Raw genomic sequence first — 232,688 nt, 5'->3', positions numbered from 1 at the left:
CAAAAAGTGCTTGTTTGGTGATAATAAGGGCCTGGGATAGAAATCTCAGCTAAAGGGAGGGAGGGGACTACCTGAAGTAGCAACGGAGGAATCCTTCCTCTGCTTACCCAAGCATTTTCTGCCTCTCTGTAAAGCGGAGGGCCAGCTCTAAGACCCGGCTTAGCCCAGAAATAGAGGAAGATAGGACAAACTGTTATTAGCCATGGTTAGAGGAACAAAATAAGATAAAGAATAACAGACAACAACTTGAAATGTGCTTACTGTGCAAGAGACAGTCGTCTGGGAATACGGGAGGAGGGTATAATAAAGCATTAGCTCGTAGGGTCTTCTTTTTATCTAATATTCTTGTGGCTGCAATGGTAAACATGAAAGTAATATCGCTTCAGACAGGAAAGCTGTCAGTTTGTGAGGCCCACCTTAAAGGACTAAGTCTAAAAGACTTTTAAGTCAACAAGCTTTATTGTGTATTTTACTACTGTGTATTCTATGCCCACAGTATTCAACCTGAAGCATGGTCACATTACTAATAGCAACATTCAGCCCAAAGGGAAAGTCGCAGCTCATAAATTTCCATCTACCTTTTTTTTTTTTTTTCTTCACTGGGTCAGGAGGACTGTGCACCCTGGGGGAAAGTAGGACAGCTCACAATTCAACATGAAACATAAGTCATGTCATGCTACGTAGGGAGAAAGTTCATGCAATACATAAATTTAGGGTCATGTGTTACAGTTCCAGCAGGGGTCACGCGCGATAATAGTCCAATTGTGATGCAGGACTAGCGGGCCTTATCTGTAAAAGTTCTCAACAGTGCAGTGCGCATCTCCTCGCCTCCTTCTGCAAGCAGTCCACGTTCCTTGTTTGTTTTATCTATCGCCATTCAGCTATTTGAGTTTGACACTAGGTTCATGACCACTTCAACTCACCTCCTGGTATCTGATGATTCCGTCGCTCACACTCCCCTAATGTATTCTGAGGAGAGAGGGGATACGTGTTGGGGAAAAGGCACACGTCCCATCTGATTGCAAGGTCTTCCCTGATGAATCATACCGAAATGAACATCTTGGCTTTATCAAAGGGTGCTTTCCATCTCGCTAGGGTGATTAATCAGAGAGGGACTTTATTGTTACCACAAAAAGTCACTGCAGATCACTGGAAGACTCATAAATTCATATTTATTCTGTTGATAAGATGAGACCTCAGCATAATGGGGTGATGTGTCAAAGCTAATTTTTACCCAGTTCATATTCAGTGTCTGTTTTTTTAAGCTGTGTTTATAACATTTTTGTGAATTAAAGTTGGAAGAGTGTGATTGGTTTGTAACGAAGGAAGGAAAAATAGAAACAAGACAGATATTTCCCTTTAAAAAAACTGAATGGAAGAGGAAAGTGGAGACCGAAACAAACTCATAGATTTGTACTGACAGAAAAACCTGCCTTGCCACAAGCATTTCGCCGTTTTGTGCAGATTTCTCCACTGGCCACAAGCGGTGAAGCTATACCTGTAGGACAGCGGGGAGAGAGAGAGGAAGAAAAATTGAGAGAATGAAATAAATATCTATTTAAAAATAGCCTCTCAGCATGGCAAGGAGAGATTTGAAGATATTATCCTCAAAGGCTGCTGTGAGTGAGGCCGGGAGAAGGGAAGGCTGTCTACAGTGAAATATGAAAGGCACATACTCCCTGACAGCCTATGGCTTTTCCTGATACTGCCAACACCAGCCCACTGGAGTGATCCATAGACTCTTTGTGGAGACTTGTGATATAAATGCTGAGGGCTAGATGTTGAAGATCCTCAGCTCGCTGACGCCCCACCCTCCCTCGTCATCCTTCGCCATCGCCTTGCCCGCCGCATGGGGGGAATTTGTTATGTTCCCTCTCGTACGCCTGCCTCGGAAATATCAGGACGACGGACAGGGGGCAAGTCGACTGACTTGTCCTTGTCCCTTTTCAATTTGACAAGGCAAGCAGCCTTGGGGACTTTCCAGTCTATTTTCAAATTGACCATTTATAATCAGTTTTCTAAAGGAGAAAGAGAAGGGGTGGAGGAGTTGAGACGGCCCTGTGTTGTTGTGGAAGGTATAGAGCTGGGGGTTGGGAGGAGATGATAATACAGCAGTGTGTTGTCAGATGTGTCAGCAGGTAAGATGAATGAAGAATAGGGAGTGGGTGCATTAAAGGGAATGCACGGTGGGGAATTGACCTCTATTCAAAAAAGAAAAGGAGGAAAAAAAGGGAGGAAATCTATATCCTCAAGCAAATAAACATATACAGGCTGTCTTTGAAATATGCAACACCTCTCAATGAACCCAAATCGGAGGAAAAAGTTGTGCTGGCGGTGGCTAAAACCCTCCACAAAGAAGAGGCACCCGTTGTCCATTTTTTGACACCAATGTGGCTGCATATATCAGCACCTGCAAGGTCAGGCCGACTCGGGCGTGGCAAGCGTGGCGAGGGCCCCAGCCCGGGAGGCGTTACAGCATTCTGTCACACTGCTTGCTCCACCGCCACCGCACGATGACATTTCCACAAGATGGCTCTTCTGAATTATGCGGCCCAGCGGAAGGGTAAGAAGGGAAAGGGGGGAAAAAAGCTCATTTTCTGGGTGTCTGCTTCCGACCTGAAACCGCCACTTGTTTTCATCAGCGCCTTTTGCCGCTTATGCAAAACGGTGTGCAGGGTAATAGGGGAACAATCAAGCCGGCCTGCTGCTCCTGTTATCCATTCCACAGCCGCCTCTCTCTCTTTGGGGTGGAACGACACGGTGTCACCTCTACACTGGCCTCCATCCTCCCCAAATTAATCCCAATTTGGCCATCAAGCACGGGGCCGTCCAAAGGGGCAGGCGGCAAGTAATTGACATTCTCAGGTGCATGAGTTTTGTTTATGTAGTAATGCTGAGCCAAGGCCTTTCACCGTGGATGACAGCAGACCCGGTTTGCATACACCACTTGATTCGGGAGCCCTGCATGAGTGACTGCTCAGCAGCCCGTGGCCCTGTGGCATTTCAGCAGAGGACATTTCAGTAAAGATCGCCTCAGGTGTCAAGCGGCTTGGAAGGTGTGCACGGCAGCAGGTCGTTTGTCCAGCGCATTGATTCCACCGTGACCCCATCACTCTCTAACTATTGATCCATCCCCCAAGACCCCTATACAATGCCCATGCCACACTGGGGAATTAGAGCTTAGGCGTCAATGTGGCCTACCCTTAAACGAAAGAATGGCAAATTTTCAATAGGACGTCACACATCACTATATGAAATAGGCATTGCACTGGCCACTCATCTCCGAGGTCATTCCAACGATACGTCAAGTCCATTTTGGTTATTGGGATTCCATAAATGTGGGGAGTGGGGAGTTTATAAACATGAGAGCATGTTGGGAGCAGGGAATGTCCGTAAGTCATTACAGGTGGGGGTCGTGTGTGTGTGTGTGTGTGTGTGAGCGTGTTGAAGTGGGGGTGTTGGCGCCTGTACATGGAATACCCTTTCCTAAATGCTTTCCTAGGCAGATCTCCCCTGCCTTTTAGCATGTCACCCAGGGCCATGAATCACCATTACAGCGCCTACATTTTTACCTGGGCACCTCCTAAGGCTTTTTCATTAGGGTAAAAGGGACCCCAGGCAGCCACGGACAGGGTTGCTGAGGGGGTTGGCTGTGTTTGTGAAAGGGAGGGTCAGGGATTTGGGTTGGGTGGGTTAATTACAATAACAATGGGGGCGGCCAAAAAAAAAAAGGAAAAAAGAACACACGCCATGGCAGGGCTGAGCTGCTCTCATTTGTTTCAATAAGGTAAATTGATTCCTATGTCCTCTGGTGCCATTTGCATCGTACCCATTTAGTGCGCGCCTCTCATCCCACTCTCCTCCCAACCTTCGCCACCTTCTCCTCCTCCCCCTCCATTCACTTCACGTGCGGAGGGCAAGACAACATCGATGCAGACGCATTGATCTTCCCAGACAGCAGACGCATGAGAACACTCACAGATACGTCCACACGCATACATACTGTATATTCCACCTGTGCATGGACATGCATATATGCACACACACACACACGGGCCCTTAATAAAGATATTTGACATTCAGGATTCAAGACTTAGTCAGTCTTCTTTTCTACTTTTTTCAGATAGTTTGGTGAGATAGTTCTGTGTGTGTATGTGTGCATAGTATATCAGCTATAGCCTTCAGTCATTTCCTTCTAAAGGAAACTGTGTCCATTTGGTCTAGACCAGCAGTAGCACAGTCGGGTCACTCCAAACCAGCTTTGTGCTTTTTGAAGTATTACAAAATGGCCCTAAGAGGAGAATCTCTGTCATTTTAAAGCAATGATTCTCAAACTTTTTCCCCCATCGGAAGCAGGAACAGCTATGGAAAACCTCATTCATTTTCATCAACAATATTTTGGGAATTAGAAACGCAACAGGCCAAATTGAACCTTATTTCATTGAAATAACATTGTCATGAGGCAAGTTGAACTTTACCCAAGCTGCCTTCGTTTTTGGACATAAAAGACTGAAGGTTTCACTACGACGGTGAACCCCAGAGCAAGATAGACATTTTCTTAACTTCAGTTTTGACTGACATGTTTGCTTGCTTGAGTATCACCTGTTTTTTCTCGTCTTACCTGTAAAAAATCTGGATCATCGGAGAACTCTTGTTTGTTTGTTTAACATGAAACAGATTAATAGTTCCACTTTACATTCCCCTCCTGCAATGCCACAGTTCCCCCCAGTGGACCTCCACACAACCACTGCTTTAGAGTAATAGTAAAGCTATGTGTCACAATTCTTGCTGTCAACTGGTGAATTTGACCCACACCAAAACCTCTAGGCCATCCAACTACACTAGTGCCAACCTGCCGACTGGAACTTTCTTTTCAGTGCCATGCTGTCCATGTGACGACTGATCCATCTCACCAACACTGTTGTCCTTGCTTGGCTGCTGTGCCCAATAGCCCCTGTATTGCTCACAGGCACAGTCAGTGAATGCAGCACTGCCCACTGGCCTCTACCCCAGCCCTCAGTCAGGGTGGTATCCATCTCGCCTCCCTCACTGCCTGCCAACCTGCCACAGACCCCCCCTTTGGTACAACACACTGGTGTCTGGTGTTAACACATACACACTCCCATCCCACACACCCATCATCAGTCACCGCCAGGGCAGATAGCAGTGGCCGTCAGGCAGATGAGTGACGACTGGGCCCGTTACCTGAGCGCCTGCATGACAATGGGCCTGTGGGCTGAGATAGAGAGACAAAAGCTGCAACTCTGCCACACACACGCACGACACAACACACCAGCTGATCTTTATTGTCTGCTGTACAATTAGCTGTCAGCCAGCGACATGTAAAGATGTGCTATACAATGCACCCAATGTAGTAACACGTAATTGAATACTGTGTGTCTGTGCAAGTTATCACAACAAAACTTTTCACCTGCCATAATTAGAGCAATATTATGACACTATGCTTGATTACACACGCAGAGCAGTCAAAATACTGTCAGCCTTGATCCAAACTCGTTGAAATCAGGGTACTGTATATCCATGTAACAGGGGGGAAAAGGAAGCAGCACAATAATGCATCTAATCCAGTCATTATTGCAGTTTCAGCATAATATCTTTCCCCACTTCCTTCAAGATGACAACACTCCTGAGGGCTTATTCCTCAGTTAATACTATAACTTAAAAATATAAATTGCAGGGTGAAATTGCTATCAAAGGTATTGCAACCACCTCATCGAATCAGCAATAAGCAAATCCTATTAAATCCCTTTTAATTGGGCCTCGTTCAGGCAAATCCTGACTGCTTGTGAACAATATAAAAATATAGATTCTAATGACTTCAGGGAGGTGGAAAGACCTTGCACATTAGACTCATCAATAGTTTTTCCCTCCCTATCCTGACACACTTTCTGCATGCTGCAAGTGTGGGATGGTTGCAGGCCAGGAGGGTGCACTTGCCTTCTAAACCTCCATTTGCAGGTTTATACAAGCAGATGTTGTACCCAAGCTCGCGTTCGACTCCCTGGCACACACAAACACAGCCACCAGAAACATACACACTCGGAGTACGCCACAAGATTTATAACAATAAAAGTCTCCCCAAAAGGCATTGAAACGCACCAACTATTTTGCAAGCAGCCCTGAACTCTGGCTGATCTGCTATTTGTTACCTCGAGCACTTGGCAAAACAAAAAAACGGCTACGGCCCAAACACTTGAAAGGGCTTATTGCCTGTGTTGCCCACAAGTTCAGGCTGAAACAAACCATCACAGTTAAGCTCGCTAGACAACAAACCGAAAATACCTTGATCCAATTTGAAACACAGGCTTATTTGCTGAAGTATAAATGCTTAAATTGGTAATACCAGCAGGTAATTATTAAATTCCCCCAACCCGCCCCCTGCAGAACATTTGTATTGCATCTGGAAACACTGTGAGCACAACAATTGAGTCACAGGTTTGGGCACCAAAGGATGATGATTATGGTAATCCAACAATGCCAAAGCTCTATTGTATGTCACAGATTTTTGTTGCAAACTCATGACCTTATTAACCTTCTTAATCCTCAACTGGGTTCTCATGATAAGGGGCTTACACGTACACACAAGCATGCACACTTTCACTTTGATGCCCGGCAAACACTTTAGAAGCCATATCCACCTGTTTTATCCTGCACACCTGAGGTTCTCTGCGTAATATCAGCGGAGGCCCTTGAGTCATCCAAGACAATTAACGTTCTCCCTTAGATCAACAGTGGGAAAAAAAAAGTGGATGGCAGCATTTGGAGCAGAGGACCCTCCCAGTGTAGGCACATGAGAAAGCAGGTCTGATTGGTATTAAGTGGTGAGATTAAAAAGCCATCTCATAAGTCAGGTCAGCTGGTGTTCATTTGAATGCATTACCAGGGTCCGAGGCTAGATAATTCTCTCATTAGCGCCACTCAAACCCTGAGTGACAACATGGGTGAGAAGGGAGCATGTCGTACAACACTTAGAGTTAATTAGTCCGTGCGCACTGTTGCTCTGCGCCCTATGCGTCCGCTCTCTCTTGAAATGGCCTGAACCTAAAACGTCTGCAGTTAATCAAAGATGAGCTGAGGAGTTTTCCAAAGGAACTACTGTTGTTTCAGGAAATACCTGAGAACAGGCTGCAAGACAAAGGTACATTTTCACAACTGTAAATGTACTATATGTAATGTGCCATGTACAGTACTGTCGCAAACAGTTATATTAACTATTTATTTTCCTAGTTATGGCCACCACTTCTATTCTATTCTATTGGTTATGATAACAGTGTACTCACCAAAGGGATTGCAAGATCTGCGAGCACATTCAACCAGGCAAGAAACTCGAGCTGCCAGGTTGCAAACAATTTTGACCCACATATTAGACCTCTCTCCACCTCTCTCCAATTCTTACAAATTCTTACAAACTCTAAATGTTTAGGTTTTACTCGTGTTAGCTATCTTCTTGCATGAGGAAAACACGGCACAGATTTATTATCTCGGATTAGGATGACCTACTTCAGTTCAAAATCAGTATCCTGTTGTTGGGCATGACAGGGAGTGATGAAGAAAAATGTAACACAGACAGACCGTGCCAATGTCAAGGTAATACTGCACAAGTAGCCTACAAAATTATATAACTGAATTCTGCATTTTTAGTGGGTCATATTGTGTCCTTGTAGCCCAGTGGCAAATGTTCGTGGTTGGAGTAGTGGTCCATGTCCCGGGAGTTGGGGACCAATGATCTAAACCATTGAGCAGACACGAAATGTAGGTAATAATCCCTCATTGTATGAATACTGTATGCACAACTAAGGTCAAAGTTGAAACAGGAAGTCGTACTTTACAACTGACAGATGGGTGATAATTTACTGCTTGCCTCCGTTTGGCTAACTTTTGCCCTTTCGGATTTATTTTTAAAGATGTTCCATTTCTCAGCAATTGACTTGCTGAGTATTATTATTATTAGCAATGGATAAGATGGCCAAAACTACAAAAATATGAACCAGGTTGTATGCAACCAGAATTGCCCCTTCAATGTTTGACTGAAGTAGGACATGTAAGGCCAAGGTAAATGTGGGATGAAGCTTATACTGTCGGTTGCTTCCAGACAGATAAGGCCCACAGGTAACCATTTTCTGTCTCTTAAGTTTCAGAGGAGATTTGGAGCAGATGAATTTTTCCCTCTTTCTTTGTTGATGACATTGTGTTTGCATATTGGGAGCATGAGGTTATGTCCACGTCATTAGTCTCTCTGCTTGGATCCAGGCCTGATAACTACACCGCCATCACAGTTCTATTCTCCTCGGTTCTAAAGGTTCCATAAATTGTCTCTTTCCCTTTCTCACTTATGTTCACTCGCACTCCTACCACACTGTTCCCATGAGACACGGCGCTCGGCTCATTGGCCACCACACACACGCACACGGAGGGGGGTTCTCTCTTGCCACCACCGCTGGGCTTACCCACCACACACACACAGACCCTGAATACCAATCTCTGCATGTGCCCCCCATCACCACCCCCAACCGAGCGCACAGGGTTAGCTGAATATTCTAGGAGCTTTCAATTTTTCAGGCAGGTCTGCGAACCCCCTCCCATCACGCGGCGCCATCACACTCAAGGGAGTTAGAATTTCAACAGTCGTTAGCAGGGTCATCTGCAGTCCCTCAGGGAGGGACTTAAAAGAAAAAGATTTGAATTGCCTTTCTCTCTTTTATTCTCTTTTCGTCTCCCTGCGTTAGTTCTCTGTATGGGTCTGTCATAATTCCACTTCCTGTCTTCAAGGCCTAGCAATATTCATCCCCCTCAATCTTGTCTCCGCCGCCAAATTCATCAATCAAAGACGAGGTCTTCCAAAGCGCTCATTAAAGCACAGATGTCACGCTTCTTACGCCACTGTCAAAAGTGGTGACAGAGCTCCAAACCCGCTGGTTATGCCACGGTAAGGCGTTTATCCACTTGTATAATGTACTGTAGTGCTCATACAGGATCAAATACGGGATGTGAGGAAAATGGCTTCCAGCTGAAAGAGAAAGAGAAGGAGGAGGGGGGTTGTGAGGAAGACGGAGTGGTGGGGGGGAAATGAGAAAACATTTCTTCTTCTAACTCTTTTGCACTAATGTGAATTCCCAGTGAAATGTCTGGCGAAGTAGGTCAATGGGATTTAGAAAGTTTGTGCTGTTTTTTTTTTTCTCCTCCCTCTCTCCTCATACTCTCTTGTCAATGGAAAATGAGCAATGCGATTAGGAGAGGGGAAGATGATGAGCTGCAGAGAGTGAGCGAAAAAGAGCAAGAGAAAGAAAGGGAAAAGACAGGCTGAGTGGTGGTTTGGGCCTCTCGCAAGTCCCTTACCAGCTGACTGAGAGACCCAGACAAAGAGAGCGAGAGGAAAGGGAAGAGAGAGATTTGTATCTGTGCTCTAGAGGAAGGGAGTGGCTGATGTCTCTTCATCTTGATATTGAAGCAACAATCTAATTATACAATTTCTCCAGGGAATATGCATATGAGGGTAATCAGTAAATAGAAAAAGGTAATTATTTGCCAGAAGTCATACCCTTTGCACCTGTAAGCACTGCACTAAAACACGAGATTGTGCGTTTCCTATAACTCACAATGGAGATAGTTTATCAGCAGCTAAATTATTTAGTTAATTTATAATAAGTAAATGAATTTCCCAGTTATTGGATATTTCATAGTGCCTGTCAAAATCTAATGAGTTAAGTTTGGTCAAATACAAATGGGCCTCTCTTGGTAATTTGCCAAAATGTTCCTCAGGGTAAATCTCCGCCAGTGAATGTGATTGAATGTTACAATTAAACGTACTAATTCATTGTCAAAAGCAACTTATCTATACACATGATATATTTGCCGCTTAATTGGAAAGCACATTTAGAAATGGTTTCTTCGGTGACTTTCTACATCACAGCCTAATCAGAATAAATTCTGCCCGCTGTAATGAATTGAAGTTGAATATTCGTAGTTGGGCTATTAAAGAGACTTGAGGAGTGAATTATTTAAATGCTAATTAATGTTTTAAGCTTTCCAACCTGCAATAGGCACACATTATTCCTCAGTTCCCCACAAATGGCTAATTTCAACATTCGCTAAGTGAAGGGTAACTTCTTGCTCATATTTCATTCAATCAATTCAGCAGCAGGGGTGGTTCTTTAGTCAGCGATGGAGGAAGATGGGATCCATCAATACTGGTAGACAGTTAGTGGAATTACTAATCAACTCTTAGCTGGGAATTCAGTTGCCCATTGGCTGCACTGGTGAATCATGGGAAACTAAATTCAAACCTCCTTTAGTCGTGATTTTGTCTCTGACACAGGTGAGAGAAGTTCCAATTGTTGCTTTTCTTTCTTACCATAAAATATTAAATTTTTATTAACACGTTGCTTGATTTTTAATACGTTTCCACCAGCGTCTCCACCCGACAAATCTGTTTCGTAAATGTTTAGTGTTTTGTGCTCTGGCACCGTCATTCTGCAGAGATTTAAAGATCACCTGCAGCTCCTGACAGAGCCACAGATATTAGATGAACTTCATTAGCGTCGAAATAGTGTGAGACGTGGCTCAACTGTGTGCTCAAAGCAGCCTGCAAAGAAGTTCTAATGCGAGTGGCAGTAGCATTATTCATGTTTCCACAATAGCTTGTTATTCATCATAAGACAAAGGAGAATCTCACTCGGCTTGACATAGATGGAGGAGGGCCACAAGGGTATTACTCACATCTGTTGAAAACAGTATGCACGGCCAACTGGATGTCACGATACACCATGCTTATTAATGCAAACAAAGTCTCCCAACACAGAATATAAATGACATTTTCCTTCACTTCAGAGCATAAATATTAATTGAGTTAAATCTATGATATATTGTGGTTAGGGAGCTGCTTTAGTTGTTTATTGTTAAACCAATAGGATGCATTTTATTAATCAAAGCAGCACATCATGTGACACCATATTGTGAAGTGCAGTACAGTACACGGCTGTGTTCAAAGCTGTGGTTCCCTTTACTACCACAAGGTGGCACTGTAGGCTTACAAACAGGTGCCATCAAACTGCTCATCCATGTCTCCGGTTCTCTGATTACTGATAAGAGAAAAGCTCAAGTTGATTTTAATGAGCATTTCCTTAAACTTCAACCTAAAACACTACAAATGATATACAATATCCCAGACCTGTACACACTAATGTCAAAGCCTAATGTTCAATATGGCTCTCTCAGCCTTGTACATCTACAGTGCATTGTTCCACACTCCATATAAATAATCCTACCTAAGCCACAGCATGCACAAAGAATCAACAGAAGGCTCTTCACCTTGTTCGCTCTTTTCTTTCTTTAAGTAGAGAGTTTGCACAGCTGTCAGTGGAACACAAATGGCATTACACTCTCTTCCTGTGGCAGGACATCTGTTGCTTTCAGCTGGCATCCCTTCTGAGTCTACTGGAGTGTGCATTATGCAGCCCGACGGCATTATAATAACTGAGTTGACTTTTTTCTTGATGAGTTCGTTCCAATGTGACGGGTGAGGTGATACAGGAGTTTTGTGTCAGATATAAAAAGGATGACCAAATGGACTGTATAATGTGTGATTTCCCCTTGTATTTCAAAAAGTTACTATTTATTTAAAGTGTACTATTTATTTAACCTTATCAAAGAACATTTATTCCAAATAAATTTGAGGTGCTTTGAGCTATTTGGCATATTTTGACAAGTCTTTATAATCTCGCGCTTATTTGTCTTGGCACTTCCAAAGTAAACAGGGAGTGTTTGGGCATGGACTCCTCCTCACCGGGTCAGTCCCTGCATCACTACATCGACAAACTTCCACCTTCTAGTCCACCTGAAACTTCCAGAGTACAATGCAAGGTATTAAACTGTGTTTTCAGTTCCACCGTGGTCGCTGCATATCACAGACACACTCATCTGAACAGTTAGATTTATGGAGAAGATCACGAGAGATGTAGATAGATTGCCAAAACGTGTCACCTTACACCTATTCAAGATGATACCACCATTAATATTGCTATTAATCACTGAAAAATACATTGTCTTCATACACTTCTGCAGCCCTGTGAAGTGGCTGCAGCAGCTTGGTCTCAGCTGCCTGAGTGAGGGACTCTCCCCTCTCCATAAACCTCCTTGTACAGACTGGGAACCGGGCAGGACAGAATACTAATTTGCATTCCATTGAATCAACCTAACACTCTTTGCCCATGTCCTCACGTCCCCTGCTGAAGTCAGATTTTCTATAAAGGCAGCCAAGTAAAGCCTACTTGTTGGACTTTCTCTGACTATTTTCTAAACAGAAAAGAAATTCAGAAGCAATAGTGGGGCTTTAAATTTTGGATCTACAATGGAAGGAAGCAAGTTAGTTTGTGACATTGACTCATTTAATTTGTATGAATGTGTGAGTGAGATCAAAATCCTTCCGTCTTCTCATCTGGATTGACCACATTTGTATTTCAAGACAATCTTGGCATACTCCCGTCCAGACTGGTACATGGTCCGGCTTAGATTTGCATCCGCGAAGTCCACATGGAACAATCCGAAACGGGCACTGAATCCATCAGCCCATTCAAAGTTGTCCAGCAGTGACCACGCAAAATATCCACGAACGTTGACCCCATCTTCTTGTATAGCTACACAAGAGAGTTGAGACATAGAAAAGACTTGTCATTTTGTAGCATTCAATAACGCAAGAAATGTTGCAGAGATCAGGGTGTCATTTCTGATCAAACCCTCAGTCTAAACAAACTCCTGCTTTCATCACCTCCGAAACATTTCTGGGATTAGACCATTCCTCTCTGCCAAAAATCTGGAAACTGTCATCCATGCCTTTATAACTAGTCGATTAGACTACTGTAATTCCTTGCTCTCTGGCATAAGTAAAAAATCCCTCTCCTGCCTTCAGCTCATCCAAAACTTTGCTGCCAGGATTTTGACTCGAACTAGGAAACATGAGCATTTCACAGATCCTGACTGTCTTACACTGGCTACCAGTTGCTTTTAGAATTGATTTTAAGATATTACTGATCATTTAAAAAGCCCTGAGAGGCCTAGCCCCAAGTTATTCATCAGATCTTTTATTGCCTAATGTCCCTTCCCGCCCCCTGAGATCTGCAAATGCTTCACTTCTTGTTGTTCCAAAGTCCAGATTGATTCATAAATGTGATAGAGCGTTTGCAGTTTGCAGCCAGGAATGGAGTGACCCGCCGGTGGAAATCAGGGTGGCGACCTGTGTATCTTCTTTTAAAACTTTTGCCTTCCGTTGATTTTATTCATGGTGTACGACACCACAACATTTTAGTGCATTATACTGTCTTCGTGTTATAATGTGTTCATTTTATGGCTTTTACTTTGTGTTTTTCTTTTTGTGATTAACATGTTTTGTTTTTATTGTAAAGCACTTTGTAATTGTGTTTTGAAAGGTGCTATATAAATAACTTTTTTGGTTTTTATTTTGAAAAGAGTAAATGCAAGTGCATTTTGTGCGTTGGAGGCTACAGCCTTCAATGACGCATGATAAGATGAGCATCATTGTCATTCCTAAAGCATCAAGTAACATCAAGTTTCTCAAGTAGAAAGTACAGTAGCCTAGTTTAATGGTCATCAACCGCAAGCCTTTTGGCAAGTCATGAATGAATTGTTTTCTATCATGGAAGGCAACATCTCTGATCTCATGCCAACTTTCAGTCTTACGGTCTTCGTTATTGTACAGCATATGTAACCTAGTTGAAGGGGCTAAAACAATTATCTCTTTTATCTCGCCTGAAATGAATGTTATGCCATCCTGCAGAAACCATGAATCCTACAGCTCCCGAATTTTCAATAACCCTGGCAATAAAAAATACACAGATTGACCAGATGTTGGTGCCAAAACAAACAACTTTACATTTGGGCAAAAATAAATTCATATTCACAACATAAAGTTTTTTGTTTCCACCATATTTTTTTTACAGCATTTTGCATTTAACCTATTTAGTGACATATGTAAATATCCCCCCAATTCATATATCATTCAAATGAACAAAAGTTCAGCTAAGGATTCTGAAAATTATAAGACTTTGCCCGTAGTGCACAGATGGTAGTGTCATCAGTGATGTGCAAAACAAAACTGAGGTGTGATTCAAAAACTCTTCACGATACAGCAACCAATCTTTGCAGATTGGTGACAAGGTTAGACGTCATTTGATCCTCCTGAATAGCATTAATTTTACTGAGGACATTTTGTCAGGCAGTCATTCATTGGCAGCTGCAGGACTGACACAAAATGTTATGGAAAATGTTTTGAAAATGCTGAATTAGAATAATATTTTCATGTCATTTGCCTGTTGGCTAGGACCCTACTACTGTCTGCTAATGGCTATTTACTGATTTCCAGTGCAGATTTATCAGCCAATACCTTCAGCCACTTCCAAGATGGTGTCCTTGTAAAACTCTGAGCGCTGGACATCCTCAATTTGCAGCGGCCCCACCTGAGAGAAGCCATTCTCTGTAATGTAGACTGCTGGGTTGTTGAAAGTGTCCTGGAAAGACATGGGGCAAATATTATTGTCACACAAGGCATCTCAGCTGTCAGACATTCCAGGGAGAGACAGATTGGTCCGCACTGTGCTGTTTAGCTGCATTTCAACGGTGCCAAGCTCAAAACTAATGGCCTGTGACAAGTCACAACAGCAGGAAATTGCAATTGCAAACACTTTCAGCAAAGTAACTGTTTCATTCAATGTGACAGCACTAATGAAGCATCAATGTGTTTCTGGAGGTGTTAAAAGGAGATTACTGCATACAAAATCAATAGCAAGACACTAAACAAATGTCAGAGTGTTCTCCTCGTTAGGTTGAAGGTGATTTGTCTTCTTGTTGGTCAATTCAGTTTGATGCCAAGAGAAAAAAGAAAAATGACTTCACATTTCAACTGATTGAATTCACAGTCAAAGTAAAGGATGTGTTTGAGCCTTGTATGGGGTACTTTGTAGTGATGTGGACTGGCAGGAGCTGACTTTCAGCAAAACATCACACAGAAAATGACCCCAAAAGATGAACCTGTAGTTGTAGTTTTACCTTGATGTACCAGAGAAGTTTCCTTAAGCCATGGGGCACTACAGCAAGCCAGGACAGACCACAAATAGGCCAGGACAGATCCAAAACCTCTTCTGCATCTCGGTCGCTCTTCATACACAACATCTTTCCACAACCTCCTCCTGGCTTGACTTTACGGGATGTATAGTAGTTCAACGCGAAGAAGTCAGCTGTGCCCAAAATGGCAGGCTCATCCTTTGAGAAACTGGGCAGTCTTGAGCTGCCATTGTATCCCAACTTCTTACTTTGAGCGTCAATGGCAGATCTCATTATTTCTGGATAATCTCCGGTTACAAACACAGGCCAGGCAAACCACCCTAGTGTAAATGCAAGGTAGCGTTCAGTAGCAGCAATATCCTCAGTGCAATCTGCGCTTAGTGGCTCGAGCCAGTCACTGTTGATGGCCAGAGACACTGCACCCTTCTGCTTTGTCCTGTAGAAGGAGTCATAGCTGTGCCAGGCCATGGCGTGAGCACGCAGCATGTTATGGCCCACCAGGTAGGCCGCAATTCCAGGTTCTTCTTTTGACCCTGGGGCATGGACGCCGTCTTCATGGCCCAGTTTGGCGCACACATAGGGCTCGTTGATAGTGATCCAAAGTTTGATGCGGTCACCAAATGCTTGGAAACAAAACCTGGCATAGCTGTCAAACAGGGTCACTATATCCGATGATTTCCAGCCACCCTGATCTTGGAGAGCTTGAGGCAGGTCAAAGTGGTAAAGAGTGACCATAGGTGATACACTGCAGGCCAGCAAATCATCAATCACCTTGTTGTAGTACTGTACACCTGTTGGACAGATATACAGTGATGTTGGTAATGGGTAATAAGGTAAAACAGCACTACAACCATCAAGCCTTTTCCTTTCTGCGGTTTTGGCATGGGTCTAATGGGGATATGGAAATACCTTTTTGATTGACATGTTGTGTGGTCCCATCAGGCAGGAGGCGGGCCCAGGAGAGAGACAGGCGATAGTGTGTCAGTCCAAGCTGCTGGATACACTCCAGGTCCTTCTCCCACAGCTCGTAGCTGTTACAGGCCACATCTCCATTCTGTTCCCCAAACACTCTACCTTTCTCGTGACAAAATGTGTCCCAGATACTCTGTCCCTTGCCGTCTGCCTGCCAGCCACCTTAATGTGCACAAATAGGTTGCTTCATTTAATAAAAATATGAAGGATGTTGACATAAAGAGTCAGAGTAATGTTTCTTTTGAGACTTTAAGTGCGTCGGTGGATTTCACTTAATTCATTCTGCCTGTATATTTGGCTCATCTCCAGCAGGATTTAGGTTTCAATTTTGCTGTATTTGTCTCCTGTAGTGTGTCAGTTTTACATGATGGTAACCTGTGAGCAAGGTCAACATCTGTATGGGTTATAATTGAATGACATTTATGCGTACAACCTCTGGTATGAGAAAATTGCCCATGTGCCTTGTGTCATCTACAGGGAGTGAACACAATATCATGAACACCTGTGCAGTCTAATGCAATCAAATACAAAGTTGCTGCAATAAATGTATGGAGCCTATCATGTTCAGTTTGTCAGAGTGTGGATTCAAAATTAAAATCGTTGTTTGACATATTGGACTGTATTAGAAATATGCAAGGCTCGTGCTATCTCCCAAATTGCAATGATGCAATGGTTATAACACCACAAACTAGGGCGGAGTTATTTAGAACATACTGAATATAATAGCGATGATAATAATAATCATTCATTGTAAAACAATTAATTGATGAAGTTTATTAAAAAAAAAACACAAAGTTAGACTCTCAACGACAGCAACATTTTAACTGAAGTTACACGGCTATTTATGACATGAGACTGCACAGATGACATTGTGTCCAGTTCAGCCACTGCACTTAACAATTCATAAATCTCGTGGTTGTATTTACACAACTTACCTTCTATTTGATACGCAGCAGTTCCCGCTCCCCACGCAAAGTCACGTGGGAACATGTTTTTTCAGTGTTAGGACACTGACCCAAAGCAGCTCTAATGTCGTTCTGCGTTATGTTGTGTATGTGTCTAGTGTGTATCTCTCACGTTTTCGCGCTTAATGTAACATCGCAGCCGAAAATGTCTACCAGGAAAGACTCCGAGATGTGACGTTTAAATGACGTACAGAATGTTTTAAAAGCCATGGTAAATTCAAAACACAATTGCCTGATTTGCTTTTCTCTTTGCTTCATTCTGATCCTGTTACACTATTTGAATGATGTGGCTCCAAAACTACCAAGGTACAAAGTTACAAGGTTCCGTTTTTCGGTTTTCCCTGTTGAAGACTTGGTAGTTACAAATCTACCCAGGAGCACTTGAATGCAGCACAGGAGGCTGCTGCCCTGAGTAAAAAAGTTTGTGGACGTTTAATTTGCCCGGACAACTTTTACTTTGTGAGTGTTTTCTGTGGACATGTTAATATGACAAGGAAACAATAGAAAGGCTTTATCATAAATCAGTACAAGATGTTGAAGTTCAAAATAATACTTGAATTATGTTTGAGTTTGGCGTTATAAGCATAACAACTATCCTATGCGACTGTGTCTTGCTAGCATAACAAATGATATCAAATTAGCTAACTGTTATAGCAACAAAACAAAACAAATATATAACAAAGTGTAATTATGCCCACATTTTAATAAGTTAATTAAATTAAGTGAAAAGTGTAAAAACCTGTGCCCCTGGATATTTATAATCTTTTTCTGGCTGTGAAATTCAATTTCATCCAGAAGTCTTTTTATACGTTAATGATGTATCAGACTGAAAGTGACATTAGTAAAATGGGAATAATTTATGAGCTTTAAACTTTTGATTATCATCCGCTGTAGAATTACAATGTGATGTCCTGTATGCAGACAAAAAAGGTTAAAGGCTGCTTGTCAAAGTACGTCAAGCCTCACAGGTCCTGAAAACAAATAGACTAGTGGAGGTGAAAGCATTATATCCTGAAGGCATATGTTCCCTGGCCTGTGATCACTTCAATGCTATCTTCTGGTCCAGTTAGAAGTGACCCACTCGACCTGATCATAACAAAGAAAATGGATTGTTTGCCAAAGGGCAAAGAAAACATTATCAGCTAAACGTCCTCTATATAGCTACAAGATACAATTGGATTGGAGAGTTTGTCTGGAAAGGGGCATTTTACTGTAGTAGTTGGTCAAGGAAGAGATACAATTTAACTTCTTTTTATATTGTTGAGTCGTGGTTTGTGTCATATTCTGCAATGGTATTATTAACTACTGTGAAATACATGTAGTGGAATAAAACGTAGAATATTTGCCTCCCAAAGTGAATTACACGTCAAAAGTTGCATAGAATGAAAATACTCAAGTAAAGTACCTTAAAAATCGATTAGTATAGTACTTGAGTACAGTTACTTTCCACCACTGAAGCCTGAATAGAGGAACGGCCACTGCAACCGTGTCCTACAAACACATCTACTCAATTGATGACAAAAAAGCCTCAGCTGAGGGGGTTTTATTCTGAAATGCGGACCGGATGTGGTTTGAATTCCAATGGACTTGACAATAGTGGATCCCGGGGCAGGACCATGGGAAGAGGACTTCTCAATGGACAGAAAACTAGCTTTGAATACTTTCCAAAGACGCAGTGGAGCTAAAAGAGACACTCCAACCACTTAGGACACTCTTCTCTAAACGATGTAGAGCTTTTTACTGTGTTTTTCGAGCATTTGCAGCACACTTTGAGCTGGAGAGGTGTTGTTGTAGCGCCTGTGTGTTTTTTCCAGAGTAATTTCCTGTTGGTGCCTGGAAAAGGAGTCACGGGGGAAAGTTTACTAGCTCTTGTTTGGTTGGGTTTATAGTCCAAACTACTGGGAAATTAAAGTGGGTGTTGAAAAAAAAAGCCTGGCCGCGTTTCCTGAAGTTCGTGCGGATAACCTGGGATCACTGCAGCCGCCTCCCGTGGAAAAGACAACACTGGGAATTGGACCCACGCTATGGGCAACAAAGGAAGCCTCTCAACAACTGGACAAGTTATTTAGTAACCAGCGGGCTTACTCAGCATTTAATATTTGTGGATTGGTAGAGTTGGAGGAAATGAAGGCCACGCCAGGATGGAAAGGGAATTATAAATGAGTCGTTGGGCAAACAAAGAAGGACACCTCTGTCGGACTGAACCGCCGAGCGAAGGGAAAGCCCTGCGAGAAATGGAGGAGGAAGGCTCACTTGAGCCAAACAAGATACTGGGAAAGGTCTCATTTTTGTCTTTAACGGGGTTTGGATTGCAGGTCACCCTTTCATAACAAAGCCAATCCGTGTCTCCTGCCCTGTTTAGTATCAAAACATTCTTTCCTTTGCCAATGCTGCGGCGCTTTCCGAGTCGCGCGTGAAAATGAGGGTGGATCTGTTGCAGTTGTTTGTGATTTTGCTGCTCGGCGGCGGCGGCGGCTCGGTGGTATCATCTGATTGCAAATCACATGAGGAACGCCCGAGGAGCGGTGGGAAAAGCCTGCCGTCCGACAGGAAAGTGGTGTGCAGCAACATGGAGCTCCATCAGGTGTTATCCCCGGACTCCTTCCCCAACCGGACAGTCACACTGTGAGTACTCAGGAGGTGCATCCATTTCACCTCAGTAAAACACATCACTCCTCTCCTGTTTTACACTAAACTTTGAATCCCTAACGTGTATAACCAAGCAATTATCCACTGCTGAAGGCTCTATGTTTACTGAACATTATTCATTCCCTGTGTCTACTAATACATACTTTATTTGGTGTCACTACAGGGTCTTAAACATGTCTTTGTGATACTCACACAAAAACTACAGCTGTAATACTTTAATCTATGTACCTTTGTGGCTAATTTCCATATCATCTCTATTATGCATAATATAGTGCAACATGGGGAAAACAAGATAAATATGGCTTGACAAGTACTTTTAAGCTATACTTGTGTTCATTCCATGTCAGCCACACATCACTCTGAAACAGCTGCTTGCTGGGATGGTGTAAATGTAAACCCAATGTAACAGTAACCGTCTGTCTTCCTGTTGTGTAGTGACTCACACACGGTAAAATATGTTGGCTACTAAATCAGTGCTCGCACAAGACACCGATCTTACCACATCTCCAAGCTGTAAGAGCTCATTGGCTGTTGAGTTCACCCTGTTTTCTGATGGGGTTAGAGTTAGTTTGTGTGGTACTTTTGTTATTGACAACATGCCTTAGTAATCCTGACGGTTTACCCTATTTTTGTCTTAGTTTAGTGTTTTAAGAAGTCACAAATTGCACTTGTACATTCACTTCAGACGTAACAGTTGTTAGTCTTTGTGCGGCCACTTTCACAAGGATGAAACGTGCACACATGCAACTCACTGAGCACAAGTGGATCTCCCTTACAAACCTGTTCATGACACCATGGATTGAGGTCATAAAATGTTTCTGCATGTTTTTGAGGCTCATTGAGGCTGTATGTTACCGCCCTGATTGTTTTTTTTTAATCATACCAGGTTTAATTTAAAAAGAAGTTTTGATTTTGTGTTTGACAGAACAGAACAAGTGACGCCAACAAAACTATAGCAAAAAGACAGAAATTCAAAGCTCTGCGTCCGGTGCACTCATGCTTTGTGGTGGTGGTGAGCGATGGGGGAAACATGAGAAGACCAGGGCAGGGTGCACGAGTAGAAAGCAAATAATAGACTCCGGGGAGGGAATGAAAGAGAGAGCATTGGCTGGTAAGTTAAGTGAGCGTGCATGTTTTAACCCGTTTACCACAAATCACATGCACATTACTTTGAAGCACTTTCCAAAGTCGTAGGTTTTTAAATCTGCTTTTCATACATATTGGTTTGTAGTCATTTCAGGACCGTATTAAAGTACAATTGCAGAGATTTGGAACTCTAAGCCATTTGCGAGTAACATGTCTAAAATGAGCCCATTTCTTGTCAAAATTACACCATTGTGGCATGGAAATGCTGGCACAAGAAGGTGTTGATTTGGAAAATTGTAGAAATACTTGAAAATGTTGTCTGTGATATCATGTTTTTGCAGGGACCTTCTTAAGGTTGGAGTTTGGGGTTTATGTTTGCAGTCATCTTATCAGTTTCTGGGGGAAAATTCCAAATTAGACCAGTGTGATGTAGCCTGGGTAGTGAACACCTGGCAACCACTCAAATGAGTGAGTAATAGGCATGTCTGTAAAACAGATATGTGCCTCTCTTTTAAGATGAAATATCCATTTAAACAGCAGTTTCCTCCTCACTGGCGTCCATATTGTCGGTCAGTCTTGTTTTTTTACCGAACAGTATCAAGCAGCCATTAGGAGTGTATCATAACTTCCAAATCTGCTTCGACTTACCTTTAGTGATGCTTTGCAGATCTCTTTCTGCTATGGTCTGCTCTAAAGTCGTTTAGTAAGCCTTCCATCTTGTCCTGGCATTTGCTATGTCTGCATGTCTTCACTGAGCTTGGAGTCTGTCATCTTGTTCTGACAGTGATGGATTGGAGGTTGAGCCAGGTTCCTCATGATTTAGCATTCAGGCTCAAGCACTGTAATGTGGAGGATGGCCTCCAAAGAACAAGAAAGATGTAATTAGAGAGCAGAGACAGAAAGCAGCGCAACTCTCAGGAATTCCTTCCAGTCTCCACTTTTGTATTTCTGGATATTTGTAGGAAAACACCCAAACTCATCGTCTTCGAGTAGAACTCTCTTCACAATTCTTTGCAGAGACGAGTGGCAACGAAACAGCAATTTATGTTTACTGCACAGTTTTTGGGTGTTAATTTATGACCTGTAAAATCGGCAAGCCCTCTCAAGTAGGTGTGGTGGTCCTTTTTTTTTCTTTCTTTTTTACGGCTCTCTCAGTGTCTTGTGGTGGGAATGACCATGGCAGAGACGCAGCTGGTCCGGACTGCGGGGAACTGAAGCTGGGGTCACAGCTGCTCCGAGAAACCTTTCTCAAACTTAAAAATCACCAGCCATTATTTCTCTCCTTGTTAAACCAAAGCAGACCCCGCCCTGTTTAGCTTTCACTTAATGTGAGCACATGGAAATTCTTGCTGTCAGTTTACTAGATCCTGTTGTGACTCAAGCAATGGTGACTATTATAATGGATAATGTTATTTTGCTAATGTCACGACTGGTGGCAATATAGTTCCCTTGTTATATGGATGTTTTTCAATTTGTGTGTTGACATGCTTTGTTGTGTGTGTTAATTAAAGGCCTTTCCAGAAACGGCAGTATAAGCTAGGTGTGATTAGAGACCCAATCCATTCATCATACTCGCCCCCCTCTTCTGTACTTAAGATTTCCTGTTTCCTCTACAGGGGTCTGGATTCTAATGAATAAGAATTTTAACCAGGCTTTTCAGAGAACAAAAACTGAGAGATTTGAACCTCTTCTTTGAGACATTTCTCAACTACTCTTTAGTCTATGGTGAACTTATTGAACCACTGGGATAATTGGTTTGACTCCAATGCCAGAAAGCGTACCCCAGATACTCTCACATGATGGGTCTTACTTTTACCCTTACCCTGTCCTTTATCTTAACTACGCCTGTCTGTACTTGAGCAGCTACACAGTTAAGTTGCTATTATTTTGCCTGACTGAAATGATTGCTGGTTTTAGTTTACCCTGAGAGAGAATGCGTGTTCATATTCAGTGCAGCTCTGCTCTGAATGCCTCTCTGTAGAGAGAAAATGAGTGATGCATTCCCCACATTTGAGCTCTCCAAATGATACCGCATGCCGAAGTAATCCGAGAGGAAATGACACAAATGTGTTTACAGCTGGCCTGTTCTCCCATGTCAGTGTAGGCCTCAGCTAAAATACGAGGGCTTGAATTAAACCTCACATGGAAGGATAAATCAGGTTGTGTGAGTAGTCTCTATGGGTGTGTACATGAGTGTTTATTTCTGTGTACCTGTTTTAAGTTTCAGCCTACATACCTATGTAGGCAGGAAATGACTATATTTAAGGCTTTCTGTGCTCACCCAGCTCATATTTCTTTACAGATCTTGTAATCAGGATCCATTCACAGGAGCACCTGGGTTTGGACGGGGCAAATAAGCACACCTGGTTTTGGCCTCTACAGAGCAGCACAGGATTAATGTCAGGAAGAAAGCAGGGATTTCCTCCCTCGCTGCAGGAAAAGTGCACACAGTTTGATGACACATGGGAGTGCAGTAAACTTGTCTTGTTTCAAAGCAGTGCAAACTGGCAGCTAGGGTTACATTCTCATCTGGTTTCCTTGAGACTTCACTTCCTTCAGGTCAGACTTGTGGAGAAGTTTCCCTTTGGCTTTCAGACCATAAAAATCTATACTATAGTATATAGACAGACAAATCAGTTTGGAATCAGTCTTAATGTCAATCATCTCATATGTTTATTCCCCCCCAACATTACAAAGCTACTATGTTAAGTTGGGCGCCTTTTGAAGTGCTTGTGTAACTAGACCACAGGTGCCTGCTGTCATGCATGTCCTGAGAGGATTTGTTTTTGTTGCTTTCCAGGCAAGCCATTGGTCCAAAGGAATGCTCCCTGTGTTTTTCATAGTAGTCCTGCAGTGTTTGTAGAAGAAAGCAAAATCCCAAAGGCGAGGCACTGACAGCTGCGCTTTTAGTGAGTTTGCAGCCTTTCATTTCTCAGACCTGTTGAGCTTTGACTTTGCCAGGTTGCCCCAAGTCTCATTTAATCCCAGACAAGCGGTTCAGTTTAGTGCATAGGGATGAGCTAAGGCTGTGCAATGCCTTCTCGTCTGTGTTAATTTGACTGCTCATTTGCTTTTATCCTGGTGTTTGCATGGTGGATCATTTTTCCATTCAGGCGGAGATGAGGTGAATACCTTGCTCTAATGGCTTGGCCTGTTGGATGTTGAAAGAGGATATTGCGAGGCCCCCCGCACAACTTACAAGAATGAAGGGGCAAAAAGAGCTTGTATGACAAGTTCCCTTTTTAGCTATCCCCAATGCAAGTGAATCCCTGTAAAGGACTTGATGTAGCCTCAGTAACATGTAAAACAAAAATTCTCATTGCACCATTTTCTACCCTTTGGTGCCCATTTTTAAAATATATCCAAATACTGTAGAAAAGTCTTCACCCTAGGATCATTTATGGAACAAGAAAGTGTTGGATAACTGCAAGTATTACCTTGGCATGTTGCATTGGACCAGTTCCCTTTTCCACCTGAGCTGAGGCCCACTTTTCCATTCACTACATGCAGAGGAAGTCACTCTAGAAGAGTTTTTATGAGCTCAACTGCAGCCTGAAACTTATTTTAAAAACTGTTGAAGAGTTACAGCTCTCCACTCTTGGGAGTTCTTTGTCTAAAAGCCTCCTGAGCATAAAGAAAGTGTTGAGTGAGCGTCAGTTGGCATTGTCCTTTAAAACGCTATGTGCCTGTGAGGGGAGTGTGTAGTGGCTGGCCATTTTTAGTCCTCCTCTGGATAATGTACTTACAGCCAGAGGCGTATGTTTTCGAAGGTGTATTTTCTTAAGTGTAAAAGACTACCTTTGATAGTGTCATATTTCCTTACTTTGAAGGCAAGATGAAATCTAGGCCAGTGCATTTTCTATTACTCTGTGGTTCGGAGTTGAAATTCCGGTTTCAGAGACAACTTTTCCGTAAATGTCGTTGAGATTTATAGCATCGGTATCAGGAGACAGGATGTGAGATTTGGTAGGATCCCCCTGCAGCTTGTTCCTGGCTTGAGCTCAAGCAGTTCTTATCTATGCATCAAGATAAGGGAGACTCCCCTCCTCCTCCATCGTTTGAGGCCTAGCCTGAAGAAATTCCATAGTTCTTTAGCCTGGAGACCTCCGGCCGACGTCCAGAGACAGACAGTAAGGAAGCAGACAGTCTAGTTACAGACGACCTGAGGGCGGTGGAGCTGCTGGTGGTTAAATGGCCACAATCTCCATGCAGAGGCTTTGAGGCTTTGTTATATGTATATTGCTTGTGGTATTTATGTCTCTCCAATGCAAGTGTAAGGAAGACTCAACTTTGCAGCCGAAGCAGTTTCCAACATACCAAGGTTACACTCCTGTCATGAGGAAGAGGGAGGGACAAGGCTAGGGAAGGAGGCTAAAGCATGCAAAGAAGGGAGGGATGGGGAAAGAGACCAAGGAAAGGGCTCATGACTCTCAGGAGAACTCTCTTTCACAGATTTATTTTGACGACCCGTAGAGTCACAAGGCTACAAATGTGTATTTATGCAGCCAGACTCGAATGATTCCGTAGATGTGTTGTTTTGAATTCATAATCTATTCTGTAAATCTAATTATACAACTTTCCGTGAAGATGAAATGCCTTTTCCCACTGTATGCAACCTCAAATAACCTAATATCAGTGTTGGTGAGGGTCTACACGCTACCACGCTATGTCTTTGCTATTAAGGATTCCGTATCCGAATTGAGGGCCTAAGGATAGAGGGTGCTTTATGCTGTACAAATTGTAAAACCCTGAGAGACAAATTTGTAATTTTTGATATTGGACTATATAAATACAACAGACTTTGCTTGACTGCTATTTAGCGAAAGAGTCGCTACCTTAATGTCCGGTGCATCAACAACACTGACATTGTCAGCCGAACATTATGAGCAGTTTTTGTGCACTGTACATTATGTGGGTTGAGTGCCACATTCCCAAATACAGGCAGGCCTCATGGTAAATGCATCCCATTGGTATGTTAACTATTCTTCAATATAAATGAGGCTTTTGTGACCACAATCTTGGGAGGCCCAGGATCTCTGGCTGTATCTTCAGATCATGTGTACACAGGCAGTGATAGAATTTGCAGCCTTGTACTTCGTTGTGTTTTAACATCTGCCATTTCAGCAGTCAGAAGCCTGCAGAACACAGGCAGCAAAACACAGGGACTGTTTGTGTATGCGCTCTCTTTGAGCAGCCAGGAACCAAGCAGCAAATCTCCAAGGAGTCTCCACCGTCCAACCCTGCAATAAAACAACCCCTCAACACCCCATAATGACTCCAATCTGGCCAAATCTGTGGGTGCCACTAGCATGTATGTCACCCACCACATCCCCTCCTTGCTGGCCAGAAACATATGCTAACCACAAATCCCTGCTTGGGTTTTCTGCTGGGAGTTCACAGTGCTATTGATTCCCTAGACCCTTTGGGAGTAGTTTTGGGGGAAAGAACTCTCAGGGACTTGGGCACAGAAAGTGCAGCTTTACTTTGCAGCTTTTTATGCAGTGGATCAGCTTGTGCTATGCAAGGGGAATAAACTGGATAATAAAATCCAGTTTATTACCCAGGGAGGAAGCAATCAAGAATTCACACTTGGACTTGAAGGTTTTCTCAAGCTCGCTTTCATTTTTTTGGTGATAAAGTTGAAAACGCAGTAACAGTAAGATTTTCTGATAAAACAGGATGTGTGTGCTTATATTGGAAGGGTATGTAACAAATAACTTTAGGCTACTTGTTATTATTTGGGAATTTTTCTACATTGTGTACACTTGTTGCCTCACATCACATTGCATTTAATCCAGTGTTAACTGTAAAATATGATTGATAATTTCGAACACGTGTCAGTTCAAGACTAGATTTAAGATGAAAAACATGGATTTCTTATTGTTGGAATACATTTACTGTAAAATATAAATCTGCAAGTGTATCACCAGTGAGCTATTGCTGCTACAGATCAGATACATATGGTACGTTTACCTGTTGAAGTCATCGGGACTTGACAGAAAGATCTCATTTTGACTGCCTGTCTCATGAGGGCTCAGATGCTGCCAATTTAACATGAAGGGAAAATACTCGGCTGAAGTTCAAGTTGTTTTTCTTCTGATCTCTTCCTGGCGATGGGGAACGTTCTGTGACTGGAAGCTAAGAGTGGCAAGAGGACAAAGAGTGAGACTTAATATTGTTATGTGTCAACAAGTAGCAGTATGGCACCATTCCCCTTGTTTTTGAAAAAGACACTAGATCCTTTTGAATCCACTCACACAATTCAATGAACACACATTCCTTGCGGATGTTTTCAGTGCTGTGGCTGGTTTTCCATATGACAACTGTTGTTATTTGGCAGACATAAAATGTAGGCCTATATTTAAATTGGACTTTTCTGTTGCTTTGCATTTATATATATTTTTCTCTCCACAGAATTTTAAACAACAACAAGATTCACGAGCTCAGAAATGGATCCTTCTTTGGATTGTTTACTTTGGAAAAATTGTAAGTATTATTATGATTTTCCCTTTTCTGCTAGTGATCTGCATGAGCATTGATGTGTCAGTGTTTACAGGCTTTCTCTGTGCCATTGTTTCCAGAGCGGCAGTTGAAATGTGTGATGTTTTCCATCTTGCAAAGCAGATATATTAACGCATCCATGTATCCGTGTAATGTATCCATGAAATGTCACCAATGGACTTCACAACGATGGTGCCTTTGTTGTCAAATACATCACAATACCTCACGTTATATCTACCAGGGCATTACCAGCAGCCATCCATCACTCAGCAAGTGAAGCTTGGGCTTGTGGAGTCTGAGGTTTGTAAAACACACATTGGCCTCATGCCAGTGGAACATCCAGGTCATAGAAAATGAGTAGGCATCCATCCAGCACTTAGCCTCAGTCAAGACTATCAGTCTATGTTGGAAGACCAGAGATAATACTAGAAAAGGCTAATTATAGGTATAACCCCAAGGGTTGGTTGTTGTCTGTCTGGTGACATACTCTCAACATACAGCTGCTTGGGTACTCTGGGGATGGGGCCCACTTCAGAGGAGTAACATATAGGCAACATTGCTTCCCCAAGATACAATAATACTAGTATATAACACAGGCTGGAAAGAGAACCTTGTTGAGGGAAGAAACTGTGGCAAAGAAGTGAGAGCAAAAGGAAATTAGTTGTAGGTGGTGAAGACATTTATTGGTTTAGTCCCACATGTTCTCTGAGATTCCTTCAACGACAGAAAGATGTCGTTCATGCCATGTGATTCTGACTTTGGAGATTGGAATGTCATCACCCGTGTTTCCTTCCTACAGAGATTTCAAGAAAATGGCTCTGGGCCCGCACATGTGGGCCGTGGGTGATTTATCACTCCGGAATGGCTTCATGCAGATAAAATAACCAGACCGTTAATGGCCGTGCTTTTACCCGAGGCTACAATAACACATGACTGCAGTGATATGGAATTCTAAGGGCATGTTTTCCCTGTCATTCTTCCTGGTCTGGTTAGAAAGACCAGATATATAGAAAGTATATGAGACCACATTTAGCCTTGTGGTTTGAGTTCAGAAAGAAGATTTAGGTTGAAAAAGGCTGCTAATTGTCTAATATCATTGTTCACTGCTATCCATTATAATACATTATGTACTTTCTGGGCTATACTTGCTAAAAAATATCTATATTTTTGCAAACTTCTCCAGACTGCACTTTTTTGTCAATTTTAGTTTTACTCTGCTGATATCCCTCGCAGCCACAGCCACGTTTTTTTGTACATTATCAGAATAAAGTACCTGCAGTGACTCCCATTTTAATAAGACATCTGCTTAGATTGTTTATAGATTTGCTGGAGAATTCCCACTTGAATTTGGTCAGATGTGAGTTTTTAGAGCTCCAACCTAGAGGATAAACAGGAGGCTGTGTGCTGAATGTGTTAAAAAAAAAAAAGCTTTGATCTTTCTCCACCAAGAAAGCCTTTAAGGCACTTATGTGCTTTGTCTGTGTCTGGCCAGTCGATTTGGTTGTAAACTCTGTTCTGCCTGCATCAGTCCACAGGCAAGTTTACCTCCAAAAGCAGCTCCCATTGTGCCTCACAGACCCCACCCCACTCCTGCCCACCCTCAACCAGTGAAGCGAGATTGCGAGATGGCTTGCTCGCTTTTGTCATTGTAATGAGGCCAAGCCAAGGCCAGAGGTGTCAGCAGTACGATTCCCAAACACACTCTACATGCTGAAGCCTCGCACTCTCTGAAATGTTCCTACCCCCCCTCGCACCAATCACACTCCCTTTTTCTCCTCAAACTCTTGAGTCTGTTTGAATGCACAGAGGCTCTCCATCTTGCCTTCCACCCCTCCTTCCTCCTGCCTTCACAGCTTTTTTTTCTCCTTCCTCAGTCCACAAAGGAACTCTCCCTCATTTGGACTGCCTTTATGCAGTCGTGAAGACTGAGACAGCAGCTGGCTGTGAGTGCCAGAGAGGGGTAGAGAATCGATTACGCCTATCCGGCGCTCTGCGTGAAATTGCAAAGTAACTGTGGAGACCGCTGTGTTTTGTCAGGGCCAAAGGTGCCCCTGCTTGGAAATAAGCCACACAGAATCCCCATTATCACTCTCCTCATAGAAATAGGAGCCAAGCTTGGCGACCGTCACATGCTAATTCCTCACTAAATCCGCTGCTGTGGAGGAATGCTTATTGTGGAAAACAGAGTGAGGATAACAGCTGTAGTGTGTCAGTGTTTTCTGAAGAATTGATTGTTGTCTATTCAAGTCTGTAAGGAAGTTAAGCATAAGTATAAAGTTAGTTTGAAATGGATATTACAGTACAGCTTTTAGTTTGAAAGGAGGACACTGTTAACAAGGCTCTAATTTCTTTAACCAGTTGGATTAAAGTGGGACTATATTATATTTATTAACACACACAACTTTTAAAAAATTAAAAGTCATAAGCAATAAAACACACCCTTGCTCAATTCAATACAGTCATTAATTTTGTTGCTACAGCCTTACTTGGTCTGGTATGACCAGAAGCTTGTGGTGGCTAATGTTAGCTAATGTTTGGAAAACTTCATATACAGTAGTTGTTGCTGTGTAACTGATATTACTGAGTTATCTCTCTTTTCTACTTGTGCTACAGTTACACTATATTAAAGCATTCCAGTGGTTTTATTGCAAATGTAAAACAAGTGACGCACCAGGAGACATATTCGTAGTTTGTTCTGCTTGTGGTCCTATTCCCACTCTGTCAGGCCGCAAGTGGCATTATTGTTACTCAAGAAGTGTGGGAAAGGAAATGTAAAGTGCTATTATTTATATATATATATATGTATATATATATATGTATATATATATGTATATATATATACTACCCTCTACCAGAAACAAACTTGGAAAAAGAACTTCAAATGTCACATGTATTTTAATGTTATGATGATTAACACCGTTGGAAGACCGTATGCATGCCCCTGAAAGTGGCAGCAGCTGCAAAACCAGCCTTAGTGTGTTCCAGATCTGTTCTTGAACTGGCCCCAAAAATATTAAGGCAGCTATTTTAGTTCGAGCGTGTTGAGAAAACCTGGCATTTTTTCTCTGCAAATAGATTTAAAAGGTGCCAGGTCATGTGTGGTCAGCGGTCTTTGGAATCTGAAGTGCAGTTATGAATGGTTAAGCATGGACTGGTTCTCTCTGACTCCCAATATTTTATCCACAAGTATCTGAATTACAGAGAGCTACAGGGCTCTATTTTTGTCATGAGTAGTAGTGGTTACAATCTTGCAGGTTCCCCTGTGTGACTGATACCTGAACTGGGAAGACCACCTGCAGATATCATTCATTCATATCATATTAAAACAACAAAACTTAATTTTATTAAAATGACATTAAAACTTTGAATACAGTAAATGTAATTCTCATGTTTGATGAACATGCATGAGTATATATCAGAATATCAACAGTATTGATAATGATGTTGTTCTCTGTTATTTGTGGCTGAGCAGTGAGTCAAACTGGAGCAGAAGAGATTTTCTCTTAACTCATGAGTCAGTTGCATTCTGAGCTTGGACACGGGAGAGGACGGCTGGTGGTGTTTGTGTCCTGCTTTCTTTCTACTGTAACAAGGGAAAATAAATTAGCGTCAGCACCAAGCAAATTAGTAGACTCAACATGGCAGTTTGCGCACAATACACACTCTTAAAACTGCATGGAAGGATATTTTTGAGTTCTTTGTCATGCCTTCTCATTTTTCTCTCGACACTCCAGCACAGCAAAGCCAAGTCTGCCAGCTCACATCAAAAGCTTAAGGAAGGAATAGATTTTTTGTCTATGACTTATCTATGACCACCTACCCACCTCCAGATGACAGCTCCTCGACATCAAACGGGCAGAGTTACCTAGAGGCCCTTTGTGTGGGTTCAGGTGGCGATTAGAAAGCCTCCTCAACCTCCACTGTAATGAGTGACTATGCAGTGCCAGGGCAGGTGAGCGCTACAGGAATTCTGTGACCACAAGCCTTTGAACCTCAGGAGAGGTGTGTGTGTGTGTGTGTGTGTGTGTGTGTGTGTGTGTGTGTGTGTGTGTGTGTGTGTGTGTGTGTGTGTGTGTGTGTGTGTGTGTGTGTGTGTGTGTGTGTGTGTGTGTGTGTGTGTGAGCTTGAGAGCACCTCTGAGGGTCAGGTTGTCAATGACCGTGGCTGTGTAGTAATAATCAGTGGGTGAGGTGGGTGGAGATCTGGGTGTTCCAGTTGGAAAGCAAAAGAAATGCTTGCAAGTGCAAGATACACTCCACTGTGTATATTGTAACCACAGAATTCATTTGTATTATTATGTTCTAAGGATGGTAATCCAAGTTTTTCCTTGTGACTTTTACTTCCTTGCCATGTTGATGCTTGTCTGGTTTTGATGTTTATTAAACATAGACAAAGACATAGAAGAGTTAGAAAGCCAGAACATATTCACATTTGTGAAGCTGGAACATGTGAATCTTTAGATGACATTAATTGATTGACAAAGTTGTTGCATATTCATTTTCTGTTGTTTGACTAATGGCTGCAGCTCTACTATTTTGTTGCTGTTTGAATTGCACATGACCTAGAATTCTCTCCTTTTTTTCCCCCCACAGGGACCTGCGGAGTAACATGATCAGTCGTATTGAACCAGGCGCTTTCCTTGGATTGCCAGCACTCAAAAGACTGTGAGTAGTGGTGGAGCTTCTGCAGCCTCACTGTCTCTCTAATGTGGTTTCTGCGTGTGTGTGTGTGTGTGTGTTTACACTACATTCACACGTTTAGCCCCTCTGGGATTTCACCAAGGTGTTCTTTGATTATTGCAACCAAAGGATCTAAATTCCAGCTTTTTTAAAGGCAGTCTGTAGTGCTTGCTTTAATTATTTGCCATGTGAGAATAGTTGTTTATGATTATTGTGAGTGAAGAGACGCCTCTTGTTCAATGTGTCTTCTGTTAAACTTATTTGATTATTTGTCATTTTGAAGTGTGGTTAAAGCCATTTTCTTGTGGCATTTTAAATTGGTTGAACTGTTGTTTTGCGAAATATGTTGCCGTTCCAAAGCTTTTACAAATTCCTTAGCAGTCTGGGCTGTGCAGGCTGTGTGTGCAAGCATTATTTTTAATAGCATTTAGTCAGAGAGTGCTTCACTGCTCTGGTTGCATAAAATCTGTTTAAAACAGCTGTTGTTTTGTATCTATCTATCTGTGCAATGGGCTGTGCGTTTTCTAGCGGGTCTAGAGTGTATCCAGTGACCATAAGGGAGCATGGTCAAGCAGCCCTCTATTTCTTCAGCCTTGTTTTGTCTGGCCCACTGCCAGAGACCACTGCAGACAGCATGAGGCCTTATATGCTTTCACACACTTGGGGGGGAAAAAAAGCAATGTAAACGTGTGTGTGGTGTCCATGAATATCATGTGACGATCATTTTGATATGCAGAGAACACATAAAACTACAGTCCGTCTGGGATATGTGGTGTGTGTGAGTGTGGGAGGTCAGAAGCTTTAGACGCAAGTGTATAGTTGTGTGTTTCTCTTTGTGCGTGCGCTTGTGAGCATGAGAGAGAGAGCACAGCGTGAATTGGAATCATCCGACAGTACCCAGCCGCTGCCAACACAAACTTGAACTTGGCTGCTGCCGTGGAGCAATAAGAGCGAGACAGGAAGGCAGTCAGCTCCTTGGCTCAGACTCAGCCCCCCCCCCCCCGTCCTCGGTGCATATTCATGCCACTCTCAGATGGATTCATGACTGCCTATATGTCTTCTGCATATTGAAATCTTTACCCCACACACGAGCTATTCAGAAAGACGTTCATTATCACCACAGAGGGATCTGCAACCTCACGTGGATGTGTTTGTTTCAGAGTACAGTTTGGTTCTGTCTGAGGGTAACAAAGTTTAATTTGCCCCACCACCCGTCTCAGTTAATTTCAAAGGGTAGTTGTCACTCACTCGACTGTGAAAGGGAGGGACCAAAGAAAAGACGAGTGAAGGAGACGATGAGGTAGTGCTGGGCCCTGGGAATGTAAACACAGAAGTCCTACATCAAGGGTTGGCATCCGCCGCTACACATCCACCCTCCTTTTTTTTCTAGTTTTAGGAAAATGGCAGTGGAGTTAATTGGCAACAAGAAGTACATAAAAATTTTACCGGTTCTTATATCACGTTTATTTGACATATCTTTGGCTCATGCTTCTCTACCTTTCTCTTTGCCCTTATCTTTGACTCTAGTCTACCTCTCCCTCTCAGTATTGCCTAATTAGATTACTTCTCATTTCAAGACGCGCCATTTGGAGGTCCTGTTCATCTTGTGTGTCTTGCAGTGAGGGGGACATTTAAGGAGAAGGCTGCAGAAGTTTGGATAATATGGGTTCTACACATCAGAGATCAGTCTACACTCAAAGGGTAGTTGTATTTGAGAAGGAGTTGTAGTTAGTTTAGTTGAAGTAAGCAAAGTTTTATGATTCAGATTTTCATACCACCTTGAAAAATATGAGTTTGGTAGAGTGGCTGAGAAGCACTTTAGCTTCATAAATACTTCTATAGGCCCAGTAGCAATGCCGTCGGCTACACTGTAGATGACGTGGACCTCCTCAAGAATGTAACTATGGAGATACCACGTGGGGTCTACTGTACATGTCAAGTTAAAACCAACTATAAATGAGAAGACCGACATATAAAGAACTTGTATCCCTTTTTTCACTTAACACACAGCTCACACACAGTTTTACACATACGTAAGCACCAATGCAAACTCACGACATACAACACTCAATCCCTATGGATTCCTCTGGCCCCAGCCCTTTATACTTTGCAGTCCACCAACAGCTGAACAGTCCCGACTCGAGCCTAATCACATCGGGCTATTTTTGCATCTGCTCCTCGTATCATTCCCAACAACTGAAGCGCCGCGCTGAAACAGCCCTCCGTGCTGTTTATGTGCTACATTTCTGTGGTTGAAAGACACGTTTGAGATTAGTCTTTGCTAATGAATTCTAGTCGACGAGTAAAAGCAGATGGCGAGTAGAGACTTTAGTCAGTGAAAACAAAAAAAATCTGTGGATTTATTTGCGAATAAATGATGTTATGTGGAGTCCTAACACAGTAAAAGTGAGTGAAAGTAATAACAGTATTCACCATCTTGTCTAAGGTCCCTTGATGTAGCTGTAACTCTAGTATTTGAACCCAGGCGATAAAGTGAGATGAAAGTATGCCTTTAGCTCGGGGAGTCCCCTCCCTCCACCCCTTCACTTACACTGTGTTATCCTTACCCTGACACACAATGCTTGCACAAATTGGCAAGCCTGCAAAGGCGGCTTTTTCTTCTCTTCCAAGTGGAACTAATAACCTCACACAGTAAATTCCCCAGCTGGTACCTTAAGGACCAACACCAATAATTACATAAATGCTCGGATGTTAGCATATGCCTAACAGTCATTTTCCAGGTCTCACTTTGTGTCAGTATCGCATTCCTCTAGCACCCCAGGATTCAGTTTAACTGGTGGGTTGAGGTAATGATCTGTCTTTTCTCCCAGGCTCCTGTTTCTTTACTTGGCACTTTCCAATGATTGGATCATTCACAGAGACTGAGTATGTGTTACCGCTATTGTGAAGGTGGTGCGACTTTGAACCTTGGTTGCTTTAAATGTTGTCTCTCTGGGAATTTAAGGAGCCTAAAATGTGATTGTTGGATAATAACCATGCTTGACAGTAAGGTTGACATTCAAATACAAAACACAAGTAAAGAATACATATTGTTTAGGTAATGACTGCCTTAATGTTTTGGACAAGTTTATTTGCTTCTGGAGGTCTGAAGAAGGAAAATTATCCAGTATTTCACAAAGAACAGATAACATTTTTACATGTTTTCCCTTATTTCTTATCATTTTAATCATGTTAATCAAAAGAGATCAAAACTCCAACAACACTCTTAGTATAAAGAACATCTTAATTGAGAGACCACTAGTTTCGGGTATGTTCAGAACCACTGTATCAGAGGGTGGTGTACTGAAGTTTACCAGTGGATATTTCCTCTTTGCAGCTATTTCTAAATGTTTGCAAACTGGACGTAATTCACAGACATATGATCAGTCTTTTTCCATGTTTGGTGCTGGACTCGTCTGCGATTCCTTCTGAAAGGCGTCAGGAGTCTCAGACTTCCTTCTGATGTTTGCCAGAGACATCATGTCAGGTCACATCCAGAGGAGAAACACACACACATCAATGTTTGACATCAATCATAGGTGATTAATCATCTCCCGGAGTGTTACTCTGCCTTTGATGTGTAGGTTTCCCCCGAAAGGCCCACACAGACATTATCTAAAATCACCTTGAAAGTTGTAAACTTGTCAGCAGAATTTTTGGGCTCTTTGCCTCAACCTGCCTCTGTTGAACCCTGCTACACTTTGTCTCGCAGACTTACCCATTTTTCCGTTCATCATTTTTTTTCATTATACAATCTTTTTTCAGCACTTGTCTTGTTGGAAAACATTTCCGTCCTTAATGCAGCTTACTAATTGATGGTCTTTTAGACCATTGTAGCTGTCATGTTGTGTTACTTCTGAAATGTGGGAGAGATAAACCAGAAACTTCCTTTTTCTGTGTGTGCTACAGAGACTTGTCCAACAACAGCATCGGCTGTCTTAACGTAGACATCTTCAAGGGCCTCACCAGTCTGACCAGACTGTAAGTAATATTATTACATATATTATTTTTATGAATAGTGTGCTAAAACAGTCATTTATATGATCGTGTCTTGGAATAAATAACCAGTGTTTTTCATCATTTATTTTTTTTTTTTTCTAGAAACCTTACAGGGAACATGTTCTCTTCATTGGCTCAGGGGACATTTGACAGCTTGGTGTCTCTGAAGTCATTGTAAGTATGATGAAGCGCCTGTTGCCGTGCACTGACATCACATGCAAGCATTTATGTGTGATTGTGATCTCTGAATATTTACAATGAAAATCACTGCGAACTTGGTAGTCACCCACCACTTAACCTGTCTCTTTATGTGTGTGTGTTTCTATACATCCACAGGGAGTTTCAGACACCTTACCTGCTGTGTGACTGCAACCTTCTGTGGCTGCTGCGTTGGATGAAAGAGAGGAACGTCTCAGTCAAGAACACCAAGTGCTCCTACCCACAGTCCCTCCAGGGCCAGCCCATTACCTCCATCCGACCGGAGCTCCTCACCTGTGGTAGGGACACACACACTTGGACAAAGAATTAGCATACATAGATTTGACACAGCGCAAAGGCATCACCCTAAAATAGTTGTTCAACTCTCTGAAACTGAATCATTCATCATTTTCGTGACATTATCTGACGTGTCATTTGTCCAGTCCCAGACATTTTTGAAAGGTTGAAATAAGTCATGTTGAGTTGTGACACAGATTGCAGTGTCAAAATGGTGCACTGTCTTTTTAATTTCTCTGTTTTGGTATCAGTGAGGCTGCTGGTGTTTGGGGAACAGGGGCTTGTGCAATGACACGGGAGATAAGAGAAAGGGCTGCCCAGGCCAGTGCTGCCTTTGTTTGTACTTGCTCATGTCTTATCAGTTTGGCACTCATCACAGTGAGGGATTATGAAATACATGGCACATATCTAGCAGGAGCCGCGGCCTGACATGAATAACAAATAGCACTAATGTACTCAGAGTTCAAGGCACTGTTTTAGTTTCCCTGTGTGTCCGAAAAGTGCCAAGAGTGAAACAAAAGGGCTTTGTGTCCAGAATAAATTGAATTAAAGATTATTTGTGACAAAGTTGAACCATGTAACACTTATTTTTCTGTCTGATTTCCTCAGACGCTCCCCTTGAGCTGCCCTCCTTCCAGCTGACTCCGTCCCAGCGTCAGGTCGTCTTTCAGGGGGACAGCCTGCCGTTTCAGTGTCAGGCCTCCTTCGTGGCCGAGGACATGCAGGTGCTGTGGTACCAAAATGGCCGCATGGTCCAGCCTGATGCCGCCCAAGGAATCGTCATCGAAAAGCGCATGGTGCAGAACTGCTCTCTGATTGCTAGGTATGGCAGTGCCACATTCACATTCACGCTAATCTAAGGTGGTGAGTGTACTGTCTGTGAAATGTCTGACATTTCTCTGATTTCTCCTTCATGTTTCACATCAGCGCGTTGACCATCTCAAACATTCAGCCTGGTTTTACTGGCAACTGGGAGTGCCGGGTCAAGACAAGCAGGGGCAACACCACCAGGACTGTCCACATTGTGGTGTTGGAGAGTTCTGCTAAGTACTGTGCACCTGAACGCGTCGCCAACAACAAGGGAGAGTTCAGGTGAGTGACACAGAGCTGCTCACTTACACTAGTCACCAGTGCAACTCCATCCTACATAAAAGCCAGAGTTTTATGTTAGGTTTTAATTACACTGTGTAACAAAAGAGCTGTGTTTCACCGGGGCCCACACCAGTTTCAATCATTTCACACTTTCAACTGTTTACATTTATAAAAATAGAAGGTTACTTTGGTTTAAAATGGCTTATTGTGCATTTTAGAAACTGAATTACATGAGCAAATAAATATTCATTCATAAATATGAATGTGGGTTTTTAATTTGTTCATCTGAATACTTAACTGTACACATAGATCCATGCACACAAAGTGAATATATTAAGTATGAGCCAATAAAGTACAGCATGTTCAGCATTCTGTCATGTCAAGCATTGTGGCTCCCCCTTGTGGTCAAACATTTGAATTTCTTCATGGCTATGGCCTTAATCATTTCTCTGTTGCTATTGATGTTACACACATTACGGTTCACAAGACACAAAGTTAGGGGGGAGTAAGGACATTGCATGTATCCGTTAATGAGGACTTGAGACAGCAGGACTGTGATTCATTTGACTCCTTCCAGGTGGCCACGCACCCTGGCCGGGATCAGAGCCCACCTCCCCTGCAACAGACTGCCGTCGAGCGCAGGCACCTACTCTGGCAGCTCAGGTGAAGAGCAGCGGGCGTGGCGCTACTGCGATCGCCAGGGGCTGTGGGCGGAGGACGACTACTCCCGCTGTCAGTTCCAGAAAGATGTCACAAGATTCCTCTATGTCATCAACCAGGTCTGTATGTGTTTGGTGAGATTGTTATTTTCTGCCCTCTACCATAATTCACTGTCTTTTCTTTCTCAAAGTTCTATGTTAATTCCTCTTATTCCTTTGACCTGTCCCTCTTTGCTTGGACCATTTCAAGTTGGATACAGACTAACTCTCTCCCTCTGTATCTTTCCACTAGATGCCTCTGAATGAGAGCAGTGTGGTGGCCAGGGCTCAACGCCTGTTGGTCTGCACCAACGATGCTGCCAACTTCTCAGACAAGATGGACATTATCTTTGTGGCTGAGATGATTGAGAAGATTGGCAAGTTTGTTGAGAAGTTTAAAGACGTAAGTGCTGTAGTGGCTGCCCTTATTTGTTGACATTTCCAACCCAGCACCGCACCAAGAATCAAAATGATTACAAGCTTACCTTCACAGTCGAATGTGACTCATGCATATGGTGTATTCTCAAGGACAAATAGATTAATGCTCAACAGCTGTTTGTTGTCATGTTGTTTAATGAGAAAGGATGTCTTGTCACGACGTTGCGCACAGCCGTCGGCCAACAAAAAGAAAAGTTAGGAGAGTAAAGGAGCTTTTAGCCTGTTGTAACTGCTGTAGGCAGGGAGCACTATGTTCTTTAAGCATATCAGAGTTAAGTTGGGCGACACCATGCCTGAAACGTGTTTCCAATTGTCACTCAGCTAAACGAGTATCTCCCTCAAGCATGTCTTTAGTGCTGTTTGATACAAACAAGATGCTGGCTAAACATATTGGCTTCATGTGTTTCCACTCAAGTAATTTAGATTATGAGCTGCTGCTACTACATGCAGTAAGTCGATGTGTTTTGGTCACAGATGTTATAATGACAACTTTTCCATGCATTTGAATGCATCTATGTGTGTATTCACTTTCTTTCTCGTCCCCCAGCTGGGTGAGGTGATGGTCAGCATGGCCAGCAACTTGATGCTGGCTGATGAGAGGGTGCTCTGGATGGCTCAGCGTGAAGCCATGGCCTGCTCCCGCATCATCGTCTGCCTCCAGAAGATTGCAGTCTACCGTCTGGCCACAGCACAGGCCTTCTCCCTGGTTAGTCGCCCACACAGCCTGTGCGCCCAAATACCTACTGTGTTGCTCTTGTGTTTGAACCTGCTTGATTAAAATAGGGCCCCAATTTCATGTTGCATTATAACATTTAGTCAAATTTCACTCTTCCTGTTGTCCTTCCAGACATCCCCCAACATAGCACTGGAGACTCACGCTGTCAGGGCCAGCGACTGGAACGGCATGACCTGCATGTTGTTCCAAAGGCCCAGCCCTGAGCGCACACCGGGGCAGGACCGCCAACTCACCTTCAAATGCAACACAACCAGCTCCTTCTCCAGCGTCCATCACAAGGTCAGCTCCTACCAGAGATAATTACAATTTGCTTGCAATTTGTTTGCAGATTGTTTTGCTCGCTGCAGCTTGTAAGCACATAAAAGGAAATCCTCAAATGCTTAACATAATCAAAACAAAATGATAAATCTATTGTAAAAATGTGCATCTTTTGTCCCTGTAGAGCACCATCGTGGAGGCTTCCCTGCAGCTTCCTCAGTCTCTCTTTTCCCAGGCTGCACTCCCCGGGCAGGCAGAGGACACGGTCTACAAGCTCCATCTACTGGGCTTCCGCAATGGCAAGTTTTTTCCCTCCACCGGAAACTCCTCCCAACTGGCTGACGGTGGGAAGAGGAGGAGTGTGGCCACTCCTGTCATCATGGCCAAGATAGGTGAGTCATAATATTTTTATTTATATAGTCCTGTTTTTCATATGTTTTGAAAATATTCTGACTCATAAAGCAACCAAAACTTGACAGAACTAAATAGCTGTTAAGCTGATTTAGGAGACACACACAGCAGTTTCTCTGTGTCTGTTCTGATCTCCTGTCTGTTGTTTCCATCAGACGGCATGTCCCTGCGTGTCCTGAGGACGCCCGTCAACATCACCCTGCGACGGGCCGCCCGCGGCTCAGACGCTGTGTCCGCCTGCTGGAACTTCAGCCTGGTGGGAGGCCACGGAGGATGGCAGAGCGACGGCTGCCGCATCCTGGGCCACCATGACAACTTCACCACCATATCCTGCAACTCTCTTGGAAACTATGGCCTGCTGATGGTGGGTCGTTTTACTCATTATGTTTGTTTGTTTTCAAATAATAAAGCACTTAGAGGATTTTGAAAGTAATGCACAGCCACTGTCTTTCATTCATTTAGCAGATTGGCCCTCTAGTGGCCATTAAGAATTATTGCCATAATCTACAAAAGGTTCACTAGACACCGTTAAACCAGGAAAACATACTGCAGTAGAGTGCTTTGCCGTTGTCTATAAGCACTATAATTCTTAGGTTATGACATGTAGTGATGTGACATAACAACATTCCCTAAAACTGAGGATTTGTCACCTCATCTGTCACGCAGGACCTCAGCAGTGTGGATTATTTCTCTCCAAGCATCCAGCCCCTGCACCCAGTCATCTACGCCACAACTATCATACTACTTATCTGCCTGCTCACCATTATCATCAGCTACATCTACCATCACAGGTAAGAGATTACCTGTACTGTTTTATTTTTCTTGTTATGAGTCAATCATGTTTTGCTGTTGGTTCTTCAAAACAGCATCCAGATCAGTGTCAACATAAACAACTATCCCATGCAAGTAAGAAAGCTTGCACAACAGACTTTTTCCATTTGAGTTGTGTGATTTGTGGTTTTTGTGTCTCCAGGTCTGTCCGTGTGAGCCGTAAGTTTTGGCACATGTTGGTCAACCTGTGCTTCCACATCTCCCTCACCTGCGGGGTCTTCGTAGGTGGCATCAATCAGACGCGATATGCAAGCGTCTGCCAAGCAGTGAGTATAAACCCTCCCGCACACTCCCAACACTCCTGCTGTGTGCGCTTTTCTCCAAACTTAATAGTCAGCAGTCAAAAATGAACAAGTGCTCCGGATGTTTTCGAGGAAAAAAAGAAACGCTGAAAAAGTTGCCTTTGGCTGAGTTCACTCTGCTCATAAAACTTGTAGAAACAGTAAAAGATGCATAGAAAGATACTGTAGATCGTTTCCCTGGCTGGAGGCAATCCCGCACCTTCCCTCGTGGTGTGTTGAACCGAGACACATAACTTATTCATTTTTCATTGCACAAAGTACCTGGATGAAAGATTTTGGCAGAGAACTTTTTGTTTATTTATTTAATCCCCTCTGGCATAGAGATACATTTCAGAAGGTGATTTTTCAGGCTGATGATGACGTGCTCAATACAAAATTGCTCAAGGATCATCATGCCATTTAAAATACTCCTATGTGCTGCATTCCATCATTTTTATTTTTATTGGTGGAACTTAACATCAGGTGCATTCTATCACGCTGATGTGGGAGATTGATTGCATTTGTTTTGCATAATGGTGCAATCTCTTCTAGGTGGGCATCTTGCTGCACTATTCCACTCTGGCTACCGCTCTGTGGGTGGGTGTGACTGCACGCAACATTTACAAACAGGTGACACGCAAGGCCAAGCGCTATGAAGAGCTGGACGAACCTCCGCCACCACCACGGCCGATGCTGAGGTATGATTCCGCCACTCTTAATTGGGTTGCATTTTCTCAGCTGGATGAGACAACTTTACATGTTAGCGCTTCCAAATGGCAGCATTAGGTAACTGCATGAATGTCGTAGACTTTGTTGCTCAGATGTAACATGTCAGTAAATGGCAGACACTTCGTTTTTCCTACCGTGCCGTACTGTGACGCGTAATACCAACCGCTACCAAGGGGATGAGATCTAGTGTAACTTATGTCGTACTCTCTGTTTCTTATATGATATACCTGAATCTGCATCAGCATGCTAGTACAGATAAAATCATAGCATATAGAATTATACACTACACTATAAGTGTTTCTAACTGTTTAGAACAGGAATATGTTTTTGTGTCTCTTTGGGAGGATGTTTTAGACATCAGGTACTGTGTGAACCATTTTCTTTATTTTATTTATATATATATATATATATATATATATATATATATATATTCATAACACCTGTTTTTATATTTAAGGCTTAAGATGGGTGTATTTTTACACAAATAGAATGAACTGACGTTTGGTTTCCATATTTGTACTTGAATTTCTAAAGAGATAAGGGGTGATTATGTCATCGAGCTTTTTCTCGTTATAAGAAAATGTTGGTGAAACTGCCACATGGTGTCAGTGTAGAGGCCTGAAATCCCCCTGGACCTCTGTGTCCCCATCATGCCCCACTTGTCATCCTACAAACAGAAAGACTAAAGCAGAACCACCTCTCTGTGTTTCTCCGAAAGGTTCTACTTAATCGGCGGAGGGATACCCATCATTGTCTGTGGGATCACTGCAGCAGCTAACATCAAGAACTACGGCAGCCGGACCAATGCACCATAGTAAGTAGTCCCTGTATAGAAAGTAATTAAAGTTCCTATCTGTCAGCATGTGCTCATGGTATTGCTGTGTCATTTTATTGGGACAACAGCGTTTTAATAAAGGAGCATCAAGGCCCACGAGGTCTTTTACATTCTGTCCTCAGGAGCAGTTTGCTTCAGTTATCGACCGGCCAGACTGAGTTGCTTTAGTAAATAATGGATATTTTTATGAGGGTAGGAAAAGTTTATTCCCTGAAGTTCTGATTATGGAGGCCTATTAATGGTGTGTGCATCCAAGCAACAAGCAACTGCTGCCAGTTTACAGCCAGCTACCCCCCCCTCCCCTCTCTACAGTGGCAGCTGTTTAGATTGTGCAACGTGGCTGACTAATTGAGAAATCTGGGCCCGTATCTGTCTGAAGTCTTTGGAGTTTAATTAATTTCTTGCAAGTGAGATGAATCCAGCCTGTGTTATTAAATGTAATGGGACAGTTACTGTAAAAATGAGACACAAAAGTTTTTCAAAGAGTCATTTTAACTTTGTGAAGTAAATAATGATGGTGACAGATTAAGATGGGGAGATGTGGTATTGTTTTAATGAGCACTGTTGGCAATTTTCCATTTAGGAAGTGCAAAGTAATTTTAAGTTATTGCTAAAAGATCTTGATTTGGTAGGTTGTTATCTTATCATAAATGAAATATTTGATCGGTCTTGTATCTCTCTTCTTCTAGTTGCTGGATGGCATGGGAGCCCAGTATCGGGGCTTTTTACGGCCCAGTGGGATTCATCATCTTTGTGGACTGCATGTACTTCCTCAGCATCCTGCTCCAGTTGCGCCGCCACCCTGAACGCCGTTATGAGCTCAAGGAGCCGACCGAAGAGCAGCAGCATCTGGCTTCAGCCAATGCAGAGGCCGGGCCAGATGGTCCCAGCAGCCACTGCCACCCCCTCACTCTCCAGCTCCAGCCTCACGAGGCGTCATCCTCTGTAGTGTCTGCCCCCCACGCTGTGCCCCTGTCGGCCCTGGAGAATGAGCACACCTTCGTCGCTCAGCTGATGGGAGCAGCAGGGGCGTTGGGGCTGTATGCAGCCCTCTGGGTGTTTGGGGCCATGGCTGTATCACAGGACCACCCCTTTGACTTAGCTTTCACCTGCCTGTTTGGGGTGGCCGCACTGGCCCTGGGGGCGTTCATGGTGGCGCATCACTGTGTCAACAGACAGGATATGAGGCGCTATTGGTCCCAGGCTTGTTGCTCTGGGAGACGAGCCTACTCTGCACAGGAGGATGTCCTTCTGCCTCAGCCAGGCGTGGCAATGACATCCACAGCCGGATCTGCTGACAAGGCAGATGGGGAGTCGTCAAAGTTTGGCCACAGCAGTGCAGACTCTTCGTACACAAACAAGAGCGCCCCAAGCATGCACAACTCCGCCCATGGCAGCAAGCTGACCAATCTGCACGCAGAGGCAGCTCAGTGCAAGTCTGCCTCAGCACCAGTGACAGCCAACGGTGCAGTCGTCTTGGACAACAGCCTGACTGAACATTCACTTGACAATGACATCAAAATGCACGTAGCACCGGTTGAGGTGCAGTTCCGCCCCATGAACAACATCAACAATCCAATTGCTGCCACTAACGGACACCCGAGCAGGCATCACAAAAACAGAGCACGGACGCACAGGGCGAGTCGGCTAACTGTGTTGCGAGAGTACGCCTACGACGTCCCCACTAGCGTGGAGGGCAGCGTGCAGAGCGCCCCCCACAGGCGGCACCACCATTACGACGTGGCTGCACGCAACAGTCGACGGGCAGCCTACATGGCCTACAGAGAGCGGCACCAGAGCCAGCTGCAGCAGGACAGCAGCGACAGCGCGAGCCTGCCGCGCCGCTCCCGCTACGCAGATAAAGGAGGTGGCAGCACCCTGGGGATCGGGACAGCGGTAACCACAGAGACTGAGCGGGTGGCTACTGCTGCAGCGTCGAGCTCAAGTAAAGACTCCGGCCCTGTAATGCAGCCCGCCAGCACAGAACTAGAAAGCCAACCCAAGTCATATGGGCTCAACCTCATCACTCAAAATGGCGGCACTCTTAAAGAAAATGGACAGCTAGTGCCTTTAATTAACACAGAGAGTGCAGCCAGTATAAAGACTGGCTTGTGGAAACATGAAACTACTGTGTAGCGACAGTTTCCGCCCCATAGACTGCATTGTGACATGTTCTCACTTTTAAACTGTGAAATGTTGTATTTTGATTGTACATTTTTTTAAATGTACAATCAAATCATTACTGCCACTGAACTGTCCCTGTAGATATGTTTTTGTAAATGGTCTATTTTTATAACTTTTAATCCAAATCTGTTTTTTCCATTTAATAAGAGTTCTGCAAATGAAACCACATGGTCTGAGCTGTGGCCCTGTTCATACCCCAGAGGATTTTTTTCTTCCATTTTCTAGTTTGTCCCAACAATAATAAAACAAAAGTTGTGTAAACCTAATTGAATGTTTTCATTCTTGTGATAACACCCACCCACGATGTCCTCTTGGGCCTCTGCAGCCAGTGCAAAGGTGAGTCAGAGCTGTTTTGTTTCCAAGAATTACTCTCACTGACAATATATGACAAGCTGGTAATTGGGTTTTTCGCTGACCTTCAGGTGGCCTCAGGTTCCTCTTTCCGCGGCGGAGCAGCACTTTAATTGCAACTGGCTGCAGCTTTGGGCTCAATAGGTGTTTTCTCCCTGCCTGCTGGCAGATTTGATGAGTGCACCGTACTTTCTGGGCTCCAGCTGATTTGACGCCCCGGCTGTGATTGACAGCTGACTCACAGGGCAAGTGAAGCTGCCACGAGAAGAAAGGATAATGAGAGGGAAGAGTATCTTCTTCGTCGTCTACCTCCCTCCGTTCTCCGTCTCCTCCACAGCTGAACTGGAGTCCCGCTCGCAGCTTGACATCACTGTCGCGGAGAGAGCGTATAAGCGCCCTGGAAATGGATTAGTATGACTTGTTGCTGGATGAATGCCATGTATCTGTCTTGGTGGCTGTGTCAACAGTCTCTGCATTTGTAGGGTTTAAGGGTAGTTAAACAGTGGTGGAAGATGTATTCAGATCCTTTACTTACTACTTATCTATACTTAAGTAGACATACAACAATGTAAAAATCCTCCTGCCTTTAAAATCCTACTGAGGTATTATCAGCAAAATGCACTTAAAGTATCTAAAGTAAAAGTACTAATTCTGCAGTAAAATGGCCCCTGTGACTGTGTAATGGAGTATTTTTACATTGCTATATTGGTACTTTTACTTTACTTCCACCACTGAAGATAACTAGTAACCACAGCTGTCAGATAAATGTGTTGTGTAGAGTAAAAAATGTAATATTTCCCCCTCAAATGTAGTCAAGTAGAAGTATAATAAAAGGCTGAAAATGGAATTACCCAAGTAATTCAAACTTGTACTTAAGTACATCAAATGTACAGTGAGTAAATGTACTCAGTTACTTTCCACCACTGGTAGGGAATTGCACTTGAGGCATGTAGCATTATTGCCTCATTTTCACTTAATAAGAATGCAAAATAGAATTCCTATTAAAAGTGATGCCATAATCATGTTTTCTTACAGCATGCCACAAACGAACCATCTTGAGATTTAGTAGGTCGGCCTGCAAAATATTCCCACAATTTACCACATTTAAGAAATGATCAGTAATCATCGCCTGCTGATCGTCTCGGCAGAGAGACAGCACAGCTCCAATAGCTCCCAATTTTTCATTAATAGCATATTAATAAAAGGCATATTTCACTCAGGCAAAGATGTATTGCCCAGCCATCTTGGATGTGACAAATTATAATAAGACTTTTGAATTATGTAGAGAGCAGTTACGCCTTGATTAGTGACAGCCTCACTGATTCCCTCCAGGCATGAAAAGAGTGATCTTCAAATAATTGCCAAGGTTCTTCAGCACTGCCATCTGTTAGAAAGTTCATCCGAGGTTGTCAGCGAGGCGGGAATGGCAGTCGGGTGATGTTTGTGCTGTGTGGGAGAACAAGCTCATCAAGGCAAATAAACTGATAGCATCTCCGCTTTAAGATCACAGGGACACCTTGGGCACAAATCGATAATAAATTAAGATAAAAACAAAAAGTCATTTGGATCTTTTCTCAGTCTCATTCGGAAGTCTTAGGGTCAGATCAAGCGTCTCAGAAATAATAAGTCAGAGATGGGAGGATCATATTCAAACACCCAAAAGCATCAGTTGCTGATAAACAGTCTATTTTCAGACGCACTGATGAGCCCTCCATGATGTCTCTCATACTTTTCCCACCCATTTTCACTTAGCGCGCTCTGCTGAGCATATCTGAGTACAATTCCTTACCAGGAGGCCCAGGGACGACCAACGTCAGACAAGTGATGTGTTGTTTACATTTTCCAATCGCTGCTCGTGGCGCCCAGAGGAAGCATCTGGCTCTGTTGTGGAAACTTGCCACTGGAACGAAGATTGATACTTTCTAGAAAGTGGAGCTATCTGACTGTGCTGATTGTAATTAGGTGGCTCTGGCCGTCCAGGGGAACCCAAATATTTTTTACCTGCAGTGTGCTTATCTCCCCCAAAAAACACCTCTGAGGCCTGACATATAGATTAAAGCAGTCATTAGCATCCAGGGCTTGTGATGATCGCCGTCACTGTCGAGCAGCTGTCTGCAGAGATAATTGGTGAATTTATGTAGCTTGGTAAGTTTACGTGGACTTGCAAATGAGGCAAAGTCACATCAGTATGCAAGTTTTGCTTAAGCTAAGGTCAGGGCTTTTGCAAATGTTTGCATTCAACACATACAGTTGCATAACACTGCACAATTTTCTTTTTAAGACAAATGCATGCATTTGCTAAGCAGACACTGCCATTTGTCCTTCACATTACAGGGATACTCTGACATGATTAATATTAATTGCTCATTTCCCCCCCCCATCATACTCGAAGAACTTTATATTTGCACATCAATTCCTTAAAAAATGGCTTACTCGCATCCCGAATGCAGCCAAAAGCATGTGACTGCAAATTTGCACTCTGCGATGCCAACTTGGTTTTTATGCTGATAACGCTAAAGAGGCATTTTAGGGAAACTAATCAGAAATGGAGAAAACTTTCCTGCCCACGTTATGCATCTGTGTCAAATAAGGGAAAATGGAAAGCTTGAAAATGAGTTAAATTGATGGTAAATGCAGGTTATTCAAAAGAGAAGGGAGGGTGTTTCAAACCTGGCGAGTCAACCTGCCACTCCCACCTCTTTAGTCTTTAGGTGGTCTTTTCAGGGGGCACACGCTTTGCCTAATGGTCAAAGCTGATGGCCGTCTTAATACCAATGGCTTGTGTCACACTGCGTCTTTCAAGTTCAAGCTCACATTTGACAGTCCCGTGACTTCTCAAAGACAAAGCCACAAAGATACAGAGCCCATTACCTCTTTGTATTACACTCTTTAGTAACCGTGCATTAATGGCCTCTGAGATTGCCTTTGTGACATTCTGCCTGAATAAGATGAATGCTTTACCGTGCTGTCTTATTTCATTCAAACTGATTAAGGTGTCCAAAGGACTTCTTGGCAGAGGAGCTGGCTGTAAATGCCGCCTTAAATAATGGTGTCGCAAATCGAGAATCTGCCTGTCATCAGTTGGAGATTGCAACTACACATTTCATCCTGTTAAATTACACGAGTCTGGAAAAGTCAGCCACAATTTCCACCTGACTCTCCTCTTGTGTCGTGCAGTGTGATAATTCAGCCTTAACCCCGCAGTAGTTTCCATAGTCCTGGTTTGTGTTTGATGCAGATGTTATGTTCAGATGAATCAAAGTGATGGAATTCTAATATTTGCACGGTCTGCTCATTAAACAGAGCGCAGACCAGAGACCTCGTGCAAACCAAAATATATCATGATTAAACTTTGGGCACCATCAGAGAGGAGGATAGAAATAGATGCTCATTTGGTGAACTGGGGGGTGGGGGGTGGGGGGGCTCTGCTATTGGTTTGATATCATTAGATCAGAATCACGCTTCAGTGTGTGTGTGCTGAAATCATTTTCAAAGTGAGACTTGAAGAAATGTATTCGGACAATCTTAAAATAATATATTTATTGTCTACAAGAGTAAAACCAAAGTTCTCAGCAGAACCACATAGATATGTTGCTGTTTTTAATACTTTAACATCATTTTTCTCCAAATGATTCCTATAAATATTAGGATAAATGAGGTTCAGTCACTCCATGCCATCTTCCATCTTTTTTCACAGTTACACAAACACACACACTGCCATATAATGATGACATCAAGCCATCTGCAGAGCTCTCGTCCCCATGTGCTGGCGGACCTGCGCTCTCATTAATGCCCCCACATTGCCATCCATCTACCTGTGCCAGTCTGTCTGAGCACATTTTGGCTTCATCTTTCTGTCCAGGTGCTCTGTTATTTATAGCCACCTCAAAAACAGCATCAGTCATTGTTCACGGTGACAGTTGCAGACAGTAACCCTCTCGCACACACACACACACACACACACACACACATCTGAGAAACTGAAGGTTGTCTAGTGGAATGCATTGGTCTTGTCTGCACGCTAGAGGGCTTGGGGAGAGGCTTTATGCTCGTGTGGATGGAGAGATTTCTTTTCCTTTTTGTCTTAAAGAGGTTATTTTGTTATGCTGAAGTAAGGAGCTGCTGGTAAACAGATTTTTTTCCTGTTGTCCTCAGCCAGGCTAGCTGTTTTCCCCAGTTCAGCTCAGCTAAGCTAACCGACTGCTGGCTGTAGCTTTCAATTTCACAGATATGAGAGCGGTATCGATCCCCTCATCTAACTTTCCATCAGAAAGCGAATTTGCTTTAAATGAAAAATGAATGAGTAAACAGATTTAATTGGTGCAAAAATGAAATATGAAACATTCCATTCATAAGTAATAAAAAACACCCTTGATGAATTCAAAACTCTTTGCTGCTACAGCCCTACTTGGGCTGGTATGACCAGTAGCTTTCTGGGGCTAATGTTAGCAAACTTGACATTAGATATTGCAGTGTAACTGACATTACTGAGGTAGTCCTCTCTACTTGTGCTTTTGTTACACTATGTTTTAGAATTTATTATCAGCATTTGTTAAAGAGAAATATGCTCGCTTTAAGGGCTAAATAAGTTTTCTTGCAGGGCCTGGTAATAATCTCAAAGCAGTTTTCAATAGAAAGATGCTTGCAGGGGATAAAGATAATACATCAAACATCAGACAAACTGCAGTTTATATGCACCTTTCACCTTGCAATCCACGTCAGTGTGAGGAATATGTAATCACCGGGTTCATACATTCCTTTTCATCAGCTGCATGTGATTCATGTGCAGTATATTCCAGAAATAAATATGTCTAAAAATATTCATTACACCGTGGTTCAAAGTAGCCACTTGCTCTAACACACACATCAAATTCGTTTAAGGGAGACGCTCCTGTTTTTGAGAAGTGTCAGCAATTCCCGATAATACCAGCTGAATAAATGGCCTCCTGTTTCATGATTTGTCTGAATCTGTCTATAGTGTAATCAACTGAACTGAGTGTGTGTTTCGCAGTGAGACAGAAAACGTTATCCTTTGTGGTATTCTGGGGAGACAGTTAAACAATCCTTTGCAAACTCTCCTTCTTTGCTGCCATGAAACAGATGTGCCATGTTGTTAAAAAATGTCTAATCTTCAAAATAGCTGACAGTTGTCTTGGCTTGCTAAGACAAAGTCTGATTTATTTTGGGTTTATCTTTTCATCATGGGCTTTATTGTTGGCTGTGGGCTTGTTTCATTGTGTGGTTACAGTATGTGTGAAGAACCTCCACTTGATTTCTTACCGGCCTGTTTACAGACATACTGTTCTGTCCACAGCTGATATATTGTTTATGGTGCAGTTTGTTTGCCTGCAAGATAGAGAAAGATAGAAAGGCTGAGAAAATACTGTGCATTGCATGTGTGTATGCATGTACTTTATCAGGCAGCATCCCAAAGTGTTTTGACTCGCTACAGTATTATGTAACTGTCTAAAGTGTTGGCGAGTTGGGAAAGTGGAGAGATTTATGATGAACACACTGTTAAAGACCCCTGGTGGTCCCTGAACCACACTTTGGGAACCACTATTTAAAAGTTTAATGTAGCCTATGGCATGCCAAACAAACCATGCTGTAACAGAGACGCCATAAATTCAGTTTAGACCAGTGGATGGAAATGCGACACTGAGAGCTTGGAATTGCTGTATGTGCCGAGTGCAGTTCTGAGACACTTAGTGACAATGATTTCATCTGGTATGAAAAAGTATGTGGACAAATGTATGCAGACACTAGAACATTATATCCATAAGTGATTGTTAAATTACGGGCATCAATATGTCTCTTCCACTCTTCTGGGATGGATTTCGGTTTTGGAACGTTTTTGGAAACGGGCTGCAGGGATTTTCCTATTAAGCCACAGAAGGTCAGGCACTGTTGGGTGATAAAGCCTTGCAGTCAGCGTTCCAGGTCATAGTTAGTCCCTCCCTTCAGCCACGCTCTCTCATCCACAGCCCTCATTGCTATCTATCTGTCCCCGTCCCCAGCCCCTGCTCACTTCTCCCAGACCATGTTCCCTCCTCCAACCCCCTGACCTGTCATCCTCAAGCCGTCCACCAGGCGCCCTCAGACTTCTCCCATGTCATTCCAGATCCTGCCACTCCCATCTACCTGGCAATCACCTCATTCCCTGCTGACGATTTATTTTTTAGATTAATCATTTCAAATCCCCATCATAAGTTCTGGGAGTCCTTGAATCGCTTGTTTTGTTCTACCGACTGTCCAGAACCCAAGTATATAAAATTTGCAGTCATGTAAAACAGAGGAGCAAATCCTGCATTTTGCTAATAGCAAATATTTGGCATTTTTCTTAAATTAGAAACTATTGATGAATTGTCTAAATTATTGTCAATTAATATTAATATTCGGGCAATCAACCGATGAATTGACTAATCATTTCAATGCAATTTCATGAAACAACCTACATTTTTCTAATCCACAGACACTGAGACCACACACACACACACACACACATCACCCCCACCACCACATTCACCCTCTGGCGCGCGCTCCCGCCGAGACCCGCGTGCACGTGCAGCGTTCCAGCGCTCGCTCTCTTACACACACACACACACACACACACACTGCGAAACTTGGCAGTTGAATGAGCAGCAACTAGTTCCAGCCGTTTACAAGTCAGCGCTGGCGAGCTCCTGTGACTGAGAAGAGGCTCTTTCGACCAAAGAAGTCAAACTACAGGAAAAACTATGGACGCAAAGAGAGTGGAGACCATTTCTGCCCGCGTGGATGCTTCTGTGTCTTCACCTGGTAGGACAGTGGTCGCATGTTTTGCCACGTTTGGTGATTCTTTTGGGAGTCTGTTCTGTTCGCTCTTGCATGGAGAAAACGTTCGGCAAAACTCCTCGGATAAGAATTACAATTTAATATTGCCTTGCTTATCGGTCAAAAATATACACCTGCAACAGCGTAACCTACATTTTGAGTGATTATGGTACCACTCTTTGATTCGGCTTGTAATTAATGCCACAACAGACACATTATTTTGATAGAATAACAACTTTTTAAACTGTTAACGTCAAAATTAGCTTATTTCACACTGTCTTAACGTCCACATGAACTGTAGTTAACGTTAATTATGTTAAACCAAAATAGACTGTCGAGAGCAAGTCGTTAGCTTGTAATTTAGCTCTGTAAAAAGTTTCTGTTAAAGATTTTATGTAAGTGATTGATGGGTAATGACCATTACAGCTCATATTCCTGTTGACAATATCGATTTATAGTAGGTTAGCTGTAACGTTAGTCTCTTCATAGTTGTATTTGTTGAAAGGCAACATTAAATTGACATAATTTAAATGGAGTTTGGCGTAATTTTTTCTCATTCCAAAGGTTGCGTTAGCTTGCATGCTTCTGCACATAAATTTCTAACGTTTTTTTGGTCACTGCTGTAGAGTCATGTCTGGACTTTTGCCTTCTCTTGAAAAGAAAATATGGTTTGTTGGTGGTCGTGGGCGTTTTTGGTCAATTTGTCAGAAAGTCAACTGGACAGCAACGATTTTTGTTCGTCGTTATTGCTGTTTCTGCTGAATGATTTTACCTACAGGGTATTAAACTGTTGGTTTGTAAGGTTTAGAAATCCCTGTTGCATTAAAGAAGGTTCTTTTTATGTTTGTCTGCCACTGTAGCCTACACTTGGTTGCCACAAAACTTTTGAACCCCCTTGTGGTAATTGGATTTGAGTACATGGGTTCAGGGGCATCAGTGAGAAAACGACCATAATGGATTCAGTAGCACAAATCCTCTCCTGGGTTCCCCCCTCCACAGTACCTGGCCGGCATCCAGAATAATGATCACTCAGTTATAGTCCATAGGTTTCTCCTCAGGCTCCTCACTGCCTCTCTCAGAGCCAGACGAGCAGTTAACTGCTCATCATTCCTGGCTCAGGTTAATGTTTGTTTGCACACCTAATTGACTTCTAATTATCCTTTAAGGATATGAGTCATACCTTCAAGGTTTGAAAGGGATTTGGACTGTTGAGAGGTATTCCTCTTGAACTTAATCAAATGTTTTATTCAATTATGTCTCCAGAATTTTGATTTCCCATTGCTAGTACTTACCTACAGCTTGAAGAATGGGAAACAATATTGTATGCAATTACTAAAATAACTGGTATTAAATGGTAAAATTAATGGCAACTAATGAGGACATGCAGACATTGACAGATGCTTCTAAACGAGGCTGAATAATCCAGATCATGGCTATGGGCACAGAGAACATAATGTTCAGTTTTTGACCAGAATAAGTCATGAGTTGTGGTGAAGACATCTGACTGTTACAGTCTCTGTTATCATACATTTTCTCAGTTGTAGGATACTGCAGTGTTAGAGGTGTTATGTTATTGAAGGATATTGACTGCTGGCAGTCAGGTGGCTTAAATTTCAGTTGGTCTATAGAGGGTCAGTCTAGGGGACTAGACATATGCACAGCATTTGTTTCTAGCTTCTAAGTAATCACTGATTCTTGTAGAGAGAAACCAAATGATGTCACTAACGCAATCATGGTCCCCAGGGAAATCTTGAAATGTAACGATTGCCCCAAAAAAATGCTACAGCCACCCAGCCATGAGTTGATCCTCCCAGGAGCTGCTTCCTTGGTGCAGTGATTCTTTGCATCATTGCCTTGGAGCTCTCTCAGATCACCATTACAACTTCTGTCGGTGCGTGCCCATGGCTCCCCTAGACATTTCTCTCCTTTTAGTACTGTATCCCTGAGTTTCAGAAATGCGATATGAAATGCAGCCCCGCAAGGTTTGTTGTTCCGAATGAGCTACTTTCAGCACCACGGCTAGCTCCGCCTTTTGCACTTCAATAGTTATAAGCTGTGTCCATTGTGGGCTTTTGGTAATTAATGTCCTTTTTTCCTTTGTGTCAGTAGTATGAATTATCATAGCTAATTATGCTTCATATTGTATATCCAGGTCCCTGAATAGTGATAAACAACTTGAAGTAATAAAACATAAACAGTAAAAATGTTACCATGAGGCATTACCTCATAGCTGTTGAATCAATGCTTCATTTACTCTTGCATTTAATTACTTAGGCTTAAGTTTATCTTGCTACATGCATAATATTTTCCAACAGAACTAGTAATTAACTAAAAACTTTGCAGATGACTGTCACTCAAGAGATGACCCAAGATATGTGCAATATTAGTACACGAGTGGTGCAAGCACGAGGTGGAGGGTTAAAGGTGTAGAAGGTCAGTCACAATACAAATCTGCATATGCATGGCTTAACAAATTACACTGGGAACAAACAGACCTTTCTGAAATAATCAATATTTAGGACATCAGCACTGAGTCAGGATTTTAATGTTTGAGCTGATGAGTTATGTACTTTGGCTTTGATGCAATCCAGTGCAACAACCCATTTGCAGCATTTGTTAATGTTTTCACTGGGTCATTGAGATTTCAGGATGCAGTATACAGAGTTTGATAGCGACTGCAGCATGTATTACCACTTTCTTTGTTGAGTGTTGGTTTGGTGATGTGATTGTGCCCAGAGGAGGCTAGAAAAATATAGTTTATCATAATTTATATGGTTATTTGTGTGTGGGATGTTTCAGTTAAGAGTGCCCCTGAAGAATGTGCTGTCCTGCTAAAAGCCATGTACTTGTTTTCTAGAGGCAAGGAAGGAACTATAGTGTACTTTGCTCTCAGATGTCAGCTTTGAGCTTTTATGGCGTTGAGAACTGACCACATGCGGGGTGTGTGTGTGTGTGTGTGTGTGTGTTTTCTTGGCATCTGTCAGCCAGGGGTCCTGAGATGACAGTGAAGCTGCGATCTGAAACTGCTCCAAATCTGTCAGACAGCAGAACATTGTGTTTTAGCGTTTCAGAGGAAAGTTTTGACAGTATGCAGCACAGGATCACCGATCTGAAAGTTTGTCTGTCTTTGTCACTGCAAAAGAGGTGCTGTTTGTTTTGTTATTAGAATAAGTTACAGTGTGCCTGATGTGCAGGAAAGATTATTCTAATGAAGTCTTTGAAAGGCAATTTAAGGAGACTAAGATACCACATATTGTTCTTAAGGACCGACATTTCAGCATTTTGACTGCATGTTCAGGTGTTGTTGTTAGTAATTGTGTGACTTCACCCAGTCTTGCTTTGAGAGATAATAATGATAAAGAAATTTGCAAGGATCACAGATTTTTGGGATCTGTTTTATAGCTTTATATTTACTTCACTATAATTCACTGTAATACTATAAATATTTTCAAAATTGGACAGTTTGACTTATTAAACAGTCAGATCGGGCACATCACATGGTCATAATGGCCTACCAACTGTTGTACTCCTTAGCGCCAAGATGGGACCCAGGAAAGAAGTCTTTGTTGTTTGGTAGATTTTTTTGTGACCACCTGTGTGCTTCTTATCTACCTGTCGATAAAAAGCTGGTCCATGGTCAAATCTGGGATTAATTATGCCGTGAACTTCCCTCCTTGTCTCCCAGGCACCCCCCAGCAGATTTTGTTTGTTTTGGATCCAGCCTTTGTTTTTCTTTTTTTGAGAGACTGGGTGGGGAGCATCTGCTCACATAGACCATCTGCTTTGGGACTCAGGCCAGAGAAGAATGAGGGAAGGAGAAGTGGAAAGAAAATAGGGTGAGGTGAGGATACAGGGGACAGAGAGAGAAGAGGTGGAGTACGACAGTGATGGATAAACAGAGGGTGACTGATTGGTGTGGAGAAGGGAAGCTGGTGGATGGAGGGTCAAAGCACCGTTGCTGTGGCTATAACTGTAGGGACAGTGTAGCATAAGGTGCTTGTTTATGATTGCTGGAGGCTGAAAGAAGTGGACCGTCTTTCATGTTTATATTTCCGCCCGCAGGCTTGTTTATGCCGCAGATTCACTCCATTAGACTTCCTTGGATAGCGTGCCAAACAGCCGATGCCAACTGGGTGGCAACGCTTGGCCTCAGCTTGCAAACGTGTCTTTCTTTCTTTGTGCCAAGGTCATATTGAGGATAAACCGCATTCCCTGGTGCCCAGAAAAATAACAGAAAATGAGAAAGTTAGGTCATCTGACGTTTCTGTTCAGAAATTCAAGTGCTTCTTCAAAAAGTCCTATTTCTATAAAGCGCGACGTAGCACACAAAGCACCTCTGAAGAAGAGTTTTTTGTGCAAGTCAAGAAAATGATCTGTGACTTTTCTCAGCACACATGAAGTCGTCTCTGAGTTAAGGAATTATATGTTTCAAGGCTGAAGTTCCTCATAACTTTGCAATGTGCCTCATTAATATTTAGTTTGTTGTTTTATTTTAACGTCTTTTATAGATATTTAATGGTGTTCTTTGTTATCATTCTGACAGTACAGGAGTTTCAGTGAATTAAAGGTCTGGTAGGCAGGATTTGCTTCCTGTTTTCAAGTATGCTAATATGTTTTAATATAGATACGCAGTGAACTGACCTGTCAGGAAGTTTCTTGCATTTTTTAAAAGCCAAAAATTGAACAGAGGAAATGCCTTTTGGGTCTTTAACTATGAAAAACATCCATCTATTTTTAGGTTAAGTCAACCATTAACATTTTGTCATACACTTCAACATCAAACAGTTGATTTGCTCTGTGTTTATTATTATTTTAAAGTCTGATAAAGGTCCAAGTTCTAGTATATAACCTCCTTTATTGTTGTTGATTAACTTTTATAGCATTTTGCATTGTGGCAGGGTGGCCTGCAAGTGACAGTCACTGTCCCACAATCCCCACGCTTATTTGCCTTTTATGTGACCTCTCTTCACAGAGAGCCTGTCTATGTTTTTCCACGATGCTCTGTTCTGTTGGCAACTTGGCATTCAGATCCTGTTATTGAATTTGTTTTTGTTATTTTTCTTGTCATCTTTTTTCCGGTTTTGTTTCCTTGAGATAAGATGTCCTGGGACTTTAAATCTTTCCTACGCAAATTAGTAATGATTGGTATTTATCACTGCGCCTGCCTGAGTTACTATCAATTTACAATAACAACAATGCATTACTATGTTCTTTTGAGATCAGTTCCAACTTGTGAACTTTGTCACATCTCACTCGCCCAACATTACTCTCCACTGTGCCTCAGAGTTATGGATTTAACATTAAAGAATCAGTTGTATGTCTAGCAGGATGAGTCTGTCCAAGGAGTCCTTGATGAAATGGTGTCAGAGCTGAACATCATACAGGCCATATGTGGAGGCAGGCTTGGCACGAGTGGCCAACTGGAGGGTCCGTCTGTCTTCCTTCTCATCCCAATGGAGGGGCTCAAAAGCCTATTCTAGGCTTTAGTCCCTCCGAATGTCCATGTCCTACAGGGCACTGCCAGCACTTAATATAGACTACACAATACTAAACATAGCTCTCATTCCAGGGAGAGATTATGGCATGTTAAGCATACAGACATGTTGTTGATTACGGAAGACCTGAAAATAGATTGGAAATATAACAGCAGTTTGCATAGAATAACAAAGACTGTCAATAGGCTTATCTACAGTGGCTTAAGTAATTATCAGTAGATGTTTTTTAATATTATGTCAACTAACATTCAACCTTGAAAATCATGTAAAGAATGAGTCTACTGTGTGGTAGTTGTGGCATCCATGCAGTGTGCAAGGCTGACACCAAGTGGTTACACAGAGAAAATGGTGTCCCAGTAGTAAAGACAAGCTTTTCACTCACTTTTTATCCAATTGTTAAGCTGTAAGTGGCTATACGTAGACAGATGCCTTTGCGCTGTTTGTTTTTTTATTTTTTGTATTGACATTACAATAAAGTGCCTCAGTGGGCCTTTTTACCTGTTACATCCGAATATTTCCCATGTTGATCAGGTCAGAAGTTGGTCTGTACATATTGCACTATAGTCTAATGTGGCCAGACATGTAAGAAAGTGATGTTATTGACTTACATAATGTGCCTGGGAAAACACACAGATCAGGTTATGATGATAAAGTTGGTGATAGAGCTGCTTTTTCAATATCAATTAGTCTGTCGATCATTTTCTCTATTAATCGTTTGATCTATAAACTGTTTAGATTGCTTGTTTAGTCCAGCCAACGGTCCAAAAGTGCAATTTATTATCATAGTAGACACAATTTAGAAACTGGAAACAGTGAATCTTTAGCATTTTTCTTAAAAATGACTTGAAATAATTAACAGATTATTAAAATTGTGGTTTATTGACTAGTAGAGTTATTGTTGAATCCCTGGCTGCTTTATTTTGTTAAATTAAACACTTGTTTTGTACACAGTTTAGTGCAGACCATTTTCTTTTCTCTGACAAACGGCCTCTTTCCTGATCTTTTGTCCCCATTAGTTATGCATTGGCAAAAACATTGCCCTTCTTTTTCGATGAGCTGAAAAATGAGAGTATCCCCAGAGAAAATGAAAGTGACCTTACAACATAAACCTCCAGATAGGCTATATTCTTTTGTATGCTTTACTGCCACAATGACACACATCCTTACACAGAAGGTGCCCCAAATCCCCCCAGGTGCTTGTATAGTCACCAGCGCAGTGTCTCTGGTACACGCTGACCGATAAAGAGCCACTGTTATCTTCAGATAGCAGGCGCTGCGGCTGAATAATTTATGGAGGCATTCCAACACACTGACTCAGAAAACGACACGCACCCACAGAGGGCAGGGAAGTAGTAAAAGGTTCGACACATGTCTCTGGAGGTGTGTGTGTGTGTGTGTCAGGTTTTGCTTGTTTGAAAGTGTTCATAGTCAAAGATGTCTGCTAGTGTCTACACATACAACTTTCTCTTGGCAGTATGTGTTGAATTTCTCAGACTTCTTTCATGATAGATTTTGTCTTCTGCTGTAAAACTGGCTGCTACATGGACCAAAATGCCATTTTACAAGTGGAAGAGGGAGCAGGTGCGAAAAAAAACAGGCAAATGTGAACTGACGGATTCATTTTCATTATGCTGAGTTGCCTTCTCCCAAGAGCTTTGTCATTTACCCATTTAAAAAGTGCTGAACCTTTTATTCCTGCAATAATTAATACCAGTGCATAATAAGCACGATAATGAACAAATGCTGTGATTGACACATAATTGTATCAGCAAGTTTGTTAGGTGGATATTGCAGCCCATTTTCCGTAATCTTGTGTGACCTTTCAGTTAGCCTTTGCAACTGAAGCTGTTGATACTTGTAATTTGAATAAACCAGTTGCATTCTGGGGCTGCAGGACTCCTTACTGTATATACAATCAGACTAGGAAAGAAGTGTCTCTTAGTGCAAGGTTATATAAAGACGTTACAGACACCTTTTCTTCTGTAAATCTGACACTGATCTTTGCTTTCTCATGGCTAGTACGTTCTCCCTCCTATCAGATTACTCAGCAATGGTTCAAGAGGTGATTGTATCGATTCCAGGTCAGCTTAAGTAAATAAGTGAGCAACCACTGTTTCCGCAAGGACGCCATTATGGAGGTCTCGTGTTTCAAAATGAGAAGGAAAACAGATCTGGGATCTACTGATACATAGTGTGACTTCACCGAGATGAGTCTACATCCCCCATCTTTAAATACTGCATTGCAGTTTATTTAATCCACAGGGCCGTTTCCCCTCATGCATTCTGCTAATTTTAGCCACCACTTTGGAGGACAAGGTCACGGTGGGTGTGTGAGAAAATGGAAAGGGAAAGTATGTGAATGTGTGTGTGTGTGTGTGTGTGTGTTGGAGCGAGGCAGAGAGACATCCAGCCTAGATGCATAAAGCTCAACGCGTCTTCTGTCTGGCCCTGCTGTGACTACCAGCTGACCTGCTAACACTGAACCACAGGGTTTCTGACCACCATGACATTGGAACTGGGAAGGAGCGATGGCATCGAAAGCAGCAGTTCATTTCAAGCTATTGCAACAGAAAATAATGAGCACACTGATTTATGGCTCCAACTTGTGACAGCATCTTTTACAGGGTTCAGCAGTGGCTGTAGCGATTGTGTGTGTGTGTTTAAAGTTTCTCTAGGAACGCTGGGATGAGGCAATAGTTTTAAAAAGTTCAGAAATCCTAAAATGTGATGTTTCCCTTCTTTGTTTTATTTATACATTTATGCCATTTCAACAAGACAGCACTAACAAAACAAAACAGACAAAAAAAGAAGCCTAGGTTTTCCTTCTATCTAGACATTGAAAATCGAGTAAGAAGAATAGTAAGATTTTGCTTCTTTCTGGCTTCAATCCACTTATTTCATCTTATCTCAGCCTTCATGCCACACTCATATATTAAAACAGGCAGATTCCCATGTACAGTAGATACCATTACAACCTCTTACCATGATTACATGTAGGGCCTAAATTAATGTTTCCAAAAGATTTAACACATAGGAGGCTCCACTGAACTGCTCATTCCCTAAGCGTTAACATTGCACACGAGTAGTGAAGGCAATTAGTGGGTTCTACTTACTAATGTGGTGCAGAACATTCAAGAAATAAAGCCGAATTCGTGTTATACTGCTGATGCTGCTGGGCAGCAACATCCTTTGCTACGGGTAATGGCTTCGGTAATGGGCTACTGCGTTATCCTTTGCAAGGTTTTATGGAAATGCAGGGGCTTGGTTTCAAATGAGCCTGTTGTCTTGAATGTGTGTCTTCCATCATTTTATAGTGAGACAGCAGGGTTGTTAATATTCCTTAAGCTTTTCCAAAATCACCCACAACACAGAGACGAAAAAGGCCAGAGTCCCCGTTGGTCTTAAAGGGACAGGGGATGTAAATGTGTGGGATGTTCTTGCAGGCAGAATGGTATTTGACTGGTTCAGAATCCTACTGCATTGAACCTCCCCAAATATGTATTTTATTACAAGTTTTGCATTTTGGTGCCCTGGAACAGCACTTGTAAGTGTTGATATTTGCTGATGTTTTTTTTAAAGGAGACTTCCATTCTTTAAGGAACATGATGATCTTAAAACATCACTCAAGTTTAGTAAAACTTGGATCTTAATGTCCGAGGTTTGTCATCTCATTTATTTTGGTTATGATGACATTGTACTCTCCAAAGTAATTGCTAAGATATGGAAACACAGCTAAAGCTATCTCTGTTGGGGCAAGAATCTCGTTCGGACAAACACAGGTTGTAAACAAGCCAGCAATTCAGCAAAATTAAGAAAATAAGATCCAAGTTGTAGCCACAGGAACATTGCTAGCAATCCAGTAAAAAAAATCTTTTGGGATGTCAATTATTTAATGTGTTTGCTGCTTTGAAAGGGCAGTACATTTTAATGCAAAAGCACAGCAGAGGATGTAAATCCAAGTGCATTTAAAACACCTATGCCAGAGACCTATGCCAGGGACACTCTATTCAGAAATGACCTGGGGGTAAAATGGAAATGACATGATAATGCTCTCAATTATTCGGTAAAAGGTGAAGTTTTTGTGTGTGTTGGGCTTCAGGCTGTAGCAGTGTCTTTGTTTGTGTATGATGAAATAATGCAGGCAATGTGAAGTTGTTTTCAGCAGCATTTGTTTTAATACATTTTTTTCCCTTATGCACAGCAGCTGTCCAAACCAAAGCAATTATAATCTCATCCATTTCTTATCCAAGAATAGAACTGAGGGCTCTTAACTGACTTCACAATGCATATCAGCAAATGGCTTCTGACTTAATCAATACATGTCTTTAATAGAGAAACAATCAAGATTTAGGTGTGCAAGTGATCCACAAGTGCACTAAAATCACTATTACATCACCCAAGTCCATATTCAGTAGTCGCATTTTTTGCATTTTTTAACTCTGTTGTGCTGCTGCTGTTAATGTAACATTTTCTAAGCAAGCTTGCCTGTCAACAATTGTATCGTCACTTCAGGACAGTTTTGAGAAGGAATATAATCGGTGGTGTTGTGCTTCTCGCTGCTGCCTCAAGTGCCTCTTCAAGTGAGCTTTCCTGTCTGCTGGCAGCCTGGGACCACAACAACTCTACCAAACTTCTCCAAAGCTTGCTGAGGTGCTTGGGGATCACTTCTTTGCCACGCCAGCAGCAAGCATTTGCTGCTTTTGCGTAGACGCATTGGCTTTCTTCAGTTGGTGTTTGTTTGCTTGGTGGTGTCGGTTACCTGTGAGGCTGCCTATGTGCATATGCTGGCTGCTGATTTCTTCACATATGCTGCTGCCATTTACCTGTGTATAGACGGTCCACTGGTATTGATTGCGAATTACTTTCTTAGTTGCTGAGCATGTTTTTGCTTCTGGTTGTTGTTTGCCACTGTGACACGAGATGTTTTCATGCTGTTACCCGAGGTGGTGAAATATAATCATGTTTGACTGTTTGGCTGAATTGGTTTTGCACATATTTCTCCTGATGATGTTGCCTGTTTTGGAACGCTTTCCTCTTGGCTCAGTGCAAATTCAGGTCTAGGGTAACCTTGTGTGTTTACATTATGGATGGAAAAATGACAAGTTTGGCATTCACAAGCTGTAGTAGTTTTATGTAATTTGGTTTTATGACAAACATTATGGCACATTTCAGCTATGCATGCTCCTGTTGTATGGTTTACACTGCAGCTGCACTCCTTGAGAGCGTTGTTGATGGTCTGGGCATCTGCCTATCACTGCTACATTTCATTGTAAGACATTGTTTTGTTCTTGGATGATCTTGGATGCATAATAGAGTCTATATTTAATGCAGTTTTTTGGATGGGAAATTAAGTGTTGCCCGATCTCGTCCATGCGGATCTTAATGTATGTTTTCAGGCAGTGACAAGGTCAGAGCCTCGATGCCAAATACTAACTCTGTACTTACAATATAATGTAACTCTAATTCCATTCCACATGAGCTGGCCCTCTGAATTGATTTCAGAATACATTACTGCAAATTGCCTCTGACATAGTAATCGATAGGTGTCTGTATTAGAGGAACAATGAAGATTTAAGTGTGTAAGGGATCCACAAGCTCAATCGTATGCACAAACCACACAGCACCTAAAAGTCTACGTTCAGCAGCAAATGTATGTAGATTGTATTTCAGTCATTTTTCATGGACTGGAAGATGAATACACCCACCACCCAGCATCATTTAGATTTGTATTCTGTTTACATGGTTATGAGTTGTGTCCTGCAACATGCTTAAATAACTGTAACTATAGGGTATACATACTATACTTCAACTTAGCATGTACATCTAAAGAGGCTGTGTTGTTATTAGGATATAACAGGTTCAGTTGCTGCCAAAAATGTTTAGTCATGCCATTCAAATCAGCTCCACGCTCTTACATGTACACAGATATACAGTAAGTAACCTCACACTTCAGTTAAAACACCCTCTCATGGAAAATGCTTGAATACATGCTGAAAACAGATTATGTGTTTGGAAAGGACACTGCTAGCAGTGAGAGTGAACCAAAATAGTAAAAATTGCGGGTCATAAAACCAAAAGAGTGTGCTAAAATGAGGGGAACTGCAGAGTTGGGTGATAATTCCTTGTGGGTTTGTTACTATGAGTTACCCCTTTCCCATACATGGAGTCATTTATTATATTGTTAATATCACAATATTGATTATAGCAGCTTTAAGAAACCTGTTCTTGACTCAAAAGTCCACTGTACCTGGTCTTGGAGTTGACAAGTACTCGACTAAGGTGGTCTTGAATATCAATGAGCAACGACGGCTTCTTTAATATAAATTATTCAACATGTTGGGGACAAAGCTTTCAAGCCCTCTCCCTCAGGATGTGGACGTACCATGGGCTGCGCTCACCTAACAAGTGTTACCATATCATAACGTGACACTGCAACCAATCTGTTCTCTCGTTTCAATCAGGCGTGTGTCTCGGCCTGCTGGGAAAGCATGGCTCTATTCCCAGCTCTCGGTCCATGGCCCCCCCTTTGTCTTCTCAGGTACAGAACATGCCTTGCTCATCTCAGGGGAAGCAATTAGATTTAGCTTTGCTGTCTCCCCTTAAGCATAACCATCCATCACTGCACGGTAGTTAATGTTATGTGCATTTAAATGTAAGCTTAAGCCCATTTGGTTGATGACCAGGGACAAATCATTTGCATATGATGTACGTACATTTACGACACTTACTGTATGTCGTACCATGAATAAAAGGATTGACACAAATTTTACTGCCATCATATTGTGGAAGACATTAACACTGCGGTAATAAATTCAGGGGAGTAAAGTCTATGAGGTAATGGCTGTTCTGTGGTATGCATCATCTTCACCAAAATACAGTTTTGAAAGCGTTGAAAATCCGCCTACATATGCCCTCCAGTTAGACTCGTCTGCCACATCATTTGTATCTGTAATGACATTATAAGTATCTGACATTAATGGCTTGTCTTGTTAATTAAAATGATGAAGACAATTTAGTGCACAGAGGTCAGAGGGCAGGGTCAGGTTTTAGGGATATTTCTTATTCACATCCCAGCAGTGTATATGCATGCTGATATGGTGCTTGAACTTTTAACACATCTGTTGGTATTTCTAACCTGTTGAGGCTGTGAATAGTATGAGAGTGAAATAAATGATTCCCCTTGCTTTACTCAGACGCTGTGTTCTTGCTTTTTGGAAGAATTGTCTTAGTATCCAGACTTAAATATTCAAACATATTCAAACAACTATTGGATGGATTTACAGGAAGTTTTATACAGACATTCAGGAAGCCCGGAGGGTTAGGCTTATTGACTTTTCCTCCAGCGCCACCAGCAGGTAATATTCTACAATTATCCAGTGAAATACCCACCTACAGGATATATTGGCACAACGTGATTTCGCTAGAGCAATGATGAGGTTGAGATTGATGGTTTTGCGGGAAATATCTCAACAAATACTGGATGGATTGCCATGTCCAATTTGGTACAGATAGTCCCCTCCCACCTTTGTTGATTGCCAGTATTAAGTAAAATTTAGTTTGATACCTGCGAAACTAATGGCATTCCCATAACTTTAGCTTTGTGTTTCGTGCTAATTTGCAAATGTTAGCGTACTACCACGCTAAGCTAAGATGGTGAACATGGTGAACATCAGCGCAACCATAGTCTTTAATGATATCGTGCAGACGTACCTGAGTTTCAGTGTGGATAAGATGTGGATACCTTGCTTTGATAAAATGTGTTTTTCTACAAAACCCTTTTTCATTTAAACAAAGCCTAAGGTCGCTCATGTCAAATGGTGTTTAAACACATGCAGTCATACAAACATTTTTTCTAAAGACAATACAGTCTAAAACACTAATTATGTGATCAAAGAATAAGTAAGCAAACACCATAGTGTCTTCCAGCAATTCTCTCTCTCTCACTCATTCACTCTCTCTGCTTCACAGAGCGGTCCTCGCTCTCCTCCTCCTCCTCCCACCCCCTTTCACACTCTGTTGATCAGCTCAGGAAAGGGAAAGTGCTCGTGTGAAACCTGAGGATCACTTGCAGAAAGCAGGAAGCAGAGAGAGCGTGCACATCGTGTTTTAGCCTTCAAGGTAAGATGATGCTCAGAGACACAATTGACAGCAGTTAGCCCTCACACTGGACCTCAATTTCTGTGCAATGGAAGGATATAAATTTGCGATTTTGAGAGCAAACCTAAATCCCTCCAGCCAGAGCTTCATGATCTGTTGATGTCTGAAACTTCTGCTCTTGAAACGGGACCTTTAGGGGGATTGTAATCATAGTACTGGCTGAGGTAGGGTGTCGCTAGGTCATGTTTTATTTCGTAGACTCATAAAATCTTTGTTTGACTCTGGGATGATTATCTGGAGACAATCTGGATGTTTACCTGGTTTAATTTGAAAATCTATTAGTGTGAGGCAGACTGTAGGCAAAGGGTCATTGCACGCCAGTTTGCATGAAGACAGTCTGCTTGGTGTATTCACTCCATCACCATCACCATTCCAAGAATAGCTGGAAGAATAACTTACCTTCTCGAAACAACAGCTCAGGACACATAAGATGAGCATTTTCTGGTTCGAAAAGGGCACTCTGAAATGTCTTGCATTTCATTATGGCCACGCATAACTGGGGGCAAAAAAACATCCCAAATTAGCATATGATCTCAGGTGTATTGCCTGAACCTGTGACAGTTTGTTTTGCATGCTGCAGTGGCTGTAGCTATTTGTGTTTTAATGTTTATCAGAGTCTGTTGAGGGGGTCATCATTTGAGTTATGATAATCATAATAATAATCATCTCTGTGTTACAATATATTTACTGCAAGCTCACAGCCCTTTGAGAAGTACCCAAATGATTAGGCTCGTATCTGTACAGAATTTACTTGGGTAAAGTCCATGCAAATAATGCCAAGCTATATTTCAAAATAGAGAAGTTACAGCCATGTGTACACCAAGCAAGAGGACCCAGTGGAGGGAGGACCTGCAGCATTTCCGCAAAGACCACGGCTTCTCCAAGAAAGTCCTGCTCAACTGCTGCCTGGTGCGGCGCATCATCACCTGGGCCTCCCCAAACCCAAAAGGTACAAAACCCATGGATAAAGAGGAACTAGGCAGAACCGAGGTGGTGTACTCCATGAGTGTGAATGGGATTTAATGATAACTGGTTGTCAACTTCTTCTGAGTTAGTCTACATTTCTCAAGAGACTACCTGATTAAATAAAGGACTAATGAGCACTTTTTCCATGAAACAAAAGTGGCATTCTAGTCAACATAGAAGCACGATCAACCATGGTTATAGATTATAAAATATTATATATTCTTTGTATCAAAAAAAAAAATGTTGTGTTTTTAAGGCGGTGTGTAGTCAATTTTCCTTTTGCTCAGATAGCAGATACCAACACTAGAAAAAAAATCAGTATTTTACATTTTGTAAAGCTATGTACTGAATTTTTGTGTATATATTTTTTATAAACTGGTCTGTGAATTTGGCAATTTCATGCCTAGGGTGGATTGCTGAGGGCAAAAAATGAATGTAAGTTTGATAATGTGTTTATCACGTAATTTATTTAAAAAACAAGGGGAAAATAGCATTTACTGCATTCAGAATCAATTGGGATACGAAAAGTTACCCAAAAAACAAAAGAAAGCTGTCATCAAACCTGGAGAACTAAAGAAATGTCACTTCTAAATGTCTGGGGAATATTAGAAGTACAGTGTGCACTTAAACCAATGTGTGTAAACTAATCCCACATATTTGAGATTGGATTTAACAGTAACACTATATGCTTGTTAAATGTACTGTTAACCTGGGATTTGACTAGACGAAATGGAGCCAAAGCATCTGGAGTGCAGAATGTTAAAACATATGAACGAGGTATTGATCAGTCGTCCTTTCACCTTATAGGAACGCCAGAATTTATGATGATCAGAACACATTGCGCCACGAGTCACAGTGACAGCTCCAGTAAATACAGTCACTTTGACCCTAGATCAGTATTGATTACCTCTCGGGTTATTTATTTACAATCGCCATATAGCATTATAAAATAGGATTTATAGCTGCTTGCCAGTGGAATAGGCAACATATCAGGCAGTAAAATATAGAGGGAAAACACTAGGCTCTCATTGGCCATGAGGTCACATTTAGACACCTCACAGCTTGAATTAAGTCCACTTTCTTAAATAAGGAAATCATTTAAATGCATGTTTGTCAAGTTTTTTTTTTTTATTATGAAGAGAAGATTTTTGAGAACTTGATTAGATGTTGAAATAAAAAAATAAACTTTCCTGATACCCTTTTTTGTAAAATAATTGCTCATGAACTGTAGGTCTGGACATATTTTGAAACACGAACGAGCACCATTTCTCCTGGAGGCAAGGATCTTTAATTTGTGTTTTTTCTTTTTTTGCTTAGTGATATATGCAGTTCATTTTTCTGAAAGCAGTGGTGATGAGAGCAAAGCGTTTTGCCATTTTATTTATATCTTGAGTGTTTATTTGGGCGCTATAAAAAGTTTCTCTCCTCATCTGTTTTCATTGTTGCTGCTGATTAGTTACACTTCCTTCGTTCCCGTGATTGTATTACAGCTCAGCGACATGTCTATAAAACCTGGGGCTTTTTTGTGATTGGCAGGTGCTGTTCCACGTTGATATGGCTTGTCTGATAAATGGGTTGTGTTTGGGTATGATTTGGGATAACTATTAAACAGTCATGAATGTCACTGTAGGGACTAAAAGACATCTGCAGTGAAGATTTTTCTGCAGGGGGAAAAACAACAACACAAGGATTCCAAAACAGCTGTTCTTGTCATGAATAAGAGAAGAGAGATGATGTTATATTCACCTTTTGGAGAAAAAGAGGCGGCTTTTCTCATTTTGTTCTCATTTGATTAGATAGGTGTCAATGGGGCAGGTGCAGTTTCTAGATCACGTAATAAGTGTGGTTTCTTCATGTACTTATCCTTGGGTTGGCCACTCCCTGTTTGTGTGTATGTGTGCGTGCAAGTGTGTGTGCACCTGCACAGTTGTCATTTGAATCTCTCCCTCTAATAACATGCGAGCTGGCGGGCACAGCTGGAGCCACACTAGGACCCAGGTGTTTCTGTCAGCCACATTTTGAATTAGACAGAGCATTTGTTCAGACTTTCATTTCTTTCACTGCTCCTTTCTCATTGGAAATATGCCGCCTCCATCCCAGGGCAGGCTGCATTTTCATACCGCCTTAAGTTGTAGCTCGAGGTAGCTGAAACAGGAACATACAGTGGAATACTGCACTAAGAAATACAATAAGCTTCCTACCTTTATTTAGGTATGAAATTGAACTTTCACTTACCAAACTGCTGAGCACTGCTTTCACTTGTGGATTTCACCTACGCTTAAAGTTTTTTCTTTAATGTCTGTAATTAATACAGACATCAAGATAACCATGAATTTGAGAGCACAAATTAACACAGTAATAATAATTTAACAGCTATTTGGGATTTGAAGCCTCCTCTCTTAGCATATGTTGTTTCGAAGGTGTTCAGTAGGTGGCATCTCAAACTAATAACATTATCCCCTGGTGTTGCCCAGAATAACCTCCCAGCATGCAAACGTTCACACTATAAACCTGCCAGGTGGCAGTCGTACCCTCCGGATGTTGGAGCAGTCTGCAGAAAATGAGCTTGCTCACTAAAGCAGGAGTTTCTAGAAATATACAAGCCCCATGTTGTGTCCACGGGACAGACGTCTGCTCTGAGAGAGCATTTTACAAAATCCCTGCTGTCTCCATGACGCACTCAAATGGGTCAGCTGTTTTACCCACTGAGGGAAATGATGACATGTATGTCCCAAATTGTCCCTTGCCTGTTTTTAGATTACATTTTATGCATCCAGTTGGTAATGTACTGTTAGGTGTTGTTTAACAAAGATTACATTGAAGAAATATGACTTTTTACTCAATGTGGGGTACCAGAGCACCTTTATTGTATACTGCAACTTTTACATTTATCTGATGCACTAAGTTGAGTTTTGTTTTTAATTTATTTAAAATGTATTAGAATCAGATGAACCCCCTTTTTACAATTTATCTGTTCTTTTATTATAGTCACTTTATGGTAGAAATCCATCACTGTACTTCATCTTTACTGCCAGAAGAGGGCAGCAAGCTACTGAATAAATGAATGGTTAACATGATGCACTGTTTGCTGCATCCAGAGCAGTTTATTAGCAGTGCCTTGAATAATATACAATTTTGCCAATTTGAATGTGAAGTAATAATTTTATTTGGTTATGGCAATATTACATAGTTGGTATCACTGAACATGTACATCATTTGCTACAGCAGTGCCTGGAAAACACCAAAAGAGCAACATTAAGCCTGCTAAAGATGACAAATGTTGATTCTTAATAATGCAGCATGCTGCAGTTGTTTACCTGGCTTATACACAAGTGTGGGCACAATATCAACCCCGGTACAGTCCAGTATACTCCAATGCAACAACCCTGCAAGACAGCACTCCCCCCACGAATACATCACGTGTCTTTTAACACTCAGGTGGCGATACTGTCATAAATTCTGTGAATGCCTGCACTGCAGTAGTAATTCAGTGACCCCAAATGCACTCACTATATCTAAGACGTGTCTCTTTTTGCTGATAGTGGCATGGTGGCACAATATTAAAATATGGCTTACATGAATATGGATGCTCGATTTGCATTCTGCTTTTTGATTGGACATCCAAGACATAGTGTAGAGCATATCAGTGTTCATCAGCAGTAAATACCTCTCATGTGAGATTGGCCAACTTGTTCTATTTTTATCTTCAGATGCAGTGAGTTTTGATTACATTGAGAACACTTGTATTTTCTGCAGTTTGCTACTTGGTCTCTTTTGTGTGTTTTATTGTTAAAGAAGTAGGTATTTCATTCAACATGATTTCATTCTAACAGAACACATTGCTCAATAGAAACTCTACAGTGCAGTGCCATTTAATTCCCTCCTTGGCCAGTCCACCTTTATGCTCCCTGGCTGGTACCTCCCTCAGATATGTGCCAGATCAACATAGCTTTAGACATGCTGTTTCCCAGTTTCTTCTTATATATATCTGCTTGCATGCCCCACTACTCTCCCTGGCCTTACCTATTGAAGCTACAAGCGGCAGAATCCCACCTCCTCGAGACTGCATTTCAGGGTCATGTCCAGTACAGAAATAGCCTGAAAATTGAATTACTTGGTGTGTTGGCCAAGTTCACAGTAATGAATCCTCATGAGGAAGTTGTAAACTTAGCATGTATTCCTCAATCCATTTTTTTTTGCTGTCAGAAAGGCTTTTTTAATTCTACACACGTTAAGATGTCTTTGTGATAACTTCACGTCTAAATCCCACTGCTTCTCCTCACTAATTTGAATTTAATTGCTGCAGCTTTGCTCACAGTGTGACACCACATCCAGCAGTCCGACGTCACGGTGAGAGGCATCGCTAAAAGGACCCTTAAACCTTGAGAAATAATACCAGTCAGCATGATGCTCTATTTCGGAGAAGATGTTAAATATCATTAAGAGAGTCCCGGGGTGTATGTCCTTGATAAGTGTAATTCTCTCCAGTGATATAGTGAGATGGATTTTTTTGAATCAGAAATCAGAAATTGTTTTGTGTAGTTTTAGGTAATATGTCCACTTCCTGTAAAGCATCTCATTCCATTTTAATCTGTTCCCACTTGGCCAAGAGTGCAGGTCTCTGTAGATCTAAAGTGGAAATGGGAAAAAGCAATGATGGATTAGAGGGGAAGTCGAGGCAGCGTGCAGCCTCTCAGTTCGGAGGAGAGGGGAAGAAGAGCGATTGCCCAGGGACTGCAGGCTGGCTGAGATGCATACGTGTCCTACTGTTGTCATTCATTTGATTCATATGTTGTAAAAAGGGTTGCTGGAGAATGAAGGGGGGAAAGGATCCAACAGTGATACCTTTCCCTGACATTAATCTTATTCACAGCGCTGGCTAATACTGGTGACAGCCAGAGAGAAAATACTACACGTGTTTACAAGTAATGGACTCAGGGATGACGATAGCGAATTTGCTGAAATGCAGTGGCCAGCAACGTTTCACATTTCTGCATACTTGTAGTCTTGCATATATTTCACTTACAGAGCCTCGGATGTAATAGCAGGTTAATTCAACTCTATTGGATACAGTGTTTATTTTCAATGTTTTATCCTCCAGGGATATGGCATTATACAACAGCCTTGGGGTATTGTTATCTGTATTGAAATGAATGTTTTTCAGTGCAGAAAACAAGTTTATAATAGTCATTCCTTTCATATAAACAGCAGCAGAGCTTTCTGCTGGTCATTGTGCAATGCAGTTAATAATCTCCCTAACAATTCTATAAATGGCTCAAATATCACCCAGCCACAGCACACGTGATCCAGGAAGCACTTTCCATTATGTCATACAACAGTGAGCCTGGCGTTCTCTTTCTCAGACTTGGCCACGACCCGCACGCCTCTGTTGATAAACAGGGATTAGCAGCTAACAGCCAGGGATTAGTGGGAGAATAGACGACCCCAGCGAACCCTGTTGTTTGTAAAACACCCTGAAGTAGCCTGTTGACAGACAATAACACTCACACTCCATCCTGTCAATTGAATACAGCTAACTGAGATACCAGGTGGGTCAGCACGTGGCTGCGCGCTGGACATCACTGTAACCAAGCCGGGTCCTTTTGTCCAAGCTATACCAGGAACTCATTCTACACGTCATTAAATATGCATCTGTGGCCACATGCAGGTGTCTTTCCACAGACTTGGTAACTCTGTTGCTGAGAGCAAGCCACATGTGAGCCTATGCACCAGTTTAGTCCTGAAACAATTAGCTGATTAAACGATCAGTTGATCAACAGAAAATCCAACAACCATTCAATTGGAATTGGAGTGGAACCCAGGCAATTGTTGGCATTTTTGATGAAGAAATGAATGAAGTGAAATAATTAATTCACTTTTACAGCTCCATGCCAACTGGGCAAATTTCATGTGCTGACGAAGATCATGTTATATGATCGAAGGCTGCAGAACAGTGACTAAATGGACCTTGTGTTGAGATTATTGTCTCAACTAAATACCATTGGATTTTGGACAGTTGGTCAGGCAAACCAAGCTAATTTGAATATATCCCCTTGGCGTTTGGTGGGGGACAAAGCCATTAATTCAATAAATCATTAAATTAAATGAGTCAACAGATCAATCAGTGATTGAAAATAGCAGTTAGTTGCAGCCAAGAAAATCTGATGACCAACAGCAAGTATCTTCAAACAGGTACTTTGTTCCCTGTTTAAAGGAGCAGGAAACACACCATAGAGATATAAAGGCTCCAACATTAGTTTTGAAAAAGTTGGTGTGAAGTTGTGAATGTCATTAATCATCAGCTGCTTCTGCATAACTTATTCTCAACCTGGCCGCCTTCTCTTCCTCACACGTCCTCCTTTGTCCTCTTGTCTGCCGGTGATACAGCCGTTTGCTGGTAACCTACTTCAGTCAAGTGTTTGTATTCTAGCAGCGGCCTAGGCCCTCTATAAATAGGCCCTCCTGATTGATACCCAGTACAGTGAAACCTCGTAAGCCTTTGGCTGCCGCGGGGCAGAAATGACTTTCTTGTGTCTGTGTCACTCGGCTTTAACACACCTGTCCCTGTCACGGTCTAATTTATCTCCCCTGCCTGTTTGTCAGGCAGCATCCAAACAGCAGGCAGAGGTTCACTGCCAGGCCTGAAAGACCATGCAAGTTCATTCATATTCCCCCCTGAGATAGCGTCTAATAAGCTGTGATATATTTAATGTTCAACGTGAAGGATAAGCATCTCTGGCCTACTGTAATTAGGTATTTCTGGATATTTTAAGGCTTTGAGTGAAGTCATTTTAAAGAAACCTAATCTAATCTAAATTGGATTTGTATAGGTCTTTACTATCACACAGAAAATTATATTTTATGTTTCCTGCAGCAGGAACAGCAGTAAATCGAAGAACTGTAATTCATAAACAGCAGTAGCGAGCTATAGAAATGTGAACTTTATCATCTGGAAATCTAAGTAAAGCAATGTCATAATGCCGTGTTTTTGACAGCTGGTGTTGTGGGTTCCCAATAAAAAAAGATTGGAAATGCCCATGTCCAAGTTCGATCACTAAAAACCTACTTTATTGGCAATACAACAGATCTCTATCACAGTCAAATATAAAACGTTACTTTGACTCGAATGCAGCATTTTGCCATGACAAACATGTCATATGACATGTTAGTGACAAGTCCAGCGTGAGGTGTGGACACTGTCCCAGATGGCTGCATCAACCTGTCACTGTGGAAAGAAACAGAAATATTGAAGTCCTACTGGGAGCATCCCAGGGAAACTGTCATCCAACAGTGCACCTGTCTGCAGATGGCTCCCAAATGACAGGGTGCTTAAACTGTGTCTCAACTGGAATGTAACGTTGCAAGCAGATTGTAATTTTGGAGTTGTTTGGATAGTTTTACTGCAAATGTGATGGCATGCTGTTTATTTGGCATTTCATTGAATAATACATCTGAGTGTTTATATGTGTTTACCCAAGCACATTTACTTCAGCAAGTGTCTTTAACTTTTCTATTATTTTAAAGTTGTTCAGTTTTTTTGAAGGTGCTTCGATAAAGACTACTAAAGTGAAAACACCTCAGAATGAACTGTCTGGCTATCAGAGTTTTAATGTGCTTCATATTTGTTTATGTTAAGACATCGACTAAAAGCAGTTCTATGGCAGGAAGATCTTTGACAGTTACAGCTTTACTAACTGAGATCATGATTTAAAATGAGCACGAGTCATACTGTAGTAAAAAATAATCCATTAGGAAGTAAATGTTCTGCCGGCTATAATATTGATTCAGTATTCAAAACAGGATATAGTCACTATACATGAGCATGACTTGGAGTGGTACAAGTTTGTTTTACTGTGACTGCCTCTCGGTTGATAGAGCTTAAGCAAAGGTTAAAAGAAGGCACACTCTAATTGCAGCTCTTTCTTTTTAAGAATACACATTTGCTTTACACTCCTGAGTTGGACCACAATGAATTAAATGTTGGTAACTTTGCAGCCTCATTAGGAAGGCAAATATCCTGCCCAGTTACGGAAGAGATAAACTGGCCTGCGTGTGTCACCTCGCTGTCTGTCCTGTACTCTGATGGACACACTGATACAAATAGAAAGCACAAATCGTTATACTGTGAAATGGACTTTTTAAGTTAAAATAAAAATCATATTCTTTGATGCTTTGAGAGAGTAAGTCCTGCCTGTGAGTTTTTTTTTATTGCTATTGGCATTTGAATACTCCCACAGTTTTGCCTGTTTGGAGCTCCGTTCTGTGCCAATACCCTGCAGAGAATAGTGAGGAGAGTTAGGTACTGTGGAAGTGGAAGCTACCTCTCAAGCCCAGCAATGCAGACCACTGCAGCCAAGAGGGACATCTGTGAGCAGATACACGGTGGAAGGTGAAGAACAGAAGACAGGGAGAGAGACATTTGAGACAATAAGTCGAGAGAGAAAGGGGAGAGTAATTAGCAGGAGTAACGGTGGAAGGAATAGATAAGGACAGTGCACGTACAGGTATAGAGACGGCGACAGATGGCTGAAGGTGGGAGCTCTGTCCGAAATGCCAGAGAAAAGTTGCTTTTTACAGCTTGAAGCTGGCAGGCTGCAACAGAATGAAAACCTGCTCCTCTGAGACACAAGCACAAATGTGTTATGCAGAGTGCAGTCTGCAGCAGCTGGACTGATAAATCGAGACATGTTTGACAGTAACTAAACCTCTACAATACCCCTTAAATTAGACTTTACCGAAACATTAATAACAAGAACAAATCTGAGGATGGAAGCCCATATTTCAGTTGTGCACAGTGTATATGTGTATATGTGTATATATATTACACAAATTGGCTGGGTATCACACCACAATACTTTTTTTGGTGTGGATAATTGTAGTCCACAATTTCGAAAACTGTCAAGTACCAAAAGCTGGCATCAAATGCTTACTAATATTCATATTCTTCTTTGATCAGACTTTCTGATTTAGATAATCATTTTGCACATTTATTTTTATAAAAATATATATTTTTTAATCTATGTATGAAAAAAATACTTGTAATGCTACTTGTGTTTAGACAACTTAACATTTAATCTTTTGTTAAAGAAGCTAAACGTTAAAGAAGAATATTGGAAATACAGTATAGCTTTTAGTCAGGCTGAAACGCACTTGATCAGTTTCCCTTGAAACACCTAGCCAGCGCCTTGCGCCTTGATTGACCTTGGAGAATAGAACTAACTGTGAAAGAAAGCTCACTTTGTTACCTTTACGTAATAGTGAAGGTCCCTTTCTTGCTGCACAACTGAAAATTGGTGTCTTATTAGTGCCTTGGTAGCATTGACCCAATCTTTTTAAATGGCACTTCTGGGTTCTTCTCACTTTCACAGAGAACAAGGTTGGGAATTTCTCACCCATGCAGCTACACATTAAGGGCAACCTTGATATTTGCTGCTCCGCTAATGGCACCAGTCCCATTTGTTCTCACTTGAGGGAAAAACCTGGAGTATCAGTGCTCCCAGTGGACAAGGCCTATCCTCCTTAAGTAACTGTTGTAGTTTGTGCATGTCGGTCTATCAGCAGACACGCACCCTGCAGAAATTAGGTCAACAAACCACACCAGGCCTCCTGCAAAAAACCAAACAAAATGAGGTCATGGAAAAGAGTAGGCTCTCAGCTGGCCTGCAGAGCTTTTTAGTATGGCACAATATACGCTTTGTTATGACAGTTAACTCCGTCTTAACACTAACAGAGTCCCTCGCCAGTATAAATTGTGCGCATGAGTTCTTGCTGTGTGTTTGTTTGACATTATGGAACCTGCTTAAGTAACAGCACCTATTATGGAGTAATAGTACTTTTTCATTACACTCAGGCTATAGTGTGCATCTTTAAATTATTAAAAGGACTGTGAGATCATTAAAAAGATGGTTTATATTAGTGACATTCAGTACATCATTCATACATCCAAATTTATGCAAACTGCTGAATGATCCACGATTGTTTACAAAGAAACGGGGACTCTCTTCCATGCTACTTGAGGGAATGGCACCTTTTTGTAAAACAGAGGACATTAGCCCACCACATAATCCCCTTGTGATGCATTTCCTCGTACTTCTAGGAGTGCTTACTGGCAATCCACTTCTACTGATGAATTTCAAACGTGATGGCCTCCCAGTAATTACAGTGCTAATGATCATTTGTACTGCATGGCGATGGGTGTAATCTGCCTATTCCCATGGCAGAGACTAAGTTGTTTTTATTTTTCTCATCTTCAAGGCAGTTGTTCAGTAAATAGCTTTTTGCAAGAGAGAATAGTGTTGTGTCCCCTCCAGTGTTAAAAGGTTCAAATGAAGCCTCCATGTGTAGCTGCAGAATAAGTGAATTAAAAGTTTGATAGTCATGTAATATTTTAAATGCAGTATATTTCTTTCCTGGCACATCCCAAGTCTTTTTACTCTACCGTCTTTATTGGCGCACAATCATTTAAATGTCATTTTAGCTCTGAAATAATCTTATTTCCAGGAGCACCTGGTAGTTGGTACATTTGTATAATTATATTTCTATAAGCTGACACCACCATGGAATGTATTTCACATCTTCAAAACAAAAAAGATACCAGAGCTGCTGCCTGTGAGGGATTTTTCCATTTAAAAAAACCCCCCCAAAAAACAAAAGATAAATAAATAAATAAAAAAAAAGCTTGTGTTGCAGAGTAAGGTAATTCTCCGACAGTAGTGGGGGGTTGGCACTTTGATTTGCGCAGTGTGTCTTAGTTCTCGGCTGGTTAATAATACAGGCGACCATACTCCAAATCCTAATTGTTCCCAGGGGACTCTGAATTACTTTGCTGGTGATTTAATGGCTAACTGTGATTTGAATATTGAGCAAGGTTATTCCATGCCGCACTTACTGCGCATTGGCCTCCCATTTTGATTACTGTAACAATGTGGAACATACTTCTCTTGAAAATGCCATTTCGAATTGTGTGAAATATTTTCTGACTGTTGGGAGCTGAGTTCAACATGAGTTACTGTAAATGAAGTTTGAATATTTACATCAACTGAGCACAAATATTGATAATGTAATCCCTAAGATTGATTAACTTCAGTACTAACAATGGTTTGAAAAGTTTTGAGATTATCAAAAAAAACTTGATCATACCCTGAAGGTACAGTCTGCCCTATTAGAAGGATCTCCAATTAAATAGATCTCATGGAGAATATATAAAACAATTAGCCCCTCTCTTCCATCACATGGAGGTTTTTTTGTGAATACATTTATATTTTTTGTAGACTTCTCGTGTCACCATGTGGTTGACATTTTTGAACTGAGTGAAATATCACAACAACTATTGGATGGATTGCCATGAAATTTGATACAGACATTGATGTCCCCCTGAGGACGGATTGTAAAAACCTTAGTGATCCCCTGGCGTTTCCTCTAGCGCCATCATTAGGTCAGAATCTTTCCAATATTAACTTAATGTAACTTTTGTCATTTCCATCAGCCTCAGCTAAACTTTGTATTAAGTGCTAATTAGCAAATGATAGCATGCTAACACACTAAAGTAAGATGGTGATCAAGCTAAACCCCTGCATATTTGCTTTGTTGATGTTAGTATTTAGCTCAAAGCACCGCTGTGTCTACAGCCTTGCAGAGCCGCTGTACAGCCGGCTGTAGGCTCTTAGTGAATTAGAATAACATCATGTACTGCAGCTGTTGTCGACCCTGACTGAGTCTTGGATCTATGTTCTGCTGTGTAATTCTGCTTTCACTCCCTCTTTAAGTGCTCCCTCAGTTGCTACAGTCTCTGCATGGTCCATAACAATGGCAGTTAGTGGACCTTTGTGGGTTAGCTCTGAATATGAAATAAAAAAGCAGCCACACAGCAGTAAACCCAATCTCCTGCCTCATATTTTTTCTACCAAAGCTCAAGGCTACCACTGCCATGTTATTAGTGAGCCAACTGAAGGTGGCCCTTGGTGAATTTGCTCCAGCTCACTATAGCTCTTATCAGTGATTTAGTTGTGTCAGGATTAATGTTCACACTCCATCCAAATGCTCAGTCCATTCTTTGGTTCAGTGATTTCAGGTTTGTGGAAAAATCTGTTTTCAAAGTCTTTACAAGGGGAAGAAAAGTCAAATAAAACAGAGACAACATTTTCCTGGCTGTGCTCAAGGTGATATAAATCCTGTAAATGTACATTGGTTTTTACTGGTTTTCATCAGCATGTTAACAAGGACTCTACCCCATTATTGGCTCTGCTTAGCCTCACATTCAGTGCTCCTGAGAGATTGAGGAAAGACAGATTGGCTCCTTCTCAGAGAGATTTACATAAGCAACCCCCATATGATTACCATGTACAACTAGAGTTGTGCAGTTATTTGAAAATGTATCAAAGTAACAATATTTAAAACAAGCATATTCAAATCTTGAGAGAACGACATATTTCTGTTTCTGTGAGGAAAAAGGTGTTTGATGCAGCTTCCTAAACAGACTGATCTACATGTCGAGTGCCTGGCCAGCATATCAAGATCGATGGCCTAGAAAATCTGTGTTTTCTATTCAAACCCCAAGATTTGCACAAGATTTGCATCTAATTCCACACGATCAACAACATTTTGAGCATTTCCAGGGCTGGAGATGAAAATATGGAGATAAAGCTGTGTCCTCAATCAGTTCAATTCAACATATTGTCGGTATTGGGCAAAACAAATGCATTGCTTTTTCTGTCAGTATCTTGTAACTCTGAAAGTGTTCTGCAATACGGTATGTTATCCTTTTGTATTATGTCTGATTCTTTTGCATTTTAGCTTATGATTATTTCCAAAACAATATTTCTAGTTGCTTCATATCCATCCAAATAACGCATAAGGTTTGTTCACTAAAACAGTATTTTAGAATATGAGTATTAGCATAAATTGCAGCAACATATATTCTTAATAATATGTACTTCTAGTGACCAATACATAGATATACGAAACATTAGTATCAGCCATTATGTCCTTGTCACGGAAATGATCTTAGTGAGCAAATAAAATAACTGACTTTTTGAGAATATTCAATACTGGACCAATTCCATTTCAAATAGAAGCAGCCCTCTACAGTATGAACCCATTATTTAAATGCCATCTACGTTTCCCTGGTGCCATACTCCTGCCCCCTTTTCCCCATTCAGTCACCTCCAGAAAATAGTTTGAGATTCATGATGTCTGTGTCTTTAGTGTGCCATCGTGTTTAAAGACCCGGCTGGCCTGAGGACCAGTAAATATGGGGGACTGACGCTTTCCAGATCATTATTGTTTTTGCTCTCGGTGAAAACGAACGCTGACCCCTCACTCAATCAAACTGAGTGATGAGGTTGAGGAGGAGAGGATGAAGTTCATTACTGCCCCTGGGCTTGATGTGTTCATTACTCAGACATAGTGTGAGTTCCTTCTTCTTTCCCCCTTTTTCATTCTCTCTTTCCCGAGAAATATACTCAGGCAGATCTTAAAACATCGCAAGAAATCCCCCAAAATGTAAGACAGGGGGGGCAAAATCTGCAAACAAGATTTGCTGAGTTGGTAAAGATGAGCAAGATCTGTAATATTAGATATATATATCTTAGCACTATGAACTTGCCAACTGGTGTTCCTGGCTGTGGAAAGTAGTATCTGGATTATTATTATGAAGTCCCTTTTCTTCCAGTGTAATGGACAGTTTATTTAAACACTTCTGAAGCTGCACCACAATGAAACATGGTGCTTTATCCTTGTATTTCTTGATCTTTTACTAGATTCCCTGCAGTAGTTTGAGCTTTTTGGTTGGTAAACTAAATTAAATTTAAAACAGGAAAGGGAACTGAATCAATATTACACATTCAATAAATATATCCTTTAAACAAGACAAATAGGAAAAAGCAAAACACAGTCAAACTTTCTTGCTTGGTTAGCTTAAACACCAATTACTTTCCCATTTGAATTCACACACACACACACAAAAATGGATTCAGCGTAATCAAAATACAGGTGTGAATGTCAATACACACTAGGTGATTGTTGAAACATTTGACTCAGATGTGACTGTGATTGGATTCTGACTCATTGTGTATTGATTGATTCATTAATTAATTCATTGTTTTGTCATCAGAAATACAGAGACATGCTGTAATGTCCCAGAGTCAGTGGTGACATATTCATATTGATTGTTACATCGGTTTCAGCTCTGGACTCGCTCCCAAATTTTGTTTCAGTCCTGTTCATTTGCATTCCATAAGTAACCTTAGGCTTAAATGTTTAAAATGTGGTAGGTTAGCAACCAGAGTCCCTGGTGGGTGAAATGGGCTCTGGTGAGTTGGAACATACTCGGCTACACCATTATATGTAGATCACTTAAGTAGAATGATTTCACTTAGTTCCTTCAAGAGTACAGCTGCATTCATTGTTCCCTGCACCTTTTTAGTGCTCTAGCATGTATGTTAACAAGACACCTCATCTGGTAAAAGAGTGCTCACAAATACTCATCGCTGCTCTCAGTTGGGTTTGCCAATCAGTAATGTTCACAGTCAGGTTACCCGCATGCATTATCAAGCTGCAGGGACCCAATGCATTAATTTCTTTGCCCTCACATTATAAGATATACAGCATGCTTTGCTGTTTGATAAGCCCGCCAGTTACACAGAAGGCCCTCTGCTCTGCTAACAGATGTGGGCAGAGCTGTCTTTGGTTCAGAGCCAGAGGTGAAGAGCTGCCTAAATGCCTTAATTAGTGCTTGAGATGCACCTGGCTTTGTGTCTGTTCTGTACAGTTGAAGTGGTCTAAATCAGATTTTTTTCCCCCCTTCTGTATCACACAAATTGCATAATGCCAATATGAAGAAAGAACATTTCAACACATTTTCAACTCTGATTTGTTCCACTTGCACATGTGATCTAACATACACACTGTTGGCAGTACTTGTGAGCATAAAAGACATTGTTCAGTGGAGGGATAATGAGGTGTTGGACCTCCATAAGGATTTAGAGAAATGCTTCAAGCAAAATTCAGTGCCTATTATAACCGGTTCGTGTTTGAAAGCATATCAAAAGAAAGTGCTGAGCAGGATCACAGGTGACTGGGGCTGCAATGTCACCACAAACTTTAGAGCCTTAGGGATTGGTTCAAACAGCTAAAGAATTCAGCAAAAGAAGCATTCATGGTTGATTTGGGGCTTTTCAGATTGGTATATTGGGTACGTGGAAATCATAAATCTGATCTCAACATTACATTGGAGCTGAGCATTAAGGCTTGCAGTGTGGAGGCAGCTTTTGTCAGCAGGCATTAATATAAGACCTAATGCCCCTTGAAAAAGAGCTGGAAGTCCGTTTTGCCATTTCAGAGCCTGCAATTAAAATTCAAGCGGGAAGAAATAAAGCGGAGTGGAGCTCATCCAGGCTGGGGCTGAAGTTTCTCAGTTTTCCATTACAAACCCCTTCTCAGCTGCATGTGAATGGACATAGAAAGCGAGTCACCCTTATCTGTGTGAGTCTTCATCTCTCCAAATAACCGCGGCAAGATACCGGAGTGTAGATAAAACATCGCCTGTGTATCCAAGGAGTAATGACAGAGATATAGAGTGCTGTGTTCTTACTTGGAGGAAAGTAGAGACTGCATTTCAGGCCTCACTGTGCTGTTATAAGCATCCCATCAGCAGATTTCTAATGAAGGGGATTATATCAGTTTTCCGTAATGACCTTTACAAAACAAGCTCCGCCTAGTTCTAAAGAATGGTAATGAATTCCAATGAAGACTGACTGCAGCGGGCATCCTGATAAGCATTTAGACAGAGCACCATTTCAAACCTGCCATATGTTTAGTATGATCTATTATTCTGTTGCAATGCAGAGTACAAACACACGCTGTATCCGAGTGGTCTGTAAAGTGCATATAAAGCAGGAAAATGGATTTTAATGTGAGGAGGCATCCCATATGCTTTTCAGCTGCACCCTAAGGGAGCAGTTGCACTAACATTAGTACACTGATGTCATAAGCAATTCATTACTGTCTTCAGATATCGACCAGGCTCTTATCTGCAGTGACACCCTGCATTGTCACAGCTACCGCTCACCTTTTATGTTTTCGGAAAAAGCACTGAATTGTTTTACTAGGCTCCCAATGGTTCTTTCCAGCAGCTTTTTCCCCTCAAAGAAAGCTGATGGCCTCTTTTATCACTTTGTTTCGGACACATTTCAGTGGGTTATCAGGGTTTGAAGGTGACGTGTGGAGTAGTAGTAAACCTTCATAAATGCCTCATACGCTGTACTTTACATGTACAAAGCCAAGTCAGAATTTCAAAGTATGGTAACATCAATAAAATATTTGAAGATGTTGAGTAGTTTGGTATTAATTTCTAGTATTTGTAAACAAATAAATGGAATGGCTTATGCTTTATTTTCAACCAAAATTGACAAACCTGTGCTGGTCCCAGCTTTTTCATTGTGAGCATTTGATGCTTTTCTTTGTCATATATAATAATAACCTGAATGTCGTTTGGTTTTAGACTTTTGGTCAGACAAAACAAGCAATTTGGAAACGTCACCTTGGGCTCTAGGAAATCATAATTGGCTCACAATTTCCCAACATTTTATCGGAAAAAACGATGAATCGAGAAAATAATCAACAGATGAATCAGTCATGAAAATAATAATTAGTTATAGCTGCTTTGTATTTATGCATTACGCATTTAAGCGAGTCTTGATAAAATGTAAATTAATTAAAAATGCATGAACACGGTAATGCCTCTGTGGGGAGAGCACAAGCTGTCCTTCTGCTGAGTTAGTCTTGGTCAGCAAGGAGAAACGATTATCTATCGCTGCTCATTGATTGGTTGTTGGTACTTTTATTGTTTGAAGCCCAGACAGGCTCAAACGAGAATATTACATTGCTTTGAGCGAGTTCAGCCTTCACCTTAACTCCCAGAACGCTAACTTGATGTGCTGAGGAAGATGCAGCATTAATCTTGTGTTTCACTGGGCACTTTATCATCACAAGGGTCAAAGATCCCCTCAGACATTGTTGTTGTTTTTGTCCTCCTCATATGCTCTTAAGAAATCAGCTAACCTTTTTCCTAATGGCAGCTTAACAAAATCGATCAACCTTTTTCCTAATGACAGCATCTGTGTGCTTTATGTCTCCATAAAGGTAACTATAGCAGCCTGCATCTCCTGAGGCAGGGCTCTTCTCTTTGTTCCCTTTTGGTCGCACAATGCAGACCCAATGCATGAAGCCAATCAGTCTAGAAAATCATCCTTTTACATTTACAAAAAAACCCCAAACAATTCTGTAGATGACTGGTGAGGTTTGACAAGGAGGAATTTTATAAGAATTCAGTGTTTTTTCAGGCTTTGGCAGCCGGATCACGCCTTTGAGCAACACTGTAAACTTCACGTGGAGAAGAGAGAGCTGCGCTGCGCCCATGCCCTGACTTTATTGGGTTCACCCCGACAGAAATTATAAGCCAGACATAAATGAGAAACCCCACAGCTCACTCATCTTTTCCTCTGCAAGAGGGTTTTTTAAAAAGCAGCACTTAATGTTGGTGAAGTATTACGGTCATTTAAGGCCAGGTGCTGAAAATATTTTGCTGTAATTGTACTTTATATGAATACATGTGACAAATAAACCTGATCGATGTTTTTAATGCCACCTAGCAGCATTCGATCCTGCCTCTGTTGAAGTGATACGGATTCAGAGATCGCTGCTAAAGCACAGTCTGTACATTTCCAAGATTATTTATTTAGTTATTTATTTTCCTCTATTACTGCCTTCCTCTCTGCGCTGTCCCATTTTTACTGTCATTGTGCATGTTTGGCAAGGATGCATCATATTATCACCTCATCTTTGAGGCTCATGAGATTGTGTATTCAGAAAGCAATTCTGGGCAGGCAGCCCAGATGTAACTGTTCTATCTGAAATTGAATGCATCACCCTTAGTCTACAGTATATCTACTGTTTCCAGTTACTTCTCCCCTTACTCTTGAAATCAACTGCAGTAGAAATGTTTATGCAGGCAATCCCAGAGGATTTATTCCTATATAAAAACACGGTAAACTGAACTGATACTGCAGTTATAGTCTCCTCCAAATTTCTATGTACTCAGCAGAATGTCCTGTAGTGGTGACTCATGTTGATGAGCGTTTGATTTATTGCATATTTATTTCTTTTTTAGGAAGCGGTGGTGGCTTGGTTGTTGGATCAATGCTCATTTGCACATTGGCTTTTGTGATCATGACAATATTGCTTTTACTATGCAACTGTTTTTCCCTTAGATTGCAGTCATGTTAAATTGTGATTAACATATTACACTATTTTTTTTTATTACATTTTATAGACTAAACGATTAATCAATTAAAATGCCGAGCATTTTCTGATTTCAGCTTCTCTTCTGTGAGAATGTGCTGCTATGTGATTGAAAAACTGAATATTTTTGGGTTTGGTCTGTTGGTTGGACAAAACATGACATCTGAAAATCTAGGAAATTGGGATGAGCATTTTATTAAATTGATTAATCAAGGCAATAATCTTCAGATTAATTGATAATGAAAATAATTGTTAGTTGCAGGCCTTGTTATATTTTGAACTTTGACGGGATATTATGCTGTTGCATGTTGAAGTTCTGTTTTTTAGTTGTTTAATAAAGTTAGTGTTGACAGGGTCTCCACTCACACGTTAGAATAACAGTAAAACCTCACATTCACTAGATCTCAACTCACAAGATCACTTGTAGGAGATTGTAAAGACAGTTGAGAGTTGGGTGACATCAGCTCTATGATGTGCATCCACTGATTGTTTACTTCTGTTCCCTGAGAGGTTCCATGTTGTGCTGATGGCGTATTGGCGTTTGCCTTATTTACCAAAACTCAGCTAAACTGGCTATTAGTGCTGAATCCTGCAGATATTGCTAATCTCTGTGCATGCTGGTGCTCAGCGATATGTTCAGGTACTGGGAGACATTATACTCAGCTTGTCTAATGGCAGCCCGCAGACACTGTGCCTGCAGGGTTTGACGAGGCAGATTTTTGTAGCTTTGCTGTTAATGAGTTTTCTTGAGTTGTGTGTTGGTGGAAATAACAGTTTAATCGTCACCATTCATTTTTCATGTCTGCTACTCCCGTGATGCAAATAGCAGAGGTGTTATTTGTTATAAAAATAATGTCTCTCTAGAATAAAACACTTAATAATTCATGAGTCACCAACTACCTATACAACTAAATCGTAGGCTGTGGATGGCCAGTTGACAACAGACAGTGCCCTGCTCCACTCCAACAACTTTCAGAACCTTTTTGTGGATATTGTCAAGCAGGGAAAGGTGAGGCGGTGGAGCACTTATCCAGCGCAGTGAAGCACACTATACTGCAGATGGGTGCTTTTATAGATTGTGGCTCAGCTCTTGATGTTCGATTTAGTGGCCACATTCTCCAAAGCTCCCAGTGTCTGACCTGCCCTGATGGAGATGTATCATGCACTTTCATTTTAAAGATTCAAAGGTGGTTTTCCGTTCGTCTCTCCAGATGTGCTTTGCGTCACAGCAGAGCTTGTGCTAGAAATTTCTCATTTCTATTGTGTGGTTTGTGGATTTAATGGCCGACATTTTACTGCTGTTTAGCATGCATACATCTCTCGGAGAAAGCCGATGGCAGTAAATTGTGCCCCCCTGTTTGATGATGAGCTGCTCTCTGCAGTTTTACAGCCGATCAAGCTGCTTTCACACCGTAGGGGTGGAAAAAAGCTCTCGGTGGTAATGGTGGCTCTCACCCTCGGGCACCAGCAGTTAGTGTTTTGTAGATGGATCAATATATCTGTCAACTTCTTCCCGAGTGGAGCCTATTTCATGTTACTCCTGTCATTGCTGCAGGGTGCAGCATGAAAAAGCTCATGTTCAATCAAAGTCAGCAAAGAAAGAAAAGTTTCTTTGGGACTTTATATTGTAGATGACAGGGTAAATGCTGAAGGGTAAGATTTTGGGAAATACACCCGCACCTTTTGACTCTGATTTGAAACTTCTGTCAAGCTGAAGCACCTTCTCACTGTGTATCTATTCCATTCAACTGAGCCGAGCTTCAAAGAGGTTGTAAGGCCAAATCGACATTGTTGATATTATATGATGCACTACTTTGATTTTAGCTTCCTCTTTGCGGGAACAGAGATGAAATCAGTCCACACTTCATCAAGTAAACTCTTCTGGGAAGCTCAAGAGTACTTAAGAGCAGAGTGTCTAGCCAAATCATTGTGCGTCAAGGCTACAATTACTTACCCAATACTTTAACGCTCAGTAGCTATATTTGTCTGAGCTGCAGGAATGAACATGCCTATATTCTATATAAGAGTGTGTTTGAATAAGACCTTGAATGCTGCAGATATAGAAGTATGATTTAAGATATAAGAACTTGGTTTTGTTCAAATTCCAGACAGTATGGTTTAGTAAGTAAATTACTCTTCATTACATGAATTGGTTCTTTATCAACACAAAATATTACAATTGTTTCACAAATTCTGGAGTTGGAGTTTGTGCCTTCACACAAACCGTCTGAAAGTATAAACCCTCTTTGTTCGCCAGATACCACTTGCACATGTTTTTTGTCTTTAAACTTTAAACCCGCACATCCCTCAAGATTTCCAATGTGTGTTTGTGTTGACCCCAGCTTCCATGTCACTTTTTGCCTTGACCATACTCATTATGGTAAACATGAGTCATGTTGAGAGATTTTCCTGACTGTATATGGACTTGGAATGTGGTGACTTGTTCCACACATCACACTTGTGTCACTTGTAGGCTTGCAGGAAAAAATACGGCTTTTAGTTAAACGCAGTTTGCCAGCAACGCAGTGTACCTGAATGATGTTGTTTTGGTCAGTGCTTGTTTGCCAATCACTCACGTAAGCAGCAGGCCATCTGTTCACCTCAGAAAAAGTGTGGTGGTAAACCTCATTGAACTCATTTAGTCACGGACACTAAGATGTGTGCGCATCGTGTGATCTGTGGCTGCTCCCAGGCGCCTGTATGGAAATTACAGAGACTTCAGGGGTGGGTTTGTTTATCGGAAACATAGATAGAAATGGAAACCAGGGGCTAGATGACAGGTGATGGAGCTGCACATGTGTTGATATTCAGTATTCTCAGGGCGTGGGTGGAGCTTGCAAAATATGGACTAAATGAAAGCCTGAAAGCATGTATGGACAGAAACAGACACAAACACACAGTTGGGGGTTGTTAATTGTTTGTAAAGCTCCCTGTAGCAACAGCTATAGCAGCCATACGATATGATGAAAGAAACGTGCGATTATGGCTTAAAAAGCTCCACAAAAATATTTCAGAGAGAGCAACAATTAGCTATTTGTTAAGCCTTTCCCAATCATAGCTTAGCTATCTGTCAAGCTTTGGATTCCTCCACATGCTGAAACAGCGTGCATGGGGCTCTAGTAAGAGCGATATCTCGGTTTAGTTTAAGAGTTTGGAGGGTCATTTCCTTTTTCCCAAAACCAGAAATATAAGTGGTAAAGTGTAAGGAATGGATTAAACTGTGTGTTTATCTGCTCTGATGTAAGCTGCAGTTGTTAGCATGCCCAGCTAACTAGCTTACCACCTACAGCAGTAACAATAATGTAACAAAAACATTAACCATTAACCACATCATTTAGTGGGGTTACAGGTTATGTTAGGGAAAAACCCTTCAGGTCTGGTAAATCCACTGTGTAGTATTCTGGAGTTCAGTGCATCGTAATATTAGCTGCTCTGTCCTGATTTGGGCAAGTTGACTCTCCAGCAACCCAAACCCGTTTCTGTAATAGTGTTATGTTTGTCAAACACATCGTTAGTTCTCATCCTCAAAGTCTTTTTTCTTGTGACATTAAAAGTGAAATAGAAATTTCACAGAAATGCAAACAATAAAGTGTAAGTCATCAGCCATTAAATCATATATGATCCTTTCTTTCCAAATCTGCTGTAGCATCATCAATTGGTGAGGATGCTAACTTTTTGCAGCTTTAGCGTTGGTCTTTTGGCATGATCATTATCATGTACATATCCATCTAGTTCTTATCTAAGACCCTACATAAGAGGTTTCAACCAGCTCATGAAGCTAAAGATGATTAGTTAGCTAGGCAGTTATGATAAAACATGCTAGCGAATGTTGTCGTCGGCCTGTCTGAAATAAAGGACCCATTTTTTCATAAATTACAAAGCATTTTTATGGTAAATCTGCTACTGTTATCATTGTAAACTGCAAATGTGCTGGCAGGCCTAGCAACAGTAACTAAGGGCAACACATCTTTACTGCAACTGCAAAACAATTTAAAAAGTCATTTTCTATTTAAATGAGTCTGTCATGTCCTCTGCCAAAGTCTATGAAAGCAAGTCATGTCACAAAGGTACTGCTACGCCCCACAGGTACCTTGTAAATTATTCACCTAATTGAGACACTGTACTAGTTATCTGTGCAGCTATGACCCAGTAAGAAGTTTCACACAATACTTCAAGTCCTTGAAATCTTTGTTTTTCTCCAAGCACACTTTTTATTCCTACCTGTGGAACAATCCCCTCGCTGCTCATTCCTGGCCAGAAATTGTGTGTGTGTGTGTGTGTGTGATGGCACAACACCTCGACAAGAACTTCAAGGTCAGAGTCTGCAAAGACTCTACACGGAGCAGGACTCACAAAAATAGACCTGCCTTTCTGTCTAGTGACCTGTGGAATATCATTTTCATACCTTTGCCTGTCAGCCTGATGGATGTGTGATAATGAGTGTCTATCAGTGTTTTCTTAACTAAATTCACTTCAGTAATACGACTGGAAACTGTTAAAGGTTTCAGTTAATGACAGGCTTTTCGGATGGGAGAGCTTGGCATTGATAGATGAGTGCAGTGAGGTACAGTATGGGTAATTAGTGGAGAAGACGATGCACTCGGCTCGTCTTAATGTCATCACAGACGCTGGGCGTAGCCTGTCAGTCATTATTAATACCGACCTTGACACTTTGTTGTATGTCTCACCAGCCTGGGCTCCACAGCTTTTCTCTCTGCCCTCTGTCTGTCTCTATTTTTACATTGTATTTGACCCACTCTGTCACACCACTGTACAATCATGAGTGGACTGTGTGTCTTTATAGTTCCAACAACTCCAACAGAGTGATACGTTTTGTCTCTAGCGGATTGCGTCAGGTCAATTTCAGGAGTTGCATTCTATCAGTTAAACTTTCATTCATATCATATCAATAATTTAAGCTAGTCAACTGAATAGTTTGGAATCAGGACCTTCAGTGTTTGGATCAAGTAGCTCATGAAAAAGAAGATGTACCATATTTAGGAGGCTACAGCTGTTTTAATCAACATTTAAGTAAGTGTCAGATGGGTATAAACTTGGATTGGGCCAAAAAAAACTTGATCAGGACATCCCTTCTGTCAATCACATCCCCTATCTGTGTCTTCAGAGCCAGTGGTGTACCATTAACGTCGTCCATTACTGTCACTCATTGTGTTAACGTTCAGTTACACATGATACGGCAGGCCCATAATGTTCTGTCATTGGTGGACACTTTCCCCTTAATTCTCCTTTATTTCTCTCCTCCTCCTCCTCCTTGTGTGCTTTCTATGTCTCCTCTTCTCCTCCTCCTCCTCCTCCTCTCGGGCCAATCAGGCCACACCTCCATGGCAACCGTCAGTGAGTGTAAAACATCCACAGATGGTGCTGAGTAGAGCGAGCAGCAGGCGCACTACGAGATCAAGTGTGGGAGTGTGTGTTTGTTTGTGTGTCTGAGAGAGACAGAGATGCAGAGACTCATTGGATAACCACTATATTGTGAAGCCAACAGAGCAGCCTCTCTTAGCAGAGAAGAAGAGTACGAGCGTGTTTGCTCACAGGAGTTGCAGAAAAAGTGAGAAGAGGGGTGAGTGTTGGAGGAAGAAAAAAAGAGACTGAGACAAGCCCCCCCACCTTCCCCAGAGAGCAAGAGGTAAACCGCTGGTAAGCAAATATTAATGACCTAACAAAAAAAAGCACATAACATCCCGGTGTTGATCAGACAGCCTTAACCTGGAGCCGCACAACAGAGGAGCCCAGAACCATACACACACACACACACACACACACACACACACACACACACTCACACTCACACACACAAGACGAGCCCCCCTCACTGATCTCCACTCACTCATGATCATCACTGCCGCCACACGCAGACACAAGGGCCACGCTGACACAGCCAGAGGAGTGGAGGAGAGAAGAGGACGCTCGCCCTGTCGTGGGACTTTGTCAAAGTAAAAGTCTTCCTTGGATTTTTTTGTTTGTTTTACCCTGAAGCCAGAGTCCTCCATTTGTGCTGACCTTTCCAAGCCCCCCCCTTTCCCAGGAGCAAAGATGAGCTGCAGGAAAAGGTGCAAACGGGAGATCTTCAAATTCGCACAGTACCTGTTCAGACTCGTCACGGGCACGCTAAACACCGGTAAGGCTTCCTGGTGGGCTTTAAGAGGTGGATTTGTCCCTCATGCGCTTGCAGAGATTCTCTTAAATTTGCAGAGATTTTTGTGTTATCCTCTTGGCAGTTTGGTCAAACTCTTCCACTTGATACATGTTTTTATAAAATTAGCTCACTACAAAGTGAACCTTGGACACATGGGGCTCTGTTAGGACACTTGCATACTATCAACGCCTCACAGTATTTAGGTTGTGTATACATTTATGCCTGCAAACCCTGCTACAGCATTGTGAGGATTTCCAGAGTGGGCTTGAATTTATTACCTACTCTGCATCATAATTTGTGTGAGTGTGTGTGTCTGTGTTAAAGAACTCAAGGACAGACTATGACTAGAGGCAAAGGTGAAATCATTAAAATGAACAAAGAATGTGATCAAACAGCTTCTTATGTAGTCTTTGGCTGTTAAAAGCAAAGCAGCACCATAATAATTTGGGCCACCGTAGCTTGCAGGTTTTGTGAAAAGTATATAGTCTCATTTTCTTGTTTATGTTTTTTTATGGGTTATGGGTCGTCTCCTGAGTTTTACCTTTGTTAATTAAATATGTGACAGTCAAAAACACGGCAGTATAAGATGATGCGGAACATCATGCTGCTGCTGAATCCTTCTGAAATCATCCCCAGAAGCAGAAGTTGTTGCACGCTGTGTACGCACACAGCATTATTCAAAACTATGTCTGTACCTGTATCATACTGCAAAGCGTAATAGATTTTGGTTTCCCTTTTGTTCCGCACACACACCAAGAGCTTTTCTAATAAGACAGCAAGTGAATCAATGGTATTAACAAGATTAAATCTCGGATTATAGTGGATTACTCGTAGATTACTCCATGAAGGGTTCAATACAGGATAAAGGTTACCAGCAGTAGCATGCACTGATCACTGACACATATTGCTGGAATGCATCTAACTGGTGCTAAGGATTATTTACATATGTCATTAAGACTGTTGTGATTCCTTATCCTCAGACCTCGCTGTGCATTGTGTGCTTGTGTTTTATATGTGAGCTGTGCAGGAGATGCGACTACACTAGAAGCATACATTGACACCTTTGCCTTGCACGGCTGTCTCCTTCCTGCATTAGCTGGGCGAGTAAGTTGTTGATTATCACGCTACGTGAGTGAGATGGTGCTAAGCCCAAGAGAGGTGCTACATGAACATGATAATGAATTTCAACATGCTTCTGAACACACGAGACTTACAATATTTATTTCAAGCAGTGGCTCCTTCCAAATTGTCTTGTGTATTGTAAAAAAAGGGGGACTTTAAAATCAAGCTGTTCACGTACAGTAGAGAACATTTCCATACAGCTATGGCCTACTTTCCACAGTCTCCTTGACCTTAGAGACGGAGAACAAGTGGGGAGAAGGGGAGGCAGCTATACAAGAGTCTCTCCATCACTGGGCTGCCCTATAAAAGGTGTAGATGGCTTCAGCTTTCCATCATACCGATACATATATGCTCATGGGAGATGCCTAGCTTGGAGAAATCCATCTACTGTGTCTGCCCAAAGGAGTACGCTGTTGGTTTCCATAGCTACCAGCAGGTCGTTTAGGTCACATTGCAATTCCCACTTGGTCATAACATGATTAGTGTATATTTGGTAGTAATTTCCTTTAGTGTCCTCCACTGTAGTGGCTACAGTGTTTGTTTGGGTGCAGAATCATGGTCTTTAAATGTCAGTACTTTAGTTATTGATCATGTTAAATACAAGACTGGACATATTTCCCTTTGGACAAAGCCCATTTACTGTTCGTGTGCTGAATAAGACATTCTTTTTTTATTGACCACAATTTCTGAAGAATATTAGTTCGATTGCTATTTCATGAACCTCAGGACAAAAAAAAAACTTGAATCTCCATAATAATGACATAGATAGTCATTAGTCTCTTTACTAGTGTGACAGACATATACATACAGTCCACCCAATTGCTGAATTAGTGGAATTTTATGTATTGATTGGATTGCATTTTCCAGAATCCTTGTTTGAAGCCGGCAGTACTGGCGCCTATTTTCCAACTTTGGACACCACAAGATGATGTTCTCAAATTCCGAAACCCATTATCAGTCATTCATTAGACAATTTCCACTTGAGTGGATCCATTTCTCTATAAACACACCATATTAACTTATCTTACACAGCCTGCGCTGCAGATTAATATAAATGGAGTTTGACCGGCGCAAAGCTGGCTCAGCCATATTTGGGTGACCAGGGGAAGAGAATGATAGATGGAGTCAGTTAGCAGACCCTGGGATTTTAATTGAGATGTTCATTGTCCTAGAACAGCCTCACAGTCATTGCTTCATTGATCACGTAGTTGCCAGGGCCAACACAAACACATAGTGTAAGGTCGAGGGTAATGTGCATGATGTGACAGAACGAGCCTGGGCAGGTTGTACTGTACATCACATCTATAATGTCTCGAGTGGATTTTGTCCCCACAGGCCTTTTCTCAAAATAGATCTATGAACAAGATGTATGTTAAAGGTCCACCTTTGACATCTTTGTCAATATTATTTTTATAATATATTATACGCAGCAATATTTCTGATATGCACTGATGAAATTATAATAAGTTTGTCTTCCGTAAGCACAGGAAATCATTTATTGATCAAAACAGACTTACTGCACTTGCAAAGCAACCATTTTAGAGATACAACATACACAGAAGAACACCATTCATATTCCTATTCAAATCACACATGCACAGTCTTCCAGGTTATAAATCCAAACAGCAGCGTCAGCGCATATTCAATAGATTGGAAAAGCAGACACTTATTTGTTGCTCCCACCAGGGGAAATCTTCATCTGTTCCAACATGGTATCCATCAGGATCATTTAGACGTCCTAAAGCTGGGTGATTTATGCCGCTTACTTCTAAGTGACACATTTTCAATGTTTATTTGTTAGGTAGTCGTTACCCTTAGTTGTGCGTTGATACGGCTTTAAAAGCTTGTCTTTTTCACCTCTATTCAGCTGGATTGCATTGTAGCACACACTCAATCTGCCATTTCCTCCAGGAATCTTTCTCAGCATCTCCACAGTTCGCTTCTTCGCTGGGTATTTGGCTGTCAAGCGTCTCAGCTTCTGAAATGCATCATCCTTTTTTTTCTCATCAGCACAGGCTTACATGCTCGTAACTGAGTCCAAGCATATCGTCAGATGTCACAGCACATCCCCTCTCAACCCCTGCACTCACTTTTTATAACAACACTGGTAAAAGTTTGCTTGGTAGGACTTTTTCTTTGTGCTACCAAAGCTTTGATGAGCCTCTGAACATTTTAACCTGCTTGTATTCATTTCAAGTCGTTTGATTCAGCTTGTCAATGCAGTAGTTTTTTATTTGGTGGAGATGAATATTTTCTTGCCGTGTTCTTCATAATGGAACAATGCTGAACGATTGTAAAGTCCTGAGCTTTCAAATGATTATAGATTGAGTGTGCAGAGCTGTAGTAAATGCCAAACAAGCATTTCTTTCTTCCCTCTCAGGATGTTTTATTGCTAAGTCAACTAAAAGGGATTTTTTTGTTTTGTCTCTCAACAATGCAAATGATGCCACTAGTTTACCACTAGTGTTTGTTCCGAGGGTTTTTGATTTGACATTATCTAAAAATCCATCCCTTAGTTAGACTGACAGCTCAGTTAGACAGCTTGTCTGGGTCAGAACTGCATAGAGACGCCTACATCCTTTCTCCTGGAAGTTTTCCCAGCTTTAACACTCAAAGGGTAGTTTAGAGATGTTGCTGTCCCAGCTTGTCCTAGGTCAGCCAGGGGTCTACTTCCAAAACAGTCGGGTTCACCCCCAATGCGACATTGACTCAGATGGTTCTTCTCTGTCCGTAGGAGCTATTGCTTGAGTTCAAGGTCCTTTGAGACAATGTAGTCAGAAAAGTAGGAATGATATCTGTTTGCCAAATTACTTTCGAAATAAACCTTTTCATCTGCTGCTTAGAATAATTTGTGGAATATTTATGTTGAACTGTTGAAAACGTTTTTAGGCCTCTGTAGTTCTACAGTAATTATAAGTTGAAAAGAGGGTCTTATCAATGCCAGAGAAACCAAAATCAAAGAGCATAAAATGTTATCCTGCAAGGCAAAAGTCTGTTGATGTGGCCTTTGTGATGTGGAGGTACCACTCGTCCAATCCATGGCCTTGAGACAATGCTGTGAAAAATGCCCTGTGACTTTTCAGCATGTACTCGGGAGTCCATGTGTGGGTGCCTGCCCAATGACGCGAGGGCCCGTCTTTGTTTCCCTCTCTTTGGTTTCCTGATGGCTATTAGCAGGTCATGTTCCACCTGTCCCATGAGGACAGCACGTTCAAAGCCCATAATCCCTGACCAAACACTGAATATTTGATACCCACAGGCAGGCTGGCTTGGCATCATGTTTGAATGGCAAGAGAAGAGTCGCTATTTAACACTGCTTGTTGTTACTCTATTGGCTATGGTTTATAGTAGACAGTGTAGTCGTAATGTATAGTGTAAACATTGCACATGCAGATATTTATTCTGAGCTGGTGTCAGAAGTCCATAGCTTCTTATACAGAAGCCTAATAACTTTTGTTATTGCCGTTGTGCCACTTCTGTAATAATTTGCTAAAGTTTCTGGACCTTTGCCACGTCTACAGAGCTCATAGACATATTAAGGGGGAACAAAAAAACATTTAATATTTCATTTTAATTTTTGTTCTGCAGCTAGTCCAGAAGCACATATTTTTTTTATGTTTTTCAATAAAGTAGTATGTTTTCTCTTGCAGCAGAACATTTCTTCCATGATGTTTGGACAGGCGAATAACAGATGGCTAACTGTGTTGCATAATGTTTCCTTTCACACCCAGTGGACTAACAATGCATCTGCTTGATTCACCTGACAAGTATCCGTGTGCATCGCTGTCTTAAATTTGATGTATGTGTTCATACTGTGCAAGACTTGATTGATTACTTACAATTTTCCCACAATCCTATGATATGTTTAACTCCTCATGTAGAAAATATAATCCCAAAAACGTTCTGCACTGCAAGTTTGCTCGATTATGTTCTAACTGTCCACCTGGTAAGTGAGATTCGCACAGGAATCTTTGATTCTGGGATCTGAGAAACCAAACATACTGCAAGCAAAAGCAGGCATTAAATGACAGTAGATATCAATAGACTTTCAAATGCTGAGTCAGAACTTGGATAACAGTACATTAAACCTCCAACATCCAAAGGGAGCTATTTGTTTAACTGTGTGGACTCTTTGTAATCAAAATCTCCCTTTGAGAAAAAAAGCCATTTTAGGTACATCCTTTGTACCTTTTTATTCCAGGACTTTCACATTGGTTTCACAAATATGTGAGAGGAAACTAATAAGAATCCCCTGTGTTGTTTCTGTCTCTCCAGAGAGAAAATGCACTAATATACGCTTAACAAGATGTCTTACACAGCCTGACTTGAAGCAACAGATTAGGATGTTGTAGTGATCCTGAACATCAAAGCATCTCTGCCAAGCCTCTTACATAATGGAAAAAGAAGAGCAAGTATCAGTGTCATCTGGTAACGGCTTTCTTTTAACCTTGCACCTTGACCTTTCACCATGACCCCTTTCCCAAGCCTCACTGCCTTTGGCAAGGGCAGAGAGAAGACATTTGACTGTGATATCTGTATCAGCTTCCTGGCAGGCCCAGTTCACTGTCTTTGTTTCAGTGTCCCTGCCTTCTTCTGGTGTCTGGTTCCTGCTGCTGTGTTGCCGTCCAACACCAGAGCAGCACAGATTCTTTGGCTCGTTGCACCAGCACACACACTGCTTGGCTACATTGCGGGCATTATCGGAACTTGATGCTGTTGATGGCGTACAGTAGCTAAAACCCCAGGCTGGTCCACTCAGACCCTCCTTTGCTCGACTGAGTGATGGGCTGTCGAGGCCTGTTCAAGTACTGCAAAACAATCTGGCCCAGTGTTGTGTAAAAGAGGAGAGGGAGAGTGTGCCCACTGTAGTGGAAAATGAATGTCACCATCTAGTTCAGACTACAACTCTTTTTGAAACCAGAGTACAAATACTGTTTTACCTTTCTGTTGTTGAGTTCAGGGAGGTTAAATAAGCCCTGGATTCCTCCATCATCACTTCTGCTCTATAGAAGTCCCCAAAAGACACCAATGTCAATGCCGATGCAACTTTCTTGCTGTGGTTGCAGAGAAACCCCCCTGTCACTCACCATCCCTGCCGTTCCGTACCTTGTTATTAATTACTAGATGTAAAATGAATAATTAGCTAATGATTATCCTGTCATATAAATGTCACCCTCATAGTTGAAAAGAGTGATGAAAGGTTTGAATGCCAGGGGACTCTAAGCAGGTTTTTGTGTACTGTACGCCCTCAAATCTTCACTCCAACAGACTCTTATTACTGAGATGAATGTGTTTGAACCCATTTAAAGGGACCTTGTAGCAATTTAGTATTATACTAAAGTTTGGGGAGATAAAAAAATGAATGATCAAAATCAAAGCAGCTAAGGCCGGGACATCCAGACGTTAAAACAATACAGGGGGCTACGTTGACGGGGGAGTATTGTGTTACCAGTTTGAGTAACGGACCCATTAGTTTGAGTAAGACACATTAGCAAAAGTTGTGGTTTTTGTGCTTTTATCAATCGCCTCTCTGTCACCACCACAACATCCACCTATCCTGGATTTGATTTCCCCTCATCTTTCTGTATTTGCATTTTGCACTGGCCTGTGGTTATTCTGTGCCACTGTCCATTTAAATTCACCCTCGCTAGCCCGCGTAATCAGTTTTCCCATTTGCGCTAATGTTTGTAAACGAGAGTCCTTCTGAGTGGAAAGAATGGCTGGGTTTATTTTTAGTTTGGCGTGTGTGGTTGAGTTACAAAGCTGCTGTGTGTGAGGTATTACTGTGTTGAATCCAGCAGGAAATTCAACTCCGTCAATTGGTATCAGTGAAAAAAACCCCCAACAAAACAACACAATCATTGCTACACTGTTTTCATGATTAAGTTAGTTATTAATAAGGAATAAGGAAAGCCCCAGTGAACCAACGCTAAACAAAAGAACTGTCAAAACAAAACGGTGCCCTTTAAGATCGCAGACTATTAAGAGCAGACTTAATTTGTTTGGTTTGGATTTGTTTTCTTTGCTCATTGTTATTATCACCTCAGAGAATTGTTCTATTACCCCAGTGCTTTCGCTGTCTACTCCAGCTTCCCCTCAAGTGATCATTACTATTGTTAATTCAAATTAAGAAGTTATCCCCCCCACTGCTATCACCTCTCTTCCTTTTGCTTGCTCTTTCTCTGTCCATATTATCCCGCTTTAAGTCCCCATTTCACCTCTCCTACTCAACTTTATCTCCTCCCTCACACTTGTAATCACTTCATTTTAAGGTCCCGTTGAGGCTCTTTGTTTCAAACTGTCAGTTGCCCTGGCTGTGCTTTCACAAAAAGTGAACCCTCTATCCCAGACGCTCTGCGATACGAGAGACATTGTCCTCTCCATGCACGGTTAGCTGGCAATTACTGGGACTGCAGCACTGCTCCAGCTCCCTGCCAACAAAGGGAGACTCAATCCACCTTTGAGGGTTGGAGTGGAGACTCAAGGTAAACAATGGGAACCTAGCATCATTAATATGCACTCAGATAATGACACATTTCACCATGCAAGAATCATGCACAACCTGTGTTTTTAGTGTTATTGCTAATGTCCAAGAAACTAGAAGCTCTCGTATTGAACGCATCATGTTTTATTGAGACTTTTCTTGCTGCAGTCCCGCAGGAATCTGGGCTTTTGTATTTTTTTTTTCACGGCTGTTCTCAAATGGCTTTTCATGTCTTCTTTGATTGGTTGCAGATTGAAATTTCAAACAGATCAATCTCCCTCACCGAAATGTGGAGGCTTGTGCCAAATGTCAAACGGTTGGATAAACTGACGCAATGAAATGATGGACAAGAGGCAGGATGTAAATGACAGCCTATTATTCCTGAAAACTGTATTTTTTGACATTTTTGGTGTGGCGCTTTTTCTGTGAAGTTTGGTGTTAATAATCTTGTACAAAACCCATTATTTCAGGGGAGTTTTTGTTTCAGCAACCACCTTAATGAAGGAAAACAAATGTGTGTGACCATTGTATATCAAGGCAGGTAGTGTAAACAGTGTTTCACTTCCTAATTGCACCCTGTTAGCTTCTGTCACTGTGGGGCAGGTTTGTTTCTCACATTGGTGTGTTATTGACTAAGAGTCAGCCCCTCATGTCCCCAGCTGTCCATGAAAGAGCCCAAAAAAGAGAGCATGCGTACACAGGACACACACACACACACACACACACACACGCACACGCACACGCACACACACACTCTGTATATACAGTCCCATGGAGAGAGTATGTGCACTTTGCAGTCCTTGCTGTTGGATATACCACAGTGATATTGGACTCTGAGGCACTGCAGTGTAAAATAGCTGCAGTATGGCATCAGTACTAAATGGTCATTGTCAAAAAGGTTGATTTCAGTCAAATCGTATTGCACTGGTATATTTAATTTGAATGGCCTGGTCTATGGTCAAGCAGAGAAAATGAACTCGCTTGATAACGTTTTGTTTGGTTTAGGTGTAAAGAGCCAGCTCTGGTTTGTGGGCGTTGCAGCGTGCAGAGGATAAAGTGCTGTCATGTGACCAGAATGTTGCTGCTCATCCTCAGCCTTCAATTCATGATCTTGACTGTATAAGCTCCAAGTCAAGGACACTACAACCTAGCCACGTAGTACAGCCTGGTCTGAGAGTCGTGGCCAAGATTGAGCCCCCCCCCCCCCCCATCATTTCCCCACACCTCTGTTGTAAACTGGTGTTATCACTCACTCTCTCTGGTGCTGCTCGTCGTGGACGGCCATGCAGAAAATGGTGCTCCTTCTCCATCATTCTGGAGACTCATCCACCCTTGGCCCCATTACTTACCTGGCTAAATCTGTGGCAACACAGACAGGTATAAACAGGAGGGATCTCGCCTGTCTAACATCGCTGTTAAAGCATGACGGAGGAGCCCAAATGCCTCTATTAAAAGGCACAAATTAACTGATAAATTAGCTGGAGCGTGCCTTATGTGTTGGTTTGGATGCTTCATTAGTACTTAAAGCGGGTGTAGTGCCAGTATTTTAGCATGTATATGTGTGTGTTTGAATCTGAGGTAACACTTTTCAAATAACACTAGAGATTATGGTGGGGTAGACACAGTATTCACATTCCAACATTGTTTTTATGGCTTAGGTCTGAAGTGTGCTTTTCTTTTGATATGTGTCATGTAATTATTAACAAACCTTTTTTCCCCTTAAGGAACTTTAAGGTTTAAAAAAAAAAATCTCATTCCACACTGACAGTATGTCTAACAGCTTTTCATTGGCGAGATATGATGTTTACGCTGAGTAATTATTTAAACTCAAGCCTCCATTGAGCTAACTGGTTCATTCTTGACCTTGAAAACCATTTCAATTGAAGGTCTGTTTACTTGCTTGTTCAGGGGCTGTATTCAACTGTATCACAACGTTTGCTCAAGAGTTGTGGGACTGTAGATGCTTTGTAAATGTGTGTTTTAGGACTTTAAAGGTTGAGCTTGATTTATTATTATTCCAAACAGCTGTTTTTTCATCAGTCAGATATCTAGTAAATTAATCTGACCGTAGAATAATAATGCAGCTCCACACATGCTGCTTCCTGGGCCATGATTTTGTCTGTAAAGCCATCTGGAATGTGTGTGGGGTTAGACAGGAAGATAAACTTTGTGGTGGAGTTCAGAAACCATGATGAATTACTTAGATCATTTCGCTGATTTACGACTTAATAGACCACCAATAGTGTCTTTTGTAATGATTAATAGCCGATTCCAATCAGTGCTTTTTGCGACAATTTTATCTAAACTTGCACAGCCCTTCAAGAGTGCAGCGCAGATCACACTGTGAGAGGGGTAAGACAGGTTGCCGAGCTGCTTCCCGAAGGAATGACGCTGCAAAATGCCTTGAACAGATTAAATGGTTGCAGCTCAACGTGTGAATGTAGCAAGGAGGATTGACGGGAGGTGATGTATGACACGCCGAGCAACAGAGCATCCTCCATGGATACAAGGTGTCATTTAGAATTTCTCTTCAGCCTCCTGCATTTTCCATGCACCACCGAAACCATCACAAATTCAATTTAAATGCAAAGCAACAGAGGAAAAGGTATTTGTGTTTGCCATTTACAGTACTTCTACTTCAGCAATGACTGAGCTTTGGCTTGCTGAATACAGCTAAGACTGATCTCCTCCCGGACACTGCTCTGCAGATCACACTGACCATTCTATTGCCTCTGACTGGCTGCTTGATACATTAGATTTGTACGTAATAAGGATGGATCACCCTTTTGCTCTCGTCCCTCCTTTCAGGTTCTTCGCCCTATTTTTCCTCCTGCTGTTGTTTTCCTTCTCTTCTGTGATTTAACTGTGCCCCCACAGGAAACCTGTGCCCTTTCCTCTGATCTGTTATTCAGTTTAAACTGATTTTATTGTGACTTATGGGAACAGATGTACAGTTTGTCTGGCATTGTCAAACAGCAAAATTCTATTATTGTGGACTATTTAGCACGATTTATCGTCCCGATAATGGGTTGGTTGGATGATGGATGGGATAAATTTGATCGATGGATTAGCATTGATTTAATTGGTCACATGCTATTACCATAATGATTTCTGAATGAAGGGGAAAGGAGGATCTGAAAATAAACTCCTGTTTGGATGCAATGACACAGGTTTTCAGCCCAACAACAAAGGAGCAAAGGCTAGCGTATATTGTGTATTTTGTATCTCTCATTGGCAGTCGCCAGCCTGCTTCAACCAGGTCACGTCAGGCCAGACCCTGGTCTGTCAGGTCAGGCAGCTTGAGGACAGTGCAAACAAGCAGATATTTGTGGCTTAGTCTGTGACAATAACTGCACTGGTGCTTTGTTGTGGTGTTACCGGGCATTGCCTATATAAAACACGGCTGACTGTGTTGGGGCATGTTGCCTCACATACCGGTGAGACAATGAAATGCAACCCAGGAAGGCCAGTTTGAGGAATAGATCCTTGAGTTTAAAGGCTAATCAGAGGCCAAAACACTGCACAACAGTGTGTAATACCATGAGGAAGGATTTTAGAGCTCTGTAAAGTTATAGCAGCAGCAGCAGCAGCAGCAGCAGCAGGATGTTCATTAAAACAAGGTAAACAGAATCTACACTGTGAAAGAAGTGTAGTTAGTAGCAGACGTGTTCTTTCTGCATGACTCCCCTCTTGTTCAGCCTTGGGATTCCTGTCTTGTAGTGTACAGTTCTAATCTCTTACAGACAATAAAAAGAGCTTCCTGTTTGTGGGGAAAGAAAAAAAGTGTAATCTGAGCTTTGCCAGAGTAAATAGAGTTGGAGTCAGTGGAGCGGAGATGGCAAAAGCTGAAGGAGTAAATAGAGATGCAGACAAAGCAATATTTGCTTCCTGTATTTCCATTCTTGTAGCCTATCACTTGATGCCAGGGAAAGAGCCCGAAAAAAACTATTCTCTGAGGTAGCAGTTTCACTGGAGAAGCCAACCATTCCTCCATGCCAACTTGAACAGACAAGGAAGCAAGTAACAGGAAAGCTGTGCTTTTTAATTATTTTTTTAGCTCCTTCAACTGCATCTCTTGACAGTTTCTAACAAAGACAAAAAAACAGTACCTTAATACAGCCACAGCAAGACTATGTATTTTGCAGCCCTCTGTGTGTACGTGCAGAGGCTCATGCACACTCATGCAAACTGGATTGCATGAAATCAATAGATACAGTCTTAAATATAATGTTGTGAAGCTTCTGCAGACACATAGAAATTAATAAATAAGCATGGTCACATTACAGTCCTAGATCTGTGTGGAAGATACTGTGATGCACAATTTGCAGTGCATCACTCGAATGAAAATAGAAGTGTCCCCATCTTGAGATTAAACTGTTTATCTATTGAGGCAGAAGATACGTTTGAACACAGACTTCTGCCCCAGCTAAATTCAACGCTGTGGCATAAACAGGCCTTCAGGGTCAGTTCAAGAGGTTTGCTTTAAAATCATGTCATATGACTGTGACCACCAAGTCATACACAGGAAATATAAGACCACATTTATGTGTCTCTGAACTGTGATTTTGAGTTAATGTGTTATGATGACATGAGAAGAGCCACATAGAGAACACGTAACTGCAATATACAATATTCAATGGAAAAATGGAATGGAAGATTAATGCGATTATGTTTAAGTAGTATTTCAGTTGGCTGTTTCAGTATGGTTTTCTTATTATGTAAAATATCATATATCAATTACTTTTGTATGGACCAAATTTCTCTAGAGATTTAATACAAATTTGAGTCCTATATATGACAGTGTGTCATTGGCATCATGGAACCAACTGTCCGCTGCATGAAAAGAGTGAAATCTGGACAAAGAAATGGCAGAAAACACCACACACTTTTGGTCTTTTTCCTATCACAAGACTTACATTTTACCTTCCTGGATACTTGCACATATTTGGGAATAGGCCAGCCAGCAACCAAAAGTGTGGTAGAATTTGAAGAGGAAACTTTCAGAAAAAAATCCACAAATGTCCACAAAACCAATGTTTGTAGTGTTTCTGGGAAGTCATGTATTTCCACATACAGTCTGAAAAAGTAAGATTCAGTCTGCTTTCACAAGTCCCACATATTCCCAGGTTCCCTCCTTTTCATGCAGCAGTCTGCAAAGGAATTGAAGCACGATAGTTAAATAATATCACGTATCTAATTATGGAGTTTGCTTTGGCTTTAGTGAGAAAATTGCATAGTGAAAATGATCCTTTACTTTGTTACAGCTTGAAATGAGTTTGAATTTTGAAGTAAATACTAATCTCCAAACTATAGTTGTCTTAATATCACAGTATTGTCTCGGCATTGTTGCCTTATATGCAAACTTAATTGCAAAATGTGATTCTATACTAACCAGATTAAAAAATGCAATTAATTGAGCGTTTCCACCATGTTTTGTAACAAAGAAAGTGAACGGTTGAATGATTTCATTTACAGAGACATTTAATAACATTAAGTCCTGGAAAGAGGGAATAGTCATCGAATGAACTCCATCACACAACCGTTAAGCTGCTTTTTTGATGGTTAATGGCTGAATATATGGGTTAATGGCTATATATATATATATATATATATATATGTATAGCCATTAACCCATATATATGGTTACTGAAATGATACAGAGGATGAATGAGCTTGACGTTGCTATGTGGTATGATGATGAGGATGAATGTCATACAGAGACCCTTGATGATTAATTGCATAGTTTTAGTGGATACTGCAAGCATGCATGTGCCCGTTGCAGCATGTGTATATTTCCTGATCGGCCTCACATAAAATAAATATGACTCTTGGTTTGATCTGGGAGAGAGGCCTACATGTGGTCCAGTGTGTTGCCAACATGTGGTCCATTGTGCTGGCATTAAAGAGACTTTTAAAAGATATTTGAATTAGGCTTGAGCAGTAGGGTAGCAAGTAGCAAACCAAGTGTATTCCTCATTACTATCACATCACAGCATGTAGTTTTACCCATCTGTCTTTGAGATTGCATTTCACTTACTAGGCAATGTATTATAACTTCCCTTCTTTGAATATAGAACATCCTGCCAGAGGCAACTTTATAACAAATGTCTAAATTGTAGAGTATTGCATGCATTTATGCATGTGTCTGCTGTGTAAGCATTAGCCTGACTGTAATGATATCAGGATTGGGGCTATATCTTATTGTGTGAGGTAGAATCACAATTCAATCAAATTAGGACACTTGCGAACGTTTAACATCTCCCACCTCAGATTGCCCTTTAAGAATTTTTATCAGAGTTCTGCTTTAACTTTTCATTTGGTTTCTGATTTAGAGTCTGTCACTTCACTGAGGCTGTCTGATGAGCAAGGACTTCATATGTAAAAGGGCAAATATTGAATGAAAGTGTTCCTCCCTGTTGATGCCACTGACGCAGTGTACTCTACGATGTGCCGATGGAAAGTGCCATCTAAGATGAGGCCCTCTCTGGGAGGCTGATATTGTCTATCATGCAGGGGTAGTGGTGTGGGGTTTCAGTGTGGTACAGCAGGACGGCAGGTTTCTCTGCCATGTTTCACACTGGTATTGTCCGTGTAATCAGACACTTATGGGTTTTGATAAGGTATTATGAATAGGATTAGTTGCTTGCACCCGCTCGTTCTTAAATCTCTGTTATTACCTGATTTTATACTGCAGCACATATTCCCCATTTACATAGATGTGGAGCTCAGCAAAGTATTAGATATTATCTACTAGGATAAGAGACCAGATATCTGTGAACTTTGTTTATTGCAGTATCATGATTTCACTTAAACTTGTATAATTTACCCCCGGGGATCAATAAAGTATTTCCGATTCTTAAATACCATTTCCTGGTGTTATATTTCAGAGACACTATTTTCTGAACTTATTAAACTGTTAAATCTGGCTACTTGGGGGCAACGCAACAAGCTTTAAACGTGACATTGACATATTATCACCTTTATAAAGTTGATATGGTGAAATGTGTTAGTATGTTTACACATTGAGCAAACATGGAGCAACATTAGCATTCAGCTGCCTACAGTCAGTTGCCTGCTGTGGTTGGAAGTGTAGCTGGTGAGAGTGAACCAGAACAGTAAAGGTGCAGGCTGTAAAACCATAACACTATGCTGAAAGACACTAAAACGCTCAGTAGAGCTGAGGGGAACTGTAGATTTTGGTTGTAATTCTCTGTGAGTTCATCACTACATAGTCATTTTTGCCATTGTTTATATAAATATATTGGTTAGTGCAGCTTTAAAGCCAATTGAAATGAGCACACAACACCAGCATCACATGTTAATGCACTACACATTCCTATTCAATATTTCTCAGAACCAAAACATCTTCACATTTTCCATTTCAAGATTTTACAGTGCTCAGGTAGTTTTGTGGAAAGGGCAACTTTGGAGCATGATTCATCTGGCCAAAGGATGCAGAGGCTGAGAAGAGGTGTGTCCTAACACCTAACCTTGAGAAAGCCATGGGTGAAAGTAATTAGGTTCCCTCGGGGTAAAGTCACCTTTGTAGCTGCAGGATATCAGAGGTTGAATGTGAACAGCTTTATAGCTGTTCTTTGTTCTCTTTCTTTTAGTTGCTCTCTTTCCCTGTAAAGCTTTACCTTTTCATTGTGCCTCATCTCTTCTAGTATCTGTTGCTGGTTTGTGGAAGTGATGGCGCCAAACTAAATGATAGCACCTCCAGGTTCATGTTTAATGGAGGACCCCATTACAAGTGAAAAATGGGCCTTGTTCTGTAATGGCTGGCTAAGTCCAGAGCCTGGAGCGAACATGGTGAAAATGCTTTAAAGAGAGATAGACGCGGGAGAGGTGATGATTTCTCCGCTAAAGATGCTACGTGATATTTTGTGATGAGGTTTTCTGAGAATGTGTTTGTGGGTGCTGCCACGCTGAAGAACACATTCACTTCCTGTCGTTTTTATTGGAGAAAGACACTGATGGGATGTGTGAAATTCCATTTAGCTTGAAACAGATGGGCTTGTTATAGATTGTTCATGGTGTGTGTGTTATATGAAAGGATCTTATTGGCATATTGGATGATGCTTTCAGGAGGTTATGCTGATTAAGAGATTTGCTTGGCCAAGTCAAGGTGTTAATTCTCTCTGGATCGTGGAGAATAAATAAAGCTTTTCCAGAAGAGGATCTATTGATTTTTTGCTCTTCAAACTGGGAAATCTACCTTTCAGTGTTCAACTTAACTATAAAAACATTTGAAGCTTAAATTCGGACAGCAGCAAAATGAATTTACCTGATAATTTGAGAAAAAGAAAAATATTTTATCCACTGGGTGAGTCACATCTGAAATACTTTGCTCTGCTAGCTGCAAACACAAACTCAGACAAAAGGGGGTCTCATTAATGATCGTCGGCGTTGCGGTGCCCAGTGGCTCACAAAAGAAGATGCACTCACCCATCAGCGTGCAAACTTGCACAAAAAAACGGAAGAGGAGGAGATCACATTTCCCGTCAAGCTCGTTCCCTGCCCCACACTGAGTTCTGAGCCCCCGGCCCTCAAGTGACAACCAGACAAATTGGTCTTGAAGAAGCCCAGAGGCAATCAGAGCACACCACTCGCCCACAATTACTTGTCCTTTAACAAAACGATCAATGTGCTCAGCGGATTTGACTGTTGCAAGCTGCGACATGCTAAAATAGACTTTCTGGTTGGGTGGGTAAATCTCTGTAGTAAGGAGAAAGAGAAGGTAAAATTTTGATCTGAAAAGGCAGCCAGTGTTTTCAGTTTAAAATGCCCTAAATGCTAAATGCATGAAAACTGCAGTTTAGGTGTTTTCCCTTCCTTTTGCTCATGACCAAAAACTAATGGTTTTAGTGTATAGCAGTTCTTTTTTCACTCCCTGATGACAAGGGGAAAAAAATCTAAAAGAAACACCAATCACATACATTACAATGAGCGGATTAGCTGAATTTTTAGACAATTAAAGCAGGCCATAAATGTAGTTTTAGTCCCATAATGACTGACCCAGACAGGAAGAACATTATTTTCCTGCAGCCTCACTATGTAGTCCCCCCACGTGCTGCTGCTCTGATTGCCTACTAGTGTTTTATAACCCTTGCATGGTATAACCTATGCTAATACTGATTGCCCCGGCTTTGCAAGTCTGACCATAGTGATATAATAGGCTATCAAAATAAGTGATGAGAAGGGCACTGAAAGTTGATTTATATTGATTCTGTTGTATAAACCTATAGCACATGAATGTTTGTTGACTCAGTTGGATTTTTATGATGTGCTTTTATGATACCCCATATGCAGGGTGTTGTTTCCTCTGTCCACAGCAGGTGGTCACTGCAGAGGCTTTATAGTGCCTTCCACTGGGATTGTGAGTGGGTTTATGTCACTATGGCAAGGCTGCTGTTGCATCTGCTTTGACAGTACAAAAATACTTGTACATTTCAAGGGGACTTGTGCATGTGTGGGCTGTCACAATGCATCTGCCTGCCATCATCAGCACACACAGTGTTGGGCTTTTATATACAGAAACAATCTGTTGCATGTAGTTCAAGAGCATTTTCTTTTGATATAAATGAGAAAGTAATAAAGTAATCAGTCATCACATCATATCTATACCTTATAAGAATCACTGTTAGGCTGTTTTAGTTTCCTCACTCTGCAGTTAAGTTGAACCCTTAATGTATTTATTAATCAATTTATGTATGAGATCATCGAAAGTGCCTCTGCTGATCTCTTATTCATCACCTCAGCATGACTCCACTCATCTCGCGTAGAGCCCAACACACCAGCTACGCATACAAAACACACAGGCTTCATGTTCACTATCAAGACAGTTGTGTTCTCATTATTATTTCATATTTTGCCCGTCTTTTGTCTCGCAGCTGTTTGGTACAAACAAACCTACGAACACGTAGGGAAACTTGGCCTTCACCTTCTTGCACCTCCTCTTTACACACTGTAACTTCAGCTATGAATCACAGATGACTTGTGTTGTGGCAGGATTATATTCGGTTTAAATTCAATTCCCCCACTTCTGGCAAATGGAAGAATGTGAATAATTGATGTGTAAGACATGTCTGAAGGCAAGAATAGAAGGGAGCTCAGCTCTACAAAGTATAGTATGTATAAAGTTAAATATGATTTGTTGTATTCTGACACCCAAAAATTAACTAAGACAGAGAGAATTTCTCAATACTTTAAAAGAATACATCCCTCTCAATTTATATATATAGCTGATTGAATGTCAAAACAAGAGGGTCGTAATTCATGCAACCTTCTCACAAATATAATTGAGTTTTGTGTGCAGTTGCTCAGCCGCAGCACCCAAAGATCCTCTCTGTATTACTTCTATGCATGGTAGAAATATCTGTGTGAAATAATTGGTGCATGTTGTTCCAAAAGCTTAAAATCCTTGACGTCATACTGAAATGCAGAGATCAGACAGGAAACTAAATTTGGTCAATTTCTGTGGCTGAGCTATGAAGATGGGAAATGAAATTCATCGATTGCCTATTGACCCCGGGCTGGGATACAGAACAGCGCTGTGACGCCGCAGCCTGACCATGAAATGTGATTTTATGATACTTGCAGAGCCTGCACCGTTTGATGCAGACTTTAACCCTTTCTGCACTGTCTCAGCAAAGGGAGGCGATTGAGAGATTATGAAAGGTTTAATACAGTCAAGAATAGAAGTTGCTGTGATGCTTTATGGCTGTCAGGATGGCTATAATACAGCTGGTAGGGATTCAGTGCTTTCCTCAAGGATATTTTGGCAATGCAGACACCTGCCATAACAGGGACTCCTCCAGTTGAAGGGCTGTCTGCTTACGGCTGCACTATACTAGAAGAACATTATCGAACTTGTGAAAATTCAAATTGCTGTTGAACTGCTGTCAAACTGCGCTCCAAGCAGATGTCTCCATACTCAAAGTGACTTGAGGTCTGTGTTTCCGACACCACACACCAGATGTGGGGGGGGGGGTTGTGGTTTTAAGTATGAAATATGAGGAGACACTCTGTCGTGGCTGTAAGCTTGTGCGCTCATGTATTATAAATACATCACAAATTCAGCAAGAGTACCGTAATGTAATTCCTCCTGGAAATCAGCCGAGGAAAGAGAAACAAAGGAGATTAATTGGAAACACACACAACAGACCAACTGATAATGAAAACTCTCTCCAATCTTTTTGGTATCATGACTGTTGAGACACTCTCGACTGTCGACTGTCCCTCGTACCTGCTACTCTGAACTCAGACTCGCAGTTTCTTCCTGTGTCTAAACCCTGGCTGGTCCCTCTCCTTCTGGTCATTCCTAGAGAGCAGAGAAGATGATGGGCTATGAGCTCAGGCCGTGGCAGAGGCTTGCAGACTGATGTGTGTCCTCCACCAGAGATGGATGACACGGTGCAGCAGTCCCCAACTGCATTAAATGACCCCCATTGGACCATTTCTCTCTTCCCTAGAGAACATACAAATCTGAGCTCTGGCTAGAAAACTCACCTTGGGTTGGTGTGTATTCGTGTGTGTAAGTTGTATCCCTTGAAATCAGTGTGTGTGCATTTTGTGTGGTTGTACACTGCTGTGGGAAATTTTGTCTAACTACATTTTCCTCTTCCCCGAAAATGAACGTATTAACACTTGAGCGGCGTTTGCTTGTACCGCTGTGACGAATGCATGCTAAACAGCACTCGCTGCAATTTGAGGTGGCTTCACATTAAGACTGCACTGAGGCTTGTAAACCTCCAGAGTGGGTTACTATAATTGACTCCTGCGAACAGCGTCATTTAAGTTAGTTGCATAATTGCAGAGAAATGGGCTGCTTTCCAACATTGTGTTCTGATTTAAAAGTGAAACCATGAAAAGCCTACCACTGAGCAAGCGCTGTCACGGCCCACAATGCTCTGGTGCCTGGCTTGGAAAATGAATTCCTCCCTCAGGTGAGTGGAGAAATGCTGGGATGTCTCCACCTGCTGTATTTGTCATATAGAGTTGGTGGGTGGACGTAGAGAAGGAGTACAGTGTGCCTGTGTCTGTGTGTGTGTGTGTTTGTTGCATTTATTTGATGACACCACGCGATTCAGAAACTACACCGGCCTAACGAGTATCAGTGAAGGGGAGTTTGGCAGGAGGAGAGGAAGAAAATAGTTGACTCCATGGATGGATTATTAGACAACGGACTCCTGGGCACCAACCCCTCTTACATAGGAGAAAGACCCCCAGACTGAGAGAGAGATGCAAAACGTCTGTATTGTTTGTAGTTGTTTTGTGTCTCTTTGTGTTTTATTATGTGTCTTTGTGGTCATATTGCATCTTTTTGCCATCGTTTTGCATCTCCATATAGTCATTTTGTGTCTCTTTTAGTCATTTTCAGTCTTTTTGAACTCACTTTGAAGTCATTTTGTAGCCTCAGCATGCTGTGCTGCTGTAATGTGAAAGAAAAAACAAATATTGGATTGGATTTGGTTGGCCGATACTCAATATTAAAAGACTGATCAAAACAGCACGATCAAGACATTCCTGCTTTTAACTAAGCTCTGACTGTGAAGAAGTGTCGACAGTCACGACGGGCCCCCTGCCCCCTTGGACCCTTGGGCCTGTGCCCATTAGGCCCGCTCAGTAATCCACGATTGACTTAGATGAATTGGCAGCCCTTGTCATTTTTATAATCCCTCTCAGGACATGCTCCCAAACATCCACATATGGATGATCAATGAGCCATGACTGCATCACGTAAAGATAGGCCGAACTCATAACATGCCACTAAAAACCACATCTGCCAGCATCAATATGGTGACGCCGTTGTCCACCAGACTTCTCTCTTCTTCAAATTATTTCTGTACCATTAACTTTCATCCCTCAGAACATTCAGCGTTTTATGTCCACCTTATGTTGAAGGAGTACACAGTCAGAGCTCAGTATTTACCAGGCAATGCATAATTCAGACAGACATTTCTGCCTGTCAAGTTAACTCCATGTAATTTTTATGAGCAGGAACTCTGGTTCTCCTAGTTCTGCTGGATACACTATAGATGAGCTGGTCACTATAGTATCATGTGGAGGTGGATTTAAAGGTGAACTTGACTTTCAGCTTGAGAACACATGCAGGGGTCTGTAGCAGATGAGAGAAACTGTGTGTACAGTAGCAATTACACAGCAGAGGATTGCTGTGTGATTAATTCATAGATATGTGACCTCAGTTATGCATGGCTTGCATTGTATGGTATGCTCACATAGGTGGTTTACCTACTGCATCATCTTACACACCATCGTGATGTCTGTGGTGTTGTAACTAAATCAAGCATAATAAAAAGTAATTGGATTTTAGTTATTTTGTAGTTACCTAATTGACTACAATGTATAGTTACATTAACAACAAGTTTATTTTTTATTTTCCCTCAAGCAGCTTTAAGGTTGGGAAAATCATCTTATTCTGCTATGTCTGACAATGTCCTATTCTTTAGCAACATGTTCCAGCTCGGCACTGCAGCTGCAGCATATGAGCTTGATGCTGAGTAAAATATTCAAATGGAAATATTCAAGGTGTCTTGTGTATCGTTTTTATGCACATGTCTCCAAAGTTCAGCCTAACATACTTCCACCAGAATTTAAAATAGGTTCTGTGGGTTTGAACAATGTTTGGCTACACAGCTTGAGTTTGTATAACCTTGTTTCATCCAAGCCAGTGGTTTCTTAAGCTGGAGGTGGTGACACTCAAGGGCTCACGAGATGTAATTTGAAATTTGATGTTGATGCAACATACAGGGTGAAAGTGAATAAGCATATTTCTGTTGCACAGAATCATGTTTATTTTTCTGACTCTTGTCAATCGTCTGCTGTGTTAGCAGTTGAAATACTGGATAGCCTCTTTTGTCTCTTATGGCGTCTAAAGATTATTCAGATGAAGGGAACTGACCGAAATGTGACAGTATAGTATATGTATATATATATAATTTTAAGCAGTTTTACATCGCAACATTCATGTACGGCTGCTTTTGTTCAGACATTTAACATTTGGAAACTTTCGGGTCTTCCTTTAAAGGGATTTCTCATTGTACAATATTGAAAAAATACCATTTTATGTCTATCAAAACTCAGTTATTAAATCAGCACTAGTATTAAAAAAAAAAATGAAATGATACCCAGCCCTAAACATCACTTATTTCTCAAACACCACCTGTGACAAGGTAGTAGACATTGCTTTGGTTTGAAGTCACAAGCCACCTCCACCACTGCTGAGATATCGACAAATGCATTTTATAGAGAAGCAATTGTCTTTCCTTTGTCTCAGCATGTCAGGAGACACCACGGCATTAATCACAGCGTTTGTTCCCCGGTGCCGATGCGAAGTGTGTGCAACTGAATTTGCCTGACAGGATATGTACTGTAGCATCCACTTGGAAGACAATCTATGGCCGGCAGTGTTCAGCCTTTCTCTCTGTCGTTGCAGAGTAGGCACATTAATGCAATGACAATGGAACATAAAGGCATTAGAAAATAATAAGAGATTTTAGTGGTGCAGTCTTCCAGCATGCATAATATACTCGTGTGAGTTGACAATTTTGTGTGAGGTTGGTGGAAACTTGAGACAGCTTGTAGATTGTACATATTGATTGGCTTCTAGTTTCACATCAAAGATGCTGGGAACCACGGACAATCCACAATCAGGATTAAAGTATTTTATTGCAAGCAGGCTTTAGTAATTCAGAGAGGCATGAAACAAAGACACAATCTTGTATCCCCTCTCAATCTACAAGGATTAATGACCAAAAGCTGGTTGTTCGAGTTCATCTTTTAAATTAGATAGTAAACACATCTTTTCAAGGAATGCATCTAATCTCATTTTGCACTGCTGCTATTCACATTTTAATCATTTGCTTGCCTTCCTACAGTATATCAGATAAGACTGATGATAACAAAGTAAATCAACCGCTTGCACCAAACATCATCACTTTCTCTCAGCCCCTGAAAGTGAACTGAATGCTGGCATAACACGTTGAAACGCAGACTGCATCTTCCCAGCACTGACACGTAATCTGGCCTTGACGTGGGAAACATAAGAGGAGGTGATTTTTCAGTGTCACCCTAGCCGCAGGCACAGATAGCATTTGGTTTCGGTCCGCAAGTCTGCGTGAGACGATGGCTCGCAACATGTCTCGCCATTTACCCAGGAAAAAGGGTTTCCCCTCCACTCTCTGGTTTATTAATAGAAAGCTGATGCATGTCGGGCGAGGCCGCGTGTCACCTCAGCGTCAGCATCATTGACATGGTTAGGGTTTCACTTGTCACTGTTGATGAGCTGTCATCAGAGCCAGCCTAATAGATTTTAGATGAGATCGGTTGATCGAGGCGGTTGATGAATGTGTCGTTCATGGTACTGTTTGTGACCCAGGCACAGCCGAGGGCCGTTGAAGGTTTGTCCATCCAAGGATACACAATTTCTCAGCTGGTACTTGAATGTATATTTGGTACAGTCAAAACACCAGTGTGCACATATGGACATACGCTCTCGCAGGGGAGGCTCATAAAGCAATTCCTACTTGACATCGTCTGTCACTGCACTGACTGACTAATTTTTCATGGCAGACTGTCACATATAAAACTTAGTTGGCCATGAGTTGACTGTAAATCGCTAGAGTTGAAGACACTATTAGGAGATATAGGTAATGTACTCAAATACAGCACATTGCATGGTATTGTGGCACACTGTGATGGTAGCTTAACTCACTAAACTACAATGTATTTTTACTTTATCAATCTTTAACTTTAACAATCAATTGTCTAATGTATAAAATGTCAGAGAATAGTGAAAATGCCTATCGCTGATAAATGAATCTACAAATTGTATCAGCACTAAACAACCATATGTACTTTTGCAGTGCTAATTGAACCCCCAATATCTCTTTAATATCCCCCAATATCTGTTTATTAGCAGACCTAGAAGAGAGACTATGTAGCCTCTTTGAAAGAAGAAATAACACAATCATCCTCTTACAAATAATACGTTGAATTCATCAGCAGTAAAACGCCTCTCTTGGTCTGGCATGACCAGTAGCTTCTGGTGGCTAATGCTAGCAAACTTTTGGTAAATATTGCTGTATAGAGCACATTACTGAGTCAGATTACTGAGTCAGTTTACTGACTTCATGACTTTTCTCCAGTTATTACTGTTATATTGTATTGTATTACACTTCCATAAAGTTGTGAAACTCCCAAAAGATAGATTTAGAAAGAGAGCCGTCAGAGTTGCAGCAGAGGCGGAGATATTGTGACTCTTAGGGTTATCATCAGGGTTATCACGGACTTGGCTAAGCTCCTGCACAGCCACAAAGGACAATACAAGTGTTTTAACAGGCTGAATAGTCCTCTCCATGACAGCTGAACTAATCTTTATGTGTTGATTCAGTGGTGTGCCTGTCACGACGGCTGCCTCAGTTGCCTCAGTTTTGTTTTGCTCAGTCTGCCCCTCTGTCCCTGCCTCCAGCCACTTCTGACTTCCCCCAGGCCCATGCTTTACTAAGGAACGAAGGAGGAGTAATGTTCATTGCTGTTGGGGTTTAGGAGCACTGAGATTCAGGAGGAGGAGCATTCAATTATGTTTTCATCTAGCATCTGGATTGCTTATTTAGCGATATTTGTGCCTCCAAATAACAGCGGCAATCATAACACTGCACAGACTGTTCCACGGAAGGATTTATTGGGTTCAACCTCACATCTCAGCATGACTTTCATCGTTTTTTATTTGGAGATGAATCTGGTGTGAGGAGTTATGATTCAGAGTGAAGGCTGCTCATTACACTGCTGTAATATCCACTGTGTTAAAATGATGAAGGGGTTTGGTAAGGGAAAACAAACCCAGAATTTTTATGTCCTTGCGACTGTGCAGATTTGTAATTTTGTTGCTGCTCTGTGAGAATTTTGACTCTGATACGTTTCACGCCTGATTGAGGAGAAAAGCACCAGTCTTGCAGCTCTATTGTGATTTTTAGTTGTCGGTTGGGACACTTTCTCGACGTCTCGCACGGTTCGGTGAACACTGATCTGTGATCAGCGGGCTCGGTGTCACAGACAGCGCAGACAGCAGCTACGTGTCAGGGTGTAATAAAAGAATGTGACTCAGGCCGGGCCTACAGGGTGCACAATGGCAGCAGGTGGGGCTGTGCTAATGACGGATCGACTCGAGCGGGTGCCATCGAGACTCAAGCCCAACTGTAACTGCTTGGCCAGCATCCATGTTGGACAGCCCCATATTATCAGTGGTGCAGGATGTGAGAGTTCTCTGTGTGTTGTCTCTCATCTGCAGTCAGACTGCAGTAAAGAGAAGTTTTCAACTGTTTCTCTGTAGACTGAATTTGCTGGACGAGCCTCATGGTGCGTCAGAGCAACTTCAAATTATGACTCTGGCCAGCTCCTCAGCTTTTATTTATATGGCTCGAGGAAAGTACTGTCACTAAATGCGTCACTAAACGTAGTGCTGAGTCATACCTTTTTCTGTTTACAGTTGGCAGTCGTTCAAAGAAAAGGGGGAAGACAAAAGAAGATAAAAAGAAAATGGTGCATTCGTGTAAGCACACTTGCATAAATAGACACAAGAGTAGTTATTTATACCACAAAAAAGCAACATGTCGTGCATTAAAGCCCTGCAAAATTGAGCTTGCCAAGGCTTCCTCATTATTTATTGTAGATATCCCCAAACAACTGTGCTACCTCTTTACACACAAGATATTTTATTAGCCAAGATATAATGCCAAACAAACAGTGAATTCACTGGGGTTCAATGAACATAAAAGTGGCTGAGGTGCCCTGCTTGGCCCAGTTGTGGAAATTAGGCTTTTGTTTTTGTGCCACCATTTGAAGGGAAATAACCTTTTCACTGGACCGTATTTGTCTGTGATTGATGGCAGTTGGATGCGGTGCGCACCAGGAGGGCCCATGCCCACCGATTCAGACCATCTGGGCAGTTAGTGTATCCTGTTGTCGCTGCAGCAACATATTGTGGTTAAAGCCGCCTGAGGATGATAGCAGAGTTGCTCTGCAGATGGAGGTTTGGTACATATTGGTGACGGCAGACACTTTGGTGACTGTGCAGGAAAAATAAAGCACAGAGTATGAACATACTGACAGACCTTTTTATTGTTGCATCATTATTGCTGCTTTGCGGCCCAGCCACCCTTCATGTATGACGTTAACTGTACAGAGAAGCTTGTATTTGCAAACTCTCTCATTTATCATCTCCTACTGCTGCAGTGTGGCTTTGAAAATGTGCGTCATGACAACCTCTGTGCCCACTGTGTGTCTTATGTCCTCTAAAGACCATTCTTAATTGATCCCTAATTACAAACAGCAGGTTGCAGATTCTTTCCAAAATGAGCATCTGGATGTTGAGCCAACTGCTGCTTAAATACTCTTGTTTTGGATAGGCAAGTGAGTCTTAAAAAGTGCAGTTATGTCAGTTTGTTTGAGATTGTAACAGGATCAGTGACTGCTTTTCTGCTCTTCCATTATGAGCATTCAAAGAAATGCTTATAGTATAATAGAGGATAACCGCAAAGCCATTTTTCGTTTTTGCAATAAACTGTAGCAGACAATACCATTTCCTGTATTGCTTCTTTCAGTATCTTCCTCCCTACGCAGGAAAAAAAGCACTGTTCATTAACAATGTTCACATTTTGTCATATGTTGATGACTTGCCACTGAAAAGGCTTAATGTGAACCATTTTATTGCACTCTTTCCATTTCATTTCCTCTTTAAACAGTTCTGCTTTGCTTGCTGTTTTTACTGAAGAAAGTGTTGCAGAGAAGCAGTGACTCTGCTGCCCAGAGTTCTCCTCAACTCTCAGCAGCTATCAAACAGACTGGATCATCACTGCCTCAAGTAATGTGTTTTTTGTGTGTGTTTGGATTCCAACGCAAAGCTGACAGAAAAATTCCAATTTATATCGGAAAATGAAAGATTTACAGTTTGTTTTAGAGAGTTCTGACACCTTGCTGTGTGCTTTTGGCAGGCTGTGTGTTACGTCATGGAAAAAAAAAAGCACGTCTGCTCTCTGTTATTTACATTGGTCTTTTTCTCAAGGGCCCCTAATCTTTGTTATAAAATCTATGTCGCATGTAATGCCGTGTTGTTCAAAGGTAGAGTGGTTTTGATCCAAATACTGTTTAGATAGGAAAAATGGAATCAGAGAATGCATGCTTTTAGCAAGATAACACAAGATTGTAAAGTAAACAGCTCAAAATTGAAGTTGATACCTCTTCCAGATATGTAATTGGAGCTGTAGCAGCTGTCCTACTGCTAGTTTGGTTTGTTAGGATAAATCAATGGCGCCCTCTACTGTCCAAAACATGACATTGCATTTTTCCATTTTTTATCCACTATTTGCTGTAACTAAACTACTGTAACACAAAATGTTTTTCTTTTTTTTATGTGTATTTTACAAACTACATCTCAGATCTAAAAAACACAATTACTTTAGATACCTGGCTTTTGGTCACAAATTGTATCCAGGTACACCCTGTATATGTGATATTTTTTGCTAGTTGTGAGGGTTGTACTGTAAATGTTAAAATGAAGAAATTCAATGATTACGTGCAGCCAACTGTGAGTTTAAAGAGTACAACTTTATCTTTTTCCTGGTGTGTGTTTGTTGGTGGATATTTAACACATTAGAACCTCACTTGTTTGGATCATTGTGTTGTACAACAGCCGGTTGTAGCTATAGATTAAGGCACAGGTGTAAATGCACTCATTTACCTGCTGCACCACTGGAACCATAGTGACACTGATGCAGATAACCCTAGATCACAATTTTACTGGAGTGGACCTGTGAAGAGAGAGGCATGTACACTTTAATACCCACTGCTAATCATTTTTGTGCAGGTTAAACAGCATTTGTCAGCAGAAGGGACAATATTACCCACTCACTATAAATCTGATAAGTCTGGAGTTCACACTCATCTGTTTACAGATTTATGGAGCAGATATTGGCCCTTTATTCTGTTTGGTATAACCAGTTGGTGTTTTCAACTATAAAGGCCAGTTACATACTGTATGTCATGCCTGCTTTCAGTACATTTTACATTGTTACAAAAGTTTCCCTCTCACATTTTATTTATTTACTTATTTATTAGTTATCTTGTTCGTAAAGTGAGAGCTTCTATTGAGTGTGAGGTCACCCTACTTTTAAGAGCTGATGGGCCTTAGTGTGCTTTTATTGTTTTGTATTTAATACCTAAATGCCTTTTTACCCTTTAAAATTCTAGGAAACACGCTGCTGTAACTTGTAGTACTTTGACAACAATAATCAGCTCTTATTTCATCATTTGTTTCAAGTCTTTCTCTTCTGTTTTTCTCTGGTTTGAATTAAAAGAGGGCAGCGTGAAGGGCATGTCCGGAGTTGCTTGTAGGCAGCCGTAAGCTGGTCACCACTGTCTGCTCGCTGCAGGAGGATAATGTGACACAAATGAATCAAACCTTCTGTGTCAGGTCCTGGCACTTCATTTATCAATAGACTGGAGCTCCTCCTGTCTTAAACAGGCTCCTACACTAGTTTTATTGATCAGACGTCAGCTCTCTTGCTTGTATGTGTCACTCTAAAAGGCACTGATAGAGTACAGGGACATACAGTAACTTATGTGTAGTGTAGGAAAATAAGCTTGAAGCTCCTGCACTTAAATCTTTTTTAGAATGAATTATTTATTGATGTGATGTCTATTTATTGACATCATAATATCGGTAAATGTACATATATTCTGCTAGGATTAGATATAGCTATGATGCTTGTTTAACTGAACCTGCTCGCCCTGTCTATATGCATATAGTCAGCAGTGTGTAGAGAAACATGACCTCGTTGAGGTTCTTCTAAAATGCAAAAGCTGACAGAGATACATGTACTTAACGTTGTTTTGCTGCCGCTTAGTGGACAAAATAAATATCGAGAGATGAAACTAATGTTCCCTGTGGAGAAACTGGGCCATTGCAGAAGCAAATACATATTCATAGATTTATGTTAACATACACTGCAAATACATATGAAAAATATATAGCATAGCCATAAAATGAAACATTCACAATATGAAAGAAGTGAAACTTCTGACAATCAGCCCATTCGGTATAAATATGTTAGGGAAAGGGAACTGAGAATGTGCAGAAATATGCTGAGACTCAAGAGAGGAACAACACACCTCACCATCAGATATTTAAAAAGGAAAATGTACTGTCAATAACAGCATGCACAATATTTCCAGATTTGGCCAGTTATAACAATATACAAGGTGCATTATAACATGCTGAATATCGTATGTGTTTGGGCCTATCATGAATATAGTATTCACAGACACAATGTGTACTTTTTCCAATGCAGAGAATGCAAATATAACTTATTCAGAGAGATATAAATGTGATTCTTTGCCACTCAGTCGGTTGAATTTCTCTGCTCCGCTCTTCATTTACATGCTCCTTGTATGCTGGTTGTACTTTAAACATTTGTGAAGATGATGATGATTATGTACTTGGGATTAGATTAGAATGTGTCTGAATTAGGCATGTGTTAATGTAAATAGCAAAAGCAAGAGCATCTATCTGCTATTGTTTGTCTATTTACTGAAGTTCTGTGTTCACAGCAGCTTGGTGAGTTGCACTTTTACTTGAATATAAAAGATCTTGCAGTTCTCAAAGTGGGTTTGGTCCCCTGCACTCTTTTCCATGCGTTACCCTGGTACCTTCGCTTGTAAGAAAGTGGAATAGCTGTTAGCTTTTCAAAGATTGGTTTCAAGTGTATTTAAGCTTCAGTAATGTCTTACACAAACCTCTTGGTTTGGTCTTCACCTCGAGCCACCTCTGCACCACTGAACTTGTCTGATTCATCGCTCTCATCATGCATCAACTGCTGTTCACAAGCTTCCTGCGGCGATGGCTCGACTGCATTTCCATTTGCCTTTGCACACCGTTAGTTCAAAAGACAGTGGGGGCAACTACCCACCTATGGCTCGCCAGTCTGTGTCTGAGTCACAAACGCCTACATACTAACAGTGGTCCTTTTAATGAAGTATATATGTCATCACATTGATCAACCGGAAAAAAGAGAAAAAAGGTTGGAAAGGGCTGGAAGTAAAGAGAGGGCATGAAGCCCACTACTTAGAATAATGGACAGCCGTCTCAAGTATGTAGGTGATCTGTGGGCAGCAGAGTGCCTACATACAGTTGTGTCCAAAATAATAGCAGTGTGATTAAAAAGGTGAGTAAACGTCAAAATCCCTCAAATAAATTGTATTTTAATGAACACAAATGCATTGGGGACACAGCACTTTCTATTTCAAAGCAAGAAAATTGGAAAAAGTAATTGAATTTGATAATATTTTACAGAAAGTCAAGAAATATAATGTTCAAAAAAATAGCAGTGTTGACATCTGTCTTTACAAACTCAAATGTACTGTATAAACTAAGAAATGCTTGAAGATTCAACTTTCCTGAGAATCATAAACTAATATTTAGTTGCATAACCACGGTTTCTGATAACTGCTTCACATCTGTGGTGCATGGAGTCGACCAACTTCTGGCACCGGTCAACAGGTATTGCAGCCCAGGACAATTGTACTACGTTCCACAATTCCTCTGAATTTCTTGGTTTTGCCTCACGAACAGCATTTTTCATGTCAGCCCACAAGTCTTCTATGGGATTAAGGTCCGGGGATTGTGCTGGCCACTCCATTACTTGAATGCGGTTTGTCTGGAACCATGATTTTGCTCGCTTGCTGGTGTGTTTGGGGTCATTGTCTTGTTGAAACACCCATTTCAAGGGCATTTCCTCTTCAGCATACGGCAACATGACTTCTTCCAGTATTCTGATGTACTCAAACTGATCCATGATCCCTGGTATGCGATAAATAGGACCAACACCATAGTACGAGAAACATCCCCATATCATGATGCTTGCACCACCATGCTTCACCGTCTTCACTGTGTACTGTGGCTTGAATTCAGTGTTTGCAGGATATCTGACAAACTGTCTGTGGCCCTTAGACCCAAAAAGAACAATCTTACTCTCATCAGTCCACAAAATATTACGCCATTTCTTTTTAGGCCAGTCAATGTGTTCTTTGGCAAATTGTAACCGCTTCAGCACGTCTTTTTTTTAACAATGGGACTTTGCGGGGGCTTCTTGCTGGTAGCTTGGCTTCACATAGACGTCGTCTGATTGTTACAGTACTCACAGGCAACCTTAGATCTTCTTTGATCCTCCTGGAGCTGATCATTGGCTGAGCCTTTGCCATTCTGGTTATTCTCCGATCCATTTGAATAGTCGTTTTTCTTTTTCTTCCTCGCCTTTCTGGTTTTGGCTGCCATTTTAAAGCGTTTGATATCATTTTAGCTGAACAACCTATCATTTTCTGCACTTCTTTATAGGTTTTCCCTTCTTTGATTAATTCCTTAATCAAAGAACGCTCTTCTTCTGAACAGCGTCTTGAATGACCCATTTTACTCTGTTTTTCAAGGACAAATGCACAGCCAGCATATGCAGCGTCAGTTGCCTTGATCCTTAAATGAGGGCCACCTGTTTAACACCTGTTTTTTTCACATTATCAATGACCTCACTTATTGAACTCGGCACTGCTATTTTTTTGAACACGCCCCTTTCAGTTAATGATTCAGTTTCACAGAATCAGCAGCATGCACGCCATGCCTGTTGGGTCTGTTGGTTTTCTATACCTTTACTAAACCTTCTAGAAACTTACTTGCAGTGTAGAAGTTGAAATTTTAACAAAAACAGTGGTTTATCTTGCTGGTGATGTGGGACTGCTATTATTTTGAACACAACTGTACTTGAGATGTACAAGCTTTTACATTTTCAAGCAGATGTTTACACGATGTGTTGAACATTAGACCAGGCCTAATTGTTATTGCCGATGCTATTGGCATATGATGATATTGGTGTTCTCCACACACTTAAATTCAACTTCAATATCAATTATAAAACACTTGCGCTGCCATTGCAATTTCTTTCTCAAATCCCATATAGTTAATCAGATTGTTTTTAAATTGTTTTCCTCAAGTGGTGTGGAATAAGCCTCAGTGTGTGTGGAAATGATTTACCCCAGAGACATTTGATTATTCCAGCCTATTCTCTGGAGTGTCTAATTTAATGAAAAGTCATTACTGCTCCACCGTAATTAAGCTATCCTTTGAAAAGCCATGCTCAGCTGATTTGGACCGATCCTCAAACTGGGGCTACAGCTTAAGGGTTCATGCTACGTGGCTATGCTTTTTGACAACCCACATTATGTCTAGTAAAACTTCCATAAACATGTGTACATGCACATGACTGGATGAAGACATTTATATTATGTGTTGCTCTGCTGGTGGTTACACCCGCAACATAATCTAAACTGTCAGACAAAACTTGGCACCTATATTAACCACAGTGCCGCGAGATTTAGGTGTGTTATGCTAGTTGCGGTAACTATGAGCCACTAGCCCCTTGTGTTTAGCATGCTAACATGCTAAACTAAAATGGTGAACTGTACAGCTTCACAGAGTAGCTAGCATGGCTGTAGACTCTTAGTCTTGTTTGTTTGTTGACACTATCACCTCTAATCACCTCTAAAGTGAGAAATTCTACAGGTTTTAAGAGGAAGATTGATGTTTTTCAGAATTGCCACCATATTTTCCAGTATTACGAACCAAGCAAAGACAAATGAGCATCCAATGAGTGGTGTACTTATCTGATCAGGTGTGGAGTTGATGTTTATGAACCTGAATGAAAGCGATAACAATCAACTTCTGTATCTGTCTCTTGTTAGACCCTATTGAACCTTGTCTGACCTGAATGATAGAGGAGAAATTGTTGGCTAGAGTGAAGACTAACGTCCAAAGTGGGACCAATAGCATAAAGTAAATATATATTTTGAATAATTCACCAAACTTTGAATTAAAACCCAGGTAACTGAAACAGCTAGAAAGCAGAAGTGTGCAGGCAAAGGAACAGATTCTAAACTGTTAGGTACTATCACAACTAAGTAATTGCAAAGGCTTTTTTTATGACTTAGTTTGCTGAATTTCAAATGTATCAACATAAAACCAAATCACAGAAATCCCAACAACACAATCCCATAACACCAGAGAGAAGAAAGGAAAAAAAATAATAATAAAATGGGTAAAAAGGTCCTTGACCTTCAGAATGGCTGCAGTCACTCCTTTGTGTGAGTGTGTGTGTGTGTTCTGGTTTGCACAGGTTATGCATGTGTAGTTTACAGAGCCTGCCCCACAGTATGTACCTTACCTTCTGTCTGACATCTGTGGGAGGCCTCTGAGTAACAAAGTACACTCGGCCGACAGGAAGCAGGTTAATGGAGTGGGTGCAAATTGGTACTTGATTGCAGTGGTTGGCTGTTCAGTTTCTGAATTGGACTGCCGTCACACAGTTCATGAAATGAATTGCGTGTGGGTGGCACAGGGAGCGGAAGTATTTTTCTTTCTATTTTTCCTCTTTTGATGTGTCACATCAGACGAGCATGTCTGTGGTAGTTTTCACCCGCTCTGAGCAAAGGATGGAGAGGGGAAGAGATGTGGGTATGATTCTGACCCCCAGGCCTTCTCCATAATCCGGAGGATCTTCCCCAAAGTCGGCCTGAGTCTGTCAAATAAGCTGCCGGAGGATCAACTCTGAAGAGGCAATCACTTTTTTTTTTCATAGGTTGTATGATTTGATGGGAAATAACTTTGACATGGTTGCAGGAGATTTTCTCTGCGGTTACGAATACTGAATCAGTATTGCACCAGGACACATTCTTTCTTTAAAATACAATGTTGCAGGATTTTTTTGGGTCACACTGTCATTCCTCTTTCTATTTATTGTTTTTTTTTTATCTTGGCTACGTATATCACTGACAGCGTTTACATTATGAACCAGAGGGATTAGATTATTATTGAGTTAATCTGAAATGTCTTTTTGGACTTTCACAGAAAGCCTGTTGTGAAATGATAGTAATATAATAATCTGGTTCTCTCATAAATCTGTTTATAAAATCATTCGTAGGTAGAAGACAGATAATTTAAATATTTGCACCAGCCTGAGTTCTCAGCTTTTACTCAGTGTCGTGGACACAGCGTGGTTTTCTCCTTCTGTTCTCAGCAGGAGAGTTAGTTACAAATCAGCTAGTAAGGAATAATGGTTATCTACAGCGTGAGCTCTCTTGCCTGCCTCCAGTCTCTCCCTCCCGTGTGAAGAGCGATCTGTTGGAGAGAGCGGCACTTCCACTCTCCCCAGCATGTTACTGGCTCCCTCTCCGATCGCTCTATTAATCTAGATGCACAACTGGTACAAAGTGGCTTTTGCAGAGCAGAGATCCGCGAGCAAGCTCTCACTTCAGAGCGGGAAAACAGGGGAGGGGAGGGGGCTGCGGAGCATGCGCGTCAAAATTCAAAACTCAACAGAGACACGCATGTTTTACTCCCACTCCTATTGCTCTCCGTGGTGCCCACCTAGCCGGGGTGAATATAAAGGGAAGTTTGGAGCGGAGACCTGGTTTTTCATGTAAGGCTTCCCAGCATCTCTTTGTTTTGTTCTTTTTTTTTCTTCTCCATTTTCACTCTCAAGCCATCCCAGTGTGGGAGTGAAAGTGTGTGAAACCTAGCAGGACTTCCAGATCACTAAGCGCGAAAGTCTGGAGGGCATCATGGGGGCTTTAATGGTCATCTTCTCTGTTCAGCCGAAACAAAGAAGCAAGACGAGAGGTAGGCTTGATGGGAAAGGGAGGAGATGGTTTAATTTGAGACATTTTTCACAAGTTAGCAGCTAAACTTATTGCCTAAGAAGAAAGGTAATTGCCTGTTTGAAAAGATTTTTGATCTTTCTTTATGTTGTACTTCAGCCGACTGAATTATTGTTAAAAAAAACATGCACAGATAAACTGTTCTTTCTATGTTTGAGAATATCCGGCATCAGTCTGTGTGTGTGGTTTGGATTTAAGCATCCAGAAAGTTCCCCATTAATCTGCTGTTTGCTCTATAATCCCATCTGAATTCATGTTGCCACACCAGCAGTCCATGAAATTGACTTGAAATCGGCCACCTTTTGGTAAACATTTCAGTCTGAACTCCACAAACTTGCTTGACTTTTTCCATTTGCTTTTCCCAATATTGATTTTACATTGGCAGCACACACGCAGCATGCCACATCGACTCTCTGCCAACGCAGTCGCACGAGCTTATGTTACATCTCTGTCTCTCTGCAATAATGTGCTGATCAGCCTCACCGTCACAGCTTGTCACAGCAACAAAAGATGAGGAAGTCCGGTCTTTATTAAAGAACAATGAAATATTTAGTGGGCGGCCAGTGGACAATAACTGTTCGGGGGTTATATTTAGTGGTGTAGTGGGAGAGAGACAGAATGGATGACACTTAAAGTACAGTAAGTCATATTTCACTGGGGTATTGCGAGAGAGCTTGAAAGCGAAATGAATGAGGGACTCTTTGTAACTCTCTCAAGCAATAGATCACAGAGCGGGCGCTTGTGTGCACTGTAAGCACATTTCACAGGGACCTAGAGAGCAGAACATGGGATCTGGATACACACACAGTGTTACAGTAGATAATACACATGTACTCATGTAACTATATTGCCATGCTTACTTGGAGATAGACCGAACATGTATTGTTTTCAGCTAATATCAAGCAGGTAAAGCAGCATTTTATAAGAGATTGTGTTTGAGAAATAGAGAACACAGCTGTTGGTGGTTGATGACTGACTAGTCTCACATAGCCAGACCTATCTCCACACTTCGGAGAAAGGTCTGGCTCAACCCATTGTCATTCTGCGACAGGGGAAAAAACGCTTGTTTATTGTTTCTTTAAACCAATCACAATCGTCTTTGGCGGCACTAAGCCCAGGGTGCAGCGACGGTGCCCCTGCAAAATGGTATCACGCAGATAACGGAAGGGGAGGAGAATGCCGAATGAAATAGTCGCCCAATGGCACATTTTTACCAACAGCCTACATCTGGTGAGTCAGACTAATGATTGACTGTCTGCTAAGTTCCACCCCCTCAGTTACTATAGCTACGCCTGTCAAGCTTTCCTTTGTCACACAGTGCGTATACAGCTCACAGCGATGAGAGGCAGATTTACCATCAAAATTCACTTCTTTTTTTTTTAAATGGGCCCTTGATTTCAGAGACTTCTTATTTCTAGCTGGTTATGTGCGATTTTAGCGGGTGAAATGACAACTGTTGCAAGCAGACTTTATCAACTGTCGCTAGCTAGCTGATAAGCAGTGTGTTTCACTTTTAACGGTAAAAGAGAAAAAGCTTTTTGGATGAAGTCTAACCAATGTGTTTGGCAAGTGTAAATAAAGAGCTGGACAGAGCCACGAATGTTAGCCTACACCCTGATATAGCATCTGTTACCAGCTTCCACGCAGAACAGTGGACGTGCTATCATGTGCAGGGCAGTCTTTTACGTGACCTGTTGCCCCACAAAATTAAGTCAGCTAATGAAATGCTACTTGGCCTTGGAAGAAACGCTGGGTTAGGTTACTGCTGTAGCAGGGCATGCAAACATTTGCATCTTATTTCAGAGCAGATAAACACACAGTTTAACACTTTTTCTTAACACTTTTCCTCTTGTGTTTTTTAGTTTGGAGAGGCAAAAAAACGACACCATGCTACAAACTATTTAGATGCAGAGTATCGCTCTTTCTACAGCCCCATGTAGACCACTACAGCGTGTTAAGAAATCCAAAGCTTGACATGCCATGACTAGTTACGGAAGCTAAGCTATGATTGGAGAATCACTGTTTGGGGGAGGGGTTTAGTGAACGCTCAATTAGACGATTATGTGGTTTAGTTAATAGATCAGTTAGTTGGTTTAATTGACGGAAACAGCGATTTGATAATTGATTAATAGTTGTAAACAAACAAAGCCAAACATCTGCTGCTTCCAGTTCCTCAAATATAAACAATTGCTGCTTTGTTTTGTGTCATTGTAAGGTGAATATCTTTCAGTTAAAAAAGCTATTTGTAGATGTCACTTTGGGCTCCTGGAAAATGTGATGGACATTGCACATCCTCGAAGAGGGTACAATTAAATAAGTTTAATGTGCAAATACAGCTCAAAACAGTTTTTGTATTAGACATTTCTACCACATATTTTGTCAAATCATGTAACAATCTGATTCACACTATGTGGTGCTCTTTAGATGAGGACAAAATAATAAAACATGTACTGTCGAAGAGACCTTAGTGCCACTCCACTACCCACTCTAATGCATTCCATTAATTTTCATAGCTGCACTCATCTGCATGACAAGAGATGATGGTCCCATAAGCACCCATCGGAACTCTGACCTCCATCTCCTTTTCAAACTCACCCTGCCCGGCTTTGAGTGTTCCCACCATGTTCCAAATATCCCAAGATAAGAGACGTGCCAGCGTCATTATGGTGGTACTCGCTGATGTGTTTGGCCTTGTTGTGCTTTCTGTCAATATTATTTTCAAATGTCTTTCCTGTTTGTGTTGTCAGGAGCCGTTATGAGTACAGATTGTGTAGGAGTGAGATAGACTCAGATGTGGAGTTGCTCGAAGGGAAACAGCAAAACATTAACTATGACTCAGGCTACCAACTGGTAAATTAAAGTTGATGCTGTTTTTGGTGCCTTTCAGTCCATAAAAAGAGTACAAAACCTCAATGAAATTTGTTCAACAATGTCTGATTTCCAGAATAAAAGCACCATCAGTTTGGTTGTTACTAAGCTGAAGTAATAAGTAATGTAAACTAAGTTGAGCTCTGCGGTTTGGTTTCTTGAGCTATTTCCTCGTGACATTAACACAAGGGGTGATGGAGATGTCCAGTGTGGCTCTTGTTGCTGGCCCCGTCTCCTTCCAGGCCTTCTGGTGTTTACAGAACCGAGTGGAGACTTTGGACGACCACAGGGAGAGCAGCTGTCATTTTTGGGGGTAGCCATGCCACCAATCACCATGCTCGCTCATAGCCAAATCTGATCACATGAAAAACAAGACATTTTCCCTTTCTGTTGAAAATGCAAACATTCAGAGCCAACATCCACACTCTTCAAATGAGTAATCTCTGAGCTTTAGATGCCCTAGCTGAGTATAATGACAGCAAAGAAATCTATTTAAACTTCTTCTTTAGTCTGAAAAAAGACCCAGACTACCAGTTCTTACTGTATTCAGAGAAAGTGTCTTCGTCAAAAGGCACATAATTACTGTGAAAATGAACCATATGCCCAAAGCACTTCGAACTGATCTCATTGAATTTTTCCAACCCATCTGTCACAGGCAGCATTCTTCACAGAACTACTCGTCTTGTTCAGAAGTGAGGGTGGATGTCACAATGTGACAGATTTGAGAGAACATTTAGTATGCACATGGTTCTTTAGCACTCTCATCTCACCTAAGGTCCAAGTCTATTGGTCCATATCACAGTATTAACTACAAGCCAATGAGAAGTCCTCCAAGGACTCTGGTAAATGCCCAGTGGTCATTGATATAGGGTACATGATGTTCAGAACTTAATTGTCTTTTATGAATTACTCTGAGCTCCTATAGCCTGCAGAGCAGCACTTAATCAAAGATTCGTCCAACACGTTCCTGATAGAAGGAATTTTAAAAAGGCATACAGGTGAATCTATAGTCTCCCAATGGAAAATGATCTCGAAAATGAAAATGAAATGCATTTCTTCTCCCAACAGTTGGAAACTGTCATTGATTTTATTAAGCCATATGGTGTGTTAAAGACTTCAGACATCCATATTCTCTGATATGCAAATGTACAAAGGCTACCTTTACATGAGGAAATGAGGAGGGGTCACCTACACAGCTGCCAGTTCCCTCTGGTTAATTTTTTCCCTTTGTTATCAGCACGTTATCTCAGCCCTTTTCAAAGTCACTGTTTCATTATACTGTATTGGTTTTTCAGTTCTCTAAATTAGCATTTAAATTGAAAATCGAAGCCACATCAGTTGGCTTTTGGGCTGCAAGCTTGTTTTGAGTTTCCCGTCGTGGCATGGCACTTGGGGCAGCAGCTTGTACTGTGAAATTAATGACTCCATTCCCATAAGGCACAGTGACCAGTATTAAGAGGGCTCACTTTGAACTGGATTAATGAGCAGCATCCTGTTCAGAGAAGCTCCGCAGGTGCAGGAAAGTGGGCTTAGCCATGTACAGACAGTGATGTGGCTCACAGTGGGTCATGGCAGCGCATACTTACATCTGCAGAGCAACCACAGATACTTAGTGTCAACCCAGGGTGCAGTCAAGGTTCACTTTAACACCTCCTTCCCCACCATAATGTAGACAGTTTGGATCCATAGTGCTCTGTACATTTTGTGAAATGTCAGTATAATGTTGCAAGTGAAGATATTTTATATGATCGGTTTTATCAAGTAACATCATATTGATGATATTACAGCATGTTAATAATTAAAGCTACCAATTAAAGCCTGGAAGTTCTTTTCCTCTCTGTCTAGTTACATCTTGTGCCTGCAAAACGTCTATCACCTTTGCGACCCCCTCCTCTAGAAGCTTCCTATTTATCAATTAACATCAGCTACAGTTTTTATTGGTCCAGTGGCACCGTCAAAATGCAAAGTGAGTAGATATTTGTTGATGTTTGTGATGTGTAGATGTAAAGTTCTATAGGTAATTCATTTTCATTCAGAGATACAGAAACGGTTTTTGGTTTAGTTGAATTCAAACTTCATCATAATGAATGAAATCATTTCAATCATATGAAAGAAAAGATTGAATGAAAACAAATGTAAACATAGTAGAAACAATTGTTTCAGGTTTAGTTGTATTTACAGAAGTAAATCCTCCCTCTACTTGCACTCCAGCAGTTTTGACTCATTGATCAGCTTCTCCTGGTTTTCTCTAACGGGTTCAGAGCTTTGAGTTGTTGATTCTTGCTGTTTCCACTTGATGGCAGCAAAATCAAACAAACAAGCTTCTTGGAGTGAGAGGAAGCAAAAGAAACAGTAGTGCTTTTTAATGGACAATTTTTCACAGTTGCTTTTAACAGTCGCCAAAAGCGCAACGTCACACAACTGTTGTAGAACGGGATGTTGGGCTGACATAGAGGAACCCTGAATGCCCTTTGATATTGTTTTCTATTAAAACCAAGACCTTGTTTGATTTGATTGCATGTGTACTTTGTATTAGGTTATGTTCTCTTTCCAAGAAAATGTCTTGCACAACAAATTTGACTGCAAACTCATTGTACTGTGATCCAGTACTAGGAATTTAACAAGACCCAAATCACATTAATTTGCAATTAACCATATTATTTGAAGGTTACAGGCCACTGGGGCTTTCCACCGTAATTTCTCTAAACAAATGGAAAACATTCATTTGTTTTAACTCCATTTTGCAGCGCTACACTTTGTCTGGAGATGGGAACTCAATTGTAACTTAATTCAAGTAAACAGAAGGAAACGGATTCTTCTTTAAATAAGTGAGATCAATTCTTTCTGTTGTGTTCATTTACATTAAGAGGAGGTTTTAACTGCAGGCCCACCAATCACAGTTTTAATCACTTTGATTTAAATAGGCCTAAATATAGGGAGGAGACAGAGGGCTATTGAAATGGCTAATCCCTTATTGTGAATACTTGTTGAGAAATCGTACGCAACCAGAAAATTCCAGTTGATTTTATGCTTCATGCAGATATTGTAGATACAGGAGATGGTCAGCATAGGTGATTTAGTCTCCATAGACCAGCAAGTCTCTGATTGAAAATCAGAGGATTGAATGGTGTAAAGTAAGGAATTCCTTCAAATGTTTTGGTGCATGAATAAGTTGAATATATTAAAGGTTTGACTGGCAATATTTTCAATATTTTCCTACTTACCCAATCTGTCTACGGCTCTCAGCACCAGTCCGTTCCTACTAAAGATGTAGATATTTATAAATGGGTCACACATGTATACTTTTAATTTTAAATAAGCCTAAATAGTTTCCTAAAACAGCCGGGCACCAAATGTTACTCAAATAGGTGGAAATTTTCAGCAACGGATTGATACAAATTGTTTCTCTAATGAGTATATAGGTATGTGGATTTGAGTCAAAAAACACTACAGTGCCCATATTCAAGGTATTGAAGGTCATCCATTGCTACAGTGTTGATCTATTCAATAGTTTTTGGACATCGATGGAGCTCTATGGCCCAGAGGAATAAGAGACGTCAGGCTTTGGCTACGCAGGCAATACTTTGTATTGTTTGTAAGATACATTTATTGTTTGGTCGTTTGAATGGGATTTGCTCACAATGATGCTTTCAAATGACATATGAAAGTCATCTAGGGACAATCAGCATAAGCAAACTTGCATCCAGTTTTGTTTTCAAACATCAATATGTAATAAACTCATAGCCAGTTTACATTGTTTGTGTATTATTATAATCACAATCATAATTATCACAATTCCCAATGGGTATCAATGACTCACTACCTTATTTTCATTTTGGACTGATGCACTGCTCATGTGATACTGATGACCCAGTTTGCAGGTGCTGCAGACGTTCTCTGCCACCTACAGTAAAGTGCGTGCTCCCAGCTTTAACCAACACACAACAATGCTCCGCACTGGCAATTACCTTCATCACCAATCACACACTGATTGATACAGCATACTGTGTGCTGATGACATGCACAAACCTTGATTATTTTCATTAACATTAGCCAAGGGCCTTGATTACACCCTATGCAAAGTTGTGAGGTGATTGGAGAGCAGATGTTGGAAAGTTTCTGTGAGATTAGGTCATGTTCTGGTATTTAGTGTTGAATAGACACAAAAAGTAAAATCTCACATCCTTTCAAATTAAAACACCTGTGGAAGTTTGTTTCCTCTCTGTCTAGTTACATCTTGTGCCGGCAAGACTTCTATCACACCTTCTTTTCACCTTTACGACCCCTTTTCTCTGGGAGCTTCCTACGCAGGTGCTTATCCTGTCATGTCCAAAGACAACACACATACCACCACACACACACATACACACACACACACACACACACACACACACACACACAATCTCTGGGCTCAGGAGCTATATTTGGCTCTTGCTTAGCTGCCACATATAAAGAAAAGTAACCGGTAGTGGGCTAAATGAGCCGCCCAATAGCGTGCGCAGAGGTTGTTTCCATGGTCTTAACAATTCCCTTTGAGCTGACGAGCTGTGAAGATGAATGTGGGATCAGTTCCATCCCTGAGAGGATGTGCAAGGGACCTTATGTGTGGACCAGCTTTTAATCAATCATTATTGCATTTTTAAATTTGAAAGAAGCCTCAAGCTCCTTTCATCTGCATTTGTTAGCCAGGTGTCATAAGTTTATATGGCCCATTTTAAAGACACATCGAGGTCACACGTGATTCGTGGAAATGTCTGTTTTAGTATCTATTGGATGTGATGCAGTGAAGGAAACGGGCATGAATTTTCTGGGTTTTAAAGGTGGACTGAAGACTGTTAGATCATTTTATAAATTGACATGTTAATCATGTTTAATCCTTGATATTGAAAAATACAAAGCAAATAGTGCTATCCTCTGAGAGAATCAGGAGACACCAGATGAATTATTTTCCTGACTGCAGGCACAATTCTACTCGCAACCTCCGAGTCCTTCCTTCTCTGCTGTGTTGTCCTCCTGCCTGACCTCTGCCTTGTCCTCTCTCCCTGAAGGTTTCGTGCTTTATTTTAAGTCCGGGTGATGGTGAGGTCACACACACACACACACACACACACACACACACACACACACACACACACACACACGTGTGGGTTATTTCTCTAGCTGACATCTTAGACTGATCAGTTCACGCACAGCTTCCCTGTTGAGTCTTTTAGTTCCTTAACAGAGTAAATATTGAGAAGGTGGGAGATGTAAGAAATCTTTTCACATCATTGGCTTAGGGATGAATTACAAGGTGTTCTTTCTGTCAGTGAACAGCAATTGTGCTGTGATTTGCTGATATTATTCAGACAAAAATCAGTGTTTGAATATGGCTGGAAGCACACCTTATCACAAACTGTCTTTTAGAATAAAAATATATATAATATGTTTTATATATTATATCATCACAGGTCGTCTGTTAAGTTTGTTAGTCTTTTACCTGTCTTAATCGGAAGTATTTTGCAAGTAAGTATAGATGTTTTGCAATATTAAAACTGACAAGGAGGATATGCATGTGCTAATTTATCTGCAGACATTTTATTTCTGTATGTATATTGTGAATTGTAGATATATAGTATATTGTGTGAAATAAAATGGCATCTGATTTGTTTTATGAAACATGGAATCCATCATAGATAAAATGAAAACCATGTATAATTTACACCTGCTTAAACATATAATTTGTGTTGTGACCTCTAATTAACACAGGTAATTTGTACTCTTCTGTACTTCATAATTTTCTTCTAATGACAAGTGGCCTTTTTGCCCTAATCAGGAGTAAAGCTTAATGTTGTGGTTTATTATTGTCAGATGAGGAAAGAGAAAATAACATCCAGAACGTAATTCAGTGGACAAAAAGCAGTAATTATACACAAAATGATTAAATAATGAGCACAGTTTGAAGGGATAGAAATTCATTTGGATAAGTTTTGTTGATGTAACAAGATTAAGAGTCTACAGCCACGCTAGCTGCTCTGTGGGGCTGTACTTGGGCACAATGGTGCTTTGAGGTAAATGCTAACATCAGCATGCTAACATGCTCACAACAACAATGCTGTTGATGTTTAGCAGGCATAATGTTTACCATGTTCACCATCTCTAAAGTTATTACAATTCTTGAGGGGTACATGAATGGGTGAACCAAACTTCATGGCAGTCCATCAAATATTGAAGAGATATTTAACTCAAAACCACATGGTGGCGCTAGAGGAAAAGTCAGTGGATCATTGAAGCCCGTGAGATTCATCCTCATACAGTGCTTAACAAATTTATTAGACTGCCTGTCATAAAAACGAGAAAACACAAATATTTTAGAAATCTGTCAAAAACTTGTTTCAAATTAAAAATTGTATTGTTATTTATTAGGCAAATAACAAACTGGAACAACTAAATAGTCCTTATTCACATATATTAACCAAAGATCTTATATATTAATATTTTGTATGACCTCCTTTGGCTCTGATAACTGCTTGCATTCTTGCTGGCATTGTTTTTATGTACTTTTTGACAGTCTCTTTTGTTATTGAGTTCCAAATAGTTTCTAGCTGTTCCCAGAGACTTGCTTTGGACGAAACTTTTGTGCGATCTATTTTTGAATTCAATAAATCCCAGATCTGTTCAATAGGATTCAAGTCTGGACTTTGACTTGGCCGGTCCATCAGTTCCAGTACTCCAGATTCCTTTTTCTTGGTCAAGTAGTCTCTGCACAGCTTTGCAGAATGCTTGGGGTCATTGTCTTCTTGGTATATGAACCCACGACCAATCAGGTTCTATCCAGAAGGGATTCCATGATGCACCAAGATGTTGTGGTAGACCTTCTTGTTCATGATACCGTCGATTTTAACAAATTTGCCCATGCCGTTTCCACATATGGAACCCCATACCATAATGGAATCTCCACCGTGTTTCACTGTGGGTGCAATGCATCTAGCATCAAAACGTTCTCCAGCTTTTCTGCAGACATAAACACGACGATGCTGACGAAGAGTTCAAACTTGGACTCGTCCATCCAGAGTTCCTTCTTCCAGTCATCTACAGTGTTTGTGCTCCCTGGCAAATTTTAGGCGCTTTTGGATGTTTGCAGGCCTCAATAACGGCTTCTTAGCAGCTATTCTTCCCTTTAAGCCTTGTTGCTTCAGTCGTCTGCTTATGGTCATTCTGGAGACTTTCTCAGATTCTGATCTAGAAGCATTAATCTCTGCCTGAAGATCAGCAGTGGTCTTCCTTCTGTCTCTAGTACTTAAACCTTACATCTGCTTCAGTTAACTTTCATTTTCGGCCTCTTCCTTGACGCATTTTGTAAGTAGCAGTCTCTGCAATCGAGTCCATAGCATACTTGACCACACTGTGAGAACACTTTATGTCTTGCCCTATTTGTCTCAAAGACCATCCAGCATCATGAAGTGCTTTAATTCGGACTCTTTCTTTCTCAGTGAGTTCCCTACGGAATTTCAAACTGAATTCATGTTTTTACACCCAAATTTGAGCCAGTACACTGGAATTCTCTGAGAAGTCAGAAATAAATCAAGAATAACATACAACCACTAAAACAAAATTTTCTGTTCAGGAATGCAAGTAAATAACTGTAATTTGGCATCTCAATCAAAAAATAATAATGTGCTTTCCTATTTTTTTTCAGCTTTTTTGTAAAACAGTAAATTTGAAAATTCATGGATAACAACAATAATTATATTTTAGCATTAAAAATATCATTTTGATTAAAGAGCTTGCACATACTGGTGGATTAACCATTACAGAAACATAAAAAAATATTTTGGTAATCAGCAATACTGTTAATATAGGGCAGCGGTGGCAAACACCTTACACTGGGTGGTGGTCTATTAAATTTGTTAAGCACTGTATATATAATATCAATAAATGTGAGTACATGTGCATCGTCTCCATCGTGAACAAAAAAGCGAAGAATCATGGCTTCACACACCCAAACCAAACCCCGAACACTACTCTGTTTGCCACAGCAACTGATGGATCACCACTATCTCTCATCCTCCTTTTTTTAGCATTCTGTCCATCATTTCCCTCTCCCTCTGTCACAAGGATCAGGTTCGCCCCCCTCCTCTCCCCTCTCCCCTCTTCCCTCCTTGCCAATTTTTTCCATTCTCTCCTCACGCCCCCTCGTCTTTATCCTTGCACTCCACCCCCCCACCTTTCCTTTCTCTTCCACACACTTCTTCTCTCCCTCCCTCCCTCTCTGACTTGTGCCGGTCTCTCGTCAGACCCAGAGATGCAGGGCTCTTAAGTGGAGTTAAATGGCCTGCAGACAGTGCTGCATGCTGAGCTCTGCGTCTTCGGCCATGGGCAGGCTGTGACCCATCCGACATGTTGACTATGAACTTGGAGGGACTGGAAATGATAGCGGTGCTGGTGGTTGTGGTCCTCTTTGTTAAGGTGCTGGAGCAGTTTGGCTTGTTAGCAAATGACTATGACGGTAAGGAAATGGCAAACTCCTTTTTTTTCTTCTTTTGGTAGCGATCAACCACTTGTTGGTGCCAAAGTTTAAAACCACAGAGTATAGTTTGTTGGAACTGTATACTGAATGTGAGCTTGTCTGAAGCGTCTGCCAATTTTTGTGTTAAACACATGTTAAGACAAAGTGCCTCTCAAGATGTTGAGTCGTGATTCAGGGCTCCCATGTGTTTCTCTCATCTTACTGGTTAAAATATATGATAGTGCGTCTGTTTCTAGCTATGTAGACATTCATATTTTGTGAACATTTTGGCCTCCCACTGTATGATTCTTCAGTGGTGTGTCATTCACGTTGTAAGGTCAACTTTCAGTCTGTCACTCATCAAACTGAAGCCTCTGCATCTGTCCTTCAAGCTATTTTAATTTAATGTGTCACATGATTCACCTGACTTTGCTGCTAATTGGCTCAACAGTCATGATGATTCACGTAGGCCAAATATTATAATCTGACATTATACTTTTAATCCTTTAGTTTTTTTTACTTTTCATTGTATCTCAATATCATTTCAAGCTATCACTTCCACATCCAATAGCCTTTGTAACGTCTTGACACTTAGCTTCCACTTTGATTGTTAGATTATTAAATTTGAATGAAATTAGATTGGATGCTTGCATCATCTGTGGGTTGGCTAACTTGTTTATCCAAATGAGAATGTGACAGTTGACAGGACTGATTGTGATTCTGCAGCAGCTGGAACCTTGAGAACCTGGACCAGCACCATTATGGCATTTGCTTTTCTGTTGTTACCCTGGAATGAAAAGGGTGAAATCAAAATGAGATTGGGTAATATGTTGCCCCTTCTGAAAGTAGTGCTAATGAGTTGGTTGTAAAGGAAGAGTGAAGAACAAATTTGTCCCCTTTTTAATGATGGGAAGTTGGCACAAAGTTATGTCGCTCCTCAGTAGTGGTGCAGCGATTTGTGTACATGTTGACTGTGAAAGACTTGTGCTTCACTTTCTTTTCCATGTTTTCCACGGAGCTCAGCAGAGAACAGTGGCTGAACTTGAGCCCACTGGAGATTTGTCGAGGTGCCACACTGATTCTTCCCCTTCAGAGATAATATTCAGGAGTTGGGTGTCTCTGGTGCTGAAGACCACCTGTTATTTACTGTGCTGCCAAGCTGTTTGCCTTACGGCTGGGCTTTCACAAGTGAGAGGCAAACAAGCATCTTCCAACCAGCCAGAATAAAAGAAGCTTGTGTTAGTGTTGCTCATTTGACACCTTAAAATTGATATATTTGCTTATTTTAGTTATGAATGTTTTTCTTTCAAACTGGGCCTCATTATTGGTTTTTACTGTAGTGCTGTATTTCTGTTCTTGGTGTAAAATCCCAAACAATATTTTTATGTGAACGCCCACTTAAAACACTCAAACCACAATCACATTCATGTGTGGGATTGTGAAAATCCCACTAAAGCCTTTCGACCATTTTGGTCCCCACTGTCTGTTTTAACTGAGATACGCAGTTTGTCTTTTTTTGCTTAAGTGCCTTTAAATGTTTTTTCTGTCTCGTTGATGAACTCAACTAAATCTGAAGAAAATACTACCAATATGCACAATATGTTGTCACACATTTAAAAGCTGAAATACATAAATTCTTACATATTTTTTCCACTACACTACGTAAAAAAAAAGTGATATTTTAAAAGATTTGTTTTCAGCTTTGAAAATTGTTTTTACTTCAGTGGATACTGGTGGAAAATGATTTACAATGCCAAAAAATGCCATTAAATTAGTAATTGCTTAAATTGAAAACATGATGATTGATTTCTGGCAGTTTGGAAATTTGCCTAACTTTGAAATCAGCTCTATGCCAGAAGTCCATTATGTTAATTAAACATGCAGACTATTTGATAAATAACTGTCATGCACTGATTTGAATTACTAATTCATTTCATGCAGAACTGTTATATTAACTGTAATATTTTAAAGAAGAGGAAAGGGCTTAATCATTGTAATTTGATAGTGTTTTCTCAAATGTTACCGGGGAAGTGATGCAGTAGGGCATCCACACAGCTGCTTTGCTCATCTGAAGTGAAATTTTGCATGTTTAATGCTGGAGTCTGTATGTTAGGCTACAGTTTTACTGTATTTGTAAACGCTTTTACAAATGTCCCTAACTTTGCCCAAGGAAATTCTATTTTTCTGCTTATAGTGAAAGGTTGCCTTTTTTTAATGGTGCCTACACTACCCAGCATTCACACCAGAAAATACAAAAGAAATTCTTTGGGCTGCTCATTACTCTGTGGTACTCTCCCACTTGATGGCTTTTTGGTCAAAAATAGACTTGCAACACAGCCGGACGCAAATGGCTCTTTTCAGTCTCAGTGCCTCTCTTTAGTGGCGTGACAGTGGCGTGCCACCAGCGTACGGGTACTTGACAGCTAACAGCAGCCGCCTTTTGATATGGCAGTTTCTGCTAATTATTCCCCTGCTGAAGGTGTGGCTTTCATCAGCCAGGGAGGGATGTAATGAATGATTCCAATTACAAATGGACAAAAACACAGTGCAAAATCAGATTGTCACTTGTAATTTCAACTCTTGGACTGCAAATTGTAGAGATAGGGGACAGATTTCCTTTTTTTTTTTTTTTTTAATTCTTTCACACATACATGCTCTTTGAGAGCCAATTATTACATTATCTGACCTTTAAGTTGCATGCCACATGGCATCATCCTAAGATAAAATACATTCTTTCTTAAAGTATTCTATTTGGCTCTGATGCGTTAAAAGGTTAACTTGTATTTTAATCCAGTATCAGAGCAACGCTTGTATCCAACTGTCAAACGCAGTGCACTCTCCATGCCTCCAGTCTCACCTGTCACTCCACTGAGTCGAGCCATCTGGGCCCCATACTGTATGCTGTGTTTGTAGAGCTACAGCATATCTTAAAACATGACTGTGACACAGTATCCCCCCATTGTTACAGGTTTTACTCCCTATAAATCCTTTCTGAAGCGACTGCGCTGTGTTTATTGATCAGGCTACACATTCTGTGTGTCTTTGACTCACTAAGTATGTGTTTTTCTCAGGCAGCGTGTGGTACATTGGTGTGATGTAAAGCTGTGATTCAACATGGCAAATGGCTCTCTGTTATCAAGTAGAGAACTGTACATAAACAAGAATATAAATGGATCGAGTTCAAACTGCTCAGGGAGACGTGATGATTTGAACAAAGGCCTAAGTTGCGCACAGCTTCAACAATAGTCTTCCACATTCCTGTTTATCACAAAAAGCATGTGGTTTGGATGCACAGAGGAACCTAATATTTTCCAATGTAAATGAACAATGGAGTAAAATATTGTTTGCATCATACTGATATTTGAAAAGATCATTTGTTAATGCATATGGGTGCTTTACACCACATGATTTCTTGGAGAAAGAGACACATACAGTACTGTAGTACTAAATCTTTGGCATGCTAGCTGCCATGATGTTGCTTTTAGACGTCTTTTGTTGATGCGTTTCATCCTGTTACTTTTATGGATGATAAAACAACATATTATACTAGTTTTGTGTGCCAGAGAACTTTTCAAAATAATAGAACACCAAGCTTACTTCCATCATAGCACCAACAAAATGATATATTTTACATTGTCTGCACAAACAAGTGCATTAAAAGCTCATAAATATGAGCTCATAAGTATATTAAAAGCGCTGTTCTTTGAGTTAAAGTGCTCATTTGTAAGTTGGGAAGGAAGCAAAGAAAAAACTAATATGTTTGGGTTCTTAGCAGCAGTGCTGCCTCTGTAAGTATATGGATTTAAGACGAAACCTTCGTAAACATTCTCTTTGATTGAAGTACATGTGAGAGTTAGTAGATGTGCCAGCAGAGGGAACCAAAGCTTTCTGTCAGCCAGTCACACCAGCTACTACATGGTATTGAAATGGAGAGCTAATTTAAGCAAAGCCAGGCTCTTTCCCCACGTTCTGACAACTACTAAAATCAAATGAATACACGGCAGTTCTGTGTAGATAAATTAGTTAAATGTCCGACATCCTGCCAATCTCATTTACACTAGATCTTTCAGTAGACTTTGAACCATTCAATCAATTTACCGAACAATGGCTCAGTCAGGTAAATTATTGGGCAGTGGTTGTTAAGGAGAATGTTAACTTAATCTATATTAAAGAACAGTGTAACAAAGTGCTTTACAACCAGATAGAAATTAGGCAACATAATACTGTACACAGTAGAAATGCATTGTGCAGCTAGACAGAAAATCAGGCAACAGCTGACCACTTACATAAATGTCAAGTGCAAGAAATGTGCAAGTAACCAACAAATAACAAGATGTGTTAAAAGCAAAGTGCAAAGCATAAAATGTAGTGACATCAACTTGCAAAAGGATGTCTGTAAGGCCAGACATCATCTGAGCAGGCATCTTAAAGCAGCTAAGGGCAAGAGTTGAAACTGGTCAACACAGATAAAAATGTCCCCTCCTAATGGTTTGCTTTTTACATTTTTGTAAGCTGAGCCTGATCCACCTCTGTGATCCTGCTCGCTACCTTGACATGCTTTCAAAGGCCTTTTTATTACTTGACAGGTTAAGGATGACGTACACCGCCACAGTGCAAAAGGTTATAGCTAATTTGCTAAGTTTCAACATTACAGGGATGATGTAACAATTACACATTTCAGCAGTCATCAGTGTCTACAGTATAAAAATGGGAAGATAACAGAGAAGCCAGTGCTTGAATAGAGCAGGTTAAATAAATTTGTTGTTGCTGTGTTATGAAATGGCGAGTTTGTGCATTCAGTTAGAAATCTAACCCATCTGTTTGCTTTTTTTAATATGTGTACTATAGTTCCTATTCACATTAGCAATGCTAATGTGCACATTAGCATTGCTAATGTGCTCTTTATTGCCTTCTTTTTACAATTCTAAACAAATGAGTTGGATATTATTCATTGAAGAAATATTAAAAACTCTACAATTTATTATAATTTTTGGTAATAGCCTGAAGTCTCAGACAGGTATTACAGACATAATGTTGTGCCCCATAGCTTTCCACTGGATTACACAATGTTAGTGGTGTTTCCACAGACATTAGCTTTACTCTGTCATCAATCACAGCACTGATAAGGGAGCTACTAGTGACTCTCTCTCTGCAAAAGATTGTTTTCTGCCTTGATTGAGAAAACACTTGAGTTGGAGCTGTTGAGTAAAGCCATATTGTTGATTACGGAACCTGTGCAATCAGTGCAGTTTGAGCTACCTGGCTTTGTAATTAGTGAAGGTAATTTTTGCCTTCAACCTTCTGTTTCAGCATTTGAGCAACCATGACCTGTTTACATACTGAGCATTAGTAGAGTTAGTATTACGCCTCTCTATTAATGAATCAATGAGCATTTATTTCAGTTTTTTCACGGTTAACTGATCTTTCCTTGTTGCTGCAGGCTTGGAAATGCTCTCCGAATGTCCCATTCCTTTCAGCATGACCTCTTTTAATTGCAGTAAGGATTTGCGAGTCCCAAATTTGTTTTATGGCTCTTTGATTGGTCCAAATAGCAAGAGCTGTTTGGCAATTTGTCAGACTTTCAAGCTACTACTTTGTCTGCCCTCTAAAATCCATCATAAAACCTAGATGGAAGCAGTTTTTTTGTACTTGGTTAAGGCCTCATCGTTAAGGAAAACTCACTGTTTGTAAATGCATACATTTATGTGAACCATAGTATGAAGAATCCACTGTAAGAATGCATTATATAGACATTATACTTACACCACAGTACATTTATGTACTGAATGCTACTCTCTCTCAGTTATAGTGAGAAAGTAGAGGAGTTGCTTACAGGGTTTGAGTCTGTTGGCCTTCTCAGCTGGATCGTATCAGAGCACCAGTCTCAGGAAGTCTTCGGGTTTGCCCTCTGTGCCAGCTTGGTGATGTGCTTTGCTCAAAGGCGCTTTAGAAAGCGTTGTCTTTTAGTGTGAGCCATGCAACTGGAAACCTTTCCATCGCTGGTCAGTCAGTTTAACATCAGGGCATTGCTGAGCAGCTCAATGATTCTTATTAGAAATTATATATTTATGGAGTTTTAGACTGAAATATGACCTCATTTTGCTATTAACCCATTTTCCTAATAATAATTTTCTTTCTACATTGATTCTTGATTTGAGTCTAATCATATTGCCATTTGCTATGAATTGATTATAGTTACAGTTAAACTGGGAACTTGTTTGAGCTTTTCCTTCACAGATGTGTGAAAGCATGGACGAAGCATGAGCTCATGGAAACATGTAGACTTTTGCTTTTAGTGTTCTCTCAGTTTCTGCATTTGTGCAGAATTCTCACCCATTATTTTGCCACCTCCTGATATAACACTCGGCCTGATTGTGTGCCACACAAAAATATGGTGCTATTTATTGTTACAAGGTTTGGTGTAACTGGCCCCATTGTTATTATACTAGAAAGCACTGTTGGACTGTAGATCCTGCATTTTCATGAGCAATATTATTTAGAAAGGGTTAATTCTTTCACCACCCTATGTCATTGTCATTGTGTATGCCATGTCATGCCTTACATGAAATATTGCATGACTCTAAAGGACATGCTTTGATTTTCAGGAAATAGCTTGACAGTAAGTTCAGGTGCCACATTTGAATTGAACATACTGGAAAGATATTACGTCTCTCTTTCTTTCCTCTTTAGGGTCATTAAAACTTTATTCCACAGCCTGCTCTGTGATATCCGATCCATTTCATAGATATATGAACAAAACAGCTCCATTAAATCATTTTCTCTCATTTAATATGTGTGTGTAATGTTTTGGCAAGGGATGTCTCCACACAATTAAATAGGAATGAATATTGAATATTGGAATATTTAGTAGTGGGAGATTATTAACAACTAGACCAATGGTTGCCTCAGGAATACCCCTCACTTGAAATGTTAAGTGGATGGGTAGATTTCTTTCATTACGTACTTTGAGTTTACCGTTTATAAATCGTTGATGTAAATAGTTTTTATTTGTTTCCTAATTGTGAATCAGGATACAATAAAGTGGAAGATAATGTTTGCCCCATAGCATGTAGTAGTGTACATTTTATATTGCAGGGCAGAGCAACATGGATATCTTAGGGGAGTCCTTGTTCTCCCTACCTGTTGAAGTCCAATATTCCCTCGTGTTCGCTTTGGTTCGATCCATCATATCAGGGTCTCTTTGGTTAGCTAACTCAGCAGTGCTATGAATGTTACTGGCAGTCATTTGATTCAATGCTTAATAGAGTTGTAACATGATCTGTGTTTCCAATAAGACTGGAAGTTGGACAAGAGATTTGCATTGATGTATTACCGGTGCCTTGACTTAATCCTTAACTTTACTCTTAATATTATACTTACGATAAATAAGCACATTCTCATCACTTTTCCACGGTTCTCATGTTGATGAAGCACATACTGCCTGTATACCCAAATTCATGATTCCTTTTAGAAACAACCAGCTGTATTGGTTTCCTCTCAGCGTCTGTTTCTTGCTCATGAACTGTGCTCGTCGTATGTCATCCTCTGGACACTGGCTCCAGTTGTCCTGTACTCTGTCTGCCATTTTATGTCCCCCTTGTCTTCTCTCTTTGTTTTACTGTTCCTGCTAATGCGTATCGTCCGTTGACCTTTGCACCTTGAATTTCAGTTTGACTGGCACTCTGCAGCTGAAGGAGAGCGTAAATGGGATGACAGGCTGGCTGCTCTTTGCCTCTACATGTTGTCCGCAGTGAGCTGTCAGATAGCCGATGCTGGAGCTAATATGGCGAAGACACGGCAGGTCAATGTTATCAGCTCCAGCACACTGCATTGAGCTTTGTGGCACTGTCCGTTTGCAGACAATACCATTGACTTTTCCCTTTTACACTAGAACTAATCGTCTGAAATGAATTGGGATGTTGATAAAGATCTAGTGGTCCTGCTGTAGAGAGAAGGCTGGCATGTCTTGTGAAAATGAATGGCACTAAGGGAGGTTAACATTTCTTAAGAGAAGCCTTACTGGGCTTTACTCGAGATGCAGTACAAGACAAAGCAAAGATGCTAACATCATACAAAGCAGATTAATCATTCATCTCCAGGCTGTTGTCAAACATGACAACATTCTGGAGATGAATGATTAATCTGCATGTTTGATACTCACCACCCTGATACTCACAGTACGTTCTGGTATGATCACAGAGAAGTGTACATACTATAACCCCGGGAAACACAAAATTGAAGTCTCCAATCTTTTTTTCCAGTCAAATTTGGCACAGATGCAATTCAGTTTCTGCTTATTTTGCATATTTTCAGGGATCAAAATTTAATTTGGTTTAACTTGGTGGTGCAGAATCTATGGCCACGAGCCATGGCATCGTGCGAAAGAAGACCAATCAGTTTCATCATTAAATAATCTAGCAAGTATTTTCTCAACTAATTGTAACCTGTAAAATGTCAGATAACAGTGAAAAATGCTCACGTCCTCGAGTGGATAACACTGATGCAGGTGGGAAAATGATGAGCGCAGAGAGGGCAAGCTCATGTGTTTACTACCCATCCAACCTTGAATGATGAGACATCACCACAGGATCTGCAAATACACATTTATAATAATAATAATAATTACATAACATTCAGTGGACTGAATGACAGTTCCCATATCAAGCTGAAGCAGTTGAGTCACACTTGTCGATACCTTCGATCATTTGGGTTCTGGGTATATTGAGGTTGAAAGGTTGAAAATTAGAAATTCCTGTAAATGCATGCATTCTCACACTCCAGAGTCCACAGAGTAAGTACTCAATATCAGAGTCACCCCATGGCACTCCATGGTTGATTGCACATGCTGCTTCACTGAGGGTTGCCCCGGTTCACAGCTTATAATTGCCTTCCCCTTCACAGGCGTCGCTTCAGTAAATATGACAGCCTAATTTTAATGTGCCTCGGAAAACACAACCCAAACACTAATGGCGCTTTGCATGCCTGAGCAAATCGCTGCAGGTGTCGCCTAATTATATCACCCACTTGTACCCTGAGCTGATCTGTAAACAGCGGGACGATCTCCTCCTCGCCTCTTTGCCTGTCCACCGATCGGCACCGATTTGATTGATGACGGTTACGTCGAAGCCAGCTCCCCTCTCCTGATCCCGTACTTTCACAGAGGCTCACTTGTGCCTCAAGAAAAGACAACACTTGTCCAACACTCAATGGAAATGTTGTTCTCTGGGGTTGTTTGGTAAGCGCTATTTGTCGCTGTTTGTAAAAAAAGGAATAAAAATCCAGAGGTTGTTACATTCTCTGGAAAAGATTCATTTAAATTACTTGTGCATCTGTGGTGCTCAATTTTGTTTTATCACAATTTACTGTTCTACACTGTTTACCTAATAGGTTAAGTGATTTGAAGTGTCCTCATCGTTACCTACAGTGTAGACAGACAGGATTTTCAGTTTGTGTTTTCTTTTCTATTTTTATTTAACATAACCACTGCTGGTGAGACTGATTCATTGATCTCTACTGTTGACCGTGTCCTCTGAGTCCACTCTGCCCAGACACAAAGTGATAAGATCCTCCCCTTGCGAATACTGAGGACGGAAAGTGGCGAGACAGGTGGCAGCGACGAGTGAGAAAAATGTGTAATCTTTCCCAAGATCAATGACAATCTGTCTACAGAGGCAGATGAACAAAGGCTGCAGGTTTGTCACATTGTGACTTATCCTGTTGGTTACACGGATAAAGAATTGGGACTACAGAGATAGTGAAACGCCAGACCTCAGTGTAGCTTGACATTTCAGAACTCGGACAAGTTAGAGATGCAGCCCATCAGAGGTTACGCAGGATGGACGAGGTCTTTGTGAAACCCCTCGCTGAAGACATGATGGCATGCAGTGATATTGTGAAAGTTCCCAAAAGGATTTCTTATTTTTCATATTATTCACATATTCGTCTGAAATTATCAGGTGACTGACATTGGTAAGAATTTCAATCTAGCTTTTCTCCTAAAAGTAGGTAAAGGACTGAATCATATATGTATGACAACAAGGATATGACTATTATGCTGATTGTATTCATCATTTTGGACTTGCGACTCCTAATCTAATCAGTGACAGCTGTAACCATTGAAATTGAGACAGTGTTCTAAACAGCCCTTCATATAACCTAATTCAACGGCCCTTTTTTCCTCAAACCTTTCTTTCACATCAGAGAAATGTCAACACTCTACAGCTCCCAATTTCTTTTTCCTACTTAAATACAAAATCATTTTGTGATTTTAATCTTCCAAAAAACAAAATAGCCCTCTCAGGTCCATAAACGCTGTATTTTTAGGCTCTCCATCTGTCAGACCTGCCATGCTGTAACAGTGTTAGAGTGGTGATTGTCCAGTATTTGTGTGACATTAATGGAGCAAGATGTGGGATGTAATATTTACCTGTCAGCAGCGTTGATAGAATCATGGCTCCTCTAATAGCAGATGATCTGTAGCACCAAAACCCCCACCTCCACTCTTTTTTCACGTATGTGTCATCCTCTCACCTCCACCCTCATTCCTTCAATAATTTATTGGTTGGATACAATATCTCTATGCTGGAGAAAGGTTATGATTGATCAATCATTCCTACATGTTTTATTAACCATCAGTCTACCAGGGACTGTTTGGAGAGAGTAAGGCCTGAGGCAATGCCATCCCGCTGGCTTTGGGAAACCTGTCTGCATTCAGCAAACTGAGGCCTCTGCTGGCCACTGTGCATGTGGCTTGAATGGCTGTGATGTGACTGTGGCGTCGTTGATGTAGTGCCAGTGCCCCCACATGTTGGCAGCGCTGCTGTGAGCTGGTTGTTGCAGCCCAGGAGCCACTGAAGCAACCAACAGTTGGATCAGCTTACGCTCTATACACTACACTGTGCATGACAGCTGGGTAATGCTTTGAACCAGCAACTCTTCCTCATGGGAGTTTGTTATTCACTTTAATCGACTTACTATTGTCCTACAATAACATTCAAAAATGTAGCATTTTGGCACTTTTGCCACTTAAGACATACTAAACACATACAAACAAAATGAAAGATTATTCGCTCAAAACAGCTGCCTGTTGCATCTGGAAGTGATGCTGATGAGAGTGGCAAGACTGAACCAAAACAGTAAAGTTGTGGGCTGGACAACCAAAACAATGAGCTGAAAGACGCTGAAAGAACAATTTTCAGTAGACTGGAGGAGAACTGCGAAGTCGGGCGATAATTCTCTGTGGGTTTGTCACTATGAGCGACGACTTTCACATGACACATAGTCATTTGAAATGTTTAAGTTATTAGTATAAAAAATATTGATTATAGACGCTTTAATGTTTAATCAGAATTTCTTTGCTATTCCTTGACCTGCTGTTTGGACAATTTTATTGTGATATAATCTGGAAATAATGTTTTCCTAGCTGGTATCCATTAGACAAAGAGAATCTGTAGGCTAATGTGGATTGATAACAATGCAGGGTCTATTCATAGTAGCGACTTGGGGAAAAAACCACAAACAGGAAGCATATGTCACTATAGTGTAGTGTTTTGCACTTCTGCACTTTTTTCTCTAATTCTATTTTAAGAACAACACACACACTCAATCAGTCCTTGCTTATTGTATACAGTACAAAATGACCCTTTAGTCCCGCCGTCATATTTCCCACAGATCGAGTCTTATTGTCAGTGCGTATTCTTCACCTTCTGTGGATGAGACTCACATAACAATGACTCCTCACATGGCCAGGGGCCATTTAGATTAAGTAGGATGTGTCTGCTGAATATTATTTTCTTTTTCAAATGGAATCATGCTAAATTATTCACAAAGATTTTTTTTTTTAAAGCAGAATTACGTCCCTCATTTTCCATTCTGTGTTGTTCAGAAAAGAGCAGCAGCAGATGGACTGAATGTAAATGAATGCTTGTGAGTTTTCCCCTCACTAGAGTAAGCTGATCCTCATTGAACATTTATCATAGAGCAATTGAGTAAGTGACGAGTAACCGTTTCTTTCACGGGGCTAAAATAATACACTGTTGTGGTGATGGTAATAAAGGGGGCTTTGTGCATTTACATCAATGATATACGGCTGACTTCATTAGAATAAAAGCGGAAAAACACAGCAGAGGATATTTCTGTGGCTCACAATTGTCAATTTGACTTGAGAGCAATGTTTAGAGTTCTAAATGAATGAAGAAAATGAGCTTTAAATAGTGTTTTTGGACGTTTGAGCGTGTTCTAATCATGTAATATTGAGTGCAGGAATGGATGGATTAAATCATATGTTTGTAAATGAAATTCAGTTATTTCAGACACTTTTTTCTATGGATTTATACAGAAATAATTAAACCGGTGGTGAATAATGAGTGTGGCAATCTACACAGGGACAGTAGATGGTGGTATCTTCACTCATTTGCTACAAAGACTGACTACATGAATTAACCTCACTGTCTCGCACAGACACACGCACACACTCTCTCACACACTTTGTTCTCTTCATCAGTCCACTACATCTCACTGGAATCAAACTCCTCTTGAAAACAAGCGGTTGCATTTAATGAAGTGGTGTGGATCAATACTATTTCTCAGTTTCTATACTCTTACATCGGTGTGTGTGTGTGTGTGTGTGTGTGTGTGAAGACCAGTGAGACATATTGACTCCCCTATTCCCCTCACCCATCAAAACCCTCCTGCACTCAGCTTTAGAGGCACGGTGAAGGCAGAATTACTAGTCACACAGGTGGACATTTCTTAGGAATTTTCACTTTCTTTGCCATTATATAGTATGTATTCTCTTTGTTTCTTTTCCATTCTGGTATTACAATTTTATGTGTGGAAGCATTGAGGTATTCTCATAGCTTTAACCCTTTTTAAAATTTAAAAAGCACCATATGAGTAAGCTTTCCAGAAGCCTCTTTTCAACAGTAGTTTGAAGAATGAGAGCTTTATTTCGTCTGTGACAGCTATTGTTTTGGCTGTCCATCCTGTTTTTCTCAGTGGAATCATTTTATATAGCCTTATAGCCTGGAAATAGTGCCATTTTCACAATTTAATGGTATGACTATACAGCAGCAGTGTCTAAAAGCAAACATACACACGATAACCAACATAACATTATATTGTATATTTTGTGCTGTCATTCAGTGCTGTATTTACATTTGAAGATTTCATTATTATGATATTATGTCTGAAGTTAATGTGAACATGTATAGCTCATGAGAGGTTGTGCATCTTCCACTGTAGCACCACACCTCCCCTCTGCCTCTGCCTCTGCCTCTGCCTCTGCCTCTGCCTCGTCTCCCCTCCCTCCCTCACTCATATCCACTCCCTCTCATCTTCCCTCCCGTTACTTTGCAGCGAGGCAGTCAGTGTGCCTGAAAGCGCGAGAGAGCCACAAACTGTCAGAGAACAGAAGAGTTTGCTCTTCACTGCTTTCACATGTCTCCTCATTTGCGAGTAGAGGAAAGAAAAAGAAGGAGGCGGCACTGAGATCAGCACGTGTGGACTTTATTTTTCTTTGAGTCAGCTTTTTTTTGACCCCTCGAGATCAGAGAGATCCTTCATGACTCCAGGCTCCCCACAAACCTGAGGCCGATTGCTCTTAATCTCCTCCAATCTTAACCTTACCCAGACTGGATTTGGGGAGTGAGCGGGCAGTAGGCGGGTGCCACGAGGCGCCCGGCCCGTGCGTGTGGGCCGGTGTAGCGCTGGAGTGGGTGCAGGGGAACTGGAGTGCAGGGCCGGGTGGGAGCGCTGGTCCCGGCGGCGGTACCGAGGGCGAGGAGGCTGGCTCGGGCTCCGGGTTCGGGTCGGGGTATGGTGGCACGGAGTGGGCCGAGGGTGGAGCGATGCTGAACGCGATCTGGGAGACAGAGGGGCTGCAGACGGTGGGCATCGTGGTGCTGGTGTTCGCCTCTATCAAGCTGCTGCACCTCCTGGGGCTCATCAGCTTCTCAGAGGGTAAGACACTGAAGGACACAGAAATGAGGAGAAAGATGACACAGGAATACAGAAATCACAGCTGAAATAAGAAATTTCTTGCTGTTAGATATGTCCTGTGTTGTGAAAATTGGTGCATTTCCTTGCAATTTTCAGGTCCTGTTCCTTGACGCATCAGGGTTACTGTTTGGTTACTGGAACTCCTTTGTTTATAAGGAGTTTATAAGATGGCAATTTGAAAAAGTTGACAAGTTAATTTAGGTCACAATACCAGCGCAGGAAAGACTCAGTGACTCAAAACAAATGGACTGTCTTATCTTATGAGTTGAGACGTTATGAAAACAGAAAATGTGACAGGAATATGTGTGAGCTCGTGGTGTGACTGGAGGGAGGAAGATCTTGAGCAGGGAAAATGTGTCAGTTCAGAAAGATCGAAAAGCTTGAGAGGCAAGTTCTGATTGAATTTCCAGAGCTGAGAAATGAGACTGTGTCTGTCATTTTCAAGCGTCTGAGTTCATTTCTTTCTTGGTTTGTTGGGGTGGTTCCCCTGTTTTTTGTGTACATAGTTTAAAAATGTGTGTACAGTCATGTTTATTAGCTCAAAATACACTTTGTCATGTAAATGCATCTCGTTGTGCACTCGAGGCAAACCCATCATGCTCTACTAAGTAAAGGCACAGTCAGGCTCACCAAGCACGGAGTGTGTCAGGCCTAAATAAACTGTTTAGTTTGGACCTACTGCAGTCGTCTCATTAAACAAAGTAGAGCAGCATAGTAAGCAGTTTGAGCTCAAAACCAGCCCATCCATCAGACTACTGTTTAGTAAACATGCCTTATTTAATGAGGATAATGAATCATTAGTCTGCGGTACTGTATGCGTATTCAGGGAGACGATAAGAAAAGGGATAATGTGTAATAGTGGGCAGCTGGAAAAAGCTGACCTGACCTGAGAGAAGTGTTTAGATGGAGCACGCCCCTCTTGCTCTGCGTGAGCAAATGCAGACAGTCATGATATTGATTATGTTCCATGGTGCGATGACACAGACGTCAAATCAGTGTGTCGAGCGCTGTTTGCCCGTTGGTGTGATCTCTGTTTGGTGTCTCAGAGTGTAATTACTTACAGAATATCTGCTGTCTATCAGCTATTGATGATGTTGCATGTGTTTGAGGTCATGTTCAGACGAAGAATGGAATGGAAGGGCAAAAGAGATGGAAAATAAGTCTGAAAATCTTTTTTATGATTTGGGAAATAGTCTTAGAAAGGAAAATCATGTGAGCTGCGTGTTTTTTGGGGGTGGGAGGAGACTAAACTTCAACAAACCCCATGCATAGGCAGAATGTCCTGGAAACTAGGGCAACAAACAATTCTTTTCATTATAACTTATTGGGTTATTCAGTTTGTAAAAATGCCTTTTTTTATTGTATTAGTTTTTAAGTTTTTGTTCACCACTGCCCCAAATCCATTTTTACTATCGAATATGACAAAGAAGAATTCTCAAAGAATTCTCACATTATAGAAGCTGGAACCAGCAAATCTTTAGCATTTTTGCTTGAAAACTATATCAAAAATAGTAGACCAGCTTAATGCTTAAAACTTCACTAGAGCTGCATCTTAACTATTATTTTCATTATCGAGTTGTAAACGTAACAAATGGCAATTATTTTTCTGATTAATCGATTCATCTTTTACTCTATAAAATGTCAGAAAATTGGGAAAATTGTGACATCTTCAAGATGCTTTTTTGCTCAATTGACAATTCAAAACGATTCATGAGCAGCAAGTGACATTTCTGCGAGTTAAGACTGAAAAAATGAATTCTCTGTCCATCTATAAATCAATTAATCAAGTTTCAGGACTTAACTCCACATGGAGGGGCCAGTGCTGGGATCAGGATTCAGGACCTACTTGTTGTGAAGTGACAGTCCTAACCACTGAGCCTCCTGCACTGCTTCCTTTTTATACAAACCCAACAGTCACACGAATTACTTTTGTTTACATTTGTGTGACACAAATTCCCTTTTGCAGCTGTCACCTTCTGCACTAACTGAAAATGTTTGTTTTTCCATCGTTTTATTTCTATAAAACCTCGAGGGAGGGTGTTTTACTGAGCGTGCACGCTCTGTTTAACATTCATATAGTCAGACATGTTCACAGCTGGGAGCTGCCCAGTACGATCACATCCCTCCACTGCCGGCCACCTGAGCAGCTCCACTGAGGCATCTGCGAGATAAAGGTCTTGCTTTAAAAGCCCCTGTGTGGTAAATGCTGAGGGAGTTTCTCAGCTGGGCTGCAGATTTGAACTGGCAACTTTCCAATTGCAGTAGAGAATGCGAGCCGAGAGCGTGCTCCAGATGTATTGTACACTGTCCCGCTCCTTACTGTAGCGTCAGCTGGCAGCAAAGTGAAACTGAAAGCTTTGTTAAGCTCAAGTCGTCGCAGGGGGGGGTCATGTCTGGCCTGCAGGGACTGTACAGTCTGATCACTTCTACTGCAGATTATAACAACTTCAGACGGAAAAAAATAGTTGACAGCTTCCCCTTCCACTGGCATGCTTCCATGTTGGAGAAATATAACAAGATCATTGCATCAGCCAATGCACAATCACGGGAGCATTGTACTGTGAATATGAGCAAGGCAGCAAGGCCTGGCGAGAAGTGTATGAGCAGCCACTTTCAGTTTAATTATGAATGTAGCTGGACTGGTATGTGCATGTATTTCTGCTAACTATCCCAAGGCTAGTATTAGATGTTCTCTGCAGCTGGCTAAGTACAGGCTCAACTTGGCTAGTAAAGTTCTATAATGAGCCCTCTATTGCTTTTGTAGAAATTTGGACTCTGCAGTAATGTATATTCACATTTCCTAGTCTGATTTGCTTGGATGCATTGTGGCCTGACAAGGAACAAATTTCACTTTTTGTTTCTGTCATCCACACACGCCCTGATCCTTTTCACACATATGTACATTTCTACTTACACTCATCGAGCTATTAGTGCAAAGTGCTGAGCAAAGCCTCATAGGGTGCAAACTAATCAGTGTGTCACACAATGATAAATAATTCTCTGGTTCAGCTGCAGGCAACAACAACCCCCCCCCCCCCCCCAACCCCAACCCCCTCAGTCACACACACACATTCACAAGTACAGAATTACCCGAACAGGGATGGAATGCTGTGTCAATTTGGACCCGCCGTTTGCTATTATCGGGCGGTATCCCAGAGAGCGTCTTAGCGCTGATATCCATCTAACAAAGTTCTTCTGTTCTGTGTGTCCTTGATGGGGATTTATGACCTGGCAGCAGAGAGAGTTAGTGTCAGCGCTGACCTGAGCCGGATAGGCTGCCGATCGTCTGTTTTCACTTACAGTAATGAACATCGAGGCTGTGGTGGGTCAACAAGTTGCCACATGAGTGTCTGAGTTGAACTACAAAGTGTGGTTGCATATATAGAATATATATAGAAAACTACACTTAAACCAAACCTTACTGTATATATAATAGCGCTGGAGAATATAATCAAAACTCTACATCACGATAAATTGTCACATTTACTTTTCAAAAGTTTATGTAATGATAGTCTGTTTTTCTTTTGTGTTTGTCCTAATTAATTACAGTATGACCAGACTGTGAGCTGATTGGTTGGTTAAACTTCTGGTTAGATGTCAGTGGTTATTGTAGCTATTGTTAGTTTGATTATATGGGATTCTAGGATTGGCCAATGTGACAATGTACACCTTGAGATGATATTAAAATGTTCCCAGATATATTAATATTGTGATATCAAATCATATATACCGTGATGGAGGATTTTATACATGTCCCCTTATGGGATTCCAACAACTTATTGAGTATTTTCTTATAGTAAATATAGGTAGGGATCCATAATGTTGGTAATTCAATACATTTGGTTCATTTTCCTGCCTCAACACATCATTTCAACGATTTGTAGCAATGCTAGCTGAGTGGTTCTAGGGATTGCAATGCTGACTTTTCCTCTGGTTCTACCATGAAGTTGACGTCATCTCAACAAGTATTGGATGGGTTATCATGACATTTGGTACACACATTAATGTCCCCCTCAAGAATTGTAATAACTTTAGGGATCCAATAACTTTTCGTCTAGCACCATCATCAGGTCAATTTATCTAATACTTTGGTTTTTAGCATGTTAACATTGTCATTTTGAGCGTGTTAGCAGGCTGATGTTGGCATTTAGCTCAAAGAGACGTAGACTCTTGGTCTTGTTTAATCAAGGCTAAAGCTGATGCACTTTAGTTATCATGACACATTTTATACTACTGTCAGTATTGGATGTAGGAAATATCACCAGAAGAATGTGGGAAAAAAATGCTGTCAAGTTTGAAACAGGCGGCAAAACTTTGATATTTATTTATTTCATCAAGCCTGTTGAATTTTTATGGTACAAAATTATGAATGATCTTTCTGCTGTTGTTTGGTGGCATTCAGTTGTTGTCTAGCAGTTCTGGCATGCCTGTGATTGATATTTACGCCTTGTGGGTATAAAGCCGGCTCTACAGTAGGAGAATCGCAGTCATGTTTTAGAGTCCAAGGCTGACAGTGTTCATCATAGTGGTTTTTATGTCTTCATTTCCTGTACAGTTATTTATGGTGTTGTTTAAAGTTGGCCACTAGTGAGCGATTTGAAACTCTGTAAAATATTGACGAGTGTTCTTAATTTTGTTAAGTGCAGAAGTGTGTGCATTTCCAGTACACTCACACACACACACACACACACACACACACACACACACACACACACACACACACTGCTTTATGGGCGTAGTATAAACTGCGCTGCATCTTTTATGGGATTGTTTTCTTTGTTGAGTCACACATCCATCAGAGTTGAGTCAGCAGAAGTGTTTAGCATATTTTTCATGGCATTGAAGATCAGTCCAGTTAATTTAATTGGCGATGTCCACTGGGTAAATAAATCGTATTATTCCTCAAGCAAGCAAGATTAAAAAGAAAAAATTACATAGATAGTGAAGTGTAAGACATTTTGCAAGCAGCTCCCCTGCAACCTGCAATTGTTCATCCACTTGCCAGTACATTTAAAGGACAACAATCAACTGGCCCAATTACCCTCTGGCTATTTTCCATGATGCCTATTTAGAGCGGTGACGTGATTGACTTAACCTTTGCTTGAGCGTCCTAAGTTATGGGTCCCTCTGGTGTCTTCAGACGGAAGAAGGGCACGGCGGAGGTGGTTACTGGAACCAAGAGGACTCTGCCTGTCAATTTGAGTCAGGAAAGCAAGGACAAGTATCACTCAAGCAATCAATTTTGATGAAAACATCACAGATAATAAATTCTGATAGAAGGAGTATGACAGATGCGTCTGAGCCAAAGATCTGATATAGATGACTGCAGTGCTTAAAGGCTCCCCATGGAAGAGGGAGCTGGAGGCAGACTGTATTCTTAAAGATGTATTTAATTAAATGACCTCTGTACCACAGCAGTGCAGGGATGCAGTATAATGTACAGCGTCTCTAAAGCACCGGCTTGTGATATCCTCTGATGTTATTAAATGTATGCCGTTGTAATGGGAAGCACAGTTCTATTTGACTATGCAGATTGTGAGGGTTTTATTCAAGGAAAATGTTGCATAGCTTAAGCTTAAGTGTTATAAAAAGAAAAAAAATCACTCTTTCATAAACCTTCGACTATCTCTAGAGCTTTGAAGCTGCACATGTGGTATTTATTATTTAATGTTATACAATCAGTATGCTCATTCAGCACGTTCATGACTTTAATTAGCCAACAAAATGAATAATCATGTTGCCACATGAATCCAGGAACAATATTTTCCATAATTATGCCAAGGACATAGGTTCTCATGCATAATGCAGTAGATCCATACCAACACTGTAGCTAATTGTGAATTTTATAAAAATGATTTTGTGAATTCTGCATAGTGTCTTCCTGGTTCAGATTGATCTGCTTTGTTTTTGACTCTACCCGAACGGTAAGAGTTCATTCATTCCTTTTGCTGATTGAGGATAACATTTCTGATGAAAGTAAAGTGGTGGAAATAGCCTGGTCTTGCAGCAGACTTTATCAGTTGGGTGCACTAACATAAAGAGAACTGGGACTCTGGGAAAGAAAGTGCTTGTACCTATCGTGAACCTCATCTCCAGTGACTTTCTACAGTATATCGAAACCATTAACTTTTAACCAGTTCAGTTGCAAGTTTTAATTTGCAGAGTCTGATAAATTATCATAGATCATCAGCTGTGAAGCCAGCTGGTCTAATAATATTGCTTTTCTAAATACTCAAGATGATTTACTTTGTGAAGTAAGCAAGAAACTGATGCACAAAAGATACACAGAAAAAACAAGATAAACACAGATCACTGCAACTGGTGTTGCAGATCGTAGATCATTCTGTCATCCTTTTCATTACAGTAGTCTTATAAAGTAAGTAAGATGAAAAGTAATCAACCCTCCAAGCCAATTGTGTTTCACTTTTGGTGATTTTCATTTCAACAGATGCCATATTGCCCCCGTTTGGATATCTTGTTTGTTGAGTTACTGTATATAGAAAAAAATATATTTTAGTCCCAAAGGTTATTTTGGGATCTCCGACTGTTCATGTGAAATAAAAACAGAGAATATCTTGTCAGAATAAAATCCGTAAATCCATTAATGCACTTTTCTGGGTGACTGATAGCTTCAGTGTGAGTTTCCTGTCAGCAACTGGAATACAGATGACTCACTTGGAAGTGAGTCATAAAGACTCTCTCCTCTTTGAGTATCTTTTTTTCTTTTCTTGCCACAAAAGCTCTAAACTTTGAGGCTCAAGTGTGAACTTCCTCCCTTGTCCCACCATATAATCTTTAAAATGATCAGAGTAGAAAGGGCAGAGGACCTTTCCTTCCAGTGCCGGAGCAAGGTTTTCTTTGAGACAGACTATTATTGAAACACTTCCAAGTGACAAATGATTGCAATTAAAAGCATAGACTACTCTTTCCCCTAGATTCCGATAAATGCCTCTGCCCTCTGATGGTGTGTCATTATGGCCAGTGTGAGCCAGCGTGAGCCCTCATAAAGAACCTTGACATCCACTTCCCAGTGCTCCAGTCAGTCACACTCAGTTCAGAACAGCAAAGGACAGCATTTTATTTGACGTCCATCTTGAGGCTGAAAAATTAGCCCGTGAGACTTAAAGACACTGACATTTCTTATACTCAAATTGGCTTATTCAAACTGATTATAACCACTTTAAGTGCATGAGCCAAAACATATTGTAGCAAGTTGCACTAACGGCAGAAAGCAATGGCTAATGCATTCTTTTTTGCCGGTAAATATCTACTGTAGTTTGTGTTACTTTGCTTTCTGTCTTGCAATAGCCAACCTGAATGGAATAATCAAGGCTTCAGTCCATTTGGCTGTTTACACAGATCTATTCCCAGTTTTGGACTCAGATCTGCCTTCCATCATAGGCAGTAAAGCACAAAATGAATGTCATGTCCCAGAATGAGTAAATTCATATCTCAGCATAAAGATTTAAAATACAAAACAGTATTTTTTTTAATCAGGGATTGAACAGACAGTAGGTGTTTGTGGTTGCAGTAATGTGCCCAATTGGCTTTGGTTTCAAGACAGGCCATCTATTCCGCTTTTTCCTAAGTCGATTTCACTGCCATTTTTCCTGCCTGCAATAAGGAACTAGCGGCTGTTTTATTAAATAACAGCAAAGACATGTCTCTCTGCCTGACTCCAATTTCTGGGCTTATTTGTATTTGGGCCCACCAAATGGGAACAAATGGCAGATCTGTATCCACCTCCCTCATCGTCCATGTGATTTATCTGATATAAAATGAGCCTTTCTCTTTACACAATGGGGACTGTGTTTGAATTACTTTTCTTTTATTGACATGGATCTACAGATCTCACTCTTGCAAAAGCAGAATTGTAATCAGCAGATGTCCGCTGTCAGCAGCTCCGGTATTCTGGGTGTCGGCCGTAATTTGTTTTGGAGCATTAGAAAATATTTGGTGCTACAAAGGGGAATTCATTACACCTCAGCAAAGGCAAAGTCAGCCTCTGCAAAGGAGCTAGACATTTTATCTTCTGTCCTCGGGCAGGTCTGGATATGCATTTATTGTTGCACTTCCATTTACCTTTTCACAGTTCACTCTTTTGACATCAGTTGGCATATTTCTGTTGGGATTATTGTTCTGGGTCTAAACAATTCTACAGTACACCTGGTATTATCAACAGCTTTTCTTAACATTCTTCTGTGTATGTTCACGATATCCCACCAGATCCCAACCACCTCCAATTAATTTCTACCTGTATAGTGAACATTTCTAAAGTTTATGAGCAAGTAAAGGTGAGAACCTGTGGCAAAATATGCTGAACTCACAATATTACTCATTACCTTCCAATTTAGACAGAGATGCAGTATGTATATCCAAAATTTCCCATTCCAGTAAAGCACAATGAAAGCATTCATCTGAGCTATGGAAGGTATCTTATTTATAAATGCAACCTAATTGTTTTGCATCACACTGTGTAGTGCATTTGCTTTCAATCTAATCTGTCCATCTAATGTGGGTCTGCTCCGAGTCTTAACATACTGTATCTAAACATTGAATTTGTTCTCCTTATGTTTTGAATTTTAAAGATAGGCTCATCTGTAATCAGAAGTGTTGTTGAGGCATTACTTGAGCAATAAATCAAAATAGCCACACAATTTAGTATTCTGCTGGAAGGAAACCTGATGTAACTTTAGGCGAGCTGGTCTGACTTATGTGACACTGGCCTTTTTTTTGTTTTTTTGGGAATAATGCCAACATGGATAAAATCCACCAATGGCCAGGTTGCCAGACCCTGCTCATCTCCCGTCCTTGTCCCCCGTGTCTCGCTGGGTGTAATTTCAGTTCATTTCTAGCTGCCAAGAGTCTGTCACATTTGTCCCTGTTTTGCTCAAAAACAACATACAGCCTTGGGACTTAAACACTGGAATGAGGTGTTAAAGTGAACCTGCTGTCCGCCCACTGACCCAATAAATATTTGGCTTAAAAGTAGCCTCCTGTCCCCTGGCTCTTGCTGATTGGCTTTGATTTAATTTACCCAAAAGGCATTTGCCTCTGCATTTGTGCAATTGACAATATGACACTATCACCAATACTGATTTGAGCTTTAGAAAGATTTTAGAAGAGTTTAAATTCAAAGGTATTGACCAGCCTGCATAGCATGTTGCCAAGCATTAGCTTCGACCTAAATTTCATGCCAGTAAACAAGCAGTTGTTTTTACAGCTGTCAGCTGTCTGACTCTGTATGACCATGCTTGGTTCATGTATTGATGGATTACTATTTCTCTTCTCCAGTTTAAAACACCTGCAAATGCTGGATGTTCAGGGAACGTGCATGAACAAATAGTTGAGCGTACTGTATAAGATGAGTTCATAGGCTACGTTTCAATTATATTTTAAGTTCTTATTAATTTGACTGACATTGCCGTAAAATTGTTGTGTATTTCATTTTAGTGAAAGTATGGAATCACTGCCTCTGTTACAGACTTTGATACCATCTGTCCCAAGATCTACAGGAGACAGATTAAGGTGTTAAGAGATTAACACCTGGGAACCACTGACTTTGATACTTGCTGCGAGGACAGTAAACATGTCAAAACACTCCTTCAATAGCATTCACTGTTAGATAAATTAATTCAAGTAATCTACAGCAAATAGCATCGAGGGGGGTTGTTAGTGAACTCCCCATGGAGTAAGACATTTTCTTGGTCCCGTTTAAGATTCAACTCCGAAGAAAATTTTCAAAATGCACCATAAAAATCAGTTGTTCACTGTCCTATCGTTCCACTTTAGAAGTAGTACAAACAAAATGTGTCAGACAATGGCTTTTGTAACTCTACGTAACATTAGGGAATATGTTGTTGATGGTAATGTTGGTATCACGTGTTGACTGGGAATCGTGATGCAGGTCACTGACCCAGTATCACAATGAATTACCAGCTCAGTAAAATAATCAGTGCCCGAGTTCCAGTTGTCTGAAGAGTAATTTATTATTTCTGAACTAGGAGCCAGTTTGAGCCACAACCAAAGAGTCGCATTAAGATGTAGAAAGATAGGAGGGCAGCGCGGGTGTCCACTGCCAGATAAAATCACTTGCAGAACAGGCTTGAAATGTCCCAGAAAATGACTACTGATTATAGTGTGCCTAAAGCAATGATGAAATCAAACTGAAGCCCAAGAATTTAAATTCCAATTTGAGATATTAAATACTAATGTCAGCTTAAAGCCTGAAAGTAACTTTCTGATCATGTATAACTAATGCTGCTTTTGTCTGCCATTGCAATCATCCATACCTGTTTTGTAGCTATGTTTACATATTTTGCCCTTAAATGGGCAGCAGTAGACACAGCGCCGCTTTGTGATGAACTCGATACCCCAAAGATTGGTGGTTGATTGTTCTGTGTTGCATTGCCAGGACTGAAAACAGACTATATTAGGAGTGAGCTCGGGCTGAGATAGGATCAGTATTGAGTTTAGTTCAGGTGTTAAGTTTGTCAGGATGGTGTGTCATCAGCAGTACGAGCTTATCGATAGGAAGAGAGGATTTGATCAGGTCATCAGTGATTTACTGCCTCTGTGAAAACCGTATTTATTTGACATATGCAGCAATGATACACTAACTTGTAATAACAGTGTTTTGATGAAGATTATGGTTTATTTACACATGGTTTGCCCAGACGTGTCATGTAACATAAAACCAATCTGATAAACACAGTGCTACTCTGAAATCTTACTGCTTATATTAGGTGTAAAGCCTCCTCTACCGGCGTGTGTTTAACACTGATTAGCAAACGTTAGCATGCTAACTCGCTAAACTAAGATGGTGAACACAGTAAACATTATACCAACTAAACATCAACATGTTAGCATTGTCATTGTGAGCATGCTGGTGTTAGCATTTAGCTCAGCCTCACAGAGCAGCTAGCATGGCTGTGGGCTCTCCTTGTACTAGACTGAGAGTTTAAATGTTAAATGTCAAGTTCATTTTTTCTTCCAGAACACATTATCTCTGGATCTTTTACCACTGTTGGACTCAGGACAGATTAGTGCTGTTAATTAATTACCTTGTCGAGTAAAGTGAATCACTGACAAAAATAAGTGTGTTAGTGTGTCTTTGAGAATATTGGCATTCACTGATGCGAGGGTACTTGGGGTAATGTTTTCAAAACCCTTTTCATTATTTAACGGGGTTTTCATGTCACCTGTGTGGAAACAGCCCTTTCTTTTCTAAGCATTAAGTGAAACCAAGAGAGGTCACTGAGACTCATTCAATTAGACGGAGTCGGCCATCACTTGTAACATAGAGTCCGAGTGATCTTCAGACCATTACTGAAGCTGTACTGGCTCACATGCTGGGTGCTGCTCCCTGTAACACTATCATGTAAACTGTCAGAGGATAAGTTGTGCTCCCTTGGAGTCATGGCCTACTTTTGTGAGCCCAGCCCTTTCTGGCGCCGCGGTGGTGAAGGGACGGCGAGGAGCAGGAGCTAAATTGTATAAGTTAAGACCTTGTCTCAGACACAAACAGAAGCTCTTGAGAACAGACACATGGTGCTAGCATCACACACACAGATGTAGCTACACTATTTGAGTCGGATAACATTGGGGGAAAAAAGATTTGTATTATCTAAGTAAGAGAGAGACGGTGAGGAAATGAAATGCAGGGTCTGATGAATGCTATTAATGCCTGAAATTAAAAACTTGGCCAATTTCACACAGATTAAACCTAGAATCTCCCTATCATAGATCCACTTAACCATTTTAATTTGAATCTCACACAAAGTAAGGGGCTTTTGCACTTACTTTATTAAATCCATCCGTCCCATTTGGACCCCCAGGCCATCATTTGCCCCTGCGTAGCACTTACTGTACATACACCCTCATACCACAACAAAGAAGCAGCAAGCTCAGCAGCACCGTTCGTCAACTTCAGCACAAAAATTGGCCCAAGATTTATTGATATCAAGCAGCCATCCGTGGCCAACTGAAGACATATTGGTTTGTACGTGATATAAGTTGATCGAATATTTATTAGCCACTCTTTTTTCGGTTCATGGTTCCAATTGATTTAGGGCTAGTGAGGTTTTACCCTCTAGCTTGACTTTAGCCTTTAGATAAATGACTCCTGAATCACAAACCTTGAGAGAGTGTAGCATTTGAACTGTGATTTAACGGTAATATTCTCACATTCATTTGTCAGGGTTTAAGTATTTTTGCGGCTTTTTCTGCTCATTGATGAAGAAGATACTGTGTAGTAGACCATTTTATGGCTGTAGTCTACAAAGCTAGTTACACTATGTCCCGTGGTAATTATATTTCACTGAGGCATTTTTCTTTGTTTACAACCCTCATGGGGCTTTCGATCTCATTCTCTTGTATTGCTGCAGGCTAAAATGGCTAAGGCAGCTTTGTTACTCAGAGGTGGCTATGAATTACATTTCTGATGAGCTGTACAGTCAGCTACAACCTACCATTATAGCAGGAGTCACTCAGCAAGCTGCTGAGTTCAGTTTTTTTTCTTTTGAGGAAGGCAAAAGTATGGCATGACTCGATGTGTGTGCACGTAATGACTGAATCAGTAAAATGTTTACAGAATCCTCCATTTTTGCTTGATATACTTGATTCTTCAGGACAACACCACCCTTTGTTTTTTTTAACCAGCCGAATGGTAACGTTTGACCTTTGCTGTTAAGGGCACTAGAGCACAGCACGAGCCGCTCTACATAATCACACACATACTAAAGCGTCAGATCCATTTTGTCAATAAACTAAAAGGGCAAACATTACTCAGACAGCCATGACTGCATGCTCTTTTCCTGCCTGATTAAGCGCTGTGTCACTCATGCTGCTTTATTCCACTTTAGAGATCAGTTTTTATTGCCTTCATGTCCGTTCAGCTTTTCACCAACAGTCGTGCTTTCAGTTCTGTTAGTGATAGCACAGATTGTCTGATTTCGTCCTTTCAGTTATGATGATTGCACTACATCCCAAACTTTCTCACTGTTCAGGTACTGAAGAATATTCTGAAGCACACCACTTTCTCCTTGAGCGCAAAGCCAGAAAAGATGTCTCTATGTAGGACAGTAATGCTTCCAAATAAAGCCAGCCTGCTGTCAAAACCAATATCACTTAGTAACAAAAGCAACATCTGTCTATTTCAACCTCAGCGAGGGCGCTCAGACGTCTCCTCTCCACTCAGGAAGGAAGGAAGTGTCAGGCAGGTAATAAGAACAGATGAGAGCTTCACTGTGTCTCTTCATCCTCTAAATCTCACAGTTATTGTGTCATTACAGAGGGCAATGTGACCTGGCCTTAAGCTGACAGCATGACTTAACAGAATCCTCAGTGTCTTTTATGAGAGCTTTGTTGTCCACCATAATGTTGGTTATTGTGTACGCTGTGCCACATCTGAACCAAGAGCCTTTAACCATCTGCTCTGTATCTCTGCAGTGTTTAACTCCGCACACTGTGAGGGCGAAAATGTTGAGACCCACATGGGATTTTCACTTTGCGACCTTTCTGTCAGGGCTCCGTGCCAGCTTGGTGAAAAAGTGTTTGGCAAGATTTTGGGAAATCTTGCTTTAGGTCAAGTTTGGTCAAGCTAAATTCTGCCTCAAGCTCGGCCATTTTCTTTTACTTTGTGTATACATGAAACATCTGTTCCAAATAGAAAATAGAAAAGAACAAGTAATAACATAGAGTAATTCATTTCATTTATGTTATGTAATCGTTAACCACGTTAGCGGCTGCAATGAGATTTTTAGGTTTATTGTGATATATCTCAACAACCATGACATTTTTTACATCCAGGCTACCACAAGGATGAATTGTAATGACTTTGGTATCCCTTAACTTTTCCTCTAATGCTATCATCAGGTCAAATTTTTAATTTATCCAACATTTGGTTTATGACCTAATACCTGTAAAACTAAAGTCATTCCCATCAGCCTCAGCTTTACTTTGTGTTTACTGCTAATAAGCAAATGTTAACATGCTAAATTAACATGGTGAACATGGTAAAGCTTATACCTGCTAAACATCAGCATGTTAGCCTGCTGACATTAGCATGGCTATAGACTCTTAGTCTTGTTATTTTATTTGTAGTTGCAGTATTTTTGACATGTTGATGTTTCTAGAAAATCCCGTTTTGTCTTTTGAGGGAAAAAAAATTCATATAGTCAATATGAAAAAATTGAAGTATACCTTGATTAGTTCTGGTATTGATTTTTGCAGATGGCTTAGCACATTCCTACTTATTGAACTGACCTAAACTGACACCACAACAACCCTCTTCAGGTATCGTTTTTCTCTTGCAGAGCAGTTTTACATTGAGCCATTCTTCTGCTCACAGCCAATTTTCCACTGGACCGTCATGATGTTGCAAGACCAGGTTGCAGATTTATGACGCAATTTTCACAGCCTTTATTCAATGATGTAATTGTTACCACGATGTCCCTTTATAGCCCAGGTTTATGAGGCCTCTTACAATTCCCATCGGCCGTCTTGACATTAGGTTGACTGGTTATAAACATGCCGTGCGCTCTACCTATGCTATTATTTTTACCTGCGATCCCAGCCTTGAAATTAATTCAGTGTTGGCATGATTGACAAATGGTTTGCAGCACTTGAGAGCTCCTTCTCACACCCACTGCTGCCATCAAACCTCACACTAAATTTTTCAGAATAGCCCGGAGCAGGAGGGGAAATGGGCTTTTAGGCAAGGCTCTGAACTTATTACTTAATGTCTTTCACACTCAAAGTAGTGCCGCATATAACATAAGAGACTTGTTTTGTTTGTATTGTGGACATCATTGTAAACCTTGGATAGGCCTCCTCAATTTACTAGTCATGTACCAAGCTGCCTTTGTTACACTGATGGGAGGAAAATACGCTTTTGTCACGGAGCATGCTTGGCTATATGTGAAAAGAGTTGACACCTGATGACATATTAAATTACTCCCTGACGTGAGGTCACAGGCTCGATATCATATTCACAGCAGTCTTTTACACTGATGGCCTACAGTGTGCTAAGAGACATGTTAATAAATAATGTAACCCAGTGAACCAGTTGCAGGTGACTTGCAGCGATGCCATATTTAGGCAGCCTTGAACTTATTCTTTACTGCTATAGGTTTACATGTAGATACACAACAGATAGTAAAGGAGGGACCTCCCCTTGCACTTATTTGCATCTAACTGCGTAGTATTAAATTGTCTGTACATCAAAAGGTCCAGATTGAAATACCTCAAAAACTATTGGATGGATTGCCATGCAATTTTGAGATTCCTAGTACTCGTGCCACCAGCACATCAAAGTTATCATTTATCCAATGAAATATATCAATATCTACTAGATGGATTGGCACAAAATGTTGTAGACATTCACAGTTCCCAGATGACTAATGACTTGGGTAATACGCCTTCTTTATCAGGTCAACATTTTAATTTGCCAAATACTTTGGTTTATGACCGAATACTTGCAAAACAAATGACATGTCCATCAACCTCAGATGTAGCTTTGTGTTTTCTTAGCATGCTAACATTAATGAACATGGCACACATGTTACACATTACCTGCTAAAACAGCGACATATTAACATTGTCATTGTGAGCTTGTCAGCATGCTAACGTTAGCATTTAGCTCGAAGCATGTTAGCCAAATATCAGCCACTCACATTTCTTGTAACTTAGCATAAATGCAAAAACAGCAAGCTAACTACTGTAGCTTACAGCAGATGTTAACAGTTCATGTTCATTCCAAACCAGTTGTGTGTGCTTGTGTTCAGGTTACTGTTACTTGTAAAGTTTACTTACTTTACGTTTCATTATATAATTATTATTTCTGCGACTTTTAAGTCTGCCATATTCAAGAAGTCATCTCTGGTTGCTTTTTGCTGTTGCCTGGTGCAGCTTTAAACTAACACTTTACACTTAGACTTCAATATACTGTGTTGTTGTCCTGAAGAACCAGCTATGAGAAGTAGCCTTTTATCTATATGAACTTTAATAGACCCTCGCCTCTTGCATGTCCAGTTTCCTAGAATGTACTGAGGCTGTTAGTTGCCTGGGTAACTGCAAGACCTAATGCTGTATTTCCCAGGTTACCCTCAGATTGTCCACAAGCGCGGGGTGAGAGCTCGACTCATGAGGCTCTTTCCATGCTCCACAGCCAAAAAGCCATCCTCCAGTAATCAAAGCAAGTGGCTCTTCCAAGGCTCTCTCCCTCACTGTGTCTCTCTGTGATTATTTTTTTTGTTGTTGTTGTTGTCTAAGATGCTTTTCTTTCTGTGGCTTTTCTTGGCAAGGGGGCATAAAACTCAATCGCACATGATTGCTGAAGCTGGAGTTCAGCTACAACATCCATTTTTAGATGTGTTTTTTCCATGTTTCATGTAGAACATTTTGGTTTTACAGTTGGAAAAGTAAAAAAGAGTGCTTGTTGAATGTGTGATTTGATGTGATATTTATATGCAGATTAGTACGTTTAGTCAATTTTTCCCCAAACCCTGTTTGCTGTTTAAATGTTCTTGATGTTCTACATTAATTTTGTCACAACTGAAATATATTTGCATGTTGCAGAATATTTTGGTCATACCCATATGGTGAACACACAAATAGGATGTATAACATGAGTCTAATAACTCCACAGCTACAACTTCTGGACTGATTTGATGATGTGAATGAGATCAAACAGCTATTTTATTTCCTTATGATATATCAGTTAACGTGACCTATGAATACAAAGCATTAGCTCCATAGCAGCAGGTTAATTGTGGTCTGTTAGAGGACGTGGCATTTTGGCTGTGGGCCACAATAAGGCCCACGGAGCTAATGAGGCATCTAGACACTGTGTCACACTTCAGGTATATGAGAGGCCCTGCGCCAACAAGACCAGTCAAATGCTGCGCTGCGAGGACAGTGCAGTCGGTGACGGGGCACAGACAGCATCTGCCATCATTACAAGCCCATTAAAAAGTTTCACAGGGTTCAGCCGCCCTCCTTCATGAAGAGGCTCTCTGCCACGCGGACTTTGTTCTGGGGTCGCAATAACACTAATTACCACTGCTGTCATATTCGGTGTAGAGAAGATGATGTTCTGTTTTGTTTGGTTTTGTGAGGTAACATTTGCAAATAAAGGACCTGGCGTAATGAAGAGAAAAAGGGCTTCACTTTTTTTGTTATTGAGAAGGTTACCTGGAGTTTGTGGCCATTTCATGCAAAAATGCAAATGTTTAGGTTTATTTGCTTAGCTACATTTGGAGGTGTAATGGGATATCTCAAAGTCTTGCCTGAAAACGGCTCTCCCTAACATCTGTTCACATCTGTCCTCTCCAGACAGCGTTGAAGATGAGCTTGAACTATCTGCGGTCCGCCATCGCCCCGAGGGCCTGGAGCAGCTTGAAGCCCAGACACGTTTTTCCCGCAAGGAGCTACAGATCCTTTACCGCGGCTTCAAGAATGTAAGTACCATACATAATGTACGGTGAGCTTTGTTCTCCCTTGGACCTCAAAAAACATGTTTTCTTTTGATTTTATTTGCTTTCTTCTTTCTTTCTTTTTTTTACCTCCTTCTATAGTTGACAGAGGTGTTAAAGTTTCTACAGCTCCACTTCTACTTCGTCCACTCTGTTTGTGTTGCATTAAAATAATAATCAGTGGTGCATCTGAGGAATACTATTTTGCTGAATCATCTTGAACTAAATGTTATCACGTCCAATTTTGCTTACCACAGAAAATTTTAATTTCTGTACATTGCCAAGGATAATTAGGTCATATCGCAAACACATTGTGGAAGGTTACTGACGAGCAATCAGGTCGAAGTCCTCCAGAGCAGCCCATATAAAATCACCTCACTTCATTGTCATTTCTGGTGTGAGGCGTAATGAGATGACCCAGAATTAACTCAACCCAAATTGTCTGGCAATGAAAGCGAGGAGGATAGTGAGAGTCCTGTGATAGTGGAATTCCCGTAGGGCTTCAGTTTCCTGTTGAGCCTGCACTGTGCTCCAGCCAAGTCCCTGCAAAGCCTGCCCATTAGTCCGCTTCCACTTGAGACAGAGTAAGAGGTAAGAAGTGTACTAATGAGGCCTTTAATTTGTGCCGCACACTCTGCCTGACTTCTGCGCTGAGGGAGAGAATACTGCATATGTTTATAGACAGCCTCCCAGGTTTTTGGGTTTTTTTACATTGCAGATTTTGCATTTTATTTTTAGCCAGGATACTGGTATGACTCTTGGGATGGCAATGTCTGTCGGTCGGTCCACCACTTTTGTCCAGCCTGAAATATCTCAACAGCTATTGGATGGATTACCATGGCATTCTATACAGACATTCATGGTTGAACTTGTCACATCATACAGTTATTTTGTATGCTAAGGATAAACCTTGTTTTCTTTTGTATTCAAAGTGACTTGTCACTGCTGCGTAATTACGCAGATGTTGTTGTGGCAGAAGTTTAAATTGGACAAAGCAAAAGCGTCATGGCACTTGTACAGCTGCTAAATAGCTTTCGTCCATCAGTCCATAGTGTAGCTCGTTTTTTAACCGCCAGGGTCAAACAGCTCATCTCTGTCTTGCCGCAGCTCGGTGACATTGGCAGAATAAAGGCGAGCTTTTAAGGCCAGCCAGACTAATAGAAGCTGGCAAGGTTCCCAAGATGCGAAATGTGGCCCTTTGTCCTTGCTGTCCAGGATTTCGAAGCAAATTAAATGCCTTTAATGCAGGTGGCAAGATGAGGTCATTTGTCTTGACAACATACTTGTCATTCACTTGTAGTGCAGGTGGCTTTATCTTAAATCCAGCAATATGTCCAGCAGGGACCAAAACAAGACCTATGGCTCTGGGTCTTGCTCTTAAGGTGAAATTTGAGCAAAGGTCACATTAAAGGTATGAGAGAGTCCATTGTTTCATAAATCCCTTGACCCCAGACTACAGGAAAATATCACAACATTGTCCTCACGTCTGGTTAAATCTGCTGGGCTTTCACAGTTCACAGTTTGGGCCATCGCCTCGGGCATTAGATTAAGATCTCACAGTTTCTATTCCATCAGCAACGATGCCTTTGTTCACAGGTTTATTTCATTCCCCACTCTGCTTATTGCCACATCGTTTCACAAGTCTCGGAAAGGAATTTCACAAATTGTGTTTGTGGTTTTATTATCATGGATGAGCACATTCTACAAGCATATCACATGAATACAAATACATTTTCTGACCTTGCACTCCATCTAATGAGATTGGCTGTGTAAAATGTAACAACATGCAAGAGCAAGTGGAAAATTACACCCTCATTTGTTATCATTCTACACAACATACAACTATTATTTTACTATACTATGATTCAGAGGTGGATAAAGGAATATGCACATATGAAAAGCTCCAATAAAATGGGTGATAAGATATAGAAAATAAACAACTATAAATGCATCTTCACAAATTCCATTAGCATCCATGTTTCCCAAGATGCTGAGCTAAATTCCTTAAATTATAAATATAAAATATCTAAATGTAAATTATTTTATGTCCTTAATGGGGTAATTTTAATCATCTCTGTGCTTCACTGATGCAGTGAAAAATGCATTATAAGAAAACAGCTTACCCAAAAGCTAAATATTAATGACTTGTGTAAAGAACAGTGTGTGAATGAGGTCCTGACTTCTAGCTTAACAACATCAAAGTTTATCCTGACGGGACCTTAAGGCTGTTCAGGCATCAAGTGAGGGTAACTATTTCACTGAACTTTGAATTGAATTGCAGAGGCACTGCATTGTACGTGATGATAACTAGATAACACACTGGCTTTATTCTCAATTGAAAAACTGCCTCCCTCGCCAATGTCACCACAAGGCTGAAAAGAGACGATAAAATCCGATCAGATGGATTCTGCCGTCAGTGTGAGGCCTCGGCTCAACAATCACAAAGTTTTACTGACCTTTAATTTTCCTTCAGGTTTGTGAAGATGACTTAGCGAGGTTAGAAGAAGAGGCTGACTTGGAACACCGCCATTTCGTATATTACTGTCGCACTTAATCAGTGTGTTATTAGTGTTGACAGCTGTAATTGCCCATCTGTGTACACACACACACGCACACACAGGCGTGCACAGACTCTACAAGCGATGTGAAATTACATGTTTGAAGAATCTCCCCCTCCTCACTTAAACTGCTTAATTACATGACATTTCCTTGCACTACTTCAACAAAAGGTTGACTGTTGACAACCCACTCACTGCAGAGTTGTAGAACATAAACAATGCTCTAATTAACAGAAGCTCTACTAAACAACAAATACTGTCTGTGTCAAATGTACAAAGAGGCTGTGGAGAAACTACTTTTGGAGTGGATGTGTTTCATGTTCAAGGTTTTCTCCCGATGCTGAACTTCTCTGCAGTCGTCTGTTGAGTTTCTCAGTTTGCTAAACAACATCAGAATTATATTCCAGCAGAGAGTTCAGTGAGAAGATTGATACAACTCTCATATCTGTCCATTAAATATGAAGCTACAGCTTGTCCAAGGAGTCACTGCGCCCTGCCAAGACCTACCTACTTTGACCAGTAACTGTAAAACTAATACCATTCCGATCAGCCTCAGTTCTACTTTGAGTATAGCGCTAATTAGCAGAAACACACTAAACTAAGATGGTAAATGAGGCTAATTAGCAAATGTTAGCATGCTAATACACTAAACTCAGTTGGTGAACGAGGCTAATTAGCAAATGTTAGCATGCTTACATGTTAAACATTATACCTGCAAAACATCAGCATGTTAGCATTGTCATTGTGAGCATGTTAGCATTCTGATGTTCAACCAGCACTGCGAGTACACCCTTACAAACCCGCTAGCATGGCTATCGACACTTGGTCTTGTTTATCGTCAGATAGAGCCAAGGTAGCTGTGTCCCCTGCTTCCAGTCTTTATGCTATGCCAAGCTAAGCTAACTGTGTGCTGGCTGTCATTCATATTTAATTCATATTTCATATTCATATTTAATGTACAGTCATGATAGTGGTATCAATCTTCTCATCTAACTCTTTGAAAGAAAATAAGGGTATTTCCATAAAGGTAACTATTCCTTTAAAATGTGTTTGCATCTGCACTTATTTTTCCACAAAATATATTTCCCAAAAGGGCAAAATCTCAAAATTTCAAACAGCTTGTATAGTTCCACAATCGCCAATATGATTCACATGCTACTTAGTCTGTCCACCACCGAGAGTAGTTTCCTCCATGCTACATCATTTGGATTTATATGCTCAATTAACGTGAACAGCACCACACACTCCACACACACTTCAATAAATCAGGTCGCAGACAGACAAACTACAATATGGAGACAGACTTCTGTCTCATTCTGTCTCCCTAACTATCCCAAAATTCTTGACCTCACCTCACCCCACACGGTATGTAACTGGGTCTGTGAGACAACAGAAGAAGAGTCTCAGGGGACTCATGCAGACAACCTTGCAGCATCCGCTTAGCTTGAAACAAAAGGAGCCTGTTTGAAGCAAGACAACAAGGTTTCATCTGTATTTTTTCACCCCCACAGCGCTGTTTCCCAAAGTGGCTGATCAGACATGGTCACAGGAAGGAGGAAACCCACTGTGCCCTGTGATTCTTACTAGGTTGCTCACACTGAGAAAATTGTTTCACTCTCACATCCCATCATCCCAGAGAAATGGAGCAAGTAACTGGCTGTAGCGAACTCAAGCAAAGTTTCTTTCAAATATGAAATAAATTTGAAATCAAATTGATTATTTTAAACATTTAATTTCCAGATAAAGGTACACAAAAAGTAGATGCAGAAGCGCATAGGTATATTATCACTTTTTCTTTATTTCCTGGCTGTCTGATTTCTGTTGCAACTGCATCACAGAGGTGTTTGTGTTATTGTATTCCCCCCATGTACAGTCTGTTCCATATCTTCGATTTCCTACAACAACCACCACTATGGCCACGGTTTATTTTCTTGTGTAAAAAAGCCCAGAGACATGGGGTGTGCCTCCCGGGTTTGGAAATTGTCTATATAGGTGGAGCATTTCCTCTGTTCCAAAGATGCAATATCCTGCCTGAGTGTGCAGCCTCACACCAAGCAGAAATTGAATGTGCAAAACTAGCTGCCTTTATCGCTGTGCTGCTCTGAGCAAGGTCATCCACCAAGTCTTTGGTTGGCGCTTTTCTTTTTAAAGAGACAAAAGCATCCTTCTTGGAGGTGTTATGTAAGAGTATTCAGTCTTTTCCACTGAATGCTACCAGATAACCACAGGTGGGGGCCTTTGAATAGCTGTGGAAAGGGTATCTATTGAAGCTCAGATGGTTTGCAGTTTAAATACCACTGGACTGAACACGAGTCTGTATCTATTCCATGCTGTCTGAGAAAGTGAAGGGTGGAAGTAACAAAAACAAAACAATGCATCCTTGATAGAATAAAATGTCACCATTCTAATGCACCTTTCCTCAATAGACAATGAAATGAACTAGCAACTAATGTCTTCATTTGAAGTTGGAGGCTAACTTCACATCAAACTGTAGTTACAGTGTTTCACTGCCCTCTCATGCTGAAAACTTCAGGTCTGTTGCACCTCTAACCACACTCAAAAGTGATGTCACGGTGTACTTGACACACTCAGGAGTACACTTCTACATCACTGAAACAAGGTAACAGGTACCACTAGAGGTCAACAAGATTTTCAGCTGGTGTTCAGTCACTCTTAATATTGTCATCTAATTGATTTTTAAAAAGAAATGTTTATTAAGGTAAAGTTTGGCCGCATTTGAAGGCTGCCTTTAGTTCAGCTTCTTCAATGTTTTAAACCCCCCCCCCTCTATATTGTGAAGTACAGTGCACTGGGGGTATAAAAGTTGCAGTCACACATGTTTAAGTTGTATATTGGATGATTGGCACGTTTTAAACTCCGATTTAAGGCGAGGACTTTAATATAGGAGGGGGTCTTTAACATAACTGCTGAATGACGTGCAATTCCAATTTGTCTTCCAGGAATGTCCCAGCGGAGTCGTCAACGAAGACACGTTTAAAGACATCTACGCGCAGTTCTTCCCGCAAGGAGGTTTGTGTCATGTTCTTATTCTGAAGGAGCCCACTGCTGTGTTTCTGCAGCTGCTTCTTATCTCCTCTGTGTGCTGGACGGACATAAATTGTCTTTCACTCATGTTTACAAAAAGTCCAGAGTGCTTTAACTTAAACTTCCATCCAAGACAATGTTAGGGAGAGAAAGTAGTTTGTATAAAGCAGCCTGGAGTTGCTCGCTGTTGGCTCGCTCATCATTATGCAAAATTCAACCCGAGGAACAAGAGAGAGAACATTAGGAGGCTTTGATATATCTGTTCAGAGAGAAGAAAGTCAGACCAGTAAATATAATGACTCACCATACAGGAAAGAATGATAAAACTGTTAGCTCTAAGCATATTGTTCTTCTCTCTTATCATGAAAGAAACGTTTTTCTTTGAAGTTGTTCAGAAAAAGCTAGAAAAATGTCCTTTGAACTGTTTGCAGTAGGTGTTAATTGAGCTGTAATCACGGCAGATGTTTTCTTTGATTTCATGCGTATGTTTGTTCCCTCCATAGATGCTTCTACGTATGCACATTTCCTGTTCAATGCATTTGACACAGATCACAATGGCTCTGTGAGTTTTGAGGTAAGCCAAGTATCGTCATGTTGCTACTGTGAAAGGGGTCAGATTTATTAGTCAGACAACGTATCAGGGACATGACTACATTTGGGTTTTCCCATTGCTACACGCCTAAAGTAAAGAAGTAAGCCCTGTCCTGCTCCGAGGTCTCCTACAAAACTACATCAAACATAACATGTTTAAAGCTTTGACACCACAAGCCCCTAAGGTGTTACGCTGAAGCTTTATGTAACCTGCAACCCCGATAATTTGAATTTTGCTACTTGAGATGCTATCAACATGCGATTAATATTTATGAACGGCATATATTTGCTTATTAGGACAGAAAAGCTGTCATTATGCCAAACCAGAGCCTCACTGGCTGATGTGCAGGTCCATTCTGTTCAAAAGTACGGCGACTCCCTGAGGCCTGACCCAGATTGTGAGTCGGCTAATCATTTGAATAACGAGGCATTTTTGATTCATAATGGCTACCCTCTTGCTGTTCCATCATTTGCTTCCATTAATACCTGACACGGTATCCTTGCAGAGATTTTGATGTATGAAATCGGCTGAAATGCTACCTACATTTAATATGCATGGTGAATGTTGTTACTTTATGTTTTGTTCATCTCATAGGTTTTCGAGTACTTTCTGTTTACAAAAAGGCAAGTTTCTAAATGTGTTTAATTTGTACAATTCTCAGTGAATCTTGTTGTTACTGCAGGATTTTGTTATGGGCCTTTCCATCCTCCTGCGAGGCACAATCCAGGAAAAACTCAACTGGGCTTTCAACCTGTATGATATCAATAAAGATGGATATATCACTAAAGAGGTACGTCCCTTTAGACAGTGCCAACAGTGAAAGGTCATGAGACTCTCTTGTTAGCAGTATGTAGCCGTGCAGATTTTGTTTTGAGATACTCTTCTCTGAGATATTTGCCTTCACTCCGATACATTCGAGCTGAAAGCGTTGCTTTGAGCTAAATGCTAACGTCAGCATGCTAACATCCTCACAATGACCATGTTTAACAGGGGTAATATTTACCATGTTCACCCTCCTAGTCTCTTAGTTTAGAATGTTAGCATGCTAACATTAGATAATTAGCACTAAACACAAAGTTCAGGCTGACAGGAACGTCATTAGTTTTGCAGGTATTTGATTATAAATGACAAATACAACATTTTTGCTGATGTGTACCAAATATGATTGAAATCCGTTCAATAGTTGAGATATCCTTTCTTTCTGCAACCTTTCTGTACCATGAATGTCTGTACAGAATTCCATGGCAATCCATCAAATAGTTGTTGAGATATTTCAGCCTGGACCAAAGTTGTGGGCCAACTAACAGCCATTCACATCCCTTTAAACACTGACAGGCAAACCGTGTCCCTGAGACTCTGGATGATAATAACACTTTTCATAGGGACTATTTCTTTCAGCAAGTAGTTTCAATAGAAATTGAGAGTTGTGTCATTTTTCATGTAAAATTCCATTCACGGTAATTACATTGGAGAAGCAGCAGAAATCCCTGAGAGGGATAGCTCAAAATCTCAAGCCCATAAAACCAAAATTATCTGCATGGCTTCCCATTAGGGGTAAATGAGGAACGGACCTGACCCTTTTCTTCTCGCAGGAAATGCTAGACATCATGAAGGCCATCTACGACATGATGGGGAAATGTACATACCCTGTCCTCAAAGAGGAGACGCCTCGTCAGCATGTAGAAGTGTTCTTTCAGGCAAGTGTCTCGTTGGCAGCATTCACTGTACTGTAAATCAGTCAGTCACAGTAAAGAGGCTTTGGAAAACATTCTTTATTTGTTTTTCATCTCTCCTTCTCTCCAACAGAAGATGGATAAGAATAAAGACGGAGTGGTAACCATAGACGAGTTCATCGACTGCTGCCAAAATGTAAGCCGGATACCCGACACGTCTCTTTCTCTGCTGTTGGCACACTTGGCATTTTCTCATTAAGTTTGTGTCCTGTTTTTTTTTTCTGTGCGCAGGATGAAAACATCATGCGATCAATGCACCTCTTTGAAAATGTTCTTTAACTTTTGGCTGACTGTGGAGGCTTTGGAAGAGAACATCATCTTTAGCTTGGCCCAATAGCTGACTTGGACTCATACTGTGTACAGAGTGCTATGCAGACTTTTGACCGTAGATGAAATATTGTACATTACTGTGGGCCACAAGTAGGAGTAGGCAATATGGTGTGAACACTCTGGAATGAGTTGCCTTTTTAGCATTTTATTGAATAAGTAGAATTTCTATTACATAAAAACAAATAGAAAGGTTTTTGAAGCTATAGGCTTGATTTCCACCATCTGTCTCTGGAGTGTCTTTCTATTCGCTGAACAGTTCTGATAACTGAAAAAAAGTGATGAAGGGGTTCCTTCTATCTCTGTTGCAGCCTTGACTAGTTTTATTTACTGCCAAGTGAAATCACTGTGACTTTTTACAGCATCAAAAAAAAGAAAACTGAACAAAATATCTGAAGTCTCTGTTTTGACATTCCAGACTGGCTCTCAATTCCAGAGTGTTCTTACCTCCGACTTAGTTAACCATTGTGGTGTGTCTGTTTGCTCTTTTTGAAGGGAGCATTTAGAGAGAGAGAATTAAAAAAAAACATACATTGTACCATTTTCAATTGTATATACTATAGATAAAGCATTAGATAAGAACTCTGTGAGAAACTTTTCAACTTTTTGTTCATGTTTACTTGCCAACTAGAATGAGACAACACAAGGATTGTATTGATGTCAAAAACCGGACCATAATATCGATGGTTTGTCTACAGAAGCACACAGGTAGCTATATTTACCACGAGTATAACATTAGACAACGATATCTTTGTCATAAGATAAATGCTGCTTTCAGTGTATTTCATTTAACCCTGTGTATGTATGTTCCCTGTAAAGTAAACCATCTATCAATATGTTTTTTTTTGTCTTTGAAGCACTCTGTAGTTTACACTAAGAGCAGTGCTTGAGGTTATTTATATGGTATTATGGTCATTGTACAAAAGATCGTCAGTTGTACAGTATTAAATGAAAGTTTGCTGCCGGGTGAATTTCAGGTCTTTAGGTTTGTTCATGTGATTCACTGTTTTTATCAGAAAGGGCAGTGGGGTTTGGTTGTTGATACAAACACTGTAACTTTGTGTTATACTCATTGTTTTTGGGTCGTCGGCAAACACACTTCCTGCTGTTTCCCTCCTCCTCGTCCTGACGGGCTCAAGTCCAGCTGCCCACACCTATTCAGCCTGATTGGTTCCTGCTGCCTGTGATTAAAGCATTGCTTGGCCCTAAATGTGAGCAAACACAAGGCATGCTGGGTAGAAGTCTCACTCACTGACTTCCTCTTGCTCGTTGGAAACTACTGGATCACTGAGAGAAGTGTCTGGACATTATGTAAGTAAGTGTTGCAAAATGACTTTTTCTTTTTTCTTCTTTTTCACAACGACTTGGATATCGGATACAGGAAGTATCCATCAAACCATATACTTGAGAATTGGTTGATTTTGGGGGAATAATTTGCAGCATTTTGAGAGTTTATCATGTTGTTTTTCATTCAAAGTGTTCATACAGTATGTCACTACACTGTATTACTGGGAGTTTGCGGTCACAAACAAAGATCTCCTCAATGCGGCATGTTGCTCATCAATTCATTTAGTAAAGAAAATGGCACATTTTTCTCAGTTGTATTCTTTTTACTCATGTTATTGGAGATGATGTGTATATTTACATTAAGAAAAGCATCAAATCTGCCATTTTATCCCTTGATTTGTGTTTGTGTACCTTACTGTTTGTAAAATGTTTATGTTTGGGGGGGGAAAAGACATTTTTGCAACATTATCCACTTCGAAACATATCTACAATATATCACAGTGGATGTAAAAAACTTACTTTCTGAAAAATAATGAAGCATCTCTACATTTCTTCTGTACATAATATCCAAACCTCAAAGTCAGCAATCACTGACAAAATGAAAAAATATATTATACACCTCAAACTTCAAAATGTGTGTTTAAATGGCTGTTAAATTCTAAAATTCTTCATTGGACCAACTATGTGGTCTGGATATTTTTACATAAATAGCGATATTACAACGTTTGATTCTGTGATGACCAGAGGGCGCCTCTGTCAGTTACACCATGACACATAATAGGTGCCACATTACACATCTTCAGCGTTAGCTCGTCACACCGAAGTGTTACATGTTGCAATACTGATGCATATTAAATTAGTTTGATTGACATTAAAATGCTTCATGATGGCCAAAGGAAATGTATTGTCCATAACATAAGTAGATCATTTTGTGGAGGAAAAAGTTCAGTGTCTGACTGAAGAAGAGTCATCTGACGCCCCCTCATGGTGGCGAGAGGATAACACACAATCCAGGACAAAACTTTTTGCCACCTGGACTGGATTAAAGATCATGAAATAACTAAATTATTATTGTTTGCTGTGTATTTTAGTGTCCTTGTACTAATCTTAAATCATTCTGGTGTAATTGCAAATCGTCCTAAATTGAATCTTGGATACTGTGACAGAAGACGACCAATCAGCAGACTGAATGTGTAAATCTTGATTAGAGCTACCATAGAGACGGTACCACAGTTCAGTCTTGCAATGAATTATGTCTGTGTTGAATATTAAGACAAACATATTCACGCTTAAAGATAACTTTTTTTTGTCTGAAACATTTTCTGTACCGTACAAGGCTAAAAAAGAAATTGAGCAACAATATTTTTGTCAAGAATTTAATTCAGACAAAATTTGTTGAGGGTTTGGAAGAAAATATATATGGCACACCGAGCCCAACTCTACTCAAAACAACAAACGTCCATCTTTCCAGTTCAATTGAAATCACCTCCTCCAACTTAAAAGAAAGGTACTCAAATTACCTGAGATAAGTTTGCATACAAACCAAAAAGATTGAAATCGGCCATGGACCTCTAGGACATATATATTTTAACATATTGTTTTCAACAGTTATTATATCAACTTAAGGCAAATGGTAATATTTTGAAAACACAAGCTGTGTATTTCATGTACAAAAAGACTTTGGAGGCCACACATACACGAAATCGTACAATATTTCTCAAATGCATACACGAATTACACCGAAGCAATGCAGTATTACGCTGTTACTGTGCTGAAACTCAAGACAGAAATGTTACACATCAACATTACAGACAATTTGGCAGATTATAGTTATTAATGTGACAAGATTTGAATGAGTTTGGGTTGAATAGGGAGCTTCTTTTCCACTAAAAGCCGCTCCTGTAGCAACTGATCATTTTTACATTTGTCCTGACACTTTTGGCGCTGATGTGGGCATCCTGACAGAGGTGATCTGCTTTCTGTTTGTTCTGAAAGTCAGCTGGCGGTTGTTGGAAAGTATTTCTCAAAATGAAATCACTCCAGCAAGGTCAGATCATACATTTTGGGGAAAAGCTTTATATTTGGTCCCTAAACTTCTTCCCTTTGATGCCTCTCGGCCTCATTAGCAGCCCATTGCTCTTATGCATTACAAATTTAAATAAGTATCCCTTCAGCATCCCTTTTTAGTTCCAATTCTGACTCGTGCAGTGCAAAAAAGCGTGCCATTTTTCATCAGGACACATGAGTTGGCCCTTGTTCTCTATGTAGAGCAACAGCTGTGTTCATTTCATTGTATCAGAACACCAAAACAAAACGTTTTCTGTGTCACAGCACACTGTGAAGATCAAATCTCTGCTATAAATGGTCAAAGAATCACATTGTTTTTGGTGGGGGCATGTGTTAATGGAATGCTTTGAATCACTTGTGGTGTAAAGACAGGAATCATTTTCAGTCTCAGCAGCAGAGGCTTTTATTTCTGCTAAATTAGGATGTACTCGGTACTGTGGATACACTATTTAAATGTTTATTTTAGTACGTTTACCACTAGGGCAGCAATAAAATGTAGAAACCTCTATAAGTTGTTTAAATACTGTAAAATTTCTTTGAGCATTATTTAAAAAAGAAACTAAGATTTTAAAACTTCTTACATATTGAGTCTTCACGGGAGAAAGTCATGTATAACAAAGACTGGCGAACTTTATTGAGTTTCAAAGTGAACATCTACAGTATTGTCCACAAATAACCTCTTGACACAGTAAATCTACAAAGTGAAGCAAAAAACCGCTTAACTCAATTGACTGCACAGTGGAGATGTGTGTTGTATTGCTTTTGCCAACGGGCCTTATGCCTAAATGCATTCCAGCCTCAGGCACTGATGTCATTCCAGTCTCCACAGTCTGTCACACACAAGTGGCTGTGCGGGAAATACTGCCATTTCATTTCTTCCAGTTTTACTTGGAAGTTCCTCAAGTGACAAGTGGTTATTTGCAGATCGTACTGTGTGTATACTAAAGGACGAAGAAAGCATGTTGGAAAGGCAGCTTTGGACTCTCGAGGTTAAATCTGAGAGGGGTTCCTCGTTTCTTCCTCCGTCTTTGTAAAACACTTCAAAGTTTCTTTCTGTGAACCGTCCTTAAGATTCAAATGGAGCCGACTGAGACTGACCCTGTGAGATTTGTGCATGGTCCGTTAGATGCCGCGTTTCTCCCGGGCCAGTCGGGACCGGGGCGCTGAGACAGTGCGGGGGTTAAGTGAGCAGCTGCCTGATCTCTCGGTGAACGTAGCAAAGGAAGTCCATGTAGGAAGCTCCACCGTGCAGGCCTTTATCCTCCACCAGGAACTGACGGAACAACATCTCTGGTTTGTCCTTCTGCCTCACAATTTGGAGCTGAGAGGGAAGGAAAGGAAGCACATGCAGGTCACTAAGGGTTTTACATTTACCAGCTGGGTCCAACTTGCACATTGACCTCCGTCCTTCTAAATGTTGACATGTGACTAATGCCTCAGATATCACGTTTCACATTTGTGTTTTTTCTTTATTTGAGGCCCTATTGAATACATGTTATTCTAACTAATCCGTCCTCTGCAGTTGACCCACACGAACTGCTCGAAAGCACTGAGCCTGCAGTGCTTGTGGCCACTCAACAGCAATGAAATGTACCATCAAGAGTTCAATTATATCATAAAGTTCAAGAAATAAAAATAGTGTCCTTTTTATCTTTAAAACACTTAGCCCATCCATTTATACAGTAATGTGTCGTCATAAAAATAAAACATTTTAAATGAGGCTGTTGTAGCAGTTGAGGGGGGATGTATTTCCTTACTAGCTCCACTAGAGGGAGGCAGTTAGCTTCAATCTGTTCTGCCCTGTGTTAAACCAAAATGTTTCCTCTTGTATTAATTAGTTAAAAAGTTTGAAGAGAAAGTCTTGCTTGTTCTTAAACAGAGGTTTTTCGGAGTGAGTTGCTGCTCTGGATATCTTACCTTCATAGAGTTCGGCCTCTTTTCAAGCAGGCTGTCGATGATGGATCGGACCTTCTTTGACAAAGGGTTGTCCAGTTCTGGCAGCGCACACTGAAAAACACAATTAGAATAATAACAAGGGTTAATAATTCACTGGCACTAGTTCATGTATTCATGTATTATGAGGAAGCAAACCTTGATTTTTAAGTTGAGATCACTTATAAACAATTTTAAAAGAAGTTGGTACTTTTCCTTGAAATATTAATAGTTACACGTCTGCTCTACTTCCTACTCTTATGTACCAGCACCACATGTTGGAGTGTTATTTGACTTCTGCCTTGAAAATAAATGTCCATCTTTGAACTTTGTGTGAGGTTTGTGTTTAATTACCATACTGTTGACTCAGTTTAGCTCATTTTACAGGTTAAACTTGTGGAGTTGATCTATTTTGATGTTTCAAATAGTTCCTATTGGATCAAATCATGTAAGATTTTATTACAAATTCAATATTTGCTGAGTAATGAAGTGTCTATTTCTCAAAAGTGTATTTATAATTCTAAGGCATATTGCCTAACTTAACATCCAGACATTCTCTTACCATACTGTAATGCCTCCAGGCACCACAGAGGTAAGAAATGTCTCATCTGAAAACAGATTCAGTTTCATTTGCTTATGAATACGCTGAGCTCGAAGTTAAATGAGTTCTGACCATGTGTCCTTGCAGGTGGGCGAGGGAGGGCAGGTTAAAGATGTTCTGGATGAGGTCTGGTGGGCTGGCTTGGCCCAGCCACAGAAACATGGAGTGGCCGTTCTCCAGCAGGAACATGCCAGAGTCTGTCAGACGCTCCTCTGAACAGCGCAGCGGGGCAGGCAGAGCCTCGCTGCTGACGTCCATGTTGTGCTGAAAAAACACATTTATTAGATTAGATTATTATTACACTGTCTGACAGTGAAATGGGAGAGTTCACAAAGCACACAGACAATTCTTCAGGAAACTTTACACCCACAAGGTAAATACACCCATTCCCTTCTATACGCCAAATGATCTAAATACATATAAATAGATTTATCTCAACAGTTAAACTGAAAAAATAAGTATGGAAAGAAAGTGAGTGTCCCAAAGAAGTTACTGTACGCTCAGTGTGTGTGAGTTTGTCCCCTACCAGCGGGGTGAGGCGTGGGTAGAGCAGCAGCTGCGTGTCCTCCACCCCCATGGCCATGACCGACAGCCTTTGATGGGCTCTGTCGTCTGTTGAGAGCTCTGTGCTGCCAACCAGGGGAGCAGTCTTCATGAGGCTGTTCATGTAGACTGGAAACACCTTCATGGCATCGGGCAGGATCAGCTACATATGGATAAATGCATAAAAAACATTCTGTTACTTTCTGAGAGACAGCACAAATTGATTGTGTCACATATGCTATGCACATCAAGGAGTTCTTTGTATCCTAAAATCAAAGCCTAAATTTCATTCCAGGTGCTGTCCTGGACTGACCTGGCTGGCAGCGGAGGGGCTGGCACAGTTCTTCCTGTAGCAGGCCAACATGTGGGCCGTCTGGTTGACCAGGATCTCCCTCACATTCTTTAGAGGCTGGTTCAATATGGCACGGTAAGCTGAGTGGGCATGAGAAAAGGTTAGTTAAAAGACAGGAGAAGGGGGCGGGCGGGGGGGCACAGGGGCCCAATTGGCAGCTCAGGATAAGCAAGGGGAAGACAAACGATGAAAGGAAAAAAAATCAGGCAGGGGAAGAAAGAGAGCTGAGGAGCAGCAGGACCAATGAAAGAAGGCAACTGAAGGTCAGTAATACAGCTGTACTTAAGACTCGCTGTGTGCAGATTACAGAAGGGCTCAGTGTCATCTGTACTTTATGTGAAACATGTGGTCCTTATTTCCACAACTCATTCTTGTTCTACTCATAAGTCGAGCATTAGTAGATGCATGGGGTAAGTTCAACAACGGTCAGGATGATACGTCTGCACTACATTACACCCACAAGCGGATAAATAAAGTTATTTTGATTTGAAATAAAGAGAACTGTGACTCAAACTCAAATAATGGACAGCTTAAGGATCATGGGAGAGAAAACATGTACTACTATCCTGTTTCACAATCAAGGTACGTGCAAAGCAAAGGATGTTTCAATATAGTATGTGTGGCTATGGAGGAGACTATCTTAGTGAATTCTCACCTGATTTGGCAAAGAAGTTGATGAGTGAGTCGGTCTCGCAGCTCTTGTACAGCTCCAACAACTGCAAGCTGCAGTTCAGATTGAGGTTGTGGATGCGGAGACGTCGCTGTCCACTGATGGTGGTGTACAGCAAGGCACACTGGGAAACAGAGTGCAAGCAAAAGTTATAATCAGACCTTGGGGATTTGAGTCCTGACAAAACCAAAAGGAACTGTAAATAAGGCACATTTTTAAAATACCTGCATGAGTGCCCCGGTCTCCTCGCTGAGCGTGTCGTCGTGCTTGAACTCGACGGTCACGGCCTTGTCGCAATCCACAGCTGCCATCTCTATATCTGTGGTGTTGTTCATATGGATGGCACCAAAGAAGTCTGTGGCTCTGAAGCCTGAGAGCAAACACACACACAAAAATGTAAATTACTGAGAGGTATCTCCTTGTAGCGCAAGGGTAATCTTGGGTTATTACAAACCCTAAATGCTCTCACTCTGTTCCTTACCTGTGCTGGTACGAACACGCATGATGGCGTCAAATCCGATACTCTTCTGCACGTCTTTCCTCAGGTCTCTCAGGAAATGCTCCCCATCCGTCTCCACCTGACAATATTTTATGTGCATAAGCTTCAACCAGCAGATGGCAGTGTTGTCACAATTTGTTCCCACGCCAATGACAAGCAGACTAAATGGACTTTAACACAAGTCATGTAGTCTAAAACTAACAGAGATGACTTCCTGAAATGCCCGTTTGGGCAAAAGTAAAAAATAAATGAACACTAAATGAGACAGATGCCGTAATGTGATTAATGTCTACATTGTACTGTTATTTATAGTATTCCAGTGTAAGTTTAGGCCATGTGTGTTAAACTGCATTGTATTGATTTAGCATGTTGTGTGTTTGTACAGTTTGGAGCAATTTCCCATGCTTGTTCTACCAGTCCTATGGGACAGGTTTATAATAGACTGTGGGAACTGCTCCAAAGTCATTATGTGGATACAACTAGCTTTTATTATGCCTGTGTGTTAAATCATGAATTCTCAGTGTAACAACAAGAAATAAAAACTGAAAAAGCATTGTTTGCCACACTGTCCTTCATGTGCTACAGGTATGCCTGCCGAATGCTGTACCTGGAAGTTGTTGTACTTGTAGACGGAGCCTCCGGTGTGCGAGGGCACATCTGCCATGGTTGCCAAGTCCACATACTGGCTGGGGAAGAGGAAGAGATCCACACAGCAGCCCTGTGCCACACACTCCTTAGACAGCTGCTCATACACTCCTTTCTGAGGCTGGAACAGGGTCTAAGGGAAAAACAGATAATTGAATTAGGGTAAGTCGGGAGTGGCCTGTAGTAGCAAGTCCTTCGCTTGCTGCAAGTAAACTAAGCCCTGGCCTGCACTGAGCTTTTACTCAATCTACAACTGCCAGAAGTCTGTATTTGGAGAATAAGCCGTACAATATAAGTTCACTCAACACAAAAAGCTACTCACTTTCTCTTTCTCTGTGTTGACCAGCTTTTTGTCGTCCCTGTTCTTCAGTTTGCCAGGAGCCTCGGCAGTGGGCATGGAGGATTGGAAGATGAAGAGCTTCCCGCTGCATTCTGCTGCCTGGAGGGGAGAGAACGATGAGAGGGAGAAACACTGAGGTGTGCAGCGTGCTCCTTCCTGACATGTTGTTTATGGCTTTACCATGAAATCATGAGGTCACACAGTGCAAAATCCCACTCATGCAGAGGATCCAATTCTTCTCATAATAACAAACTTTATTCACACAGTACTCCCCTGTGTTGCAAAATAAACTGATACAGGAAAGATGTAAGCAATGCCCAAACTAAAAATCTGAACATGGACAGGCATGGACAAATAAGTCAGACTCTTTGTTGTTGTGTAATGTCACAACTGCTTCCAATTAAAAGCTGTGTGTGAACTTTTCCTTCCCTGTGTGCCAAAAGACTGACCTCATATCACTGGGGAAGTTTGTTAGAAAGTAAACACAAACATATCAGGATGAGAAAAAAAGAAACTTTGCTGAGTTGACAAGTTCAATAAGTTCAGACGTCAATGCCAAAGCTGTGGTGAGCAAAATGTGAAGCTTTTTGTCTAGTGGGGGTAGGTGAAATTTTTCTTCAGTTTACATTTAAATTTGTTGCCCCTTTTATGTGTTTTGGCTGCATTACATTTTATTGGACTCCACGATTATGAAGATAAAAATGACAAAAACTTAAAAGAGATCTGGGTGTTAGATTGAGAAACACTGCTGCTAATCAAATGTGGCTTGTCAAATAGGATGCTTCCAATCGTGCTAATGACGTTTGAATCGTTCACACCCAAACTATAGCAACCACACATGATTCAGGGAGATTGCAGTAGCCCCCTCATCTTGCGCTTCATGTTGACAGATGTCACACTGGCTAACCTTGAATGCCTCCACGCCGGCCTGGATGACGGGGGCAAAGACCGTTTCGCTCTCGTTGCTGTCTGCAAACATATCAGGGATCTGGTCCAGGAGGCTAGAGGGGAAAGGGACAGGATTATGACTTTGTATTTTGATATACTTAAGACATGTCACATTGTTCTCGCTGCCTTGTTGAATGCTTTCACATGACAATGTTTGATTGTAATGCATACAAGTAAAAGACTCAACATTGATTCAGTATTTTGTCTGTTTTTTTTTTTACTTTTAAAAGATTGATTAAACAGGTTCCTGTCCGGTGATATAAAACTACACTAACATTTATTTTCTTTAGCTGGATTAAACTGGACAGAATTCTCTTCATCCAAGATAAAGTTCTTCCAGAAATGAATAAAAAGTTGTCTCTTACTTGGAGATAACAGCCCTCGAGTCCTGGTAGTTGACAAGGAAGCCATCAAGCAGCGGGACAAACATCTCGGCTGTGTCTGAGACCACCATCATCTGGGGCTGGGCCAAGGCGCTCTTCACATTATAGAAGTGGAGGATCTTGTTGTAGGTGACGAAGCCGACCTTAATCGCAGAGCTCTCCATACCGTCCTCTCTGGTGAGGGAGAACAAGCATCAGTGAGTGCCAAGAGGTTTCTAGTAAGTCAGTTGAAATGTTATTTACAATGGCTGCATGTGTGCAGTGTATAAAATCAGTTTAGTCCAAGATGTCAAAGCTGTGTTTGTGCTTGCTGTCATGTTTACAAGAATCCACTACCATCCTGCAGTCATTGCTGAGATCTTACTGCTTCTGCTTACTGGACCAGCAGTCGAGGTTAAAACAGTAAAAGCATAGAAGCTGTTACTTAAATAACATAATGAAATGGGCGCTTTTCAAGTGCAAAAGAAAACACAACAGAAAATGACCATTCCTTTCGAGCGCTATTCCACCAAATAATTAACTATGTCAAGTTTGGCAAGTCATAAGTATAAACAGTCATCCAAGAGCAGAATAACATCCAATATGGACTTGTTTATGTTTTATGTTTAATCTAACATCCTAAATGGTGATCCAAAGGAAAGGAAGCTACAGGTTTACAAAAGCCAAGTAAATGTTGGTCGGTGAAGAAAACCACTAAAGCCGTTTACTTGTGAGTCATGCTGCTATTTTGATTGTTTTTCTCTTTGTCTTTTTCTCAGTGTTACAGACAACATGCCTCTATATTTACACTGTTACCAAAGAAGGTAACGCTTTATTTTGCATCCATACATTCCTCCTCCTCATTTAAACCAAATTAAATATTAATGTATTATTCATTTATTATTGGAAACTTTATTCTTTATATACATTGAATTTTATGTTTGCCTAGAGACAAATTTCATGTTTTTGGAGGTTCAGCTGATTTGCTATCCACTGACTAAAAAGCTTTCTAAGTTAAGCTAGCAATTCATTGGAATTAATAGATTAGAAGTGTAACAATGGAGCACTGTCTTTTTTCCCCCTTTAATTAGTACTAAATTACCTTTCCTGGAAACGTTGTAGGAATTTGTTAAGAAATGACTGACCTGTAAAATAAAGCGATACCAAAAAAAATCACTAAAGAAATAAAGACATGGAAACCCCTGAGATTCACCAGTACGCTCTAAGTTTGGGTTGGAACTGGTAGCTAGCTTGAACAAAACATACATCAAAAGCTTTTAAAAGTCATTTAAAAGCATTCTTTACTGACACTGCCGACTGCAGTGTGTAGGTCTCTCTTCTTAAATCATGCAGACACACTGAGAAACATGTAATGTGGCTGAAAACAGTTACTGCAAAACCCTTTGAAGTAAATATGCCACTGGTCAGCTGTGAGCCCACAGCTCCTCCATGAACATTAGTCACAGGTGCAGTTGGAAATAACAGATTCAGAAGAGTCTATTTTGCTCTTTCTCATACCAGACAGTGATTAAAATGTCTAGGTCTACACCTGCATTTACTTAAACCGCCCTCTAGCTTTATCTTGACTGAATTAAACATGCAGTGGGCAGATACTGCAGAATTACATAGACCATAAAAATGCAGGGTGTCCAAAATGCTTTAATTTAGAGCCTGTAAAAACAAGTAAAGATTCAAATGCAGCTGAAGAGGGGGCTTATCTGGAGTACACTTCTACGAAGTGTTTTAAGGATGATGTCATGGCAGCAGACAAATATGGATATATTGCTGCTGGCACTAATGAAGTGGAGAGAGAAAGTTATTTTGGGAGTAACCAGGTGTACAGTACATCATCCTCTCCTCCGTGATTAATCAAAAGCTTCCCACAGAACCAGAGAGTCTGTGCGACAAAGCTTTTTGTTTCATTTTTGTGTTGGATGCCTTTCTGAGAAGAGAGCCTGCACTATGATATTTTCCGTTTTTGGCAGCCTTGGCGTCCTCCCTAACCGATACCCGTCATCTGCAAAACTTCATGCAAGAGTATTCAGCTGATGAGAACAAATAGTTGGCTTGGTGTTTAAGACTTGAGGGAAGTCCTTATTCGGCAAGGCACATTATGTTGGATGTGAACTGTATTAACAGTGTTAACACTTTTTAGTGAATTTGTTTAATCCACAATGCACCCTGAATTTCTATCAGTGGACAGTAGTCTCTTACATAGCAAAGCACCTGATGTAGCAGAATAACTGCATTAGTGTGTGTTTCTGATTTACTGTGTGTACCTGGGAAGATTCTCCAGTAGAGTCTTCAGCTCGTCACATATCAGTTTGACCAGCCCACTTTTAATGTTGTTGTAGGACACGTCAATCATAAAGATGTAGGCAGGAGGATTTGCAGGCTTGTTGTTCTGTGTGAGAAGAAGGCAGCAGGTGTAATGAATTAGTTGCCATTTTTAAAATCTTTCCAGGCTAACATGGCTTGACAAGCATGCAGCATAAAATACCTAATTTCAAAAGGAAATGAGAAAAAACAAATGTTCCTTGTGCAAACTTAAGCTCTTGAATAAAGTGGCCATGAGCAAACAAATGATTCTTCTTTTCAGTCCTGGACCCTCTAAATTAAGGTCAAATCATAGCGTATCAACAGAGGCCCAAAGCTTGGGGTCTACCCTCATGGGGGGGGGGGCATTGTCAGTAACATGTTATGTTTCCACAGTGATAGTGCAACCCATGACAAGACACTCAACTTGCAGGCTTTTGTTTTAATAGCTGGCTAGCAGAGGCTGTTTATAAGTCTTAATAAACAGAGCAAAAGTGGGCCAGTGGAGTGACTCAACTTTGCCAGCTTACTCTGACCCTCTAATGTTGCTCTCAACAATCACAGCCTCCATGGGGACTTCAGCTGATTGGCATCGCTTGCAAAAGAACTGGGCTGAACACTTTCTGTCCAGCCTTCAGTTTTGAGATCATCGGCTCCTGATGAATAATGTAGGGTGTCAAAAGGTCCTTCAGTAAAATCAGTAATGCAATCCTGTTAATTCATCTGTGCATAGACTCTGCTTTACACCAACAAACAATCCCTGAAATGAAGTGCTTGTTTCTACTGATCAACTTAATCTCTGCATGATGTGTTTTGAATAGTAGTCAATAGATGTTTAGTTGTTGTCTTGTACCTTGCAGTATTCCAGGGTGGCTACAAATTCGTAGGACCCCAGGGACAGCTCAGGCCTCTCGTAGAAGTCCACCCTCCGGCCCATGTGGTCAAGATGTTGGAAGAAGAAGACTGGCACTAAGGTAAGACAAAGAAATAAAACTTAATATAGAACTGTGCACAATATATTCATAGTTTAGCGTTTACCTGTTCTCTTGTTAAATAACTCAAAAATCAACATGTTTAGAATGACGTAGCTTTTATTGCATTGGACTGTACCTTCATTGACACAGTTGCAGAAACCACACTGGTAGCGACGACCTCCATCGATAAACTGCATGTAGGGACACATGTAGGCCTTGCATCGATTGCAGCGGATTGGGCCTGTCTCACCATGGTTCACAACATATAGAGGAGTCTGCACAAGGACACACACAAAAACACATTATGGTCAAGTTTTCAACAGCTATTCCTAAATAAAATCAGGCCTTTGTATTTAAAAAAAGAGGCAGATAACTGTTCCTTAAAGGGAAATTGATGACTGTAACAGCTATAAGATCTAAATTCTTCAGTGTGTTCAGAATCACATCTATGGACCATACATTGCACTTTTGTATACAGAACGTGGAATGTAAATGCTTAGCATGAAGCTGTTTAATACACACACCACAGCACTGTTACTGAGTACCGTTTGCAGGCCCTCAGAGACTCAAAGACTGTGTATTTAAGACTCCCTGCAGGCTTTGCCACCACATTAATTGAAAATGTTTGCTTTAAATGAACTCAACTACCATAAAACACATACAGACAAGGCAGCAGCAAGCAGGTCTATAATTAGACTGGAGACTTCACGGTGGAAAGTAAGCGTGTTTACATTATTTTAGGGCTGTTTACTCAGCACAGAGAACAAAACCCGTTGGATGACAAAACAATGCACACAGCATCCAAGCACAACAGCATGCTCTTTTGAGTTATGGACAAACTCAGAGCATGTTTTACTGTTTTGGTATAATTGTAGTGGGAATATTTGCTGAACAAGATGCTATCAGATCTGAGAGTGAAGTGCACTCAAGTTTGATTCCTTTTGTATAAACCTTCTTTCTTCTGCAGTGGTCCCTGCAGATCTGACATTAGCTAATTAGCCTAAAGTCAGATGAGAGAAAGCTAACATTGCCTAAAAAGGCCAATTGGTGCCTGGGACAAGGCCAGTGGAGGGGGGAAAATATCTAAGGCAGGATTCTTGGATCACATATGATCCAAAAGGAGGTCATTCACGGGACAAATTAACTTTTGTAGTACACAGAGGCATGTATCCAAGGAGAAGCACATTTGGTGGGTGCATATTCTACTGTCCTGAAATGTACCAAATTTCTATCCTAAAGGTAAATGCTACCGTAGGAAATCATTAACAAAAACGTGTCTCGTTTTAGGCCTTAATAACCTTTAACATAGATCCTCCATGGGAAGTACACTAATTGGGTCTTCCTACTGCAGAAAAACACAGTCTCCCACAAGTGTTCTTGTATAGAGAAAGAGATGCTTTGATGAAGGATCAATGTTTCTGCATGCAATGTCTCCCATATACAGAATTTAGGCCCACCCAAGAAGACGTTTTTGTATTGTATGATTTTATTTCCTTCCAAAAGTCTCCATGGAAATGCAGACTGGTTGAGAATATGTATTGATGTGTAAAGATAAAAAAAATCATCGGAATTCTGGACACAATGCTGTATTACAGCCTACTCAAGTGATGAATGCTTCCCAACACTGACCACTACTAATTCTCAATCTGTGGGAGACACTGGTGTGTGTTAGCGTTCATCATTACCTGCACTTACAGCACACCAGGCACAGCCAAGCTGATAGGAATCTATTCAGCCTTTCTCTCCCTTTTCAGTTTATCTTAGCAGGTGATTATGTATTATTGATATTATTTGAACTGGCTGTAAATTATAAGTAAAACCATGACTTACCTCATTCTTTGGCAAACTGGCAAAGGGTTTAATGACGGAAGCCAAAGGCACCTGACATTGTTTGGCCAGATCAGCGGTGCAGGGTAGGGAGTAGGTGGTGCAGCGTATGAACCTGGGACTGGCATTGCCTGAGATTAGCAAAAAGAAGGATTAATGACGTCGATATTATGACAGAGCACATTTCTGTTACCACTGTGCGGGCAATAATCCTCCATGTTTAATTTACAATTATTAGAAACAGTTAATGATTAAAATTCTCAAGGAAATGTCTACATTTTGAGCAAAAGCTTATGTATGTGTATGCATAATATATATATAATATATAATACATTTTAAATTGTAGAAAAAAAGAGTGTTTAAAAAACGATTTTTAGGTAAACGATACTTAGACATCTACAACAGATATTTTGTGCTTGAAGAGAGGTTTAAATGTTATCATGAGTTACCTTGGTCCTGTACTGTGAAGTCAGTGGTGACCAGAGGTGGAACCTGTCCTCTGATGTTTGTGTTGAAGACCTGTCCCCCTTGTTTCACTTGGTCATCCTCAATGACTTGAGTCTGAAGCAGACACATTATGCATTACAGTGCAATCTGATTCCTCTAGAGTTGTTAGGTAGATACCATGTTTTTAAAAACAGATACTTCATTAATAGTGACAGCTTAAATACATGGCAAACAAATAAGGCAATGTTCATTAAGTTCATGTTTGCTTCAGCTTGATTATAGGCCCAAATGTGAAGACTAATGTCACCAACCATTTTTCTGTTTCTTAATTATTTTACATTACCCAACATATAATTCATTCAATAAGTCATTAAAAATACTCAGTAATGTTAACAAAAGATAAGATGTGCATGCTTTTGCCGGACACCTTTTGAGGAATTAAGAAGCTGCTGGTTCAGGACAGAAAATGTGGAATGACATATGGTATGCTGGTATGCGAAGGTAAGCCGTCCCAGGAGTATTAGTCGTCTACTCACTGTGCTGGGAATAGAGTCAGGGTCCAGTTTCTTCTGAGGTGGTCCAGCCAGTCCGCCTGGTGCTCCAGGGAAGGCCCCTGGCATGCCTGGCTGGGGCCCCGCCATTTGTCCCCCAAACTGACCTGTACATTAAAACAGGATATAGTGGCTATTAAATGATATTTACCTCAGTGGAGAATCAAGCATCAAAGACACACTACATGAAAAGATTAAACACTTTCTGTTGTGAATGGTTAAACTTTTTTACTGTGTTGTGGTTTCAAGTATTTTCATAAACTACCTCTGTTTGCTGTTGTTCATTTCTGTCTGTCAAGCAGGAGATTCCTCTGACCACAGAATCTGTTCGCTGAGCTAATGACCATGTATCAGTATCATATATACAGTCTTTGCTTTACAGTGTCACAGTTACCTGCTTGCTGTGGGTATCCTAGTGGACCAGCAGCTCCAGGACCAGGCTGCTGAAAACCTCCAGGGCCTGGAGGAGGTGGCCCGGGGAAGGGTCTACCCATGCCTGCCATAGGTGGGCCTGCCATTGGTGGGCCTGCCATAGGTGGGCCTGCCATCGGCGGGCCAGCCATCGGCGGGCCAGCCATCGACATGCTTGCTGGGGGTGACTGTGGTGGAGACATGTGGGGGGACTGCAGGCCTGGAGGCATCTGTGGCTGGCCCATTGCTGGAGGAGGGGATGTTTGGAAAGGCTGCTGGGCTACAGAGCTTGGTGGAGGAGGAGGGCCCTGCATGGGACCTGGGGCTACACAATTGAGAAATGAAGAAATACAGTCTGGTGAGTGAGTCCCCGTCTCATCCCTTCCACTGAAAAACTATAATCAATACAACCGATTACTTGTTATAGAAAGTATAAATCAGTAAATAGCAGACTTACCATAGTTTCCCAAGTTCATAGCACTCATCTGATTGGTGAGCTGCTGCGCTGGAGGTGGGGCTGCAGAGGCCATGCTGTTGTATGGGGACTGTAGAGACTGTCCATAAGCAGCAGAAGCAGCTGGTGGAGCAGGGTATCTGAGGAATATAAGAACAGTTATTAATATACAGCAGATAATATACATCTTGTGATCTGCTTAATACTTGAAGTTGTTTTTAACATGCAGTATGAACTTTTGCTAACACAGCCCTGTTGCATCTAATCCTGACAATCACTCAATTTAACAATGAAGTGCCTCTTATGGTTCATCATCTGTAATGCTTGGACATTCATAATCTCCTCATGTTGATTTCAAAGAGAAAATTCGCTGTGCCAAACAGCTGCTGTTTAGTGAAGACAGTTACCTTTGTGGATGTGCACCATTCTGCTGGACATTTGGATTGTACTGGCTGGACACTGGAGGTGGAGGCATACCGGCAGCAGAGGAAACAGGTGATTTTATCATACCTGCGGTGAGTAACGGACACCATGTGTACAGTATATTTGTATGTAATGTTGTCCTCCTAACCTTCTTTTCTAAGGACCTTAAGTATGTCAGTAGTTCTACTGAAACTCTAGGGACTTCAAAAATGTGTCTGCACCATCATACGGAGCTTGCCTCAGTGTGCAGTGACATTTAAAATAAGGCCAAGAAAGTTACTATACCTTTGCTTGTGCTGCTGGTACAGACAAACAAATTCACTCCATGACAGATAAAACACAATGAACAATACAATACACAACACCTGCAGCTGTTATTTGAAAATATTCATGTCAGCCCAAAACGGCAAAGAGAGAGCACTTGCTGTTATTATTGATACAATTCAAGAATGAATGAGCTGATTTTGCATGGTGGCAAGACTGAACTTGTTAAATGACACCCTAACAACCATGTTATTTGGGAAACAATCCAAAACAAGAGTAGAAGTCCTTTACCTGTTGGAGCATTGAATGCCTGAGGCGGTCCCCCATAGTGTCCGTAGAGGGGCTGCGCAGGACCAGTTCCAAATCCACCTTGGTAGCCCCCCATCCCTGGCTGGGCCTGTGAGTATGGGGGTGCAGCAACATAACCTTGTTGACTCATGTTGATGGGATAGCTGTTACTGTCTTCTCATGCCAGGATGAATGAGTCTTGACAACCTGTTAAGTTGAAAGAGTGGAATTGAAAGTTTGCACGATGTATACATATACTTGAGTGTTTCTACTTAATTTTGACAACAAATGATAGAGAAATAGACACAGAAAATTCCTGGTGAAAACATGCCATTTTCAGTTTACATCCACCCTATTAATGTATGTCTTTAATCTAGCATGTTTACAAAGCCACACCAATAACAGCTGATATTTGACTTCATGCAATCATCAACAATCCTGTCATATGGACCTTTGACATTGCTGCTTGTGAGATAAGGCGGGCCTACCCTTGTTAATATTATCTTCAAGGGACTACATGAGTTGTCAGAACTACAATTCAATAACAGTTAATAAGCTAATATGCAGTGTTTACCCTCACATTTTGCATAATTCTGGCTACATGAATACCCATATAAGCCTGTAATTAAGGCCATTTAAACAAACCCTTTGCACTCCAAGTCTTGGCCTACAGGGTGTCAATGGACTATGAGTTTTTCTGTCATCTGGGACGCAGTAAATAATAAGTTATAAAAGCAATGGGCCTGTAGACTTTTAAAACAAGTTGAACTTAGGCACAGTGGGGTCAACAAAAATAATAGCTGCGTAATCCACGAAATCCGTTTTTAGTACATAATAATAACCAACTGAGCACATTTTACCCAAACATAAAGCATAAAGAAACACATAAACACATAACCGTGGTTTATTGTTCAGTTCAATAGTTAACTGCATCTGCCACTTCCGAGTATTGCCACGTCAAAGACCGTTATGATGGCTAAATATCTGAGCATCCCTGCCTTCCTTCAAAAACTTCCAGCTGAACGGACACACACGTTGTCCTCTTTGTAGTACAATATGTTAGCTCTAACATATGGCTTAACACCTTATCGAAACAGCGCAGTAACATGACAGCACAGCACCTCATTCAGTGTTGATAGACAACATCTTGCTAGCTACGCGGAAATTTCTACAAAGTTTCCCTCTGCACCAGAAGCGCACTCATTTTAAACAAATACCGTCAAATGAAAAATTATCTGAGAGTAATAACACATTTGTGTTGGCTAAGTGTGTAAATATTGTCGTGGAGGTATTTACCTGAATATCGGGCAGAGTCCTCCTCGCTGTATATTGCCCTCAGTGAAACCAGAGTGCCACGTCAAACTCCACCAAAGCGCCGGTCGCTGTGTTGGTTATGCGACGAAAATCACCGTCAGAAAAGAGACACAGCTTCCGCTTGTACATTTCAAAATAAAGTCGTTAATGACAAATAAACGTTTTTACACGATATAAATGACTCAAACACAATATCTGTTTCTAAAACAAACTTTTTCACTGCTTATTAAAACGATCTTGACGTTCTGTACGCCCAAGTACTTGTTTTAAAACGTTACAATATGCTTTTACCTTGAAAAGTAAACAGTAGAACTTCTGCTTTAGTTGATGTGTTTTTAGCTACCTTGACGGGGCTGAGAGTCGTGCATAACGCTGTACGCATGCGTGAAAAAAGAGGGAACCCATACACGTCAGCACAGGGGATGTGGACCTGTACGTTCTTGATGATAGGCGACATGCGTTTCATCATTACCTCAACACTGAGCTTAACAGCTTTCACTCACTGTTATGATTATAAAAATCACATCCTAGCGAGACTAAATCTTAACATATGGATGAGGGTAATGGAAGAAAATGATAACAGATTTCCTTAAATGTATTATTTATGCAAATGGTAGTTTAGGTTATATGGTCAAAAAACCTATAGCCTGCATATATATATATATGTACAGGGATGTGGAAACCATTCAGGTGTGATCCCTGAAAAATGTGGGGGTCTGAAACAAGCTGTGGAAGAATTTACAGTCTACATTTACACACAAATCACATGGTGTTTATGTCTATGGCAGGCCATACTCATGTCTACTCTTTTTTTTGCAGTCTTTAAAGTCTTCGTAGTGAGAGGAAATTTAGGCTACAAGATGTATAATAGAACAGCTAAATTTGGTCAAAACGTGGTCAGGGTGGTGGTTGCATGTGGGCAATTTGGACTCCAGACTTCAGTTTCTAAAACCTTAGCCATGGCCCTGATAGTGAAGTAGCCTAATGTCACTGAAGATAACACACACTAACACTACAGGAGGCTGGATTACAAAGCCAAGCCATTCAGATGATGCTGATAACTAACGAGGATGAAATGTGCGCCACTCTTTCAGCTGCAATAGCCTAAAAATAAGGTGGGAACACACAATTACCAATGCATCAGTACACAATAATATTCTCATGCTGCTGAGTGAATCTATTACAGGAAATTAAAGACTACAGCTAGGCCTACCGTGGTTTGTGATTTGTCCTTTGGAGTATTTATCTAGGCCTTTATGGCTTTTATGGCTCTTTTCTGCAGAAGTTGGATGATATTTAGTCTTGAAAGTATCATGTAGCCGATCTCCCAACTTTATTGGGATGCCATAGCTCGGGGATGTTAGACAGAGCGTAAAACACAAGTTCGAGAGCTCACCAGTTGCATGCAACGCCCGCAGGCGGATCCTGTGCGCCGTGACGTTTCTTGAGCGGGCTGGACTCGGGGAGAACTCAGATGATGGGGATTATACAGCGGTGTGGTGGAGGTGGTTTGTGTAAAGTGCTGCTGGTCCGTCTGACAGCTTGATGGTCGCTCTGAGGAGCTGTGCGCAGCATGGGCACCGGGGATTACATCTGCGTAACGCTGCGCGGTGGAGCACCCTGGGGATTCACCCTGAGAGAGGGAGAGGGGGACACCTACAGACCTTTCATAGTCTCCCAGGTATCTATCTATCTATCTATCTATCTATCTATGTAAGGTATTAATAATACTTTACTTGAGATAAAACCGGATTATTCCAGACTTTTCTTATTGATCAGTCATCTGAGAATATTGGGCTCTCACTGCAAAGATGATACAAATAACACTAATGAAAGTTTTACAAATCTTATTTTGGAGATCCTATAAATTACCAAGTTTGGATTACAAGCATCATATCTAGGGTATCCGTTTTGTTGAGAAATCAAGTGAAAAAAAAGATTTTGGAAAAAACTGAACAAACCCTGGTGGGAGAGAATGTATTCGGAGCAGCGCGCGTCGTTGCATTTTTGTGTGCGTTGGCTGTGTTTTGGTGCGAGATTCCTCGGGACCCTTATATGGTCAAGCCCAAGAGAGAGTGTGAAGCTGAGGGCAGTGTGGTCTGTTATCACTCACAAAGACTTCAGCGAGAAAAGCAAAGCGTTATTCAGACGAGTGACCAACCTGTGAGAGTGAGGAGCATGTACGTTATGCAGGAATACTAATGCAAAAAAAAAAAAGTTATGACCATGCAGATATCACTTTAAAAGGACATTCAAATAAATGACAGAAGGGGAGTCAGGCAAATTATGGGTTATGCTATAACCACTTTGGCTCCATGATATTTGTTTAGCCTGATAGAGTGGTAATAAACCTCACAGGTAACAGAAGAGGATTTCATCTGCCACTTTTCTTATGATGCTCAGCAGGCTTTCCTTTACATGTTGCAAGGACAACATTTTGAGGCAGTATATATGGATAATACTGTTCATGGCATTATTATTCATACATCATTTGCATGTCGATTCTTCATACTTTTACCCACCTGTCACACCATGTTATGTCTTGCAGGCAATAATGTGCACCTTTTTATGACTTAAAATGCAAATTAGGCTACTTTTTAGTTCTAACTAGTCGGCTATGATGACACGCTCATACGTCCTGTGGATTTCTATTTGCTTTTGAAGTGCATGTATTCATTCATTTCACACCCTGTGCAACAGCTTATCTTCTGGACAGCAGTACTTCATTTTACGCATAGTATCACTCAATACAGTAATCTACTTTTACAATTTATGAGCATTTGCGTAAGTGGATGGATCATAAGATACACTCCAAATAGATTAGGTTGCATTCAGAAGTTTTATGGCTTGTTGGTTTCATAAACTCACTCTTGTCAGATACACTTTAAAGGCTTACATTTAGTCTTGGATATGTATTATCAAATAAAAGTGCAGACAGTTGATTCAAGATCACTTTTAGATGTTTTGCTGTGATGTAAATGTGCCCTGAGAGAGGTAAAGCCAGGTGCCTTTACGTTGAAGAGCTGCTGAGACTCTATATATGGTATAACAATGCATGTTCACAAGTACTCAAGCTGCACAGATCCCTCATCAACTTGTCCTCCATGTAGTGAACATGTAAATGTTTTTCTTAAGCTGCATTCCTGCGACATCAAAGCTCCACCAGAAGAAAGCACTCTGAAAGCATCAACAGACACTTAACCTGTTTCAAACTGCTGAAGTTCATTTATGACTTTTACTGTGATTTTTGTAGGAATATAGATATTATTTCCACATTTGTTGGCATGAAATAGTCTGTTCTAATTGAGCAAGTGGATCAACATCCACTGAAGCTTCAAACGAGCTCATAAACATCTGGTTAGTTGATTTTATGAGACTAAAAGAAAGCACTTATAGTTGATTCTGGCATTTAGTGAGTCACATTACATCAGAATAAAAGCATAAAATAAGATAGTTATTTCATAACCTTATACTGTAGGTCTCTGTTGAAGATGTTTCCATAAATTTTATAAACAAAAGGACATAATCCAAAATCGCAAATGTAACAAAGTCTTGTATACTGTATGGTGAAATTATTGAGTATGAGCCAATATGACAGTTCTGAGTCTTGTGAATATGCTGCATTTAAGTGTTATTACAGTGAAGTAGCCACATATGATGCATATGCCTTAGTCTAGGACATCTGGGGGGTTTAGTCCACCTCATCTGGAAGGCATAACTCTAAACATACCCCCAAACTCTTCTTGTGAGAAGGACAGTGAGCCAAGTCTGTTAGTTAAAAGTCAAAAAAGCAAACATACCAACATCATGACAAAGCCTAGAAAAAGCTAGAGGCTCTCCTGTGTCTGATAAAAATGTGTGTGTTTTTTGTAAAGCTTCTGTTGAATGTAGTGGAAACTGTGTTGTTTTTCCTGAGAGAAAGTGATTGTTCAGTGCACTGACAGGCAGCACAGCGTAAGGGCACGGGGTATCCACTCTTAAAAGGTTCTGTCCATATAAGGGAGGCAGTATTTTTCTTCTCATTTGGAGTCCTGGCCTCAGTACAAAGTTGGTGAGGTCACTTTATTTTTAAAGCTACAGAAACGGTATAATTCAAAAGTACAAATACTCCTACTTTAGAAAAACATGGGGCACTTTACATCTGATCTATGGTAACAGCGTAATGCTCATTTTGGATGTCTGTAATCTGTATTAATACTCAACAGATGAAAAATGAAAAATCCTACCAACCTGCACAGGAGACATTTTGGCCTGCAAATTACTAAGGTATGCCATCTTGGTATGTTCAATGTCAACATGCATCAGATCAGTTATGGAGCACTGCCTGGCAACTTTTCAGAGTCTGTACTAATACGAACTAATCCAAATGTTATCTCCATTCCATTATATTATATTCATAGCTTGAATTAAAAGTCCTCTTTGCCTGGGTTATCTTTCCCTTTGCAGAGCCAAGAGGGCTTTTGTTGCCGAGGCCTCAGTCTTAATAACGCACCATAGGAACCTTATTAAGCTGCCAAGCAATCAACAAAATGCGGTTGCTGCATTCATTCGGTGCCGTTTTCCCAGAGTAAACAAAGGGCTTCACAGCTCCTTCCATTACTGCAGTTTTTTGGCATTGTGTTTTTCAGCAAAACATCTACATGCCGGTCCCGGGAGAAAGCACTGACCTCAGATGATGACTCTGCTAGTCCCCCCCCCCCCCTCCGCCCCCTTTTTCTAATTCACTTCATCTAAACAAATTAACATCTTGATGATGTAGTTGTGACTTGCAGCGCTCCTGGCTGTGACTGCTCTTTGCCAGTGCCACCCAGAGTGAGGCCCAGTTGGACTTGGATGTGACTCACTGTTGCACAGTGACAGAAGTAAATGTTGCAAAATTCTTTCTGTGTGAGTGCTACCTGTAAGGCAGCTGGAAAATATTTGCCCCAAAAGTAAAAGACATAATTGCTTAAAGCTGTGAAGGGCAGGAACCGCCGGGAGCTATGTGGACACATTATGCAGTCCTGCGTTTCCTGTGATTTTCTGTTGTGTTTAAGCCTGTTAAATAGATAATTTGAAAATGGGCAACCCGGGATAACACAGGCCATATAATGTTGTCTAATTGTGGCCCCACATGATGTCAGTAGTAAACTCTGATGATCAGGGCAATGGCATTTTTGGAAAGCACTTTATTTGAAAAAAACAGTGTGTTTATCCCTTCTGACACCTACAGTAGCATTTGTTTGTTATCCTTCCCTGTTACTAGAGACTGTGTTTCTCTTCACAAGCAGCGTATGGCAAACAGTATTGAGACACCAGGTGGTATCTGCCTCCTCTGAACACTACCTGACTGTCTGTGTATCTTTGTGTTGTGAGGAGACATGGCGACAAATGTTCCCCTCCTTTTTTGGAGCAAGAGTGGTTGCCACGGCGTTCCAGACAAACCATCCGCCCTGTAGTGAGGAGTGAGTCCCAATAGATAGGCACACAGGCTGCCTTATAGGGCCTGTTTGCACAATGTAAACTCTTAAAAACTCGGGGACGGAGTCAGAGGGGTTTTATCTGAGAGTTACCAGCTCTATAAAGTAACTCATAAAATAATTTTGTATAAATAGCATAATAGTATAATATAAGTTGGATGCGCAGGATGTTGCTTATTTTAAACTCAGGCTTATGTGTTTAAGGTTCTGTACTAAATAAGCACGCAAGGTAGTGCTCCTTCTATAGATATGTTGGAACACTTGGCTTTGGATGGATGCAAAAATGGTAGGATTTGATTTTGCTTTTGTAATCCAAGTAATGAAACAAATGTCCCCAAGCATCAAGGGTATGCCAGACGGATGCTGAACAGTTTTATCAGGATGGGTTTTAATATGGTAGCAAATCACTCAAATCAAAGCAGGGATTCTCCTCTTCTTCCGACAGCAGTAAAGATGTGTGTGTGTGTGTGTGCATCGCCATCTAGTGACAAGGTTGTTTTACTGCAAGTATCTCATGGAGATGGTGCTCTAAACGTAAAAGATATTTGAGATAACGTTTTTTTGTAGTAAGATTATTAAATGATTTTTCCTGAATTCACAACAGTGATTTGGGGATTTGTTTTTTTTTTAGATATTTCCATCAATAAACTAGAAAAGAGTGCGAACACATTTGTTGTGCCAGTGATTGTGAAGCTGGACTTTTTGGTGTGTTACCCTCATGTATTCAACATTCTGCATTTTTGTCTGTTTACTTGTCTTCATGACTGTACCTTATGAAAATCTAGCAAGGCATGAAAAATCAACGTGGACTTTCTGCATGTTGTGTTAAAATATACAGGGAGACGGATAACCACAGTTTTGACATGCCTGAGCTCTGAGCTCGTAGCAGTTCCACAATTTATGTGGCTGCTGCTTGCCAGGAGGGTTTTCTGGGCAACAGCAACTTTAATACGAGAAACCTTGGAGACTGTTTTTGTTTGGTGATGGTGTGATGAGCTAAATCAACTTGAAGAGAGTGCTGCCGCGGTAGCTAAGGGACATTAGCATGATTGATGGCTGAATAGCATGGCCATTTACTCATGTTCAGTGTCATCACAGGTTAACCTGTATTAACTCTGATGTATCATGAGCATTACTGTGTAAAATTGTAAATGAATCCTTTAGGGTAACTAGCCAAGACAGAGATGAAGATCCATGACTTCATTATGGTGAATGAATTGAGTTGCGGAATATTATCTCTTCTAATATTTTCACATTATTTTTATGGCATTTTGCCTTCATTTGACAGTTGACAGACAAGAAACAAGGGGAAGAGAGAGAGAGGGATTGTGCGCAACAAGAATTAAACTGGAGAATGCATGGTGCACATGTTAAAACATCCCCAAAAAAATCACCCACTGGTATTTCCAAATTTTAAAGAAATAATGACATTATAAACCTTCTTTTCAATTCTGTTTATTTGTAGTATATGCAAAATATCTTAACATTTTCTGAGAGCATACCCTCTAATTGCATGGTACTGAAGTAATCATTTATCCCCCTCGCTGTATAAGTGGCCTTTTGTGCAAAAGTTATGGGGTATTTCTCCTTATGAAATCCTCTTATTAATGAACCATTTATAGTCCTCAGGAACCAATTACAAGGGAACAAAACCATCAGTCATTAGTTTAACTATGTAAAGAGGTGCCCTTTAAATGAATCTGCACAGAGCTGGTCTACAGCAATAATATGCAGCTGCGTGGTTAAAATGCAAGACCCACTTCAACATGAGGCACACTGATTGTGCGTTGTTGTGTGAATTGTGCAAATTGCTGTTTGAGTTTGAGTTAATTTCCAAATGTTTTAAATTCATTTTGGGGAAAGGCCATCACCTCACCTTCCATATCCTCATTTCATTTCTCTCAAATATTAATGATGCAGTCTGAAAATGTGTTTTCATCTGATTCACTTAGGGTGTACATCATGTAGCACCTCACAGGGAATTATTGCCCTCCACATCATCCATTGCCTGGCTTGAACTTAATACACTTAATACACTTCTGAGGAAGCCTTGTTTTATCTGTATAGGCCCTCAACATGATAGTTAGTGTAATGCCAAACATAAACCACTGTTTATTTATATTAATTTTTTGTTTTTCTTACATTATTATCATTTGCAGGCTTACTCTATATTCATGCTCCACTTAGAAGAAAACCTTTTCTCATATTATTTTCATGAGAAAGTATTTTATTTACTCCTTTTTATGACCTAAAGATACTGCTAAAATACTATTGTCCTCTTGCTTTCCCAGATAAAAATTGCTTTATGACACTGACCTGGGGGAGAAGTTTCTGTAGCAACTGACAATGTTTCAAAGATGATTTATTTCAACTTTCCGTAAATAGCAGCACTGTCATGGCTGGGCTGTGCGTGAAGGTTAGCGGGTACTTCACACACTTGTGCCATCCTCACTGTACAGCTGTTCAAGATCTTTATCTTTGGGAGTACATTTGTGTTTTTGGGGTCACTGGCAGCTGAGCATACTGTTTCCTAACTGATGATGTTAGTGAAGGGTTTACCTGTGCTGATAAAGGACACTGACCTAGTATGCGATTTTATCTTCCTCAGGTAGAAGAAGGTGGTCGTGCCTTCCTGGCTGGAGTGCAGGAAGGTGATGAGGTGGTGTCACTCAATGGAGAGCCATGTGCTGATCTCACCCTTTTACGAGCCTTCGCCCTCATCGACACATCCATTGACTGTCTGCAGCTGCTTGTCAAAAGGTAGTGCCACATACCACCCATTGAATTAATGACAGTGAAGTGGTGCCCAAAGAAAATCTGTGAACTGCAGAAAACACAACATCATGTTTGAAATTGTCTGTGCATTCAGTAACACTACAATATCTGTGTGTCATGACAACTGAGCCATGCCGTCCTATAGGTTCTTGGTGTTCACAACTGCAATGCAAAATTATTGTTGTGCCACTGTATTAGCATTTAGATAGCATGTTGTTTTATGGCCTGTGGCCTTTTGCATAGTTCAGTGAACCACTGACTGTCTGTGTATATGTGTGCATTCATGCTTGTGTGTGTATTAGTGAGTTAATGTGTGTCAGCCATGCTGACCTTCCAACTGGCTTGGCCAATGTGTTACGGATTTGTGTATCTGATTGACATGCAGCTGCTTAGCCATTACTCAGTGGGTATTGCCAGTGTCTTTATCAGGGTGACATGTCATCAAATATTGCTGCATATGCTTTGATGTGCCCACATTTAAACTGCAGAGAGATATACAGGCATATTAAAGCTGAATCTGGTTCTTTTCTGATTTAAAGTAGTATTCTTTGTGGCTTAGTGGGACTATAATTTGTGTTAAGATTGTTTCAATGACTGCATGAGTACAGAATCTTGTCTCTGTAGACCTGTAGAGCAGAGGACCTCAACTTGTGGCTATCAGATGTATTATGATATGTCACTATGTCCCATCTGGAGAAAAGGACTAGTCACTCAGATCTAATTGGCTTAAATTCAATTCTTGCAGTCAGAGATAATGACATTCTGTTATGCTATTCATGCTGTTGACCTTGAAAGTGGAAATTAGGCAGAGCGATGTTGAAACGTGATTACTTTCCTCTTCAGTGAGCTGACCCTCTCGTTTAACTTGGTGCATGAAGATTAAATCTGATTTATTGATTACTTTGACAACTTCAGCTTCACGTCCTCAACAGTCCAATAGCTCCATTCCTCAGCGATGATGTATTGCTTATCCGAATGGTTTTGTGATTTAACGAGCAAAACAAAGATTTGTGTGGACATCACACCTGTCTTTTATATGGAAGTAGAAATAGAAAAAAATATTTGATGATAAAAAACAGATGGTTTAAAGGGAGCATAGAGGTTTTGTATTAGTCTGAAAGTCACTTATCTTTACTTGCGCAGGTCCATAAAGCAATGCCCTGTTGAAAGAACAAATAATATAAGAGGCGGCATTATAAACTTGCACCACTCACTCATTCCTGTTCTCCCCTCTCCTCTCAAAGATACTGCACCATCCCCCCAGAAGACTATGAATCAGAAGAGACATACTGTGGTCAGAGGGCTTCTTCTGGTGAGGCTTTAGAGAGCACCACCCTCCACATCTTCTCCCCAAAGCACAGGTCCCAAAGCCCAAGGGTACTCCACATATCTGAGTCCCAGGACGAAGCCTACTATGGGGTGTTGGACAGCGACACAGAGTTCCCCAAGGGACCCCTGCTGCTTAGCACCCAGCTACATGCTCCCTTATCTGGTGAACAGAGAGTACTGAAGCCTGTTCTTAAGGAGAATGTTGAAGAAGTACGGCGGTGCTTCTCACCTGGGGACATGGTTGAGCTCCAGGTGTCCATGTCTGAGCAAACCTTGGATAATGTGGGCTGCACCTCTCTTGGGAGTGCTCATGGGATCGAGGGAGAACTCTCAAACAGAGAGGCTGTCAAGACGATCCACACCACCACCACCTCGCACTATGTGCCATGCTCTGTCAGACAACCGCTCGGCCAGCATGGAGTCGTACTCGGCTCCCCTTCGATGCTGGGGCAGGTGGAGGTCATTTTGCAGCAGCCAGCAGCATCGGGAGCAGGGAGGGGCATCCTGAGTGTGGGTGTCCCCAGGGTCAGTAGAAGTGTTGGATCCCAAAGCGAAGGAGAAGAAGGAGGAGGGCACTCCGAGGGAGTTCCTGGGTCTTTTACGGTCTCATCTGGAATTCCCTCAGACGAGGCCATACCAGCAGAAGAGCAGGACTCTGATTCTGAGGGGGGTCAAGACAAACCCAACAAGCACCGGCCAAGACACGCCAGTAAGTACCTATGGACCATTTCCATTTCTACCATGGAGGAATGTCCTGGTGTGCATTCTTTATGTGTTTGTGTGAGTGTGTGAGTAATAAGGATCTATTCTTTAAGGGGGAATCTGCAAGCTAATAGGTAATAACAACATGTGCGCATTCCAAAGCCTGATGTGTGTGTGTACTTAAAATAGTATGTGTTGGAGGAGGGTGCTCAATCCTTCGAAGCAGACACATTCAGGTCTAACCTGAATTACAATAGAATCAAACTGATAGCAGGGGGACACAGTGCAGATAAGATGGTGTCAACAAAAGCTAGATATAAAGAATCAAAAGAAAAAGAGATTCAAAAATGACGTTGAATCGATCATATGTGAGAAGCTACTACACTTTATAAAACAACTATCCATTTGAAGAAGCGTGATGATGAATATGGACACTGAGGCGTTCCTCCGAGCTGTGTTGAAGACATAAATATAACACCAGCACGCTGATGATGCCTGCAGAAGTGGCCCTTTGACAGACACCAGCATGTGCTCCCCTTGCCCGTTACCTGATCCTTTCAAACTGGGTGCTTTAACTGAGCTAAAAAAGTGAGTCCGTTGCTCACTCCCGCTGTCTCCTCCACCTTCAGGTTAGTCTTGCAGGAATACAAAAATAGTAAGCCTACTTATTATTTTATTACAGCCTTGCATTGTCATATGGTTTGATTGTGGGTTTGTAATATCTGTTATGCAAATGTTACAGATTTAAGAAGAACAGAAGGTTTTAAGTGGACAGCTTGTGAACTTACAGATAAGGACTGGTACAGACGCTCTGGTGGATTTATTGCAGGCAGGCTATCTTTAATCTTTCTCAGTTCCTATTCCTAGCTACTTTATGGGGATGGACAACTGTTTTAATGTAGTTCATTGTCTCTGAGCAAATGAGGATTTTAGACATGGGTCAGAGAATTTCATAATTGCTTTATGGGTTGATGTTTTACAGTCTGTTCAACTGAATGAGCAAGTAATACAATCACAAATGAGGTAAAGTACATAGCTATAGGTAGATAAATATTACATGTGGACTACAAATATACGGGATGTAACGTTTCTCATGTGAAAGAATCATCTAATAGCTTAGTTTACAGCCTATTTCTTGTCTGTTCAGATCAGTTAAACAGTGCATACATTATATTTATTAGTCTGTTGTCATTTCTGCTTTCGCTGAGAACATTGGATGTGTAAACATTTTTTACAGAAGGTTGATGTCAGTGTAATGTTACTCGATGAAATTAATTGCTTTGTGTTAGAAACTTGATTTTGTCATCTGTCACCATGTTATTTATGCAAGCTCTATTTTTACACTTCAAATGTGTGCTAAACCAAAATGGAGTTTATATAATGAAATACAATTTTATTTTTCGACTGATACTCAAAATGGGCCTATTATAAAAATAGCATTCCACATTCATAATTTAAAGTAATCTAGTCAACTACAATGATATGATCAATGCAGATACAGTGTGCGAGGACTGCCTTGAAGTTGTCCTTAAACCAGTGATCAAAGAGCTGAGAGGTACAAACAAATTTGTTACTAATGGAGATATAGGAAAGCAAGCTGTTCAAGAATTGAATTGAATTTTTATTCCCAAAACATTCTCCAAACAGATTAAATGATTTGTATTGATTTTCACTCCACTGTATATTATTGATACCTACAACTACAACGATAATAACACTGAACTTCTTCTTTTTCTTCTCTATACAGGGCTCAGGCGTAGCGAGAGTCTGTCTGAGAAGCAGGTGAAGGAGGCCAAGTCCAAATGTAAACGTATTGCTCTCCTTCTTACGGCTGCTCCGCCCAACCCCAACAACAAGGGGGTGTTGATGTTCAAGAAACATCGACAGAGGGCCAAGAAATACACACTTGTGAGCTACGGCACAGGAGAAGAAGAGCCAGAGTACAGTGACGAAGAGGACGACGAAAACGAGAAACAGGAAACCCACACTGTTGAATTTACCCTTGTGGCTCCTAACGATTCTGAAATAGACAAGCATTTCCTCACTAATGCCCATAGTAGCAAAGGTGTGCTAACTATCAACTGGGACAGGGGTCTCCTTGAGATTGAAAGAAACCTGAACAACCAAGCAGAGATGGAATGTTTGCCTGAAACCAAGGGCAAGGGTGCCCTAATGTTTGCCCAACGGCGTCAAAGGATGGATGAGATTTCTGCTGAACATGAGGAGCTTAGGCGCCATGGGATTCCAGTGGAAGGAGTGCCGGAGGCTGAAAAGAAGATAGTGGAGCACTCCTACATGCAGTCCACAACAGAGGGCCATGCTTATATGGATGTTAATATACACCAACAAAGCCAACAGCAACAACAGTACCAGCAATATCAGGAGCAGCAGTACTATGAGCAACAACAGAACTACCAACAACAACAACAACAACAACAACAACAATACCAACAGTATCAGCAGCAGCAGCAGTATGAACAACAGCATTATCAACAACAGCAAATGTATCAGCAGCAGCAGCAAGAATATCATCAAGAGCAACAGCAAATGCAGCACTATTCTACAAACATCAATGGCACAGTCCAACATCAAACCAGTGAAATGCAGAGTTCTTTCAGCAATCGTACTCCAAAGCCTTTCTCAGTTGAAAACATGGCGACAACCCCTTATTCTCCCGCAGTGAGTGGGACCAATCAAGATTCTGTGGGCCAAGGAGAGCAGATAGCTTCCCGTGATGAACGCATTTCTACCCCTGCAATTAAGACTGGCTTTTTGATGGATGCAAGGAGAAGAAATACTGGCAAGCCCATGTTCACTTTTAAGGAAGCACCAAAAGTATCACCTAACCCAGTATTGCTAAACCTCCTCAACAGGAGTGATAAGAAGTTGGGGTGTGAGTCAGGACCTGAGGAAGACTACCTTAGCCTTGGGGCTGAGGCTTGTAATTTCCTCCAGTCTCAACGAGTTAAACACAAGACTCCTCCACCAGTGGCTCCAAAGCCTGTGATCAACCCCAACTCTCCTCCTTGGTCCCCACAGATAGAAATGACCAACCAGGACATGCCTCAACAAGCTGAAAATAGTGTATCCACACCTGCTGTAGCCCCCACCACAGAGACTACTCCTGCTCCAGAACTAGAGCCAACCCCTGCACCTGCCCCTGAGCCCTCTCCCCCTCCTGCCCCCCAGGAGGCTCCTGCCAGCACACCCGCAGAGGAACAGCACACATGGACTCTCCCAGAGCCTGAATCTCAACAACAGCCTTTGCAAGTGACAGCTCAGGAGGAAAATGGTCATATGAATTCTACCCTGCAGCCTGAGCCTGCCCCTGTGACGAGCTGGACTGCAGCACAAACACAAGCACAACAACAGCCATCTACCAATTCTTGGCATCCAGCTCAAGTGCAGCCCCAGGAACCACCTCTAAGTCAGGTCCAATCACAGCCACCTTGGGTGACACGTCAGCCTACTCAGGCCCAAGCACAGCCTCAAACCCCCACAAATACATGGACCCCTCAAATTCAGCCATCCTGGAGTCAGCCTCAAGAGCAAGCACAAGCCCAGACACATGCTCAGCCTTCCTGGGCCCAGCCTCATGAGCAACCACAGTCTCAGCCACAAGTTCAGCCACCTTGGACACATTCTCATGAGCAGCCAAATCTGCAGCAAATTCAACCAGCTTGGGGTCAACCTCAAGAACCAATGCAGCAGCAGCCCCAGGCCCCATGGGCACAGCCATCACAAACAGACTCTCAGCACCAACCACTATGGGTGCAGCAACCCCAGCAAAAACCCCAAGCACAACCTCCTTGGATTCAACAGGTTCAGCCAGAATCCCAGCCACAACCGCCCTGGGCTCAGCAACCACAGCATCAGGCTCCACAACAAGCATGGCCACAGGCCCAAACACCAGGTCAGCCTCAACAACCTTGGGTGTCAGCTCAGCCTCAACAGCAACAGCAATCTTCAATGAATACATGGCCTCCATCACAACCTCCAGCCCAAGTTCAGCCACCTTGGATCCAAGCAGCCCAAGCACAACCTCCAGTGCAGCCTCAAGCAAATGTGAATCCATGGGCGCCAGTACCTGCCCAGTCTCAGTCCCAACCATCATGGGCCCAGCACCCTTCAGAACATGGCCAGCATCCCATGAATTCTTGGTCCCAAGAGCAGAATCAGGTCCAACATCAACCACCTTGGGCTCAACCCCAGCCCACACCACAGCCAAATTGGCAACAGTCCACTTCAAAGACTCCACCACAGCCACCAATGAATACATGGCCTTCAACTCAGACAGAGCCTCAGACACCTGAAAATGCCTGGGCACCACAGTCACAGCAAGCACCTGTGAATGTTTCCACATCAATGGTGAACACTCGTCCCTCTCCAAAACCGTGGCATCCACCACAAAATGTCCCACAAAACCGGACCCCTCCACCTCCACCACAGCGAATGCACTCTTTTACCATTGGTCAAAGAGCTTCATCACCCATCAACCCAATGGCCACTGTCTTAAACCCATCATCATCAGGTTCAGCTTATGAAATGCCAGCCGTCAGAGGAAAAGGAGCTGATATGTTTGCCAAGAGGCAGTCTCGTATGGAGAAGTTTGTAGTGGACTCTCAGACTGTGCAAGCAAACAAGGAAATCCGGTCAACATCGCCAGTTGCTTCCTTACCAAATGAGTGGAAATACACTCCCAACGTACGTGCTCCACCTTCACGGGCATATAATCCTATTCAGTCCCCCTCTTATCCCCCAGCAGCAACAAAGCAGGCCCCTCCAAATAGCCCTTCAGCCAAAGCCAAGAAAAAAGGCAAAGAGAAACAAAAGCCTGCCCCTAAACCCCTAAATGTTATCGATGTTATGAAGCATCAACCCTATCAACTCAATTCCTCACTCTTTACTTTTGGCCCAGCAGTAGAAGCTGCCAAGACCCCCGCACCTGAGCCCAGCTGTTCACCTCCTAACCCACCTGTTGAAAACCAACCAATTAGATATGAGCAAATGGCCCCCGTCCAGCCAGCTGGACCATTTAATGTCCCATACCCCCAGCAAGTCTTTGGGATGCCCATGCAGCCTATGATGCATGAGGGCCACTACCAGCAAAACCAAGCTAATGTTTATCCTCCCTCCAACGCTTATCAACAACCCTCTGGTGGTCCATACCAGCAAGCATATAACCAACAGTATCAGCAACCTGCCCCACCTGCTTATCATCCCCAAGCTCCTCAGTCTTCAAACCCTCCCTATCAACAGGCACTGCAGGCCCCTTACCAACCAGCCAATAGCCCTCCCTACCTGGCAGCTCCCTCAGTGCCTTACCAGCCACAGCCTCCCATTAGCTTTGTTGCTCCTAGTTTTCCTGTAGCTGCAAGGCCTGAATCTGCATCAGGTGGCAACACTGTAGCTGCTCCTAAACCTAGGTTTACAGCTAAAAAGAGCTCTGCTCAGGTGTGGAAGCCTACAGCAGTTGATAAAGAGTAATTCTGGTTGAATCATGACATGCTTGCTATCTGTTTGAGTCAAAAGGTTGGTGCTCTTTCAGTCCACAGCCAAAGGGACTATTTTGAGCCCATGAACTTTCTTTTGCAATGACAACCTTCACCTCTGTCTGCTCTTGTTATTGTTATAGGACAGAGCTTGATGGTTTTCAGAGTTTTGAGGGCTAATGTGAATGGCATCACATACAAATTAAGAACATAAGAATAAGAACGGGATGTAAGTATTTCTTACCAGACAAAAAGGAGCCACAATAATTGTTTATAAAGCATGTACCTTTTAATATGTTTATAGAAAGGGATGTATATGCATACTTAATGTAATTTTATGTAAAAGATTCTAAAGTGATGGCAACATAAGAATGTAGGGGAGCATGATGCTCAGTAAGAATTGAAAGAAAGTAGTGAGAGAAAAGAAGAAATCAGAGGCGAATGGTACTGGACAATGATAATAGGAAGTAGATTTTTGAAAAGAAGAAAATACTAAAATGTGCCTAATCGTATTTTATAAACAAACAAAAAACAACTAAAATACAATAAAGTTGAATATAATAATCAATTAAATGAATACAGTAAAAATGAAAGTTGTGAGGGATAAGTGTTTGGTCTGTTGGGTGTAATGATACCAAGCAGAAGGCTAAATTTGCAATGTCAGTGATGTCATAAGTACAGAGATTATGTAACAACAGGATTTCCAACTAAAGGCTGTAGAATACAACAGTACTCCTTACAAAAAGTGACTACTAATACTGGCTTGCTTGAGCTTCAAATGTTTGATTAGTAAACAATTTATTCTTCGGTGGCTTTCCCCAGTGTCTTTTCCATAGCACCTACTTAAGTGGGTTAACTTTATTTTAAGCTTTTTACCAGCTGTTGCATCATGTTAGGTACTATATTTAAACTGCCTCATGAGAGGGAGTGCTGAGGTCCAGAGATAGTAGGCTTACATTTCAACTTAAGCCAGTGAAAGCTACTATATCTTAGACCCTTGCAGTATTTCTTTCTGTTAACAGAAAAATATATAGTATTGCCCACTCTTCACTCTTCCATGCATCTTCTCCTGCTTTTCTTTTATATGAATAGATGATAAATTATATACAAAAGAAGAATTATTGAAAAGATAACCAGCCTGGTAATGTTCACAAATATATTTTTGGTACAGGGCTGCTTTTGTTCTTCATGTTCTTTTCTTTTTTCCTTTTCCTTTGTGTGTTTTTCTTCATAGTGCACTTTGTGTATGATTCACTGCAGTGCCATTAAAATGTCTTTTATCCTTGTTTGGCTTTCTTTTCTTTTATCCTTTGAGCATGCTTTTTGGGTTTCTTCAATTTCTAGTCTCTTTTCTATTCATCTTGCTGAATTTCACCACTTTTCCACCTATACTATAAATACTGACAAAGTTATTCTATATTTGTTCAGACAAATAGACTGCCATCAGAATAGACTAACATCTTTTTGCAAAAGCAGTGGTTCAAAATGAATCAGTTTTCAACAATAAAACGAAATACAAGCGAAATGAAATATAGAGAGCTTGTTAACATCAGCCAGAAACACCTCATTATCCAAATCACCTACTTTTATGGCAACTGAGGTGAATGCTTGAGAAGCACATTCCTGCAGAATGACTACCTGATGATGCATGTATGAAGGGTATTATTAGATTGGTGACTTCACTGAATACAGGCGACCTCACGGGATAATTCTGGAGGTCGAGTGAGCGGGCCCCTGCTGAAATGTATATCCATGTTGTGTCATGCTTTTTCGGAGAGGGCAGTTATTGGAGTGGAAGTGGAAGTTTTAATATCAAATGGTGTCTTAAGTTGGCAAATTTCTGCAGCTATATCCGGAGGAATTTGATTCTTACTCAAATGGCTAGAGATGAACCCCTCTGTCCCATTGGTTGATTACACATGCGTCTTTACCTCAACCATACTTGTGTTTCAGTGCACTCTGAAGACAAATTTACATTTAAACGCTTGTGTTTATGCAGTAAAAGGGAAATAAAATGGAGACACCAACCAAAACTTCACATGACTGGTTTACTTACAATGTTAAATGCATGCAGATACTGCAAAACTTTTTTCAGAATAAGGCAGGACAGATGTTCTACATACAGATCAGATTAGGATCCCAGATGAGTTCAACCTTTGACTCTCAAATGTACTTTCTTACAGACCTGGGACCCCAAAGAAAACCTTACCATGGCCTCACTATAAATCTACACAAACAGAGCTCAGCCCCATTTCTGAGATAGGCTATATGTGAAATTCTGCAGAATGGCAGCTAGATAATAGACGAATATAATAGGCAAATACATTGTCATCTAGGCAATCCAGAATGAAAATATGACCTTAGATTGTCTACTAATCTACTCATACATTCTTGTGTCTGCCCTAATCCAGGATAACGCTGCCACAGGCATATTAGGCCTACCTAATACCTGAGTCAGCAGATAATTTATTCCCCCTTGACTCATTCAGCTACATTTTTCTTTTTTTTTTTTATGACTGCACTATCTTCTCTCCTGTTCTTTCATTTTTTGCCACCTCTTGCCATCTGCCGAGCCTGAACACGTTTCACCAGATGATGGCAGCACTTCCTTTCCTGTATGTCTACCACGTCCAACAGAATGCTTTGTCAGAGACGATGAACGGTGCTTTGTCACCCCACATTACCCTTGGCTGTCAAGGCGTCCTAATGGAGAATTTAGTATTGAGCATTTGGCAGTTTCACCATCTCATTGTCATACTGTCAAAATGTTGCTAGCAAAGCAGATCCAATGAAAACAAGCTGAATATGGCTCACTCTGGGAAGCCCGCGCACGCTCATAAGCCAGTTATTCTAAGAAATAAGAGGCCAGTCCTCTCTATTTAGACAAATGCTAAAGCACTGGGTTGAGGAGGCTTACTGTGGAATGAACAATCAAGTCCACAATAAGTTTGAAATAATAAGTTTCCTAGAGCTTTTAACAGCTTTAGCAGGTAATTTATTTTTCTGGATATTTCATGGTTTTACATATGTATACATAAAGAATAAAACGGAGGAGAATTTAAAACATGAAAAACTAATTTCGATTTATAGCACAGCAAATGTGTTGACAAAGACCTACTCTATTTTTCAACATTTTACAAGCTGATTTGATTTGACCGGAGGACCAGTCAGCCAAACAAAAATGAACCCTTACTAAAATAAACATGTCTGGATCTTTCTTTACAGGCACTTGGCAGGAGCTACTCCGTTTCCCCCCCAGCCAGAGTACCATCCACAGGCCAGAAGTCAGCTTCGGCTTCTTCTTCCCCCAAGCCTCCGGCTCGGGCCTCCGCAACTCCCCCAGCAAGGCAGACGTCCTGGCTGGAGAAGGGCCACAAACCCCTTACGCCCTGGGAGGCCGCCTCCCGGCATCCCCTGGGCCTGGTGGATGAAGCATTTGCTTTCCGGAACGTCCAGCAAACCCTCGCCTCAAACATCCGCTTGGCAGCTCAGCGCAAAATGCTGCCCTCACCGCCAGCAGAGTGGAAGGCCAGGGTTTCTCACCAAGCGCCGCAGAAAACAGGCAGCCAGACATGGAGCCAGAGCCAAAGCCGCAGTCAGAGTCGAGCTCCGCTGCCATCATTTGTGTCCCCAACAAGGAGCACTGTCTCCAGCCCTGCCGCTCATGTTGGTTACCGGTCTCTGCCCAGACAGTGGCAGCCTCAGAGGTCTGTGGCAGACACAAACCTGGGGCCCCCAGTGTCCTACTCTAAGATGCCCTTGGGAAAACAAACATACAAGTCTGTGTACACCAGCAACACTTGGAGTTGGAAGCAGTAGGATCCAATTCAACCTGTGTGACATAAAAATGAGTAAAATTAGTGTCACTGATTCCATGACTCTTTCAAGTGCAGTTAGAGCATTTTCCTTTTTAATTCATCAATTTATAAACAAACACTAATACAGTGAGTGAGGAGAGTGAGCTAATATATAATGAAGAGGACATTTGGAAAGATTGGTTTTGGCTGGTTTTGGCATGCTAATATTTTTTTTGATGCTTTCTACTTTTTGCTGTTAAATCTTTAGCATAAAATATTTTAATTGAAATCTTTGCATGCCATAATCAAATGTGAAAAGTAATGATCACTCTAACAACGTATGGAGACTTAAAATGTATTTCATTAACTTTCCAGCTTGGTTAATACACTGAAGTGGGCCTGTAGTTCATCAGATGAGGCATGGAGTATGTTGTTTAGAATGGACATAATGTGTGTGAATGGACATGTTTAGTACAAAATAAGTGGAAAGATTTGAGTGATTGTATAGTAACAGTATATCTGGAGATTACTGTAACTATTGACTGTTCAGTGAACCTTTCAGGATATACAAAATAGGTAACGATACTGTCCTGAGAAAAGAGATATGCGAGGACGCTAAGAGAGAGAAAGAAAGAGCGAACTACCCATCATATAGAATGTTGCAAGCGAAGATTGTCTTTTGAATTGTTCTCAGCTTGTGGATGGATTTCCTGTTCACGCTGGTTTAATTTTCTGCTGTGGATGTACGTATCTAGCATGCTGGTTCTTGCAGTGACAGCGCACTGTTTTTGTTTTGATGTCTTTCATTCCATGAAACTTGAGGGTGGTGTTTTCAGATCAGGGAAATCATTTCTCTGTCAGAATACAATTAGTGGCGCATTAGAAGTGAGGCTTAAAACTTGGGGAAAGGTTAGTGCTATAACTCAGCATGTGGTGGGCGGACATGTTGTTGTGTAAGATCTAATAAGTGAGATTAATGCACTTATTTACCAGGTGCATTTTAATTAGTGCATTAGCATGTGGCCACTAACTATTCGGGATGGGAGATGAGAAGCCAAAAATGGGGCATCCATTCTACCGACAGATTTCCAAGACTTTTTTCTTCGGCCGCCTGGAAAAAGAAATTAATTGTCACATTCCAGCGCACAGTGTATAAAAATTGAAATGGATGCAGTATGAAGGAGGACGATGAGTTTTAGTTGGGAGTAAACATTGAATTGAGGAATGTTGATGAATCCTAATAATGACTACAAAAAATATTGTTTTAGTTTATTTAGTTTACTGGCACTGGGAGAATGGCTTGCAGTATGTAATGTTTGTGGCTTTTTGTTTGCTTTGGGATTTTGCTATATACTTGTAATCATCTCCAAGGATTAAAGTTAGCTTGGTGTTTCCACAGAGTGTACATAATGTCCTAATATGATTCTCACCAAGCAGTCTCATAAACATAAATAAGATTTATCACACAGCATTGCGTTGTGTCCTCGACTGACTCACTGAACATCCTGACATACTATAGTGTATCTGTGATAATTACACTATATTGCTTCCATTCAGACAGCACTTATTATGAAACAGCACTTATTATGGTCGTAATACAATACCAGTAATCAATTTATGTTCCAAAGTAATTCAGATATGGATTCACGTTTAGCATTAAATAAAAATAAACACAACCAAATAGCACTATTTCACAAATTACACTGCGTGTTTGTGCTCTTTGCTTTCTATTCCAAGCATAAAATACTTGGCTCTGGGCCATTTGTTGCTTGCTGTACCATCCCATGAAGCTTTTTGTATGATGTGTTGCCTTGACTAGTCACTCGCTCCGTATCCAGCAGGGGTTGGGAGGGGTTGGTGGGGACTTGTTCCCATGGTGACCACCAGTTACATAATAACAGCGGGTACCCACTGTAGCTGAACCATTAGAGAATGAGAGATAAGGACACAGGGAGATGATAAAGAAATTATTTTACCAATTTAGATTTTGAAAATGCTGTGCAGGATTCAAATGCTATTAAAAGGGTGGAGCTTGAATCAGAATGAACAATCATAAAGCGCAACACACATTTAAAATAGTTCATTTTGTGTGTGGGGTTCCTGACATAGTTGTCTTTATGCCAGACCCTGCAGTATGCCAATGAACTTTCCTGTCCTGCTGGTTGCTGTAAACTCAACCTCCCTTCCTTTTTTGGTCTCTTTTACCAAGTAAAGAAATATTTAGGTGGTACATTTAATTCAGCAAGGTCAATTAAAACATAGTGACTGGATTATAAAGTGAGTGAACCCTATTAGGCTTTAGTCCCTCCTATATCACATGATGGCATTTAAAACAAATAGCATCTGATGATCTGCAGGGCCTGAGGGAGTAGTGTTCCCATGCTGGGTGTCAATATATTTATTGTTGGCTGTGCACTGCAATTTTGGAGCGCAGATAAGGAGAATTGCAGCTGACACAACTTAATTTTTTATGTTAAAGCTTTGTCAGGGGTTTCGAAGAGGGTTTTCATCACTTTGGTGCTTTTAAATTCAATTAGCTGTTTCTGCTACTAACTCGTTTTCAGACACTCTTGACAAGATTGTTGTATGGTATTATAAATGTGGAAATTTCTGACATTTTTAATCAAATTGTAAATTATATTTTATCAAATTAGTTGAGTTATTCCATCTTGCCGCACACCCAGGCAACTGCAAAAGTACCCCTGTTTGGGAGTCACTGATATAGGTTACCACATCCTGAGCTACTGTAATGACACTAGCAGAGAGAGAAAGATACATGAGGGCAAAGCGAGCAGTAGTGGCAGCACTCTAAATTTAGTCTACCCTCGCTTGTGAACTAAATACCAATGACAACAGACAAACTGACACCCGCCCACCCACTCATTCAGTCACTCAGTCAGTTGGTTCAGGCTGCTGCCCCCTCCACGACAAGCCCCAGTGCCGGGGAGCGCGAGCACCCACACGGGTCGCACAACCCCTTTCGCCTCTCACCTTTCTGATTTCCCACCCTAAGGAGACAGACGCAACTTGAGACTCCCCCCTGAGGGTCCTTCAGGACAGGTAAGCCATCACAAGGGCTCTCCACAGGTGTGCAGTCTAGTTCTAAAGTGACACTTTGAATCAAGCATGATTCTCACCACCACCCACTGTTGTTCCCTCCACATTTTCCTGTCAATCACACAGCTTACCTTGTGTTACAGTTTAATTTTATTTCAGAAGTTTCTTAAATCATTTTTCATGAATATATTTTTGATAAACGCATCTCCTTTTTGTCTTATTGCTGGATGTTTTTTTATACAGGGAAAATCTATATACAGCAGCAATTATGCATAAATCCCAAAACATGTTTTTTGCTATCCTTTTGCTTAATATATTAAAATATATATATATAAAACTGAAGAAGATTCTGAAGTTGATTTATTGAAGCTAAAAAGAAACTTTACAAACGTGTCTTTTATCTACTGAGCTGAAACCAATGGTTTCCAAATAATGAAGTGATTAGACTAGATTAGAATAGACTTCCACCTTTGTTATGAAATGCTGCTTTGTTCCAACTTTGTGAAAAGTATTTTGGATTGGAACGAAACATTTCTGTTGTGTTCACTGACAACTTGGTGTAAACTTTCCGCTGTGCTATTTCATCCACTGTCTCACGTGTTTGCTGTGACAGCACCAGTGTTCTCTGTCTGTGTCCTTTCAGCCCACTTGGGTAATTTCAAACATATTGATTCCCAGACCCCTGACACAGCTGGTTGCCATGTCTGAAGAGCATGTGCTTGGTGTTTAACAGCCCAAGGTTATTTAAAGGGATGTGCTAAGTTTGCCCTTTTCACTGCCCCAATAAATTCCATCTGCTTCGGTGGGTCTTGTGTGGATGCTTGATGTTGGCCAATCGATGGCCAACATGCTGCTGTGCTGTCTTGCTTTTGTGTCTCTTTGTGTGTTTGAACAGGTTGTACTGATGTGTGCAGTCTCCTGTGACTTTTTGCCTCACCCCTGACTCCCCAGGGGCAGCCATGTCACAGTTCTCCACCATGACGACCAGGGAGAGGAAAATGCAGGCGGCAGCAATCTGTAGGGAGGTTCAAGCCCAGGAAGGTAGCCGTATCATTTCCTCCTCACTTCCTAGTTTTTTAATCCCCCTGACCTCTCAGTTTCTCTCTCTTTCTCTTGTTGCATCCTTTCTTTGCTTCTGTTTCCATCTCACCTTCTGTCCGTCTCCTCACATCCTGCTCCTTTCCACCCCTCTACGTTCTTTTTTTATCACCCATATCAACAAAGACTCGGATTTAACACCTTCACTTGCATTACACATTTGATTCTCAGACATATTAATTTTACTGTAAACACCAGCTCGCCCTGCCCAGCACACACATACACTGGACGCTGCTACATTCACTTTATAGAAAGTATGAGCCCACCATTTGCCAGTGCAGCAGTTGCCAACCCTCCCCTCTACGACCCTGACTATAAATAAGCAAATGAATACTTTTATGGGCCAAAGTAACTAATCCCTTTGTCGTTGTCCTTTGAACACGCTATTTCAGGGTGAGGACAACTGTGTGGCCGGGATAGGGAGGGTCTGAAGGCTACTGACAGCTGAAAGATATTCTGGCAAATTATGCGCCTCACACTTGGATATAGGCCTGTGACATCTCCATGATCAGTATGCAGTAGCTAGCACACGGTGCTAACCCCAAAACAAGCACTGGACATGAGTGGATTATCGGGGGAGATAATTCCTCGTTCATCATATTGGCAGGAATACCAAGTCAGCAGTCCATGTAGAGTGCAGCAGGGTTTTTTTTTCTGTGTGAATATAATTTGTGTTCAATGAGGTTTGATATGTGGGAGTATAAGAAATAGGAAGAGAAGTTTGTCTTGTCAGATATCAGATTTACAAGTATATACTGTATACACAAGCTCTTTAGTCTCATGTTTGTCTCCGTGTATCCAGATGTAGAGATGGATCTTGGGAAGAAAATGAGCGTGCCTAAGGACATCATGCTGGAGGAGCTGTCTTTTGCCTCAAACCGAGGCTCCCGTCTCTTCAAAATACGCCAGAGACGCTCAGAAAAATACACTTTTGAGAGCACCCAGAATGAAAACAACAAGCAGCTTAATGTAAGCAGAAACCGTAATGCAATTAACACAAACAAAAACACACGTGTTGGAAAAAAATCTCAACTCATTAAGCCAATTCTGTCTAAATTGTTTGTTCCAGGAGTAGTTAAACATTTTGGGAAATTGCTTTCTTGCCAAGAGTTGAAGAAGATCGATACCACTCATTAGTCTGTGTGTTAACTATGTGCATGGAGCTGGAGCCAGGAAGCGACGTTGGCTTATCTTAGCATGAAGACTGGAAGCAGGGGGAAACAGCTAGTCCGGACTGTTAATTCTCAGCAAGAAAGTGAATAATCGTATTTCCCAAATGCACATGCATTCACAGTAGATCGATATTGATACAGCCAACTATTTGATAAAGGGGTTATTGTAAGCATTTCACACTGCCCGAGCGTGTTTTCTTCGAGCATAGTCATCCATTTTTACCACATCTTTTCCCTCCATCTCATGAAAAACATACACACAATACCTTACATCCTGACAAAGCATAGGTGGGGAAGATTAAGCACTTCAAGTGTTTGTTTGACTCGTGCTACAGACATGGAGCGACACAGAAAAGTAGTTTTGAAAGTCTTCCAGTCGGTCATAAGTAGCTTTATTAATGTCCCTTTGTGTATGGACGGGCAGTGGGCCAAGTCAGCATTTTCTTTTCCCAGCAGTACTTATCTCAGCCTGACCTGGTCACACATTAAGCAATTTATTTACCAAAGCTCTCTGTAAAATTGAATCAAGATAAACTAACTAAGTTTCTCTTTGTTATATCTAATTCATTAGCAGCACTAGTTGTATCCTCTTTCATTCAGTTGTGTGGTGGCCTTGTGTACTTTACATTGCCCTCTCGAAGTCCATGGATAAAATAATTATGGTGCTCCAGGGAAGTTTCTCCGGCTCATCTTTGAAGTGAGAACAACTCACATATCTCCGGTTTGTTTATTGCTCGGGGCAACGGAGGGATTTTGTTTCAAGTTGTCAACATTTCCTGAGGATGTCCTGGAGTAAATCATCATAAATGTCTTTCAGAGGGATGAAAGCTGGATGCTTGGGCTGCAGTACAGCCCACAAAACAATGTTTCTAATGTTAAGGGAAAGTGGACAAGCAGACAATTTCTCTGCTTCTTGCTGTTGTTTGAAAACATGTAAAACTGAGGTTTGCTAACTGATTTGAATCCACATGAAAGGCAGCAGCATTTTAAAGTGAAAACAGATTTACTGTGTATGCAAATTACATTTTAATCTAAATTCAATAAATCTAAATATATCAGAAAAGATTAAATTGTTTTTTCTTCTGTCAAAAAAGTAATTCAATGTGCCGTGAGATAGGAAATTGTAGGTGTTCAATTTTCCATTTTTGTTAGCACTTTCTCCTCTATGTTGGCAGCTGAGTCTTTGATTGTATCACACAATCTTCCTCAGCAGATGGAGTTTGCTCACATTTGTCCTTTTAAAACCAACATGGACGAAAAGTCCTGAAAGCTGCTATAATCAATATTTTTTCATATTAGCAATGGCTCAGACTATGTGTACGTGTTTCCAAGGTCAAGAATGAACTTTCAATCTCATCAGATATGAAATTGTGTTGAACTTTTCTTTGAAGCGCAACTCACCCTGTCTTTCTTTTAGAGCTCAGTGGTTGAGAATGGGAACGCCACGGACAGCCACAGCGGTGAGAACAACTTGGGTGGCGACCAGACGCCCAAGGTGCCGTCTGATGCACCAGACAGAGGAATGGTGCCAAATCCAGACAGCATCGCCCCGGGTAAGTCACACTGGTTATACAATGTACTGGAACACCCAACATTTCAATCACCCAAAAACCATTGCAGCAGAGACACAGTGTAGCTAAGGTTGGATCGACAAACCAGTTGACCTCTGTTCAACTCGGTGACCTTACAACACACAACATGCTTTCCATTTATTTTCAGTCCAGTCCTGAGAGGAGTGTTTCATCTACGATTGTCACTGTTATATCCTGCAAAGTTTTGGCTTCATTAACATGGTATCATTTTGCCGTACTGTACTTCCTCTTTATTTGTCCGGTTTTGTTTTTAACATTACAATATATTGAATACAGCTCGTGAGAAATGTGCTCCCCACAAAGCACTGGATGTGCCGTGTTTTGATAAGGATTCAACTGTTTTTCATTGTTTGTACTCACGCAGGCTTTGATCATGTAGGAAGAAACATTTTCTTCTTGCCTAGAATCTGCTGGCCTCACAAAATCAGAATGTGATTACACGTTTTCATTCTTCCCCTTCTCTGCCTGTCTGCTTTCTTTTTCTATCTCCATCCCACTCCTTTGTTTCATGTCTACTCCTCCATATTCTCAATATTTCTCCCATTCCCCACCTCTTTTTTTTTACCCCTCATCGTTACAATCAGCTTTGACCATCTTTTTGAAAAAAGTTGTTGAGTTTTACCCCACGGGAAGTGTTTCCTGTTTGCCTCTCGTGCCACTGATACCATCGGCTTTTTCCACTCACATCCTCCCTCGTGTCTCAATTCTGCCCAGTTGACACAAAAACCAATACTGATTTAGGGATGAGTATGTCTACAGAGGGGTGGGGTGTTATTTCTGGAGCTGAGGACTCAGACACCACCCTTCGGTTTCTGGATGAAGTCACTCCAGCTGTAGCAGAAATCAGGCCAAAGTGCATTAGGTATCAAATGGTAAGAACTCCTAAAATAGCACCCTCATCCACCCAGGGGTGCATGTTCCATGTCCCTATACTGGTAGCAAAATGTCTTAACCAGAGTGATAGAGAGCTTAAATGAGACAATAATTGGCAGATAATATGCTGAAAATGTGGAAAGTTTTAGCTTATCAAATAATAATTCACCATATGATGCATGGTGCCAGAGCTGTTAAAACTTTCTATGCACTGTTATGCGCATTTGAGTCGTTTTGTGCCATTTTCAAAACAAAGCATAGAAAAATATCAAGTGTGTTTTTTGTTATAGGACCTTGTTTTAGAAAACTAGAAAAACCCTTTATTTGCAAAAAATCCAGCCGGCTGTCTTTCTCTGTCTGTCCTTTGAGGGCTTTTTGGGATCCCTCTTTCATCTCCACATAGACTGCATAGCGCTGGGGGGGGGGGTGCAGCAGTCCTTTCCCACAAAAATATCAGCTCAGCCAAATGTCCAACCACAAGAATAATATCCCATGGCCTCAGAAAATCTTTTGCACAATGTTTTGTAATAGATTCCCCCCAAAAATCTGTAAACTTCCCCACAGGTCTGTTTGGTCTCTCCTGCTTCCTCCTCGGGGCAAAACATAAACCCAGGAAGGGGGATTGTTCATTGTAAGAGGTTAGGACGTGACGTGACGCCCCGTGTTATGTAATGCCTGAGCTTGCAAGCCCCCCTGAGTGAAGCGCTGGGTTTGAAGGATAGTGCTTTGGATAGGCCTCTCCCATCAACACACATAGACTACGCGGAGAGACATACACGCAGGCATGCACGCACACACACACACACACACACACACACACGCACGCACACACACACACACACACACACACACACACACACACACGCACACACACACACAGAAGCACAGGGAGGCTGCCCCTTCATTTCTTTTGCTATGAACTTTAACAAGGGATGAAAAAAACTAGTGGAAGGTATTGCAATGTTGCGCACTCAGAGTAATATTAATGAGTCACATATTAATAATAAAATGTGTATTAATATTCGTTTTTTAGGTTTTTATTTTAGTTAGTTTAGTCCAGTTATTTGAAGCCTCCACCTAAATAATACAGAAAATAATATAACTACATAAAAGTGATGGCAAACTAAACAAAATATTACAATAACAAACAACAATAATAATATTGATATAAAAGCAGAATTTGGTGAATGATAATTATTTTTTTCAGTGTTTTCTTTTGTAATTGGACTATTCAAGTGAATTGGAATATTCAGTTCATCTTCTCTCTCTCTCATATTTAGATCTTAGATATTAGATATTAGATCATATGACAAGACATCTGCAAACTGCCTGCACAACCAGCTGACTAGTTTGTGATCGTTTTCTATAAAAGGATATGAAAGGGAAGGATCTGCTTTCCTTGTTTGCTGGTTACTGTTACTATGTTTCACTTCATTACCAATCATGTGTGGGGGAATGCCTCAACCATGATGGCAGAATTGTATTGGAAAAGTAGAAATAGAATAAACCCCCTGTTTTCAATCACTGTCTGTGCTGTAAACCCATTCAGGGTATGGAGGTCCTTTGAAAGACATCCCTCCAGAGAAGTTCAACTGTACAGCTGTGCCAAAGTCCTACCACTCACCCTGGGAGCAGGCCATCATCAATGACCCGGCCTTGGCCGACACTCTCATCACCCGCGTAACCGAGCCGGAGCCCCGACCGGACCTACCTGGGTTCAAAAGTTTCAACAGGTAACAACCTTAAAGGTGGACAAGTCATTCATAAAATAAAAATGGATTCAAAATGCCAAATTGAAATGTAAACTGAACTATGAATATGTGTATGATGGTAAATGTCAGACCTTGGTAAGTCAGAAAAATGACTCAGTAATGTTGTTATTCAAAATTGACACAGTCTTGCATACAAATGCTAAGTGAGCAAAACAAACACTGCCCTTCATCTAACTCCCAATGAACAAAAATATGCTTCTCACTCCAAGCAGCTATCTCTTAGAATATGTCCTCAGGTCAGTCTTTGCTTGGCTTTAATTAGTTGCTTCACTTCAAATGTCACTGCAGTCCCTCTCATTAGCACGTGACGACTGCTGTTAAAACACTGTCACTCCATCACCTCCAGGGTGGCAACCCCGTTTGGTGGCTTCAGCAAGGCACCCAGACCTGCTCCCATCAAGCCCCTCAAGGTGGAACCCCTCCCCGACTACCCTGAGCTCCAGGGGGACACGGCGGTAAATCGACCCTCCTTCAACAGATCTGCTCTGGGGTGGGTGTCGGCAGGCGGTCCAGCCCCCCTCTCTACTGCTTCCCTTGAGCCTGTGCTCATCCCTGAGTCAGAGGACCTTTGAACCCATAATAAGGTCACACAGAGATGCTGTCTACTTAGCTGCTGCACCAGAGGTTATGGTGGGCGCGGTAACGTTCTAGTCAGAACAGAGTCCTGTTGGGCGCTGCTGGTTCAGGTTACCATGTATTCAACATCCTTTGGTTTTCCCGGGATGTTAACTATTGCACTGCACTCAAAAAATGAATTAATCATCCCGTACAGTAAGCGCTACTGGAATAAATGGAATTTGTTGTACATTAATGTGCATAAGAGTATTTTATCTGGCACAAAACACGTTTTTTCTCAATAAAATGGTGTAGAATTCAACAAGTTCTTTTTTCCGTTTTTTGATTTGTTCATAAAATGAATACACACTTTTGAGATCCTTCCGTGTTTGGACATGGATGCAAATCTGTAACATATTCCACAACATGCCCCCAGGCGATAATTTCACAGTGAGTTTGGTCTGAGCTGCACTGAAGGCTCACTTGAGTGAATGATGCTTCGCCAATGGGTTATAGTCGCTCGCAAACCCATCACTTATCGCAATCGTGTGAGACTCCAAAGATACATGTGAGCCACTGTAACGCGCCCCAAGGTTACACCGCCTGACAAATCAAATCTGCTTCACTGACACGAGTAGCTTGACTGATGTGTCTCTCACCTTTTGGCTATGCCCAGTCGAAGGAGTGGGATTGATGGGGGAGCTGCGTGATGAGCTGTGCCCACTCTGTATCTGTCTGTCTGTTTATTACTGCAGCACTTAGGAATTCATCTCAGAGATAACAGGCTTAAGCAAACAGACTTGACTGAACTGAAAGTTGCCTGCAGGTTTTTATAGGAGATGCACAGACAATGTTCAGTGAGTTAACCATGTTTTTATTCAGCTGAAAGAACAGAAAAGTTCATTATTTAGGCTTGTCTTGAATTGAAGTGTTTGAGTACTTGTAGACAATATTAGTGATATTTTGAATTCATAGATTAAAAGTGCTTTGACCTTTTAGAGTACTAGGTTGCTGCTAGTAGCTGTAGCTTTGGTGTAAAATGCACAATCACCAGAGAAACATGATTTTACAGGTCAAGTCTGATTGATCAAAATGTGCTGTGAGGAAAAGACACATATGTAGATACACAATGATGGACTCTCCAGAGGTTTGACGTCAGATAGGTAAGTTATGGGTCTGTGATAAATCCAGTGTGTTCCTACAAAAGAACTGGGTTTGGTGTCAGTTCCCTAAACCAGTGTCTGCTTATTATGGATATGTTTTTAACAATTTCATATGAGTAAATACCTCTTTTGTTATTCTGTTTGTGATACCAGGGCAGTTGACATCACCTCCACGTCTGAAGGCGGTGATGTGTTTAATTTTGTAAAAGTTGTTGAAGTCTTCTCTGTCTCCAAAAATGAATTTAGGAAATTCCTCCCAGCTTCCTTCAGCCATGTGACTCAGTCCAGCATCAGCATTCCTCGCCTCTGTCGGAGACCCTTTGGAATGTGCTGCTCCCGGTGACACTCCCTTTTTTGACTCCTATTGAATTCCTCTTGCCGACAGCCTCTTCATAAGAACGGTGTGTACAGCACACCAACACAGCATCCGACAGTGCCAGTAGCTCTGCCAAGTACCACAGTAAATATTGAGCAGTGTTTATCAAGGGCAGGCATGAACTCTCTTTGAACTTTGATTGTAGCCATTATCAAAATGCAGCAACGGAAATATTATTGGCAGACACTGAAGCGTAGGCTGAGGGTCGGGGAGCCAGACGATTCGATTATTAGTCACTAAATGCAACCAGTTCTCCCTCAGGCGTGTTTGCCTTGGCATGAGATGGCACAGTAGGCACGGGATACTGGATCGTAAGCTGTGAGGCCGACAGTTTGCTCTGGACAATAGGGTGGTTAGAGTGGCTGTCCCATACTCAAAGCTTGAAGCAAGAGACTAAACCTGTCACGCTTAGTCCTGCTAAAGCGCTCTGGATAAGAGCATCAGGGGAAAGTGAGTTGATAGCAGTCCTTTCAGGGGAGGGAGAAACAGCACACAAACACCTGATAGGAATCTAAGACTGGAGTGACCGCTTGTTATGTAACAAGAAGCCTGATTAGACGGGAACATGCAGGAGTTTTGTGTGTTCAACAGGTGCAAGAAGTGAGACAGACGTCAAATTCAAGATTTCGTCAATCATCTTATGTTTTACACTCTGTTACCCAGCTCTATAACCGAGCAGCTGGCCTTCAGCATCTTTATCAGCAGTTAACAATGGAATCTGCTGCTGTTGCATTCACTGTCATGTTTTAAAGCTAAAGTCCCTCGGGTTTCCATCTGCACACACAGCACCGATGCACCGAGTGTGCAGTCGGCTGCTGACACAGACAACTAAGCTAAAAGGTTGAGCCACATGACCGGCCAATAACCCAGAAGGATTCCTTTAAGTATGCACGGGTCGGGTGAGAAAACAAATGTGTTGTGAAATAAAAACTGCAAGGGCGTTGAGCTGTACCTAGAGGGAGACATATGGTTCTCTCACAGCTTTTAGCATACACACACACACACACACACACACACACACACACACACACACGAAGAGTTCACAGTTAGATTGGTGGAGTCAAATTTTGCACCAGACATGTTGGGAATCTGGGATTAACCTTGTGTTATTGTGTTAAAGTGACCTCTTGACATAAAAAAAAGAAAATCCATAAATGAGTGCAGCTAATAGTGTGTCAACATTTCAGTTCGCGTCTTTCTCAACTGACGACGCGATGGATTTGCCTCGCCTGATGGATGTCCGCAGCAGGTGGCCATTCTCACAGGAAAGTGCAAAGCCCAATGGGATATCTAAAAATATGAGTGAAAATAAAGCATCCCAGGGGTCAGCAGGGTGGTGTAGGGTTGCCAGTGGGGTGAGGTGAAGGGGGCACACATTCCACTCCTGAAATGAGGTGAAATGATGCATTGAGTTGAACTATGTTTCGCTCTGAGAAAATACTCAATCCATCAAGTGTCAGCAAGGTGTGCGAGGGCAGACGTGCACGTTCATCCAATGACGAGTGTGCTCGTTTGTCTGTGCAAGTCCAAGTTTGTGGGGAATATTTAATTGGATGGGATCACAAGGTGAATGCCAGACTGAATCTGTGATCTTTCTGAACAAATAAATACGGGACATGATTGTTGAGCAATGTGCACTCATTTTCATCAAGCACAGAGAGGTTAAGTACACGAAAACTCACCACTGTGGAGACCACTGTATGGAAGGATGCACACGGCTAGGCTAGTAATTAGCCTGTTTGGACAAATGAACATTCAAGATTGTGTTCCTGTTTACTTGCAAAAGCCCTCGAGACCAATTAGAGCTGTGCTCTCTCACAGTAATCCAGCCTCTGACTTTTACCTCAGGGGGCTCATCTATATTCCCGACTGGTCAATATATGTTAACCTCTTCTTTGGTTAATAGTCAGGGAAGAATTATTAACTTACAACTGCTAACACAACCAATAAGTAAACAAACTGTAGCACTGAGACCTTCAGGTGACAAGCAAACCGCTCTTTTCTCATCTAATGTAGCAGGAAAGAGCAGAAAATAGCTCTAAATGTCCTTAATGTGGAGATAGTGAGGAAATAGCCCCTTTTTGATGATGTTGCCGGGGAAAGAATAAATAATGTGCCTTATCTTAGTAAATGAAGGGCATTACTTTCCCTAACAGACAGCACTGAGGCCATAGCATGCTTTTCCTGTGCACTGCAGCTACCACGGATACGGCAAACACAGCAGTGAAATATATCACAGTCAGCCCTTTGGCTGCACTCCAGAATTAATGTAACATGGTCAATTGCCAAAAAAATGATGCTTATGTCATCCACTTTTCTGCAGTAAAACAATGAGCACAGTCCTACTCGGGGATTTAGAGAGAAAATGTGAATTACTACAAATGAATAAAAAGTCAAATAAATGCACACAGACGGGTCTTTCGTCCTGGATGGACAAAATCTCTCACCTGCTCCCATGGTGTATTATGAAACACACCCATGCTGGGACATCATGCTGTGTTTGTGGCAATGCTAAGTCATCATGATAGCACACAAATACCATTCCAGTGAATAACATACAATGCAGACAAGATGTACTAAAGGATACTTTGTTATGTTTTATCTGCAGGCCCTTATTTTGAAATTTGACTGGACTGAAATGAATTGCCAGATGTCACAACCAAGAAGTACTCTGAAAAGTGATTGAACAAAACGTCCTCACCAAGTCCCGTCGACTTAATTGTTCTTGAGAAACCTGAGGAGCGGTTTCGTTCCAAAAAAACTCATCATTACCGGATTTTAATCCCCGGTTAAATATAGCATGAGTAGCTTCAGAGGCGTCGCCTCCCGTGGCCCCCATTGTGGCGTTCGTGCATGTCTAATCTCTTACGTAACAACAGGGCATTCACCACTGTGTGCTTCCTCATTAGTAGTAATTCAATAGCAACACAACGAGTGGTGTTCACAGAAAACATTACAAGCTTTGCTTTGTTCAGTCATTCCACTTTGTGTGGTTTTTGCAGAAAGTGACAAAAGGGCATTTTCATTTAAGTCGAGTGACCTTGATTGACAATCTCACAGTCAAAACTCACGCACAAATGCATTCTTAACAAATATCCCATATGTGTTGGTGTGTATGTGCATGGTCAGGACGACTTGTGTCCTCATACTACTTTTCATTAGCACAAGCTGTTCCATTTGAATTATTTGCATTTCCCATGATACCACACACATGCAGGTTTGCGTGTGCGTACACAAACATGCACAAAAACTAGGGCATTTATTATTACCTAGGCTCAGACAGGAGCAGATTAAGTTTACATTTTAATTACACACTTAAATTTTGCAGTTACTTTTTCTACAGCAGATGAGACAGCACAGAAAGCTGTAGCTTTATTCATTTAAAAGTATATTTACTTACACTGGATGCCCACTGCCCCATCAGAAAATGTTTAAGGAATTGATTCTTGCTTTGTGATTCATCAGGTTCATTTCTAATACATTTTGACATGGGCCCTGGTCTAAAAAGGACCACTCTGGGAGCACAGACCTTTTAAAAAGTTAGTTTTGTTGCCCCACTTTCCCTTCGTGTCTCTGGGCTATAGAGTACAGTAAGTATGGATTGAAAAGCCAGACAACCGTGCTAAAAATATCCCACTTCAAATGGCACAGCACATTTTGACCCAATCAAGATCATCAATGAATCTATCTATCAGACAAAAAAAAGCACTGGCACTCTGGTGGCTGTACAGTGAGAGGAAAAAGCTAAATAGCAAATGTCACATGAAATGGTAAACTTTATTCCTCAAAGTGAATATGTACTAGTGTTGTTGTTGTTGGTGCTGGTGAAAGTGTGAAAAGGGCAACACAGGCAAAGAGAGGACGCAGGTTTGTCATCTGAGCTGTGTTTATCCACTGTGTTCAGCAGATCTCTTGCTGCTCATTGGGGCTTTCTCAAGGTGAGAAGTCAGGGCGATGGCACCAGCTCTCAGCGGGACATTTACCGTGTGCACTGTCTCCTTGCAGAGCTGGCAAAGTCTCGCTAATTAATCTTAAATTAAAATGCCCTTCACAATAGAATCAAACTTGTGTGGGAACAGCGGTTTCCTGGGATGTTAGATTTGAGCTGAAGAACATTTTGATCTCACATTCAACAAGTTGAAGAGATAATCGAATTGAAATTTGCTTTGTAGACATATGAAGGGGCAAAAATGAATCAGCCATATCAAAAAACAATGAGCCACTATTCTGCAGAAGTCATTCAAAGTGCATGCCAGCCAGGCAACCATGTGTCAGTGTCACATTTTCATTTTTAGACTTTTGGCTCAGAGAAACGCAGCAATGCTGACAGGGCACAAATTGTCAGATTCAGTGGCTGGATTGCAAGCCATCCACCAAGGTCAGAAAAGAAAAGTTTACATTTGTGGAACTTGTTAAAGACCTGATCTGTTTGAGCTGTCTGATCCATAATTTATAGGGAGTATAAGATATTCAGTGGCAGCACTTCAAAGCGAGGAGGCCTACAGCCAGGGTTAGAATGTCCAACATCATAAAGTGAATCGTCTCTTTGTGAGCTAAGAGCACCACGCTGATAAGAAAATACTTTTTTTTTTTAGTTAATCCAGTCTAGAAAGTTATGAAAAAAATATATAAACTAACTCTTCAGAACGCCTTAAGGTTTGCTGGGTTATTTTATTTCCCACACAATAAGTGTGTACAGTATGGGGCTACAACGTAAGTTAAATACTTTTACACCAAGATTGTTAAAGCTCACATCACTCAAACTGATTATTACCACACTCTCGAGCTTTTTTACATTTTAAGAGGAAGCATTATACGTCCCTCGAGGAAATATGTGGAGAGGGAAATGGCATTGTCTCCTAAATGGGCCCTTTCAAGTACTTCCTGGGGAAAGGCTGGACCACGCTGATACATTGTGACCCCTCACCGCACACTTGATCACTGCTTACAGTTTCCTCAGCCTTAATGAGTGACTGTGCTGAATTCTTTGAAAGCAGAGAATTTTTCCTTTAACACAAAGCTTGTTAGACATACGGCCTGGTTGAAATAATTGGCACACTTGGTTTTACAACTGATTATTACCATTATCTAATTAAGGATCTACACTGATTTTAAGGGTTTCAGAGAAAGTGACACACAGCTGAAGTGAAGTGAATTTCCTCCCACAGTATTTAGTCTAAATTAAGCAGACATTGCAAATGAATTGGTCAAATGTTTTTTTTAAAAAGCCAGTGTGGAATTTGCAAAAATGACACTCAAAGGGGCGTCTGAATTTGAGAGTTACAAAGAAAGAGACAGCTGAGAAACTGCAAATCAGGAAGAGTTACAA

At 41.2% G+C, this 232,688-nt stretch overlaps 6 protein-coding genes across 12 annotated transcripts; 4 read left to right on the top strand and 2 right to left on the bottom strand.

Moving 5' to 3' along the window:
* Positions 1-12,386: 12,386 nt before the first annotated feature.
* Positions 12,387-17,134, bottom strand: LOC139306092 (cytosolic beta-glucosidase). 2 transcript variants are annotated; one of them, XM_070930054.1, is made up of 5 exons: positions 17,001-17,134; positions 16,003-16,227; positions 15,079-15,884; positions 14,417-14,540; positions 12,387-12,653 (listed from the first exon to the last, which is right to left on the bottom strand). In XM_070930054.1, the coding sequence occupies exons 1-5, from the start codon at positions 17,053-17,055 to the stop codon at positions 12,451-12,453; spliced, it is 1,413 nt and encodes a 470-aa protein (XP_070786155.1). In that variant the 5' UTR covers positions 17,056-17,134; the 3' UTR covers positions 12,387-12,450. The 2 variants fall into 2 exon arrangements, with proteins under 2 accessions (XP_070786155.1, XP_070786156.1); XM_070930055.1 differs by lacking the exons at positions 14,417-14,540; positions 15,079-15,884.
* A 1,754-nt stretch (positions 17,135-18,888) lies between these two features.
* adgra3 (adhesion G protein-coupled receptor A3) lies at positions 18,889-45,198 on the top strand. Its single transcript, XM_070929620.1, has 20 exons — positions 18,889-19,309; positions 19,471-19,655; positions 27,180-27,251; positions 31,859-31,930; positions 35,855-35,926; positions 36,047-36,118; positions 36,281-36,441; positions 37,049-37,262; positions 37,367-37,531; positions 38,109-38,310; positions 38,483-38,632; positions 39,215-39,373; positions 39,515-39,682; positions 39,846-40,053; positions 40,228-40,436; positions 40,739-40,863; positions 41,046-41,169; positions 41,737-41,882; positions 42,632-42,727; positions 43,438-45,198. The coding sequence occupies exons 1-20, from the start codon at positions 19,190-19,192 to the stop codon at positions 44,882-44,884; spliced, it is 4,167 nt and encodes a 1,388-aa protein (XP_070785721.1). The 5' UTR covers positions 18,889-19,189; the 3' UTR covers positions 44,885-45,198.
* A 6,822-nt stretch (positions 45,199-52,020) lies between these two features.
* kcnip4a (potassium voltage-gated channel interacting protein 4a) lies at positions 52,021-176,584 on the top strand. Of its 3 annotated transcripts, XM_070929565.1 has the most exons (9): positions 52,021-52,081; positions 167,003-167,098; positions 168,238-168,362; positions 173,896-173,965; positions 174,484-174,554; positions 175,255-175,362; positions 176,165-176,269; positions 176,379-176,441; positions 176,537-176,584. In XM_070929565.1, the coding sequence occupies exons 1-9, from the start codon at positions 52,021-52,023 to the stop codon at positions 176,582-176,584; spliced, it is 747 nt and encodes a 248-aa protein (XP_070785666.1). The 3 variants fall into 3 exon arrangements, with proteins under 3 accessions (XP_070785666.1, XP_070785668.1, XP_070785667.1); XM_070929567.1 differs by lacking the exons at positions 52,021-52,081; positions 167,003-167,098 and adding an exon at positions 136,806-136,905; XM_070929566.1 differs by lacking the exons at positions 52,021-52,081; positions 167,003-167,098 and adding an exon at positions 150,753-150,864.
* Positions 176,585-179,553: 2,969 nt separating this feature from the next.
* On the bottom strand, positions 179,554-194,984 carry sec24d (SEC24 homolog D, COPII coat complex component). 3 transcript variants are annotated; one of them, XM_070929656.1, is made up of 23 exons: positions 194,837-194,984; positions 194,266-194,368; positions 193,862-193,998; positions 193,565-193,729; positions 193,388-193,519; positions 192,979-193,100; positions 192,445-192,556; positions 191,999-192,126; positions 190,305-190,443; positions 190,048-190,163; positions 189,158-189,282; positions 186,882-187,073; positions 186,476-186,569; positions 185,551-185,667; positions 185,191-185,361; positions 184,566-184,662; positions 184,309-184,454; positions 184,070-184,208; positions 183,376-183,494; positions 183,046-183,225; positions 182,592-182,783; positions 181,904-181,993; positions 179,554-181,307 (listed from the first exon to the last, which is right to left on the bottom strand). In XM_070929656.1, the coding sequence occupies exons 1-23, from the start codon at positions 194,982-194,984 to the stop codon at positions 181,167-181,169; spliced, it is 3,105 nt and encodes a 1,034-aa protein (XP_070785757.1). In that variant the 3' UTR covers positions 179,554-181,166. The 3 variants fall into 3 exon arrangements, with proteins under 3 accessions (XP_070785757.1, XP_070785758.1, XP_070785756.1); XM_070929657.1 differs by having other exon boundaries at positions 193,388-193,504; XM_070929655.1 differs by having other exon boundaries at positions 193,388-193,729.
* Positions 194,985-197,720: 2,736 nt separating this feature from the next.
* Positions 197,721-211,899, top strand: LOC139305915 (synaptopodin-2). Its single transcript, XM_070929863.1, has 4 exons — positions 197,721-197,828; positions 204,215-204,366; positions 205,626-206,419; positions 208,160-211,899. Exons 1-4 carry the CDS (start codon positions 197,721-197,723, stop codon positions 211,897-211,899), a joined length of 4,794 nt encoding a protein of 1,597 aa, XP_070785964.1.
* Positions 211,900-218,649: 6,750 nt separating this feature from the next.
* Positions 218,650-226,126, top strand: LOC139305934 (myozenin-2-like). 2 transcript variants are annotated; one of them, XM_070929882.1, is made up of 6 exons: positions 218,650-218,761; positions 219,710-219,799; positions 220,659-220,825; positions 222,446-222,581; positions 225,043-225,226; positions 225,612-226,126. In XM_070929882.1, the coding sequence occupies exons 2-6, from the start codon at positions 219,718-219,720 to the stop codon at positions 225,835-225,837; spliced, it is 795 nt and encodes a 264-aa protein (XP_070785983.1). In that variant the 5' UTR covers positions 218,650-218,761; positions 219,710-219,717; the 3' UTR covers positions 225,838-226,126. The 2 variants fall into 2 exon arrangements, with proteins under 2 accessions (XP_070785983.1, XP_070785984.1); XM_070929883.1 differs by having other exon boundaries at positions 218,723-218,761; positions 219,654-219,799.
* Positions 226,127-232,688: the final 6,562 nt, after the last annotated feature.

This window comes from Enoplosus armatus, chromosome 23, assembly GCF_043641665.1.
Source record: "Enoplosus armatus isolate fEnoArm2 chromosome 23, fEnoArm2.hap1, whole genome shotgun sequence".
NCBI classification, from domain to species: Eukaryota; Metazoa; Chordata; class Actinopteri; order Centrarchiformes; family Enoplosidae; genus Enoplosus; species Enoplosus armatus.
Note: the sequence above shows the minus strand (reverse complement) of the source record. Positions and strands in the feature narration are given on the sequence as shown.

Bases quoted from the DNA above. Each gene is read 5' to 3' on its own strand.
- LOC139306092 (XM_070930054.1), bottom strand. From the start codon at position 17,055: ATGTTCCCACGTGACTTTGCGTGGGGAGCGGGAACTGCTGCGTATCAA. The intron at 16,228-17,000 runs GTAAGTTGTGTA...GTGCACATTAAG, and splicing joins TGCTGCGTATCAAATAGAAG to GTGGCTGGCAGGCAGACGGC. The intron at 12,654-14,416 runs GTATTGGCTGAT...TCTCTTGTGTAG, and splicing joins CATCTTGGAAGTGGCTGAAG to CTATACAAGAAGATGGGGTC.
- adgra3 (XM_070929620.1), top strand. From the start codon at position 19,190: ATGAGTCGTTGGGCAAACAAAGAAGGACACCTCTGTCGGACTGAACCG. The intron at 31,931-35,854 runs GTGAGTAGTGGT...TGTGTGCTACAG, and splicing joins TTGCCAGCACTCAAAAGACT to AGACTTGTCCAACAACAGCA. The intron at 40,054-40,227 runs GTGAGTCATAAT...TGTTTCCATCAG, and splicing joins TGTCATCATGGCCAAGATAG to ACGGCATGTCCCTGCGTGTC.
- kcnip4a (XM_070929565.1), top strand. From the start codon at position 52,021: ATGGACGCAAAGAGAGTGGAGACCATTTCTGCCCGCGTGGATGCTTCT. The intron at 168,363-173,895 runs GTAAGTACCATA...TTTGTCTTCCAG, and splicing joins TTTACCGCGGCTTCAAGAAT to GAATGTCCCAGCGGAGTCGT. The intron at 173,966-174,483 runs GTTTGTGTCATG...TTCCCTCCATAG, and splicing joins GCAGTTCTTCCCGCAAGGAG to ATGCTTCTACGTATGCACAT.
- sec24d (XM_070929655.1), bottom strand. From the start codon at position 194,984: ATGAGTCAACAAGGTTATGTTGCTGCACCCCCATACTCACAGGCCCAG. The intron at 183,495-184,069 runs GTGAGAATTCAC...ATGCCCACTCAG, and splicing joins CAACTTCTTTGCCAAATCAG to CTTACCGTGCCATATTGAAC. The intron at 181,994-182,591 runs GTCAGAACTCAT...TGTGTTTTTCAG, and splicing joins CCCACCTGCAAGGACACATG to TGTGCGCTGCCAGAACTGGA.
- LOC139305915 (XM_070929863.1), top strand. From the start codon at position 197,721: ATGGGCACCGGGGATTACATCTGCGTAACGCTGCGCGGTGGAGCACCC. The intron at 197,829-204,214 runs GTATCTATCTAT...TATCTTCCTCAG, and splicing joins GACCTTTCATAGTCTCCCAG to GTAGAAGAAGGTGGTCGTGC. The intron at 206,420-208,159 runs GTAAGTACCTAT...TTCTCTATACAG, and splicing joins GCACCGGCCAAGACACGCCA to GGCTCAGGCGTAGCGAGAGT.
- LOC139305934 (XM_070929882.1), top strand. From the start codon at position 219,718: ATGTCACAGTTCTCCACCATGACGACCAGGGAGAGGAAAATGCAGGCG. The intron at 219,800-220,658 runs GTAGCCGTATCA...CCGTGTATCCAG, and splicing joins GGAGGTTCAAGCCCAGGAAG to ATGTAGAGATGGATCTTGGG. The intron at 225,227-225,611 runs GTAACAACCTTA...CATCACCTCCAG, and splicing joins GGGTTCAAAAGTTTCAACAG to GGTGGCAACCCCGTTTGGTG.